This window comes from Calliphora vicina, chromosome 3, assembly GCF_958450345.1.
Source record: "Calliphora vicina chromosome 3, idCalVici1.1, whole genome shotgun sequence".
Lineage (NCBI taxonomy): Eukaryota > Metazoa > Arthropoda > Insecta > Diptera > Calliphoridae > Calliphora > Calliphora vicina.
In genome coordinates this window covers 29,824,181-30,092,074 of record NC_088782.1, presented here as the reverse complement: position 1 = coordinate 30,092,074, position 267,894 = coordinate 29,824,181, and the positions used below count along the sequence as shown (strand labels likewise).

General features: G+C 30.6%; 2 protein-coding genes across 2 annotated transcripts; one reads left to right on the top strand and one right to left on the bottom strand.

Moving 5' to 3' along the window:
- Positions 1-45,544: 45,544 nt before the first annotated feature.
- On the top strand, positions 45,545-265,362 carry Dnah3 (dynein heavy chain 3, axonemal). The gene is made up of 63 exons (XM_065504697.1): positions 45,545-45,815; positions 45,897-46,103; positions 59,771-59,812; positions 60,054-60,212; positions 60,275-60,385; positions 63,314-63,495; positions 63,580-63,677; positions 63,757-63,904; positions 78,791-78,907; positions 79,720-79,886; positions 88,528-88,707; positions 88,930-89,041; positions 89,148-89,354; positions 89,442-89,654; positions 92,524-92,689; positions 92,750-92,964; positions 98,270-98,460; positions 107,182-107,366; positions 112,918-113,035; positions 113,399-113,546; positions 113,723-113,880; positions 123,508-123,574; positions 124,124-125,014; positions 125,076-125,180; positions 127,881-128,051; positions 128,113-128,260; positions 128,322-128,420; positions 128,482-128,596; positions 129,018-129,186; positions 133,297-133,490; positions 147,761-147,963; positions 152,964-153,151; positions 157,475-157,645; positions 157,712-158,302; positions 158,376-158,490; positions 159,766-160,268; positions 160,330-160,473; positions 162,457-162,639; positions 169,772-169,977; positions 184,083-184,400; positions 184,929-185,160; positions 192,360-192,485; positions 193,128-193,288; positions 202,268-202,510; positions 202,651-202,770; positions 202,872-203,417; positions 203,481-203,792; positions 204,297-204,444; positions 208,180-208,390; positions 208,643-208,777; positions 219,586-219,758; positions 227,314-227,481; positions 238,816-239,238; positions 239,849-239,985; positions 243,528-243,702; positions 244,368-244,540; positions 252,911-253,393; positions 253,786-253,965; positions 256,479-256,638; positions 256,778-256,995; positions 257,105-257,302; positions 264,327-264,537; positions 264,899-265,362. The coding sequence occupies exons 1-63, from the start codon at positions 45,581-45,583 to the stop codon at positions 265,226-265,228; spliced, it is 13,203 nt and encodes a 4,400-aa protein (XP_065360769.1). The 5' UTR covers positions 45,545-45,580; the 3' UTR covers positions 265,229-265,362.
- LOC135953734 (uncharacterized) lies at positions 129,245-132,606 on the bottom strand. Its single transcript, XM_065503717.1, has 2 exons — positions 132,550-132,606; positions 129,245-132,283 (listed from the first exon to the last, which is right to left on the bottom strand). Exons 1-2 carry the CDS (start codon positions 132,604-132,606, stop codon positions 129,245-129,247), a joined length of 3,096 nt encoding a protein of 1,031 aa, XP_065359789.1.
- Positions 265,363-267,894: the final 2,532 nt, after the last annotated feature.

Genomic DNA, 267,894 nt, shown 5'->3' with positions numbered 1-267,894 from the left:
AAATTATGATTAGGTACTGTTTAGTACCATAAATCGTATTATTTATCTGATAGGTACCTTTTTTTTGGGAAATTCGAACTATTTAGTGGCAAAAACAAGAAAATACATTTTATTAAAAATTATTATGTTCCCACTCGCATCCCACTATGCGACGAAATAGATCTTAAAGGAAAACAACTAAGATTTCTTTTGAGCAAAAAAAACATTACAAAAAGGGAGTATTTTGGAAAAAAAAAAGGTTCGGTTTTGCAAAAAAATAAATCAAAAATTGTATGTCTTGAGTTACAAAATATTTATTTTGATAGATATCCCACTCGCATCCCACTAAGTGGCCAAATATGTCTTAAAGGAAAAGACCTTAGATTTCTTTTGACTAACAAACATTTTAAAAAATAGCCCAGTTTGGAAAAATAAATTTGATTTTGCGAAAAAAAAAATGGAAAAAATTTAATGTCTTGAGTTACAAAATATTTATTTTGATAGATATTCTGCTCGCATCCTATTAAGTGTCCAAAAAGGTATTCAAGGAAAATATCTAAGCTTTATTGTGAGCAGAAAAAAAAATAAAAAAGGATCCATTTTTAAAAAAAGTCAACAAAGGTTTTGATCATCATTTATTTTGATAGATATCCCACTAAGCGACCAAATAAGTCTTCAAGGAAAATATCTAAACTTTCTTTTGAGAAAAAAGAGCCCATTTTGAAAAAAAATCAAAAAAGGTTCGGGAAAAAATGTAAAATTTTTGTTCTTTTAAATTTTTTTTCTAAAGAAGAAATAGCTATCTAACTTATTTTGGACACATTTTGCTAAGAACAATAAGTAATAAGTTACATGAATGAGAAAAAACACCTGCTTGACCGATATTGTTGTGTCTGAATTAATATCCAATAGAACTAAACTTGGTGCAAATTTCATCCAGATCATGATCATTAATCCCCCATATATAACTTTTCAAAAATCTCAAAAATATTTTTTTGGCTATAATATCCATACCAAGGGCGGGGTTATCGGAACCCTTTACAGAATAATTAAGAACATAATGGGCTATATAAAGTGGTTTACTGTATTGAGATATCGGCTATGCTATGAGAATTTTTGCCCTAAAGTTGAATTTTAATTAAAAGAAAATAGTTTTTTGGATAGACCTGGTCCCCTCGGTATTAAATATTTTCAAATTTTTCTTCATTTAAAATATTTTATTTTAGATAACTTAAAAAGAAAAAAAGTATCTTTTTTCCAAAAAGATAGCAAAAAATCGTAATTTTTACATTTTTTTATCTTCTATATAACTTTTGACTCAGCGATTAGCTTTAAAATCAGTTTTGTTATCAAAAAACTATTGTAGGGTGGGTAAAAATTTTAAAAGATGATTGACGTGGTTTTTGTAGTTACGACGTGGTTTTTGTAGTGCTCGACGAGGAGATTCTATGTGTGTAAACGAAAAACAAACGAAGAAATAGGTTACGTACGAAATTCAAAACAGAAACTCGAAAACACTTCTTCTTTGCGCATTTGAAATTTCATTAAAAATTGATTAACGTTTTAGAAGTTAAGATTTATTTACCTCTTTTTATACCCTTCACCATGACTGGCAAGGGTATATATAAGTTTGTCATTCCGTTTGTAATTTCTACATTTTGTATTTGCGACAATACAAAATATATACATTCTGGATGGTTATAGATAGCGAAGTCGATATAGCCATGTCCCTCTGTCCGTCTGTATATTGAATTCATCTTTCTGTAGCCCCCAAATAACTTACAAACATGACTGATACATCAATTCATCGGGAATCCGGCTCGGTTGCTATTTAAAATCGTGAAAATCTCGCCCACAAATGGCTGAGATATAAGGAAACATCCGGGACAACCTCGATTTTTGGTTGATTTTTGATCTATATCTGGATTACTAAGTCATTAATATAGACAATATGGATGTCTAATGATAGATCTTTCAAAGTCAATCGCAACGATGGATATAAGGCTATAGTAATTTGGACCTACAAAGGGTCAAATTCGGGAACAACATTTTTGTCATACATTTTTTTTGACTATTAAATATAAATAAAAAAATTTTAAAAATAAAAAAAAAAATTGGAAAAAAATTGGAAAATTTTCAAAAACAATTTTGAAAAAGAAAAAAAATTAAGTTTAGTTTGGTGAAGGGTATATAAGATTTGGCACAGCCCAATATAGTTCTCTTACCACGGTGCATCGGTTTCAACGTGCGAGAGATGGTTTGTGGGGTTCAGAAGTAGTGATTTTGACACGGAAGACAAAGATCGCCCAGACCAGCCAGAAGCCCGGTCAACCAGCCAGATCGACATAAAATCCAAATATCCATGGCAGTAAGGTTCTTCTCCGTATTTGGTGGGAGCAAATGGATCCTATCTGACCAGATCATTACACAGTGGTCCAAATGCTCAATCTAGCCGGAAAAAAGTCTTTTGAAAGGCCGTATCGACATAAAACTTTGTACGTTTATATATTTAATCAGTATAAACAATCCTATAAAAAAAAAATTTTTTTTGGGCATGAATGTGTGTTTTTGTATGTACATTTTTTCTTTGTGGGTTTGTTTGAAGCCTATAAATTTGAAGTGGGCGAAATGCCACGCCAACCTTAAAAATAAAAATACAGCTCCTTCCTTGTAATTGACATGTTAAACTCTAAATGAAATAAAAATCGTTGAGGCAAAAAGTGGCAGCTAATTTTTTACACATTTAAAAGCTACATATATATAGATGACGACAACATAAAAACTAAAGCTTAGCTCTGTTAAATTACCATTAACAGCCCAATTTCCTTAATGTTATAAACTTTAAGTAAAACCTATTCATAATATTATAGTCCTTGTAATTTTAAATATGGTCTGATAGTTTTACCAAAATCGGAAAACGATAACCTTAAATCGTGAAGGTCAAAGGTCAAATTTTTCAATATTTGGAATTTCTAAAGAAAAGATAGCGAAATGTTATATATTTTTGGGCCGATTTTAATGAAACTTGAGCAAAATATACATTGGGGTCTAACATTTACAACAGCAGTGCAAAAATGGATTTAATCCTTTAAGAGCACTTGGGGTCAAAATGGCTGTGTTTTTCGTGATTTTAAATGTTGAGGGTAATTTGGACCCCAAGTGCTGCTAAGAGTTAATTTCCATTTTTGGGCTGTTATTTTAAATTCTGAACTTTATGTTATACTTTCCTCAAGTCTCATTAAAATCGGCCCAAAAATATATAACATTTCTCTATCTTTTCTTTAGAAATTCCAAATATTGAAAAATTTTACCTTTGACCTTCACGATTTAAGGTTATCTTTTTCCGATTTTAATAAAACTTTCAGACCATATTTAGAATTACAAGGACTATAATATTATGAATAGGTTTTACTTAAAGTTTATAACATTAAGGAAATTGGGATCATTCGCCTAAATATGGACAAAAAATTAGTTTTTCTTGAAAATCGCCAAATTTAAATCTCAGGTACGGAAAAACTGTAAGAGGTATTGACATAAATTTTTCATATTTTTATTCCCTATTTTGATGTCAATAAACCCCAATGTGATGATCAAAAAATTCTGAAATTTGTTTAACAAAATTTTTAAAAATTTGAAAATGGAGTTTTGGAACAGCCGTTAAAAAAAATATTTTTTTTTGGCCATACCTGCGAATAGGTTAACGGTATCCTACGAAGACAAAAACTCATACACAAGTAAATACGGATATATTTTAAATAAAAATTAGCTTTTATTTTAATTTTTCTCGAAATATGTTAATTTTTTTCCCAAATTTTTTGTTCAAGTGGCCTGAAAACGTTAATGGTCTGGCGAATTTGTAATAACTTTAACATTTTTTAACCAAATTTTGTCATTTATATCTCATTACAACGATAATTACGTACACATTTCGATTCTTTTGCATTCAATTGCAAAAGTATTTATTTAGTAGCAAATCTGAAAAATTTGCATTTTTTTCCGAATTTTGGCGATAATACAGTTTTTGGGTCATTTTGACCCAAAGGAGATGCAGGGTTAACTTCCAAAAAAATGTTTAATTTAATATTCATTAATATAAATAAATCTATACATTTCCAGAAAACAATGCAGAAATTTAACGAGTTTCACCTATTTATTCCATATAAATAGTAAAATTTTGCATATATCTGAACTTTGACCTCGATGCGCGTCCAGAAATCGTTGACCGATTTGGCTCAAATTTTCAGCACTTAACTTTTAGGCCTAGTGTCACAATATTCCACCCGGCACTCTTCAAAATTTTAACAAAAAATTTTTTCCATACAACTGATTGTCACTCTAATGTACATAATTGCATTTTTTTCTAAACAAAACATATTTTATGAAAAATTTAAACAGTGATTTTTACTCTTACCTTTGTTATATTAACTACATCAACAAATTTTTTTTTTAATTGTTCTTATTATTTTTTGACGACAATTTCACTTGCACTGTTAAATGTCGCTTGAGATATTAATTTTTTAACAAAGTAGCAATTACTTGTTTTTGATGCAATGTGCCAATGCTAGTGTAGCTATTTAAAGAAAAAAATATGCCGTTATGTACTATGGACACTTGTCAACATATTACCATACAAAAAATTTGCTTTTGAATCATTTAAAAAATTACTTTTTTCCGGCTAGATTGAGCATTTGGACCACTGTGCATCACAGGGAACCTGCACCGAATGCAACTTATGGTGTTTTCTTCTCTGACACAAAATGTTGCCTATATGTTTTGTACCATTTATTAAATGTTACTCATACCTTATTATTGTGTTGCATTTTTAACGATCTCAATAGAACAAAAATCATTACCATTTATGCACTTTTCTTTTATGTAGCTTCTAAATATTATAAAACTATACTTTTGCTTACATAAAAAGTGGTGCATTTCTAACCCTTTGATAAAATTGAGGGTGAAACATGTTGCATATATTCAGGGTTTTAGGGTAACATTATTAGAAAAGAACACGACCAAACTACATTTTTTTAGAAAAGAACACAAAGAAGGGTTAAAGGCAGAATAAATGCAACATTAATGCCAGAAAAGAAAACACCATTATTCGTTTGAAGTTATTCGTATTGACGTTGAAATTATTTAGAATTAAGTGGTTGGGAAGTTCTGCTTCACCCGCTTTATAGTGCAGACCGTGCCCGTCCGACTACTATTTGTTTCGATCGATGCGATATGTTTCACTTTGGGACAGAGTATCCGATATTGGCTTGATCAGTCCCTGACCTCAAAATATGAACAGTTCTTTTGACTCGAAAACCGTATGTTGCCAGAAAGTTGAGAAAAGTTTATAGCTAACAATGGTCAATACTTTGAATAAATTTATTTTGTACAAATGTTTCAAAATAAAAGCTAAAACTTGAACTCATACATCCAATATATTAAGATATAACAAATTTAATTTAATGTGGTTTCATCTAAAAGTTTAGCTAGATAATTAAAGAAATGTTAATATTAAATGTACTGAAGTTTATGGAATAAATTATAATTTAATACTATGACTGGCTATTATTCATTAAAATATTATAATTTTGACTTTCAAATTCCTTATATAGATCATTTAAAAATAAATTACACAACTTTAACTTAAAACAATCTTCATTTTAAAACTAATTATACACTTATGCTAAATACATACATATTTCATGCTTAAATTACTGGATTATTTTTTTCTTTGTTACTTTCTCTCTGTAGAAATAAAGTCATATTAAAAATATTGTGTTGTTAAGTATTAAAATATTCTCACAAATTGTTAAAAAGAAAATAAACAAATAAATCTATAACATTATACGAGTACTCGTATACAATGGCCAGTATAAATTATAATCCTGCAACAGATTTTTTTTTATATGAGTAGTTGGAATAGAATATAATATCATGAAAATGGAAAATAAGCAGCAACTGCCTTTAATTATATCTTTGCCTTGTTCCAGCAGCTGTTAAAATTCCCATATTAATAATTAAGAGCCGTTCGTCACTTTATTATGTTGTAACACAATCATAAACAGGGAAAATTGTTAGAAGGAATAACAAAAAAAAATTAATCTCCATTCAAGGAATTTGCATATTAGACATACAAAAATGTTTATTTAAGGTTGGTTAAAAATGATGGAATAACATACAGCTGTATTAATGTCTATCCAGCTATTGAGTGATGTAAGTAATAGCATATTCAATCGATGGCCTTTTTATTAAAATTGAAATACTAAACAGGTGGTTTAAATGAAAAGGTATTACCGGGTTTGATGGCTATACTACACAATTGAGCTCTAGGCATAATTAAAGTCCTTCTAATATTACAAACAAATTAATTGAATAAATTAATTGAAGTAATTTATTCTACAAAATTTAAACATTTGTTAAAGAAAAATAATTCCCAATAACAAGTATTAATGTCAGTCATCAAGTATCCTTTTAATAATTCAAATACGCATACAAATACTAGTGAGTATAAGTAAATAATTTGTTTAAATAATATTATTATTTTGCTGGAGTTGGTGGGAGAGAGTATTTGCAAATATGTGTATGCAAAAGCAAACTACTTAGCAGATACATATTACATTTAATTTATTTAATTAAAATAATAAAATATAAAACCACAAGTATACAACACAGCATATTAATTGCTATTTAACACGTTTTGACAAATAGCAACATTTTTACATTTTCTGCATGAATATTCAACATGATCATGCGAAAGGTTTGTTGATTTTTTTCTATATTAATTTAATTATGCTGTGTATCAATAAAATAATAAAAAAGAAATTAACATACACACACTCAAAACCAACTAAAAAATTATCGAATTAAACTTATTTTATTTACTTTAGCGAAAATATAAAAAAATATTTTGTGGATATGAAAATTAAGTTAAAAATATTGTGATTTGAAATTGAAAAAAATATTCTGATTATGGGCATGGCCATAATATAGACTGAGTAAAAAAAATTAAAAAAAAAACAAGTAAGAAAGTATGGTCGGTCAAGACGACCATATAATACCCTACCCTAAATATAAAAAAGTAAATGTTCAAAAACATTTTTTTTAAAATTTCAATAATTTATATTCGTGACAGATTTTTGGAAGGATTATTTATGGACCTATCAGCATGGAATTAGGTCCTGTGCTTGATGTCTATATGGAAGTTATTTATGTAGAATTTTGTGTGTATACCAACATTTTTAAGATATTTATGCACGTTAAAGTGATTTTCGGAAGCGAGTCTATATGGGAGCTATGACTAATTATGGACCGATCGTAACAAAACTTGATGAAATGAATTTTGTATATTCAAAAATTATTTGGAGCGAAATTTGCGTAGATTCATATATAAACAAGTAAGAAAGTATGGTCGGTCAAGCCCGACCATATAATACCCTACACCAAGTAAATGAGTAAAAATATTTTTCTTTTAAAATTTCAATAATTTATATTTTTGAGTGATTTTCGGAAGTGGGCCTTATATGGGAGCTATGACCAATTATGAACCGATCACCATAAAATTCGTGTGATTTATGTCTATATTAAAGTTAACTATGTTGAATATTGTGTGTATACCAACATTTTTAAGCGATTTATGCACGTTAAAGTGATTTTCGGAAGCGGGTCTATATGGGAGCTATGACTAATTATGGACCGATCGTAACAAAATTTGGTGACATGAATTTTGTATATATAAAACTTATTTGGAGCGAAATTTGTGTAGATACATAGATAAATTAAACATTTATGACCGATAAAGTCCAATTTCGAGGGGACATTTGTATGGGGGCTAGGTGAAATAATGGACCGATTTCAGCCAGTTTCAATAGGCTTGGTGCTTGGGCCGAAAAAGTAATATGTACCAAATTTGATCGAAATATCTTCAAAATTGCGACCTATACTCTGCGCACAAGGTTTACATGGACAGCCAACCAGACGGACGGACGGACATCGTTTAATCGACTCAGAAAGTGATTCTAAGTCGATCGGTATACTTTAAGGTGGGTGTTAGACTAATATTTTTGGGCGTTACAAACATCTGCACAAACGCATAATACCCTCCCCACTATGGTGGTGTAGGGTATAATTAAACATTTCTGACCGATAAAGTCCAATTTCGAGAGGACATTTGTATGGGGGCTAGGTGAAATAATGGACCGATTTCAGCCAGTTTCAATAGGCTTCGTCCTTGGGCCGAAAAAATAATATGTACCAAATTTGATCGAAATACCTTCAAAATTGCGACCTGTACTCTGCGCAAAAAGTTTAAATGGACAGCTAGCCAGACGGACGGAAGGACGGACATCGTTTAATCGACTCAGAAAGTAATTCTAAAATCGGTCGGTATATTTTAAGGTGGGTGTCAGACCAATATTTTTGGGCGTTACTCTCCACTATGGTGGTGTAGGGTATAAAAATCGTGAGCAATTTTTGAAAGTCGTGTAAGGGAGCTATGACCAAATATGGACCGATCGCCATGGAATTAGTTCACGTGATTTACTTCAATATGAAAATTCTTTCAGTAAAATATTTTCTGTATACCAACATTTTTAAGAGTCGCTGAGGATCTATATCTGGAAAATATGCTGGATGGGATGTCAGTTTTTCTTTGATCTTTGTGTTGATAAATTTTATCTTCAATCGTAAGTCTTTATGTTGAACAATTTCAGCTTCAATTGTAAATCTTTATATTGAACAATTTTAGCATCAATCGTAGATCTCTATGTTGAACCATTTTATCATCAATCGTAGGTCTTTATGTTGAAAAATTTTAGCTTTAATCGTATGTCTTTATGTTGAACAATTTCAATTTCAATTGTTAATCTTTATGATGCACAATTTCACCGTCAATCGTATTGCAGAATTTTAGCTTGAGAATTTTATGTTGAGCATTTTAGCTTCAATTGTAAATCTTTATTATGAACAATTTTAGCTTCAATCGTAGTTCAATATGTTAAAAAATTTTAGCTTCAATCACAGAACCATTTTAGCATCAATTGATGATCTTTATCTTAAACAATTTTAACATCAGTCGTAGATCTTTATGATGAACAATTTTAGCTTCAATCGTAGATCTTTATGTTGAACCATTTTAGCATCAATCGTAGATCTTTATGATGAACAATTGTAGCTTCAATCGTAGATCTTTGTGTTGATCAATTTTAGCTTCAATCGTCGGTCTTTATTTTGAAAAATTTTAACTTCAGTCGTTGATTTTATACTTAACAATTTTATCTTCACTCGCATATCTTTATGTTGAACAATTTTGGATTTAATCGTAGATCTTTATGTTGAACAACTTTAACTTCAATTAGCTTTAATCGTTGAACGATTTTAGCTTCAATCGTAGATCTATATATTGAACATTTTAGCTTTAATCGTAGATCTTTATGTTGATCGATTTAAGCTTCAATCGAGGATCTTTATGTTGAACGATTTTAGCTTCAATCGTAAATCATTAATCAGTTGCGGGAAACAACAAATTTTAGACGTTTATGTTTTTATTGCGTTCTTAAGTATACAAAGTATGGAAGCTGTGCCGAATCTTATATACCCTCCACCAAATTATACTCTAAAATACAAATTTTAAATATTATTATGTAAACAAAATTTAATTTTTTTCTTTTCAAATTTGTTTTCTTAAAATTTTTTGAAATTCATTACTGAAAAAATTTTTTGGTAAAAACAAATTCGGGTTAAAAATGTTTTCCTGATTATAACCCATTGTGGGTCCAAATTACTATAGTCTTATATACATCGTTGCAATGGACTTTGGAATATCTATCAATAGATATCCATATTGTCTATATTAATGACTTAGTAAACCATATATAGATAAAAAAAATAGGAGAAATATCGAGGATGTCCCGGTTTTTTCCTTATATCTCAGCGGTTTGTGGGCCAATTTTCTCGATTTTAAATAGTAACCGAGCCAAGAGAATTCCTGATATATATTTGTAAGTTATTTGGATTCTATGTTAGTAATTGGGGGACGGACATGGCTATATCGACTTCGCAATCTATAATGATAGATTGTGAAGGGTATAAGAATAGCATTTTAAGTTTTAAAAGGTAGGCTTATAGATACAAAAAAAATCGGAAATTATTATTACTGTGAACTTAAGATTTTTATATCATTCACTGCACTAAAAGGAATTTATTGTTTATAACATTTTTATAAAATCTAACTTAAATCATTTTGGAATTTCTGTTACAAATATGAAATATTTCTTTCATATAATATTTTACATCTTACTAAATACATGCATATGAAAAAGAATTTGACTTACTTGTATTTTCTTTGTAAAAGTTAGAAAATTATTTAATTCTTAAAGTAATTCCATTGAATTCCTGTTTTTCTTTACTTCTTTCTTCAATTTATCTATTTCTGTTTATGTTTGTGTTAATTTCAAAAACAAAAGAATGCATTTGTTCTATTTGTTGCAAGTATGTATATTAAGGCGGGTCGATTTGTAGGAACGCAAAAAAATGGGCCGAGTGACAAGGAAAATCGTATTCTAGGGATCAACATAAGAAACTTTGCCTAGGGAACCATACCTCTAAAATGAATTCTGATGTTCCTTATTTTGACCCAAAGGTAAAATTTTTAAAAATTTGGAAAATTTAACTAATCATATTGAGCCACTAGCATGGGTGGGTCGGCCCTCCAAGTTAGTGGGGGTCTGAACATCAGAATTCATTTTAGAGGTATGGTTCCTTGGCCAAGGATTCTTATTTTGATCCCTAGAGTACGATTTTCCTTGTCACTTGGACGGTTTTTAAATCAACCCCCCCTAATGTACATATATACGTCAAGAATATTATACATAAATAAAATTTCAATAATTTAAATTAAAATTTCTGCTAGAATAGAAGACTAAAGAATTTTTGCAATATTAAAATCAAATTTTATTTCAAATACAAACTTACATACACTAAAATAAAATAGATTTGATATGAAAAAAATTATAAACTTTGAAACAAAGTATTTATATTAGGGAAATCAGTATTAGTTTGGTTAAATTTTAAATATTTGTGTTGAGATTTCAAATCATTTAATTGTCCCACTACTCTTTTTACTATAATATCTTAGTTACTTACTAAAAATAAACAATACTCATTTCGTATTTTAACTTATAAGAATTTTCAGGACACCCCAAAATATATTTTCGAAATGGCATTTGTTCTGAAATATAACAGTTTTATCAAATTTATATACTTACATGTATGTAAATGTATCAGTTATACAATTGCAATTTTTTTTGAGTAATTTATAATTGAATAACAAAATGCAACTTAAGCTATATATTTTGCAAGATGATGTACAGAGAAATCTTATATAAACTGCTCGCAAACGTTTTGAAATTGCTGCTTAAGTAGATCTCAATGGTTTTGCAAACTCTTGTTGGGTTCGAAAACAATCCTCTTTTTCTAGCCTGGTCGATCTTTATTTTCCGATTGCTTCGGTGAGCAATCGGTGTGCTTTAAAATTAAAGAAGTAAAGCATAACTTCCCGCATATGATGCCTTGTTAGCAAAAAATTCGACAATTCGAAGTAAAACAAGTAAGAAAGTATAGTCGGTCAAGCCCGACTATGATACCCTACACCGAGTATATGATTATAAACAGTTTTATTTGGATATGAGACTTATTTGTATTGAATCTTATTTGAATACCAAAATTTTTAAGAGATTTAAGCTCGTTAAAGTGATTTTCGGAAGTGGTACTTATATGGGAGCTATGACCAATTATAGACCGATCACAAAGTTTGGTGGAATAATTCGCGTTTCTATGAAACATATTTGTGTTGAATTTTATTAGCATACTAACATATTTCATAGATTTATGTATATTAATGAAATTTTCGAGAATGGTGCTTATATGGGATCTACGGAACATTGTGGACCGATTGGTACTAAATTTGGTAGCACGAGTTCAGCTTATGTAAAGTTTTTTTTGATGAATTTGGTTTGGATATGTTTATAATTAAGATATTTATGAGAGCTTATTTTCAGATAGGGCAGTTGTGTGGGATCTAATAGAAATAATGGAAAATTACATAGGAAGGGTTATAGGTGATGCTGACTACATTACAAACTGTGTCAAAAAAAATTCAGAAACACCCTCAAATTCGGAAGTTATTCTGAAAAACCCCTTTTCAGTGATGTTCGTCAACTTATCGATCTGTAACTCAGTCAGTTTTTGCTCGAATTTAAATTTTGTTACGAGTTTGGAAAGAAAACTGATTACGCTTTAAAATGTCGTGCATTCTTTGATACATTTGTAAGTTATAAGTATTGTTTTTGTTAAGAATATCTAAAAAAAAATTTTAAACTTTTTTGATTTTAATCGATTTTCATTGATTATATTGATATGAAAGCTTATAAAAATGTACAAAGTAAATTTAGTTCTTAACAAAACATGACTTCAATTATTCAAATCGGATGAAAATTGTAAAAGTTATTCAACTTTTTACTAACACATTTTCAAGTATTTTCTCCTCCAACTACATATATAAAAAAAAGTATGGTCGGTCAAGCCCGACCATATAATACCCTACACTAAGTAAAAGAGCAAAAACATTTTTCTTTTAAAATTTCAATAATTTATATTTTTGAGTGATTTTCGGAAGTGGGCCTTATATGGACCGATCACCATGAAATTAGGTCGTGTGATTTATGTCTATATGAACGTTTACTATGTTGAATTTTGTGAGTATACCAACATTTTTAAGCGATTTATGCACGCTAAAGTGATTTTCGGAAGCGGGTCTATATGGGAGCTATGACTAATTATGGACCGATCGTAACAAAATTTGGTGACATGAATTTTGTATATATAAAACTTATTGGGAGCGTGATTTGTGGAGATACCTTTATAAATTAAACATTTATAACCGATAAAGTCCAATTTCGGAAGGACATTTATATGGGGGCTAGGTGAAATAATGGACCGATTTCAGTTAGTTTCAATAGGCTTGGTCCTTGGATCATAAAAAAAAAGTTATTGTTGAATTTGAAAAATTATGAAAGAAATAAAAAAGAGAGCGAAACTATTTCTAAAAACTTACACAATTTCTTGGACTATAGATTTTATGCATATATTTTATGGAAGCTTAATTCTTTACCTATCCATAACTCTTTAAAATGTTCATCGGTCTAAAAATGTGTGATTTAGAGGTACTAAAGTACTACGACCTACCCTAAAACAGGTTTTTTCAAAATAACTCAAAATTTTGTGTGTATTTCAAAATCATTGAAAACGGTTTTACTATGTCCTCACCTAGGCCTACAACCTCCATTAGGTCGCTTTTAAAGTTCTGACAAAAAGTGTAATTTTATAGCAGAGAGTTATTGATGAATTTTTATCCTTGGGATTTTAAAAGAGTTGAACCATCAGTGTTTTACTGGTTTACGAAGTTTAATAGTGGTCGATATCTGGTCTCAGAAAATATTTTGAAAATCGTCAAAAATTATTAACGTTCTAGAAACCATAGATGGTGTGTCTAAACTGACATTATATGCTCTTCGAAAAAGTAACTGTTTGTAGCTGTAATTTATACAAAATGGCATGAAATGTCTTGAGTGGAAGGCCTGATAAATATCGTAATTCATATGATAACATTTTAGTTACCGATATATCAAGATATATTTACTGTTTCAGTAAACTATTCTATATAATTTTAGTAAATGTTTGTATTTCCATCCAAAAACTTTTGAAACTCTGTTAGCGTGTGCGCCTTTTAGTAGTATATCTCTCTAACAGGCAGACTGCCAGCATTTTAGCAGTTTTTATAGTATTATTATTTAAATGCATTATCTAATCAAGTAAAGCGCGTACCAGTACATACTGCCTAACTGACTGTTGTTGTAATGGTTTTGTAATTACTTTACTACAACTAAAAAACAAGAAATTAGCCTAAAGGATGTTTAAATATGTATATCGTCACCTTATATGCAAACGGACGTAACTACACTAAAATTCAAAATCGAGTTTTTGATTGATTATGGTTCTTTTTATCAAATTACATGATCTCGCAGATTTGTATACCCCTGCTATCATTAAATAAGTATCCACATTATAAGTAAAATTCGAAAACAAATACTTTATTATTATTGATTTTATAACGTTTTTTGATTCTCCTGTGAATAAAAATAAAAGTGTAGTTGCGTCCGTTTGCATTTAAGGTGACGATATATAAAGTATCTATGTGTTGTGTTGTCTCTACGTACATACAAATGTATGTATATAAATAGGAATGTGCTTCTAGTATTTTAAAGCATCTTCTATGCTTAAGTTTGGAATTTATATGAATGTGAAATATATTTTTACTTTTTGCAGAATACCCTACACAAAAAAATCTGAAAGTGATGGAAGTAAAATTTTATTAAAGGAAACATTTAATAATAATCGATTACCGAATGGTCATCATTGTAAAATTTAGTTACATTTCATAAAGCTCTACCGAGTTACATTATTATCTGAAAACTTAATCTCAAAATAAAAGTATTTTCCAGTCGAATTTGTTCGATCATGTTCCATATTTTAACCCTGACATGTTCCAGAGTTTTTTCGTTGTCTCTCAAAACCATTTTACATGTCTTTAAACATTGTTGCCATTTATGTACCGGTAGATAACTTTTGTAGTACCATGTATTTAGTTAGTTGCATTCATCCATAATCTATGCTTGTATCTATCCGCTCTACACATCTACAAGTATTTATGTATACATGCTGGCATAACTGTATAAGTGAACACTTGGGTGGTCCTTATTTTGCGATTTTCTCCATCTAAAAAGCAATTACTGCATATTTGTCCAAAATCACATAACGTTTAGAGGTTGAACATTTCAAAAATACTTCAAAAATGCTTCAAAAATTAAATGATGACAAAAATCAATGAATTTTGCATGAATTTTGTATACATGAATTTTGTATATATAAAACTTATTTGGAGCGCAATTTGTGGAGATGCATTTATAAATTAAACATTTATGACCGATAAAGTCAAATTTCGGAAGGACATTTGTATAGGGGCTAGGTGAAATAATGGACCGATTTCAGCCAGTTTCAATAGGATTGGTCCTTGGGCCAAAAAAATAATATGTAAAAAATTTGATCGAAATATCTTCAAAATTGCGACCTGTACTCTGCGCACAAGGTTTACATGGACAGGCAGCCAGTCAGCCAACCAGACGGACGGACATCGTTTAATCGACTCAGAAAGTGATTCGATCGGTATACTTTAACCCTCGGAGGTATAACCAGGTCTGTGCAGACCTTTTGCATATAAAAGTGTGTATAACTTTATTGTTTTTCGTGTTAAAGACAAATTCTTTCATGACTTCCTGGAGCAACATTCACAGGGCACAATGAGAAAAAAATCAAACCGATTGTGGTTCTAGATTCGGTTTAATCCACATTTTCAAATATTTTGGTTCAAACGATATAACCAGGTCTGTGCAGACCTGTGAACAAATTCTGTGTTAATTCCAGTGGCGGAAAACGAAATATATGATTTTATTTGCCTTACTTTGTTTTCCGGCGTGTATGGGTCAAACAATCAGCCTGCTCCTGAGTTGTTGGGCAGTAATGGAAACCCAATCTACCAGGTGACGATGTTTGTTATCCGATATAAACAGATTATCAAGTACAATCGATTTGACAATAGCAGTACAAGATCCGCTCGACTAGGAGAAATTATATCGGCCTCCATCGACTACGTTTGGAACATGCTCATGAACAACTTGGAGCGTCGATATGTTCCGGATAGCCAGATAACAGTTGATGAGCAATTGTTTCCGTACAGAGGCCGCACGCGCTTCTTCCAACGTATTCCATCAAAACCAGCCAAATACGGCATAGAAATCTGGTGGATATTCGACTCCAACTCCAATTACCCACTGAAAGGAATAATTTATATTGGAAAACAAGCAAACGAAGCACGTGCGGCAAATCTAGGCGATAACGTTGTTCTGAAATTGTTTGGAAAATATTGTGGTTCTGGACGAACAATATATGCTGATACATTTTTCTGGCAAATGATTTGGCCATGATTTTGATTACAAAACGGTTGGGTTATGTAGGAACCATGCGAAGAAACAAAGCATGCATACCCCACTATGGTGGTGTAGGGTATAAATATTGTAGTTTTTGTATTTCATTTACCCTCATTTGATACCACAAAAAATCATAAAATTTCATGCATATCTCAAATCCCAAATTTTACATCTTCAAACATTTTTTTAAACGCAAATTTTCAGCATTTGATTTTTGGTGAAGGAATTTTTAAGAGCAGAAGTGCAAAATAAGGGCCATCCTAGTGCACACTATCTATTCGAGTGTAGATAGGTAGGTCTGCCATTTGAACGTGAGTGTGTCTTCTCTGGATGAGTACAAATGTATGTATGGGTTGGCATCATTGGAATTAAGTGTTTACATGCCTTTTTTGTCTTGTTTCCTCCGAGGCTATAACAACTCTAATTAGTTAAGTTTGTTTTGTAGTTCCAAGCTTCGATGTACTCGTTCAAATGTACATACATTCATACATATATTCACACATTCATATATACATATGAATGTGTGTATTTGGAGTACAATGGTTGTATTTAAGCAGTTTTGTTTGACATGGGAATATTTTTAGTTTTGGGGCTGTTTGTACCCTTAAAAGTGGTAAGTTTATCGTGTAGTCTTCAAAAGTTTTACAGACAACCAGTTACGGCGGACGTCTTATGTATTTAATAATCTCGGGACTACATTTAAAAAGAACTTAACAAAAGGGCTCTTAAGTCAGGTTGATGATATGGCAACATTTGGTAGAAGAGTTTGTTAAAAATTATTGCTAGCAAAAGATGCAACAAATTGTTGCATCTATAAGTTTGAACGAAGGATAAATAATTTGAAATAAACTAAAATTGTTTCCAAGCTTGCAGATATTTTGCCAGGATTTCAACATTATGTGACATAACTAGCTGTTTTCACATTTCTTTTTTTAATTATATAAGGTGTTTTAAGAACACACTGTAACAATTCTAATATTTTTGCTATATTCATGGACCAATCGATATATACTAGGATATGCAATCGATTAGCCATTAATCGGTTAACCGATTAGTTTTGGTCGGTTAAAATTTTGAACAACTCAAAATTTAGTGAGTATAACAACTGACATATTTAATTTACATGCATTTGTCGGATGAGTACATGATAATAGACGAAACTGGAGACACTACTGAAACGAGTCTTTTATCAGAATGTATCGAAATTATTAAAAGTATTCAAAATCTAATAAAATCCAAAAAGGTATCCAATGGTATAATGGAGGATTTTTTATATGCTTAGAAAATCCTAACAATATAACTGAAATATTGGATATTATTTATCATGACTTACTTTCGATTTCTCCAACATCGGTAAAACATATATGGACAAAGATATGTGGAAATACGTTGACCCACCTCAGCGAACATCCGCTGATAATAACATGATATGACCGAAACTAATGGAACTAAAACTACGAAATTTGGTCCGAATATTTTATAATAATAAAATTATAATGATATAAATGTGAGAAAATATGTTTATTTAAAAAAAAATTGTTGGTCAAGTTGTAATTCCTGGCCACCACTGTATATACTCTGTTGGGTCTCAGATGAATATTTCTCAATGTTACACACGGAATGATAAACTTATATATACCCTCATTCACCACTTATTGTGGTGGAGGGTATACAAATTCGAAAATAATCTAGAAATCATGAGGATTCGTAAAAAACAATTTTAGTTTTATTTGTGACCATTTTTTTACATTTTTCAATTTCGAACTCAATAATTTTAAAACAAATTTAAAAATGTTCATGAATTTTAAAAACATTTTTAAAGTAGTTCCAGAACATAAGATTTTTAAGATATAGTTTTTATTGAAATGCTCTAGAAAGGAGGAAATAAACTTTAAATTAAACTTCTTCAGCTTTTTGGCTTTGAGTTGACACCTCACAATTTGTTTTCAATATGCGATAATGATGCCATACAATTGAGGAATCCTTCAGCATTATGTCACCCCATAGTGCTGCTCCTGAGGGAAATTGAAGATTTATTTCTAAAATATTTTTATTTCGCCCCTCTGTTTAATATAATTTATATCGAAGAGTAATGTGCTCAAACAAGTTGCACTTAAACTGCAATCATATAACGACAGTAAAAGGTTTATTTATCCTAAAGCATAATATTTATATCTCCTGCTGCTGAATCCTAGATATTGAAGATCAATTAGGATAATAATGTCTTCAGGTATTTTGTTTTAATTATGACTGACAAAAAAATTAATGTTTAATCTTGGCGGCACAAGATTCTGCACATCTTAATATCACATTCTTTAAGTGTGAACTTTTGATTTATACATATTTTGTTCGTTCCTTAAGAAAACCATATTATTAAAGCATTTAAACTGAATTTCTTTTATAAACATTTCCGTTACCTTTTCTTAAAGCAAATTCCCCACCAATGATGTCCTAAGTGTGAAATACGTTTCAGGAAAATCTCATTCCATATGTCCGAACAAGAAAAATATAATTAAAACTTCTTTCATCTATGATAAATAGAAGTGAGAGAACCAAATCCAAAAAAAAAAAAACACCAAAAACAGCAAAGAAAGCCTACGAACGAAAGAAACATCAATTTCTATTTATTCGTAGATGTACAAATGTAAACAACTCAATACGCACGACTTTCATTTCAAAATAGAGTCACGTCTGTATGACATTTCTCCGAAATGACACATAAAGTCCAACAGAGACGATTTGTCAACTCTACTTGCAAATTAGAGCAACTCGTGTAGCAGCAACAACGTTAGCTAGCCATAAGAACAACAAGTACAAGTTCAAATGCGAGGCCAGTATAAAAAGTCAATTCAAATTTTAAAAGTGTATTAAAGCTATGAAAGAAATGGTTCAGTAGAAAGACAAATTGCTTTAAAATGTAGTTATTGTTACTAATTCAAAGAGCTTGATCATAGCATTATTTGAAAGGCTAAATACTTTGAAAGTAACTTTTCAGTCTCACCTCCTGTTTTAGCACAAACACACAAAACAGAAACAAAAGCCTGACTAATGGAGCAGTGACAATAAAATTATCTACAAATTTAGAAATGCACAAATTGCACACACGCGTCTCTGACAGACGTTGGTTGTTGTGTACTCGTTAAACAGACGCCATATTTATGAAAACGTACAAACACTGACACTATTTGATCACAAGCAAAGACATTCAAATGTGCCAGAGAGTAAGAGAAAAACAAGCCAGAAAGTACAATATAGTCGGTAAAGTCCGAATATAAAATACTCTACACCGAGTATATGACTATATAATGGACCGATCACAAACAAATGTTTCTTGATTCATGATTTCTTGGCATATAAAACTAATTCGAGTTAAATCTTAACTCGATATAAATTCTTCTAAAATCCAAAGTATTGTCCATTGTTAGCTATGACATTTTCCCATCTTTCTGGCAACATATGGATTCCACAAGCCATACAACTGCTAATCTTTTGAGGACAAGAACCTATCAAGCCAATATCGAATACTCTGTTCCAAAGTGAAGCGTGTCTCAGAGTAAGCGTTATGCTTCGATCGAAACAAATAGTAGTCTGACGAGGCAAGGTCTGGACTATAAAGCGGGTGAGGTAAGACATCCAAACCACTTTATTCTAAATAGTTTTTAACTGGTATTGAAATATCTGAAGGAGTGTTGTCACTATGGAATATTACAATTTCATGTCTGGCAGCATATTCTGGGCATTCAAAGGAATTAGTTGCGTTCGGTATGTTCCATATGATGGTCTGGTTAGATTTCAAAAGCTCATAATAGATAGGACCATTTTGCTACCACTAAATACAGAGAATTACCCCAGCACCATGGATACTTAGTTATCGCGTCGATTCGGGTGCTTGTCGATTCGGTTACAGAGCTTTTTCATCGCTAGTAAGGATACGGTGCAAAAATAATTTTCTTTTGTAGCGTTCAAACATCATTTCGGACATGCAAAATCATCTTTCAAGGTATATCGGCTTCAATTCGTATGCACCCAATTTCCTTGCTTTTGGCTAAATCCTGCTGTTCGCCAACATTTTAAAATTGCTGTAGCTCTCAGTGAGTTTTCAAGCTCTTCTTGAGTTTTGCAACAATCTTCATGGAGTAATGCCTCCAATTCTTGGTCTTCAAAATATTTTGGCTGGCCTCGGAGATCTTTGTCTTCCGTGTCAAAACCTTTTCCCATCTTTCTGGCAATATATAGATTCCGCGCCAAAAGAATTGCTTATTGCTTATCTTTTGAGACCAAGAACGAATCAAGTTAATATCGGATACTCTGCTCTGAAGTGAAGAGTATTCCAGAGAGAGCGTTCTGTATCGATCGGAACAAGTAGTAGTCGGACGAGACAAGGTCTGGACTATAAGGCGGGTAGGAAAAACTTTCCAACCACTTCTTTCTTAATAGTTTGTAACAGGTATTACAACATGGGGTTGATTCAATATTACGGTTTCATATCTGGCCGCATATTCAAGGATTTTTTCGGAGAATGCTCGCTACAAGCGAATCAATAATTTCCTGTGATGGTCTGGTCAAATTTCAACAGCTCATAATAGATGGGAACCTATTGGTCATATAGAGTATATTTGGCTTTGGACTTCATATACGATATACGATCTCTTACGCTTCGAGTTATCGTAATGGATCCGTTTTTCATAGCATGTTAAAATAGGGTGCAAACATTATTTTCTTTTATAGTATTGAAGCAGCATTTCAGATATACAGAGTCGACTTTGAAAGTCTATCAGCTTCAATTCATATGGTAACCAATTTCCTTGCTTTTGGATGAATTCTGCTGGTTGCAATCGTTCTGAAATAGCTAATTGAGTAGCTCCCAATGATTTTTAAAACTCTTGTTGAGTTTTACAACAACAATTTTCATTGGTCTTCAAACTTTTTTGGCTGCCCTGGGCGATCTGTGCCAAAATCACCATGAAACACATTTACCTTTCACCATGAAACGCGTCACTTTTTCGTAAATTAAAGAAGTAAAGTTTAACTTCCCGCATATGACCCTTTTTTGGTACAAAATTCGACATTTTCGAAGCCAAAAAAACTTTGTTTGTTACACTATAATGTTCAATAACTAAGTGAGAATAAATGACAGATATGTACCCTTAAAAATTACATATAAGTTATTAAAAACAAAAACCGCATTGAAAAGATACGCAAACTATTGTAAATCCCGTATTTTTAACCCTTTAATGCATATTGTTTCCAATTGTCTACATTCCAGTTCCACTTAATTTTAGACGAATATAAGCTTGATACTAATTCAGATTATAATTTCGAAATATCAAATGGAATACCAAATATTTCAGCTAAAGAAATTCTAAATCAAACTAAAGCTAAAGGAAATATAATAAATAAAAATCAACTAAATATTTGATACTTTATAAGTTAAGTCATTCCCCCGATTGTCATAAAACTAGGTGACATGAAAACCTTATAAAACTTATTTGCAAAGAATTATGTATGTGTAGAAAAATTAAATATTTATGGCCGATAATGTTCTATTTCCGGGGTCCAGGTGAAATAATGGAGAGAACAAACGCACCCTGTACTTTGTGTATAAGGATTACATGGACAACCAGCCTGCCAGCTAGATAGACGAGCGGTTGGACGGGCATGGCTTAATGGACTCAAAAAGTGATCCCGAACAGATTCGTATACTTTTAGGTTTCTATTGGGACACTATATTTTCAAACGTTTCAAACATCAGCACTAACCCAATATACCGTCCCCACTATGGTGGTGTAGGGTATAAAAAGCAATTTATATGAAACCGAAGTTTATGTCAAATGATGAACTGTCACGCTAACAGCAGCATACGTACACATTCTCACGCACATCAAACAATCATACTCTGGCCCTGCATCTTCTCTTAACATTTCTATACTCTAACAGACTTATACTTATTAACAGTTACGGTAAATAAATTTTTTACCGTTAATTATCTGTGTAAAAGTTGAAGTGTGTGTCGTTCTGTGTGTGTGTGTGTTTGTGAGTTCACAGAGCATTGACACTTGTCCTTTAATCCTCCAAAGATTAATAGGAATTGTTTCCTTATTTAACAATGTTGCCAATGTGAAGAAATTAATCTTAAACGAGGATTTGTTAAAAAGGGGTTGTTTTTGGTTGGTGTGTGCGTGTTTAAAAAAAACTACACCACCACCCTAAATGTTTTAAATTTTTTATGAAATAAACCGTTAAATTACCTAGATTAATGTTTATTTTCCTTTAGAAAATTTCTTGCAATTAAATTGAAAAAAAATCTATAGATAGATTCATGAGCGAGTGCATATGAACACTGAACACGCCGCCAATTTTATTAATTTGTTTTGTCCGCTTCATTGTGCGTGACTTTGTAAATATTTGTCACGCACACACACAGGACAATTTCATCTAATTTTATACCATTCATTCACTCACACTCACTCAGTCAGTCAGTTTTTAATGTGTTGCAATTGCGTTTTAAAATAAACTGAAACGATTTCGACCTCCTGTCGATATGTTTTTATAGCCACATATATATTTTTTTTGCATTATTGTGCAAAATAATTAAAATCACTTTTTTATATAAAAAAAAATATGTTTATAATACAGTGACCAAACAAACAGCTAAAGCCAGAGCTGTAAATAAATGTTAAAGGAAGCTGGTTGTCGCCACGAAGAAAAAATATATATAGAGGAAGAAATTTCTAATAAATACAATTTCAAAATTGTTGTTAATTAAGAAAGAGAATTTTGTTTTGTGAAATTTCAATAGTGCACAATGGGGCAGAATCAATATTATTTAGAAATGAATCTGCTATTTCCAAACAAAAGATCCATTTCAATAATAGGAATAACAGAGTACTATTCGAGTTAAATGCTTAACCGTGGAAACCACAGACCCTCCAGGAGTGGCACTGTGTGGTCTCAAAGTATGGCACCTCAAGGTTTTGTTCATAACACTGTCCAACAGTATTTTTGGAACAGAATATCTACCCTATAATTCTGAAAGGGCATATTTAGCAGATCATTTTTGTAGAATAAACTTATAGTCCAGCTGGTCGGAATTTTTTTACAGAGCACAGTGGGGCAGAATCAAAATGTTTTGGAAATAAATCTGGCATTTCTAAACGGCTGGTCCGATCGGGATAAAATTTTAATAGTCAAGGAGTATTAAGTTATTAAAATTGGCCCTACAAGTGCTGCAGGGTCGGCGCTATGGGGGCTCAAAGTAAGGTACCTTTGACATGTAAAATTTTTAAACATGTGCATTTTTGTGTTTCCCATCCGCTTTCAAAGAATTTTATATTTTTGTAAAGCGCTCGGCTAGTTCTTGAAAAAATATGCTTACGTGTGCTATTTATCTCTTATAATTTCCTAGTTAGAGGCATTTCAAAATTGAAATTTAAAAATTTTGCCATACCTTGGTCCGCTTTTTTAAAAATATAGGTCGCACTTTTTCACCGAATGGACTCGAATTTTTTTTTGTTAGTTAGACAACTAAATTACCAATAACATGCAAAAGACTTCAGGGCAATATCGATTACGAGTCCAAAAATAATAGATTTTCAATTTAAAAATTCAAAAAATAGTATATTTTTGCTGTTTTTTGGACAAAAAGGTGACTTAACTCTTTTTTTATTAAAAAACAACTTTCTTTAAGAAAATATAAATATTTTATGTTTTTCTATAAAGTTTCTTTACGAAGAACATTTTGGTATAAAAAAACATGTCTGGTGTGTTCCCTATTTACTCCTAAAGTATTTTTCCAGCCGCGAAGGAAGTGTGGACCCTATAGGCAAAATTGTAAAAATACCATTTTTGGGATTTTCGCTCCAATTTTTAGGAATTGCGGGATTCTCTTTGACATTTTGACAAGTTTTTTTACACCTTGTTATTTAGAATGAGAAACTTAAAAAACGCTGAAAATTTTATTGAGTTTCGCTAATAAATAAAGATTTTATTACATATTCATTAAGTTTCTAATACTAAAATTTATATCAAAATTTTAATAGGATTGCAAATATTAGGAACAATTTGATCCACATTTATTCCGAGCTATATTCTTCTGTTTAGATAAGTTAATTGTTGGTCTTACAAAACAAATTTCAAGTCAATATCTAAATTAGATTCAAAAATATGCCACTTTTAATCGCCGTCCTTAAAAATATTATATATATACTCCTTGGCTACGCCCAATTCAAATTTTGTCCCGATCGGACCAGCCGTTTAGAAATGCAAGAATTATTTCCAAAAAATTTCGATTCTGCCCCACTGTTCAGTGGTTCAAAATTTTAGTTTTTTCATCGAAAAAATGTTATAAGTTAATATCTTAAAGAATTCTTATTGTGAGAGTTATATTGTTGATTTTTATGGGGATAATTTTTGTGGAAGATTTTAACCCTCTAGCTCCTCTCTTTGACCATTTTTTCGAGAAAATCAAAAAAAAAATCCTTTCAAAAAGGACATTTAAGGATTAAAATATTCCACGAATATTTTTGTCTGAAAATTTCATTGAGGATCACCAAAGCTTCCAAAGTTATAAGTAAAGCTCTTTACGGTTAATTAGAAAAATTAAACGCCACCTATTTTTAAAAAATCGCCAAAAATCTATTTATGATTCGAATGAGCTGATATTTAAAATATAAATAGTCCTTGAGAATATCTACAAAAAAAAAACATACATAGATATGTAGGTCATCACTTTTAGGTCAGGAGTTATTTAGGTTTATTTATTTTTTTTTTAATTTTTTTCGATCTTGTTTTAGTTTTTTAGATATGTCTTGTACGTTAAAATTATTTAAAACGGAGCAAGGTTTGTGGAGCTCCTGATAAACCTTAGTACTTGAAGATTCCCAGTTTAGTGATATGAAATAATTTTATGAATTTTTGGAACGTCACTTACCTTAGAAACTAAAAAATTTTAATATAGGGATTTTCCATGAACAAAAATACAAAATTTTAATTAATGTAAAATGTTATCGGTTAAAGATATTATAACAAGATTAGGAAATACTATAGATCCAAATGTTCTTAAATCAATGGCATAATATTCAAATACCGAAATTCATAATACGGGGAAAATGTGTTCCAAAAACTGAGTTTTTTTTAGAAAAGTGACTACAGTGAAGTTATTTGCTATGTGACTGTAAAATTACTTTGTATTTAATTAAACAAGATATAGGTTATACAAATAAGGAGCCTTTTTGTGCTCAAACCTAAAATTTGTTTAAAATTGTTAAAGTTTCGATAGGTCTGCGTGTGACCAGGTCCGCCTAAGTGGGCCAAGTTTTAATTTACACGCTGTCGCATTAAGTTATCATTTCTACTCGAAAATAAATATATACCAATAGAAACATAATGAAAGACATTAGTGTTTTTTTAGCCACAGTTTAAAAACAACAGAATACACTGATATCTTTTGTATAGATAAACAAGTGTATTGTGCATAGTTTAATTCGTAAAATTAATTTTTCGGGTTTATATAACCCGACAAATTAATTTTGATTTGTATCACTTTTGAACTGGGTGTGCGATATAGGCATTTTTATGTTCCAGAACGCGACATTATTTCCATTTTTTGTATAGGATTTCAATAGCTCTTCGTTGTGTTGTTTCCAATATTTTAGCAATAAACATGGAATTCACAATGTTACAAAAAGGAAACTCAAAAAATATTTTAGCAAAAAACGTAGGATCCAGAACGTGACATAAAATTAAACTCGAAAAATTAAAAAAAAGTCGGTGAAGTGGAATTTAAAGCAATTTGTATTAATCTAAAGTTCAATAATGTTGAACTATTTTCATATATTATTTAACAACCTTTAATATGATTTAGAATGCGATATATTTTTCCATCACGTTGTGTTGTTAAATTTGTCACTGAGAGTATTCGTTCGTAACGCAACTTTTAACATATTAGCTTCGTTCAATAACTAAAAGTTGTTACTAGTTATTAAAAATTGTTACTGGAAAAGCGTTCATTAACTCAAAAAACTTGCACGTAGAGAAAATATCAAGAGCATATAAATTTTAGAGAGTGTTCTCTCGTTGCAAACTATTACAAGTTCTATTTTGAACTCGTAATAGTTAGCAGCTTATATTTCAAATGTTTTGTGTTATTGTTTATTTATTTACAATTTTATTTATTATAAAAAACGAATTTTCAATAAAATTTAAAAAAATGTGAGTATTTATACATTTAAAAAAGAATAAAATAAGAAAATTGTATGTATAAAACATTTGTTACTGGAAAAGCGTTCATTTACTTTTTATTATTTTTGAGAATTTAAGAGGGTAATTTTGTAAATTTTGATTTTATTCTCTCGTTGCAAGTATTTACTGGGAAAGTAAATGAACAGACCTATTGAAAGCCATATTGAATTCATTCATTATTGTTTCTAAAAGTTACTAACACTTTATTTGTACGACTGTCTATAGATAATCAAAAAAACAAGACCCACAAAATTATGTGACATTAAAAGAATTTAATGAAAGGCAATTATATTTAGCTATTTCTATAAGAATACTATTTATACTATTTACGAATTCTATTGCCCCTCACAGGTTGAATTATATAAATATATAGGTATTTTTATGTTCCAGAACGCGACATGCCTTCCATTTTTTTGTATAGGATTTCAGTAGCTCTTTGTTGTGTTGTTTCCAATATTTTAGCAATAAACATGGAATTCACAACGCTACAAAAAAGAAAACTCAAAAAATATTTTAGCAAAAACGTACGATCCAGAACGTGACAAAAAAATTAAACTCGAAAAATTAAAAAAAAGTCCGTGAAGTGGAATTTAAAGCAATTTGTATTAATCTAAAGTTCAATAATGTTGAACTATTTTCATATATTATTTAACAACCTTTAATGATGATGAAAGATGTAGAATGCGACATATTTTTCCATCACGTCTTTTTGTAAAGTGTTCCAAAAAGACCTTAAATTTGTTACTGAGAGTATTCGTTCGTAACGCAATTTTTAACATATTGAAAGCCATATTGAATTCATTCATTATTGTTTCTAAAAGTTACTAAAACTTTATTTGTACGACTGTCTATAGATAATCAAAAAAACAAGACAAAATTATGTGACATTAAAAGAATTTAATGAAAGGCAATTATATTTAGCTATTTCCATAAAAAATAATTGTGTAAAAAAAAAAATTGCCTCCATACCTTGCAATATCTGATTGACACTACACATTCTATTAGAACAGTTTTATAAAACATTTTAGTACACATGTTTAACTTCTCACGCATTGTAAGTCCTGGTAACACTTGTTAAATTTAACCAACTTCAGGAGAATGATTTTATTTGAATTTATGAACTTTTCAACAAAACCAACTACAGCGCCACCAACAAAAACTCAAAACATAAACAGAAAAATAAAAAAAAACAACTACATGTTCATTATTCTGTTGATTTTTGTTCAGTCCTGTTGCATGTATGTTTGCGTTTTACGTTCTACACTAAACAAATGTAAATGTCAATGTAACTCATACTCAGACTGACTGACTGAATGAATGTGGTTGTTTTCTAACAAATCATACTTGTTGGGATTTCGGAAACATATAGGTGAGGGTGTGTGCAGATTTAAATTTGTATAGTATGTGTAGATATTATGTACGATATACATATGTAAATATGAAAAAAGACATAAGATAGGGTGTTCAGGAAATTATTGTGTAAAATTATATATGCAAAAAAACATTCTATATATCTATCTGGTTAAAATCTATAGCATAATTTTAGTTGAAATCGGTTGAATTCTTTATTTCAAATCGAAAATCTCTACATTGATTATTTCAATCTATTAAAATCTGCATTTTGTCTGATCACCCTTATCATTGCTCTTTGTCTAGATAGTTAAAAAAGAGAATGGGGTCACAATAATAACAGCAGCAGCAACAACAACAATAATAATGTCTGACCCCGTCTCGTATGTGACATTTTTAATATTAATCAAATGCGTCATTTTGCTGATTGAACGCTAAAATGTCGTATAATTTATAAAATGTTTGTAATTAAATTAAATTGTATACAATTTCATTCGTTGCCCTTTTTTACATTTTACTTTAACGAACGAGCATCAATTAAAAGTTTTATTATTTGCAATAAAAATTACATTTCTTATGCCGTAGAAGTAAATGCTTGTACATACTTGTTAATAATGGCATAATGTTTATGATAGAAACAGTGTATCAGTATAACGTTAGATTTAAAAGTTGTATCGATATTTCATGAAGTAAATGGCTCTGTTTATAGAGAAAATCACCACTGCATAGAATCTCTACGAGAAGGAAACTGTTAGTGTTAGTAACGTGACAGGTTATTCGGTGGTAAAAATCGATTATAGTTCTAATACATTGCATGAAAGGGAAATATCACATTAAATATGATAGATCACAGTCTCAATTGGACAAATGTCCTCATTGCACAAGTCACAGTACCAGTGCGCTTAAAACAATTGCAACAATATTCGCCTATGTCCATTGATAGTTGTTTAAGAAAAATAAGTCTGTTTTAAATTACACAGTGCAAAAGTGCGAAAAACACACTGTAATGCCAGTATAAGTTCGATTCTACTACTAAAGGGTAGTAAAACCCTTTACTTAGTTTGGCGATTTTAGTGACCAATTTCTTTTTATGGGCCTCCAAAGATTCTGAAAATCAGTGGGCCCTCAAAAAAAGGTGTCATCAGTTTTTGGCCAATGGTAATAATATAGCTAAGAGTCTACCAAACAATTTTTGTTTGGTAGATTTCGTGTCCTTTTTTTGAAAAAAATTTGGAAGAACATTTTTTTTCAGTTTTTTTAGAATAACTTGCAGGGACTCCTAATTTCTGAACGTTTCTAGGTACTCTAAATAGAACATAAAGATCACTCTGAACCTTAAAAATGTTCGATTTTTTTTAATAGTTTGTGCTGTATTATTTACTCGGCTGAGGTGTTTTCGAGTTGATTTACAGTTGTTCGGCTTGTTAGGAATCAGTGGGTCGCCCCTCAAAAACTAAATTATTTTTTAAAAAAATCCATTTATGATCCGAATGAGCTGAAATTTAAAACATAAATATTGAGAAGACCTATAAAAAATATGCTTACATTTGCAGGTTACCTCTATTAGTTGAAAATACCCAGCAAAAACTTGGTAATGACTTGCAATTACGGAACAGCTTACTTTTCAATGACTACTATATACCACCTGCATTACATATGTATAAGTAGTTTAGTAATGGCTGGAATGTGATCTGATACATATGTACTTGTTTATGAGCTAAAGTCTAAAAAAATAAAGTAAACAAACAAAATAAACAAACAAAACAAATAATCAGTTACTTTTTCTCAATTTGCCCATTTATTTTTAGAAAAACAGAATCTGAGTGAAAACCATTATTTGATGCACAATAAAATAACTAAGCAGTTGTGTAGTGAGTAGAACAGCAGACTCTTGGCTGCGACTTATTATACCCTACACCACCATAGTGGGGAGGGTATTATGCGTTTGTGCAGATGTTTGTAACGCCCAAAAATATTAGTCTAACACCCACCTTAAAGTATACCGATCGACTTAGAATCACTTTCTGAGTCGATTAAGCGATGTCCGTCCGTCCGTCCGTCTGGTTGGCTGGCTGTCCATGTAAACCTTGTGCGCAGAGTACAGGTCGCAATTTTGAAGATATTTCAATGAAATTTGATACATATTATTTTTTCGGCTCAAGGACCAAGCCCCCATACAAATGTCCTCCCGAAATTGGACTTTATCGGTCATAAATGTTTAATTTATATATGTATCTCCACAAATTCCGCTCCAAATAAGTTTTATATACACAAAATTCATGTCACCAAATTTTGTTACCATCGGTCCATATTTAGTCATAGCTCCCATATAGACCCGCTTCCGAAAATCACTTTAACGTGCATAAATCGCTTAAAAATGTTGGTAAACACACAAAATTCAACATAGTTAACTTTAATATACACACAAATCACACGACCTAATTTCATGGTGATCGGTCCATAATTGGTCATAGCCCCCATATAAGGCCCACTTCCGAAAATCACTCAAAAATATAAATTATTTAAATTTTAAAAGAAACATTTTTTTTGCTCTTTTACTTAGTGTAGGGTATTATATGGTCGGGCTTGACCGACCATACTTTCTTACTTGTTTTTTTTTTATTTTTTGTTTGCAAATACAAAAATCTATAAATAACTTTACAACAAAACAATCTATTTAACTGCCTATTAAGCGAGGGTGGTAAGTACTTGCCTCCAAAGACATCACCGTGTTAAAATAATGAGTTAAAAAGTATGTAAGTAGTGAATAGTAGGTATATTAGCTTTTTAACTCATTACTTTTCAATGTAAGTTTTTGCTGGATATATTTAGGTTTATTTTTTTTTTAAATGTTGTTCGATTTTTGATTGTATTTATACCCTGATGTTTGTAACGCCCAAAAATATTGGTCTAACACCCACCTTAAAGTATACCGATGGACTTTGAATCACTTTCTGAGTCGATTAAACGATGTCCGTCCGTCTGACTGGTTGGTTGGTTGGCTGGTTGTCCATGTAAACCTTGTGCGCAGAGTACAGGTCGCAATTTTGAAGATATTTCGATAAAATTTGGTACATATAATTTTTTCGGCCCAAGGACGAAGCATATTGAAACTGGCTGAAATCGGTCCATTATTTCACCTAGCCCCCATACAAATATCCTCTCAAAATTGGACTTTATCGGTCAGAAATGTTTAATTTATATATGTATCTACTCAAATTTCGCTCCAAATAAGTTTTATATATACCAAATTCATGTCACCAAATTTTGTTATAGTTTCAATATAGACCCGCTTCCGAAAATCACTTTAACGTGCTTAAATCACTTAAAAATTTTGGTATATACACAAAATTCAACATTAATAACTTTCATATAGACATAAATCACACAACCTAATTTCATGGTGATCGGTCCATAATTGGTCATAGCTCCCATATAAGGCCCACTTCCGAAAATCACTCACGAATATAAATTATTGATATTTTAAAAGAATAATATTTTTACTCATTTACTTGGTGTAGGGTATTATATGGTCGGGCTTGACCGACCATACTTTCTTACTTGTTTATATATGACGGCATGAAATTCTCCTTTAGTGCAAAAGATATTTAGGTTTACTTTTTTTTTAAATTTTTTCTCGATTATTTTTTTTTTTTGTATTTTTTATATGACGGGCTAACGGATGATCGAATTTATTTTTTAAATATCCCATATATTTGCGATAAAATTCTATAGAAAATAAAACAAACCTGATAACAATTATCTTGTCCCTATAAAAACTTACACGCATCCAAAGTTGAAGTATCTTATTATATTTTTGAAGTTTGAATATGTGTATTTTTTAAGTTTTTAACAAAAAAGTGCCTATATTTTTTCTTTTATAAAAAAAATTTGTTCTTTGGGACTATATAAAATTTTTATATGATCTGGAAATAAAACTTAATTCAAAAACGTGTAAAGTAAAATTTGACTCACTTAAGCGGACATAGTCCCATCCAGCAAATTTGGGCAATTTTGAAACAAAACTCTAGGTTTGAGTAAAAAATTCCGAAAACGCAAAGCACCGATCCTTAAAAGCTCTTCATATTTGTATACCCCTTTATGAGGAGCCGCAGAAAAAAAGGTAGAGTAACTTCGGGTAATGTGGATTACCGTTTTGTTTTTTCTAAATTTTGGGCACAATTTATGTATATGGATATTAAAAAAGTTGTCAAGCAATAAATTAGCTAATGTATTCTCTAATTGTTTTTGCAGTTGAAAATTTTTTCCGTCAAAGGATAAAAAATGTATGTGAAAATATTGCAAGGAACCCAAAAACCAGCATCAATAAAATGGAGGGTAATGTGGACTAGTATTTAATACATAAAATTCATGAACCAGCTAATCATGAATGATTAAAAAATTAAATTTTAATATATTTTTATTACTACAAACTCGCGATCTTGGCTTAGATAGATTGCTTACAAAGTACATAGTTATTGTCGGGTAATATGGACCAGTAGTACATAATCAAGTAATTTTTACACGAACTTGGGTTACAGTGTTAAAAAATTATTTTTACCTAATAATCTAAATTCTTACCAAATATATGCAAAACTACGTGTCCACTTTAACTATATAAAACAACCAAACATTAAATTCTACCAAGTAACTGTACCAAATTTTGTTTCTTACTTGAGCCGAAAAAAATGTTGAGCAGGAAGGAGCATTAATTTCAATACAAGAATAAAAAGCCAACATATCAATTACTCAATTGTGCAATTGTCGTTTCAAACAAATTGTAAAATGTACGACAAATCAGTTTTATCATACCTTCAATAGTTTCTGAAAAAAGCCACTGGTCCACATTAGACGCATAGTCCACAATACCCGAAGTTACTCTACGTTTTCGCTCATTATTATTATTTCGCCCCCTTAAAAAAACTGCATTAACCTGGAAATGGTAACCAGTTTCTTACTTATCAATAAATACATCTAACTCCATAAGCTAAATGTTAAGGATGTTTGATATAAAACCATTTTAATATCGGAAAAAGAACCTTTTGTTAAAAAATAAGGAAAAAAAAGTACGTTTTGTTAAATTAAAAAATATGTTTTCTATGTGTTTTTTTTTAAACGATAATATTTTAAATGAAGGTTTTTAATCCTGATCTAATATATAAACTAATTACACATTGAAATTAAATAATTTTTTTTTCGTTTTATACTAGTGTTGTATGTTTTGCTAAGCACAAATTTTTCTAGAACCCATTTACTTAGCACAAAAATTAAAAAAAAACTTTGCTAACTTGATTGTTTCTAGAAGATTTCAACCCAAATATTATGAAAATATCAAAAAAACCAATTTTTTAAAAAATGTGAAAAAGTACCTTTTGTTCTGCGGCTCCTCATATATATTGTTTATATACATAAAAGGATTTTTTACTATCACACTGTAAATAACGTCAAAGCGGGCATTTCTCTAAAAAAATAAGTTTTTGTAACACATTTTTTCCGTTTTAGGAATTGCGGTGTTTGAAATGTTTGCCAATAGTAATGTCATTTACTTAAGAACATTTAGATCTATGTATATTACTTACTAGATATGTTCAGATTACATTGATATGTTCACAAGAGTTGTTCAGCTTTACGGTAGTTACAACTTTGCTAAACGTTGCACTGTGGGAGAAATCAACAATTTAGTGGCGCAAAATAAAAAAAAAAAAACTTTCGCATATTTGATTTATTGTTATGTATTTTCAATCTATAGTTGTTGCTGTACTTAAAAATATTTAACATTTATTAATAACTTCAGTATTTTGGTTTTGACAACTATTTAAATGTAAAAAATTTTTCAGAAATTTTTTTTATGAAGAATTGGTTTCAAAGTTGTGGTTAAGCTGGATAGTACAAGGTTTTCTTTAAGTTGTATTTTTACTCTTTTTTATGTAGATGGAATATGAGGCTTGGTAAATCAGAAAAATAAAAATATATTTTCCGCTATTTGTGATAACCAATGGCCATATTCTTATAGAATTTTTTTTTTTTACTTTTTGAATTTTCGGAAGGTTGCCAGTTACTAATGCTGTGAGATGCAGTCCTAATTTTTATACCAGTATCAAGGCTATATTATAGACTACATATGGTGAAAAATTTAGCTGCGAAAAGGTGCGAGGTGAATTTATATAATTTTTTTAAGAAATTATTATCGTTTGGACGATGTAAAATATCGTACTAAATTGTTCCTTATTTTTTTAAGATTGTATATAAGAACTGCTATTGGTAATTACATTATATAAAAATTAAATTTATGTAATTCTAACTATTTACAAGTTGCTAAAAACAAATGCTAATATACCAAATTTGACATAAAATTATGAGTCCTTTTAAATATGGTAGTGCTTTATTTAGATTAAAAATATAACATTTGTAAGGCGTTTTATGTCAATATTAATATATTTGTTTTAACGCTGTGTTATATCCACATTGTCCAGAACTTCTTCTGTAAGCTATTAAAAAGTGGAACCGTTATCGAAAGATGTTATGCATCTTTTGTTGGATCCATTACTTCCTAGTGATTCATCAGACTCCAGTTTTTTGATAACAGCGGGTCCAAATATTTCCCGATTTTCTCCATTCCGATTTTGGTTGTTGCACAGTGTAATTGTTATTCGTTTTTAAAAATAAACTTATTAATAAAACTAAAAAAAGTTTAATTTCATATGAATATTTCGACCTATGCCGGCAATAGGGTAAATGTCCAAAATCTATAGATTTAAATAGTTACTTGCTATAAATAAAATTACTTATATAATTTAAATTTTTTGAAAGATATATTAAAATAATTTCTTACAATTGAAAATAGTATAGAATTTCTTCCGAGGTAGTGTAGTTTACCAGCCACTACTGCTCATTCTACTGAAGTAGCAGTACCCATTTTGCATTACTTTATTAGCTTACCTCCTTGCCTGCAATATTTCCATATACATGAAATTAATATGGCCAAGCGTTTAGAAGATACGAATTTAGTTCCACTAAATTATGGTTTTCTCCCACTGTGCGTTGTTAGTGAAAAATTAGGATTCCCTGGAAGTTATTCTAAAAAAAGTGAAAAAAACTTTTTTCCAAAAAAAGTACACGAAAAAGCTAATTTTTGGGAAAACATATTAACGAAATTTGTTTGGCGGACTCTTATAATTTAAGCAATTTTTGTTTCTATAGATTTGTCGCAGCTTAGCTTATTGTTAAGCCCATTATCCCCCAAAACTTCAAGGCATATTCTAAATATAAAACAAATATAAGTCAACGAAACTGTGTTATTATTTAATTAACAAAAATTGTAAATCGCAAATCTTTTTGCACACTCATCAATGAAATAAGCTGCTTCTTGCAAAAAAATTAACTCAAACAATCTGCTGTTTTTTTCCCCAAAGAGAAACACAAAAACTTGAAAAGTCTTTTAAAATAAATAAAAAAAAATAAAGCGAAAAAGAGTAACTTCTTAAGATTTAATAAACCGCGAAGCTGTGTAAAACAACAGCAGCTAAGCCACAATCAACAAATTTTTAACGACAACAACTGTTTGTCACTGCATTGCCACACAGTGTGGCAACAACTGAAAACATAAATAATAATAAAATTCGACAAATTAAGAGATGGCAAATATTAAATAGAGGAAAACAACAGTAACAGCAGCGTAATAACTTAAAATATATATTGAAGCCAGAGACAATTTTGCATACTTACAAGAAAATTCAACAAATCCAGCTATAGCAACAATAAGATCTGCAACACTATAGCAACAAAGGCAACAGCAACTTGTGAATACTGAAACAAATGGTAGATGCGTTTTAAGACCTGGTGTGGTAAAAAAAAATATATACGAAATGCATGTATTTAAATATACTTACATTCATACATATACTTATATATTTATATGCAATATTTTGCAGGATATATAGTTTTTTTTTCATTTCGTTGCCGTTGTTGCTGCTGCTGTTGTGTGTGCGTTCACTTGCTACGGGTGCAAAGTACGATTAATCGCCGTAGCAAATTGTTGGCACGTTTTCAATTGACAGCAGCAAAGCTTGTTGCATCAGCCAAACGTTTTATAAATTTACGTTGTTTTTTTTTGCCTTTTGCATTTTCTTTATTCATTTTTATGTTGCCTTCTTTCTTCTTTTCACTTTTCCCTAAGTGTAAATGTGTAATAGTGAGAGTGTGTGTGTGTGAGAGAGTTCTAAAAAATCCATGGTTGTTAACTGTGCAATCCTGAATTTTACGACCATAACACTTTCACATATAACGCACACATCATGGCATGCACTCATACACACGTATGCATCTGTGTGAGTTTGAATTTATATGCGGATACACAACCATACTAACACGTATTTACTGCATGTGCACAGTTTTCACAGGGTGTAAGCAATTTTCTACGTGCCTTATATCAACAACTCAGAGTAGTGAGTAGGAAATACAGACATAACAGTTGCTTCTACTGGCGTGATGTGAAAACCCCTCTGAATATTCTGCGGTATTAGAATGATATCTACAGGCGATATTGCGACAAGGTTTTTATTCTTGAAGTGGCTGCAACTGATTGCAAGTGCAGGTAAATCTCGTTCAGCATAATGATAGAGCTATTCAATGGGACAAGCACAACAATTATTTTAATTGAAATAACGCTGTGCAACAAACTAAGACATTTTGATTGGAACTGAATAATTCTGAAAGGCCACCTTGAGTAAATGATTTTTGTAGAATAAACTTATAGTACAGCTGCTGGTATGAGTTTTTTTTACAGTGGGTCAAAGTTTTAATTGTTTGATCGAAGGGAGCATTACACTAAATGAAAAAATATGTTGTAAGTTAATTTCTGGGAGAATTCTATTGTCAGAGTTGTATTGTGGAATTTTATGGGGATAATTTTTGTGGAAGATCTTAACCCTCTAGCTCCTATCTTTAGGGGTCAATTTGTCACCTTTTACGAGATAATCAATAAAAAAAACCATTTCAAATAGGACATTCAAGGATTAAACTATTCCATGGACATTATTACAGTGGGGATCACCAAAGATACTAAAGTTGTACGCTTAATTAGCAAAATTACACGCAACCTTGGGTCTTACATGTTTATACCATCCACCACCATAAGTTGTGAATGAGGGTATATATAAGTTTGTCATTCCGTGTGTAACATTGAGAAATATTCATCTGAGACCCAACAAAGTATATATATTATTGATCCTTATGAAATTCTAAGTCGATTGAGCAATATCCGTCTGTCTGTCCGTCTGTGTAAAACACGCTCACGTCCAAAATACGCAAACAAACTTAGTGGAGTTGCAAGAAAAATGTTTATTATTGTCCTAAGCAGTTTTGTATTCAAAATCAGCGAAATCGGTACAGTGGAACCAAAGTTATGAATTAAAATGAGGGACAACCTCAAAAAAAATTGATAATTTTCACATATTTTTGGTAATTTTTGTAAATATATTGCAGCTAATATCATGAAATTTTGCTTTCGGTACTTTTATGATAAAAGGAGTAACTCTGGTGAAAATTATAAGAATCGGTCCATGAATTCTCCTAGCCCCCATACAAATTTCTTCCCGAAATATGGTTCTATGGTCTATAAATGCCTATATAATACGAATATCTATAGAAAATTCAGCAAAAATAAGTTTCGTGGTAAAGAAAATTATATTACAAAATTTTTCGTGGATCGGCCCATATTTGACCATAGCCCCCATATAAAGTACACTTCCGAAAATCTCTTAAATAAGCATAAATGTCTTATAAATGTCGCTATCAAGTTGAAATTCGACATAAATAATCCCCATATATACCAAAATCGCTGTACCTAATTCTATGAAGATCGGTTATAGCTCCCATATAAGGACCACTTCCGAAAAACACAATAACCTACATAAATATCTAAAAAATATCAATATCAAAACTAAATTTCACACAGATCCGTAATTTATATTTAGAAATCATACTGCAGGATTTTGTGAATATCGGTCCATATTTGATCATAGCTCGCATATAAGGTCCACTTCCAAAAATCAGTTAAGTACTCATAAATCTCTTATAAATGCTTTTATCATGCTAAAATTCGACAAAAATAATACTCATATACAGAAATATCACAGTACCAAATTTTATGCAGATATTACCATTTCCGAAAAAGATATTAACCTTAAAAAATATTTAAAACATATCAAAATGAAATTACGCACAGATCAGTAATTTGTATCCAGTAATCACACTTCTGGATTTTGTGAATATCGGTCCATATTTAACCGTAGCTCCCATATAAGGTCCACTCCCGAAAATCACTAAAATCCTCATAAATTTCTTAAAAATATAGTTATATATATGAAATTTTACAAAAATAGTCCTCAAATACTTAGGACCATAATAGGTCATAGCATCCATATATTAAAACAAAATAGTACACAGATCAATAATTTGTATTCAAAAATCATAATGCTGAATTTTGTGAAGATTGGTCCATAATTGGCCACAGCTCCCATGTAAATACATAAAAATCACGTTAAAATATTTAATGACAATCAAATCATAATAGGTCATAGGTCCCATATAAGTCCCACAACCCAATATTTTGAAATTTGTCTAAATATATTTGTATACCCTTTTTTATACTCTGTTTCTTCATTTGAGGTAAAAGGGAAAAATGTCGATAAACGTATTGTTAAATTTCATACGTTCTAATAGGAATTTCAGTTATAAATTGCTGAATTAGATATAATTTTTTGTACATTTGAAATAAAATTTCTTCTGCGTAAATTAGTCTTTCTAACAATTGTTATATTATTTCAGTTGTCATACTATCATATTTAGGTGAAGGGTATTTAAGACTCGGCACGGCCGAATATAGTACTCTTACTTGTTTTTAAAAAAAATCGACAAAAATCCATTTATGATCCGAATGAGATTTTTTTTCGTTTTCTAGATATGGCGGGCCTACTGAGGGTCGAAATTTTTTTTACATATCAGTTATAATTGTGATAAAATTCCGAATAAAATAACAATAATTAGCTTACAGTTATCTCGTCCCTATAAAATGATACACGAATCCAGATTCTGAACATGTAAATTTCTCAACTTTCAGCTTATTTGGGTCATAAATGGATTTTTGACGATTTTTTAAAAAAAAATTGAAATCAGAGCTGGCCTGTAATTTTGCTAATTAAGCGTAAAAACATTATTTACAACTTTGGGATTTTTGGTGATTCCCAATGAAATTTTTTCCCTCTAAATCAGATCAAACTAACTAACACTGATCCAATTTTTACTCTATCTTAACTTTTACCTTCCTTTTCTCGAACTTTGCACTCAAAGTTTTCCCTTACATCAGTGGAAGTAGTTAGCGTTCTGTCGCCATAAATGTATCACAGTCAATTTAAGTGCTGCAAGTCGAGTATGAATATAAAGAATGGAAAGAAACACTTGTGTGTTTCTTGTGTTGTTACTTTACTGGCTTTTATTTTAGTTTTAAGTGTAAATCACATTGGCAGTTTTGTCAGAAACAGAAAAAAAAAAAGAATTTACAAACTCACACGCGGACACTCTCTCAAATTCACAACACACACATCGATACGATTGCCAATGGTTGGAAAATTGAAAATACATAACAAAACTGTTGCATGTAATGACTTTCTACTGCAACAGCAGCAGAAAAACAACAACAACAAATAACACTACAAGTCAACACTGACCTTAAAAATTATTGGAAAAAAAACAAAACTTTAAGACCGTCTATAATTTATTTAAAAGATCATGTTGCATGCAAACGTTCGTAAATACCGGTCACGTGTTTCCATGAAATTTGAGAAAAGGAAGAGAAAAATACACGACGCTTCAAATCATTTTTCAAAAATAAACAGAAAAGCTTTTTCTAAACCTGCAAGGAAATATTAATCATAAGAATTAATTGTTAAAATGTTGATTAATTTTTTGTTCTGTGTTTAGCAAATTGAAAATTTCTACACGAAGGTGTGGTCATTAGCAAACATTCATCAGTCATTGTTATAAACTATTGTTGAAATTTAGTTTTCCAATGAAAGTTTGTTTAAGAATGTTGGTAAACTTTGTATTTTGATTTAAATGAAATATTGAAAGGTGACTGAAACAGAACTAGTCACGTCTCTGTTTTCTTTGGTATAAATATGCATTATATACAATAAGATGATTGTTATATATCATATAAACATTTCCACAGAAAGTAACACCATGAAGGAAAAATAAATTTTCATTATTTTTTCTACCATATTGAAAGAGTGTCATGTTCGCGAACGTATTCTAATAATTCCTTTTGTATTATAAACAAAACATAATTATACAACACAAAAACTTTTATTAGTTAAGGAGTTATGGTATAAACACAACTGGGACTTATAACGAATATTCGTTTCGTCTTTTATTTTACAGACTAGTTGATCGCCCCGTCTTCGCCCGGTAGCATTTACTAATGTTAGTTCTACAAGTTTCTCCAACCCACGCACACCAGCCTGTTCTTATATATTTGCAAATAAAATATCTAAATTTGTACTGCATACTTTAGGGAGCTTCTTTATTACAGTTGACTGGACTCACAAAAAAAAAAAGAATTTCCGAGTTTTAACCGGAATTTTTGAATTTTTTTCTTTACAAACCATCTCCTGAAAATTTTGAATCGAATAAAAGAAAAATCAGGCAAATCGCTCCAGCCGTTCTCACGTGATGACATTACATACATGGACCATTTCATTTTTATATATATAGATTTCTGTCATAATTAAAATTGAAAAATTTTCAACATGTTAACACTTTTGGAACCAAAGCGTAACAAGTAGTCCGACTCTCTATTGTTTTAAATTACTATCTCACATATACAGGTAACGTGTGAATTCAACACCCTTGTGAGAGAATTAGATAGGTATTTTTGAGTACTTTGCAGCACACTTTTATTTTTTTTATTGGGTGTATGACATAAAAATTCTGGATTATTTAAAATTTTTAGCTTTTATTTTGAAACATTTGTACAATAAAAAGTTATTCAAAGTATTGTAAGTTATGACCATAGAGAATAGACATAGAGCGGAAACTCTCCTGTCAAAGACATAACTCAGTTGTCAAAAACCTAAGTGGTGGGAATGTATTAGTAGAAAAACTATGTGAAAACAAAAACAACACTCGTATGTGTGATTATTTTGAGTAATTTTTTTTGTTTGAGTTTTTCTCTAGTTTCCGCTCCATTTATCTCTATGGTTATGACCTTTTTCCATCTTTCTGACAACTTAAGGATTCCGAGCGAAAAGAACTGCTCATCATTTGAGGCCAAGCGAATATCTGTTCTATAGTGAAGCGTATTCCAGAGAGAGCACTCTGCATCGATCAAAACAAATGTCAGTCGGACAGGGCAAGGCCTGGACTATAAGGCGGGCGAGGCGAAACTTCTCAAACACTTCATTATAAATAGTTGTTAACAGGTATTGAAATATATAGCCGAGTGTTGTTATGATGGAATATTACGGTCTCATTCTGGCCACATATTGTGGTAGTTTTCAGCAAATGCTAGCTTCAAACGAATCAGTTGCGTTCAGTACAGTTTCTCTGTGATGTCCAGATTTCAGCAGCTCATACTTGGATCTTTCTACTCGTATAAAATACAGAGTAGAGGCATGGCTATTTAACTTTGCTTAGAGGCATGCCTATTTAACTTTGCTGTCTACTCGGCTGATTGGCCGGGCTTCACATACGACCTCTTGGTGTTCGGGTTATCGCAATGGATTAATTTTTCATCGCAAATAATGATTCGGTGCAAAAATGATTTTCTTTTATAGCGTTCATAATAATCGTCTTTCGATGTATCTCGGCTTCAATTCTTATGGTACCAAATTTCCCTGCTGCTCGTAACCGTTTTGAAATTACTGCTTTTGCAAGCTTTTGTAGAGTATGAAACCATTTTCGTGGAGCATCGCCTCCAATTCTTTGTCTTCATACTTTTTGGCTGGCCTGGGCGATCCTTGTCTTCCGTATCAAAATCAAAACTTCTGAACCGAAAAAAACATCTTTCGCAAGTTGAAACCGATGAAACACAATCACCATAAGCTTTGGTGAGCAGTCGGTGTGCTTCAGCGGCACTTTTGTCTAAAACTTATAGAAGTAAAGCGAAACTTCCCGCATATGACGCTTTGTTGGCGCAAAATTTGGCATTTTCGAAGCAAAAACAAAGCTTTATTGTTTACACTTTAATGTTACATAACTAAGTGAGAAAAGATTGCAGATATGTACCCTTCAAATTAACATATAAGTTATTAAAAACAAGAAACGCGTTCATGAGATACGCAATCCCGCATTTTTAAGTCAATATTAATTTTTGATACTTAATTTTATTTGTGACAAAATTTTATTTATAGAACAGAGTTTAAATTTTGTTATTGAAAAGCAAACAAATTAAAATTTAACACAATTTTTGTTGAAAATCCTTGCAGTAAGACCCCAGCCATATGTTCCTATGTCAACACTCTTTCTCTATCGACAGATGCACTAATTAAAATGTCGACAACTTTCCTTAAAGCGTGAGTTAGAGATATGTTGGAGACAATAGTTCTGGTGTATTTCTAGTGACAATGTCAACGAACGCGTCAATAGTTTGGTTTTTTTTGTATCAGGCTATGTAGTCAATAGGTATAGAAAATAAGTACCTAGTCAGTAGTGCTACAGTCTAGTGGTGAATTTCCAATGACAAGCTTATGTTAAATGTCAATAGAAGATTACATTGGCTGGGGTACATCTGGTCAGAAGTACTACCCTGCAGTCAGACTGGGTGCATATGTCTTTTTGTCAACAGTACTAGTTCAAATGTCTCCAATCTTTCATTTTGGTGTCAATATAAAAAGTACAGAGAAAAAAAGTGTGGTGTATATCTAGTGACATTGTCAATAAACGTGTCAATATTCCTTAAGAAAATGTCTATAACTTAAACTGTATTGACTCGCGCTTGACTTGGTCAAGAGTATTGACGATTAATTGTGCACCATACAATGCCTCTGCTGTTGACAAAATCAATATCGATTCAGCACATTTTTAATATTGACATTTCCTACAGGGTACTGACAATATACTAGTAAATCACTACAATTTCACTGTTGGCATTCCCATATACGTATATTGGCACCAACCCATATACATTTTTATTACTAACACATATTTAGAGTTATGTACTGTTGTCGAAGAGTCGGACTACTAGTATAGACTTTGTCTGGAACAGTTAAGTGATATTTTCTCTTTTCACAAGACATGAAACTAGTTTAATATAATTTTCCCAAAAATGTATTGTTACGTTTTAACCTTTGCAAAACGCTGGTTTATTTCCTTTAAATAAACCGGATACTTTTGATTGCAAATAAAAGCCGTTTAGTAGTTTAAAAATTGTAACAACTCTTTATTTATTTAAAATGGACACCAACCCCAGAATTAAATAGCCACTCAATGTTTTTTTTATACAGGTTTATAAATTCTCAGAATTACAGACACAATTTATAATGTACACGAATTTACTTGAAAAACACAACACACTTTAAAGCACTCAGTTGATATTTATTCGAAAAGCGTCTCTGATAAACTCACTCACGACTGCAACCTCTGCCACTATTTATAACACTGCATAACCATCTAGAAAGCTCTATTTCTACAATGTTCTTTAACTGAATATTCGAGTTCGAATATACGGTCGCATCGTTGCCAACTTACGATCAATGGTCAACTGAAAGCTTTTATTTAATAATGCCCACAGTTATGTTACAGTTTGCTATTACAGCACTGTTATTTGAAAGCATTAGGCTACTTTTAAATCAGCCGTTAAAATCGTTATATTTGAATTCAAGTACAATTACGTAACAGTATTATTTTATTTAAATTTAAGAACATTTTTATTGTACATATTACTTCAAACCAAATCATTAACTTTAATACATAACTAGCATAACCCGGTGCACTTCGCTACCCCTACCCTAGTAAAATTAAAAAAATATGAATGGAAATACGAAAATAACACATACAAAATTTGAGAATCTCTCAATTACAGTTCAGTTGATAGTCGAAAATAACTAACTAATTTTGTATGGGAGATACCATGGATACTGCTCTGATCCCACCCATTTTTAAACCTTGTATGTAAATATCAAGCTTTACTTTAACTTTCCTTTATAAGGGAGGGGTCATTCCTACTAAGCCTATCATGCTTAGCTAAACTTCGAACAGGGATCAGGAATAAATTCGTTTTTAGCTAACCTCCTTAGAATGGTAATAAATTGATTGATACAGAGTTTAAATTCTTTTAGAAATATAGTTCTCCAGATATTCAAAATGAATTATTTACTTTGCGCCATAACCACTAATGCAATCCCGACCATTTTCAGCCAATCTGTGTAAAATGGTAAGAGAGCTATGCGGAAAAAGTTTGAAGAACCTTGCAATTATTACTTTGTATGGGAGGTGACTCACATCCTTTTCCGACCTCTCCCATTTTGGGTGCTATGCCCTCTAATCTAATTCCGTCTATATTCAGTAATAAGAAATTAATTCGCTAAAAGTTTAAACACTTTTACAATTATAGTTCTACAGATATTCGAAATTAATTATATTCTTTGTATAGGGTGTGCCACGCCCACTATCCCAATCCCGAACAATTTCAGCGAAACTATGAAAATTTATAAAAGAGCCTTTAGATTAAGTTTGAAGAATCTGGCAATTATATTTCACAAAATATTTAGAAATAACTATTTACTTTGTATGGGAAGCGACTCACCATTTTTTCCGACCCGTCCCATTTTTCATTAAACTTCATGCAGTGATAAACCGTTGAAAATCGTCACAATTATAAAATAACTATTTACTTATCTACAATTTCATATTTACCCCCATATGCATAAATACTTTTTTAAATTTGTCAGTGGTTTATAACACAAATTTTGTTTTATAAACAAACCTTTGATATATTTAAAAATTGTTTATACATATGGGAGTTAGAAAATAAAAAAAAACACCTTCAAAATATATTTATTAAAAGCGAATTTAAATTACTAAATTCTTCTTCTTTGTTTTCTATAACAACTCTCACTTAAAACAGAGCGAAATCAATACTGTTTAATTGTTTCTCCTATTTATTTACAACAACAAATTGGACAAACCCGCATTACTTTGATTACTTTTTAGCTTCAGTTTCACATGTACACGTTTTTGCATATGTGTTAGTAACATCTTTAAACACTTATAACTCCTAAAAAACTGAACCGATTTCAATAAAATATATATTCTGCACTTCTGTGAATAAATCCCTTTAAAATGGTATATTTTTTGCCCAAATTGAATGTATAATGTGAGCGTAAAAGGGGTCTAAAGAAATCGACTTATCTATTAATATTATGATGATATTCCCATTCAACCATAGTAACTAGAGTGGTGGATAACAAACAACAAAACAATAACTGTAAGTGCAACTGCAATTGCAGCTGTTCTTGGAGCGGCTTATGATGTCTTGATATGAGAATGTGTGGCAGATAGTAACTAGAAATATGTTATTGCCACCGTAAACATAAAGCTGATGTACAATATTCTGGTTGCCAATGCAACAAAGCTTGTTGTTTGGTTGCCTTAGCATTGTTTATTTATTATAATAACAAAAATAAAGAAATAAACAAAAATAAAAACTGAATAGAACTGAACTGAACATACTCAAGCCCAATGATTGACATTTCAATTTCGTAAAATAGATCAACATGGTTTTATACAAACTGTCAATTTTAACTGAAAGTTTTTAAAGAAAATTTTATTTTTATAGACATAAATAAAATAAATTTATTAAAAAAAAACTTCTTATTGCAATAAATATTTAAAGACCATAAAACATCATCACCATCAGCATCAGCATGAAGAAAGTCATAAAGACACAACCTGAAAAGCGTCCGTATTGCAAACCGCAGAGACGTCAAAAAATCATTAATCGTCCAGCAGAGGAAGCTCTTTGTAAAACAGAACGTAAAACTTTAGTGGCTGCTCAGCTGAAACCGCGACCTTTGGTCGACTGTCCATTCTATAATTTAAAATATAAATTCGATGAATTGCCACTGGATCCGGTTAAAGAGTTTATCATAGAGAAAATTTGTAAATCAATAAATTCATTGTTGTTTTTTCTTTTTTGTTTGTTTTTGGTCTTAATATCCATTTAATTTATTTTGTATGCAGCTCACATGCAATCGAATGCCATCACGGGACGCTGCAACAAAGAATTGGAATTTCATCAATATAATGTGGAGAGTGTTGAATTGAAATATGACGAATATGATGATTATAATGATGACAATTTACCAGAATTACAACTGAAGGACATTGTTATGCCGCAGAAATTCGAAATGCTTCGTAATAAGAAATTGCATTTTTATGGTTTTGATGGTAAGTGGATGATTTTTAATTATTAAACATTATGCTGGCTTCCAAATAACTTTGATGTTCAAAACTAAATTAAATGTATGACATAGGGTTAGCAATGGGTGAGCTGGATCAAAAATTAAAAAAAATTTAGGTTTTTCTATATTTTTCATATGTATTTAAAAAATATATAATTTTGGTATCATACAGCATACCCGGGGTATGAATAAATCAGTATTTTGCACAACAGGAACGCTAGAGTGTCCCTTAGAATTAAATTTTTTTAAATGTTAAAACGAAACCCGCTGAAAACTTACGCAATGACCTCAAAAAAAACCACCGACTTTCGATTTAGTTTTGAGTTGCATTTACAATGCGAAAAAAATGCATTTTTTCAGTTTTTTTTAATTTTTGCCATTAAATAATTACTTTTGCAATTTAGTTTAAAAGAATCGAAATGTGTACGTAATTGTAGTTCTAATAAGATATAAAACACAAAAATTGGTTAAAAAATTATGAAGTTATTAAAAAATCGCCAGGCCATTAACGGGTCTCAGGCCACTATAACAAGAAATGTAGGAACAAAATTAACATATTTTTATATATATTAAAATACAAGCTCATTTTTACTTAAAATATGTCTATATTTACTTGTATATGAGTTTTTATCTTCATAGGATAACTTATTAGCAGGTATAACCAAAAAAAATAATATTTTTTTAACGGCAGTTTCAAAACTCCAATTTCAAATTTTTAAAAATGTTTTTTAAACAAATTTCTAAATTTTTTGATCATCACATGGGAATTTATTTACAACATAATAGGGAATAAAAATGTGAAAAAGTATGTAAATACCTCCTATAGTTTTTCCGTACCTGCGATACAAATTTTGCGATTTTCGAAAAAAAATAAGTTTTTGGCCTAATTTTGGTGAATGAGCCCAATTTCCTTACTGTTATTAATTTTAAGTAAAATCTGTTCAGAATATTATAGTTCAGGTAATTTTAAATATAGTCGGAATGTTTTCCTAAAATCGGAAAACGTTAACCCTTAAATCGTGAAGGTTAAATATAAAATTTTTCTATATTTGGAATTTCTAATGGAAAGATAGCGAAATGTTATATATTTTTGGGCCGATTTTGATGAAACTTAAGAAAAATATGAAATGAAGTCTAGTAACAGTATAAAAATGGAAATTAACCCGTAATAGCACTTGTGGTCCAAATGACCCTCAACTTTTAAAATCACGAAAATCACAGTCATTTTGACCCCAAGTGCTCATAAGGGTTAATTTCCATTTTTTGCTGTTATTGTAAATACTAGACTTCATTTTATATTTTTCTTAAGTTTCATCAAAATCGGCCCAAAAATATATAACATTTCGCTATCTTTCCATTGGAAATTCCAAATATTGAAAAATTTTAACCTGTGACCTTTACGATTGACCATCTATTTTTAATAAAATTCAGTTTGGGGATATCGCATCATGTAGCACGACTTTTTTGCAATCAATTTATATCATAATTTCATTGATTTATATCTGAGTATGATTTGATCAAGCATTTGATCATATAAAATTGAATTATGTATTCGACATTGCTATAGTAGGAAAACCATGAACTAAAATTTTAAAATCATTTTAATGTAAATTGGATTCATGGTAATTTTTATAGAAGTCTGATATCAAACAATATAATTTAGTTTTTAATTATTTTATCATAAAGTGTCTTAGTACTTGAATGTTAATGCGATTCATACATCAATATATCCGCTATTCGGGGATGTCATAGCATCCAATAGTTGTCGGAATCGGTTTTGAACCTTTTTTGTCGTTTTCAAAACCAATTCCGACAATGATTGGATTCTATGACAACCCCGATAGACACGATTCGGTGGCTATTTCAAATCATAATTCGGCTGAGATATAAGGAAAAAACCAGAACAACCTCGATTTTTGACCTATTTTTTATCTATATCTGGATTACTTAGTCATTAATTGTTGTCAAGTCCTTTACAACAAAGTATATAAGGCCATAGTAAGGTGGAGCTACAATGGGTCAAAATCGGGAAAAATTTTATTTAACCTGATTTTCTTTGCACCAAAGAAAAATTTTTTTGTTATACTATTTTTTCACTAATAAATTAAAAAAACAAGTAAGAAATTATGGTCGGTCAAGACCGACCATGTAATACCCTACACTAAGTAAAAGAGCAAAAACTTCTTTTAAAATTTCAATAATTTATATTTTTTAGTGATTTTCGGAAGAGGGCCTTATATGGGGGCTATGACCAATTATAGACCGATAACCATGAAATTAGGTCGTATGATTTATGTCTATATGAAAGTTTACTATGTTGAATTTTGTGAGTATACCAACATTTTTAAGCGATTTATGCACGTTAAAGTGATTTTCGGAAGCGGGTCTATATGGGAGCTATGACTAATTATGGACCGATCGTAACAAAATTTGGTGACATCAATTTTGTATATATAAAACTTATTTGGAGCGCAATTTATGGAGATACATTTATAAATTAAACATTTATGACCGATAAAGTCCAATTTCGGAAGGACATTTGTATGGGGGCTAGGTGAAATAATGGACCGATTTCCGCCAGTATCAGTAGGCTTGGTCCTTGGGCCGAAAAAATAATATGTACCAAATTTGATTGAAATATCTTCAAAATTGCGACCTGTACTCTGCGCACAAGGTTTACATGGACAGCCAGCCAGCCAACCAGACGGACGGACGGACATCGTTTAATAGATTCAGAAAGTGATTCTAAGTCGATCGGTATACTTTAAGATGGGTGTTAGACTAATATTTTTGGGCGTTACAAACATCTGCACAAACGCATAATACCCTCCCCACTATGGTGGTGTAGGGTATAATTAAAGAATAAAATTTAAAAAAAGTTTAAAGAAAATTAAAAAAAATATTTTTTAAAAAAATTGTATAAATTAATTTTATTTTAAAGTATAATTTGGTGAAGGGTCTGGTTCCTTGTCCTTCTTGTTTTTTTCATAATAAATATTTAGAGTTTCTCAAAAAACTGTATTTACGGCTAACTTTTTCGATCAACCTATTAACTCTAATAGTGTTATGGCAATGCTTTGTAATTTCACTGTACTATTTACATCTTACCAAATATGTAGTTTGAGTCTTGGGATTATAGATCAAATAGGCTACAGCCGAAAGTTCTTCATGAAATTGGTTAAAATTTTGAAGGATCTGTGAATGCCCATATTACAAATTTTGTTGCAATAATAACTTTTAGAAAATAATAAACATTTTGTTATACTCATCATTAACAAAGATGGAGGGTATATTGATTTTGTCATTATGTTTATAACACAATGAAATATTTACTGTAAACCCACAAAAGTATATATTCTAAGTCCTTAAGAAGTCTGTCTGTTAAAAATACCATAGGGCCCAAACGGAAGGATTTAGCTGGATGAAATACTCTCACAAATACTCTTTGTTGATAAGATTTGTTTGTTATTGAAAATGGGAAATATATCTAATAAATCTAGCCCCCATACAAATGTCATCCTGGAATATTGTATAAGCAATCATAAATATATTGATTATTCGGCAATCCTGATAATAGTTTGAATAAACTATTGCTATGTACTCTAGAATTATACTGTTAAATAGGTGAAAATCTTGCCAAATTTATCCCTAGTCCTCATAATAGATCACCTCAAGAAATTTTTTAAACATTCATAATTGTTGTGGAGTTTGACCAAAAAATCAATGAAATTTAAGGTATATAAGATTCGGCACAGCCGAATACACACCTGTTTTTTATTTTTAAATAACACTGCAGTGATTATGCATTTACAAACTATATGTTAAATGCTCTAAGTGTCATTAACACATACAAAACTAATGGGCGTAAAATGTCCTTTTTATATTTTACAATGCTCACAAAATATTTACTTTGTAAACGTGGATTTTTTTATCCTTTATTGCTCTTTTTTTTTTTGTTAGTGTATTTAAAAATGCATCTACATAAATATATTTATTGAGCATATATGTACATAAATATTTAAATAACCACTTGAATAATATTAAATTTTTTTATTATTATTATTAATCTACATTTGAATATTTTTATACTCAGCTCCGTTTTTATTGTGTTTAATAAAAATAATAAAACAAACATACACATTTACTTTCAGTGCAATATACAAATTTTAAATGTAACACATTTTACACATAATATAAACAATTTTACAGATGTTTTAACAAAAAATACAAGCAAAAGAAAAAAAAAAGATGGAATAAAAAAAAAAAATATATATAAAAATTTATGTAAAAGGTAAAAATATTATACAGTATAAACATAACAATTTGTTTTGCATTTTGTTTCTGTTTATTTTATTATTTTCGGAATTTTTTAATGTACATTTTACTATATTTATACTGAAAAAAAACACTAGTAAAGTGTATAATAAAATAGTTTATAGGACAATAGCGTGAGCTGGAATAAATATAGTTTGGAATCCCTTAGTACACAAAAATAAACAAATTGGTCGTCACACCTAAAAGCTTATGAAATTTAAAATGTATAATAGTATCGATGTTTTATATTCAATAAAACTATGACTGGTTTATCTGTACCAGTTGATGCTCTACGTTCTTTCTAAAATATTATTTTTTAAACACAAATAAGCAATACATTCAAAATAGATTTTACTCAGTATACAGGCCTTGGTTACCTGAGTATTACTTCTCTTAACAAAACTACTGAATTTTTCTTCTTTTTAAGTATCCAAAACTATTTTGAAACCACAATAGCTGAACCATTATGAAGCAACCACTCTGCTGGTTAAATTCTGACAATAAGTTTAATAGCGTATATAAAATATGAAACGACCGACTAAAGACTATTTTGTTTTTCTGTGTTTGTTTTTAAAAATAAAGACTTTATTTGGAATATACAATATTTTATAGAAAGTTGAAAAAAAAATAAGTTGAAATAAATGTAAAAATATGAAACAACATATGAGCACATTCAATACATAAGTAAAAGAAAGCAAATAACCCGTAACATCATATTTGAGTGAACGGGACATGCATTTACGTACATACATATATAACTTAATACAGTGTCTAACAAAACAAGTAAGAAGGTATATTAGTATATAGACTAACCATACAGTACCATATACCTAATCAATATGTAGTAGAAATATTTCTATATGAATACATAAGAACAATTAATCTTTATTACCGGAAAATACTTACATCTATTCTAAACAATATTATTGGGTGTATGACTTAAAAATGCGGAATTTTTTTTTTACAATTTTACCTTTGAAAACATTTATTTGTACAATATAATTTTATTCAAAGTATTGTCGATTGTTAGCTATAACCCTTTCCCATCTTTATGGCAACTACAAACATTTTTAGGACAAGAACGAATCAAGCCAATGTCGGCTACTCTGTTCTGAAGTGTAGCGTATACCAGAGAGTGCGTTCTTCATCGATCGAAACAAATAGTAGTCAGACGGTGCACGGTCTGGACTATAAAACAGGGAATACTTCCAAACCACTTCATTCTAAATACTTTTTAACAGGTATACCAACATGTGGCAGAGTGTTGCCATGATGGAATATAACGGTTTCATGTATGGCAGCATATTCTGGTCGTTTTTCGCTTCAAACGAATCAGTGGCGCTCTGTACAGATTACATGCGATGGTCTGGCGAGATTTCTGCAGCTCATAATATATAGGATCCTTTTGTCCCACCAAATACAGAGCATTACCTTAGCGCCTAGGGTATTTGGCTTCGGTGTCTACTCGGCTGGTTGGCAGGGCTTCACGTATGATATTTTACGATTCGGGTTATCGTAATGGATCTGTAACTACAGAAAAAAACATTTGTGGTGGAAAAATGGAAAAGATAAGATTAATATCATATTTAGGGTACTTTGGTACTAATTTTATTGATAACTACACAGAAAAAAATATTTCTTAAACCGGTTCAATTTGTCACATATTGAACTGTTTTCAATTATTTCATAATTGGATCAAGTATTCATGTGCTCAAAAACAAAATTTTCTGATATTTTCTATTGAATTTTGAGTTTTGAATTTGATAATTTTGACAATTGAATATACAATTTTCGTTATTGGTTGAATTTTAAATACAAAAATTATTGAATAGATAATTTTCGTAATTGAAAACACATTTTTGTTATTTTTGTGTTTTTGAGCACATGAGTACTTGATTCTATTATGAAATAATTGAAACCAATTCAATATGTGATAAATGCTTGAATTGAAATATAGTTTTTTTCTGTGTATTCAATAATAGCAAAATCTCTGCCAATATCTTGTAACATTTTTAACATTTTTACTTTTTTCCTGATGTTGTTAAATGAGTTAAAAACACCTTCAGCTAGTTTCATATTTAGAGTCGACTTCAACGTCAGAAGTACTTTAACTTGTCTGTGATTGACCTAAAGTCCACTCTTAAAGTCGAGTTTAATTCTATTAATTCTTCTTTGACTATGATTATACCGTATTACAAATGAAAACAAATTGAGTACCCGCTAGTGTTTATAAAAAACCGACTTTTTCAAAAAACCGAAAATTGTCTTTTTTTAGAAAATCGGTTTTTCGGTTAACCGACATTGAAAAAACCGGTTAACCGTCATATATGTGTAGAAAACATAAAATTTCCTATAAAGTATACACAGCTTTAAAATTTGTAGTTTTTAGTAGTCAGGAATGGTTAATATTAAATAACTATAAATATACAAAAGTGCTAAGTCCATTTTATTTTGTAAAAATTTCAAAACTATTAACTCACCCAAATGGAATTGAGTATAAATATGTTACTAAATATATAATACTTGTTTTAATTACACTAGTTTACAAGGTTTTTGCTCATGAATTGAAACATATGGGGATGTATGTATTTAGGTCTTCCAACTTCGGAAAAAATATTTTAAAAAATCCTGGACGTCAAATTTTTAAGAGATATTTATTAAAAACGAAACATATAAAAATGTACATTAAATTAGGACTAACAAATTAAAAGTGAAGTGTTTTAGTCTTTTTTTTATAATTATTTTCATTTGTCTCCCTCACGACACTCCAACAATAGTCTCCTAGCATATTCTGGTTCCAAAAATCTTGATAATTAACATCGAAAAACTTCAAATCTTGATGGGAATGCTCTCCATGTCCGAGGTTTTCCGGGAAAAAATCCACATGAGAATGTAAATAGTGAATTTTGAGGGACATATTTACGCCCATCAGTTCAAAATTATGTAATAAATTCGCAACAATATCTCTGTAATTTTGACTTTTCTTATTCCCCAAATATTCTTCAACAACAAGTTTAAAAGAATTCCATGCTGCTTTTTCAACATCGGTTAATAGACACTCAAATTTGGTATCACCCAAAATTTTTCTTATTTGAGGACCCACAAATATCCCTTCTTTTAATTTAGTCTAAGAAAGACTCGGGAACACGCTGCATAAATATTGAAATGCTGGTTTTGTCTTATCTAAAGCTTTTACGAAATTTTTTAATGTAAATAAGCATTTTGCAGTGTTTATGTTTTAGGAAAACCTCGATTTGACTGAATAATTTTTCCGCAAATAAAACAAAAATGGTCTGGGTTTATTTTACATTTTCTATAAGACATTTTAAAATAGTTTTTACTTTAGAGTTTTGTACTTAATAGCGATTTATTAACGTTTATCTACAGGAAAGATGTCCTTTTAAACAGTATTTATTTTTTTCTCGTTAATTTTTGTTGGAATTTGTCCAAATAATACAACTCTGAAAGTATCTGGTAGCTTCTCCAGAGTGTTGAGTACCCAGAAACGATGTAAATACTTAATTACCACAATTAGGTACACTACAGTATGCATTAGTAGTACTCAGGGCAGGTGAAAAATAAAAACCCATATACATATCTCAAATTTTTGACGTATAGGTGGGAAACAAAAAATGTTCAATTAACTAGCGTCCGTAGCTCTTCTCAAAAATATAAGTTTCATTCCATGAGCAAACAAAAATGTTTGATTTGTAAACTAGTGTTATTGGTTTATTCATTAAATTTCAACCAAAAAATGTAAATCAATTGTTATAATTAAATATTTGATAATTTTAAAATTTATTATCACCTCGACTTTATGATATGAAACAGAAATTGTTACAAGTCCCAAAAAATTACCTATAAGATGCAAACGCACTTCTTCTTAGATGTGATTATTTGTCATTATAAATCATACCAAATAATTTATAAAAATCCATTATCAGATTTCAAAAATATTTCAAATCATGGATTTTTGAACGTTTTTTGTATCTCCTGAAAAGGACTTTGTACAGTAAGCTTACGAAATGAATAATAAAATTAAATTTTAAGAACAAAACACACTGATGAAGTCAAATTTATTGAAAGAAGTTATGTACATCAAATTCAATTTAACGTTTGGAAAAATCATCACAAAGTTTATAATGAATCAGTAGTAAGATTTAGCTTAACTTCCAGAATTATGTGGAATTTAATTTTTAATAGTTTCATTATTAGCAATTTATTCCGAAAAAGTTTTTCAGTAAACTCATCGTCATCTACTATTTAAAATCATTGTAATTCTTAAAAATATTGATCTAAAGAGGTTTGTATTGTAAATCAGCAGTTTAGGTTTCAAATCAGACCAATAATGTTTATACAATGAATATAAAAAATGCACAAAAACATAGATTTATTAATTTTAGTCCCAAATTTTAAAAACCGGTTAACCGAGTGATAAAAACCGGATAAACCGGTTAACCGAAAATCAACATTTTAAATTAACCGGTTCGCAAAAAACCGAGATTTCGAAGGAAAACCGGTTTTTCGGTTAACCGGTTTATAAACACTAGTAACCACTTTGAAATGTCATGTTTTCTTATTTATACCAATCGTTTATTAAACATACATACAAATTTTCTTTTCATCACGTCTCATTTTTCTTTACTTATTCATTGCAGCTAACAGTTAAGAGGGTATCAAAATCGTATAACTCAATGTTATGGTCCCAAATCTATAACCTTTTTATTTCATTCAGTATTGTTGCTTTTACTCAAAACTCGATACTCTTGGAAGATAAAGTATAATTTTAGAACTTGGGAGCATTAAAAATAGCAATGTAAGGCTTATCAGACTTATCCTTTCGGAAAAATGCTTCAAAAACAAGACTGTGGGCATTCATTTGACCATCACTGTATCTATATTTACAAAAATAATATTTCCACACACATCCCTGCATACATCCGCATTCGCATTCGCACTCACATAAGCGTTCTCTGGCATAAACATATAAACATTTATCTGATATTTCCCGAAGGAGTACATGCCATTAAAATGTTTATTTGTAGTTGTTGTTGTATGTTATTGTTGTTTATTTTACTTGTTGTTAGTGCTTTTGATGTTATTTTTTTCATACTGTTTTTGTTGTTGTTTTTGTTATCATGGTAGACTCCCAAATAGTAGTGTGAATTTGTATAAAGTTCAGTCAAAAGTATTCTCACTGCAACACTGGTACATTTCAATATGACGATTGTGACGATGCTGCTTTGCTGACTGACGATGAACTTCTTCTTCTACATCTTGTTTTTCTCCAATTCAAGTATTTTGTCTGCATTTTTTGTCTTTTTTTTTATTCATTGAGAAGCACGAGTTTTAGTAATTTTAAATATTGGTGTATTGTATATTTGTTCTTCCTTTTTTCACAATTTTATTGATAAAAAAATTATAATTTTATATTATTTTTTATATTTTTTTTGTAAAATATTTATAAGAATCTATAAAAAAGAAATACACATATCCATGCACAAACAACCGCACAAATAATATTGAAAATGAAAAAATAATAAAGATAAAGAAAAGAAGTAATAATGACATGAGAAAGAACTCATAAAGTGGTTTGGTTGGAGTTGATGATTATTGTTGCTTGAATGGGTGGGTGTCTCTTTAGATGTCATAAAAATAAAGTTGTATCATAAAAGTTATTACTTTAGAGAATTTTCTTTCTTTCATATTCATATTAAAAATATAAATATTTAATAAATTGTGTTGGTATTTTGCTGTTTCTAAGGTGAATTCTATAAAGTTTATTGCACGGACAGGTATTATTTTTAATAATAACCTTTTTAAAGAAATGGAAAATGAAATAAAAACAAATTAATTGTGATCGTTTTTGTTCTAGTTAAACATTAAACATAACTGTAAATACGAGATCAGAATAAGAAATAATGATAGTGCGATAGTTCCATTATGAACGAAGTGCTAATAATTGAGACACTTGCATCTTTATTATGATGTAGATCAGTGGATCAGAATCAAACTATTTTGGAAATAAATCCGCCATTACTAACTGGCTGATCTAATTGGCAATTGAGTATTTGATCTGAGGCTGATAAAAGACTTATTGGTTCATATTCCGGTGTCTTAAAATATAGAAAAAATTTTAATTTTTTCATTTAACCTAACGGCAATAGACCTGGGTATGTTTTGCATTTGCAAAATGCTGTAGCTCTGAATTTAATAACAGTAGCAACTAGAAATATCCCAGACAAAATAATAGGTTAGGAAAGGATCACCCGTTTGAAAGATAAAACCCATTTACAATGTTGCACCCTCACGTCAACAGCATACATATGTGGGTATGTATGGTAAAACGCATGCAAATATAAATATTTTTTCCACATTTTTGCACACCCTAAAGAATTGTTTGAAACTCGTGAATAACTCAAAAGTTATTTGTATTTGAATTTAAAAATTTTTAAAAAGGCGATTTTTCGATAGTTTTTGGACCTTTTTCTTTTTAAGTTATCTAAAAAATTTCTAAGAAGATGTATTAGAAATTTATATTGAAAAGCTAACTATAAACTAAATATTTTAAATGAAAACAAATTTAAAAATTGTTGATATGGAGGGGCCAGGTCCATCCAAATAACGCCTATTTTTTATGTAAAATTCAACTTTATTCTCAAATCCCATAGTCGATATCGAAATAAAGTTACCTATTTTAGTTACCTATTTGTTCTTAATTATTTTGTATTATAGCCAAAAAACTAAAAATCCAATTTTTGAGATTTTTCAAAACTTTTTTGGGAATTTTGTAAATACTAGGCTTTGTGTTATATTTTTGTTAAGTTTCATCAAAATCGGCCCAAAAATTACCAAGTAATTGGTTTTTCTCGAAAATTTCCAAATTTAAATCGCAGGTACGGAAAAACTATAAGATATATTTTCATAATTTTTTCATACTTTTATTTCCTATTATATTCTCGATAAATCCCAATGAGATGATCAAAAAATTATGAAATTCGTGTAAGAAAATTTTTAAAAATTTGAAAATGGAGTTTTGAAACTGCCGTTAAAAAATTTTACCTGCGAATAGGTTAACGGTATCCTACGAAGACAAAAACACATATACAGTGGTGGCCAGGAATTTAAGACAAAAATTATTTTATAAATTCCACGTGATTGTCAATTATTTTTTCAAATATTTCCACAAATATGTATGCATGAGGACTGTTTTAACACACAAGTGTGTTTTATTCGACTGTGTCAATTCATACATATTCACCACGAACACATACAATTTTTCTACAACTTGACCAAAAAAAATTTTTTTAAATAAACTTATTTTCTTCTCACATTTATATCATTATATTTTTATTATTATAAAATATTCGGACCAAATTTCGTATTTTTTGTTTTCCAAACATTTTTCAGAAACTAGAAACATTTATAATAAATTTCATACCCTAGAGGTCCTCTTATTTTGGCTCTATCGCAATTAAAATACAGTTGATGAAAAAAATTCAAGTATTTGTCATAAATTGGTGGCCACCACTGTACAAGTAAATACGGATTAGTGTGTCCCAAACAATTTTTTTTCTTATTTTCATGGATGCTCAATAGACTTTCAACTAACAATGCAGTTTGTAAGATCAATTAATTATTAATAATTTAGAGACAACAATTTTTGAATTTGCTTTTACCGTTTCTGAGTTATATAAAGCAATCGAAAGCTTTTATGCACACAAAAGATTTTTATATCAAACTACAAGTCGCAATTTCAAAGATAAAATTTGGTACAAGCTTTTCTATTACCACATGGAAGAAGCATATTGATCTTGGTTGGAATCGGTCCATTATTTCTACTAGCCCCCATACGATTGACCTAACTAAAAATAGATAAAATCTCATAAATATCTTAGTTATAAAGATATCTAAACCAAATTCAGCTCAAATGAGTTTTATATAAGCTAAACTCACATCTAGCTAAGTTTGTGACGATCGGTTCATAAATAGTCATAGCTCCCATATAAGGTCAACTTCCGAAAATCACTTTAACTAGCATTAATCTCTTAAAAATATTCGTATTCAACTAAAATTCAATCCAGATATGTTATATATATACAAAAGTCAAGTCACCAAATTGTATAACGATCGGTCCATAATTAGTCATAGCTCCCATACAAAGCCCACTTCCGAAAATCATTTTAACGAGCACAAATCTCTTAAAAATGTTGGTACATTTAAAAAAAAACTGTTAAAAGAAAATTGTTGTCCCTAAATTATTAAGAATTAATTGATCTTTCAAACTGCAATGTTAGTTTTTTAATTTTCATAAAAATTTTAAAAGTTATAAAGCCTTTTTTAAAAAATTTATTTAAAAATTTCGAAAAATTGTAATGTAGGGCACCTTAATGAGCCAATTCATTGCAAAAACAAAAAATGTTTGCACACAAAAATAAAGCATGTACATTTTTGTTTTAAACTGTGTCCTCAAAAGTAAAGAAAATCATGGGTCTTCTTACCAAAGTTATGAAGAAAACTCAAAAAAAGGCCGACAAATCCGATTTGTGGCAAAAACACGACTTGAGCGACCTCTAAACCACTTCCGAAAAATCTGAAAAAAATCTCAAAAATACTCTACCCTATAAGCTTTCAAATTATGCTTGAGCCCCAACAAAATTTTTTTTGGGACACCCTAATATGGACATATTTTAAGTAAAAATGAGCTTTTATTTTAATATTTCTCAAAATATATTAATTTTGTTCCTTACATTTCTTGTTCTATTTGCCAGAGACACGTTAATGGCCTGGCGAATTTTTAATAACTTTAACATTATTTGACCAATTTCTGTTTTTTATATCTCATTAGACGACAATTACGTACCCATTTCAATTCTTTTAAATTAAATTACAAAAGTATTTTTTTAATAGCAAAATGTTTACAAAAACTGAAAAAAATGCATTTTTCCCCTTATAAATGCATCTCAAAACTTCAGAGGGCTAGCGGCACGTCTTAACCCCAACCGATTTACCTAAAATTTTTTCAGGATGATTTTTATACTAATGTTCACCAAACTGGGGGGTGAGAATGGCCAAAATCCAACATTCGTTTATTAAGGGCCAACCTAATATACATACCCAGGTATGTAACTGTTGATGTGCGTAAAGCAGTTCTGCTGTTGACATAAAGGTTAAGGCCAATTTATAAAAAACCTAATAAATGAATTTCTATACTGTAATTACTCAAAGTAATTTAAAACTAGACTCCTTTATTATAATTAATCAAAACGTACATGTTATTAAACATTACATTAAATATCATATTATTAAAATAAAATATCCTTTTTTGTTTAATTTTAGTTTGTGATGATCCATATCCCTGGCTAAACAAATATTTGAGCGGTATGTACACAAAACCCCGTGTTTTACTTTATGTCATTAATATTTTCATAACGTTCACATATTTTTAATTAACAACCTAATTAATAAACATATTATTATAGATATATGATGTATGTATGTAGGATTTTTTTTATTTTTTTCCCTGGGCTCTTTTTTTAATATATTAATTAACATAATTATAAAAAAATAAACAAATTGTTTGCAATTAATTTTTCCATCGTTATTGTTTTTTTTCACACAGAACAACCTACCGAAGAGTCGGTTTTTGCGGTGACCCATACACTGTTGGACATTTATTGCACCCGCCGAGTACGTGTGTTTTATTTTAATTGTCGCACCAAATCATCCCTGTTTACAAATGAACTAAAGAAATTACATGGTGGACCGACGGATGTGATTGGTAATAATTTGTTTAAAGTAATGCATGTGAGTGACAATAATTGTAGCATAAATTATTTATAGGTGGCTACAATACACCATCAGCTAAGCGCTTGCGTTTGCCGGCTTTGAAACCACCAGCTAAAGTTAAAAAATTTAAGGCGGGTGATCATTATGCATTGAGGACACCGGAAGGTAAGTGGACTTGCACTTGTTTTACAGATTAGATTCATTGACACATATAGTTTTGAAATCTAAGGTTTCCACCAAACCTCAATTTAAATTAATACATTTTTGAGATGACGTATTGAGTTGCACTTGTATATAAATTTTGTTAGACGTTTTTCCACATAACTCAAAAAGGGTTAGCTCGATGTTAATAAAATAAACTTAGAAAAATTTAAATTTGCATAACCATTAATCCGATTATATATTGCGTTTCACTCGGCTCAGTAGTTTCGGAGTTATAATAACAAATTGAAGCAAAAACAACTAAGTAAAAGAGCAAAAACATTTTTCTTTTAAAATTTCAATAATTTATATTTTTGAGTGATTTTCGGAAGTGGGCTTATATGGGAGCTATGATCAATTATGGACCGATCACCATGAAATTAGGTCGTGTGATATATGTCTATAGTAAAGTAAACTGTGTTGAATTTTGTGTGTATACCAACATTTTTAAGCGATTTATGCACGTTAAAGTGATTTTCGGAAGCGGGTCTATATGGGAGCTATGACTAATTATGGACGGATCGTAACAAAATTTGGTGACATGAATTTTGTATATATAAAACTTATTTGGAGCGAAATTTGTGTAGATACATAGATAAATTAAACATTTATTACTGATAAAGTCCAATTTCGAGGGGACATTTGTATGGGGGCTAGGTGAAATAATGGACCGATTTCAGCTAGTTTCAACAGGCTTGGTCCTTGTACCGTAAAATAATATGCACCAAATTTGATCGAAATATCTTCAAAATTGCGACCTGTACTCTGCGCACAAGGTTTACATGGACGGCCAGCCGACCAGCCAGAAAGACGTAAGGACGGACATCGTTTAATCGACTTAGAAAGTGATTCTAAGTCGATCGGTATACTTTAAGGTGGATGTTAGACTAATATTTTTGGGCGTTACAAACATCTGCATAAAGGCATTATATCCTCCCCATTATGGTGGTGTAGGGTATAAATATACTTTAAACGTGGCAATAGCATTTTGTTTGTTTTAAAAAATTCATGAAAAATCGAAAACTGCTGAAATTTTTCAGATTTATTGCTTTATCGCAAAGCCACATGTAATTGGAACAAAATGAGATTTTTGAATGGAAATTTTACATGTGTTTTCAATGGGTAATGGAGTAAAGTGAAGACTTCGTAAAAAGTCATCTTCACCGATCGAGCGCATTTCGAACTTGGGGCTCAGAAAATCCATATGCAATGCATGAGAAACGAATGCACCCAGTGAATGGCATTCGTTACGCTGAATTGCTAAAGGAGTTCTAGTAGCCTCAACTGGACCTGCCACACCGCGCATTCAAGAGTCGATTTAATGCCGTGCGATTTGTTTCTTTGTGGTTTTGTGAAATCTCGGGTTTATGCGGATAAACCAGATACAATTCCAGTCTTCAGTGAGACACAGCCACTTCTCTATGAAAAAGTCATGGAAAATTTAATTAAAAGTGTAATAGCATGTCATCAGAGCCGTGAATTATCCCAGTCCCCATATTCATGGACCGATTCTTCCCATTTTCAATAGACCGCTAAGCTACCGTTACCGAAAGAACCGTTGCCGATAAATTCAGAAATACCGTTACCTTTAAATACCGATACCGCTAGTCTGTAATCTGTAATTGTAAAAATAAAAATATTTGATTTCAATAATTTAGTTTATTGAAATACTTAGAATTTGAAATATTAAATCGAACATTTCGAAATATTTCCAAGAGAAATTCCAAATATTGAAATACAAATACCTTCACTATTTAAGGGTTAGCGTTTTCCGATTTTAGTAAAAGTTTCAGAGTATATTTAGAATTATCTGGACTATAATATTCTCAATAGGTTTTACTTAAAATTCATAAGAGTAAGGAAATAGAGCTCATTGGCATAAAAATTGCCAAATAATTGGTTTTTCTCGAAAATTTCAAAATTTAAATCGCAGGTACGGAAAAACTATAAGAGATATTTTCATAATTTTTTCACAATTTTATTCCCTATTATATTCTTAATTCTGAAATTTGTTTAACAAAATTTTTAAAAATTTGAAAATGGAGTTTTGAAACTGCCGTTAAAAAAAATTTATTTTTTTGTTCATACCTAAGAATAGGTTAACGGTATCCTACGAATACAAAAACTCATATACAAGTATATATGGACATATTATAAGTAAAAATGAGCTTTTATTTTAATATTTATCAAAATATGTTAATTTTGTTCCTACATTTCTTGTTCTAGTGGCCTGAGACACGTTAATGGCTTGGCGAATTTTTAATAACTTTAACATTTTTTGACCAATTTCTGCTTTTTATGTCTCATTAGAACTACAATTACGTACACATTTCGATTCTTTTAAATTAAATTACAAAAGTAATTTTTTAATGGCAAACGTTTTACAAAAACTGAAAAAAATGCATTTTTTCCCCTTGTAAATGCATCTCAAAACTTCAGAGGGCTTGCGGCACGTCTTATCCCCAACCGATTTACCCACAATTTTTTCAGGATGATTTTTTTTACTAATGTTCATCAAACTGGGGGGTGAGAATGGCCAAAATCCAACTTTCGTTTATTAAGGGCCACCCTAATGATCATCTTATAAGGGACCCGTGATCGTATTATAAGGACCCACAATATATCAATATTTTATATACGGAATGACAAACTCAATATCTCAATTTTTATACCCAACCCCAATCTTTTTCTTGGTGGGTATAAAAATATATTAAAATACTTACTAATAGGTACCACTCACTATAGCCTAGGAAAACTGTACATAACATTTCACGGAAATAGAAATCCATAAACAGAAAACAGAACAACTTTTATTCAATTGAAATAAAACATTTGTATTTATCTTTTCAAAACAATAACAATAACATCGAATACCACCCAAAAACAAACTAGAGTGTCGCAATGAACTGGCACGTATGGGAAAGGTTATCGATGAATTAATTGCACCAACTCTGCAGCGTGCTAAAGCAGTAGTAAAACAGCCACATCCAGAATCAAGTACCACGAAAGAGTCTGACGAACAACATCAACAATGCAGTACAAATAGTAGGTGGAAAAAACATGTTAAAAGCAAAGTAAGTATTATTTTCCATAGAAAGTGTTATTAAAACCCATTTAAAATAAATGAATTCCTACGAAATATTTCTTTACTTTTTAAGCTTAAAAGTGTGGGCTATTTTAAAACATCCATAATCAGCCGAAAGGATTTTGCAACAAATGAAGAATTTCTGCTGCACTTAAAACGTTTGGAAAAGGAGTAGGTTTTTTTATTATAAATATAAAGTTTTATAAGTACAAAGTTTATAATGTATTTTATGTTTTGTTAAATTAACTAGAAAATTTAAATATTTGGAAGGCTTTTTACCAGTGGATCCTGAAGTACAGAAAGCTTTAATATTAAATAATTATAATGCCAAGCTATTGGAATCGAGCAGAAAATTTACGCCACATGTGGAAAAGCGCTACAAGTGTCTAATGCAGCATGTAAGTATTTCAGAATGATTACTACACAAAATAGAAATATATATATATATATATATTATGGCTATTGGAAATGAAACAAGTAAGAAAGTATGGTCGGTCAAGCCCGACCATATAATATTAAGTAAAAGAGCAAACTAATTTTTCTTTTAAAATTTCAATAATTTATATTTTTGAGTGATTTTCGGAAGTGAGCCTTATATGGGAGCTATGACCAATTATTGACCTATCACCATGAAATTAGGTCGTGTGATTTATGTCTATATGAAAGTTATTTGTGTTGAATTTTGTGTATATACCAACAAGAGATTTATGCACGTTAAAGTGATTCGGAAGCAGGTCTATATGGGAGCTATGACTAATTATGGACCGGTCGGAACAAAATTTGGTGACATCAATTTTGTATATATAAAACTTATTTGGAGCGGAATCTTTGGAGATACATAAATTAAACATTTATGACCGATAAAGTCCAATTTCGGAAGGACATTTGTATGGGGGCTAGCTGAAATAATGGACCGATTGAGTTCTGTTAATAAATAAAGATTGTATTACATATTTATTGAGTTTCTAAAACTAATATTTGTATAAAAATTTTAATAGAATTGCAAATATTAGAACAATTTGAAACACATTTATTCCGAACATTTTTTGTTTGTTTAGATAAGTTAATCTTCAAGTCAATATCTCAAATAGATTCAAAGATATGCGAATTTAAAACTCTGTCCTTCAAAAATATTGCACTTCTGAAATGGCAGATTTATTTCCAAAAAAAAATGTTTTTGGAATGATTTTGGAACGAATTATCGTTCTATAACATTCGAAATTACATTTAAAATTTATTAAACTCACTTACAATTATATTATATTAAACCATGGTTGCGTATGAGTCATATTGATAAATCATAATAAGTATCCTCAGAGATAATACATTTTTCTAGAGAAAATATATGAGTAGCCGCAGAACAAAAGGTACTTTTTCGCATCTTTTCAAAAATTGTTTTTTTTTTTTTGGAATTTTTATAATATTTGGGTTGAAATCTTCTAGAAATAATCAAGTCAGCAAAATTTTTTTTTTAATTTTTTTGCTAAGTAAATGGGTTATAAAAAAATTTGTGCCTAACGAAACGTACAACACTAGTGTAAAACGAAAAAAAAAAATTATTTAATTTCAATGTGTAATCTTATATATAAAAAGAAGTGTACATTTCGATGTCACCACTAACTGCAAAATCTCAGGGTACGTTGGGGATGGTCTGTAGATGGTTTATGTGAAGTTTGCACGAAATCGGCATAGTGGTTCCGGAGATATGGCTGGACCGATTTTTATCAAATTTTCAGTGAATCTTAAGATTTTTGATTCTAAAAATTTTAATTCACAGTGGTGTACTCTGAATCGTTTGATAAAACAAGTAGGCCGCTGTTAACATTGTACTATAAAAGTGCTTTTATATTATCAACCGATGATAAACAAAATTTCCGAAAGTACAACTAATATAGTAAACAACGTCGACAAATCAGATTTCGTTCCCGCCCAACTTCTGCCAAATGCAAATGAATATTCAATCCGTTGTCGACAAGATATTCACAAGTCTTACAACCAACTACAAAAATTCGAATTGGCTGTGGGAACGTGCAATTTTGGTACCAAAAAATTATGATATCAACAAGCTCAGTGAGCGAATTAATTGAAACTGACTGGCGAAACAAAGAACAAGCCTCAATTATGCTACTGAAACATTGAAGGTTGGATCACAGATAATGTTTCTCCGCAACATAAACGCGCCAAAATTATGCAACGGAACACGATTGCCCATCAAAAAATGTTCACCAAATTTAATTGAGGAAACAATCATCGGTGGCAGATTAAAATTCATACCAAAGATTTCCAACGACAAAGCATAAGGCCAATCGTTGACTATTGCTGGCTACATTTGGAAAATTCATGTTTTGTACGTGGTTTGCTCCCGAGTAAATAAAAAAAAGAAACGTATATCCCCTGTCCTTAAGATAAATTCATAAATATAATATCCCATTTGTCTTAAATACATCTGTTTCTTTTTTTTAAGGGCCACTGTACTTATCTGCTACCACCTCAGTGTTTCGGGTGCGATATCAGGTCGGGGAAGTCCGTGCTGTTTTTTGTCCGACACTGTATATTCAAATCGAGATGCAATATAAAACAGAATTATTGTAAGGGCCAGCAACGCGGATCAGGTTCAGCTAGTTTGTTTATATATTAGAGCAGGATTAAAAACATTAATTTAACAAAACGCATAAAAAACATACTTTTTAATTTTTTTTTAACAGAACGTATTTTTTTTTTCTTTATTTTTTTAACAAAAGGTTCTTTTTCCGATATTAATATGGTTTTATATCAAACATCCTTAGCATTTAATGTGGTGACTTATGGCAGTTAGATGTATCTATTGATAAGTAAGAAATTTGTTACCATTTCCAGGTTCATGCTGCTTTTTAAGGCGGCGAAATAAATAAAACTCATTTTCCCAAAAATTTTAAATGTGCGAAAAAGTACCTTTTGTTCTGCGGCTCCTCATATATTGCCAAAACTTTTGTATTACGGTACCAAATTAAACAAAATTTCGTAAGAATATTTATGCTTCTATTGAAAATCGACTTGTGTTATTCGTGACATGCTCCAAGAAGTGGCTCAAAAAATCAAGAACAGCCGCGATGGCCTTTTTGTGTTATTTTTTTACAATATTAAGTTCCTTCGCGCTTAATAAACAGCTTTTACTAAATATATTGCGAAGGTATTCAACATGAACAAAAAGTACATTTAAAACTGTATATACCAGCTTTAAAGCAAGTTCCATCTTATTACTCTCCTGCATAGATTTTTTTGATTATTAACATACACCATTTACTTTGTATATAATAACACATATAAATATCAGTATGTTAGACCATTTCATTCCAGTCAAAGGCAGGAGTAAGTGGTGAAGAAAAATCCTTTATCCCCCAAAAAACAGAAATTATAATTTTTAATGCAAGTGTCCATTAATATTATGTTTGCATTTTGTTAATTAGCTGAAAGTACATATTATGAGAACATACAAGAGTACGTTGCAGTTGTTGTTATATATTTTTTTTTTATTTTCTTTAACCAAATTAATTTGGTTTTGTTATTAATTAGTCAAAAGTTTGTAGCATTTGTTTGACTGACAGTCTGGCTGTTTTTGCCAAACTTTGTTGGTCATTTCGCTGGTGGTGGTGATGGTGGTGAGTGTAAAGTGTGGTTAAGCCTTAGCCATTTATGCACTTTCGTATGGGATTATGTTTTGGTTAGTTCAGTGCATTTTGAATACATATTTGCTTTTTATATGGCCACTTGTTTTGTTTATTATTCTTTGTATAAATTTCAAACATTTTTTAAAAGTTGTTATGTTTTTTACATAAATTTGTAGATTAGGCTGGCTCCAAGAAGTTCCCAACTAAAATAAAAGCTTATTTTATTCTAAGACATAGTGTTAGGCCTGGCTTAGTATTTGATCCAGCTATTCAAATACTAACGCCAGGCCAATAATTTCGTGAAATTGTATACTCAAACAAACTAAACTTACATTTTAGTTGGGAACATCGATTCCTTAATTTAACTCCATCGACATCATAATATAACTCCACATGTCATGAATGTGTGAATATAAATGCTATGAATGTTGAGATAAATCTTTTCAAAGTTTCGAAGCTGATATAAAAAATATGTAAAATTATGTTTAATCCAAATTAAGTTAAAATATTTTACAACAAAATATGTCCCGAATTGATATATTTACTATTTTTAAACAAATACAAACTGCAAGGCTTTTAGGCTTGTCTTCAAAACACCCTGAGCATTTGACGCGAATCAAACCCACAACCCTCTAGGAATCTATAGTTGTTACAAAAAGTCGACATTTCGACCTTTCGATTTGTTTCAATTTTCAAAAAGTCGACTTTTCGAATTTTTGACTTTTGAAAACTTTGAATTTTTTGGACTATTTTACAATTTTCTTGAACTTTTCTTCTTTTCATTCTTTTTTAATGTAAGAAATATACACTTGCTAGATACATATGTATATTGATGATTTTTCGACTTTTAACGGGTAAAATAATCGACTGTTCGACTTATTTCCGAATTGATAGACTACAAGTTTTTAAGGCTGTACTTTATGCAAGTGTTTCTATTTAAAAATATACAATGGGGAAAAATGCCAATAAATAATAACTAATTTTAATCCTAACATACGAGCCCTTGCGCCAAATAATCGTAAGCGACATTTTCTAAATTTTTTTTATTGCAGAAATTAAAATTTTATGGACCGACTGATGTTTTAGCGTTCTCAGAATATCAAAATTGTAAATAACTTCAAAAATATAGGGGGTAAGATTTTATCGTAAGTTAATGTTTACATTTTACAGTAAACGAATTTTTTCGTAAGCGACACACAGTGGAATAGAAAAAAAAGAGAGGAAATAAATCTGTAACTTCTAAATTGTTAGATTGGTTTGAATTTCACATGCGCAAAGAAGAAGTGTTGTCGAGTTAATGTGTTCAACGTGGACCTCATTGGCCCACCAGGGGCGCGATCAAGGGTCCTCAAAGTAGGACACCTCGTGTAGGTTACATTTTTAAAACGATCCTATTTCTTCGTTTGTGTTCTGATTTCAAAACAATTACACATATAAAATCTTTTCATCGAGCACTACCTAGTCGTAGCTATCAATTATCTCTTATAGCTTAGGAGATATTCGCATTTGGAAATTAAATTTTCAACATTTTTACCCAACCTACTCCAACCTATAACAGCGTATCCAAATATTTCCCGACTTTCTTCAGTTTTCCTTTATTGGACTAACAACACATGTATGTGTCAAAGAAGAAAAAGAATTATTTAAAAATAATGACTAATGGTGTTTTCTTTTCTGGCATAAATGCTGCATTTATTCTGCCTTTTACCCTTCTTTGTGTTCTTTTCTGAAACAAATGTAGTTTGGTCGTGTTCTTTTCTAATAATGTTACCCTAAAACCCTGAATATATGCTACATGTTTCACCCTCAATTTTATCAAGGGGTTAGAAATGCACCACTTTTTTTGTAAGCAAAAAGTATAGTTTTTTAATATTTAGTAGCTACATAAAAGAAAAGTGCATAAATGGTAATGATTTTTGTTCTATTGAGATCGTTAAAAATGCAACACAATAATAAGGTATGAGTAACATTTAATAAATGGTACACAATATATAGACAACATTTTGTGTCAGAAAAGAAAACACCGTAAGTCCAAAGTTATATGCATTTGAATTTAAAAAATTGTAAAAAGGCGATTTTTCGCTAATTTTTTGGGAAAAAATAAATTTTTTTGGGAAAAAAAAAATTTTTTTCTTTTTAAGTTTTCGCAAAAAATTTCTAAGACGATGTATAAGGAATTTATACTTTCTGAAAGCTAAGTTTTCATATTGAATGGACCAGGTTCGTTCAAAAACACCTATTTTTTATGCAAAATTTAACTTTATGGCAAAAATTCTCAAATCGCATATTCGATATCAAAATATAGTCACCGATTTTAGGTGGCCCAATATGTTTCTAATTAATTTGCAAGGGTTCCGATAACCCCTAAAAAATAATAAAAAAAATACCATTTTTGGAATTTTTCAACACTTTTTTGGGAATTGAGGGATTGCTGATAATAAATTTCAAAATTCGTTTCTACTTATCCATTTTGAATAGAAAAATCTACATAACTGTGAAATTTCATTAAAAAATATTGATAAATACAAATTTAATTTCAATTTTAAAAATTTATATCTATGCAAAACCTCAATAAAAAGCATTTTTTGTCATATTTTTCAATGAAGTATTCCATGAATTTTTAATTGTCAGAAGTTATAAATATTTTCTAAAAATAGACGAATAACTTGAACGAAATTATGTTATATCGCATCATAAAATTTTTAATTCTATGTATAAATTTCAAAATAATCAAGAAAACCTTCTCCTGTAAAATTTGTGTTTTGTCGCTTACGATAATTTGGCGCTAAGGGCTCGATATATTCATCGTGCTACTTCTACCTTCTTAGATATGAAACATTTTAGTGTTTATGTCTTTTTACTTAAAATAAAAGTATGAGATACTTATCAATTTTAAAACAAAAGAATTTATTACAAAAATGTTGTGTAAACATTCCAATTTTTATCGCATACCTTTACATATGCTTACCATACTTAACATTGGATTTTGATACTTCAGCTTTTCACACTCCGGTCCCAATGCAATTATTTTATTGGGTTCAAATGTAAAATTTAAACATCATTAATCATACAAATTCTGACACACAAAGACATACAATTATTGTATGTTTTTTTTGTTGACTTTCTTTGTTTTATTTTATTTATAAGGTGACCATTGACAGATTTTATTATGAATTCAACATAAATCACGTTAAATACTTTTAATGGCTGAATGTTTTGCGTGAAAATACAGTTTTTTTTTTGTTGCTGGCATTTTAATGTGTAACATTCATTCATTGTATTCGCAATAATGTCATAAAAACATAAAGTTGCTTTTTAGTAATAAAAATAAGGAATAAAATTTCATAAAACAACCACATTGATGAACTCAATGACCTGCGGTACAAAGTTGTATAATCGACAGACAGACAAACAGACAGACACAGATATAAATATATAGTATATACAGTTTTTTACGATTTTGGTCAAGTTATTAAATAAATATGTACGTATACAAAACCATGGTATATAATTTTTTTGCGGATGATATTTTTTTATAACCATCCACCATTGAAGAGATAAGAGATGAATATTAAGTTTTTTATATAATTTGCGACAATTCTTTGCAACGGTGTCGCTGAAAGTTCTAAAAATATTGAATGAAATTCTGTAATAGGATATAACTTAAAAATGTGGGATTTTTTTTAAATTTTTAGCCTTTATTTTGAAACATTTGTGCAATATATATTCACAGTATTGGCCATTGTTAGCTCTTTATGGCAACATATGGTTTCGAGCTAAAGGAACTGCTCATCTCTTGAGGCCAAGAACGAATCAAGCCAATATCGGATACTCAGTTGCAAAGTGAAACGTATCCCAGAGTCTGCGTCCTGCTATATGGACTATAAAGCGGGTGAGGTAAAATTTCCCAACCACTTCATTCTAAATACGTTTTAACATGTATTGCTACATGTGGCCGAGCGTTGTCATGTTTTTCGCGTTGTTTTTCGGCAAATGATCGTTTCAAATGAATCAGTGATGGTCTGGCCAGATTTAATCAGCTCATAATAGACAGGACTTTTTTCTGATCACCAAATACAGAGCATTAACTTAGCCCCATGGTTGCTGGTGAATGGGGCTTCAAGTACGACCTCTTACGCTTCGGCTTATCGTAATGGAGCCATTTTCATTGCTAGTTATGATTGGGTGCAAAAATTATATTCTTTCGATTTTGCATGATCGAAATGATATTTGAACGCTAAAATTTTTGTGCTTTTGAATAAATCCTGTTGCTCGCAAATGTTTTAAAATTGCTGCTGGAGTAGCTCCCAATGATTTTGAAAGGTCTTGTTGAGTTTATGGAGTAGTGTCTTCTAGTCTTGGTCTTCAAACTTTTTTGGCTGGCCGTGTCAAAATCAAAATTCAGAAGCCAAAAATGTTCAATAGGGCGCACGAAGAATGGCTTCATACATTTTTTGGGAAAAATTATAAGAAGTGGTCGTAGAGCGCTGAAATTTGGCACAGAGAATTATATGGACCAAACTAAGAAAAAAATAAAATTTTATCAAAATCGACCACGCCCAACGCCCACTGCCCACACAGTCCAAATGAATTTTTTCGCGTAAAATTTTTCCTATCCAAGTAAAAGTCTAGAAATTTGGTACATATATTTTCTGAAACAAAAGAGGAACATATGCCGAGTTTCAATAAAATCGGCCATGCCCACCGCATACCAATGCAATCAAATGCAATACATTTTTGTGTAAAAATTATAAGGAATGGTCGTAGAGCATTGAAATTTGGCACCGAGAATTATATGGACTAAATTAAGAAAAAAATTAAATTTGATCAAAATCAAACAATCCCAACGCCCACTGCCCATACAATCCAAATAGATTTTTTCCAAAAATTTTTCCTATCCAAGTAAAAGCTTAGAAATTTGGTACATATATTTTTTGAAACAAAAGAAGACCGAGTTTCAATAAAATCGGTCACTCCCACCGCCCACGAAACCCATACATAGATAAGAATTTTTTGATATTTCGTTTATTATTCGACAAAAAATTTTAAGTTTTCATCCTGTTCCGAAAACTTCCGAAAACTATTTTTTCTTTTAATCGAAACAAGACACTCCCAAATTTCATTTTATTAAAGAAACAGCTAAGGGGAAAGTGGGGCTACATTTTTTTTTTCAATGGAAAATCAAAAATAAAATTATTTTTAGAGACTTATAGATTTGGGCATATCTTCTTAACGGTTTATAGTATCCCATGGAGAAATGTTATATTTTTCAAATATGTTAAAGGTAAATGGTATTATTGGGAAAATTATACATATATAAACCATTGAATTGCGTGCAAATATAAGTAAATTTTAGCACCCTTGCATGGACTTTACTTAAAATTTTTAAAAATAAAATAAAATGTATCTTAAAACTATATGTGTACATTTCATCTTTAAACATTTCTCTACAAAACTGCATCACTTGATTTTTGAAATTGAGTGGTTGAAAAATTGACTTTTTGATACCAAAATTCCTCTGTGAGGCGGGTCGATTTACCTAACACAATTCATAGAATTTATATTGGCCTACCTAAAAACATTTGTATGAATGTAAATAGCAGTCATATATAAATTCTCTGCGATTTGTTAAGTTTTCCCTAATTAAGTAATTTGCCACGTAAAAACTTAAGGTAGAATGTTATATATCAATGGATAGGGGATTTTGTCTATTTTTCAAGAAATATATGTCTATAAATTTGGCAATTAAAAAATTCATCGAAAATTTTTTTAAAAAATATGACAATAAATGCTTTTTATTGATTTTTTGCATAGATACAAATTTTTCAAATTGAAATAAAATTTTTTTTTATCAATATTTTTTTATTAAATTTTTATTTAAAATCGAAAAATACAAACAAAATGTTTTAAATTTATTATCAGGTGTCCCGCAATTCCCAAAATAGTTTTGAAAAATACCAAAAATGTGATTTTTTAGTTTTTTGGCTATAATATCGGAGAGTCGGTGTTATCAAAACCCTTTACAAAATAATTAAGAGGATATTGGTCAATCTAAAATCGGTTACTATATTTTGATATCGATTATACGATTTGAGAATTTTCGACCTAAATTTTAATTTTGGATGGACCTGGTCCCCTCGGTATCAAAAATTTTCAAATTTGTTTTCATTTAAAATATTTGATGTAAATTCATGTTTTTAAAAAGTATTATTTCCTTATACATCTTCTTAGAAAATTTTTAAGATAACATAAAAAGAAAAAAAGTACCTTTTTCCCAAAAAATCAGCGAAAAATCGCCTTTTGTAATTCCGTTTGTAATTTCTACATTTTTCATTTCCGACCCTATAAAGTATATATATTCTGGATCCTTATAGATAGCGGAGTCGATTAAGCCATGTCCGTCTGTCTGTCTGTTGAAATCAATTTTCTGAAGACCCCAGATATTTTCGGGATCCAAATTTTCAATAATTCTGTCAGACATGCTTTCGAGAATTTTGCTATTTAAAATCAGCAAAATCGGTCCACAAATGGCTGAGATATGAGGAAAAAATCAAGACAACCTCGATTTTTGACCTATTTTTGTCCTATATCTGGATTACTAAGTCATTAATATAGACAATATGGATATCTAATGATAGATATTTCAAAGACATTTGCAACGACGTATATAAGACCATAGTAAGTTGGACCTACAATGGGTCAAAATCGGAAAAAAAATTTTTAACCCTATTTTTTTTTCACAAAAAAAAAATTGAAAAAACAAAAAAAAAATTTTAAATTTAAAAAAAAAAAATTAATTTAAAAAAAAAAAAATTCAAAATAACAATCGAAAAATTTTTTTTTCCAAAAAATTAAAAAAACAACTGAAAAAAAATTCAATTCTGTTTACTTAAAAATATTTTAAATTTTGAAGTATAATTTGGTGAAGGGTATATAAGATTCGGCACAGCCGAATACTTGTTTAAATTCAAATCTATTTAACTTTAAACTCAGTCATTATATTCTTTTTCTATTTGACACACGCATTTGTTGTTAGTACAATAAAGGAAAAATAAGGAAAATCAGGAAATATTTGGATCCAATGTTATCAAAGAACTGGAGTAAGGTGGGTAAAAATGTTGAAAATTTGATCTTTGGGTCAAAATACGGAACATCAGAATTCATTTTAGAGGCAAAGTTTCTTAATTTGATCCCTAGAATACGATTTTAATTGTCACTTTGCGTCCCTACAAATAGACCTGCCCTAATGTTCAATAACTAAGTGCGAATAAATGTCAGAATGTACCCTTCAAAATTACATATAATTCGAATTAAATTAAAATCGAATAATTAATAGGGGTTTCCTAAAGTCGTTTTAACCCAAGTCAAGTAGCAAAACAGCGTTATTATGCTTGTTAAAATATTTATTTATTTTTTGCGTTACAAGTGTTATTAAATAAATTAGTCATGGCCACCATAAAGTGGTCCGTCCGTCCGCCACAGAGTGTTTATAAATTTCTCTTATTTGATACTTTGCAAATCATAAAATTTTATGTCAATTTTTTTTGGTGGCATATAAAAAAATGTGTTTATTAAAAAAATTTATGTTTACAGTAAACAATATTGATGTTTATTCGTTAGCAAGTAAAGTTAAAAAAATATAATTTATTTTAAGTTTTTAAGAGGGTTTCATTTAATGTAAGGGGTTGTGTATTGCGAAACAAATAAAATATCTTGTCTAACATTCGTAATACCTTTAATGCACTCAAAGTAATATTTTTCTGTACTATTTATAACCTACACCACTATAGTGGGGAGGGAGGGTGTTATGAGTTTGTGCTGATTTTTGTAACGCCCATAAATATTAGTGTAACATTCACCTTAAAGTATACCGATCGCTTTCTAAGTCAATTAAACAATGTCCGTCCGTCTGATTGTCTACGTAAACTTTGTGCGCAAAGTATAGGTCCCATATAAGGCCAACTTCCGAAAATAACTTACAAAAATAAATATTTAAAATTTATAAAAAAAAATGTTTTGGCTCATTTTCGCAGTGTAGCAATTTATATGGTCGGACTTGACCAACTATCCTTTCTCACTTGTTTTTTATTGTTATTAATTCACTGCTCCTCCTAAATCTCTTAAGTTATTTTTAGACAAGCTTGTTACAGGTTTCTTTTTAATTTCACTTGTTTGCATATTTCTGGTACAAAGTTGTTTTTTTTTTTGTATAATTAATTTTTTTGGAGTGTGTATTTTGCTTAAAGGCAAAATACATTTTTATATAGAAATTAATCAATAAAATAAATTAAATTTGTTTTTAATTACGTTATTAAAGAACTAGGTAAATAATTTTAGTGGTTTGTGTATTTATTTATATTTTTTTATTGCTACAAGGAAGTCAATTTAAATTTTAAATTAAAACTATTTTTTAGCTTGTATTTCATATATAAAGTGGTAGGGGTTATTTATATAAGAAATAAAAACAGGGAAATTATTTAAATTTATAAGTAACACTTGAAATATATTCTTAAGTTCTCAAGAGTGCTTTAAAATCGTATGGATAAAAAATTTAAGCGTTTGACAGTGACTTTTCCTACAATTGTTGCTTGGAATGTCAAAGCAAATTTTGTAATAATTGAAGTGGTAATAAAACCTGTATTTTCAAAACTATCGATCAACTTGATTTACGAAGAAATCGTAGAGAAGGTCATTGATTTTAGAAAAATGTAATTTGAGACCACCATCTTAGAATAGAGAATGTCAAAGTCTCTCTGGTTAGCTACATTTTGTAGAGCTAGTAAATTTTTAAAAAAATCTAAATAAAAACAGTTCTTGTATATGTTTAAATATATAATATTAAGTCATTTTCGGAAGTGGGCCTTATATCGCCATGAAATTAGGCCGTATGATTTATTTCTATGTGAAACTTATTTCTGTTGAATTATATGTGGCTGCAAATATCTTCAAAATTGCGACCTGTACTTTGCACACAAGGAGAGCTAGGCGGACGGATATAGTTTAATCGACTCAGAAAGTGACCCCACACATTATATATATTCTGAATCATTATAGATAGCGGAGTCGATATAGCCATGTCCGTCTGTATGTTGAAATCAACTTTCCGTAGCTCCCGAATAAATTACAGACATGATTCATACATCAATATATCCCGGTTCGGTTGCTATTTAAATTCGACTTATTTTTTATCTATATCTGGATTCTATGTCATTAATATAGATAATGTGGATATCTAATAATAGATATTTAAAAATATTTAAATTTGCTAACAAAGTGGCCAATAAGCGTTTAATCAAGAAAAGGAGCTCGATCTGTGATCACTCATATTTTTTGGTATAAAAACTAACAATAAATAAATTCGCTAATAACGTGGCCAATAAGCGTTTAATCAAGAATTGGAGCTCGATCTGTGGTCACTCATATTTCTGACCAAAAATCAATTTTTTATATAAAACCTCAAAATAACTAAATTCGCTAATAACTTGGCCAATAAGCGTTTAATCAAGAAAAAGAGCTCGAACTGTGATCTCTCATATTTCTTAACAAAAATCGATTTTTTACATAAAAACTCAAAATATCTAAAATCGCTAATAAGTTGGCCAATAAGTGTTTAATCAAGTAAAAGCTCGATCTGTGATCACTCATATTTCTGACGAAAAATCAATTTTTTATATAAAAACTCAAAATATCTAAATTCGCTAATAACTTGGTCAATAAGCGTTTAATCAAGAAAAGGAGCTCGATCTGTGATCACTTTATTTCTTAACAAAAATCGATTTTTTACATAAAAACTCAAAATATCTAAATTCGCTATAACTTGGCCAATAAGTGTTTAATCGAGAAAAAGAGCTCGATCTGTGATCACTCATATTTCTTAACACAAATCGATTTTTTACATAAAAACTCAAAATATCTAAATTTGCTAAATATCTAAATTCGCTAATAACTTGGCCAATAAGTGTTTAATCGAGAAAAAGAGCTCGATCTGTGATCAGTCATATTTCTGACCAAAAATCGATTTTTTACATAAAAACTCAAAATATCTAAATTAGCTAATAACTTGGCCAATAAGCGTTTAATTAAGAAAAGGAGCTCGATCTGTGAAAATCGATTTTTGATATAAAAACTCAAAATCTCTAAATTCGCTAATAACTTGGCCACTAAGCGTTGAATCAAGAAAAAGAGCTCGATCTGTAATCACTCATATTTCTGACCAAAAATCGATTTTTATATAAGAACTCAAAATATCTAAATTCGCTAATAACTTGGCCAATAAGTGTTTAATCAAGCAAAGGAAGCTCGATCTGTGATCAATCATATTTCTGACCAAAATTCGATTTTTTATATAAAAACTCAAAATATCTAAATTTGCTAATAACTTGGTCAATAAGCGTTTAATCGAGAAAAAGAGCTCGATCTGTGATCACTCATATTTCTTAACAAAAATCAATTTTTTACATAAAAACTCAAAATATCTATATTCGCTAATAACTTGGGCAATAAGTGTTTAATCGAGAAAAAGAGCTCGATCTGTGATCATTCATATTTCTGACCAAAAATCGATTTTTTACATAAAAACTCAAAATATCTAAATTCGCTTATAACTTGGCCAATAAGCGTTTAATCAAGAAAAAGAGCTCGATCTGTGATCAGTCATATTTCTGACCAAAAATCGATTTTTTACATAAAAACTCAAAATATCTAAATTCGCTAATAACTTGGCCAATAAGCGTTTAATCAAGAAAAGAAACTCGATCTATGATCACTTATATATCAGACCAAAAGTCTATTACTTATATAAAAATTCAAAATATGTACATTGCTTTACATATATTCTGTTGTTGCAAGGTTTTTGACAGCAAACTTAGGTTCTTTGTCTCTCAGTAGCGCTTCTATATATATTTTATTCTATGACGTTTTTTTTTTCGTTTTTACTAGTTTTACCCATTTCAAACCGCGTCTCACAAATTCACAAATCACAGTCTGTCGGGTCAGCTAGTTGTCTTATAATAATTAATATCGTGATGAAATTGGATATAAACAAGCTTTATATGAACCTAAATCTTTCTACCAACTCCATATAACCCCTACATCAGAGAAAAATTGTATTGTTTTATTATTTAGTTGTAATAATATTTGTTACCATAACTGATTCAAGGCTTCATAGGAGGTCAAAACTTCATATTGATGGTGGTATACAAGATTCAGCCCAGCCAAATATAACACTATTAAAGGTTAAACTTCATATATTTAAAATTTATATCAAATGTCAAATTATTCCAAACCAATTTACTTTGGAATTGGAAAAATTTACTAAATGTCACGTTTTGTAGTAAATTTGATGAACATTTATTAATATTACCCATAAAGTAATTAATTAGTTTATCTAATCTGTTGGAATTAGATAAATATTTTCTTGATTTTCTCATTTTTTTTTGCACAAAACAAAAATATTTTATGTTTCCGAAAAACACAAAAAAAAACAAATCAAAAACACATTCACTTTTACTTTTATTTACCATTTTTATATCAGTATTTATCTGCTTTATAGTCATCCACTTTCATTGCTTTCTAACTTGTTTGTTTGTTTGTTTTTCTGCAACAAATTTTCTTTGTAACAATATTTTCTTTTTACAGCTTTCCGTATTAAGTTTGGAGACTTTTCCATCCAAGTTGATTAAGAAAGTTTTACCGAATATCAGTAGAAAACTTCAATTTCTGCAGGATGCTTATAAGTTTGTTTGCCAAGAAGAGGTAAGTAAGTACGAAAGAACTCACACTTTTTCACAATCACTCGCAGCATGAACAATGAAATTAATGAACAAAATAAAATGAAAACATCAGCAGGATTAATACAATATGGAGTTTGGAAAAATACTGCCAGCTAAATAAAAGTTATTGATGGGAGAAAACAAAAACATAAGAAAAGTTTAATTTTTTTTTAAAGAAGATTATTATTGAGTTTAATACACAAAGAATTAAAAAAGATAAATTAAGAAAAACAAATTCAATTTTTGATTTGTTATGAATTGTGGGAGATTTGAGTTAATTGGCAGAGAAATTAAATTTGAGTTAATTGCTGAAGAAAATTTTAAAATATTGATTTATTCAAAGTTTTATAAAACTCTGAACAAGAAAATTTCAGCATTTAAATCAGTAAGCTGTAATCATAGATAAATATACATAGAGCGGAAACTCTGCTGTAAAAGACCTAACTCAGTTGTCAAAAACCTAAGTATTAGTAAATAAATAATGTGAAACAAAAACACATGTATGTGTAATTATTTTAAGTAAAATTTTGGTTTGTGTTTTTTTCTAGTTTCCGCTCTTGTTGTTTCTCTGTGATTGTAATGTAGCATAAAACGAATTTTGTGTATGTGTTTTTGACGAACATTCTCTAAATTGTTTCGCTCAAATTCTTACTGATTTCAAAGCTTTAAAAAAATACTTTAAAAATATAATTTATTTTTAAATTTATAAAATATTATTATTTTATATTTCAAATCCTTACTTTCCAACTCCATATTTTTCTTTCATATTTTAATTCTTTCATGAAAATACTTTAGAAATTGTGGCCAAAATTGCATCCTGAAGTTATGTTAATGGATTATCTTTTCACAAGTGAACGACAAATACCCACCGATGTAGCCGTGTTAATTATCTCATGTCTTATAGATCTCCAAGAAGATTTTCGTTATTATGTGAAACGTGCATTTCTACGATATTTACTCAGGTAAGTTTTTCATAAAATAAAACGAAAAGAAAATATGTGTATGTATAAATGAAAAAAAACCCTATTGCAAAAATTAATGTGTTGCAGAAACAAACAAAAAAACTTTAAACAATCTTGGACGAGACCGCCGCACTTTTGGCACGCCTTGGGCAACAAGTAGGGCAATAATATTTAATTGAAGTGGGAAATGGTTTACCGATTTTAATAAATCGGTCAATCATAAATTTAATCTCTCTGAAAATTATATTTTGAATTCAATTAGAATGGTATAGTGTTGTATTCCTGATCAATGCAAACACTGGATAAACTGCACAATTATTCACTATATATTAGTGCTGCCCGGGAACTATATCTACAATGACTAACATTGCTAAATTTTCCGCTCTTTGTTCGCTTAGTGGTTCTCGGAACCAGAAGGCAGTTTTTGGCCTTTATTTACAGAATTTTTTCACCATTTGTGGAAGCTAAATCTTTTGAAAATCTGTATTGGAAGCAGCATGTAAACAAAATAGGAACACATCTTGGACCTTTATTATCTATATATATAAAAATGAAATGGTCCATGTATGTAATGTCTTCACATGAGAACGGCTGGAGCGATTTGGCTAATTTTTTTTTATTCGATTCGAAATTTTCAGGAGTTGGTTTGTAACGAAAAAAAATTCAAAAGTTCCGGGTAAAACTCGGAAATTCTTTTTTTTGTGAGTCCAGTCAACTGTAATAAAAAAGCTCACTAAAGAATGCAGTACAAATTTAGATATTTTATGAAATTATTTGCAAATGTAACTAATGTTAATGATTGTAGTAAACTGCAATCAGATTTAAATCGCTTATCAGAATGGTGTTTTAAAATTTTTTTTAAAATTAATGACTCAAAATGTTGTATAATTTCTTATACGCGTAGTTTAAACCCTATTATGTTCAATTACATACATAATAAATAAGATTGATGTCAAACGTGACGTCGAATTAAAGACTTGGGAGTTATTTTTGATGTTAAAATGTCATTTGTGAATCATATTGATTACATAACTTCTAGAGCATATTGTATGTTAGGTTTTTTAAGAATATTTTCAAGGGAGTTTAAGGATCCTTTTACTCTTAAATCCTTGTGTATTTCTCTTGTTCGTAGTTTATTGGAATATTGCTCAATTATTTGGAGTTCATTTTATCTAACCGTATTGAACGGATCCAAACAAAAAATTGTAAATTTTGCTTTTACATTATTATGTTGGCCTACTGATCCTTCTTATGTATCTAAGAGGAAATTGTTTGGTCTTCAAACATTGGATGATCGCAGATCTTGTTGTTGTGTCATGTTTGTTTATAAAGTTTTATCTGGTCAAATATTATGTACCGAAATTTGTGAACATTTTACATTATTTAATCCGCCAAGAGATATGAGGAGAAACCGCATTTTTAAGGACACTTTGCATAGGGCAAATTATGCTTTAAATGAGCCTATTACAAGATGCCTGAAATTGTGTAATAGTATTTCTCCTATATTAAATTTTAATGTCAGCTTGAATAGATTTAAATTAAACTTATTTATGTTGTACAATTAATTAATTAAATTTAAGTAATCTGTAAGAGTTATCTGTAGATGAAATAAATAAATAAGACTGCTGTACTATTTCTCCATGAATTCCAAAAAATGCATTGTCTGCATGAAAATCAATTAACAAAGTATGCTTTTAAACAAACACAAACTGAGAAGACTCTTTTCTGCATAACATCCATAGTATTTATTGGGAATCAAAGACGAAACCATCAGACTGATAGTCCAAGAGAATATCATCTAGTATATCAGGGCTCCCAATTGCGTCTCTTTGTTATACCCTACACCACCATAGTGGGGAGGGTATTATGCGTTTGTGCAGATGTTTGTAACGCCCAAAAATATTAGTCTAACACCCACCTTAAAGTATACCGATCGACTTAGAATCACTTTCTGAGTCGATTAAGCGATGACCGTCCGTCCGTCTGGTCGGCTGGCTGTCCATGTAAACCTTGTGCGCAGAGTACAGGTCGCAATTTTGAAGATATTTCGATGAAATTCGATATATATTATTTTTTCGGCTCAAGGACCAAGCCTATTGAAACTGGCTGAAATCGGTCCATTATTTCACCTAGCCCCCATACAAATGTCCTCCCGAAATTGGACTTTATCGGCCATAAATGTTTAATTTATATATGTATCTCCACAAATTCCGCTCCAAATAAGTTCTATATACACAAAATTCATGTCACCAAATTTTGTTACGATCGGTCTATAATTAGTCATAGCTCCCATATAGACCCGCTTCCGAAAATCACTTTAACGTGCATAAATCGCTTAAAAATGTTGGTAAACACACAAAATTCAACATATTTAACTTTAATATACACATAAATCACACGACCTAATTTCATGGTGATCGGTCCATAATTGGTCATAGCCCCCGAAAATCACTCAAAAATATAAATTATTGAAATTTTAAAAGAAAATTTTTTTTTTGCTCTTTTACTTAGTGTAGGGTATTATATGGTCGGGCTTGACCGACCATACTTTCTTACTTGTTTTCCATTGCCCCTCTTGAGAGCATATCCTTCTTACACGATTTGCTGCAGTTGTTTTCGCGTCTTCCCATGTAAGACTGCACTGTCCTTGGAGTAACGTGCGTCTCCATGTATTCTTTGGCCGTCCACGGCTTCTTGAACCTTGAGCGTTCAAATCTAGCGCCATCCTTGTTATACAGTTAGGATTCTTTCTGAAAGTATTTCCTACGTTTTATTTGTGTTAGTATGGGTTCCTCGTTGGCAAAATTCCAGAGATACGTATTGCTGATGTTGTTAGGCCAGAATATTCTGCATATGATTCTGAGGCACCTTTTGATGAATACCTGTAGTTTTATCGTGATGGTGTTCGATACTAACCAAGTTTTACTTCCGTACACCAGAGTAGACTTTACACATGTGTTGAATATTCTAAGCTTGTTTCGTCTGGAGTGAGTTTCTCCACACTCGTTTTAGTCTTCCTAATGTCGCTCTCGCTTGATTAAGCCTGTTAATTACGTCTGTTTCAGCATAGTGTCTTTTCTACGTATTCAACAGGCTGGCCTTGTAGCATGATGTTGTCAGTGCTAATATTGTTGATTATCATAGCTTTGGTTTTCTTGACATTTATATCAAGTCCAACATTGCGAGCTAATGTTGGAGATCTTGTAAGAGAGTAGAAGAATATCATCCGCATAATCCTAATTATCAAGATGACGTTAGAGTCTCCATGATCTACGCAGCTTCTGTTGGTGTACATAGCTCCTGTGTTGCCGGAAATCTGCCTGTTCATCACGTAGATGTTCTCCATTTTATCTTGAAGACTTCCCTGCATTATGACTGCTAGTATCTTGTATATGGTGTTTAGGAGATTAATTCATCCCCAGTTGTTGCAATCTTTCAGGTCGCCACTTTTCGGTAACTTAACGATGATGCCAATCTTCTTTTTTTAAATTTTTAGCTTTTATAAAACATTTGTACAATATAAATTTATTCAAAGTATTGGCCATTGTTAGTTATGATATTTTCCGATCTTTCTGGCAACATAAATGTTAATTTTTTTGAGACCTAGATCGAATCAAGATAATTTCCGATACTGTGTTCTAAGGTGAAGCGTATCCCAGAGAGAATGTTATGCATCGACCGAAATAAATAGTAGTCGGAAGGGTCAATGTCTGGACTATTAGGCTGGTGAGTCAAAACGTCCCAATCACTTCAATGTAAATAGTTTTAAACATGTATTGTATAATGTGGCCGAGCGCTGTCATGATGGAAACAAACAAACAAATCAGATTTCAGTAGCTCAAAATAGAAAAGACCCCTTTTCTCCCACCAAATACAGGGCATTATCTTTGTGCAATGGATATGTGGCTTTGGTGTCTCTTCGGCTGGTTGGTCGGGCTTCATGTAAGATCTCTTATGCTTCGGGTTATGTAATGGATTAATTTTGCATCGCAAGTAATGATTCGGTGCAAAAATTATTCTATTTTATAGAGTTCAAGCATAATTTAGGACATTCAAAATCATCATTCAAGGTCTATCGGCTGCAATTGGTATGGTACCCAATTTCCTTGTTTTTGGATTAATCCTGTTGCTCGAAAACATTTTGAAATTGTTGCTTAAATAACTCCCAATGATTTTGCTAGCTCTTGTTGAGTTTTACAACATTCTTCATGGAGTAATGCCCTCAATTCTTAGTATTCAAAATTTTTTGGCTGTCCTGGGCGATCTTTATCTTCCGTGTCAAAATCACCACTTCTGAATCGTACAAATCATCTCTTGCCCATTGAAACTATAAGCTTTGGTGAGCAATCGGTGTGCTTCATCGGCAATTTTATTTTTTAATTAAAGAAGTAAAGCCAAACTTACCTTATATTACGCTTTGTTGGCGCAAAATTTGACATTTTCGAAGCAAATGTCAAAATATTGTAAATTGAAGCAATTTACAATATTCTCGTAACCTTATCCGATAATACAAAACCATTTGCAAAATATTGTTTAAGGTAAATGTGCTAAATAATTAAGAGGCCTGCCTAAATATATTCATATAACATTTCATACACCTCAAATAATATATTACCAACGTAATATAATTTTTTTTGATTTTGTTAAACAAATTTTTAATGTACATATTAAGTTTTTTGGAAAACTACATCATTTTGCCCACAGCTATGACCGTATCTATTAACGAGTATTATTTTACAAACAAGGAAATCAGTTTCTTGTTATAAAAGCTCCAGGTATAGTTTTACCAAATACTTACTACAATATTTTGTTACCTGGGATTTATTCACTCACATTTAAAAATAATAGATACACACATACATTCATCCATACATGGAACAACAATAAATCGCCTAAAGGACTTGTAACCAAGTTTGCCCTTAACTGTTGCAGACTACTTAAAACTTAAGACATTAAAAGAAAAATCTATTTATATCTGCGTAAAATAAAACGAAGCGTTAAAGTAAAGTAAACTAAGGAAGGAAAGGAAAAATAGTATGAGGTAAAAAAGTTGATGGCAGTAAACACATCAGTTTAATAAGTTGCCTGGAATAGGAGGGGAAGCAAGATGAAGTAAATGTGGTTGCTTGGAGCAACAAATAGTAGTACATGTGCACTAGGGTGGTTCTTAATTTGCACTTTTGCGATTTTTGGTGCTCCCAAGGTCAAAAATAGTTTTTCGCCAAAAAATTTAGCAGTTATTTGAAGCTTATTCAATGTTGAACAAAAAATCCAATTAAAACAGTTCTTGTATTTCATTTCATTTAAAAATTTTAAAACGAAATTTAAAAAAAATTGGCGGAAATTTGTGGTTTTGTTCCCAAATTTGATAAAATTGTTTCATAAGAAAACATTAGTGGAATTTTTGTTTAACAATTATTTGTTATGAAATCTCATCATCAACAGAATGAATATAAAAGCACTAATAAACACTGCAAGGACCCGAATCCAATACAATTATAATTTAATAGACGAAGCAGTTAAACTTAGTGCTCGGACAGACAACCGTCGATGGGCAGACAGACAAGCAGCACCCGAAACTAACAGAAGTCGTGACATGTACAAAATCACCAGGAAGGAAGCTTTCAAACAGAAAATCCTTATCATATAAACCTTTGAAAACCCGCAACGCATTACTCTGGTATACTGTCAGTGGATAATTGTTCTACAGAACCATTGTTCTTCTGCAACACACTGAACGAGACGACATACCAACAACCGCTCTCGCAACTGCTGCAATACAAACGCAATTCTTTGCAATAAGCAGCACAAGGCCCAAGGATCTGATAACATTAACCATGAACTTTTGAAAGATGATCAAAATACGAGCGCCATCTTGATTGTGCAAAACTTATGGAATCACAATGAACTCTGCGAAGATTTAAAAGAAGGTATGATTATCAACATATCGAAAAAAGATGATATCACCGAATATAAAAACTGGAGAGGCACAACACTTCTCTGAATGATCAACAAAGTCATTGCCAACATCGTCCACAATCAATTATCTTACGCCATCGATCAAGAATTCATGTACGAACAGGCTGGATTTAGAGCACAAAAATCTCACATAAATCATATAAATAGCCTTCGAATTATTATCAAACAATCTTTTAAATATAGATCGCCTCTCAACCTTGTATTTATCGATTTTTAAAAGGCTATCGACATACTTTCCCACTCTGCCAATTGGAATGCTTTTGCCTGTAAAGGTGTACCTAGGAAATCAATATCATCCAGGAGCTATATAGAAATGCAAACTATCGAATACAACACGACAACATTGTAAGTGATACTGTGAACGTTAGAGCAGGTGTAAGGCACGGTTGCGTCTTATCACCTTTACTCTTCAAAGTAGTTATGGATATCGTAATGAGGAATACAATGTGTAACAGAAGGGGGTTAGATATGGTTGAAAAAGGTCGCAATAGAAGCTTCAACGGCTGACCTTAGAATAAATATACAAAAAACAAAGGTAATGAGAATCAACTCTTCATGCAGCATACCGTTCTCCATTCGAAATATCACTCTTTTTTATACCCTACACCACCATAGTAGGGAGGGTATAATGCGTTTGTGCAGATGTTTGTAACGCCCAAAAATATTAGTCCAACACCCACCTTAATCGACTTAAAATCACTTTCTGAGTCGATTAAACGATGTCCGTCCGTCCGTCTAGTCGGCTGGCTGGCTGTCCATGTAAACCTTGTGCGCAGAGTACAGGTCGCAATTTTGAAGATATTTCGATGAAATTTGGTACATATTATTTTTCAAGGACCAAGCCTATTGAAACTGGCTGAAATCGGTCCATTATTTCACCTAGCCCCCATAAAAATGTCCTCCCGAAATTGGACTTTATCGGTCATAAATGTTTAATTTATATATGTATCTCCACAAATTCCGCTCCAAATAAGTTTCATATACACAAAATTCATGTCACCAAATTTTGTTACGATCGGTCCATAATTGGTCATAGCTCCCATATAAGGTCCACTTCCGAAAATCACTCAAAAATATAAATTATTGAAATTTTAAAAGAAAAATGGTTTTGCTCTTTTACTTAGTTTAGGGTATTATATGGTCGGGCTTGACCGACCATACTTTCTTACTTGTTTTTATTTTTTTTTTAAAACAAACACAAACTGCGAAGCGTTTTGCTTATCTGCAGAAACACCCAGAGTCTATGGCAGGAATCGAACCCGCAACCCTTGGATTGATAGTCCAGCGCACTATCGTGTAGTCTATCGGGGCACCCACAAAAGACGTGAACAAGAGAGGGATCACTTGGGGTTTAAATGGCAGTCTTTCCGATCACTCAGATATGGGCAATTCCATATCACCGTACGTGACCTTTGTTCGCCTATAGAGTGGAATAGATTTTGCCAAAATAAGAGTATCTGAAAAATAATTTGATCTTTATGCTCCATTCAGAAGGTACTATATTTTAAGATAATAAAAAGTTCTTTCGAAATATTGTTGTCCAAAATATTGAGCGAAATAAAAGTATATCGTACGTGACATAAAACGGAACTCATTTTGATGTACATGTAGAAATATGCGAAAATATTCGAATCGTGAGAGGCGTTATGTTTTCTTTTAATTTCTTACACTAAATGATATATTTGTCCTTTATAATCCGTCGTATTTAAATAAAAACAATCTTTGGATGGTTTTAAAGTGGAATGATTCTCGTGGAATTGCCCATATGGAAGAAAATTTGAAAAAGGTCGAAATAGAAGCTTCAAAGGCTGGCCTTAGAATAAATATACAAAAAACAAAGGTAATGAGAATAAACTCTTCATGCAGCATACCGTTCTTCATTGAAAATATCACACTTCAAGACGTGAACCAGTTCTGATATGGACAGTATGAAAGTCTCCATTAACTCAGAAATCAGAATTTTCAATTCTTTAGTTAAGTCTGTGCTATTATATGTAGGCGAAACATGGAACACAGCTACGGTAGATCTCAACACTTTGCAAGTTTATAACAACAGATGTCTCAGAGGAATACTGCTAGTCTTTTGGCCCAACACTATTTCGAATACCCAACTCTGGACCCGCACACATCAGATACCAGTAAAAGTTGAAATACTAAAACGAAATATGGGCTGGTTAGGCCATGCATTACGCCGCCCACCTAATGATATCACCCGCAATTATATAGACCTGAAGATTTCAGTCTATGTCATTTCTGAATGCAGAATAATCGGACGCCCGGCTCACACTTGGCACACAACTTTCGTTGAAGCTCTATGCTCCTTATAAGAACAATAGGAACCAATATATACATATATATATTTTTTGAAATATTGCTATTTGACCAAATACTCGAAACGTCAAATACAATGTGCATCCTCTAAACGTTATCCCATTTTGCTTAAATTTTCAGCATTCGGTTTTCAGATGACAGATAGCAATTTAAACCTTTTGAAATTTAGACTATGGGACATTAAAAAATCTAAAAATTGCAAAATAAGTGCCATCCTAATAAGCATACAGAATGTTAAGATTAAAACACCTTCTTATCATGTGATTATAGTTTCAATATTTTCCTTAATTTTTATATTATATTTTTTTCTCCCATTTTATATCTACTTAAGATCACCATTGGAACGTAAACGTTTGCAATTGGAGTTTGAACCGCCTGAATTTCCCATAATGACCATACGAGCACCAGTACCTTGGAAAGTTTATGTACAATTAGCACGAAATCATTTGGATCAAGTACTAATGACTACACATCCCGTTATACAAGCTTTAAATTTGCTGTGGCATCAACTGTAAGTAGTTTTACTTCGTGTTCTTCATCTCAATTCCAAGTAAATATTTTATTTTTGTAGCAGTAGTTTCTTTATGTATTTTTTTTTATATAAGTGATGACAGTTACATGTGTTTCTTGAGCATGGCCAACATGCTTTAGCCGTAATAATCTTGTAGTTTTATACGCAGTTTGTACAACATTTTCCCCTGTTTTTCTTTTTTTTTACTTTTTGTATGCACAGCTATAATGACTTGGTTATTGTTGATGTTTCCAAGATTATTCTACGTGATATACCCATGGACGCCGATGAGTTAATAAATTTTATCCAAGAAAGTTGTGACACTATTAGAGATGTAAGTTGTTTGTAGATACATATTTCCACAATTACTTACTTACTTGTGTCCGAGATTAATAATGGCACAACGCAACACACTCATATTTGTAAATGGTAATTTGTAGTTGTTATTGAATGATTGGATTCCACGTTGTGCTGATATGATGGATGTAATGCGTAAAACTTGGAAGGATTTAATACCAATGCGTGGTGGCTATGGTGGACGTGCAGCCATACTTTTTCGTTGTGTACATGCTTTGATGTCACACCATTTGGAAACCTTAATCACCAGAAGTTTATCGTACTTGTATAAGACTTTGGAGGATTATTTGGTAAATTGACAGGATGATGATGATGTTGTTGTGTTGAGCAGGTATGGAATGGAATTTATTAAGTTTTATGTTTTTTTGTTTTATTAGGATGGCAATGATATTGTTAAATATAATATGCATGATCCCAAATTAAAGAGGCGCCCTCTAATGACTCTTATTGTGTCGGTTATTGGCACCCATTTTGATAATCCCACGAGAGAAGATATACCAGCCGAACACACAATACCACCCATATATGAAGAACAGGAAGATGATGCTAATCCATTCTATAAAAGGCCCACTGTGGTGTTGGTGGAGACGGTAAGTTTAGTTATTACAACGGTTAATAGCTTTGTTCTCACAGAAGGTTATCACAAAAGTAAAACAAAATAACCGGACCAGCAGCCACTCAAAAAATACGTTAATTAGTTTAACTATTGGGTGTATAACTTCAAAATGCGTTAATTTTTTAGCTTGTTTTTTGAAACATTTGTACAATATAAATTTATTCAAATTATTGGTCATTGTTAGCTATGACCTTTTGTAATTTTTCTGTAATTCCGAGCCAAAATACAAATAGTAGCCGGAGGGGCAAGGGTTGGACTGGGTGAGGAAACATTTTCCAACCACTTTATTCTAAATAGTTTTTAAGAGGTACTGCAACATGTGGCCGAGTGTTGTCATGATGAAATATTACAGTTTCATGTCTGACCACATATTCTGGTCGCTTGTCGGCCAATGCTCACTCTAAATGAATCAGTTGTATTCGGTACAGGTTCCCTGTGATGGTCTGGCCAAATTTCAGCAGCTCATAATAGATAGGACTATTTTGGTCCCACCAAATACAGAGCATTACATTAGCGCCGTGGATATTTGGTGTCAATTCGGCTAGTTGCCCGGCTATCGTAGTGGATCCATTTTTCTTCGCAATTAATGATTCGGTGCAAAAATTATTTTTTTTAAACCGTTCGAACATCATTTCGGACATTCAAAATCGTATTTTTTCTTCTTGGACCAGCACTCGGTGGATTGCTCCTACTCATGCAAAGCATTCTGTTGGAACTAGGAAAATAGGTTATTGGACGAAGGAAAGAAGGAGTAGAGTTTGTAGACATTCAATTTGAACTTTCCTACATTGAAAATGACAGGAAACACTTCAGCAGGAAGCTTGTTCCACATACGTGTTGCGCGGCCCCCTGATCAATCGACCACAAAGGGATGTATTCTTGATGAAAAACGTGTACTACATAGGAACAAGTTTCCTAAGTTTCCTAATTACCGATGGAACAGTGAAACGCAGCCCAAATTACGACGGTGCTCCAGCGAATCAATAGAGTTGAATACCCAATACTTTGAAGCACCGACCCGTACATGGGGGTTGTATTCCATTTTCGGTCGGATATAGGTGCGGAAAGCAAATGAAGTGAAGTTATTCCTACACCGTTTCCAGAAGATCAAAAGCGACTGATTCCACAATATTTACACCATTCATAAATACAGATGAAGCGACATGGTCTGTCGTTCGTTTTTGTTTTAACATGCAACACTGAATCTTGTCACTGAGATTGTCAGTAGGTCCCAATTAAGCTGGATTTCCAGCTTGGTGTTCGTCACCGTCTCGTTTCTGAATTGTTTTCGTTTCAGTTGGGTGCGTTGCGGCACAAAACAGAAACGAAATTATTTTTTTAATTTTGGATGTCGCACCTTAAATAGAATTTAATTTTTTTTGACAAAATCTATTAGTTTTTCCTCTTCCAATAAAGAAAATTTATTTTTTTTAATCATTTTGATTTTCTTTAAATTTGAAATAAAAAATAATTAAAATAATTTCGTTCCTATAGCATTGAAAACAACCTACTTGAAGTTGTTTTCGTTCCGGACCCAAATGGCAGGTTTTAGGTTACTGTCGTTTCGTTGCCGATTTCTGAAACGTACTTTTTTTCGGTGCAAATGTATGGAATTTCGCTTTCGGTGCCGATTTCGGTGTATGCGGAAACGTAGCTTTAAGGGAATCTTATTTTGCCTCATTGCCCAAATCTTCGAAAGACTTGGTCTGCAATTGAATTAATATGAATGGAAAATGTTGCTATCATCTGCAAAAGAATAAATAGGGTTGGAAGTTTAACGTAAAAGGTCCTTTAGAAAAATAAGAAATAGAGTAGGTGAAAGAACGCTTGATCTGAGAAAGCGCGTTATAAATCGAGAGAATTTAATACCAATAGAAAGGCTGACAAGTCTCCTGTAGGTCGTCATCTGCGGAAGCCATACTGGCAATCGTTAAGTAAATTGCAAGACTCCAAATATTTAAACCTATGGTAGTTTACCATACCTTCCATAACTTTGGAAAGTGCATAATAAATTGGTATTGGATAGTAATTTTCAGGGTGATAGCCTCTCTTTTTTTAGGAATTGGCATTAGCAAACCTCCAGCATACAGGAAATATGCCGGAATGGTATGAAGTGGTAAAATGTTTAGGTAATGGACCTAGCGCTGGTATGCATCTGCCCCAGGAGACGTGTTGACTTTTACATCAATCATCATGGAGTAATGATTCCAATTTCGAAGCAAAAATAAATTGGTGTTTACACTATAATGTTGAATAACTGAGAGTGAGAATAAATGACAGATATGTACCAAAAGGTACGCCATCTATTGTAAGTCCTACATTTTTAGTCATACACCCAATATATTTTTATGAATTTGTTAGTTGATATCTACTAATTGTACATAGAAGATTCCTGAGAGTTGTGCAAGCAGTTAAATTATTTTTATTGTGCGATTTCAATATTCAGAACCATAGAAGGCCAATGTCATATAACTATGAAGTTGTTATACTTGCACTCCTCGGTAATTCGGATCACTGAAATATTTCCGACTGCTTTTCGCTCTGCGACCTTCATAACGTTTCACGAAATGTGACGAATACCTCAAAGTTCGTTACGAAAAGGCTTGTTGAACTAAGTTCAGCGATTTCTTTTGGCATTTCAATTAACATTAATGTGTCAGTGACTTATCGGTTTAAGGGATTTTCTTTGCAATATCGTTTTTTCTACATATTTAATAAACAATTTAATTTCTGGCTGATTGGAGATTCGTTATTCGTAAGAATTAATGTTGGATACAACTGCAATAGATTAGAAACATTACAATTAAATATTTTAAATGAATATAAAATCATTGTATTTACAGCCTGCCCTAGACGTCGACCATCTAAGTACATTCCTTTCAAGAAACAGTGGTAAATTCCATGCCTTTCCCTACATAGGCAGTCTACCAGAGTTATTTATTGGCATTTTCAAAAGGATTTTAAGAGTAGGCTATGAAATACCGCGACTGGAATATGTTATGTCAAATGGTAAGTAATAAATTTTACATAACTAGGAATTGATATAACAATAAAAATATATCTTTATAGATCCAGATACCTACGGTTATTTACATTGCATAAATGAAAATCATCCTGATATTGTACTGCTATATGACAAAATACAAAAAATAGTGGAGAATAATTGGCGTGGTCCCATAGTTTATTTGCTGCCTATTTACAAATACTATTATCCATTATTGTCGAATCGAATACAACCGATTGTGGAAAAGATTTTTACCCAACATATTTTACCGGACTTAATGGTAAGTAAATTGTTGCTTTTAATCTCTGTCACACAGTGGAACAAATTGGATTTTTTTTTGTTATTTGTTACTTTTCAATTTCAAAACCAATATAAATAATTGAGAGTATTAGAGCGCAAAAATCATAATTATAATTGAAAATAAATTTCATTTAAAATACATTTTATTTATTTATATTTATTAATAAATAGAATTTAGTCATAATTTCTATTTAATTTTTTTTATTTTTGTAAAATTTAAATGACTTTTTAATCAACTGTTAATTATGTTTCCAATATGAAAAGAAACAGAAAAAAACATAATGAAATATAAATATTTCGTTTGAAATCGCTGTCGCAAATACTAAATTAGTTAAATTTTAAATAGCAACAGCAATTACAATAATAAAAAACTGTATGTAAAACTGAACGACTGACTGACAGTTTAAGCCACACTCAGCGGGATGTCAGTTGAGTTCGTTATTCAGTGAACAAATTTGAATTTGTCTAAGTGTACAATGTGTAAGTTTATTAATGTATTAGAGTGGGTTTGAAATGTAAATACATTTTTTTTGTGTATAAATATTATTAGCAAATAAATTTACAGTGAAATCTAAATTACCAGGAATTTGAGTAAAATATTTAAGCAGAATTTTAATTAATCAAAAATGTAACAAGTAAAATAAATGAAATGAAATGACTAATTTTTATTAAATAATGTTTTCAATGCAATATTAATATAATTTTCGTTTTGCTGTCACTTTGATTTCTCAGATATTATTTTATTTCTCTTCTCTAGTCTCTACTGTTGTAGCTAGTTGACGTCAGTCTACGTTTACAACTCATGTACACTTACACCAACAACATTTTCGCTGAATACATTTTACAAAATATGTACAATATTTTACTACAAGTGCATAGATCCTGAAGCATAAAATATGTTTAATTATTTAATTTCAATTTCATTATGTTCAATGATGCATAGAATTAACATTGAATTTAATTATAAATCAAAAATTACTCAAAAGACGGATGCGGCATTATTAAATTCATAATACATAATAATATGAAAATTGTTAAATGGAAAACAACTTAAAATTAAATAAATCATCATCGTTAACTTGTATATAAATTAAAATACTTCAATAAACAAATGCTTTATTCATATTAGGAATTACAAGTTAACATGTGATTAAAATATGGTAGGTACTTAAAAGGAATTTTACAAATTTAATGGGGTTCATTTAGGTAGTAACGCTTTTCTGGGTGGCAGGGAACAGCTCTACACCATTTCGTACTGTATTTCAGAAGTTTCTGATTAAATTTCAGAAATTTCTAATTATACTTCAGAATATTCCAATTATAATTCAGAATTTCCCATTTGTATTTCAGAATTTCCTGATTGTGTTTTAGAATTTGTCACTTGTATTTCAGAAATTTCCATTTGAATTTCAAAATTTTCTATTTGTATTTCAGAATTTTTAGTTTATACTTAAAAATTTTCTAATTCTATTTCAGAAATTTCCATTTGTATTTAAAATTTTTATACCTTACTCCACCATAGTGGGGAGGGTATTATGCGTTTGTGCAGATATTTGGAACGCCCAAAAATATTAGTCTAACACCCACCTTAAAGTATACCGATCGACTTAGAATCACTTTCTGAGTCGATTAAACAATGTCCGTCTGGTTGGCTGGCTGGCTGGCTGTCCATGTAAACCTTGTGCGCAGAGTTCAGGTCGCAATTTTGAATATATTTCGATCAAATTTGGTACATATTATTTTTTCGGCCAAGGTACCTACTCCATTGAAAATGGCTGAAATCGGTCCATTATTTAACCTAGCCCCCATACAAATGTCCTTCCGAAATTGGACTTTATCGGTCATAAATGTTTAATTTATACATGTATCTCCACAAATTGCGCTCCAAATAAGTTTTATGTATACAAAATTCATGTCACACAAATTTTGTTACGATCGGTCCATGATTAGTCATAGCTCCCATATAGACCTGCTTCCGAAAATCACTTTAACGTGCATAAATCGCTTAAAAATGTTGGTATGCTCACAAAATTCAACATAGTAAACTTTCGTAGAGACATAAATCACATGACATAATTTCATTGTGATCGGTCCATAATTGGTCATAGCCCTCATATAAGGCCCACTTCCGAAAATCACTCAAAAATATAAATTATTGAAATTTTAAAAGAAAAATGTTTTTGCTCTTTTACTTAGTGTAGGGTATTATATGGTTGGGCTTGACCGACCATACTTTCTTATTTGTTTTATTTGTATTTCTGAAATTACAGAAATACAATTGGAAAATTCTGAAATATAATTGGAAATGGAGTAGTTCTCATACCTTATCGTTTGCTTAGTGTGTAAAGCACTCCAGTTTTTATAGAAATTAGGATTTTATTACAAAACTGTTCAAGTAAAACTATACAGTTTGTAGTACACAGTTTAAAATTATTTCGTTTTTTCTCGTTGTTTTACTGTGATATGCTAAAGTGCTAAGTTCATAAGTGGTAATTGTATATATTATATTGTCACTCCGTTGGTAATTTTTCATATCATTCATTATCATTCTAGGCAGAATGATATTAACTCCTCCAAGACGTTGTAAATAATTGGTAACTGGGTCTAATTGTACTTCACTGAGTTAATATTCCCGGGAATTTTCTGCCTATTAGGAACCTTAGTCCTAGTTATCTAGGGGCTTCGGATGACAGATATCGCTAAGTCGAACTGCTTCCTATAAATATCCAAAGTGCTTTACACGGTCCACAGTGGGGCAGAATTCAAAATTTTTTGGAAATAAATCTGGCATTTCTAAACGGCTTATCCGATCAGGATACAATTTGACATGGGTGTAGGTAAGGAGTATTAGATTTTAACTTATTAAAATGGACCCTACACGTTTAAACACGTGCAATTTTTTTGTTTCCCATCCGATGAGTAAAATTTTAAAAAATACCATTTTTGGGATTTTTGCTCTAATTTTTAGGAATCGCGAAAATCAATTTGGCCTTTTGACAAGTTTTTTTATACATTGTTATTTAGAATGACAATTTTAAATAAAACTTTCAAATTTTAGTTTTATAATCTCAATAAATATGTAATATGTAATAAAATCTTTATTTATTAACAAAACTCAATGAAATTTTCAACGTTTTTTAAAATTGTCATTCTGAATAACAAAATGCAAAAAAACTCGTCAAAAAGTCAATTCCTAAAAATTGCAGCAAAAATCCCAAAAATGGTATTTTTTCCAATTTTGTCCATGAGGTCCACATTTCCTTCTGGACTGGGAAAATACTTTGGGGATAAATAGGGAACAAATCAAGGTTTCTAAAACTGCTTCCCGTTTTTTGATCCCAGCTTTGGGATTTTAGAGCATGTGGACCAAATGTGAAATGTTTATAAAAAAATAGGTCATATTGCGAAGGGCGTAGGGGCGACACTAGGGTGGCACTTAATAAACGAAAGTTGGATTTTAGCCATTCTCACCCACCCAGTTTATTGAACATTAGTAAAAAAGTCATCTTGAAAAATTTTTAGGTAAATCGGTTGGAGTTAAGATGTGTTGCAAGCCCTCTGAATTTTTGAGATGCCTTTGCAATGGGGAAAAAATGCATTTTTATCAGTTTTTGTAAAAATTTTGCACTTAAAAAATTTTTTTTGCAATTTAGTTTAAAAGAATAGAAATGTGTACGTAGTTGTCGTTCTAATGAGACATAAAAAACAGAAATTGGTCAAAAATGTTAAAGTTATTAAAAATTCGCCAGGCTATTAACGTGTCTCAGGCAACTAGAACAAGAAATGTAGGAACAAAATTAACATATTTTGATAAATATTAAAATAAAAGCTAATTTTTACTTACTCATACTTGTGTATGAGTTTTGTCTTCGTAGGATACCGTTAACCTATTCGCAGGTATGACCAAAAAATAAATAAATTTTTTTAACGGCAGTTTCAAAACTCCATTTTAAATTTTTTAAAAATTTTGTTAAACAAATTTCACAATTTTTTAATCATCTCATTGGGATTTATTGAGAATATAATAGGGAATAAAAATGTGGAAAAATTATGAATATATCTCCTATAGTTTTTCCGTACCTGCGATTTAAATTTTGAAATTTTCAAGAGAAACCAATTGTTTGGCCATTTTTTGTAATTTTAAGTAAAACCTATTCAGAATATTATATTCCAGATAATTCTAAATGTACTCCGAAAGTTTTACTACAATTGGAAAACGTTAAACCTTAAATCGTGTAGGTCAAAAGTCAAATTATTCAATATTTGGAATTTCTAGTTTTAAGATATAGAAATGTTATTTATTTTTGAGCCGATTTTGATGAAACTTAAGAAAAATATGACATAAATTTTTGTATTTATAATAACAGCACAATAATGGAAATTAACGTTTGGGGTCACTTTAACCCAAAGTGCCGTTTGGGTTAAAATGACCCCAAACTTTTAAAATCATAATTTTGTTTGTGATTTTAGAAGTTTGGAGTCATTTCAATCCCATGTGCTATATAGGGTTAATTTTAATTTTTCTGATGTTTTTGTAAGTACTAGGCTTTGTGTTATATTTCTGTTATAATCGGATGGAAACAAAAAAAAATACACGTGTTTAAAAATTTTACATGTAGAAGGTACCCTATTTTGAGCCCCCATAGCGCAGCTCCTGTATCATGTTTAGGGCCCATTTTAATAACTTAAACTTGGCTGCGACCATGTCAAATTTTATCCCGATCGGAAGAGCCGTTTAGAAATGCCAGATTTATTTCCAAAAAATTTTGATTATGCCCCACTGTGCGGTCGTAAATTAAAATTTTGGAAATTAAAAACGGAATGATAAACATATATGTTTAGACGTTTTCCACCCATAATGAATAGTATAAAAATATCTGCATATTTTTTCCCTTACGCTAACGGTCGACATTTGGGAATTAACGATTATCTTGTAAATCCTTCTTCAATTTCTTTATTAAAAAAACTATTATTTTACGACTTGTTAAGATTTAAAACAATGTGGAACTTTACACAAACGAGCCTGAGTTCCATAAAACTTTTACTTTGAAAAAAAGTTAAGTCTCAAATAAAACTTTGACATTCACACTACCATTTAATTTTCAGCGCTCTCATTGCTACTTTTAATATAATCATAAATTTATTTATTTTTATTATTATCAATTTTTTTATCCCTTTTTCCCTTAAACCACACACACAACCTTCTTTTTTTTATCACTTTAACGCTTTTATACTATAAATACTTATGTTGAGTTTTGTCTCTTTTTTTTTCTTTATCGTTTCAGTCAATTGAAAATGTGATGAAAAAACTTCGCTCTATTATTGAGGAAACATATATTTTACGTGATTTTATACCATTGAATCTGTTTATGTTGGATAATCGTCATGTTAAGCAATCGGTTGCAATGTTGGTACAGAATATTTATGATTTTATCATTGACTTTTATATGGCTGTAAATCTCAATGAAAATCGTGCGTAAGTAAAACAAAAAAAATATTACAGCAAAAACAAAAAAACAAACACAAGTAAGTAAATACATACATACATGCAACTAAACTGTTGTGTGAAAATTGCGGTGAATAAGGTTATATGGTACAAATTTTAAAGACAATAACTTACATTTTGTAGTTACAACCGTCCAAATGTACAAATGAGCCAAATGACAATTTAGTGCTTCAACCTAACCAGCAAGACCACTGCCATACACTGACATTTGGACCGGATTGTCTCCTTGTTAATACATAGGTGTATATGTTAAAAATGAGGGATTTTTTAAAATTTGTAGCTTTTATTTGGAAACATTGCTGGTAAATTCCGGCCAAAAATTTTTGGTTTTGTTTTTTTAATTTTTATAAAATTTTGATGGTACATTTTTCTTAACACTTCAGAATATACAGTATCATACTTATTTTGGCTATAAAGTAACTATATGGTTATTTATAGTGCTGTAAAGTCAAAGGTTTTTTCTTGTCATTTTAATATTAGAAAAATGTTTTTTTTTTACTTTTGAATCATAGTAGTCTGTGTTATTTTCTTTAAAGTTTTTTTTTGGCAAATTCGCATATGTTTTTATAAAACAGTTAGCAGTTAACCATTCCACGTAGTTATTAAGGAGTTTTTGCGTATTCTTTTTATATACAAGTGAAGTGATTAGGAACTAGTTTTAATTCTATAGAAACTAAATTAAAAAAAGTTTGAAAGGCCAGAACAAATTAAAAGGGGCTATTAGAGGTTAAGTGTAAATAACGTCTAATCTATAAAGTATCAAGAGTAAATACTATAAAATTCAGCTGCAATTATTTGCCATTCCAGAACAATTTCAGTGCCTTTATATTTTGCACATTTTTTTTGAATTTTTTTGGTCAATTTCAAAAATTATATAAGTTTGAGAGTTATTTACGTCTATGCTGATTTGGCCAAACCATGTATTTCTATGTCGAAATTTTTTCAATGGATCGTTTATGTTATTTTTAATTATAAACCTAATTGTAGCCATTTACAAAAATTACATACTTTTTCCGATACTTTTATAACGTCAATGTTTATTTGGCCAACTCCTGTATGCAATTTCTAATATTTTTTGCGATGGCTCAAGTGTGTTTTTCTTAAATGTACACCAAATTTCAGGCATTAACATGAATAACCCTGCCAAACCCTTATTTGAACATCGAATTATTTATCGATCGATCGGTTATATTATTCTTAATACAAATACCAAATTTCAAACATTTTTTTGAAGAAATAAAGAAGTTATAGATTTTTGGCCGGAATTGACCAAATTAATTCAAAGTATTGGCCATTGCTAGCTATGACCTTTTCCCATCTTTCTGGCATCATATGGATAATGAGCCAAAAGAACTGGTCATCTTTTGAGGCCAATAACGAATTAAGCCAATATCGGATACTCTGTTCCAAAGTGAAGAGTATCCTAGAGAGAGTGTTTTGCATTGATCGATACAAATAGTTGTCGGACGGGGCATGGTTTGGATTATAAAGCGGGTGAAGCAAAACTTCCCAACCACTTCATTCAAAATACTTCTTAACAGATCCTGCAGCCGGATATTTTGGGCGTTTTTCGGCAAATGTTCGCTTCAAACGAATTAGTTGCGTTCGGTACAGGTGATGGTCTGATCAGATTTCAGCAGCCAGTAATAAATAGGGCTCTTTTACTTCTACCAAATACAGATAATTACCTTGGCGCCATGTATATTTGGCTTTGATGTCGATTCAGCTGGTTGGCTGGGCTTCACATACGATCTTTTACGCTTCGGGTTATCGTACTGGATCCATTTTTCATCGCAAGAAATGATTCAGTGCAAACATTATTTTCTTTTATAGCGTTCTAGTTTTTTTCGGATATGCAATATCGTCTTTCAAAGTTTCTCGGCTTCAATTCGCATGGCATTCAATTTTCCTGGTTTTGGATAAATCCTCTCATTGATTTTGCAAGCTGTTGCTGAGTTTTGAAAAAAACTTCATGGAGAAATGCCTCAAATTCTTGGTCTTCAAACTTTTTTGGTTGGTCTGGGCGATCTTGGTTTTTGGTGCCAAAATCACCACTTTTGAACAGCACAAATCATCTCTGACACATTAAAACGGAAACGGAACAAGACTCACCGTGACCTTTGGTGAGAAATCAGTGTTCTTCAACGGCTCTTCGTTTCAAATTAAAGAAGTAAAGCAAAACTTCCAGCGTATGACGCTTTGTTGGCTCAAAATTCGACGTTTTCGAAGCAAAAAATAACTTTGTTGTTTACAATATAATGTTCAATAAGTAAGAGAGAAAATTGACAGATATATAAGTATAAGTTATTAAAAACAAAAACCGCGTTCCAATGAAATGCCATCAGACAACAGAGCTGTTAGGAAGTTGCTTTGTATAACGTACACATTTGATACATGTATGATCATGTTCATGAAGCGATCAGGTTCAGTCTTTAGCGATGACTCTCCCAGTCCTTTGGTTTTGACTCACGAAGAGAGGTTAATTAGTACTGCTTACACAATATTAGAAAAAACAAGTAAGAAAGTATGGTCGGTCAAGCCCGACCATATAATACCCTACACTAAGTAAAAGAGCAAAAAAAATTTGTCTTTTAAAATTTCAATAATTTATATTTTTGAGTGATTTTCGGAAGTGGGGTTATATGGGGGCTATGCCCAATTATGAACCGATCACCATGAAATTAGGTCGTGTGATTTACGTCTATATTAAAGTTAACTATGTTGAATTTTGTGTGTTTACCAACATTTTTAAGCGATTTATGCACGTTAAAGTGATTTTCGGAAGCGGGTCTATATGGGAGCTATGACTAATTATGGACCGATCGTAACAAAATTTGGTTACATGAATTTTGTGTATATAAAAATTATTTGGAGCGAAATTTGTGGAGATACTAAATATTTATGACCGATAAAGTCCAATTTCGGGAGAACATTTGTATGGGGGCTAGGTGAAATAGTGGACCAATTTCAGCCAGTTTCAATAGGCTTGGTCCTTGAGCCGAAAAAATAATATGTACCAAATTTGATCGAAATATCTTCAAAATTTGCGACCTGTACTCTGCGCACAAGGTTTACATGGACAGCCAGCCAGTCGACCAGACGGACGGACGGACATCGCTTAATCGACTCAGAAAGTGATTCTAAGTCGATCGGTATACTTTAAGGTGGGTGTTAGACTAATATTTTTGGGCGTTACAAACATCTGCACAAACGCATAATACCCTCCCCACTATGGTGGTGTAATATAAAAATTACTTAGACTGCATTATAAACGGTTTTAATTAGTTTTAAAATAATCTTTTCCGCTTAGTAGAAATGGTTTATATATCATTATTCATCATTAACATTTGCATTTAAGTCCTAATGAAAACATACAAATATTTATTATTTCTACATTAATTAAGTAATTAAATTTACAACTATGTGTATGCACAATAATTTCGTATTGTACACTAAAAATAGTAAATCATAAAAACCTCATATGAATGAAAATTATTTTGATGGAAGATTTTCAAGACCACATTAAATTGTTAATTTTTTTTAAGGAGTTTTTCAATATATTTAATATTTTATATAAATTTTGTTTCTTTAAGTTACTTTTTTTAAGTGTTTATTCGCGCAAAAATTTTTAATAATTAAAAATTAAAAAAAAAACTGTTGATAGTTGAAGTATGGTCAAGCCAGGATCAATTGCACTTGATAGGCTTATTTATATTAAGTGTACGTATATTAATCAAAAAGAAACCCACACTCAATTTGTTATAACTATAACACTTATGAACTTCTGATTCAACGAGAAGCTGAATGAGATAATTTTGAGTTAAATACTTATATAAATATTTATTTATTTTGGCGAATATATGTATTTAAATTTACAGCAATAATTCCAAAAAAATAGTTTGATATTATCGTGTAGTACCACAGATAAAATATTTAATATAATTCAATAAAACTGACCCAAAGTGTTATTGAGTTAATATAATACCGGGGTATTATTTATTTTCTACAGACTTTAAATAAAAAATTTTGTAAAAAAAAAATAATTTTGAAAATTGTTTATTTCCATTTTAGTAGCACTATATTAAGTGAAAAGGAAGCTTCTGTTGTTTCCACTATATAAGGAAAAATTTTTCTATAATATTTAAAAACCAAATGTCAACAATTTTATCAAAATCGGATAACATTTAAGGCTTTTATAGACGGCAATACTGAGTATTAATATTCGTCAAAAACTTTGGTATCATAATAGAATTTCATAGTCTAAAAAAAAATTGTATTCGATTTTCAAATGATACAAATGATTTTTTTGATTTACGGACAAACAATTAACGCGAAGAAAATAGTTAAACTAAATAAAATTTGCTGTGTAAACATGAAATATATGTTTCAAAACGATTTCTTGACAAACTGAATGATTTTAATAATATTTTAAATTTGAAAGGTATTAATACTCAGTATTGCCTTTAGCAGTTGCATATTTTTCATGTTCAAAATTGCTAGTTTGAAAAAAAAACTCAAATTAAAAATGCTTTTTATTTTAAAATCAAATCACAAATTTTATTTTCACAAAATTTTTTTTAAAATAAAATTTTATAAATTTATTGCGGTTTTTGTTTTTAATAATTTAATGCAATTTTAAATAGCACATAAATATCTCTCATTTATTCACAATTATACATTCCCTATAATGCACATTGGGGGGATAGAATCAAAATAAAATGGACCCTACATATGCTCCACGAGCGGCGCTCTGGGTGCTCATATTAGAGTACCTTCGACATGTAAATTTTTAAACACGTACCATTTTTTGTACGTGATTAATATTTTATATTTTGGAAAGCGCTCAGCTAGGATCTTGTCTAATTTTCGAATTATAGACATTTCAAAATTGAAGATTAAAAATTTTGCCATACCGTGGTCCGCTTTTTTAAAAATGTAAAGCGTACTTTTCGACTGAATGGACTCGAAATTTTTTTTGTTAGTTAGAGAACCAAAATAATAGTAAGACCCCTTTCACACTAAGCAATTTAGTTGCGCAAGTCTCTTGTGTTTGTAGATGTCAGAGGTAATGTCGGGTTGAGGAGAAGATAATTTTACATGCTGTTTTGTTGTTGGGCAAGAGACTTGCGCAACTAAATTGCCTAGTGTGAAAGAGGTCTAACATTCAAGAGATTTCAAAGCAATATTAATTATGGATCCAATTGTAAACGATATTCAATTTAAAATTTAAAAAATAGTAGATTTTAGCTGTTTTTTGGGCGAAAAGGTGACTTAACTGTTTTTTCTTTTAAAAAAAACTTTCTATAAGAATATATAATAATTGTATGTCCTACTGTAAGGTATATTTACGGAGAATATTTTGGTATAAAAACATGTCCTATTTTTTTTATCAAAATTTCAATTTTGGCCCACATGTTCTAAAATCCTAAAGCTGGGATCAGAATACGGAAAGCAGCCTTGGAAACCTTGATGTGTTCCCTATGTATCTCCAAAGTATTTTCCCAGCCTCGTAGGAAATTTTTGGGATTTTCGCTACAATTTTTAGGAATTTCGGGATTCCCTTTGATCTTTTGATAAGGTTTTCTACACTTTGTTATTTAGAATGACAAATTTAAAAAACGTTTGCTTTACTTATTTAATTTTAAAAAAAGTGCCGCTGTAGCAGCCCATCCCCCAAAGTTTATGGTAAATGTGTTCCATCGGATTCAACGTGCGAGAGTTGGTTTGTGTGGTTCAGAAGTTGTGATTTTGACATTGAAGACAAAGATTGCCCGGGCCAGACAAAAAATTTGGAGACCAAGAATTGGAGTCATTACGTCATTAATATTTTTTAAAACTCAATATAAGCTTGCAAAATCTTTGGGAGCTTCTCAAAGCAATTTCAAAACCTCTGCAAGTATCAAGATTCATCCAAATGCAGGTAAATTGGGTACCACACGAATTGAAGCCGATGGACCTTGAAATACGATTTTGTATATCTGGAATTCGGTAATTTCTAGACCGAATTTTTACTTGAGATCGTAAATGGATCCATTACGATAACTCGAGGCGACCAAAGCCGAATATCCATGGCGCCAAAGTAAATCTCTGTATTGAGTAGAAGCAAAAGGGTCCTATCTACTATGAGCTGCTGAATTAGACCAGAACATCTGATGGAACTTGTACCGAACCCAACGAAGCAAGCATTGACCGAAAAACGCCCAGAATATGCGGCCAGACATAAAACTGTAATATTCCATCATGACAATGCTAGGCCATATGCTGCAATAGTTACCTGTAAAAAAGTTTTTAAAATCAAGTGGTTAGTAAGTTTTGCCTCACCCACTTTGTAGACCAGACCGTGCTCCGTCTGAACTATTTGTTTCGATCGATGCAGACAGTTATCTCTGGGATACGCTTCACTTTGGAACAGAGTATCAGATATTGGCTTGATTCATTCTTGGCCTCAAAATATGAGCAGTTTTTTTCGCTCAGAATCTAATTATATGTTTCCAGAAATATGGAAAAAGGTCATAGCTAACAGTGACCAATACTTTGAATAAATTTATATAAAACAAGTAAGAAAGTATTGTCGGTCAAGTCCGACCATATAATACCCTACACCAAGTAAATGAGTAAAAATATTTTTCTTTTAAAATATCAATAATTTATATTCGTGAGTGATTTTCGGAAGTGGGCCTTATATGGAAGCTATGACCAATTATGGACCGATCACCATAAAATTAGGTCGTGTGATTTATGTCTATAGTTTACTATGCTGAATTTTGTGAGTATACCAACATTTTTAAGCGATTTATGCACGTTAAAGTGATTTTCGGAAGCGGGTCTATATGGGAGCTATGACTAATTATGGACCGATCGTAACAAAATTTGGTGACATGAATTTTGTATATATAAAACTTATATGGTGCGAAATTTGTGTAGATACATACATAAATTAAACATTTATGACCGATAAAGTCCAATTTCGAGAGGACATTTGTATGGGGGCTAGGTGAAATAATGAACCGATTTCAGCCAGTTTCAATAGGCTTCGTCCTCAGGCCGAAAAAATTATATGTACCAAATTTTATCGAAATATCTTCAAAATTGCGACCTGTACTCTGCGCACAAGGTTTACATGGACAGCCAGCCAACCAACCAACCAACCAACCAACCAACCAACCAACCAACCAACCAACCAACCAACCAACCAACCAACCAACCAACCAACCAACCAACCAACCAGCCAGACGGACATCGTTTAATCGACTCAGAAAGTGATTCTAAGTCGATTGGTATACTTTAAGGTGGGGTTTAGACCAATATTTTTGGGCGTTACACAAATCTGCACAAACGCATAATAGCCTCCCCACTATGGTGGTGTAGGGTATAATAAAAGCTAAAACTTTCATATATCAGGCGAATTACAAAAAAATAAAAATTAATATAAGTTTTTTTGTAATATTATGTCATCGTTCATTAACATTTTCGGTCCCGGTCAAAAGTTCCTTTCATGAAATTTTACTTTTTGATTTTAGATTATTAATGATAAAATTAGCATCACTTCTGCAAGGTAATTCTTCAAATGGGTTACACTTTCAAAAACTAAGAAACCACATAAGAAAATACTAAACTCTATAAGAATACAACTTCCTCAACTCAATTTTCATTTCATTCAAAACTCACTTTCTACTTACTGAAACAACTGTACGTGATAAAAGAATGTATTTCAATTTCAAAAAAAAAGAAAACAGTTTCTTTTATCCTGTAATTACCATTAACATGCCATTACATTAACTGGCTGACATGTCTATTAACTTGAATAATGTTGATTTAATAAAGTTTCTCATATTCTCATTAAAAGTAACAGCTATTGTGCAAACGTATGTAGATATGCACTGACCTCATCATATGTACGATTATACATACATATATGTATAGCAGCAGCTGTATGACGTGTTGTTAAATGCATTTAACAGAAAAAGAATAATGTTTTCAGTCTTTAACAATTTAACAAATATTTACTTTTACCAAAGAGAGAGTCAAGTTATGCAAACATTTACAGCATACGTCATATAACAACGACCACTTTTGTAAAATAAACATTTTTAACACATTTTATATAAAATATAATTCCTTTCTCAACGTTTTTTTGTTTTATACATATTTATTTCGTTTCCTGTTAATTATGTAGACACTTTTTAGTTGTGTTTGTTTTTGTTGCTCTAACATACACACATTCATACATTAGGGCGTCCCCTTTTTTTATGGAGCAAATTAAGGTGTCGAGGTTCTCAACTAAAATGAAAGTTTATTTTATTTGAGAAGACCATTTCTGGAGATGTTTGTCCTGGTTTTAATATTTGGTGAGCTGGATCAAAGGATAAGAGAGTAATTTTTTAAATTTTTTCTGATTTTTTTTAACACGATAATCCATTGGCTCCAGGACAAACATTTTCAGACACGGTATCTTAAAATGATTTAAAAATTTAATTTGTTGGGAATGCCAGCCTAATAAACATCTATTATTTTGTAGTTGTAGATGTATCACTAACAAAACTTTTTCGCTCTTTCTCTCTCTCTTTCTCGTTGCATGATTCTTCTTATGTTCGTTGCTTATCGCTGTTACATCCGTTTTAATGCTCACATATACAAACAAACATCTATACATGTATGTATGAACATGGGACATAAACTAAATAAAACCAGGATATGTGATGCTTTAGAAGAAATGTCAATGAAGGCAGGTGAACGTCCGGAAGAGACGGCAGAAGTTGTTGCATTGCAAAACTATTTGGCAGAATGTCGAGATGAGAAAATATTTGCCATAAAAGATGAGATAAAAGTTGTATCAAAACGTGTTGTATTCCTGCTGACACACACAAAATTAACAAGTAAGTAGTATAAGTACTTAAGGTTGCAATAACAAAAAAAAGAAATATAGATAAAAAAAAAAATAAAGAATAATAATAATAATATGTATGTATGAAAAAATGTAAGAAAAATAAGGATTAAAACAGGATAATGAGAATTAAAAAGAAAACAAACTTTTCCATTTACAAGAGCAAAAACAAACAAAACAAAATGTTGAAAAACAAACTGAAGCGCTCGCTCATCTACTTGCAGGAGTAGAAACAAGAAAAAAAAAGTATAAATATACAAGTGAAAGGAGGAAAGAAATGGTTTCACTAAGTAGACTTTAGAAATTCAGGGAAAATAAAATGTAAGTGTTAATAGTTGTAAAGAGAGCTAATTAAATTGTTTTTCAATGAGTAAAAAGACTTTCGTCCATGGCAACAACTATGGCAACAGCAACAATCTGGGAAATGAAACTATTAAGCAATTAAATCGATTATGTATGTCTGGTTGCATAAGAGTATTTTAATGAATTATAAATATACATATAATGTTAGAAAGAGTTTCAAATATTGTTTGCTTAGAGTGTTAAGCAGCTATGTTCACTTTTAGAGGAGAAAAACACAATATCCTGTTTTACCTATTCTAATTTTGAAAATAATACAGTTCATAATAAGAGCGTTGGCGAATTAGAAGTACATTTTTGGGAATTTTACTATTTCTACAATAGTTATTTGTGACCATATAAATTAAATATATTCTGAAGCCTTATTGAAGCTTTCAGATATGGCATGGAACTAAAAATACTCAAATCTGTCAGATACTTTCCAAATTGTCGTGTTGAAAGAATAATACACATCGATCAGCAAATGGTGAAGGGTTTTAAAAAATATTGAATTTTGATGCACATCAGCTGATTTTTATACCGATATGTTTAATAATTTGGAATACTAAAAAAGTATCAATAGGAAAAAAAGTATCATATCCCTTTTATTAACGAAAACAATGTTATAGCCAAAAAAAATTTGTATATTTCTATTTTAATGGAAATATAGATAGTAATTTTTAAAAAAATTAAAAAAAAATTTGACAAAAAAAAACAAATAAGGAAGTATGGTCGGTCAAGCCCGACCATATAATACCCTACACTAAGTAAAAGAGCAAAAACATTTTTCTTTTAAAATTTCAATAATTTATATTTTTGAGTGATTTTCAATGGGGGCTATGACCAATTATGGACCGATCACCATGAAATTAAGTCGTGTGATTTATGTCTATATGAAAGTTAGCTATGTTGAATTTTGTGTGTATACCAACATTTTTAAGCGATTTATGCACGTTAAAGTGATTTTCGGAAGCGGGTCTATATGGGAGCTATGGCTAATTATTAACCGATCGTAACAAAATTTGGTGACATGAATTTTGTGTATATAAAACTGTGGAACTTGTGGAAATACATATATAAATTAAACATTTATGACCGATAAAGTCCAATTTCGGGAGGACATTTGTATGGGGATAGGTGAAATAGTGGACCGATTTCAGCCAGTTTCAATAGACTTGGTCCTTGAGCCGAAAAAATAATATGTACCAAATTTCATCGAAATATCTTCAAAATTGCGACCTGTACTCTACGCACAAAGTTTACATGGACAACCAGCCAGCCAGCCGACCAGACGGACGGACGGGCGGACATCGTTTAATCGACTCGGAAAGTGATTCTAAGTCGATCGGTATACTTTAAGGTGGTGGGTGTTAGACTAATATTTTTGGGCGTTACAAACATCTGCACAAACGCATTATACCCTCGCCACTATGGTGGTGTAGGGTATAATTAAAATAGAAATATACAAATTTTTTTGTCAAATTTTTTTTTTTTTAATTTTTTTAAAAATTACTATATTAAAAAAATTGTGTTAGTTAATGTCTAAGAGAAATCTTATTGTCAGAGTTATATTGTGGATTTTTATGGGGATCATTTTAGTGCGAGATCTTAAGCCTCTAACTCCTCTATTTAGGGACCCTTTTTGTCGAGAAAATCAAAAAAAAATCTTTTAAATTTTTGCCGAAAAATTTCACTGAAAATGCACAAAATTCTTGGAAATTTTAAGTTTTTAATATATTGCCTCCATTCCACTTCTCATTTTTCTTAATAAGAGACATTTTTTGGAGAAACATGAAGAACTAACAACACTTCCTCCTTTTCACTTTTAATTTTTTAAGTATGAGACAATTTTAGAAAAACTCAAAGAACTAAATTTTACTGCCTCCTTTTCACTTCTCATACTAGAAAAATAAATATAAATAGTCTTTTGATATTTTCGATAAAATTGCAAATATAACAAAACAACTTGCTAACAGCTATCTCGTCCCTGTAAAAAGTTACACTCATCCAAAATTAAGTAAAATGTAATAATTTTAAGAATTTTTCGGACGTCATTTACCTTAATAACTAAAAAATTATAATATACGGATTTTCCATGAATAAAATTATAAAATGTGAATTAATGTAATATTTTAACGGTTAAAGATATTATAACAAAATTTGGAACTAATATAGATCCAAATGTTCTTAAATTAATGGCATTATAATTGCAATTCTTTATTTTCAAATACCGAAATTCCTAAAACGGGAAAAATGTATTCCATAAACTGAGTTTTTCTTAGAAAAGTTCCTACTATGACGTTATATACCGAGTGAGAGTAAAATAACTTTGTGTGTATTTAAATAAGTTATGAGGTCATACAAATTGTTTTCTCCAAATATGTCAATTTTTATATGTTCCAAATTTGATGCATGTAACTTTTTATTGTTACGAGATATCTGTTAGCACGTTGTTTTGTTTTTATTCAGAATTTTATAGCAAATATAGCTGATATTTTTAAACAAAATTAAGACCCTCCATGATTTTTTTAAAAGGTGGCGTGTAAATTTGCAAATTAACCATAAAGAAAAAAGGGTAAAATTGACCCCTAAAGAGAGGAGCTAGAGGTTTAAGATCTTCTACAAAAATGATCCATAATATATCTCTAAGAATAAAAATTCTCTCAGACATTAACTTATAACATTTTTTTAAGCTCCCATCAATAAATAAAAACTTTCACACACTAAAAAAAAAAATTCAGACCAGGCTATAAGTTTATTCTACAAAAAGTATCTAATCAAAATATGTCCTTTTAGAATTATAGGGTCGCTATTCTGTTGCAATCAAAAAGTCTCAATTTGTTGCACAGTGTTGTTTAAAAATAATGCTACTTTCACTCAAACAAAATGTGAATTAGAATTATATTACTTCTAAAAAATTGATTTCCGATTCGGGCTTTAGTTATCAGAAATTTTAGAATAGTTAGTGTTAGCTACAAATACACAAAATAACCCCCCTTCCAAAGCAATTCTATTTTTAATGTCGAATTTGCTAAAATTTCCAGCATTTGGATTTTAGGTGAAAAGGACAATTTTAGACCTTAGAATCATCGAAAATCCAAAAATTGCAAATAAAAGGCCATCCTAATTGTTTGTATATATTCCAAGACAATGCTTTAAAAATTATTTAAAAAGACCTATCAAGCCGTGTACAACGATATATTCGTCATGTCCAAGCTTTCCCTTAACATTGTAATATTCCACGATTTTTGAAGAATAATGAAATTTCTTATTATTTTGTAAACAAATTCAAATAAATTTGTAACTTATGAATGGAATACATTTTCGTGATTAGTCACTAGTATAGATGCTAATCGGGAATGATTTTTAAAAATCCCGCGGTTCGGGATTTGGTAAAGAATCCTGAAATCCCGGCCCGGGGTATGTACATTAGGGCGGGTCGATTTTTTTCACGAAAAATCGTATAGCATAAACGCATTCAACGGAAAATTCTAAGAAATTTTCCCCTAGAAACCGTAAGTCTAAAATCAAATTCTAGCAGAAACGCAATCTACGGAAAAGAAAGTTTCCTCAAGAAACCATAGGTCTAAAATCATATCCTATCTTGCGCATTTCGTCTTTTATCCAATGATATTTCAATACATATTTTTTTTTATTGGATAAAAGACGAAATGCGCAAGAAATATCTATAGGATTATATATAGGATTTGATTTTAGACCTATGATTTCTTGAGGAAACTTTCTTTTCCGTAGATTGAGTTTCTGCTATACGATTTTTTACTTTTTGATCGTCGATACAAATCTATTTCTTTTGGAAGTTGCAAATCTACATTATAATTTGGTTTCGTTATTGTTATTTGGGTTTTTTACATTTATTAATAATATCTTTTAGCCTTTTAGCAATCGAAATATTTTCATTTTGTTCGAGCTCCTCATCTGAGGTAAAATCAATTTCATTTAATAATGATTTCAATTGAGTTTTGTTAGATAACTTACAAAAAAGGTGAAGAATCGATTTTCTAGAGCCCCACTCAAGGAAAACCAAAACTACCGATTTCCTTTATTAACTATATTGTAGCTGGAGTTGAGCTTAACAACTAAGAATGTCAAAATGAATGAAAAAGAGACACAAAAATGACAATTTTCCCTATTTATTTCTGAAAAACGGGATTTGGAAAATCCCGAAAACCCCTGGATTTAAAATTAACAAACCCGGGCTTCGGGATTTAGGAAATCCCGAAAATCCTCTTTGGCATCTCTAGTCACTACCCAATCTTCAGTATTCTTCTATGTCGATTTTAATGTCACTAAAACATAATATTACTTTTATCGAGTTTTACTTTTATCGAGTTAAATCGGAGTTTACGAGCTTTTTTCAGTGTTGTAGTCTTTATATTATTACTTGTAATACCCCTCACCATGAGCGGCATCGGTCCATAAATGGCTGAGATATAAGGAAAAAACGGGGATAACCTCGATTTTTGGCCTATTTTTTGGCGAATTTTTTTTCAACAAAAAAAATTTTTTTATCAATTTTTTTTCAATGAATTTAAAAAAAAATTGGAAAAAACTTTTAATTAAAAAACTATTTCAAAAATAAAAAACAATTTTGAAAAAAAAAAATAAATTTAGTTTACCTAAAAATTTTTAAAAATTTTATTTTAAAGTAAAATTTGGTGAAGGGTATATAAGATTCCACACATCCGAATATAGCTCTCTTACTTATTTTGATCTGCTTTAGTCAGCTGTCAATTGCCAATGAAGCAATGGTTTTTGTTTTGTATGTTTTGTTTTTTTCTATGTTGATTATGTTTTTCAATCATAACTGGACAGAAGAGCATGTATCACCGTGATTTTTAAAACAAACAAATTATCGACACTATTAATCCGACTATAGACCGAAAGTCTATTTTGCATCATGACCTTTCATATTAAAAGTAAACCAACTCTGAGATGTAATACTCTTTGTACAAAACTTATAATTATAAAATTTATATCTTGATCGCATTTACTACATACCTATGCATATAGCTGAGCCTCTTGAACTTTGCGAATATCCTTAGGGAAATCCTTTTATTTTTATACAATTATTTTTGTGGTTTTATGATTTTCAAGAGAGTTTAGAATTGAACATTAAACTCTATGCATTATGTTTTTTTTTTACTTTTTATTTCTCGTTTATGCTCGCATTTATTTTCATTTAGATGAAGACATACATCTAAATACACGTACATTTATTTTACCATCTGAGCTGGAAGAAGTGCTGGATTTAAGTGCAGCTCGCTTAAGTGTTGTTCGTGATAATTTGGAATTCGCTTTGCGGTAAGTACCACACAAATGTAGGCAGAGTAAGGCAGCATTAAAATATATAATTTTAACTGCAGTGTGTTTACGCTGGCAAAATATTAAAAAAAAAACATATCTTTGCAAAATTTTGGTTGATTCGAAATCACATGATTTTATTGTTATTCTAAAGGTTTGTATTTGATGTTGCAACAATACTTTATATAAATATTTAAAATATGTAAGAATATTTGCCAGTGTAAACACTTTACTAAACACCTCTTTACAATACTAAATTAAACTTGTGTGTATTTTTTTTTCTTTCTTTACCCTAAATTAAATTTTATTTCATTCATTCATTTTTCGTTGGCATTCATTCATTCATTTTGTTTATGGCAACAGTGAAAAACGTATTAAATTCGAACAATTAATTTTATATGAAAAACGTCGTATGGATGGTTTCCGTGTTAAAGAAACACGTGATGTTCTTACTTTGGATGAGCTTAAAGAACGTGTCGAAACTGTCGATGAATTATTTGATATTATTGAGGTAGGTACAGTCACCACAGCCTCCCACTACAATGTCATCTATTCCATTATAGTTGTTCTTCGTGCAATTTAGAATGCTGTTGGTTTTTTGTTTTCTGTTTTCGTCTCCACTTGTTTTATTATGATTTATATGACTGTTTTTATTCCATTCAATTGGTTGTACACGTTTCTTTCTAGAATATGAGCCGCGAAGCAAAAGCAATTAATGTTGAGGAACAATTGCTGCAAATAGATGTATCACCGTTTGCCACACTGGTGGAAATTGTTGAAAAAATGGAGCCTATTGAGAAGCTATGGAAAACCGCATATCAATTTGAAAAGGATCATGCGATATGGTAAGTAGAAACGATTTTTTTTAAATTTAAATTTTTGTTCAAGGATGGAGGCAGTTGGGTGGCCCTTATTTTGAATTTTCTTTGGAGATTTTCTCTGTCACCAAAGACCAAATGCTGAAAATTTTAGCAAAATCGGATAACTGCACATTTATTTAAAGTAGAAATATTTTTACATGCTATATAAACTGAGCTTTGTTTATTAAAAAATTAAGAAACTAAAAACTTTAATAGCTCCATAAATATTACCTCTTATAGAAAATAAGATCAATGCGTCAAATTGCATCTACTGCAAAGCTTTAAATGAATCATTAATTTTTGAATTAATTCTCGAATCATTCATGCACTGAATTAGCAAGTTTTTGCTTAATTCTTTTCACACAAAAAAATTAATTTGGTAAAAATTAATTGCAAATCAAATAAATTTGTCAAATCAATTGCAATTCGTTTCCAATTCAAATGATTTTGTAGAATATATTGCAATTCGTTTATAATTCAAATGAATTTGTCAAAGTGATTTGCAATTCATTTCCAATTCTTTTAAATTGAATTGATTTCTAATTAATTCAAATGAATTAGAAAAAATAAAAAGCAGTTAATTTTCAACTCATTTGAATTGAATTGAATGAAATTGATTTTGTTAGTAAATCTAATTTTGTTATTTTTATATTTTTTATGTAAAAGACAGCAAACATTACTCACTTACTATAGTCCAAAGTCAAATATGTAAGAGAGCTATATATTCGGCTGTGTCGAATCTTATATACCCTTCACCATATTATACTTTAAAATACATTTTTTTAAATATTTTTAGGTAAACAAAATTTAAACATTTTTTTTTAAATTGTTTTTAGGGTTTTAATTTCCCGACCTTTTTTGATTCCCGGGAATCGGGAAAATTTTTTCTACATTCCAGGGTACCCGGCTATTCCCGAAATATATAATGATACTGTAAATTAGGAATATTATAGCCAAATTTCATATAAAAACTTAGTGTTATAATTATTAAATATCCGACCTTCAAATTAATTAATCAAAATTTGAGCTTAATTCACTAAAATCTTAATTCGTAATTAAAGAATGTCAGCCTTTCATTCCATAAATCCATTCCTAATATTTAATTTTTTAGATTCATTCCAAAGCCTTTGTTTAAACTGAATTAATTTTAAAGTTAATTAATAAGATAATTTATTCAAACTTAAATTATTGTTAAATCAAATCATTTACAAAGTTAATTGAAAAAATTGTCTAAAGCCTTTTTGTACTAGATTTGAATTGAAGAAAAATTTAATCAATTAATAAATTGATGAAGCTATTTTGTTATGGATTTGAAGAAGAAATTTAAAGAAATTAGAATGATTCAATACGAAATAAATTCTATAAATAATGAATTCACTTTTTAAATTTTCATACGAAAAACCCCAAATAAATAATAATAAGCGGTCTATTATTGCCGAGATGTAAGCAAAAAACTGTAAAAAAACTTTTCACTGTTTTTTGGTGAAAAAATAGAGTTCTAACTTGTTTTCTATGTATTTTCGTCAGTTTTTAATTTCCGGGATTGCCGACTAAAAATACCGATTCCCGGGATTTAGTGAAAAATTGGCAAAATTCCCGGGAAATTTGTACCGGGAATTCCCGGTATAAAAACCCTAATTGTTTTGGAAAATTTTTTTTAATTTAAAAAAAAAATTAAAAAAAAGAATTTTTGACTAAAAAATGTTTTTGATAAACGAATTTATGACTAAAAAAATTCGGGTTAAAATTTTTTCCCGATTTTGACCCATTGTGGGTCCAACTTACTATAGCCTTATATACATCGTTGCAATGGACTTTGAAATATCTATCATTAGATATCCATATTGTCTATATTAATGACTTAGTAATCCTTATATAGATCAAAAATGGCCAAAAATCCAAGTTGTTCCGGCTTTTTCCTTATATCTAAGCTATTTGTGGGCCAATTTTGTCTATTTTTGTCTTAAATAGCAACCGAGCCGGAAGAATTCTCGATATATTGATGTATGAATCATGTATGTAGGTTATTTCCGGGCTACGGAAAGTTGATTTTAACATACAGACGGATAGACAGACATGGCTATACTGGAATTGTAAGGTAGTAGCAGAATAGGAATTGAATTAATATATATCGGCGAAAATCCTATAAAAATGGGAAAATTTTTATAATTTTTTGTTTAAATAATCTCATATTTGTATATTGTGGAAAATTTATTTTTTTAAAATTTTCAAACCTCTATTGAGTCAAAAGTTATGTGCATTCAAACTTAAAAAAAATAACAAAGTTTCGTTTTTAATAATTAATTTTAAATTATACAGAAAATAAGAAAAAGATAAATAGTGTATTTATATTTTTCTGAAAGACAACACTTCGGGAAATATTATAAAAGCAAAATAATAACAAAATTCGTATTATTGCGTGGTCCAAAGCCTTCCGAATTAGACCTATTTTTTATATAAATTTTAACTTTAGACTACATTTTCTCAAATCGCGTAGCTGATTTCATAAAATTAAGATCTGTTTTGTATGTCCCAATATGTTCTTCAATATTGTGCAAAAGGATTTCATAGCTCCGAGCTTGGTCCCGTCAATAAATCAAAAAATCTAAAAAATCACAATTTTGGGATTTTTGGAAAGTTTTTTGGGAATTGTGGGATTGTCATTAACAATTCACAAATATCTTTTTGACTTTTGGTTTTGGATCGGATATAAGTGTAAAATTTCATTAAAAACGATTCATAAAAAAAAACTGTTATTGCATTTTATAAATTAAAATTTTCCAAAAAAAATCAGCTATAATTTTTTATTCTCATATTTTTGAAAAAAGTCTTTTATAATTTTTTTAATTCTTAAAAATTTTGTACATTTTTGAAAAGAGGACATAATTTCCTACACGTTGATATAAATACGTATATCTTTACTTTTCCGCTAACAAAAATTTGGCATCATTTTTAATTTTTGATATACCCGAGGTGCCCCAATTTGGGGCATTGTTGCTCGGACCCCACTTGGTGTTATAAGCTTAAATTCAAAACTAAAACTTACCTACTCTATAGCCGTGGGAAATTTTATTAAAATCGGGAAATTCGTTTAGAAGTTACAGATTTATTTCCAATTTTTTTCGATCCCCCACTGTGCTGTGTCGGAATATTTTCATTCTGGTAGAAGAAATTTTCATTTTTCATTCCCTAGATCTGCTCTTGAATTTGACTTCAATCATTTGAATTGCAATTCATTGTGCTAGATCATTTGAATGAATTCGAAATCAATTCAAACGAATTGCAATTCACTTTATCAAATTCATTTGAATTGGAAATGAATTGTAATTCATTTTAAAGATTCATTTGAACTAAAAAAGAATTGCAACTCATTTTTACAAATTCATTTGTTTGAATTGATTCAAATTTCGTTCAATTCTTTATTGTTGTGAAAAGAATTAATCCAAAATTTAACTAATTCGTAACGAATTAAAATCAAAAAAGAAGGATGCATTTACAGCTCTGCACTTCTGCTGATTTAGTATCTAAACCAGTAAATTTATTTTTGAAGATTGAGCTCAGTCTATAAATACTTAAATTTTTTGTTACAAAACTGTATTAAAGAACGTTAAAGTTTCATATCACAATTAAAACATTAACTATCTTGTCAATTCAGACATGGCATGGAAAACTAAACCCTTTAATAAAATAAAGTTCGCATAAAAATCAACCAGTAATGAATACGAAGAGAAAATTTATTAGCATCTTGAGAAGACATTAACCTTTTATGTGTTTTCTTTTATTTATTTATTCCTACTTATGGGCTCTAAAGAATATTTTATCTAAAATGGAAATTTATACTGAAAACTACTAAAAACTAACGGTTTGCCTATTCATCTCCAACAGAATGATGATTGAAGATGAAAACTCAACAATCGTAAAAGTAAAAGAGTAAAAAACAAATATACATACAAGAAAGCCCATCTATCTGATTTAAAAATCTTCTTCATCTTGTTTTAAGTTTAAGAAACTAAATAAAAACTAAGTAGAGACAAAAAAATACACATAAACGTATTCGAATGTTTAGCTATAAATGCAATCTAGTCGTTTTTATCTCGGTATGGAAAAGTATAGATGTATGTATCTAATTCACCTACACATTTATACAAAGATACAGTGAGTGGCATAGTTAAATTGCAGAAAATCAAGTGGTGTGACAAAACAGCCTTTTTTTCTGAATAGTTTTTTGCTGCAACATGATGTTAAAATGTTAAAGCCAGAATCCAGAATCATACTTAGTCATCCTGCTGATACAATTGACCTCTTTACAACTGAAAAAGCAATACGAGCAAACATGTTGGGCTAGCGGCAAATTTGAGCATGATTTACAACATTTCTTCATTTTGTTGTTGTTGTTGGTCCTTTGCAGTTTCTTATTTTTTCAATTCTGGTTTGTTAAATGCATTTCTGTATGATTTTTTGTTTCTATCTTATTTTCATTGCTTTTGCAAAAATAACTTGCAGTGCAATGGCTGAGGCACAGTGGGTAAAAAATAAAAAGCGAGACCAAAATCATTGTCATCATTAGTTGTATTCTTTCAATAAACTAACTCATATTTCTTGATCAAAAAAACTTTTGATAACATTGTGCAACAAATGAAACAACGGGTTGTAAGTAAATCCCTATACAAAACAAGTAAGAGAGCTATATTCGGCTGTGCCGAATCTTATATACCCTTCATCAAATTATTCTTCAAAATAAAAATTTTAAATATTTTTAGGTAAACAAAATTTATATTTTTTTCTAAAGTTGTTCTTTAAATTTTTTGGAAATTTTTTTTTTTTAAATTTAAAAATTTTTTTTTTTGTTGCAAAGGTCTTTGAAATATCTATCATTAGATATCTATATTGTCTATATTAATGACTTAGTAATCCAAATATACGTAGGTCAAAAATGGGTAGAAAATCGAGGTTGTCCCGGTTTTTTCCTTATATTTGCCATTTGTGGACCGATTTTCTAGATTTGAAATACCAACCGAGCCGGAAGAATTTCGGAGATATCGTGTATGCAATATATCTACGAGCTTCGGAAAGTTGATTGCAACAAACAGACAGACGGACATGGCTTAATCGACTCCGCTATCTATAAGGATCCAGAATATATATACTTTATAGGGTCGGAAAATTATATTGTGGAAATTACAAACGGATTGACAAACTTATATATACCATTCTCACGAAGGTGAAGGATATAAAAAGGTGTCATCGATTTTTTTCCAACAGCTAATTCAGACTTGGTGATACCGCTTAACTATATATGGTAATGATATAGCAATGAGTCCACCAAAAAAAAATTGTTAAAATTTGTTTTCAGAAAATATGGGAAGACAATTTTTTTTCGCTTTTTTAAAATAACTTACAGGGACTCCTAATTTTTCACTGACGATATTTAGCAAATTTGTAAATACGGTAAAGCAATCTTGATTTTTTGATTTTAATTTGTTATGAAGTAGCTAAATTTTGATTTAATTCTTTTCACAACAAAATAGAATTGAATGCAATTTGAATCAGTTGAAAGCAATTGAAATAGTTGGAATTCGTTTTCAATTCAAATGAATCTGTAAAATGAATTGCAATTTGTTTCCAATTCAAATGAATTTGTTAAAGTGAATTGCAATTCGTTTCCAATTCATTTGAGTTGAATTGATTTTGAGTTCATTCAAATGAATTAGAACAAAAATGAGTTTGAATCAATCAATTTCAAAAGCAGATCTAGGGGGAGTGAAAAATTGATATTTCTCCTACTAAAATGAAATTGAAAACCCTTGTCCTGGTTCCGCGCCTGATTAAAGAAAACATGATGCTTGTTTAATCTTTAAAATTCGATTGAAAAATTTAAAAACAAAGAAAGTTTCCACAATATACAAATATGAGATTATTTTATTATAATATTTTCGCTCTATTTGATAAAAATAAAAATTTAAGTTTGTTTTAGCAAATAAACAAAACTTTCCAATTCTGATATGATTTTCGACGATACCTAATAATTCAATTCCTATTCTGCCCACAGAAAAAATTATATTTCAATTCAAACATTTATCACATATTGAACTGGTTTTAATTATTTCATAATTGAATCAAGTATTCATGTGCTCAAAAACAAAATTTTCAGATATTTTCTTTTGAATTTTGAGTTTTGAATTTGATAATTTTGACAATTGAATATACAATTATATTTGTTGAACTTTAAATACAAAAATTATTGAATAGATAATTTTCGTATTTGAAAACACAAAAAATAACAAAAATGTGTTTTCAATTATGAAAATTATCTATTCAATAATTTTTGTATTTAAATTTCAACCAATAACGAAAATTTTATATTCTATTGTAAAAATTATCAAATTCAAAACTCAAAATTCAATAGAAAATATCAGAAAATTTTGTTTTTGAGCACATGAATACTTGATTCAATTATAAAATAATTGAAACCAGTTCAATGTGTGATATATATTTGAATTGAAACGGCTTAAGAAATAGTTTTTTCTGAGTCGCTACCTAACAATTCCAGTATATCAAGGGAGTAATGTATAAAAAATAAGTATCACTGTCGTATGCTTACTGTAGATTTACTTACAAAATCAATTCAATTAAAATGAGTTGGAAATGAATTGCTAATTATTTTTTCTAATTCATTTGAATTAATTCAAAATCAATTCAATTCAAATGAATTGCAAACGAATTGCAATTCACGTTGACAAATTCATTTGAATTAGAAACGTATTGCAATTCATTCTACAAATTCATTTGATTTGGAAACGAATTACAATTCATTTGAATTGGAAAATTGAATTGCAATCAATTTTTACCAAATTCATTTGAATTGACTCAAATTTCATTAATTTTTTTTTTTGTGTGAAAATAATTAATTCGAAATTTGCTAATTCAGTGTGTAGAGGTTTTCTTTTATATATCAATTTATTTTTATACAGTACACCACCATAGTGGTGAGGGTATAATGCGTTTGTGCAGATGTTTGTAACGCCCGATGGACTTGTAATCACCTTCTGAGTCGATTAAACGATATCCGTCCGTCCGTCTGTCCATGTAAACGTTGCACAGTGGTATGAGAAAAAAATAGGTTACTATATTTTGATATCGAATATGCGATTTGAGAATTTTTGCCCTAAAGTTGAATTTTACATAAAAAATAGGCATTTTTGAATGGACCTGCTCCCGTCGGTATCAAAAATTATAAATGTTTTTTTCATTTACAATATTTGGCGTTAGCTTTTCAAAAAGTACAAATTCATTATACATCCTTTTAGAAATTTTTTAGATAACTTAAAAAGAATAAAAGGGACCCCATTTTATAAAACGAAACGACAAACGTTAACAAAATTTTGTATGGAAAATATTCAAGTTTCAAACCCTTATCCCAGTATTCTTCATACAAATTGCTTACGTTTCCAAAAGTTTCGTTTTACAAAATGAGACCCAAGTACTTTTTTCCCAAAAAAATTGCGAAAAATCGCCTTTTTTAATTTTTCTAAATTCAAATGAATATAACTTTGGAGTCAGCCATGATTTTTAAACACTTCTTTCTTTATTTAATATATAGATCTATTGTTAATCCTATAAAAGAAAAATGGATCCAATCGGGGAATATTTGGAACCGCAGTCACCAAAAAACTGGAGTAGGGTGGGTAAAAATGTTGAAAATTAAATATTCAAATGCGAATATCTCCGAAGCTATAAGAGATAATTGATAGTGGTACTTTGGGAACCACTGGTCCCGCTCCTGGTGGGCTTATGAGGTCCAAATTCAAAACATAAACTCGACTACACTTCCTCTTTGCGCATGTGAAATTTCATTCAAATCGGCGTAAGGCTTTAGAAGTTACAGATTTATTTCCATCTTTTTTTATTCTCATACCACTGTGCGTTGTTCGCAAAGTGGTATAATTCTTTCGGCCCACGGACCAAGCCTATTGCAAATGGCTGAAATCCGGCCGTTATTTCACCTAGCCCCCATACAAATGTCCTTCCGAAATTGGACTTTATCGGTCATAAATGTTTAATTTATATATGTATCTCCACAAATTCCGCTCCAAATAAGTTTCATATATACAAAATTCATGTCACCAAATTTTGTTACGATCGGTCCATAATTAGTCATAGCTCCCATAGAAGACCCGTTTCCGAAAATCACTTTAACGTGCGTAAATCGCTTAAAAATATTGGTATTCACACAAATTTCAACATAGTTAACTTTCATATAGACACAAATCACATGACCTAATTTCATGGTGATCGGTCCATAATGGTCATAGCTCCAATATAACCCCACTTTCGAAAATCACTCAAAAATATAAATTATTGAAATTTTAAAAGAAAAATGTTTTTGCACTTTTACTTAGTGTAGGGTATTATATGGTCCGACCATACTTTATTACTTGTTTTTAATATAACACTGCAAATAACGTCAAAGTGCGCACTTTTATATAAAAACTAGTTTTTGGAACACATTTTGCCCGTCTTGGGAATTTCTGCATTTAAAACGTAGAATGACAACAATGCTAATGCCGTTGACTTAAGAACATTTAGATCTATATTAGTTCTAAATTTTGTTATGATATCTTCAACCATACAAATTTTACAATGAATAATTTTAATTTTTTTAGTTTTTAAGGTAAATGACGCCCAAAAAAATTATAAAATTACTAGCTGATCCGGCAAACGTTGTTCTGCCATACAAATTATTTCTACTGAATATTTTGGTTGTTAAATAAAAAATAGCGAATGTATTCTAAGAGAAGTTGGCATTATAGGTATTTTTGATGCCAAATGAAGAGAAATACAATGGGTGGATAGGGACATCCTAATGTCCTAGTTTCATAAAAATAGTTAAATATTGATATTTGGATATTGCTCATACAAAATACTCGGCTAAAAAACGGGTGGGTGAGGGTCGGTTGATGAAAATTTGGGGTTATAGGTATTTTTTAATGCCAAATAAATAAAATGCGAAAAGAAAGCTTTTGGCCAAAAAATGGTAAAAATAAATTCTGGATAGGGTCACCCTAATGACCTAGCGGTATGAAATATACTTTACGACCTATTCTCATACCTACCAAACATACATACAAAATTTCATAAAAATCGGTTGAGCCGTTTCGGAGGAGTTCAAACACTAACATTGTGACACGAGATTTTTATATATTAGATTTAATTTCACTTAAATATTAATCTACAAGTCTTAAGGTTTTCACCAATAACAAACGCTTATATAAAAAGCTTATACTTAATCTTCAGAAGCTCCACAAACCTTTTCCTGTTTCAAAAATTTTAACATTTTTTCATACATTGCATCAAGCCGTTCTTGCGTGATCAAGATTGGATAACCTGATGATAAAGTTTTGCCCATTCTTTGCAGCACAATAGATAAGTGCACACTTCTCTATTTATTTGTTTCCATACATTTTCTTACTTTCATTCCACCGTATCGAGGGTGATAATGTAAATGTTGTTTTTCTTTTCGTTTTTGTGTGTCTGTGTTTGTTGTTATTTGATTCCTGTACTTCTAGTCAATGTTGATACTGATGCCATTTTATACTTGATGTATTTTTGCAGGATGTACCAAAGATTCCAATGTTTAAATGCGGATGCCATAGCAGAGGAAGTCGAGAATATGCACCGGGTAAGTAGGAAGCAATTGATGAAAATAACAACATGAACGAACAAGTCAGGAGAAAACAAACGTAAAACTGCTCTATAAAATTAGAAAAAATAAAAGAAAAGAAAAGAAAACTAGGAATTTTCCCGACAGAGCTATTATAAGACAGGGTAAATGTGAAAATAAAGAGTTGAGATTGATAAAACCATAAATATATTAGTATTATTGGATATTGGCAGAGATTAATTAACTTTTTAAGGATGATGTAAAACTTTACATCTTAAGGAAGTATAAAACAATATTATTGTCAATAATCCAAATACAATTTTAATAAGAAAAATTTTCATCACACTCTTTGACAATTTATAAAAAATTATTAACGTATGTGGTGCAAGTACACATGTACTTAATAATACTACTTCTATACCTAAACATCATTGAAATATTGCACAATAATTCTCATACAAAACTTCCACTTTATGAAAATCTTCTTGGTTTTGCTTAAAACTCTATTTTTCCTTTGTCATGCTTTGTTTTTTATTTCAATCATATTTCTTACTTCTTTTGTATTAGATTGTATACAAACTCTCACGTCAGTTGGCTAATAATCCCACGGCTAAACGGGCAGCGGAACAAGTACGAGTAAAAATTGAGAAATTTCGTGTTTATTTGCCGGTATTAGATGCCATATGCCGTCAAGGCCTAGAACAACGCCACTGGGATATGATATCGACATTTTTGGGCAAAGATTGCAATCCTGATTTGTATCCCTCCCTTAAGGATATGATTGATTGTGGCATTATGTCCATACTGCCACAATTGGAAGAAATTTCAATAGCAGCTGGCAAAGAATATGATTTAAATCAGCTATTGGATGGCATGAAAACAGACTGGAAAGATGTGTGTTTTGATGTTTTGCAATACCGTGACTCCGATACACATATACTGGCTGCTTTGGATGATATACAAACACTTTTAGATGATCATATCATGCGTACACAAGCCATGAAACGATCACCCTTTATAGCGGCTTTGGGCTCAAAGGCAGACGATTGGGAAAATCGTTTGACACTCATACAAAATATCATAGATACTTGGACTTCGGTGCAGATAACTTGGATGTATTTGGAACCCATCTTCTCGTCGGAAGATATTATGCGACAAATGCCTTTGGAGGGTCGCAACTTTAAGGCTGTGGATAAAATTTGGCGTCGCATTATGCGTAACACTGTTAGCGATTTGCATGTTATGGCTGCCACTGAGTATCCCGACATGTTGGAAATATTCAAGAAGGCCGTGGCAGACTTGGAAACCGTGCAAAAGGGTTTAAATACATATTTGGAACAGAAACGTTTGTTTTTTGCTCGTTTCTTTTTCTTGTCGAACGATGAGTTACTGGAGATTTTATCAGAGACCAAGGATCCTTTGAGGGTGCAGCCACATCTGAAGAAATGTTTTGAGGGTGTAAGTATTGAGAAGTTAATGGAAGCAATATTTGTAATTTTATGTTTTTTTTTTTTGGCAGATTTCAATGTTGACTTTTGATGACAGTATGGAAATAACCCAAATGATATCGGATGAGGGCGAAAAGGTGCCACTTGTTAGGAAAATTAATCCGCAGTTGGCCAATGTGAGTATTATAATAAAGGCTTGAATAATTTGTTTTATAATTTGGGAATAAATGGGGTTCGAATTAAATGTTATTTCAAAAATCTGGAATAGGCAATATTAAATAATAATTATTTGTAAATATTATTAACTTAGGTTTGGAAATGTTCAATATCGATTTGGGAAAAGAGATCATAGTTTTCATCTTGAAATCCAAGGCATCATGTTTGAACTGAAAAACTGTTTTTGCTGCGATAACCGACTTTTGTAGCTAATCGGAGTCATTAAATCTTAATGACCGAATGTTCCTTTTGAGACTGAAAAAATTTCAGTTGTGGTGACAAAAATTGGGATATTTCAATCGTAATTCTTCTTCAATAATTTGATTATATTCAAAAATTTTTTCGGATTTAGCAGAAGAAAGACAGTTGAGAAAAAAGAATTACGATTGAAATATCCGAATTTTTGTCACCACAACTGAAAGTTGTCAGCCTAAAAATGGTCCAATCATTAAGATTGAATGACTAGATTAAGTAGCTACAAATTCGGTTATCATAGCCAAAACTGTTTTTCAGACATTAGCTATTTTGTCATCACAAAGAATCTGTTTTCTTTATGCAGAAGAGGAGTTTTGTTTTGATATTACCAGAATATTTTACTTCTAAAGTTTTACTTCTAACTCTTTAAACTACTTACGTTTTCAAATAGAAATATTATACTTTTTCAACGATGAATTAGACTGAATTTCTTTATATTCGAATATAATTTCTATCCCTATTGCAGCATGTCTAAGAACATTAGGAGTATGAAAAACGTCCCTAAAAACAATTCATTCTCTCTGGTATCAAATTTACTAATTAGTTGGTGTTCCGCATTCATGCTGTAAGTCCTCTATACATTGGGAACTTTGTTAGTCAGCTCAGACCAGACAATATATTCTGATTACATACTCGATATCGGAGCTATGAGACTGCTGTAGGTCATTTAAGAGATTTTCAATGGGTTCTGGTAGCTGTGCTGACAGGGCACCGTTTGATTCGAGGATATTGAAACTCATTTTAATGATTTCTGTCAAGATGATATCGAGGAGAAGTCAGTAGAACAGACCAATCTGCCTTTCCTCTGCTCTCTCATTTAAACACGAACTGACAGATATATCTTGGGATGATATTCATATATGACAAAGATTTAGCATTCTTAAGACTGAGAGAATATGACCTTATATGACTGCTGTAGGTTGTCAGCTATTTCAAGAGATCAGCAACGGATTCTCCTAGCTCTGCTTACAAGGATATCTATTTGAATGCCAGGATATCAATTCTCTTTTTAATGATTTATGCAGAAGTTGTCACAATGACGATGGTTGCATAAATTACAATAGATGGCGGTCTTTTTAATGCGGTTTCTGTTTTTAATAACTTTGAAGGGTACATATCAGTCATTTATTCTCTCCTAGTTATTCAACATTATATAAACAAAATTCTTTTCTTCGAAAATGTCGAATTTTGTACCAACCAATCATAAGGTGGAAGTTTTGCTTTACTTCTTTAATTTGAAAAAAGTGCCGCTGAAGCAAACCGAGTGCTCACCAATGCTTATGGTGAATGTGTTCTACCGGTTTCAATATGCGGGAGATGGTTTGTGCGGTTAAGAAATGGTGATATTGATATAGAAGTTTGAAGACCAAGAATTTGAGGCATTACTCCATGAAGATTGTTGTCAAACTCAACAAGAGCTTTCAAAATCATTTGGAGTTACTTAATCAGCCATTTCTAATCGTTCGCTAGCATCAGGATTCATTAGGAAGTAGGGAAATTTAGTACCATACGAATTGAAGCCGAGAGATCTTGAAAGAAGATGATGCTGGAACGCTATAAAAGAAAAGCATTTTTGCACCCAGTCATTACTTGCGATGAAAGATGGATTCATTACAATAACTCGAAGCGGTACAGATAGTATGTGAAGCCCGGCCGAATCGACACCAAAGCCAAATATGCATGGCGCTAAGGTAATTCTCTGTATTTGATGGGAGCCACAGGGTTCTATCTATTGCGTGTTACACACCATCAAAAGGAACCTGTACCGAATGCAACTGATTCGTTTGATGGGAGCATTGTCCGAAAAACGGTGGGACATGACAACGCTCGGTCACATGATGCAATACCTTTTAAAAAGTATTGAGAATGAAGTGGTTGGCTCTCACACTTTATAGTCCAGAAAGTGGCCCGTCCGACTACTATTTGTTTCAATCGCTGCAGAAAGGCTCTAAGGAATACGCTTCACTTTGGAACAGATTATCCAATATTGACTTGATTCGTTCTTCATCTATAAAAATGAGCAGTTCTTTTGGCTCGAAGTCCATATGTTGGAAAAGGTTTTAGCTAACAATGGCCAATACTTTGAACAAAATTTATATTGTACAAATGTTTCAAAACAAAAGCTAAAAATGTTAAAAAATCCGCATTTTCATGTCATAAACCCAATATATGGGGTTAGTTATTCAACAAACGGGTTTATTCATTCATTGGGTTGTTTTGTTATCGAAACCAGCACAAACATGCAATGATGTTTATTAGGGAACCGAAGTGTAATCCATTTCGTTTATCATGAGGGACTAGATTATGGACCCAAGTGTAACTAAACTTATATAGCTAATCTCTAGCACCTTTTGTTCTTTTTTATACTTTAGCAATATTTTTTTTTAAATAAACAATACTTTTAGGGCTTAGTCGAACTATGGCTTAAGGAAGTAGAGGCCACAATGTTGGACAGTGTCAAAGAACAAATGAAATTTGCTTGGGAGGATTATTTCATGATTGAACGTATACAATGGGTGGTATCATGGCCGGGACAAGTAGTGCTTGGAATATCCTGCATGGCCTGGACTTATGAGGTAAAATTAAAATTATTAATCTCCTTAAAAACTATCTTTAAAATCTTATTATTCTACCCAGGTGGAGGAAGCTATAGAGAACAATACTTTGTCACAATATCTAACCAAGTCAACACAACAAATTTCTGACTTGGTTAATTTAGTGCGCACAGATTTAAGCAGCAATACCAGAATAACCATAGAGGCGCTAATAGTGTTAGATGTACATGGTAAGAATTTAAAATATAATATTTAAATTAAAATAAATATTTAATATTCCCAAACCCAAAGATCGTGATGTAGTGAATTATTTGGTGGAAAATAAAGTGTCTACTTTGCTAGACTTTGATTGGATGTCTCAATTGCGTTACTACTGGAAAGTCACTGAAAGTATGTAGTATTTAACTAACAGTTATTCTAATAAAAAACCTAAAAATTGATTACCTTGTAGAACGCGAGGAATGGGTTTGTGTCAGTATGGTTGTTACTGACGTCAAATATGGCATGGAATATTTGGGTAATACACCAAGGTTGGTCGTAACACCACTCACTGATCGATGTTACAGGTAAACTCTTCATTGCTAAAAAAAATGACCTTCAACAAATATGTAAATATTTATCGTAAGCAAATTTCATTTGTTGGAAAGTTGACATTTAAAAAATAGATCTCAATGTTCTGATAATACAGTTTCCTCCATATTTTTTGTTTTTGTTGAATCTTATAACTATAAACATAAATTATAGCCTGACAATATTTAAATATCCTCAAGGCTGACAGGATATGGGTGAAACAAAAACTGATTTTTTTTGGGTGAAAAACACAAAACAAAAAAATCTTTTTCGTAATAAACAGGACATCATTGACAGTTATTTTTGTTTATTGTACAACAAAATCTACATTAACAAAATATTTAAATATTTATGTTGATTTTTCTGACTTTTTATATTTTATTAATATTCATGTGTTTATTCCTTGTTTAAGTTTAGGACACTAATGGGCGCTTTGAAACTATGTTTGGGTGGAGCACCGGAAGGCCCTGCTGGCACTGGAAAAACGGAAACAACCAAAGATTTAGCCAAATCGGTTGCTAAAAAATGTGTGGTATTTAACTGTTCAGATGGTTTAGACTACAAGGCATTGGGTAAATTTTTCAAGGTAATTTTATTGAGCTAAGTAAATTTATTATTTATTAAGTAAAAGCTAACGATATAATTTAATAACGACGTTGACGGTATTTTAAGCGGCGTACGGTTTTGTATTCGTAGCCTTTATCTCCTAAGACAGCGGAATCCTTAGGTTCCTCTACAGATTTTAATTCAGCTGCAGCTTCGGTGGTATCTTCAGAAGGAGGCAAGTACTCGTTGGAAATTTCAGAGACATCACGACGTTGACGGTATTTTAAGCGACGGACAGTTTTATATTCGTAACCATTTTCTCCTAAGACAGCGGAATCCTCAGGTTCTCCTACAGATTTCAATTCAACAGCTTCGGTTGTAGCTTCTTCAGCAGCGGGCAAGTATTCGTTGACGATTTCGGAAACATCACGACGCTGACGGTATTTCAAACGACGAACAGTTTTGTATTCATAGCCATCTTGACCTAATACAGCAGAATCTTCTGGTTCCTCAACTGTTTTCAATTCAGCAACAGCTTCGGTTGTTGCTTCAGAAGGAGGCAAGTACTCGTTGGCAATTTCAGAGACATCACGACGCTGACGGTATTTCAAACGACGAACAGTTTTGTATTCATAGCCATCTTGACCTAAAACAGCAGAATCCTCTGGTCCTTCAACACTTTTAATTTCAGCAACAGCTTCGGTGGTTTCATCAGAAGGAGGCAAGTACTCGTTGGCAATTTCAGAAACATCACGACGTTGACGGTATTTTAAGCGACGAACAGTTTTGTATTCATAACCATTCTCACCCAAAGTAGCAGAATCCTCTGGATCCTCTACAGATTTCAATTCAGCTACAGCTTCTGTGGTTTCTTCAGCAGGAGGCAAGTATTCGTTGGCAATTTCAGAAACATCACGGCGTTGACGGTATTTCAAACGACGAACAGTTTTATACTCGTAGCCATTTTCACCCAAAGCAGCGGATTCTTCAGGTTCCTCTACAGATTTCAATTCAGCTACAGCTTCGTTGTTTTCTTCGGCAGGAGGCAAATATTCGTTGGCAATTTCAGAGACATCACGACGCTGACGGTATTTCAAACGACGAACAGTTTTGTATTCATAGCCATCTTGACCTAAAACAGCAGACTCCTCTGGTTCTTCAACAGTTTTAATTTCAGCAACAGCTTCGTTGTTTTCTTCGGAAGGAGGCAAATATTCGTTGGCAATTTCAGAGACATCACGACGCTGACGGTATTTCAAACGACGAACAGTTTTGTATTCATAGCCATCTTGACCTAAAACAGCAGACTCCTCTGGTTCTTCAACAGTATTAATTTCAGCAACAGCTTCGGTGGTTTCATCAGAAGGAGGCAAATATTCGTTGGCAATTTCAGAAACATCACGACGTTGACGATATTTCAAACGACGAACAGTTTTGTATTCGTAACCATTTTCACCCAAAACAGCGGAATCCTCTGGTTCTACAGATTTCAAATCAGCTACAGCTTCGGAATCCTCTGGTTCTTCTACAGATTTCAATTCAGTTACAGCTTCGTTGTTTTCTTCGGAAGGAGGCAAGTACTCGTTGGCAATTTCAGAGACATCACGACGCTGACGGTATTTTAAACGACGAACAGTTTTGTATTCGTAACCATTTTCACCCAAAACAGCGGAATGCTCTGGTCCTTCTACAGATTTCAATTCTGCTAAATCTTCGGAGGTTTCTTCAGATGGAGGCAAGTACTCGTTGGCAATTTCAGAGACATCACGACGTTGACGGTATTTCAAACGACGAATAGTTTTGTATTCATAGCCATCTTGACCTAAAACAGCAGACTGCTCTGGTTCTTCAACAGTTTTAATTTCAGCAACAGCTTCGTTGTTTTCTTCGGAAGGAGGCAAATATTCGTTGGCAATTTCAGAGACATCGCGACGTTGACGATATTTCAAACGACGAACAGTTTTATATTCATAACCATTTTCTCCCAAGACAGCGGAATCATCAGGTTCCTCTACAGATTTCAATTCAGCTACAACTTCGGTGGTTTCTTCAGAAGGAGGCAAGTACTCGTTGGCAATTTCAGAGACATCACGACGCTGACGGTATTTTAAACGACGAACAGTTTTGTATTCATAGCCATCTTGACCTAAAACAGCAGACTCCTCTGGTTCTTCAACAGTTTTAATTTCAGCAACAGCTTCGAAGGTTTCTTCAGAAGGAGGCAAATACTCGTTGGCAATTTCAGAAACATCACGGCGTTGACGGTATTTCAAACGACGAACAGTTTTATACTCGTAGCCATTTTCACCCAAAACAGCGGAATCCTCTGGTTCTACAGATTTCAAATCAGCTACAGCTTCGGAATCCTCTGGTTCTTCTACAGATTTCAATTCAGTTACAGCTTCGTTGTTTTCTTCGGAAGGAGGCAAGTACTCGTTGGCAATTTCAGAGACATCACGACGTTGACGGTATTTCAAACGACGAATAGTTTTGTATTCATAGCCATCTTGACCTAAAACAGCAGACTCCTCTGGTTCTTCAACAGTTTTAATTTCAGCAACAGCTTCGTTGTTTTCTTCGGAAGGAGGCAAATATTCGTTGGCAATTTCAGAGACATCGCGCCGTTGACGATATTTCAAACGACGAACAGTTTTATATTCATAACCATTTTCTCCCAAGACAGCGGAATCTTCAGGTTCCTGTACAGATTTCAATTCAGCTACAACTTCAGTGGTTTCTTCAGAAGGAGGCAAATACTCGTTGGCAATTTCAGAAACATCACGACGTTGACGATATTTCAAACGACGAACTGTTTTATATTCATAACCATTTTCACCCAAGACAGCGGAATCTTCAGGTTCCTCAACAGATTTCAATTCGGCTACAGCTTCGGTGGCTTCTTCAGAAGGAGGCAAGTACTCGTTGGCAATTTCGGAAACGTCACGTCGTTGACGATACTTTAGGCGTCTTAAGGTTTTGTAGCGATAACCATCATCGGCTAATATGGTCGAGTCATCGGTGTTAGTAAGATCTAAATTAACAGTGTCTTCTGATGGTGGTAAATATTCATTAATTGGACTATCAATGGCAGCTGAAGCTGCTACGGCTATAATAGCAAAGGCTACCACGAAAATTCTCTGCAAGGAATATATTACTTTTGTGATGTGTTACATATTAACCTAGAAACTTACCATTTTAATGTTTACTACCCAACTTTTCTGTTAGTTTTTGTTTTGAGAAGACACTCTCGCTTTTTTGTGATTGTGTTTTCTAGTCGAAAGACTGGGTTAGAATGCTATTTGCTATCACAACATACACTATATATACTTACAAATGTATCGAACGTAACTAACGGTTTGATCTTTTAATGTGGTTTAACCTCTTAAATGTTGTTGCCACACACGCACTCACTTAGTTTTTTCAAGTGGCCTCTTGTTAACTGTATTAATTGATTATCCATTATGTTAAACAAATGTTGGCATCTAACCTTGATAACGACGACTACGTTAAAGTGTTTTAACTTCATTAGTTGCAGAAGAGCCTCTTCAAATCAAACCACTTGAGAGCTTTTCTCAAGTGGGCTCTATAGTGATGGTGGCAGGCTAGGAAGCAGAGGAATATTTACAGGCATATAAAAGCTTTAAATTGTTATAGTTTCTTTGACGTTTAGATTGTGTTCAAGCACTCGAATGAAATTATAATTGGCTCTTAAGTTTTTAATCTCGATGAAAAAAAAGCAGTTGACATGAAATTTAGATGATAAATAATAATGTGACACAAAATAGACATTAAATAATTAGGCAGCTCAAATTTTGTGTAAAAGAAGGGGTAATTAAAGTTAAAATTGTAACATTCTCACGATTAATTGGTGTAACAACAAAGTATAATTTTTGTTAATAATTTGTTTATGTGATATGAGGTACATCTTAATGTTACACAGGTTATAAAGAAATGTAGACAGTCTGAATACTGTCTGTTTGAAATATTTTGTTTAATTAAAAATAATAAGCGGTTGATCATTTTGCGTTTATTTGTACATTTCTCGGCAATAATTTGTGGCCTTACTTCTTATAAGTAGTAATAGGTTTTAAATATATTGCAGTAAATATGTTCATTTATTTCTTATTCATTTCTCTGTTTCCTTTTATAGGGTTTAGCACAATCTGGCGCCTGGGCATGTTTCGATGAATTCAATCGCATCGAATTGGAAGTATTGTCTGTGGTTGCCCAACAAATATTAACAATACAAAGAGCGATTGGAAGAAAAGTTGTTAAATTCTTTTTCGAAGACACAATGCTACGTTTGGATCCAACATGTTCAATATTCATAACAATGAATCCAGGGTAAGTTTTAATATGCTACATACATCCATATACATACATATGTAGATATAAACCATGCAACGAGAGATATAATCGAAAAGAAGCAACAAATATGAAAATGAAGTCTTGTTTATAACAAAAGAATTGTATTATTTGTCAGAGTCAGGAAAGTATTAACTCTTTATTCACTTTAAATGGATAAAATCATAGATAGATACACATAGATCGGAAACTCTCATGTCAAAGACCTAACTCAGTTATCGAAAACCTATGCGGTGAGAATGTAGTATTGTAGTAAAAAATATATGTGAAAACAAAAACAACACTTGTATGTGTTATTTTTTGAGTAATTTTTTTGTTTGTATTTTTTTTCCAGTTTCCGCTATATGTATATTTTCTCTATGGTTAATGTTATGAGTTTTTTATAAATGGGAAATTCCACGAGAATCGCTACCTCGACTGAAAACACAAAAACCCTTGAAACTTTTTTCAAGATGATTTGAATAGAAGAAAATAATAAAATGTTACTATGTGAAAGTATTAAGATCATATTACAACATTTTAAAGGCAAAAATAATAGTTTAAACTGATTATATTTAATTTTTTAATGTTTACTGAAACCGAATCTATATTCTCTATTCACTTTTTTAGTTTTTGTATACATATATTTACAGAATATATATTGTTTTATTATAAGAGAAAAATCTGTCACGTACGGTATCTTTCGTACGATATTAAATTTTATTTTTTATAAAATCATCCAAAGATTATTTTTATTTAAATATGACGGATTGTAAAGGAAAAATATTTCGTTTAGTGTAAGAAATTAAAAGAAAACATAAAGCATATCACGATCCACAAATTTTCTACATGTACCTTAAAATGAGTTCTGTTTTATGTCACATGCGATATACCCTTATTTCGCTCAATATTTTGGACAACAATATTTCGAAAGAACTTTTTATTATTTTAAAATATAGTACCCTCTGAATGGAACATAAAAATACTCTTATATTTGCAAAATCTATTCCACTCTATAGGCGTACAAATGTCACGTACGATGATATGGAATTACCCATATGTATTTTGATGCAATACTTATTACAGATTCAATCTATTTTTCCTCTCCTTCATTTTCGAAATAATGGTATATCTCCAAAATACGAGCTAACCTAAAAAAACGATTGGCACCACTTCAGCGTGTCCGTTTAAGCGGTGCCCCTCTTGATAGAAAAAAAGGTGTCAATATCACGCGCAGTGTAATTGATCAGCATTTGAAATGAGTGTTTAAAAGGGTTCCACAACTTATGTTGAATAATCAATTTTGTGGGAAGTAAAATCAAATATTTTTTAAAATTTTTGATTATTTGTTTCTTTATTAAATTTTATGTTTAAATTTTTTGGAAAATATTCCAGAAAGATTTAAGTTTTTATTTAATTTATTATTAAATTGTTTGTAAAAAATTGCATACAGTCTGCAAAAGAAGGTATATCTAATATGTTTTCATTGTTATATGTCATAAATTTCCAAAAAATGTATTCAACACATTATTGGCACCATGTCTTTTTTCAAAACTTTAATTCTAGCTAATAATGGGCCAGGGACGGGCAGCTGGAAATTTCCTTGAAATTTTTTTTATCTAAAGAAAAAAAATTAGTTCGGAATAAATGTGGATCAAACTGTTCCTAATATTATTTGCAATTCTATTAAAATTTTTATACAAATTTTTGTTTTAGAAACTCAATGAATATGTAATAAAATCTTTATTTGTTAACAAAACTCAATGAAATTTTCAACGTTTTTTAAATTTGTCATTATAAATAACAAAATGTCAAAGGGAATCCCGCAATTCCTATAAATTGGAGAAAAATACCAAATATGGTATTTTTAAAATTTTGACCATTGGGTCCACATTTCCTTCGAGGCTGGGGAAATACTTTGGGGTTAAGTAGGCAACACATCAAGATTTCTAAAGCTGGTTTTTGTTTTCAAATTCCGTAGGGACGACATATTCAAAAAATAGGACATGTTTTTTATACCATAATGTTCTCCGTAAAGATGCCTTATAGAAAAAAATTAAATTGTTATATCGTCCCCTTAATAAAACAATAGTGTATATTTTGTTTGCTATTTCGAAATAATTGAGTTTAAAATGTTTGTGTTAGTAGACATCTGAAACAAAAGTAATATTTCAATTGATCTTTTGACCCACTTTGTGGAAGTAGAATTTCACCAAATTTTGACCACATATAGAATCTTATTATGCAATAAAAAACTAATGATGTATATTATACACTATTGCTTTTTGAGGAACGATATGTTCTTAAAGAAAGTTTTTTTTAATAAAAAAAGAGTTAATTAACCTTTTTTCGCCCAAATAACAGCAAAACATACTATTTTAAATTGAAAATCGTTTATTTTTGGAACTATAATCGATGTTGCTCTGAAGTCTTTTGCATATTATTAAAAATTTTATTGTCTAATTTTCAAAAAAAAAGTCTAATCAATTCGGTCCAAAAGTACTCCCTATATTTTTAAAAAAGCGGAATTGCAAAATTTTAAAATTTAAATTTTTAAATGACCATATCTCGGATATCGTAAGATATAAATAGCAGATGCAAGCACGGTTTTTCGAGGCTTATCCGGGATACAAAAATCTTTGAAATCGAATGGGAAACAAACAAATTGCAAGTGTTTAAATATTTTGCATGTCGAAGATACCTTAGCCCCCATAGTCCCTGGACTCTTTGTAGGGTCTATTTTAATAACTTGAACTCAAGAACTCCTTGTCTACGCCCATGTCAAATTTTATCCCGATCGGACCAGGCGTTTAGAAATGCCAAATTAATTTCCAAAAAATTTTGATTCTGCCCCACTGTGAATTGTAAAAAATATCACAAAAAAGTAATGTTTAAGCACAAAATTTCTTTATTCGATACCTGGTATTAACATTTGAAAATTAATTGATTTTCAATAGTCATTTAAAAATTATTTCGGGGCTTCAGGAAGTAATCGAGAGGTGGCAATTCGGTCAATCTTGAAGGCCAAAAAAAAATTTCGATTTCAATAATTCTGTGATTGCGGTCACCATCCTGTTGAAACAACATATCTCTCAGATCAATGGTATTCATATTTTCAAACAAAAAAACATGGATCATGGTGCGGTAACGATCTCCACGATCTTTTAGCTTTATTTTTGAAGAACTATGGTCCGATGATGCACCAAACGGTGCATATTTCTGGATATAATGGACGGTATAGGGTCTGTTGTGGATTGGTCTTACTCCATATGCGGCAATTTTGTTTACTAACAAATCCTTTAAGTCAAATGTGCCTGCCTCATCGCTAAACATAATTTAGCGATAAAACAGTCATCTCTAAGTTGCGAGAATCGATGACTGATTTTCAAAGTAAATTTGGATAATCTGGCAGCGTTGTTCAAGCGTCAATCTGTTGATGTTCGTTTGACAGTTATCTCTTTCGTAAGTAGTATTGGGCTTAAAAAACAACCCACAATTTCATATTATTCATATTTTGTCCACCTTTACATTTGCTATAAAATTGAATATTGCATAAATAATGAATTTCAATTAATATAATTTATTTAATTTCAACTTTTAGCCTAAAAGCAGACTATAATTTTTATTTCAAATTTCAATGCGATTCCTTTCAAGTTCTGAATATTTACTTCACACATGTTTGTATGTGCATATGTATGCAAAACAAATGGAAGAGAAGATGAAACTAAAAAAACAACAACTATGTCTTATATTTTTTTAATTTCGTTGTGTCAGTGTTTGTGTATGTGTGTGTCTGTATGTGTTTATTTTTTGTCATTTAGTTTATTCTAGTGGAATTTGTTTCATCTTTTTTTATATATTTTTTTTTCAATTCTTGTTGTATCAACTCGTTCTCATCCTTTTTGTATGTGACTAAATGTTGATACAGCAGTTTGTTTTGTATACACATTTTTTTCCGGTTGTTGGGATTGAAGGTTTGAATTTGTGTGGGAATGGGAATGAGAATGTTTTCTTTGTATTGTTAGCGGTTTACAAACAATGTTTTCGTTTCTGTTTCAGTCGTCTTTGAATTGTTTTTTGTTGCTGCTACTGCTGCTGTGTTGTGCCTTATTCTGCTAGTGCATGCAAGTGCATGTATGTATGACTTTAATCGTCCTCAATTTTTATATATCCTTGCATCCGTTTTTTTTTTTTGCTCTCTATATATTTCTTTTCTCTATTTAAGTTTTTTTGCTCAGTTTCAAGTTTATACATACATCTGTATGTATATTCTTATACATTTTATATGTATGAACAAACATACATACATACATATTCATACGTATGCATAGATTTTTTCTAATGTCGTTTTAGTATCGTTGTCGTTGTTGTGTTATTAAGTTTGATTCCCTTTTACTTTGCTTAACGTTGCATGCTTTTTACATTTGTTAGCATTTTTATAACCTTTAAACCATCACAATAGGCAACTGCTACATCCATAGATTAGGGTCCTGTGAGCATGTTATGTGGTTTGAATCAACCAACATCAACTAAATTATAATGCATGCATATTAAACTTGTAGCACCCCAATAACTTTAAACGCTTGCAGGAGTCTTATTTTCTTAAAATAGTAAAGAAATCAAAGGTTTTGTGGTTTCTTTCTAACAAAGTGTTAAAAAACCATGGGATTGTTAAGCAAAAAATCGAATAGTGAACGGAGTGCCTTCGGTCTGAAAAGAGGACGTACAAGTTACAATTTTAATGAACTCTGGAGTCCATTTTTGCACTAGCTAAATAAATAATAGTCATTTAAAGTTTATATTGTGGCATAGTCTTCATGTACCTTCTATGACACACCTAAAAGTGTTGGAGTATCTAAGAATACTAATAAGTAGACGGCCTGTAGACTCACATAACCGGTGGAGTTTTTAAAAACTCGAATATCTTTCAATCGGTTTTTGCATTTTAGGAAGTTTTAGAAAAATATTGCATTCAAGTTTGTCACTATAAGATCATATCTAATTTTCACAGAAATTCCTAAATAGATTTATCAACAAAACACACGCATTTTATGGTGCGGATTTTGGTAAAATATAATATAATAAAATGTAAATAAAAACAATGTTATTTATGGACATAGAACTTAACTAACATATGTGGTGAATGTACTTCATCGGCTGCAACGTGCGATATATGATTTGTGCGGTTCAAGGAAGTTTTGACAAGAAAGACAAAGATCGCCCAAGCCAGTCAAACAGATTTGAAGACCAAGAATTGGAGGCACTACTCCATGAAGCTTGTTGTAAAACTCAACAAGAGCTTGCAAAATCAGTGGGTGCTACTCAGCCAGCAGGCAGGATTCACCCAGATGCAGGGTACCATCCGAGAGACCTTGAAAGACGATTTTGCATGTCCGAAAAAACTTTTTTCACCAAATCATTACTTGCAATGAAAAATGAGTCCATTACGATAACCCGAAGCATAAAAGATTATATGGCCAATAAGCCGAATCGACACCAAAGCCAAATATCCTTGACGCTAAGGCAATGCTCTGTATTTGATGGGAGCAAATGGATCTTATCTCCTATGAGCTGCTGAAATCTGACCATACCATCACATGGAAGCTGTACCGAATACAACTGATTCGTTTGAGCGAGCATTGGCAGAAAAACGACAAGAATATGGGAAAGATGGGAAAAGGTCTTGAAGAAATTTAAATTGTACAAATAAAAGCATTTGAAAAAATCACGCATTTTTAAGTCATACACACAATAGTTGTATTTAAAGTTACAGCAAGTTTAAATTGCGAAAAATCTTTGAATAAGAACTAGAGCATATTATGTTTTTTTCAGTTGCAGTTGTTAATAGCTTTTTAGCTTAGATTTTTCAAGAAAATCTATAAAGAAACTTTAGTTCTTAACAAAACGTTTTAATTTGCCAATCGGATGAAATTGTAAAAGCTATTCAACTTTTCATTAACACCTGTTTTAATATTTTTTGCCTCCAGCGCATATGAATAAAAAAAAACAAAAATATTTTTCGAAAAAGTTTAATAAATTTTACCACGCCAATTTGTTTTCGATATATCCAAAATCGAAGGACGCCTGGACCGATTTAACTAATTTTTTTTAATGTTCGCAATACATAGTCCCCAAAAGTTTTTACATAAATAAAAATTGTCCACGTCCACTAATACGCCCACTTATTAAATACATCTGCAAAATACATCGGTATGTGATCAATCATATTTCAGACCAAAATTCGATTACTTATATAAAAACTAAAAATATATAAATTCGCTAATAACTCGGCCAATAAGCGTTGAATCAAGAAAAGGAGCTCGATCTGTGATCACTCATATTTCTTACCAAATTTCGATTTTTTATATAAAAACTCCAGATTCTTAAATTCGCTAATAACTTGGCCTATAAGCGTTTAATCAAGAAAAGGAGCTCGATCTCTGATCACTCATATTTCTTAACAAAAATCGATTTTTTATATAAAAACTCAAAATATCTAAATAAGCTAATAACTTGGCCAATAAGCGTTTAATCAAGAAAAGGAGCTCGATCTGTGATCACTTATATTTCAGAACAAAATTCGCTTACTTTTATAAAAACTCACAATATCTAAAATCGCTAATAACTTGGCCAATAATCGTTTAATCAAGAAAAGGAGCTTGATCTGTGATCATTCATATTTCTGACCAAAAATCGATTTTTTTATATAAAAACTCAAAATTTGTAAATTCGATAATAACTCGGCCAATAAGCGTTGAATCAAGAAATGGAGCTTGATCAGTGATCACTCATATTTCTTAACAAAAATCATTTTTTTATATAAAAACTCAAAATATCTAAATTCGCTAATAACTTGGCCAATAAGCGTTTAATCAAGAAAAGGAGCTCGATCTGTGGTCACTCATATTTCTGACAAAAAATCGCTTTTTTATATAAAAACTTACAAGCGATTAATATTAATAAAAATTATCATTCAATAATAAGTTTTTTTTCTTTTTAACTATTTTTACCTTTTTCAAATCGCTTCTCACAAATTCACAAATCGAACACAAGCATTTTTTTAACTTGGACAGGACAACGTCTGTCGGGTCAGCTAGTTTCTATATAAAATTGTCTTTAAAACATTGTGCAAAAAAAAAAATAAAAAATAAATTAAAATAACTATTGTTGAATTTGAAAAATTACGAAAAAAATATGCGAAACTTTTTATAAAATATGCATACATTTAATGAAAGCTTTATTCTTTATCTTTCCGCAATTGTTTAAATTATGTTCCTGTTTAATAAGAAGCACAAAACTGCCAAGATAAAAAAGCTCATTAAATTTACAATTTTTTGTTTTAATTTCTGTGTTCCTCATCATTTTTGCATGTCATTTGTTTATAGGCACGAAAAGGCATCTAGTTTAGATATATCTTTTGGATAATAAGTCAGGCATTAATTCTATATTAAAACTAGATCGGCGGTAAACCCCGCCAACAGTAAAAATCCTAGTCAAAGTTGCTTAGGTAAAAAAAAACTATACATATATTTCAAATGAATAAATTTAAAATCTTGTAACCATATATATTAAAAACTCATAACAAAAATAGAATCTAAATAAGATATCCTTTCCAGCAAGCCATAACAATTCTAAAACAAGTAATTATAAATATTAAAAAAACGTCCTTGAATATGTTATAATTTTATTTTCCCAAATCTTTAAAGTCGAAAGTAGTGTGTTCTGTCGCCATTTTCGAATACTATTGTTGACATAATAACTATAATTTCTGCAAATAATTATTACCTGATTTCTTAGCTTTACGACAGAACTTTTTTTATGGTTAATTTAAAACATTTGAAAAAATCAAATATGAGATGCATTCACTTTTCACTATACGTATGAGTAATATTTATCTATAATAACAAGTATACTAAAAAATAATATGGCAACTTAGAATTTCTCTATCTCTTAATAAGAAAATAGTAAGAAAACAATCAAGAAAGTATAGACGGTCAAACCCAACCATATAATACCCTACACTAGGTTTCTACATGGAACTTATTCGTGTTGAAATTTATGTGGTTATCTAATTTTTTGGCGAGTTATGCTCGTTAAAGTGATTTTCGTAAGTGGGTCTACTAACAATCAGTGGCAGTTATAATCGAAATGAAATCAAGAACCGTGATTTCCTTATATATGAAACTCATTTTTGTTGAATTTAATGTGGACACCAACATTTTAAAGAGATTTATGCTCGTTAAAGTGATTTTCGGAAGTTGGTATTTTATAGGACCCTCAATTATGGACCGATCGCAATGAAATTAGTCCTCGTGATTTCTATCTACACAAAACATATTTGACATAAGTGTGCCATGGTCAGTTATGAATCGAAGCAAACAATTCTTTAACACGATTTATTTTTAAATAAAACGTATTTGTGGAGAAATTTGTATTGATACCAATATAAATCAGATATTTGTGAGAAAAAAGTTTTAATTCGGGATGATATTTGTATGGGGGCTAGGTGAAATAATGGTCGGATTTTGATCAGTTTCAATAGGTTTCGTCCTTAAGCCAAATCATGTCGAAATATCATCAAAATTGCGACCTGTACTTTGCACACAATTTTACATAGTTTGTAAATGACAGTCAGAAAACCAGACGGACGGACATCGTTAAGACGAAATGTCAGAGTCGATTTAATGATGTCAGCCATAGCCGTCTGTCCGTTCGTCTGCTGAAATCAACTCTCTGAAGTCCAGAAATAACCTACATACATGATTGAAATATATCCGCTATAGTCCAACTTGTGTTGCAATTTAAAATCTAGAAAATCGTGACCTAATTTTCACAAACATTTTTTTTACAACATTTTTTTCACCAAATATTTTTTTTTTGCAAAAATGTTATTTATTATTAAAATATACTTTCTTAGTTTAATTGGTTTTATTTCACAAATTCAATTGCATTTCTTTATAAACCGAAAAACCGGTTTTTCTTCGAACCAGTCAATTTAAAATGTTGATTTTCGGTTAACCGGTTTATACGGTTTTTATCACTCAATTAACCGGTTTTTAAAATTTGGGACTAAAATTAATAAATCTCAAGTTTTTGTGCATTTTTATATTCATTGTATACACATTATTGGTCTGATTTGAAACCTAAACTACTGATTTACAATACACCTTTTTAGACCTTTTTAGATTAATATTTTTAAGAATTACAATAATTCTAAATAGTAGAGGACAATGAGTTTACTGAAAAACTTTTTCAGAATAAATTGCATATAATGAAACTACTAAAAATTAATTTCCGCATAATTCTAGAAGTTAATCTAAATCTTAATAATGATTCATTAAAAACATAGTGATGATTTTACCAAACGTTGAATTGAATTTGATGTACATACCTTCTTTCAATAAATTTGACTTCATTAGTGTGTATTGTTCTAAAAATTTGTCCTTTAGTCCAAAGTCCTTTTCAAAAATATTGCAGGAGAGACAAAAAAACGTGCTAAAATCCATGATTTGAAATAGTTTTGAAATCTGATAATGGAGTTTTATTAATTATTTGGTATGATTTATAATGACAAATAATCACAGCTAAGAAGAAGTGCGTTTGCATCTTATAGGACCTTTTTTGGGACTTGTGGCATTTTCTGTTTCATATCTGAAAGTCGAGGTGATAATAAATTTTAAAATTATCAAATATATAATTAAGAAATTCATTTACATTTTCTGGTTGAAATATAATGAATAAACCGATAATTAAAACAAATATTATATATTTAGTAACATATTTATACTCAACTCCATTTAACTGAGATAATAATTTTGAACGTTTTACAAAATAAAATGGACTTAGCACTTTTGTGTATTTATAGTTATTCCATTCCAGACTACTAAAAACTACAAATTTTAAAGATGTGTATACTTTATAGGACATTTTATGATTTCTATACATATATGTCTGTTAACCGGTTTTTGCGATGTCGGTTAACCGAAAAACCGGTTTTTAAAAAAAAGGCCAAATATAGGTTAACCGACAAACCGGCTTTTTATAAACACTAATTTCTTTGAAATTGAACTGCAAAAAGAACAATGAAAATTGAGATTTTCCATTTTGCATTCAGAAAATAGCAAGGGGGGCATTAAAATGTCAGTTTTAAATATGGAATAGAATAACTGATAATGAGAGTTTCCAATTCAAATTCAGAAAAGATCGATCGGAAGTAATTTTTTATTTGAATTAGAAAATATTTATTTCAGTTGTTACTCTTTCCTAAATATGAAATGAAAAATCTCAATTTTCATTGTTCATTTTCTAAGTTTGACCAAATCTATTTCAATTGGTCTTTAATGAACACAGAGGGCGTTGTTTCTAGGCAACGACAGATGGCAGCACCATTATCCTAGACCAGCTACAGCAGACCAATCATCTACTTAGTTGGAACAACAACCGATTGACGAAACTGACACAAGCAAAAATAACAATAGGCTGGATCTTATGGCAACATCCTGCATGTATCCTTGGACCCGCTACATCAGACTAATCACCTACTTAGCAGAAACAACAACCGTTTAACGAAACTGATACAAAAATAACAACAGTCTGGTTATAATGGCAACATCATACATGAAGACGCACGATACTCCAATAAAAAGGAGTGCAATCTTACATGGGAAATATGCGAAAAACAACTGCAAACAAATCGTATAAGATGGAAGATGCTTTGTAGAAGCCAAAAGCTCCCAAAAGGGGTAATGGAGAAAAAAAATAAAAAATAAAAAAAAAATCTCACTTTCAATTGGTATTTTCTGAATTAGGATTAAAAAGGAAGTGGAACAGATCTTATCAGAACAGAGTCCATTGAATCTAGTTCATATAATATAACCAACCATGATACAATTCGAAGCTGCTATTTAGCTGAATGTAGGGAGAGTACCCCAAAGTAAATCTTTTTACAATATTCCTTCCCATCAACCCTTAATAGTGAAGTGTACTTTATGACCGACCTTTATGTGGCCTTTAACTCATGTCATTGCTAAAGCAATTCCATTCAAGCATTTAAAGCTAACGAGTTTGAAATCACAAGCTTTTTACTTCATGTAAAAGTATCTCTATAAATATTTTGCAAATATGTGTATCTGTGATTTGGCATTTTGTTAAGTCTTAAGCATTGTTACAAGTATTTTTTTGTGTGGCTGCTGTGTGCTGTTGTTTTTTTTTCTAAGTATTTTACAAATGAAAGAGTTCTATAATGAGTTCCAAAGTTTAGTCTGTTTGTTTATTTTGTATGTTGGTTTCTTTTTGTGCCCTAGAAATAAAATTGTTTGTTATAGTTTTTTAATAGATATTTATTTAAAAAGTTTATTATTGTTGTTCTTGTTCTTGTTATTTCTGTATTTTTGCAATATTTTTCAATCTAACAAAAACAGAAAGAAAGAAAAAAAACACACTGAAGGAAAGCTCGTTAAAATTTTACACAACTCTTGTAAATGTAGTTAGTTGTGTAGGAATGTAAGTAACAGAAATATTTTGTTTTGAGAAATGGCAACTACACCCACTTGTTACATGTTACTTATTAAAGGTTTTCAAATTGTTCAAATCCAAAGTTTAGTTCGTTTAATATCTTTATTTAAAATGGTTTTAGTAGTTACTAGCTGGATTTCTTCTGGCGTATGTTTCTCATTGCTGTTGTTGTGTTTGTTGCGGCTGTTGTTTTTGTTGAAAACGGAAAATGTTAAAGTTTCCTTTTAAGAAAAAAAGCCGCCAGGATGTGGAAGGAAGGAAACAAGTGGTTTGTTTAACAAGCTACACTTATACAAGTAAACAAAATACGTATGTAAGAAGTCTAACTCTTTGTTAACAAATTACGTTGGCCTATGTAAACACAAATTTTGGGAAAATTTACCTTTGAAGGAGAAGCAAAAATAAAACAACTAAGTAAATATTATAAGTTTAATTTGAAAATGTTTTATTAATCAAAGCCACATGATGATTACACATAGTTATAATTTGTTGTGTGAAAGGTATCTTTCTCTATAGTGCAGTAAATGGGCTGTAGTATTTAAACAACTGATAGTAACGTCAAGTTTCATATTGAAAATATTTCAAAATAAGAATGTAGCGATAACGATATATTTTCCATACAATACTGAAAGGAAACAAAATGTTCGACAAGACATCGCACCTTACCTGTTCAAAATTTGTTTAAACTTGGTACACTTATTTTTAATGGTCGTACAAAAGATGTTCAAAAATATTAAACTTCGTTTTACTTTGTCTTGAATCGATGTCCAAAGTTCTAATTATACACTACACCACCTTAGTGGGGAGGTTGTTGGGTTCGTTCTGATGTTTGTATTGTTCTAACTTGTAAAAATATTGTCCCCCTTAAAGTATACCAATCTGAGTCTTCTAAGATATGCCGGTCCTTGTATGGCCATTGAAAACATGTGTAATAAATATTATCAAATTCAGATGAGCAAAGGCTCAAAACTTTATTTTGTTGATCGACATTTTACGCTTCATCCTTACTACAAAATAGTCTTATAAACATTTTTTCTTAAAAGTCCTCATACATATCGAAGCTTTAATATAAAAAAGGCAATAACTCGTGGTTTTTTAAGTCGAGATTTGTTTGGCTAATTATGATATATGATCAGACTATTTATTGAAATAAACGAAAATCTGGTCTTACAAAAAAAACGAGTTAGGGCCTTTTTATATTAAGGCATCGATATACTTAAGTAGTACATATCGAGCCCTTAGCGCCAAATTATCGTAAGCGACAATTTCTAATTTTTTTTTTATTACAAAAATTAAAATTTGATGGACCGACTAATGTTTTAGCGTTCTCAGAATATCAAAATTGTTAATAACTTCAAAATTATAGGGGGTAAGATTTTATCGTAAGTCAATGTTTACATTTTACAGTAAACGAATTTTATCGTAAGCGACACATAGTGGTATAGAAAAAAGAGAGGGAAATAAATCTGTAACTTCTAAATATTTAGACTTGATTCAATGAAATGCGCAAAGAAGAAGTGTTGCTGAGTTTAAGTTCTAAACGTGGACCTCATGGGCCCACCAGGGGCGCGACCAAGGGTCCTCAAAGTAGGACACCTCGGGTATGTTATATTTTTAAAACGATCCTATTTCTTCGTTTGTGTTCTGATTTCAAAAAACGTACACATATAAAATCTTTTCATCCAGCGCTACAAAAGACCTAGTCGTAGCTATCAATTATCTCTTTTAGCTTAGGAGATATTCGCATTTGAAAATTAAATTTTAAAAATTTTGACCCAACCTACTCCAATTTTTTGATAACAGCGTATACAAATATTTTCCGATTTTCTCCAGTTTTCCTTCATTGGACTAACAACATATGTACGTGTAAAATATAAAAATAAGTGTTTAAGAATAATGACCAAGTCCAAAGTTATATGCATTTGAATTTAAAAAAAATTAAAAAGCCGATTTTTCGCAAATTTTTTGGGAAAAAAAGAATATTTTTTCTTTTTAAGTTATCGCAAAAAATTTATAAGAGGATGTATAAGGAATTTATACTTTCTGAAAGCCAAGTTTTCATAAAATATTTTAAATGAATAAAAAGTTAACAATTTTATTTACCGAGGGGACCAGGTCCATTCAAAAAACCCCTATTTTTTTATATAAAATTAAACTTTAGGGCAAAAATTCGCAAATCGCATATTCGATATCAAAATATAGTAACCGATTTTAGATGGCCCAATATGCTTTTAATTATTTTGTAAATGGTTAATGATAACTCCGACCCTGGTATAGATATTATAGCCAAAAAACTAAAAATTTCCATTTTTGGGATTTTTCAACACTTTTTTGTGAATTGCGGGATTGCTGATAATAAATTTCAAAATTCGTTTTTATTTTTCCATTTTAAATAGAAAATTTTACATAACTGTGAAATTTCATTAAAAACAATTTTATTTCATTTCGAAAAATTTTTGTCTATGCAAAAATTCAATAAAAAACATTTTTTGTCATATTTTTCAATAAAGTATTCCATGAATTTTTAATTGTCAAAAGTTATAAATATTTTCGAAAAGTAGACAAATAGCTGGAACGAAATCATAACATTTTTAATTTTATGTATAAATTTCAAAATAATCGAAAAAACCTTCTCCTGTAAAATTTGTGTTTTGTCGCTTACGATAATTTGGCTCGATATCATCTACTTTTATGATTAATACTTTCAATAAGCAGCAGTTAATTTATTCATTTCTTTATACAATTTAAATTTGTAGTTACGCCGGCCGCACTGAATTACCTGATAATCTTAAGGTATTATTTCGTACAGTAGCCATGATGGTGCCTGATTATGCAATGATTGGTGAAATAACTCTGTACTCGAATGGTTTTTATGAGGCACGTCAATTGTCGCAGAAAATTGTTCAGGCGTATAAATTGTGTTCGGAACAGTTGTCGTCACAATCCCACTATGATTATGGTAAGTAGAAGAACTTAGTGGGTTTTTTTTAAAAAAAATTAATAATAGCGAAATAAACAGCAACACGTAGAGAAATTGAGAAAATATTTTAAAACAAACTAAATTCTAACATTAAGTAAACTACATAATAAAATGCTGGGGCATTGCGAAATATCATATAATTATACTCCTATTGAACACTTTAAAAATTAAAAATCCACCAAGTAAATTTAGATTTCGTCTATAGCTTTGCTGGAATACACTGTTTTGTCGTTAAGGATAAGAGAAATTTCCATAAATATTGCTGAATTTTTTTGATACAGTTCACAGTAAATCGGAATCCAAATATTTTGGAAATTAGTCTGGCATTTCTTGGTCCGTTTTATATTCACTTGTGTAGAAAAGGATAATTCGAATTTATTTTTTGAGGATGTAGCCCAAAGGCTACTCAGAAGGTCTCAAAGTAGGGAACTTGAGACGTACAAACTGGTAAAGCCATAGAATAAAATTTATATGGAAGCGTTACTGACAGACAGAAAATCCGATGCAATTTCGAATGTTTTTACTAGATTGAATATTGTCACGTTCATAGTTCACCAGATATTCTGTAATAACTATTTCTTTATATGAGAGGTAACATGTCTATTTGAAATTTAAAAATAGAAACCAGCCAGATATAGAGGAACATATATTTCAAGAGGATCGGTTCAGTGCTTTAGCCTCCTAAAAGGTAGAAACAAATAAACAGACATACATTCATATTTATACCCTACACCATCATAGCACAGACTTTTGTTTTGGAAATAATTCGGTATCTTCGGAACTATTGGAGATATTATTACGAAATTTCACATGGTTTCAGCTGAGGTGATTCTGAGTTAATTTACGTTTGTTCAGCTTCCTAGCGATAATGGGGGCCAGTGCGTAGTCCTCAAGGTTGGTCACCTCGGGTCTAAATTTTTAAATATAAATAGTCCTTGAGAAGAATACGCTTACAAGTGTAGGTTATCTAGTAGTTGAAGAGATATTCAGACTTATTGATTGATTTTTTTAATTTTGCTCGATATTTTTATGTTTTTTTAGATATGGCGGACCTACGGATGGTCGAAAATTCATTTTAAAATATCAACTCTATTGGCGATAAAATTATAAATAAAATAAAAACAGCTAAAAATTATCTTTTCCCTATAAAAAATTATACGCATCCAAAGTTGCAACTTGTTAAAAGGGCCGTATTTTTAAGTTTTTTTCCAAAAAAGCCCATATATTTTTTCTTTTGCAGAAACAAATTTTCTTCGAGACGGTATAGAATTTGTATATGATCCGGAAAGATAACTTAATGCAAAAGCGTGTAAAATAAAATTTGGCCCCTTAAGGGGACCAAGTCCCAATAAGGCATATCCAAACTTGGCCAATTTTAAAAAAAAAAATTAGGTTTGAGTAAAAAATTTTGAAAAGGCAAAGCCGATCCTTGAAAAGTCTTCATATTTGTATAAACCTATATATTTCTTAAATACGTACAAAGTGTTTTTACTCTCACACGGTAAATAACGTCACAGTAGGTACTTTTCTAAAAAAAACTCAGTTTTTGGAACACATTTTCCCCGTTTTAGGAATTTCGGTATTTGAACAAACAATGTCAAAAATTCTAATGCCATTTATTTAAGGACATTTAAGTATATATTGGTTCCAAATTTTTGTTATGATATCTTCAACTGTTAATATTTTACATTATTTCAAATTTTATATTTTTATTTGTGAAAAATCACCCTATTATAATTTTTTTAGTTTTTAAGTCCCAAAATTTTATAAAATTATTTAATTTTACTAAAATATCAATCCCCAAGTCGTAGTGTTTTCAACAATATCAAATACTTATATAAAAAGCCTTTTTTTACTCCTCAGAAGTTCCATAAACCTTGCCTCCTTTGCCAAATTTGTACGTTTTTTCATAGGAATCATTTGTCGATTTTTTTTTGGAATTTTGCCCATAGTTCACATTTGGTTCGGAGCTGGTAGAATAATAAAACAACTGATTTGGAAAACATCATAGTGTCTAAAACTATTTCCCGATTTGGAATCATAGCTTTATGATCTGACAGTAGAGAAATGTACATCATTGATATTTTCAGACTCAACGAACAATTTTAGAGAACAAAGGCATATTAATTGAAAATGCTTTCTTAGAAAATAATCCCAGCATAAAATGTCAATACTGAAATTGTACTGACTTTCTATTGACTATTGACACAGTAACTAGTACAAGTGACTTAAAGAAGTGGCCACTTAAAATCCGGACGGATTAAAGCAAGCATAACTTTTAAATGAAACAACGTATGTTAACATTTTATACATGAAATTAAATGTAATTTATTAAGCTTTAAAAAAATATAACTGCAGGTTTATGTGACTTTATTGCGAATAAATTTTGTGGCTTTTCTTCTTATGTTATTCCAGCATATTTATTCCACTTTGTTCTCATCAAAATCTAGTTATTTACTGTACCTGCAGTCTTTTTCAATTTACGTTTAACAATTGCCCAATATATCTCGATCGGACGAAGATTTAGGCAATTCGTTTAATTGATGTGTTTTGGTATAACATCAATATTATTCTCATTGTAGTTGTATTTGAGTAATTACAATTTGTCATTGAGTAATGATAACTTGGCTGAAACTTTCTATCAGATGTATGATGTCTTACAAATGACAGTAATCGCTTTTCCAAAATCTCTTTTTATATATAATTCTGAAAATTCTTTAAAAACATATCTGAAAAGCTTGACTCTTCAAACCGCAGTTGCGGTTTGCCTGCCAAATTAATATTTTTGTTCAATTTTACGTATTCATATTGAAAGGCCACACAGCCTCGAGCTGCTGAGATGTAAAATGTTTGACCTGATATCTGCCGAAAATCAGATTTTGACTAACTTTTAACCCGACAAAGTCGGATTTTCTAGACATTTGTGCACAATTTTATTTCTAGCTTAATTTTCTATTGTGTCTACACTTTTTAAAACTAAACATAATCTGTGTAAATCTTTTTCCATTTTGATAACAGGCAGCTTTGTTATGATTACTGCAATGCGTATGGATTTTAAGTGGCCACTTCTTTATTATACCACAAACAAATGCTTTTTACTATATACATTGAACATCTGCGTGTCATAGGAAGTGTACTACTGACGATAGTACTATTGACTAGATACTTTCTTTGGGACCATATATTTTGTTAACATTGGACGATGTATTAAAAAAATAAAGGTACGAATCAATTTGTTTGGTCATAACTGCGAATAGGTTAACGCTATCCTACGATGACAAAAACTGGTATGCAAGTAACTATGGATATTTTTATACCCTTGACTTTCGTGAGAAGGGTATATATAAGCTTGTCATTCCGTTTGTAATTTCTAAATTTTTCATTTTCGACCCTATAAAGTATATATATTCTGGATCCTTATAGACGGAGTCGATTAAGCCATGTCCGTCTGTCTGTTGAAATCAATTTTCTGAAGACCCCCAGATATCTTCGGGATCCAAATCTTCAATAATTCTGTCAGACATGCTTTCGAAAAGTTTGCTATTTAAAATCAGCAAAATCGGTCCATAAATAACGGAGATATGAGCAAAAAACCGGGACAACCTCTATTTTTGACCAATTTTTGATCTATATCTGGATTACTAAGTCATTAATATAGACAATATGGATATGATAGATATTTCAAAGTACATTGCAATGATGTAGATAAGGCTATAGTAAGTTGGACCTACACTGGGTCAAAATCGGGAAAAATATTTTTTAACCCGAATTTTTTTTTTCATCAAAAAATTTTTTTGTCATACATTTTTTTCCAAAAAAGAAAAATTCGAAAACTAAAAAAAAAAAATTTTTTAAAAAATTTGGAAAAAAAACTTTTTAAAAAAAAATTAAAAAAAAAATTTTGAAAAACAATTAAAAAAAATTAAATTTTGATTACCTAAAAATATTTTAAAGTATAATTTGGTGAAGGGTATATAAGATTCGGCACAGCCGAATATAGCTCTCTTACTTGTTTAAGTAAAAATTAGCTTTTATTTTAATATTTCTCAAAATATGTTAATTTTTTTTCCTACATTTCATATTCTAGTGGCCTGAGACACGTTAATGGCCTGGGCAATTTTTAATAACTTTAAACTTTTTTAACATTTCGATTCTTTTATATTAAGTTGCAAAAGCAATTATTTAATGGCAATATTTTTACAAAAACTGAAAAAATAACATTTTTTGCCTTTCGTTTTTGAAAAATCGAAAATAAAAAACTAAGGTATACCTTAATGTAGACGCTTCGTTGACAATGTTACCAAATAGTCACCAAACTAGTCGACAAAACTGGTGACTTGGAGACACTTGCTCTCAGGTTTCCTTCAGAGAATGAATGCTCTGAGCGGTGCTAAAAATAAGTCGCACACAAAAATATTAAGTCATATGTTGAAAAAAATACGAGACATCTTATAAAATGAAAGGGATTGGGAAACACATTTCTAAATGTTTTATTATAAAAACTTTATAAGTATTTATAAAACAATAATTATAGAGGTCCATAACTGTAGCTTCATCCCAATAATCCAAATGCAAGTAGCAAAATAAAAATCTTTAAGCAGCAAATTAAAGCTACAAATATTTACATGTATTTAATTGTAATATTAAAAGAGAAACGAGACGAATACACATAAATAAATAAACTGAAAAAACAAACATCTACAATAAATTAAATCTTTTGATTATTTTTTTTTTTTGCAAACAGAAATTGTATGTGTAAATGTTGTTATAATTATGTTAATAAAACTTTTATAATGATATTTTATGATAAAATATTCAATGCTGTCGTTACGCTCAATATGTAGCTTGTACTTTTGTCTGTTTTTTATTTTATTTTTTTATTTTTTTTTTGTTTGGTTTCTTTCATTTTTGTAATAATTTTTGTTGTCTTCTTTTAACAAACAAAAAAAAAAAAAACTAAAATAATTTTTAACTTCAAGGTATGCGTGCCGTAAAATCTGTGCTGTTGGCTTCAGCATCATTGCGTCGCATGTACCAAAGTTTGCCCGAAGCCCAAATTGTTTTACGCGCCATTGTTGATGTAAATTTGCCGAAATTCTTGGAACAAGATGTTTCATTATTTGTTGGCATTTACACGGATCTCTTTCCCGGCACCGAATTGCCGATGGTAAGTTATTTATATCTTACGCGCCTTCTTTAATTTTTTTTTTACTTTACTTTAGCATATTTCACTTATTCATACAATGTTTTGCTGTTGTTTCATTTTTGCCTTTTGTTAAAAGAAAATTTTCTTTTTATGAATATTTAAAATTATTTTGCAAATATGGGAATTATTTAGCTCAGGAAATTTATTTAGAAAAACAAATATGACACTTTTAATGGATGTTAAGAGTAACATAAAAAATATACAATATATAGTATAATAAAGATGTATTCCTTGGCATACACTCTGGCAAAAGATGTCTTTAATTTGATTTTCTAAATTGTTTCGATGGAAATGAGTAGATAGCTGCAAACTCTTGTATGTATATGGATATCAGGACATAAAAAGAAACAACGACAAATTATTTGTTCCGTTACGGCAATGAATTTGTTTGAAGAAATTCAAATGTCATTCATATCCTTCCTTAAGAAATGTGTTGTGCTGCTGAGTGTAGTATGTTGAATAATAAAATCACAATATCACGGGTATGAATTTCAAATTAATATTAAACAAGGCATTTTGGTTTTGAAAAAATAAAATTATTTTCATTTAAAATAAAAATGTCTAGTGTAAAATGACTGCAGAATACAAATTGATATCAGTTGTTCATCAAAGAGTAAACAAAGCAATTAGAGGGTTGGAAATTAAATATTTAGGTACCGTCAATGATATAAAGGTTGAGAAATCAATCATCTTGTTAAAAAAAGAAATATTCTTCTTCATACTTAATTAGATATTTTGTTACAAGGGTTAATAAGCTTTAAGAAGATGCTAATAAAACAATTATTCATTATTAAGAGTTATCTTAGGGCCTTCCAGAATTCGCTTAAAACAATTTTCGAATCCCCTGGTCTTTTAATTCGATTGAGGTTAAGTAGAAAGTTAGATCTCCCAACTCTTATTATATTTTTATAAATAAATCAGAGTTTAGAATGAACTCCTGATTACACTATACAACAAAATCAAATTATTTCCAAAATTACAAGGTCAGACCAATAAATTTTGATAGAGGGGACAAAAAAAAAGACACGTGTATCGGCGTTTTGAAAGTTTATATCGGAATTTCATTTGAGGGGGGGTTAAAGTTTTCCAACTCTGGCACATTAATCGGCAGATGAAACCATGAGATCCTAACATTTTTTTAGAATATGTTAACCCACTTAATCCTCAAGGCATTTTTTTAGAATATGTTAACCCACTTAATCCTCAAGGCTCTTTTAAAAAAGAGCAAAACCACAATTAAAATAGCGATTTAAGGGGATAAATATGCTAGACATTGGATGGTAATGAAGTGGAATTGCCTATAGCTAAAAGAAGTAATTAATGAATACTTCCTATCCAAATTTCATATCGAAGGTAAACTAATAGATATATTAGTGACTTTTGGTTAAATTTGAACTATTTTTTTTTCATACTAAATTTTTGGGGTACTTTAAAATAAAATTCTTAATAAATGCGAAATTAAACCTAGGCCCTCTTTTGTTGTGTGTTATTTCTGACTTTCTGGTTGATTTTTCCGCTTTGGTGTATTCAGGGACTCATAGTAAAATTGATGTTTTTTAAAATATTCTACAAAAATGTTCTCCGTAACATTTTACATAAATTTGCTGAACGGAATTTATACATAGAATGTAAGGACACATGGTTTCTTATGCCGATTAACAATAAGAATGTGCCAGAGTTGGGAAACTTTAACCCCCCTCGAATGAAATTCAGATGTAAACTTTGAAAACGCGTGTCTTTTTTTTGTCTCCTCTATCAAAATTTATTGGTCGGAACTTGTAATTTGCGTTTGTGCAGATGTTTGTAACGGCCAAAAATATTAGTCGAACCTTAAAGTATACCGATCGACTTAGAATCACTTTCTGAGTCGATTAAACGATGTCCGTCCGTCCGTCTGGCTGGCTGTCTATGTAATAGGGTATTCATTCGACTAATGATCGTTCGATTAATCGAATAATTTCTTACGAATAATTATTCGAAAAATTTAAAAATGTCCATTTTCGAATAGCGAATAATTCGAACAATTTTATGTAGAATCGAATAAAACGCTTAAATGTTCATACATATATATTTAAATTTATTAAATTGCTTAAAATTTTTCATAATTTCAAATTTAAATAAGTTTTTTTTTGTATTGTTTCTGAAATTCGACAAATAGCTAAAGACAAAGGGACTTTCGATCGCTGTAGATGAGTATTCCGATAGCTCATACTATAAATATATAAATATAACTGTAAGAAGTTACAATTATAGAAACAAATCTTTCAACATTTTTAACTTAGGACTTGAACAAATGAAAATAAAAGTTACGGAATAAAATATTTGTTATTTAGCTGGCGAAATATTAGAAGAATAGCAATTAATAATCAAAATATTAACTTACATTAAAGTGGTGCTGAATGTGATGGAGAATGTGATTTTGAAACGGTCGTCGAAAGTGATATTGAGGATGACATTTATAATGATTACATTGAAATAGATGAATGCCATGATCTTAAAATATATGTATATATGTAAGTGATGTTATTAACCGCATACGTAAGTGTTGCAAAATATTTAATAAATCGAATGATAAACACAAATATTGCAAACTACGTTTTGTTGCAAGAAAAGCTTGGAGTTCATCTTCTACATGATTTTGAACATCGCACAGTGATATGAGAAAAAAAAGGGAAATAAATCTATAACTTCTAAACCCTTAGTTCGATTTGAATGAAATTTCACATGCGCAAAGATGAAGTATTGTCGAGTTTAAGTTTTGACCTCATAAGCCCACCAGGAATTACTCAGTTAGTTACTCAATTTAAAACCCGAATTTATGAAAGACATAAAAATGTTCTTAATACGTTTATATTGTATTTGAATTCAGGATCATGTCCAATTAGCTCAAATTTTTTAAAGAATAGCTCCAAAACGGAAACTAAAGTGTTTGCTAGTCAATTGTTTTGTATATTGTTCGGGAGTTAATCTGATCAGAATATTTGTGTTGAAAATTTAATCATGGACTTTGTTTTCGAATGTTTTGTAACATTATCAATATTTGAATTGTTAACTTTAACGTTATTTTTTGTTTTTCTTGAACAACAAAATATTAAAAAACAAACATCAAACTTCATTCTTTACTTTTTGAAAAACATTTTAATTATTCGAATAATTCGATTAATTTTAAATGTGTGATCGAATTATTCGAACAAGTTAAAATCTCTTATTCGAATTATTCGTTTTATTCGAACAAGAGAAAAATCGAATAATTCGAATACCCTACTATGTAAACTTTGAGCGCAGAGTACAGGTCGCAATTTTGAAGATATTTCGATGAAATTTGGTACATATATATCGGCCCAAGGACCAAGCCTATTTAAACTGGCTGAAATCGGTATATTATTTCACCTAGCCCCCATACAAATGTCCTTCCGAAATTGGACTTTATCGGTCATAAATGTTTAATTTATAAATGTATCTCCACAAATTCCGCTCCAAATAAGTTTTATATATACAAAATTTATGTTACTAAATTTTTTTACGATCGGTCCATAATTAGTCATAGCTCCCATATAGACCCGCTTCCAAAAATCACTTTAACGTGCATAAATCGCTTAAAATGTTGGTATACTCACAAAATTTAACATAGTAAACTTTGATAGAGACATAAATCACACGACCTAATTTCAAGGTGATCGGTCCATAATTGGTCATAGCCCCCATATAAGGCCCACTTCCGAAAATCACTCAAAAATATAAATTATTGATATTTTAAAAGAAAAATATTTTTGATCTTTTACTTAGTGTAGGGTATTATATGGTCGGGCTTGACCGACCATACTTTCTTACTTGTTTTTGTTTTGTGTTTTACAGTGTTATTTTGAAAGTCACTTATTTCAGCAAATTTCTTGGAATTATCTATATTTGCTTTCCAATATACTTTCTGAACAAAATAACCGTTTCTTCAGGTGTATAGCAACATTAATATCGTATTTGATAAGCGGAAATTAACCAAATGCCGGAGTATTACATGATCTTATTCATTCTCTTACTTAATTTCTATTAAATTTTAATTTTGACCACCTTTTCATATAACCAACAACACTGTTTGTCCCAAAGTAAAAACAAAACAAACTTTGTTGTTTATACATTTTAAAGGATTTACTTAAATATTCTATTGATAGCATCAACCTGTTCCAAAATCCCAATAACAAGAAAACTTTCCAGCCATAGTGAAAACATTTTGAAATTTATTTTACATTCACATCAGCTAATAAAATATTTGCACGTTTTACATTTAAGCCATCTCGTGAGGATATAATGAAATGGTTAATTAAAATATTGAACGAAAGAAATCTCCAGGCCACACCATGGTTTGTGGAGAAGATTTTACAAATTTATGAAATGCTGCTGGTGAGACATGGCCTAATGGTGGTTGGTGGTCCAATGGGTGGTAAAACCACAGCGTGGCAGGTAAGATTAAAAACAATACAATTAAGACATGTTTAGATTTTATTAAGGCGAAAAAACAATCAAAAGGTTTTAGCCCAATGTCTGCGTTATGTATCAGCTGATGAAGAGGCCACTTTGCGTGAGTATCCCACAAATTATCGCATCATTAATCCCAAAGCCATTACCATGGGACAATTATATGGACGTTTTGATCCAGTCTCCCACGAGTGGTATGATGGTGTATTGGCCAAAACGTTTCGCGAGTTTGTCAATGGTTCGCAACGTGAACGTTTCTGGATTTTCTTTGATGGTCCGGTGGATGCGGTATGGATTGAAAATTTAAATACCGTATTGGATGACAATAAGAAATTGTGCCTGATGTCGGGTGAAATTATCACCATGACTAAGCTGATGAATATGATGTTTGAACCGGCTGACCTGGAGCAGGCCTCACCAGCCACTGTTTCGCGTTGTGGCATGGTCTATATGGAACCTTCTCAGCTGGGTTGGCAGGCTTTACATCAGAGTTTTGTTAATGTTTTGCTGAATATTGTGGGTTTGAATGATATCTATATGAATCTGTTTGAGGAAATGATACAGTGGCTGGTACCGGCTGCCTTGGATATTTTGCCAGAGTGTAATAAAATGGTGGAAACATCACCGATTCATCAGTATCAGGTATGAAAAGGAATAAAGTTATTCTCTTGTTTCTTTAACTTTATTACTATTTAATTGTTCTTGATTTTTCCAGATGTTCTCCCGCTTCTTTTTGCATTTTTTGGACAAACACAAGGTGTTCAATCAAGTTTGGTTCCAGCAAATGTTTTTATTCTGCTATGCCTGGGCATTCTGCTCTCATTTGCAAGGTAAGTCAAGTCATTCTTTAAATTTAACAACTTACAGTGGGACGTAATCAAAATATCCAATCCACAATTTCCATTTGGCTGTTACGGTATCTTTGGTGTCAGATATCATGTCCACATTGTTGCTCCTATTCAATCTCTTATACTTCCAAAGATCCGTGATACACCTTAAACTATATTCAGACGACTGACAATTCAGTTGTGTTCGGTACAGGTTCCCTGTAATGGTCTGGCAAGAATAGATGACCTAAGCACTATGGGTTGTTGTTGTTGTAGCAGCGTGAACAATTTACAATATTTAATCTGGTGGTTCTGCAATATCAAGTCCAAGAAATTGAGCTACTTCTGCTGGGTGGGTCCATAAAACTACTGGATGTAGTGAAGTAGGGCTGGCTGGACAGTTGAAAATGTGGAGGGTGTCATGGGGACCCTGGCCACATGCTGGGCATAAGATGAGAACGGCACGGTCTATGCGGGACCAGAAGGCATTAAGCATGTTGCTCCATCCTGATCTTAGTTGTGCCAGAACGACTCTTATGGTGGGCGAACTCCAAGTACGACATTCATATGGTATCCTGCTACCGCGGAATTGATGACGTCTCTATGAATGGCGCTAAAAGCTGTCATATACGAGCTGCGATCAAATGGATCCTGCACATACCTCTGTATGCTATCCTCGTATTTTCCATGGGTATTTGCTTTGGTGTCGATTCAGCAGGTCGATCGGTCTTCACTTACGATCTCTTACTCTTCGGGTTATGGCAATGGATCCATTTTTCATACCATGAAAAGATTCGGCAAATATTGTTTTCTTTCATAGCGTTCAAATATCATTTCCAATTTGTGTGGTACCCAATTTCCCTGCTTGTGGATGAATCCTGCTACACGCAAATGTTTTGGGGGAGCTGCTTGAGTAGCTCCCAATGATTTTGCAAGCTCCAGTTGAGTTTGCCAACAATCTTCATGGAGTAAAACTTTTTTGACTGACCTGGGTGTCAAAATCACCACTTCAGAACCGAACAAGTCTTCTCTTGCACGTTGAAATCATTCACCATATGCTTCAGTGAGCAATCAATGTTACAAAGATGCGGCGTCTATTATAAATCCCCCATTTTTAAGTCATACAACCAATAGATAGGACAGTTTGAACCATATCCTCCTTCTTCTCCTCTTGTAATTCCAGGTTTTCAGCATGTTCTTCTTGATGTGCTCTACTTTACTATTTTATGATATAATAGTAATATTGCCATTTCTCTTTTCTTTTTTGCCCTACTCCAGTCAGAGGCATTAAACGTTTCGATGCTTTGCTGCGCAAAATCTTGTATGGCGCCAATGAAGACTATCCCAAACCCAAATACTTTTCCCTCAATCGTGGTCAAATGTTTCCCGAAAAACTCTCCTTTATGGACTATCGTTTTGATGAACAAGAAAATTGGTGGACTTGGCAAAAGTCCAGTGATGATCCCTCTGCTGCCATATCATCATTTCCCGAAGGTGCCCAAATAAGCGAACTAATTGTACCCACCAATGAATCGGGTTATTTGACCTATTGGCAAGAGTTCTGCATAGCTAAATCATATCCCATAATGGTTATAGGACCCACCGGTACGGGTAAAAGTGCCATACTCACCAGTAATCTATTGGCACTGCCTAAAGCGTCGAATTTGGTGAATATAGTGAATTTTTCGGCCAGAACTACAGCCCAGCTGGTGCAGGAGACCATAATGTCGAAATTGGAGAGAAGGAGAAAGGGTGTTTATGGGCCACCGCTGGGAAGAAAGGTAATTTTAAGCTAATGAACGAAAAATTTTAAACAATTTAACATTTATTTTTAATTTTAAGTGTCTGGTATTTTGTGATGACATTGCCATGCCAAGTAAGGACACTTATGGATCTCAGCCTCCCTTGGAATTGGTGCGCCAGTGGCTGGATCACGGCTACTGGTCCGATTTAACAGATACCACCAAAATTGAATTAATCGATATGGTATGTAGGAAATTTTATGTTAAACTAAAGAAAAATCTAAAATTATTTATATAAATAAGAAGCACTAACACTATTGATTACAGTAGGAGCGAGATCGAAAAAACCTTAACACAAGTTTTTCCTTAAAACGTTTAACCCAAGTAGGTATTATTTGATTTTTATACCCTTCACCTTCATGAGAAGGGTGTATATAAGTTTGTCATTCCGTTTTTAATTTCCAGAATATAATTTTCCGACCCTATAAAGTATATATGTATATTCTGGATCCTTATAGATAGCGGAGTCGATTAAACCATGTCTGTCTGTCCGTCTGTTGAAATAAATTTTCTGAAGACCCCAGATATTTTCGGTATCCAAATCTTCAATAATTCTGTCAGACATGCTTTCGAGAAGTTTCCTATTTAAAATCAGCAAAATCGGTCAACAAATGGCTGAGATATGAGGAAAAAACCAGGATAACCTCGATTTTTGACCTATAACTGGATTACTAAGTCATTAATATAGAAAATATGCATATCTAATGATAGATATTTCAGTTGGAGCTACAATGGGTCAAAATCGAAAAAAATATTTTTTAAACCGAATTTTTTTTTCACCACAAAAAAAAATAAATTAAAAAAAAAAAAAAATTTAAATTAAAAAAAAAAATTAAAAATTTAATATAACAATTCGAAAAAAAAATTTCCAAAAAATTAAAAAAAAAATAAATTTTGTTTAACTAAAAATATTTAAAATTTGTATTTTGAAGTATAATTTGGTGAAGGGTATATAAGATTCAGCACAGCCGAATATATCTATCTTACTTGTTTTTATGTTTAATGTTAATTTGTTGTTAATCTGATTGACATGAGTGTCGAGAAAAAAGTGTGTACTAAAATTAATAAATATTGTTAACAAAACCCTTCTTGATCCTACAAAATGTTAGCCAAACAATCAAAGGTCTACCGTAAAACTGTTTCCAATGTTATTAAACAGTATCGGGATAACTTTTCTGTGGACAGAAAACCTGGTTCAAGTAGAAGTAATGGTCCACATGATGTTTCTAAAGCCAATAATAGAAAGCATTTTCAAAAGAGCTCCCAACATATCCGGTAGGAAAGCAGTCCTGTTAGCTCAGTACTTCGCAGCTTCCGGCTTAATATTTATACCCTACACCACCGTAGTGGGGAGGGTATTATGCGTTTGTGCAGATGCTTGTAACGCCCAAAAATATTATTCTAACACCCACCTAAAATTATACCGATCGACTTAGAATCACTTTCTGAATCGATTAAACGATGTCCGTCCGTCCGTCCGTCTGGTCGGCTGGCTGGCTAGAAAACTTTTGGACCCAATAGCAGAACATTTTTCCAAAAAAATGTATGGCAAGCAATATGCAGTTGCGGCAAAAGAAGACAAACTTTTGTTGCAAAGGGTCTATAAATACAGAAATTTACATCAAGGAATGTTTACAAAAAAGGATGCTTCCATTCATAAGACTTCTTCATGTGTCACTTATTTTAGGCCTGATTTGACATCCTGTCACTATAGTAAGCAAGGTCTTAAGTGGTACAAGATCAATAACATGGTATTTGTCCCAAGAGAGGCAAATCCAACAAACAGCCTAGAGCTAAGGCCAGTGGAGAGATATAGGGCTCTTGTTAAAAGATAATTAAAGAACACAAAAAGGTATCCAAAAGTGTGATAGATTTTAAATGGAGTTGGACTACCTGTTCGAACAAAGTGACAGAAAGCAATACTGATTATAACTGTAAAAATTATATTTTTTGTAAGTTGTAATAATAATTTCAATCAAATAAAAAAAATCAAACATTTTTAACATTTATGTATGTTAAGATTTTTTCGATCTCACTCCTTATTTATACAGTTGTATTTTTGATGCCTCATCTTGTATTATTTAATTTCTATTCTTCTATATTTTTTCATGAGTCTATACGAATTTTAGTTTACTGGAAAACGTTAAATTATTTTATTTATTTTTAGTGCTTTTTGGGTGCAATGGGTATGCCAGGCGGTAGTAATTTCATTTTTCCACGTCTCTATCGTCATACATTCGTGGTGGGTGTTGATTCATTTGAGGATGCTACAATAATCAAAATATTCACAGCCATCGGTGATTGGCATTTTGCCAAAGGCTATCCCGAAAAGGTGGCCTTACTATCACGGGTAAGTATTATAGTTTTGTGTACATAGTTTTTAGTAAAGTGGAGTGTAAATGAGTGGAGGAAAAAGTCATATTATGTTAAGGTAATGAGGATAAGCAAATGCTCTACATAAATTACAGATATGTCCTCCACCAAAGAGATAAAAATCTTTATTATATTACTATAAACTACTGTTATAAACTATTAAGAAGTAAAGTCACACATGAATTTGTAAATCTTTAGTCGGCATAAAGTCAATTCCAAATTTATATCTTCATAGTCAACACTTACCATCTGTAGAGTAACTCATTTCCCTACTAGATTATCAAAATTCTAAATCATATACAAACCACTGAAGCACAAAATTTTAAATAATGACCATGATTGATAATTGACCTCAGTACACACACGCGGATGTCTTAAAATGTTAACGGAAATTATTTTCTATAATATCTAATTTACCATTATCGTGTTGTTTGTTGCAAGTTGCAACCTAAACTCATTATGCTGCTGCACCAGGAATGCACAATGAAAACCAAATTAAAAAAAAAATAAACTAATAATAGAAAAAAATAACCAGACACCCAGACAGACGATGATGATTATTATATAAAGACCAGTAAGCACATAACAAACTTATAAAGCCTTGGCTGGGAGTAAAAATCATTACGGAGACATGTTATAATCGAGAGAATGAATTCATAATACATATAAGTATTTGTGAGTGGGAGTATGCTTCTGTACGTGCATGGGATTTTATCCACGTTCGGTTTATTTTTAGTTAAACAGACTGCAACAATAGTTGCCACAATAATAAAATTGAAATTGCGCATTTTATAACTCAATTGAAAAATGTCAAGTCCTGTTTATTGTAAACATTTATAAGCACAGAGACACACAACATACACATAAACAACTGTCACATGTGCACACAAAATGTCAAAGAGTTATACAGATGTGAAGGTATAAATACCCTGCAGTTCATGGAACCAATTCTTCGTTCACGAAAACTACTTACTCAGCAAACTACTTGCATTTCTTCGATCAATGGCACTTGCAACAATTTAGAAGATACATACTTATTGCCATTATTAATGTGATCATCTCATATTGAAAATTACACAATTTTCTTCATTACCAAACGCTTGATAGATTTAGCGATTTTGTTGCAGAAAAGTAACGAAGTAGATTTACATCACCAGCAAACAGTTTTACCACAAAAGTGCATGTAAGCCCAAGCAGCCATATAGATTGAGGGCAATTGACACCTTTAAAACTGCAGGGTCATTTTAATTCTTTTATTTTTAAATTTGAAAGTGTGTATGTAGGAGGATCATGCATGCTGGAATCACAACCCAACAGTTCTAGGCTGTCTGATATATGGTTCAAAGTAGCCAAAGCATTGGATTACATAGTATTCAGTTACCTTACTAGTTACCTAACTGGTTACTTTATCAGCTACATAACTGGTTATTTTAACATGTACGGTTGCAAGCAGAAGATAATTGACCTCAAATACTCAAGTAAAAAGACATCTTATAGGCAGTCCAATAATCGATTGCTTGTAAACAAACCTTCATTCAAGAACTCTTCAGGTGTTTAAAATAACCAGGTTACATTGAATGTCAGTATAATAAAGCAAAAAGAAAATAGAGAATTATATCAACACATACTCATACAACGGTTAAAATCTCTAAATTACTTAGCGGCACTTATGCGATACTGACTTCTTTCTAGATTACATGTAATGTATAAAATAACCAACTGACTTCTTTCTCCTTGAGTTAGCTAAGTGATCTGACATTAATGACAATTACTGTCTATAAGGGATCCATTGACTACTTTCTTAACTCTTTGCGGTTGGGTGGTTACTTTACTAATCAAATTTTCTATAGTCTTTAAAACATAGTTTATTGGCATCTATTGCCAGTTTGCTAAACAATTATATTTTTTGAAGTCATCGTTTATGTTTTTTTGCAAAACTTTGCCATCAGGGTGGACTGGTTAGATAAATATATTAATTTGAAAATATTGTAAAAATCTGTTTTTTTAAGAGACTTTTACGCATTCAATTAAAAAAAGCACAGAGTATTTATCATGATAAAAATATAGAAGGTAGTTTCAATCAAATTTTTTTTTTCAAATAAGGTTTTTTGAAGTTTCCTTATTTTGTGAGCATTATAAAAAGCGTTGCCACATTCCTAAAAATGATTTTTATTTTAAAGAAATTTTTTACAAAAAATGTGTAATTTATAATTTACTATTTAAATAAAAATGTATTAAGTATGTTGTGTTGGAAGTTAATGATTCAATTCCTAACTATGAACATATTTTGTATCTTTTAAATGGCGGTTTAAAAACCGAATTCGAAAATATGTTCTCCCAAGATAAAACCTTTTAACAATTTTTTTATCCAAATTTACATTAGTTGAATTTAACAAATTTAACATATAAATTTAAAAAAAAATTGAATTTAAACATTCCTAAAGGCTTAAAAAACTGGTGTTTGGTTTTTATAATCCACCCTCTGACAATAAATTTGTATATGTATACATAATTTTCTATCCAATCTCACACGTTTTGTATTAACTGAAATATTGCTTTTAAGGAAATGGTCGGAGCACACCATTGGCTCTTGGCTCTTACATTCATCCAGCCACTGTTGTCGTTTGTTAGGTAATGTAGGGACTTTAAAAAAATTTACATTTGAATTTTTGCCAAAATATTTGGTATTTTCGCAGTTGGGGAAAATGCAACTCATGTTTGTGAAATCTTAAAATAATGTTCACAAATTAGCTTTGAAATATTTGAAAATGAAAATCGTATCTTTGATCCCAATTTGATAGTAAATATTTTTTATATTTTTTTAATATTTTTCAAATTAATGAAAATTATGTATTAATTTTTTCACAAACTTCAAAGAATATATGGGAAATTTTTTAATTAATATGGTATTACTGTTTTAACGAAAACGTCAAAATCCTTAAGCATGTCAGACGTAGAATTTTAAAAAATAAAGAGAGAATGAAACTACCTTCTATTTTTCTACTATGGTATTTATTGTTCATCGAATTCAGTGCTACTTTGATATTTCGGTTGTTTAGTCAGAAAAGTTAGTAAAAAATATTCGATTTCAAATTTCAATATTACTTCACTCCACAAAAAACCTTGAAATGGGGTGGTTTTTTCATGTTTTGATTTATTTTTTCTTACTTTTTATAATAAACTAACCTTGATTAAAGGAAAAATGCAATTGTTTTGCTTTAAAACTGTCCATAATGTATAAATGTTTTTTTTTTCGATTTGAAAGTTCATAAAGCAAAAATCCGCCAAGGCATCGTAATTAGGGATGTTCGATTAATTTACTATCCTGATTAATCAAATATGCGGTCAATCAGCATTTTAATTTATTATACTAAAAATCAATTTTTGGTATAAAATACGAGTGATCACAGATTGAGCTTATTTCCTTAAAATCACAGTATTTACAAAGTTATTCACGATTTAAGATATTTAAGTTTTTTTTTAAAAAAAATCTATTTTTGGTATAAAATGTGAGTGATCACTAGGGTATTCGAATTATTTGATTTTTCTCTTGTTCGAAGAATTCGAATAAGAGATTTTAACTTGTTCCAATAATTCGTTTAAAATTAATCGAATTATTCGAATTATTTAAATTTTTTTTAAAAAAGCAAATAATGAAGTTTGTTGTCTGTTTTTTAATATTTTATTGTTAAAGAAAAACAAAAAATAACGTTAAAGTTAACAATTCAAGTATTGATCATTAAAAAACATTCGAAAACAAAGTCAATTATTAAATTTTCAACAGAAATATTCTGATCAGATTAACTCCCGAACAATCTGCAAAACAATTGAATAGCAAATCCTTTAGTTTCCGCTTTGGAGCTATGCTTTAAAAAATTTGAGCTAGTTAAACATGATCCTGAATTCAAGTACAATATAAACGTATTATGAACTTTTTGATGTCGTTCATTAATTCGGGTTTTAAAATGAGTAACTAATTCTTTATTGAATTATTTATTCACTATTTCTAAATTATTTATAACAAATTGTATTATACATTAAGCTCTATCAACGTTGCCGAATCTTTGCTTAATAAAGTGGTCTTGGGGAATTACACAATAAAGGGAATCTGTCCAAAGTTTGATATCATTGTCAGTAAACGTGGCTAATTTGAAGTCAGGCAGTGCATGATTGATAACATCACTTCTATACATATATTTTAAGATCATGGTCTTCATCTTTTTCAATGTAATCATTATAAATGTCATCCTCAATATCACTTACGACGACCGTTTCAAAATCACATTCTCCGTCACAGTCAACTCCACTTTAATCTAAGTTAATATTTTGATTATTAATCGCGATTCTTCTAATATTTCGCCAGCTAAATTACAAATATATTATTCCGTACCTTTTATTTTCATTGGTTCAAGTCCTAAGTTAAAAATTTTGAAAGATTTGTTTTTAGAATTGTAACTTCTTGCAGTAATATTTATACATTTATAGTATATCGGAACACTCATCTACAGTGATCGAAAGTCCTTTTGTCTTTAGTTATTTGTCGAATTTAAGAAACAATGCAATTTTTGTGAGTCATTATTACTTATTTAAATTTGGAATTATGAAAAATTTAAGCAATTTAATAAATTTAAATATTTATAAAAATTTATTCGTTTTATTTGATTATTCTACATAAAATTGTTCGAATTATTCGTTATTCGAAAATGGTAATTTTTAAATTGTTCGAATAATTATACGTAAGAAATTATTCGATTAGTCGAATGATCATTACTCGAATGAATACCCTAGTGATCACAGATTGAGCTTATTTAAAATAGCAAAAAGAATTTTAATTTTTTTAAACATGCACAATAAAAGCTTATTTTAAGCTTAGCAAAACTGCACCAATATTTCTTTTCTATCACTTACCATTAAATATTTAAATAAAAGTTATTTATTTAACAAGAAAATAATATTTAGTAAAAAAAAGTTTAGACATTTTTTTATTAGCTTGCCTTTACAAAACATGTTTAAAGTCACATAACTTTTTAGCGGTGATAAGCTTAAAATACCCCTTTATCGTGTATATTTAAAAAATCTAAAATAATTTTTTTTATGAAAAAACATCAATTGTATTATTTTATGATGCACAATCGACTAGTGAAATCAGATTTACAATATATATAACCGTTTTTGCTCTACAGAAAAATGTGCTCGAAATGCGCGACTTTAGGTGCGTTGAACCACCACAAGGAGTGAAAATTTTCCAAAAAAAGGACGCCATTATTCATTCAGAAAAATTATGATACCCGAAAATCAAATGACGTGACCTGGTCACAAACGAACTCTAATATGTATGTATTAGGGTATTCAATTAATCGGGTTTCTGGTTTAATCGGTTAATCGAGCAAATAATTAATCGAGGTTTAAATTTATTCGGTTAATAGTCGGTTAATTTAAAATTATTCGATTAACCGAATAATTTCTATTTTAATTTTAAATTGAAAATACAACAACGAATTTGATATTACGAAATAAATGAATAAATAAAATAAAAATAAAACATAAAAACGGCAAATAAGGTATTTGAGATCATTTTTGTGAACATATCGCCTATTTGCTGCAACAACGTCATAACTCAAAATCCGTGTTTTTTGAACTGAGTCATACAAAACTATAAGTTTTCAAAAAAGTCAATTATTTTTTGTATGAGAGTATTTTTTTGTTGTAAATATCAAAATTAAAATGTATGTTTTCTCGTATATTTGGTTAGTAAAAATTTGTTTAAAATTTATTTAAGAAATAGTAAAATGTCATAAAACATTCAAAGGCGTTTTTATCGAAACAGATATCAAAAGCATGATAAAGAATACATATTCCTTTTTGGATTGCTTTAGATTTTGATTAATTTAATAGTTTCGTTTAGTTATGATAAAAGACATATTTCAAAAAATTGCAAATTAAATATGTCAGTTGTTATACATACTCACTAATCATGTTTATTGGACGTTCCAAAAATATCTAATTTTATTTATTTATTTACATGATATTAAAACTTATATTAATATAAGACTAATATTAAAAAGTTAGCGAGAGCAACGAAGGCTATCAGCTAAAAATATATATAATTTTAATTTGAAATTTGTATTTGAATTGAAAGGGAAAAAAATTGTTTAAAGTGCAAAAAAAGGAATTTCGGTTAATCGGTTAATCGACACAAATTAATCGGTTTATTTGTTATTTGAAAGTCGGCAATTTTAAATTATTCGAACAGTTAACAAATTAATCGGTTAACCGATTAACGGTTAATCGATTGAATACCCTAGTATGTATCCCACGCTCATTCCACTATGCGACCAAAATGCTCTTAAAGGAAAAGTCCTAAGCTTTCTTTTGAGGAAAGCTTTCTTTTGATTTTGCAAAAAAAAAGTCAAAAAATTGTATATCTTGAGTTACAAAACATGTAATTTGATATATATTCCACTTGCATCTCACTAAGCGACCAAAAACCTCAGCTTTCTTTTAAAAAAAGGGATAATTTTGAAAAAACATAGTAAAAAAAAATTTTGATTTTGGAAAAAAAATTTAATTTTTTTTTTATTTTTTTATAGAAATATGAAAGAAATAGCTATCTAAACTATTTGGGACACAATTTTCTAAAATTCACGAAAATATACTCATAAAATGTATCTAATCCAAAGCCATTTTCTTATGATACCTTTTCATAATTATCAACTTAGATTAACACAACCACAAAACCCTTCGAACTTTAGCTCAGTCCAATGAGACCAATTTATGATTCCTACCAAATAATAATTACAATCTGATTTGTGTTCCACTATCTATTTAAATGAATATTTATAAAAGTTTTGTCTCCTAATAACCCTACCGGTTGCACAATTTTAAGGCCACTTTACACACTCCTCCACCCTTTACTCTTAACTTTTACTAACTTTAAACTTCAAATAATATTTTTTTTTGTTCTATTTACTCCTTTCTCTATCTTTTATTAATTTTGTTTGTTTTTTTCTCTCTATTTTCTTGTTTTTTTTTTCCATGAAATGCAACAACATCAACCAACAACTAAATAAAACGATACCGACACCATACGCCATCGTCATCATCGCCAGGGTCTAGCTGAATCTATGGTCAGTGTTTATCGTTCAGCAATGAGAATATTTTTACCAACTCCTGCCAAATCCCATTATACGTTTTCGTTACGTGATATAACCCGTGTTTTTCAGGGTGTTGTTTTGGTGCCAGCAAAACGTTTACACGATCCAGAAAAACTCGGCCGTCTGTGGGCTCATGAAACGTATCGTGTTTTTTATGACCGGTACGTATACGTACACTCTATTTATGTATGCGTTTGTGTGGTACGTGTGTGGGCGTGCCAGTAGTAGTAGAATTTCTACACTTACTTTATTCTATAGGTTTTTCCTGCAGCAGTTGCTGTTGTAGGTGGTAAAAATGTGTGTGTTTTTATTTATTTTTTTTGTCGCTTTTTAATTGTGTGTCTATGTGTTGATAAGTATTTATGAGAGTGTTTGGGTGGGAGTGTGTGTGTAAGTGTATTATAAATGTGTGTGTATGTGTTGGCATTTATAGATTGTATATTGTAGTAAAAACAAGCAATAACAAAAAGTAAAAAAAACCAACAACAATGAAAACAAATAAAAACAGAATAGGGACAATAACTAGTTTTATATGTGGCGGCTGATATGACATTCGGTGTAGAAATGGACATACGATGGTGGGAAAAGAAATGCAGAGCTCTATATCATTTCTTGATATAAAAAAATTCCGTGAAAAAAATAAAGACAAAAAAAAATAAATGGTTGTCACAAACATATACATAATTATTACAATCATATATATGATTGCTGTGAATGGTAACCGCGGAATTTTCAATATTTACTCTATTCCAACAGTTTTAGCATAATGGTAGCCGCGGAATTTCCGGCAATTATTTCATAATGCAATAACTCCCAATGAAACAATTCCCATTGAAATTTTTGTTGGGTTTTATTTCATATTATTGTGGGAATTAGGAGTTATTTCACTGTATTGGGAGTTATTTCATTTTTGTTGGGTTCTACTTTGCAAAAGCAAAACCCATAAATATCAAAAACTGTCTTCACTCAGAAAAGTTTTTTGTATTTCCTGCCTTCGGCCGCGCGCTAAAGTTTTCTCCTCTGGAGTGTATCAAAAACTGGCTTCGCTAAGAAGAGTTTTTGCATTGACGGCCTTGGGCCGGTCGAAAAGGTTTTCTCCTCTGGGGTGTATCAAAAACCGGCTTCGCTCAGATAAGATTCTTTTTACATCGTCGGCATTTGTTAGGTTGCAACGATTTCTTAATCTGGTGCGAAATGAAAATCGGATTTCTGAAATATTATAGAAAGGTTTTTCTGTAATGAAAGAAATCTTTTCTTAGCGAAGCCAGATCTTGATATACTTCGGAGGAGAAAACCTTAGCGCACGACCGAAGGCCGGCAATGCAAAAAACTTTTCTGAGCGAAGCCAGTTTTTGATACACCCCAGAGGAAAAAACTTTAGCGACCGGCCGAAGGCCGGCAATGCAAAACAGTTTTTGACACAACCCAGAGGAGTAAAACTTTGCGCTACGCCATACGCCCGCAATGCAAAAAATGTTTAAATAAATTGCATCGGAATGGGAATTATTTCATTTCTATTGGGATTTATTTCATTGGAAGTTATTTCGCTTTTTTGGGAGTAATATTTTTAAAATTTTGAAACCGCCGATTATTGGGAGTAATTTCATTTTACCCTTTGGTAGTTATTTCGTTTTTTAATTTTGGGAATTATTTCATTTTTGATGGGAATTATTTCATAGGGAGTTATTTCATTGGGAGCTATTTCACGGTACCGTGATCAGTTATAATTTCAACCAAACCTCGATTTTTTATACGAAAATCAAGTAAAACCTAAAATTGGATATACATATGTCGGTAAATAGTGGTCCAAATGGAAAAAGGAGGATCATCTGTGAACACTAGTATTTTCAACCAAAAATCAATTTTATACATGAAAATCTAGTAAAACAAAAAATTGGCTATAAGTCGGTAAATAGTGGTCCAAGTGGAAAAAGGTCGATCATCTGTGAACACGAGTATTTTCAACCAAAAATCAATTTTATACATGAAAATGGAAAAGGACGGTCATCTGTGATCACTTATATTTAAAACCAAAATTTAATTTTTTATATGAAAATCCAGAAAACCATAAAATTGGCTATAAGTCGTGGTTCAAATAGCAAAACGACGATCATCTGTGATCACTTATATTTTCAACCAAAACTCAATTTTTTATATGAAAATCCAGAAAACCATAAAATTGGCTATAAGTCTGTAAATAGTGGTCCAAATAGAAAAAGGACGATCAGCTGTGATCACTTATATTTCCTATCAAAATTCGATTTTCTATATGAAAATCAAGTAAAACATATAATTGGCTTTAAGTCGGTAAATAGTGGTCCAAACATAAAAAAGGGCGATCATCTGTGAACACTTGTATTTTCAACCAAAAATCAATTTTATACATGAAAATCAAGTAAAACATAAAATTGGCTATAAGTCGGTAAATAGTGGTCCAAATGGAAAAAGGACGGCCATTTGTGATCACTTATATTTCCAATCAAAAATCGATTTTTTATATGAAAATCAAGTAAAACATAAAATTGGCTATAAGTCAGTAAATAGTGGTCCTAATGGAAAAAGGACGATCATCTGTGAACACTAGTATTTTCAACCAAAAATCAATTTTTATATGAAAAATCAATTTTTTACATGAAAATCAATTAAAACATTAAATTGGCTATAAGTTGGTAAATAGTGTTCCAAATGGAAAAAGGACGGTCATCGGTTATAAGTCGGTAAATAGTGGTCCAAATGGAAAAAGGACGGCCATTTGTGATCACTTATATTTCCTATCAAAATTTGATTTTTTATATGAAAATCAAGTAAAACAAAAAACTGGCATAAGTCAGTAAATAGTGGTCCTAATGGAAAAAGGACGGTCATCTGTGATCACTTATATTTTCAACCAAAAATCAATTTTTTACATGAAAATCAAGTAAAACATTAAATTGGCTATAAGTTGGTAAATAGTGGTCCAAATGGAAAAAGGACGGCCATCTGTGATCACTTATATTTCATATCAAAATTCGATTTTTTATATGAAAATCTAGTAAAACATAAAATTGGCTATAAGTCAGTAAATAGTGGTCCTAATGGAAAAAGGACGATCATCTGTGATCACTTATATTTTCAACCAAAAATCTATTTTTTACATGAAAATCTAGTAAAACATTAAATTGGCTATAAGTCGGTAAATAGTGGTCCAAGTGGAAAAAGGACGATCATCTGTGATCACCAGGGAAACCAAAATATGCAAATGCATGTTTTTTCTGGTGAGTCTAATGAGCACATGGATAAGATATTTACACGTTTCAGAACTATTTAAGAATTTTGGCATCGATTTGTTAGTGCATATTTTTGCATATTTTACCCTTAAATACATATTTTTGCATATATTTGTTTTAAGAGCATATTAATGTCATATTTTGCGTTTTTAGAGCATATTTTACTGTTTAATAGCATATTTTGAGTTTATCAAAAACAAATTTTTTCTTACTTATTTTTCCCTGTTGAAAACTAGATGGCTTTTCACCAAAAAACAATTTAAAAAACAGAAATTTTTTTTTTTAAATTTAAAATAACAATTTGAAAATTTTTTTTATCCAAAAAATGAAAAAACAGAAAAAAAAATGTTCATCTAAAAAAAAAAAAAATTTTTTCCAAAAAATTAAAAAACTGAAAAAAAAAATTTGTTTACCTAAAAATATTTAAATTTTTTTATTTTGAAGTATAATTAGGTGAAGGGTATATAAGATTCGGCACAGCGGAATATAGCTCTCTTACTTGTTTTAATATAAAATAAGCACTATTTTAATAATAGCTCCATCTAAATATCAAATTTTAGTTCTAATTCAAACTTAACCGTTCTAAGTGTTAAAGAAATATTGTCTTTTAAATTTGCTCCTGTAACATCAGTTGATGTCGAAAGAACATTTTCTATGTATAAAAATGTTTTCAGATCCAATAGACAACGATTTTTATTTGAAAATTTAAGTAAATTTTTTATGGTTAAAAATTATGTAAAAGTTTGTTTTTTTAAGAGCATATTTTTTAAATTTTAAGAGCATATTTTAAAGTTTTTACTGCATATTTAAAGCGCCTAAAACGCTTTTTTTAGAGCATATTTCCGGTTTCCCTGGTGATCACTTATATTTTCAACCAAAAACGATTTTTATACAAAAATTTACTAAAACATAATTTTGGCTATAAGTCGGTAAATAGTTGTGCAAATAGGATAATAATCTCATCTCTGGTAATTTTTCAAACAAGAATTGATTTTTTATATGAAATTCTAGTGAAACATAAAAGTGAATATAAGACGTAAATTAGTGGTCCAATTGGAAAAAGAACGATCATCTATATTTTCAACCAAAAATCGATTTTGTATATGAAAATCCAGTAAAACATTAAATTGGATATAAATCGGTAAATAGTGGTCCAAATGGAAAAAGGACGATCTGCGATCACTTATATTTTGAACTAAAAATCTATAGTTCATATGAAAATGAATCCAAAGATAACTTTTTAGTAAAATTCTCCAACAATTTAAAATTTTCTCAAATATACTCGTACTCAATTAGATAGCATTTGATTATCTCTAAATTTTGTACACGAAATATCCCCATTTACCGCAAGTAGTAAATTCTTAATCTTTAACCAAACATAGCAGCCCAACCTCGCGTATTTGAATTTGCATGTGTACATATAGATTTATGTTGAAAACAATGAATTGTGTTGTTTATAAGCTGTTGGCCTTTATTTTATATCCTTTTTAATTTTGTTATATGCATGTATTCATGAATATGTATATGAATACCTATGTATGGTTGTGTATTTATGTTTTGTTCTATTGTCCACTTTTTGTGTTGTTGTATTTAATTGTTCTTTTGTGTTCAGCATTTGATAATTTTTAAATGCAAAAATATATACACACACATTTACTCACATCATACTCACATTAATATTGTTTCATGTACAAGTGCATGTTTATTAGGATTCTCCGAAAAAAATGGAGTTTATGAAAACCTAACTCTTCATTTTATAGGATTTTCGAAAATTGTTTGTTGGAAAATCTGCAACGTATATTTTCGAAACATGTTTCTGCAATAAAAATAACTCCATAGAGATTTAGGACCAGTAGCTTTTCCTCTTTTTTTCATCTTGCAGCAGTCTAATATTCAAACACGCATACATACATACCTACAGTTTTATACATTTGTATTTTACTACTTTTAATTGTTGCTAAATAATGGAGACATTAAAATGTCATAAGCTTCCGTTAAAATTAGAGTATGAGTATGTGTTTATGTTGTATTAGTAGCAAATGATAACTGGGAGCTGTAAATCGAGTTGGATCAGGAACGGTGGCACAATTATTTCATTTAGCCGCACACGTGGACAATGAATTTATTTCATATGCATACATTTTTTTGGACCAATTGTTCGTTGGTATTATTTTGAAATGATAATATTGTTACTTTTATGTTTTAGTTGTCATTAATTTGTCTTTACTGCTTTATAATCTGTTTGTGTTTTAGTCTCCTATTTATTATAAATAATCTTTTTTATGTATAAGACTTGTCCCTTAGATACTTTCCTTGTGTACTTAATTTCTGAAATACAAATTTAAAGTAGCAAATTTAATTGTAGGCTTTTCTGTTTGATTTCTAGTTTTCTATTAGTTTTCCTAGAACATCTTAAAATCTTTGAAATACTAGGGTATTATAATATGTTGACCCACCATAGTGGTCTAACAACCACCTTATACTGAAAGACTTGGAATGAATTTCTGCGTCTATTCAGATTTTGTGCAAAGTACAGGTCGCAATTTTAAAGCCTATTGAAACTGGTAAAAATCGATCCATTTTTTATTATCTCGAAATACGACTTTATCCGCCGTAAATACTAAATAGATATCCACACACATTTTTCAAAAAATTAGTTTTATATATAAATAAATCAAACCTACGAATTTTATGCGCATGAATTCATGATTGACCATAGCTCCCATATTAGGCCCACTTCTGAAAATCATTTTAAATGGATATAAAATTCTTTAAAATGTTGGTAATTGTGGTATTCAACAGAATTAAGTTTCATATAGAAGACAACAAGTGACCTAATATCATAGCTTTCGGTCCATAGCTGGTCATAGCTCCCATAAAATGCCACTTTCGAAAATCACTTTAACGAACTCAAATCTCATAAACATTTTGATATCCAAATAAAATGTAACAGAAAGAGTTGCTGACTTCATAGAAGTAACTCAAGTGGATTTTTAATAAATTTTCTCGATTATTTTTAAACATTTACACAATACAAATTTAGTCAAAGTATTGGCCACTGATAGCTATGACATTTTCCCATCTTTCTGGCAACATATGGATTCCGAGCCAAAGGAACTATTCATCTTTTGAACAAAGAATGAATCAATCTGTTCTAAAGCGAAGAGTATCCCACAGAGAAATAGTAGTCGGACTGGGCATGGTCTGGACTATTAAGCGAGTGAGGCAGAACCTCCCAACCACTTTATTCTAAATACTTTATAACAGGTATTGCAACATGTGGCCGAGCGTTGTCACGATAAAGTATTACGGTTTCAAGACTGGCCGCATATTTTTTGGCCGTTTTTCGGCCACAAATTTTCACAAAATTTCGCTTCAAACAAATCAGTTGCTCTCTCCAAATACAGATAATTGCCTTAGCACCATGGATATTTGGCTTTGGTGTCGATTCGGCTAGTTCGCCGGACTTTACATATGATCTCTTACGCGTTGGGTTATCGTAATGGATCCATTTTTCATCGCAGGTAATGATTTTCATTTATAGCGTTTCTTTTATAGGTTCGGACATGAAAAATTTTCTTTCAAGATCTCTTGGCTTCAATTCGTATGTTACCCAATTTTCCTGCTTTTGGGTGAATAATTTTTTAAGCTCCATTGAGTTTGATAACAGTCTTCATGGATAATGCCTCCAAAACATTTTTGGCTGACCTGTGCGATTTTTGTCAAAATCACAACTTCTGAACCGGACAAAAAATCTATCGCATGTTGAAAATGATGAAACACATTCACCATGAGCTTCGATGAGCAAAACGTCATATCGTTGTTGATACAAAATTCGACATTTCCGAAGCAAAAAAATGTTGTTTTTTACACTAAATTTATTTATTTTTATTTATAAAGAATTAGAGTACAATTAAAATTATAATCTAATTTAAAAATAACGAGCAATAGCGACTGAGGCCTTCAGCTCACAGGTTAGTATAGTTATTTAGTGAATAAATTTTATTACAATGATCAGTATGTTAGAAATTGTATAATAATGATGTGTATAAATTATATAGAATGGTAAAGGTTAGTAGACTTTAAAAAATTTATTATTATCGATATATTATCATCTGTTGGGTTAGCTAGAAGTTGTAGTGGATCTGTGTTTCCAAAGGTGTTGATCCTTTGAGTGTTGTAAAGAGGGCATACTGATAGAAGATGAGACGGATTGGTTGGATACGATACGTCGCAATTACATGGTGGTAAGATTTGCATATTAATGATGCAGCCGTGGGTAATTTTTGTATGGCCGAGTCGAAGTCTTGTGATTTTAATGAGATCCATTCTATTTGTGTTTTTATATTTGTTTGAGAAATTTATTATGCTAGTATTGTTGTTGTTAAATTTTCTATACCATTCTGATGTTTGCTGTATGGTATTGTCTTTAGCTGTATAATAAGTTTTTATATATCTCATTATGTCTTTTGGATTATAATTGTTTGTTGTGATCAGGGGAGATTTCAGAGAAAGTTTAGCGGCAGCGTCGGCGTATTCGTTTCCAGTGATGTTGCAGTGACTTGGAACCCATATTAATTTTAAATCAGAGTTTCTTTTGATGATGCTGTTACGGATTTTTGGAGGCATAAATGTTGTTATTGGAGGTATTTAATATGGATTTGAGTGATGAGAGGGAATCGGTACAGATGGCAAATTTACCACTTTTGTTGGCAATGTGTTCAAGTGCTTTGGTGATTGCTATTATTTCCGCGGAGAGTATAGAACTGTAGAGTGGCAAGTTTCCAATTTTGATAATTTGATTTTCTGTTGTTACGCTGTAACCAATATTATTTTCATTTTTGGAACCGTCGGTGTATATGAAGCTGTGGTTTAGCAACTTGTATTTTATTTCATTAAAGTAAGCACAGAAAAATGATTGATTATTATTCTTTGTGTACTGGTGTAAAGATAAGTCGAAATTGTTTTTATCCAATATCCATGGTTCATAATTTTTCTCTCTGGTACTTGGTATTTTAATTGGTATATTTAGTATGTCGCAGTTGTATTTTATTCTATTGATGGTAGATGGTATTTTTGCTATCTTTTTGCATTTGTTAATTTTTTTCATAATTGCGTTTAGGGGAGATGAAGTGTCCATAAAAGATCGATATAGTTTTGTTGTAAGAATATCTCTTTGGGTTTCCAACGGTAGTATATTGGCCTCTGCGTATAGGGACTTTGTGCGTGAAGTGGGAAAGGCCCCCAATGAATACCTTATTCCCGCGTTTATTTGGCAGTTTAGTTTCCTAAGAACTGATTTGGGAGCATGTCCGTAAATTGGTAAACCGTAATTTATTTTTGATAATATTAGGGCTTTAGTTATTTGTATTAGTGTGTAAGAATTGCAATTGAATTTGTGGCTGGAGAGGCATTTGATTATATTTAGCTGCTGGCTTAAAGATTTTACTAATATGTTGATGTGTTCGTTCCAACGGTATCTCTTGTTGATATGTAGTCCTAATAACCGTAGATTTGTTACTTCGATGGGTTGAATTTGATTAGATATGATTAAGCACTTGCAAGATTTTTTACGGCAAATATGAATAAATTTGCATTTTCTTGGTGATAATACCGCTCCAGAGTAGTTACCCCATTCAAGGATGTCATTAAAAAGTGAGCTTAAATTTAAGACAGGATTTTTGGTTTTGTTGGATTTTATAATTAAATTAAAATCGTCAGCATATGAAGTGAAGTCTATTTCCCGATGAAGTGAGATGACTTTGCATAATTTGTTGTAGGCTATGAGGAATAGGACGACGGAGAGTGGGGACCCTTGGGGTATTCCATTATAAAGAGGGTAAACATTGGAGTAAAACGATCCTACTCTTACAATAAATTTGCGGTTTTTCATAAAATTTATTATGTAATGTATTATTCTAGGTCCGACTTTCCATGTGATTAACTGTTCTACGATGGAGTGAAGTCCAATTTTATCAAACGCTTTTTGGAAATCCAAGGATATTATTGTTAGGTGTTTTCTAAGTGACAGCGTGTCAGCTATTTGGTGGTCTATATATAATAGACTGTCAATAGCTGATTTGCCCTTAGAAAATCCAAATTGTCTACTGTCTATCAATCTGTTAGTTGTTAAGAACCACCATAATCTGTTTGCAACGATTTTGTCTAACACTTTGGCTAGACAAGGGTTTAACGATATGGGGCGGTAAGAGTTGAGAGACGTTTTGTCCGTATCTTTTTTATAAATCGGTATGGTGATGCTAAGTTTAAATTGCTGTGGTATATATGTATTAAAAATGTTGTTGAACAGACTAAGTATGCGTTGTTTTACTATAATTGGAAGTTTTTTAATGATTTCATATGAAATCCTATCTATTCCGGGTGTTTTGCCTTTAAGATTTTTTAGGACATTGTTTAGTTCGGTGATGTTGATATTATGTTCAATTTTTAGGGCCTCAGGGCTGGGATTCGTGATTGTAGTGTTAGCAAGTATATTGTTTTTGTGAGTTTGAAAATCTTGTGGAAAATTATGGTCAGAAGAGTTATCCGACCAAAATTTTGCTAGCTCGTTACTTATTTTAAATCTATCGGAGATTACTAAATCTTGGGTGGTTATAACGTGAATAGATTGTGTGGATTTGTAACCGGTAAAACTTCGTATATTTGACCATATTCTATCGGCCTTGGAGGATGGGTTTATTGTGGATGTTAAATTATAAATAGATTTTCTTTTGGCGATTTTAATTTCTCTTTTTAATAAAGCATTATTTTTTTTTGTAGATGTAAAGATTTTGTGTAGTTATATTACGTTTAAAAATAAGCCAGGACCTATTTTTTTGTTTTTTAAGATTCTCAAGATGGTTGTTCCACCAAGGTACCTTTTTAGGAGAAGCTGGATGAGTTTGGGGTATGGAAACATTGGCTGCTTCTTTAATAATTTTGTATATATTGGCAGTCTCCTTATTAAGGTTATCACTAACTGGTCTGCTTTCTTCAGAGGCTATACAAAGTCTTTGGAACAAAGTCCAGTCAGCTTGATTTATTTTATATTTTGGTCGATATGTTGGATATGATTCTGATGGGTGATGGAACATTGAGATGATTATAGGAAAGTGGTCGCTTCCGTGTAGAGTACTTTCTATATTCCAGTCGACATGAACACACAGTGATGGGCTACAGAAAGATAAGTCAACGTGGGAAAAAGTGGAGTGAGTATTAAAAAGGGTAGGTGACGAATTATTTAAAAGCACGAAGTTATTGTTGTTGATGAAGTGAGATAGAATTCTGCCTTTTTTATTATTTATTGAAGAGCCCCAGTTATTGTGCCAGCAGTTAAAGTCTCCTGTAATCAATAAAGGTGGATCAATATTATTGAACATATTGTTGAGGTTTTGTTGAGTAAAATTGTTGTTTGGAGCTATATAAGAAGATACAATTTTGAAGTTTATGTTTGAGTTTATTTCTACGCATACAGTATCGAAGTCATTATTAACGTTAATTTTCTTGTGTTGGAGCGATTTATGAATAAGTAAAGCTACACCGCCATATCTTGTATTGGAGGTGTTATGCGCAAACAAATAGTAATTTATCGGAACGGGGATATTTGTAAGGCTATGAAGATGAGTTTCTTGGAGTGATATTATTTTTGGTGAGTAGAGTTTGATGAGTAATATAAGTTCATTGTAGTTATTTTTAAAACCATTTATATTCCACTGGATTATATTCAATGTCATAATGTGGAGAGATATATCAAATTTATAATGAAAGTATTGTTGATGGGTTGCAATGAACAATTGTTATTACAGGCGTATGGAGACATTTTAAGAATTTTTAGTTCGCTTGCGGTCGTTAGTTTTGGCTATTTCTTTTGCTAATCGATTTCTTGTTCTTTTTGAAGTATTTTTTGGAAGAATTATGCTTTTATTTTTTCCCTCATCTAATGTTTGTGATGATGTACTATCGTAATCAGATGCTGTTAAATCGTCAGAATAGTTTTTAAGTTCACGTGTTGTTGTAGATATGATTGGTGGAGGCATTTTATTATTTAAATTAAGAGAAGAGTTACCATTGTTAAGAGATTCTGAATTGTATGATGTTATTGTTTCTTTTTCGTTGCAGTTGGAGTTTTTGTTATTTTCGTTATTGTTGTTACTAGAAGTTGATTTAGTTATAAAAGAGTACGTTGATGTAGAGTGGTGACGATCATTATATTTTTTAATTGCAGTTTTTCTATTTGTTTTTTCCAATGTTATGATGGCTTGTATCTCTTTCTCTCTCAGAAAGATTGGGCACGATTTATCATTAGCTGAATGGCTGTTGTTATTATTGTTATTTTCTTTGCAATTGATACATGTTTGAGTGTTGTTACAGATTTCATTCTCTTCTTTTAAGTGATACTCTTCAGAACAATTAAAACATGTTTGTTTATTTTTGCAGAACTTAGCTAAGTGACCGTACCGATAACAGTTTCTGCATTTGAGGGGGAGAGGAATGTAAGGTCTAATTTTAACTTTCTCATAACCGATTGATAATTCAGACGGGAGAGAAGTAGCTGCGAAGGTGACAATTATCAAACCAGTTTCTTTCAACTCGTTGTTCACTTTTCTTAATATTTTGTTTATTTTACATACATTTTGTGTTTTGAGTTCTTTTAGAATCTCGTCCTCTGGAATACCACGAAGGTCATTTGAATAAACAACACCTTTTGCATAGTTAAGAGATTGATGCTCAGATAATTCGATTTCGATTGTAGAGGAGAGCGATGTTAGTTGAATTAAATTTCTTGCTTGCATGTATGTTTTTGTTTTAATTAGAATTGTTCCATTCAGTAGTTTTTTACACATTTCGACTTCACCACCGCACAATTTACACTAAATTGTTCAATAACTATGGGAGAATAAATGACAGACAGTTATTAAAAGCAAATAACCGCGTTCAAAAGCTACGCCAGCTATTTAATTCGAAAGTCTAGTATTTAATACCTTAGGGTTTAATCCAGGCGCGGATCGAAAGGGGTGAATAAAGGAAATTCTACCCCTCCCCCACAAAAAAAACCGAAAGGTTTTAATATAAAAAAGGAAAAAATAAACATGTAAAATAAATTATAATTTATTTCCTCTTCTCACCTGGATCTGCGCCTGGTTTAATCCAAAATCTATTGAAAATCAAGTAAAGTGCTATATTCGGCTGTGCCGAATCTTATCACCAAATCACCAAATTGTACTTCAAAATAAAAATTTTAAATATTTTTATGTAAACAAAGTTTATTTTTTTCCATAGTTGTTTTTTTAATTTTTTGGAAAAAAAATTTTTCGAATTGTTTTTTTTTAATTTTTTAAATTTAAAATTTTTTTTTTTTAATTTAAAATTTTTTTCTTTTGTTTTTTAATTTTTCTTTTTAATATTTAGCGAAAACAACTTTTGATGAAAAAAAATCGGGTTAAAAAATATTTTTTTCTGATTTTGACCTATTGTGGTCTTATATATGTACATTAGGGTGGCCCCGTTTGTATGGAGAAAAAATAAGGTATCGATGTTCCCGCCTAAAATGAAAATTTGATTCATTCTAAGACTACGTTTTGAAATTTTTTCGTCCTGGGGTCAATATTTGGCGAGCTGGATCAAAGGATAAAAAGGTCCTTTTTTGAGGTTTTTTACATTTTTTCCATATTTCTTCCAAAGGAAGTATATGTAAATTTGGTATCATATGAAAGGTCTTTGAGAGACGCATTGAATTAGTTAAAAGAAATTAAAAAAAAAAAAATTTAATTAAAAAATTTTAAAAATTTTCGACAAAATTTTAGTTTTTTTTAATTTTTTCATAGAATTTATTCAAATACATAGATGAAATTTCTTGATCATAAACATCATGTAATTTCACCGAAATGGTTTTTCTCGTTTTTTAAAATTCAATCCAGTTCAATGTTTATTCAAATTTGTTTAAACCTAATTTCATCCCTATCTGACAATCTCTGTACTCAATTCATAGTATATGTATGGGCATCAAAATAACTCAAATTTTATAAGCTTTCCATCGATGTATAAATTATTATACTTTTCTTTTGTTACACTACGAATATTTAAATTTAAGCTAAAACATTTACTATACATCGCGCTATAATGATTATTTTAATGTTATTCCTTTGGAATGTTGTTGTTAATTTTAAGTAACATGTGAAAAACTGCTTAACAGATAGGGATGAAATTGTGTTTAAACAAATTTGAATAAACATTGAACTGGACTGAATTTTAAAAAACGAGAAAAACCATTTCGGTGAAATTACATGATGTTTATTATCAAGAAATTTCATCTATGTATTTGAATAAATTCTATGAAAAAATTAAAAAAAACTAAAATTTTGTCGAAAATTTTTAAAATTTTTTAATTAAAAATTTTTTTTTTTAAATTTCTTTTAACCAATTGAATGCGTCTCTCAAAGACCTTTCATATGATACCAAATTTACATATATTTCCTTTGGAAGAAATATGGAAAAAATGTAAAAAACCTCAAAAAAGGACCTTTTTATCCTTCGATCCAGCTCGCCAAATATTGACCCCAGGACGAAAAAAATTCAAAACGTAGTCTTAGAATGAATCAAATTTTCATTTTAGGTGGGAACATCCGCAACTTAAATTTTGGGGCCACCCTAATGTACATACGTCGTTGAAATGTAGAAATTCCTTTTTAATAAAATTGTCAATGATGAACATCTTTGATGAACATTGCAAATTAATCATTTGGAAAATTTTAGTTAATATAATTTTTTTTTTTAATTTTTTGCTCAAAAATAAATTTATTTGAGTATTCGATTATTCGACAATTATTAATCGAATAATTTTTTATTCTAAATTGAAAAATTGTATTCATTCGCAAAAAAAAATATTGCATTTCCTCGATTAGTCGAATAACTTTTATTCGAATAACAACAATATTAGTCAATACCTTACAAATTTAAGGAAAATATTTTTTAATATTCTTTATAAACTTATTCACACTTAGCCTAATTGATCAAAAGGATCGCGATCAACTTTTGGAAATGTGCACTTCCGCCTGCAAAACACACTTACGTTTCTCACTCGAATCTGCCTTTTCGGATCGTATGGCTAGTCCGGCAGCTAAACTAACCGATGATGATTTACGTAATCTATTTTTTGGCAACTATTTGGAACCAGATGCCGAACCAAAGATCTACGATGAATGTGAAAACTATAATAAATTGGAAAAACTAATGCATTATTATTTACGTGACTATAATGGATTTTCAAGTACACCCATGGATTTGGTTTTATTTCGTTTTGCCATTGAGCATATATCGAGGTAAGTAATGAAATGGTATAGGTAATGGACGCACAAATAAAAAAGTAAAAAAAACTAACTATTACTTTATGAGTATTTGAAATGGCTGGTTGTTTGTATCGATCTTAGCTGTCGTTTTACGTTATGGCAAGCAATAACTATAAATGGTGTATGAACATTTATTAGTATTCACTGGGGTATTGAAAGCATAAGTAAAGGTTTAAAAGGGTGTCCCTTGAAAACTAAATATTCAATTTGAAATAAACTTGTTTTAAAATTACAAAAAATACTCTTAAGAGAAAATTAATTGAAATTCTCCAGTAATAATAATAATAAAAAATTTAGATCATGGTCACCCTTTTACTTTTATTCTTACCCCCAGCATATGTTCATTTAAACATTCATATGTATTCATATCAAATGTGCATAACAATTCATTTGCATCTAGATTTTTTCCATTCTTTACTTTTTTTTATATGAGTATTTTTAAAAATTTGTATATGTTTTGTATTTCTTGAATGTTTTTTCTCTTTCATTTTGGTATTCTAGAGTTTCACGAGTTTTACAAATGCCACGCGGTAATATTTTAATGGTCGGTATGGGTGGTTCTGGTCGACGTAGTTCCTGTCGTTTGGCTGCTCACATTGCTGATTGTAGATTAATGACGGTACAAGTGACAAAAACTTATACACAACAGGATTGGCGTGATGATTTAAAAAAGATATTGATGACCGCTGGATTTAACTTAAATCACACTGTATTTCTTTTCTCCGATTCACAAGTAAGTACAGTACAGAATAAAGTATATTATAATGAAGTATTGTTATAAATATTATAACTCACGTCTGATAAATAAGAATATTAAGTAAACATTATTGGTATTTAATTGAATGTTTGTGCACTGAACGAAAAGACATTAAAGGCAACAATTATGCCCAAAAATATCTAAAATATACACGATTAGAAAAAATATAGTTGTGCATGTTTACTGTAAACATATCAATATTTTTACAAGTTTTTATACCCTTCACCTTCGTGAGAAGGGTATATATAAGTTTGTCATTCCGTCTGTAATTTCTACATTTTTCATTTCCGACCCTATAAAGTATATATATTCTGGATCCTTATAGATAGCGGAGTCGATTAAGCCATTTCCGTCTGTCTGTCTGTTGAAATCAATTTTCTGAAGACCCCAGATATCTTCGGGATCCAAGTCTTCAATAATTCTGTCAGACATGCTTTCGAGAAGTTTGCTATTTAAAATCAGCAAAATCGGTCCATAAATAACGGAGATATGAGCAAAAAACCGGGACAACCTAGATTTTTGACCTATTTTTGATATATATCTGGATTACTAAGTCATTAATATAGACAATATGGATATCTAATGATAGATATTTCAAATTCCATTACAACGATGTAGATAAGTTGGACCTACAATGGGTCAAAATCGGGAAAAATATTTTTTAACCCGAATTTTTTTTTCATCAAAAAATTTTTTTGTCATACATTTTTTTTCCAAAAAAAAAAAAAATTAAAAAAAATTTTTTTTAAAAAATTTGGAAAAAAACTTTTTTAAAAAAAAATAAAATTTTAAAGTATAATTTGGTGAAGGGTATATGTATAAGATTCGGCACAGCCGACTATAGCTCTCTTACTTGTTTAACAATATTATAGTCACAGTAACTATTTATATGATTGTGGTAACCATATTATGGTTAATTTACGATTAATATGGTTGTATCAACATATATATGGTTACCATAAACAAGTATATGTTTATGACAACCATATTTATGATGATTGATTTACCATATTAACCATATTATGATTACCACAATCATAGGCCGAGAGCAACATAATATGCTAAGTCCTTCATCATAAAAATGGTTGTCACAAACATATACTTATTTACTGTAACCATATACATGTATGATTGATACAATCATGCGAATCGTAAATTAACTTGTACATTAATATGGGTCCGGTCATATTTTATACCAAAATTCGATTTTTGATATAAAAAACTCAAATTTCGTAAATACTACGATTTTAAGAAAAAACAAGTAAGAAAGTATAGTCGGTCAAGCCCGACCATATAATACCCAACACTAAGTAAAAGAGCAAAAACATTTTTCTTTTAAAATTTCAATAATTTATATTTTTGAGTGATTTTCGGAAGTGGGCCTTATATGGGGGCTATGACCAATTATGGATCGATCACCATGAAATTGGGTAGTGTGAGTTATGTCTCTATGAAAGTTTACTATGTTGAATTTTGTGAGTATGCCAACATTTTTAAGGGATTTACGCACGTTAAAGTGATTTTCGGAAGCGGGTCTATATGGGAGCTATCAGTAATTATGGACCGATCGTAACAAAATTTGGTGACATGAATTTTGTATATATAAAACTTATTTGAAGCGCAATTTATGGAGATACATTTATAAATTAAACATTTATGACCGATAAAGTCCAATTTCGGAAGGACATTTGTATGGGGGCTAGGTGAAATAATGCACCGATTTCAGCCATTTTCAATAGGCTTGGTCCTTAGCCGAAAAAATAATATGTACCAAATTTGATCGAAATATCTTCAAAATTGCGACCTGTACTCTGCGCACAAGGTTTACATGGACAGCCAGCTAACCAGACGGCCGGACGGACGGACATCGTTTTATCGAATCAGAAATTGATTCTAATTTGATCGGTATACTTTAAGATGGGTGTTAGACTAATATTTTTGGGCGTTACAAACATATGCACAAACGCATAATACCCTCCCCACTATGGTGGTGTAGGGTATAACAAGCTCAATCTGTGATCACTCAATTCTAGCATTATTATAAAAAACTCAAATTTCTTAAATCGTTAATAACTTTGTAAATACTGCGGTTTTAAGGAAAACCAGTTCAATCTGTGATCACTCATATTTTATACCAAAAATCGATTTAAGGGAGTCTTCTCCTGAAAACATAATGTAGCTATAAACATTTCAAATTGATGCCCATAAATATGCTAGACTTCGATGTTACTCACAAATATTATAAAAATTGACAACCTTATATTGTATAGCGCTTAACATTGTGAACCAAATAAAATACTAATGGAAATTATTGTAATTATGTTACTTAAATTCACATAATTTCATTATAATTCATACAAATTCATCACCATTACTGAATTGAATTTGCATACAGTCTTTACGGTTATTTCAGATAAAATTATTTATTTAATCCCATACTACTTAATACAATATCTAACAAACATCATAGTTGTTCTCATTACTAAATACTTACTTGTGGTATCTTCGTAACAAGATATTACAGCATATAAGTTGTAATGAATATTATGCTAAAATATTAAATCACAAAATAGATTTCGGTTCAAATCTCTACATTAACCATTCATAGTTCTAATGACTACATTTATTCAATAACAACAGTATATTTACGTTGACTAAAATGCAAAAGGCCTTGGTATAACAATAATTTTAAACTAGTTCCAAAAAATCTCAAATAAACAAGTTAGAATGTTCTTAAAATATGCTCACCAATTTTAGTTCGTAATGTTATTCTCTGTTATAGTGGGAAATTTGTGAATGGTTAGTATTTTAAATGTTAATTAAGTCATTTTTGCATTTTAGCTAACGATATATGTTTTCAGCATTGAACAACGAGAAATAGGAAATGCAATTTATATGTTTAGCATTAAATCATTTTGATGGAATTCATATTCATTTATTATTTATTAAATTCTCTTTCCTTGTTTTTGGTCTACCTGTTTTGTAGGCATTAATGGTTAGTTTATGTTAAGCAGATAACACTGGATTTTCCAATTTATTTGTATATCTAAATATGGTTTTACTTAAATTAATTAAGAGTACTTACTATTTTGCAACAAGGTATTCATTATTAATATATTTTATTTTGCCATTCCAATTTAGTAAATCATATGTATATTTGTGTAGCACTGCTTAACTACTTTTTGAATTTAAATGATTAAAATAACCAAAATTCTTGTCCGTCATCTAAAACTCAAATTCTAACAATTCTGAATTAAATATAATATATGAATATAGGTTAGGAAATGTATATTGAGGAAATTATTTTAAAAAATTTGTGACCAAAAATTAAATTTTCTCGAAATTCACCATAATAGATACACCTCCGTTTAGAATTGATTGGAATCGAAGACAACTTATTTAACTTTTTTAATTTCGTTTAAAAATATTTAGAAAATAAAACAAGTCAAGCCCAAGTAAAACAGCAAAAACATTTTTCTTTTAAAATTTCAATAATTTATATTTTTGAGTGATTTTCGGAAGTGGGCCTTATATGAGAGCTATGACCACTTATGGACCGATCACCATGAAATTATGTCGTGTGATTTATGTATATATTAAAGTTAACTATGTTGAATTTTGTGTGTATACCAAAATTTTTAAGCGATTTATGTACGTTAAAGTGATTTTCGGAAGCGGGTCTATATGGGAGCTATGACTAATTATGGACCGATCGTAACAAAATTTGGTGACATGAATTGTGTATATATAAAACTTATTTCGAGCGGAACTTGTGGAGATACATATATAAATTAAACATTTATGACCGATAAAGTTCAATTTCGGATAGACATTTGTATGGGGGCTAAAAATAATATGTACCAAATTTAATCGAAATATCTTCAAAATTGCCAGCCAGCCAGACGGACGGACGGACATCGTTTAATCGACTTAGAAAGTGATTCTTAGTTGATCTGTATACTTTAAGGTTGTTGTTAGATTAATATTTTTGGGCGTTACAAACATCTGCACAAACGCATTACCCTCCCCACTTGGTGGTGTAGGGTATAAAAATTGGGATTTGAGAATGAAATTTTATATTCGTTTTTGGTATGAATTTCTAATGGCTTATCGATATCAGAAAATGTTTATATTAATATTTAGCCGCTAAAAAAAATGTACTTTTTTGCTCATTTCAAATTTTTGGGAAAATGAGTTTTATTTATTTCGCCCCCTTAAAAAACTGCATGAACCTGGAAATGGTAACAAGTTTCTTACTTAGATACATCAAACTGCTATAAGTCACCGGTGCAGTGAAATAAGGCCATATGGCTCTATTGCTCAACTAGTTGGGAAATAAGACCATATGGCCTTATTTCCCATGGTAGAAGTGAAATAAAGCCATTATGGCATTATTGCATCTTCGAAAATTTCTTGTTTGCTTAAATGATTTATTTAATTTGACAAAGAAGAAAGTTCAATTAAAAATTAAAGAACATCCACACCAAAAAAATGTATTTTTTAATATTTTGTTACAAGAAAGGCTTTATTTAGCGAAGCCACCTGCCGCGTTCCATGGAGGATAAAGTCCCTAAGAGCGGCCACTGGCCGCTACGCAGAAAAACCTTATTTGCGAAGACAAGTTTTTTTGCACTCAGTATGGCTTGCAACTATTCAGTTTCGCAGGAAAAGCTTTTTTTATTGGTGGCCTGCGGCCGCTCTTAAGAGTTTTTTCCTACATGGAACGCGGCAGGCGGCTTCGCTAAATGAAGACTTTCCTGCAAATGATTATAAAATATTTTTTTTTGTCGCCTGGCACGAGAAAATAACTATACATTTTGCACTCGTTCAACAATACTGTATTAACTCAAAATTTTTAAAAATTCACTTTTTCCAAGAAATCAACTAACAACATCAACATCTATCTACTGTAAAAATTTCAACGTATTCCGATTACTCTTTCATCTCGAAAACCACATTTGAGAACATTTTCGTGATAATTAGTGACTACCTTGTATCAACAAAAAAGTATTATTTTGAGTTAATAAAAAAATTTAAATAGAAATACATCGTATATTTTCATAAAAAAAATTATTATTTTGAATTGAGCCTTTATTCAAGTTAAAAATAATCAAATTGTTTTATTTAAAATTGGTTGTATTTTGAGTTGATACTGTTTTGTTGATAAAATAATATAAACAAATATCGATAAGTTTCAGAAAAATGGTATTAACTAAAGAAATAGATTTATTTTGCAAATAATTGCAAAAATTATAAAGAAAAACATTGTAAATATATTTTCAAATAGAGTTTGCTTAATATGATGTATTCGGATTTTAAAATTCTCTTAAAATGTAATCACAAACAGTTTTTACCCTCTACTGAACATTTTAAAATTTTTACTTAATACAACAAGTGCGATATGTATGTAATTATAACAAGCTATTTTACACTGATATGGCTTTATTTTCACTTTGACCAATAATTGAATATGACTTTATTTCACTCCGTCGGTGGTAAAGTATGTTTTTTATGCGTGTTTTTTAAACGATAATATTTCAAATGAATGTTTTTAATTTGTTTAATATTGAAACAAATTACACATTGAAATTAAATATATTATTTTTTGTCGTTTAATACTAGTGTAGCACGTTCTGTTAAGCATCATTTTTTTTATAACCCATTTACTTAGTAAAAAAATTAAAAAAAAATGTGCTAACTTGATTGTTTCTAGAACATTTCAACCCAAATATTATAAAAATACCAAAAACCAATTTTTCAAAAAACGCGAAAAAGTACCTTTTGTTCTGCGGCTCCTCATATCTGAAATATTTTTAAAAGCTAACGTGATTAAACAAATAATAGGTTGTTGGACCATGAATAAGTTTTGTCTGGAATAGTGTGTATAGGTTTTTTTTTACTCACTATTTAGATTATAAGTATTGTAAAATTATGCGATTATGAAGAAATGAAAGAAGAATGAAGAATGTGCGAAAAATTAAAGGCAATGCAGGTTTAAAAACATACTAGGCTCAAAAAGTTCCTGACAGGAACTCTGCTAAAAATTTAGAGACCAAAGACAGAGCACGGAAATTTAAGTCAAATCTTATTATAACAAGTAAGAGTGCTATATTCGGCTGTGCCGAATCTTATATACCCTTCACTAAATTATACTTACAAATTTTAAATATTTTTAGGTAAACAAAACTTAATTTTTTTTCCAGTTGTTTTTTAATTTTTTGGAAAAAAATGTTTTTCGATTGTTATTTAAATTTTTTTTTTTAAATTTAAAATTTTTTTTTTTTAAATTTTAATATTAAAAAATTTTTGGAAAAAAAAAATTCGGGTTAAAATTTTTTTTTTCCGATTTTGACCCATTGTAGGTCCAACTTACTATGGTCTTATATACGTCGTTGCAAAGGAATATCTTTGAAATATCTATCATTAGATATCCATATTGTCTATATTAATGTCATAGTAATCCAGATATAGGTCAAAAATCGAGGTTGTCTTGGTTTTTTTCTTATATCTCAGCCATTTGTGGACCGATTTTGCTGATTTTAAATAGCAAAATTCTCGAAAGCATGTCTGATAGAATTATTGAAGATTTGGATCCCGATGATATCTGGGGTCTTCAGAAAATTGATTTCAACAGACAGACAGACGGACATGGCTTAATCGACTCCGCTATCTATAAGGATCCAGAATATATATACTTTATAGGGTCGGAAATGAAAAATGTAGAAATTACAAACGGAATGACAAACTTATATATACCCTTGTCACGAAGGTGAAGGGTATAAAAATATAGCTGCTGCATAATGGTCAATATTTTTATGTTTCTGATGCTCGAGGGAATGTTTTAGAACAGTTTAGGAATCCAAACGCGGTTTGTTTTTTGTTAAGATTTTTTCGATCTCAGCACTTAAGTTCCTATTTTAACAAATATAATAAAAAAACTATTGTTTGTTCTTTGAGCCAGTTTTTCATGTATCGCTATTTATTCGTCAATTGTTTACTAAAACAAACTAATGTTTAATTATTTCTTTCATCCCTATGCATCAATGCAATTACAAAAAAATGTTGCTGTTACATTGAACGTATACTTAATAAATAATATAATCAACAATCAAATATCACTCATACGTACATAAGCCTTTGTTTTTAATCTTCATTATTTTTACTCGCAATTTTAGGCCACCGATGAATGCTACATAGAGGACATAAATGGCATATTAAATTGTGGCGATTTACCAAATCTTTATCAATTAGAAGATAAAGCAGCCATAATGGAAAATATGATTAATATTGCAAAACAATTGGTAAGTGATTATTACAATACAAAAAAACAAAACTAATATAAATTACCAAAAACTATAAAATTCTAGTGTAAATGTCATATAACATAGAATGAATGAAAAAAAATTAAACTAAAATTCAATTTATTTTATTTCCGGCAAATCAAAATTTCATTGACATGCTGAACTATTTGCGTATGCTCTAATGCATTGTGATTTCCTAATTTTGTGTGGTAACGACAATAACAACAATGACATTTAACAACTACTGTGTAATGCGAACAACACTGTCATAACACTGCACAACACATCCTGTTCATACAACATTATAATATCTATGTACAACAACTGGTTACTGCTGCTGGATGGATGGATGGATGATGCTTGTGTTGATGATGCTGATGCCAATGATTATGATGATAATAACTTATAATATTTACTGCTGTTGTGCCTGATTCTCTGGTATTGTTTTTGATGTTCCTCAATTATACCATCATTATCCTTAAAATCATTTCATATTCAATTGCAAATCATAATAATTTGCATTTGTGGGGTGGTGGGCCGTTGGATGTGGGTTGTTGTGTGTATTATATTCAAATATATTGTACAATGTCTGCAATTTATTGCAATGACTACTTTTAACACTTAAATTGTGAAATACTTTAGGGTAAAAATATTGATCCCTTACCAAGTGAAATGTATTCATTTTTCATTGAGCGCATACGAGAACAATTGCATGTTGCATTGGCATTTTCACCCATCGGCGAATCGTTTAAGGAACGCATACGTATGTATCCATCGTTGATAAACTGTTGCACAATCGATTGGTAAGTGCCTCTTGGCAAAAACATTTATGTATCTGAATTTTTATTTTTTTTTTATTCTATACTTTTAGGTACTTACACAAGTTAAAGTTTGCTTTTATTTTTGAGTTTTTTAAGTACTTTTTAATGATTTGTATATTTTGAGTAGGTTTTGTTATGTTACAAAAGACGGGACAAAATTCTTGCAACAAAAAAGGTCAATTTGTTGAGAAATTATTTGAAATGAGTCATAAATTTAAAGAAATATTAACATTTAATCCAAACTAAAAATTAATTTGAAATAGAGAAGTCAAATTAATAAAAATTAAGGCCATTTAATGAGTGTGGCAATATATGAGTTTCCTTTCTTAAACCTTGCCACATACACAGAAAAAACTATTTCGTAAACCGTTTCAATTCAAATATCACATGTTGAACTGGTTTCAATTATTTTATAATTGAATCAAGTATTCATGTGTTTAAAAACAAAATTTTCAGATATTTTCAATTGAATTTTGAGTTTTAAATTTGATCATTTTGACAATTGAATATACAATTTTCGTTACTGGTTGAATTTCAAATACAAAAATTATTGAATAGATAATTTTCGTAATTGAAAACATATTTTTGTTATTTTTTTGTGTTTCAATTACGAAAATTATCTATTCAATAATTTTTGTATTTGAAATTCAACCAATAACGAAAATTGTATATTCAATTGTCAAAATTATCAAATTCAAAACTCAAAATTCAATAAAAAAATATATGAAACTTTTGTTTTTGAGCACATGAATACTTGATTCAATTATAAAATAATTGAAACCAGTTCAATATGTGATAAATGTTTGAATTGAAATATAATTTTTTCTGCGTAGAAACCAAGATAGTAAAAGCTACGTTATCACTGAATAATAAATATTTAAACTAGATTTAAAAGTCATAATACTGAGCAAAAACATTTTTCTATTAAAATTTCAATCATTCTTTGTCTGTGGTTTTATAAAGTGTGCCTTAAATGAGCGATATGACTAATTATGAGCCGATCGCCATGAAATTAGGTTATGACCGATACCATCGGTCCAGTTCAGCCTGATTTATGCGCCAGCCATGGAGAGTGGATATTTCGCCGCCACTGCTTGACTGGCTGGCGGGCAAGTGCAGTTTCATTGATAGACCTTTCAAATTAATAAAAAATATCGATGATATTTCAAACACACTTCGGTTTATTTAAATTTTAAGATAGGAAGCACTTAATAAAAGACCCTTTATAACAATATTTTCAATAAAAAATCTTGTCTATATACATAGTAAAAATTATTAAATCATATACAATAGTTTACCTCACATTTTACGCTATTGTTAGTTATTTTTTTTTTTTTTCAACAATTTCTAAGTGCTTATTTTTTTCCAACAAACATTTCCTAGTTCGAAACCCTTTAAAAAAGCACAAAACTAAAACATATTGTTTGATTTTATTGTATGTCTGGTGCAAATTACATGAAAGCAACAAGAACTACATGGTTCTTTTTTTTCATCACAATCATTTTAACTATATTTACAACATTTCCTCCTAGAATCACAAGAGTACAGAAAAAAAAAAACTAAACGAGACACAGCTCAGATAAAAAATCAGGAAAATATTATGAAGAAAATTCTTGTTCCTTCCTGTTTTCTAGTTTTTTTTTCTGTTCATTCTTTACTCGTATCCTGTATGAGTGACATCAGCTCAGTGTGACATTGTAGATTTTTTTCTTAATATATTTTACTACATTTGTACATAAGTATATTTTTAAAAAATACAAAAATACACTGATGCTAACAAAATGCATAAAAAAAGGAAAATAAAGTCAGAACTTTAAATTGTATAACAACAATATGAATTTTTATAAATTGAATTTAATCAAATTATGTATAAATAATAGCATATGTCATGAGGTATAGTTCATATTATATACAAGTTTTAAAGAATTTCTAACACTTTTTCTAAATTTGTCTAAAAGAAAACTGTATAATTAGTTATCATTTATTTATGTTTTGGTCTGAAATCTTATTGACATAACCAATCGTTCGAATGCTTTATACATTTGGGGGATTCAAAGGGTCTTGTATTAAGTCATATTGTCATAATGTCCTAATATATTATAATAGTTTAAATTTCGGGGGATTTTCTGGAGTATAAGGCGGATGAGGCAAAACATCAAAATACTTTTTAACAGGTATTGCAACATGTGGCCGAGCGTTGTCATGGTGTAATACTACGGCTTCATTTATGCCCTCATATTCTGGGCGTTTGTCGCCCAATGCATACTTCAAATGAATCAGCTGTGTTCGCTTCAGATTCCCTGTGATGGTTTGGCCAAATTTCAAAAGTTCATAAAAGATAGAATTCTTTGGTCCCATCGAATACATAACATTACCTTAGCGCCAGGGATATTTGGCTTCGGTGTCGATTCGGCTACCCGTACGATCTCTTACGCTTCGGGAAATAGAAATTGATCCATTTTGAATCACAAGTAATGATTTGGTGCAAAAATTATTTTTTTTAATAGCGTTCAAGCAGCATTTCGAACATGCAAACTCATCTTTCCGTAGCTTGCAATGATTTTGTAAGCTCTTGTTGAGTTTTACAACAATCTTAGTAATGCTTCCAATTCATCCAATTCTTAGTCTTCAAACTTTTTGGTTGGCCTGTGATCTTTGTTTTTCCATCATTACTTCACCATAAGATTTGGTGAGCATTTGGTGTGCTTAAGCGTTACTTTTTTTGTTTGCCAAAAATATTATATTTCGAAGGAAAAAAAAACATTGTTCAATAATTAAGTGAGAAATAAGTTATTAAAAACAAAAACTGTTTTTAAAAGATACGGAATTTTTAAGTCATATACCTAATAATAAAAATGATTTTTTTTAAATGGTCCAGCTCACAAACTGTTATCTCTGGATCCAAAATATTTTGGGAGAAATCCTAAAACAAACCACCGTTTCTTTTGTGGGGTGGCACCAGAATCACTTATTCTCTGAATCAGCATAACTGGCATGTTTTTATGAGCTTTCGAATCCATTTTTAAATATGAAGATAAATAAAAATGTTTGCGTTTAGTTGGTAACATCCCTTTATTGTGTTTTGGCTCCATAGAAATGAGCCATCCTAATACACAAACTATATTATTAAGAACTTTTGAATTCATAAATGTTATCACAAAGTTTTCACTTTGCTTTAACAGACTATTAATTCGGATGTGAATATGAGCATTTAGTTGGAGTAGCACAATTTACAATTACATCGAAAATGCTTTCTAACGAGTGTAATCAAAACCACCTCAGATTCTTTACTAACAGCCTTTGAACTAGCATATTAATAGAATTTTTGAGGAAGCAATTATTTATCGTTACCTTAGTGGACAAACATGCAAAGCGTTTTTTTTTTAAAAATTGAGATCTTTAGCAAACGTTTAGAGTTATTTAATTTATTTGTGCTATAGGGTTCTTTCTTTATAAATATCCTTCTTAAAGTTAAAGTTCTAAAGAGAGAAATAAAACTTGAACCGTTCAATATAAAAATGTTCACAAAAAAAATTAAATTTATTCAAATATTGTACGAAGTATTGGCATATTACTGGGTATTTATAAATTTATCCACTTTTCCGGAAATCCTCCGATTAAAGATTTTATAGTTGCTTCCGTTACTATTTTGTACGAGCTGGTCCACTTAACCAGGACATGTCCTGGGATATATAAATTATGAAGGGACTATGTGCTGTTGTAAGAATGCACTATAGGTTAAATGACTACTTTTTCTGTGCTAAATTAATAACGACTACAAAATCATGGTATTCAAACTAAAACCTTAAAGAATAATTCTATTAAAAAAATGAAATTTAACCCACTAACGATCAAAAATTAACCCATTTACAATCATTAATGCAAACTTAATACATTAATTTATTTTAATTATACTAAAACTTTTAGTAATTGCTTAAATCTAATTCATTTTGTAAATTTAAATCAAAAATGTCTTCTTCGCTTTCATTAATTTCATTGTTTTGGTGGCTAAAGTGAAATTCTTTCATGGTTCACTGCAACATAACAGTTGAATTACTTCTGGTAGAAGTGTGGAACGTTTCCGGTTTTGTAAGCGCATATCTAAAAATGATGTGGAAATTATTGGATCTGAGGTACAGCTTAATATTAATTCGGAGCTTAAAAAATATGTCTTCTCCACTTCCATTACAGCGTCTTTTTGCATCTCAAAAATTTTTCAGCAATATGAAGTAAGAGTCTCATTTGCTTTTAAAATTTCAATAATTTATATTCGTGAGTGATTTTCGGAAGTGGGTTATATGGGAGCTATGACCAATTATGGACCGATCGTCATGAAATTAGGTCGTGTGATTATTTTCTTTATGAGAGCTGAATTTTATGTGTATTCCAAAATTTTTAAGAGATTTATGCACGTTAAAGTTATTTTCGGAAGCGGGTATTATATGGGAGCTATGACTAATTAAGGACCGATCATCATAAAATTAGCTGACATGAATTCCGTATATATAAAATTTGTTTGGAGTAAAATTTGTGTAGATACCTATATAAATTAAACATTTATGACCGATAAAGTCCAATTACGGGAGGAAATTTGTATGGGGGATAGGTGGTATAATGGACCGATTTCATCCAATTTAAATAGGCTTCGTCCTTGGGCCAAAAAAATTATATGTACCATATTTAGGTGTATGTTAGACTAATATTCTTGGGCATTACAAACATCTGCACAAACGCATTATAGCCTCCCCACTATGGGGGTTTTCGTTATATGCTTCTCCACTTCACCTGAAAATATGTTTACTTTAATTTTGTCTACTACATGTTTGAAAACGGCATAAAATTTTTAATTTTTTGAATTTTCGTTAAGCCAAATTTCAAACAATACTCTAAAAAAGATAGTAAGGGTCCTCATGTAAACGCTTAAAAGCCTCGCAAACTGTGCAATCTGTGCATTTTTACACTCTCGCAAATGAAATGTCAAAAAATGTATGGAAATTCGTTTGCACAACTCCGATAAGTTTGCGCGACAATTTAGACTCGCAAACTTGAATTTATTGTGCATTTGATGAATCAGCTGCTTTTGTTTACTTTTATTTATAAGAAATAAAAATCAAATAAAATATAAAAATTTTGTGCATGTGAAAATTGTGTAACTTTGGAACAGAATGATTGTATTAAATGACATTGTGTATGAAAACATTAACCAACAGCTAGAACATAAACAAAGTCCTCCAAAGTATGTATACCACCGTTTGTTCCAAAGATTTAACTTTCATTCAACATTTTAAAATTAAAATTTATACAATTTGAAAAAAAATTATTAAAGCTTTTGTTGAATTTATGTATTTTTATTTAACAAATATAAATTTTCTGTATAAACTTGCACAAAATTGAAAAGGTGGGTTCATGAAACATGTCGCGCAAATTTGCCCATTTGCACAAATGGGAAACTTAAGCGTTTAAATAAGTACCCTTAGTATTATTCGAAAACGGCTAAAAATGGCTATTATATGTAAATGAAAATTGGTTTATAACATTTCAATATATTAATTTTTGATTTCATTTAATCTGCCGAACTTTGCCGAAATTTTAAAAGCTTCCACGAATTTACAGTTTGATAACAATCGCAGCACTTTTAAGGTTATGTTAAAAAAGTGGATTTATTTCAAGCAAGTTAAAAAATGTTATCAAATTTTTTAACAAAAAACATTACTTATTTAGTTTATTGTTCTCCATTTTCACTTTCTTGTTTATAACTCGCGAAATTATTTAAACATGCAATTGAAAATTTGTAAGCAATACAGGCTTTTCAACAAAATTTATTAAGTAATTACGATGCAATGTCTTTGACTGCGTATTGTCAAATGGAATTTAATATTTACCAAAAACAAAAAGCTGACTTTGTTAATTTGGAGTATTGGTTACAAAATGGCATTAAAAAAAGTGCAACATTTGCATTTGAAAAATTGGACTTTAGCACAGTTTTGGTAGCCGTTTAACCTATAGTGGAATGGTAAAAGCCATTTATGTAGACACTCCGCAATATATATTTCTGTGTTTAATGAGTTGCCACACAAGAAACTTCTTGGGAAATTTTGTTTATTTTTTTGTCTGGTATTATTCTTGAACATTACCTTGTCTATTAGCCACATACAAATCTTGACCCGGAAGATGTGAAATGTTTGCAACATAAGTTTCATCATCCGTTAAACAATAGGTGTACTTTTTTTATATATTTTGACCTCATTGCGATCTGAAACTGACCTTTATAAGACTTCAACCCAGCATTAGATTTGGCTGTGTGCATTTTACTTTACGAGCTGCTTTTCTTTTAGAAGTGTTCGGTGCTTTTCGAAAGATTTGTTCGAATTATTTTGCCTTATCAATATCTGTTAGACCTTTTTTCTTCCTGATACAGGTTTTCTTTCAGTGTTCAAATCTTCCTTGTACTGTATAATGGCTTTTGAAATAGTGCACAGTGGGGCAGAATCGAAATTTTTTGGAAATAAATCTGGCATTTCTAAACGGCTGGTCCGATCGGGATAAAATTTGACGTGGACGTAGCCAAGCGCTCAAAGTAGGATACCTTCGACATGTAAGATGTTTAAACACGTGCCATATTTTTGTTAATTATCCGATTTCAAAGATTGAGGACTGAGTTTTAAAAGTGGCATAGTTTTGAATCCAATTGTGATATTGACTTGAAATTTTTGTAAGACCAAAAGTTAACTTATCTAAACAAAAAAAAAATAGTTCGGAATAAGCCGTTTGAAAATGCCAGATTTATTTACAAAAAATCTCGATTCTGCCCCCTCTTCAAATCTATCTTTTGCTATTTTTTGAAATGTTTCAAATATTTTTTCACGTACTTTATTTCGGTGACCATTTTGACCGAACAGTTGTAAATGAATGATTTAGAAAATATAATATCCGACATATTTTGAAAACTGACGTGATTAATCATGGGCCAATATTGTCTATTTTCAATACCAAACAAACCTTATCAACAGATAGTGCGGAAAATTTCAGCCACATAGCTATAAGGCTAAGTCCTTCCCTGTTGGTTCTATCGTGCCTTCAACAGATAGACAGACGGACATAGCTACATCGTCTTGGATTCTTAAGAGGACCTAGGATATATATAATTTTTTGTGCTACGACCAATACTTCGATATGTTACAAACAGAATGACAAAATCAATATATTTCCCATGTTTCTAGATAGTGCACCAGAGAAAAAATATAGTTGGTCATGGTTACTGTAACCATTTCAATATTGTTACAAGTTTTTTAACTATATTATAGTCACAGTAACCATTTACATGATTGTGGTAACCATAATATGGTTAATTTACGATTCACATGATTGTATCAACCATATATATGGTTACAGTAAACAAATATATGTTTGTGACAACCATTCATATGATGAAGGACTTATCATATTATGGTGCTCTAGGCTTATCATAATCTGAGAACAACATATTATGATAAAATTATTCATCATAAATATGGTTGCCACAAACATATATTTGTTTACTGTAACCATATATATGGTTGATACAATCATGTGAATCGTAAATTAACCATATTATGGTTACCACAATCATGTAAATGGTTACTGTGACTATAATATTGTCAAAAATCTTGTAACACTATTTAAATGGTTACAGTAACCATGCCCAATTATATTTATACCCTACACCACCATAGTGGGGAGGGTATTATGCGTTTGTGCAGATGTTTGTAACGCCCAAAAATATTAGTCTAACACCCACCTTAAAGTATACCGATCGACTTAGAATCACTTTCTGAGTCGATTAAGCGATGTCCGTCCGTCCGTCCGTCCGTCTTGTTGGCTGGCTGTCCATGTAAACCTTGTGCGCAGAGTACAGGTCGCAATTTTGAAGATATTTCGATCAAATTTGGTACATATTATTTTTTCGGCTCAAGGACCAAGCCTATTGAAACTGGCTGAAATCGGTCCACTATTTCACCTAGCCCCCATACAAATGTCCTCCCGAAATTGGACTTTATCGGTCATAAATGTTTAATTTATATATGTATCTCCACAAATTTCGCTCCAAATAAGTTTTATATACACAAAATTCATGTCACCAAATTTTGTTACGATCGGTCCATAATTAGTCATAGCTCCCATATAGACCCGCTTCCGAAAATCACTTTAACGTGCATAAATCGCTTAAAAATGTTGGTAAACACATAAAATTCAACATAGTTAACTTTAATATAGACATAAATCACACGACCTAATTTCATGGTGATCGGTCCATAATTGGTCATAGCCCCCATATAACCCCACTTCCGAAAATCACTCAAAAATATAAATTATTGAAATTTTAAAAGAAAAATTTGTTTTGCTCTTTTACTTAGTGTAGGGTATTATATGGTCGGGCTTGACCGACCATACTTTCTTACTTGTTTTTCTCTGCGTGTGGGTATAAAAATTTTCTAAGTCCCAAAAAAGACTTATAGGTCCCCAATGCACTTCTTTTAAACTGTTATTATTTATAATTCTATATCATTCCAAATAAAACTTCATTAACTGATTAAAAAAATATTTAAAACTGTTTCCTGTAAAATTTGTGAAACTAAGAATTCGTACACTAAGCTAACGATATGTATCTAATGTTTTTAATAGCCAATATAAAAGTGCAAACTCATCTTCTATTTGCAAACGTTAAATGTAATATACAGAAACATTACCGTATCTAGGCCACTGCGCTGGCAATTTAATTAATTAGCAATTAACCCACTACATTTTCAACAACTTAAGTATTACAAATCCTTCAACATTCAATGTTCATATCTTTGCGTCCTTGTTTAATTTTTTTCTATACTTTTTTTTGGTTTGTAAAATGTTCTTTAACACATACTGCTGCAATCTAATTCAAATGTACACACACATATGTATAAATGTTATGTTTCCGTTTCGAACAAGGTACATGCCATGGCCGGTAGACGCTTTAGAACGTGTTGCGGAATATTTTATTAGCTCAATGAAATTGGGTCAATCACAAGAAACAGAAGATGCGGATGCCAATAAGTCACTTGAATCATACGAATCGAAAGAAAGTAGAAAAAGTTTAGAGGAAGTACAAGAAATTGTATTGAGTGATTTGGAAAAGGAATTGGTAAAATGTGTAATGCATTTTAATCAATCCGTTGTCGGTGCAAGTGAAAAGTAAGTCTTGGAAACAAAATAAAATTACCCTCTTACATGCACATAGATTCGCACACAAAATGTCATATAAGATGAAATAAAAAATTTCACTTTTTTCATTTTATTTGTCTTTTATTGGCACTTTGTGCTTGATTTTGCAGATGTTTCACAGAATTGGGTAGAAGAAATTATGTGACACCCTCTTCCTATTTGGAAATGTTAAAGGCATTTCGTAACTTTTACATACGAAAACTTGAAGAGATAACGAGATTACGAGATAGGTAAGCACAAATAGCAACAGTATTTATTGACTCTTAATCAAAATGTTCAAATCCTTTTGCCATTGCTTGATGATAATACTACCAAAACGTTTGTACTTCAGATATACGACAGGCTTGGAGAAATTAGATTTCGCTGCTGGTCAAGTGGGTGAAATGCAATCGAATTTATATGAATTGCAGCCTAAATTAAAGGTACTCTCAGAGGAAACGGAAAAAATAATGGTTAATATTGAACGTGAAACGGCGGAGGCGGAAAAGAAGAAAGAAGTAGTGGGTGCCGATGAGGCGGCTGCTAATGAGGCAGCTGCTGCTGCTCAGGCCATTAAAGATGATTGCGAAAGTGATTTAGCCGAGGCCATACCGGCTTTGGAAGCCGCTTTAGATGCTTTGAATACTCTCAAACCAGCTGATATATTTGTGGTGAAATCTATGAAAAATCCTCCTTATGGCGTTAAATTAGTGCTGGAAGCAGTGTGTGTTATAAAAGGTTTAAAGCCGGATCGTAAACCAGATGCTACGGGCAGAATGGTGGAAGATTACTGGGGTGCCTCGCTGCGCATGGTCAGTGATATGAAATTTTTGGAATCTCTAAAGACATTCGACAAGGATAATATACCACCAGCTATAATTAAGAAGATTCGGGAGAAGTATGAAATACATTTTCACTGCAAGAGTAGCTTTTGTTTGAAAACATACATTTTTTTCTTTAGATATGTTGCTGATCGTGATTTTGTGCCGGAAAAAATTAAATCAGCCTCTACTGCCTGTGAGGGTTTGTGCCATTGGGTACGTGCCATGGATGTTTATGACAAAGTTGCAAGAATTGTTATGCCCAAAAAGGCGGCCTTAGCTGAGGCTGAAAATGATTTGGCATCCCAAATGGAAAAACTTAATTCCAAACGGGCTGAGCTTCAGGTGATCTTGGATAAATTACAAAAGCTTAATGACTTCTTTGCAGAAAAATCAAGGCAGAAAAAAGGACTGGAAGATGAAATTGAAAATTGTGAAAAGAAGCTGAACAGGTTAGTTAGATACTCTTAACCTTCATAAGGTCTGCGGGTCAAATTTGAGCCATATTGAAATTTAAATTGAATTTTTTCTTAAATTGAGTCATTGATATTTTTGATATTTTAAGACGTTTATTTAATTTCAAATTTCGTTAGGTTTTTAGAAAAAAAATGGTAAAAAAAAATATCTATTTCATATTTGGGTCAAACTTGACCCAAGTACATAGTTCCCGAGATAATTCGGTATCTCGGGAACTATTGGAGATATTGTTTCACATGATTGAAGCTGAGGCGTTTTCGAGTTGATTTTCGTTTGCTCAGCTTTCTATCGCTAATGCGGGCCAGTGCGTGGCCCCTCAAATTTGGTCACCTCGGGTCTTAATTTTTTTAAAAAAATCTGCAAAAACCAATTAATGATCCGAATGAGCTGAAATCCAAAAACACTGACGTTTACACATTTCTTAAACATTCTTAAACATTTTTTTTTTAATTTCTCATTATTTTTCTATTTTTTTTTAGAGCTGAAAAACTGTTGGGCGGCTTAGGTGGCGAAAAGACACGTTGGTCAGAGACAGCTCATAATCTCCATAAGTCTATAAGCAACATTGTTGGTGATGTTCTTTTGGCTGGTGGCTGTACAGCATATTTGGGATTTTTTCCAACAGAGGTAAGTAAGTCTTTTGAAGCAATTGACATGCAATGAAAAACAAAATTGAATTTCGCAAAAAAATAAAACCATTTCAATTGCTTAAATTGTTTTGAAGAAATTAAGTAGTTGTGTGTATTCTTGTAAATAAAGACACAATATTGCAATCGCACAGATATTTTAAATGACAAATGAGACTGTCAAGAGTACTTGAATTGAATATTATTTATATTTTTAGAGGCCAATTTATTTGAAAAATATGTAAATTGTAGTTATTTGTTTTTCAATATTTTGCTCATTTGAAATTCAAGCTAAACAAGTGATTAAATTCAAATGTTTAAAGTTACCTAATAAAAAAATTTAAGAACTTGAACATTTTGTTGGAATTTTGAATGCAAATGTAATTATGTTTTAAACTTGAAAAATGTTTTAAAAACTAAATATTTTTCAAACAAAAAACATATGGCTTGAATTTACTCATTCAATCGATTAACCGATTAATTTTGGACGGTTAACTGTTCGAATAATTTGAAATTGCCGATTTTCAAATAACAAATAAACCCATTAATTTGTGTCGATTAACCGAAATTCCTTTTTTTTTTGCAATTTAAACAATCTTTTTGTATTTATTTTTCCGTTTCAATTCATATACAAATTTCAAATTAAAATTAGATATCTTTGAACATCCAATAAACATGATTAGTGAGTATGTATAACAACTGGCATATTTAATTTATATGTATTCGAAACTTTGTTTTTATTTACATGTATAGATGAAACTTTTTTTGAAATGAGTCTTTTATCATAACTAAACGAAACTATTAAATTAATCAAAATCTAAAACAATCCAAAAAGGAATATTCTTTATCGTGCTTTTGATTTCTCCAACATATACAATCACATATACAATATAAATTAAATCGTTTAAATTATATTCTTTTTATAAAAGATTATTTCAGAAGATCTCACTAAAACCCTAAAAAACTCACACAACGCTCATTTGCTGCAACAACGTCATAATTCAAAAAAAGTCGTTTCGAGAAAAACGTCTTTGAATATTTTATGACATTTTAATATTTCTTAAATAAATTTTCAACAAATCATGCGATTTCAGAAATATAAATAGTATATGTTAATATCTTTCTAATCTGTTTTTAACACAAATTTTTATTTATCAAATATATGAGAAAACAAGAATTTTAATTTTTACAACAAAAAAACATTCTCACACAAAAAATAATTGACTTTTTTGAAAACTGATGAAACTATGTGAAACATTAGAACAGCGCATATTTTATATTACTCAATTCATAAACATGGATTTTGAGGTATGACGTTGTTGTAGCAAATAGGCGATATGTTTATAAAAATTATCTCAAATACCTTATTTGCTGTTTTTTATGTTTTTGTACAGAAAATTCGTTGTTGTATTTTCAATTTAAAATTAAAATAGAAATTATTCGGTTAATCGAATAATTTTAAATTAACCGAATAAATCTAAACCTCGATTAATTATTTGCTCAAATAACCGATTAAACCAGAAACCTGATTAATTGAATGCCTAATAGACATAGAACGGAAAGTCTCATATCAAAGACCTAACTCAGTTGTCAGAAACCTAAGTGGTGAGAATGTATTAGTACACGCAGAGAAAAAATATAATTGGACATGGTTACTGTAACCATTTAAATAGTGTTACAAGATTTTTAACAATATTATAGTCACAGTAACCATTTACATGATTGTGGTAACCATAATATGGTTAATTTACGATTCACATGATTGTATCAACCATATATATGGTTACAGTAAACAAATATATGTTTGTGGCAACCATATTTATGATGAATAATTTTATCATAATATGTTGTTCTCAGATTATGATAAGTCTTAAGCCGAGAGCACCATAATATGATAAGTCCTTCATCATATGAATGGTTGTCACAAACATATATTTGTTTACTGTAACCATATATATTGTTGATACAATCATGAGAATCGTAAATTAACCTTATTATGGTTACCACAATCATGTAAATGGTTACTGTGACTATAATATAGTTAAAAAACTTGTAACAATATTCAAATGGTTACAGTAACCATGTGAAAACAAAAACAACACTCGTATGTGTGATTATTTTGTGTAATTTTTTTTGTTTGAGTTTTTTTCTAGTTTCCGCTCTATCAAAAAACTTGCTCATTCAACAACAAAATACATGTGTTAATGTATTTTGTTATTGTATCAGACATATGATTTGTTGTATTTCTGTTTGACAAAACGGAGTGACCCATTGTAGCTCCAACTTACTATAGCCTTATATACATCGTTGCAATGGACTTTGAAATATCTATCATTAGATATCCATATTGTATATTAATGACTTAGACAAAAATAGGCCAAAAATCGAGGTTGTCCTGGATTTTTCCTTATATCTCAGCCATTTGTGGGCCGATTTTCTGATATATTTATGTAACTATCATGTTTGTAAGTTATTTAGGGGCTCCGGAAAGTTGATTTCAACATACAGACGGACAGATGGCTATACGGACACCACTGTCTATAACGAACCAGAATATATATACTTTGTAGGGTCGCAAATGAAAAGTATAGCAAATTACAAACGTGGTAAATAGTGGCCTAAACGATAACTTATATTTTCAAGGAAACATTTATATTTCATATGAAAATTAAGCAAAGCATATGTGTTAATTCATTAAACAGTTTTAGAGCAAGTAATATTTTCTAGCTTAAGTTGCCGTTTTTCATATTTAGAAACATACAATTCATTTCTAAAAGTATTAAAAGATTTCTATCATCTCATATTTAAATTTCCCCTAAAACCAGCACCCATTAATAACAGTTAAAAGCCTAAAACCTAAGCAAAACATCCATAAGCCATCACTTTGCAATGCAGTCACAACAGGATTCCTTAGAAATAATACAAATTCAATTTGTTAACATAGAATCATGTCCAACAACCATCTCCATATGAAAGCTTTTATGACAATCTCATATTCCGAAAAAAAAATTTAAAAAAAAAGTATGTATATTTTTTACGTTCGCGTATATTGCCAATTAGTTGAATCAAAACAATAGGCAGGAACTGTTGCTCTAGTAGATGTTTTAGCTGTTTTCTGGTAAAAGTGTACGAGTATAAAATCTTTAGCATAGAGCTAAACTCACACACATGGTACACTGTTGTTTTAGGTGTGTGTTATCTTTTGTTTCTAAACTAACATTGATCTGATTTTTTTTTTTTTTTTTTTGAGAAAGGAGTCGTTTTAGTTTTTATGTTTTCGTTTGTTATTGGATATCATGCTCACCACGACTATTGGCGAGCAGGTTTTAATCCAGCCAACTTTTGTGTTGTCAATCAAATTGAAATTAATTACTGTCACGTATTCGGTTGCTTGCTGGAAACGGAAGGAAGTTGCCATCATTTAGGTCGAAAGTTATGTGCGCTTTATGAGCAAAATCAAAAAACTTTGGAGAATAGTTGACACTGAATTCTGATGGCTTGTATTTCGTTTTTGTGTCATATAATAACCTAATACCTTTAATATCATTTTAAAGTTAAAAAAATTAAAATGTAATTAGAAACTTATAATAAGGACGCCGAAGCAAACCAATGTTCGGTCTAAAATTTTAAATGAGCGAAAAAGTACCTTTTATTCTGTGGCTCCTCATTTGACATGATATAATTACAGTTTGTCCTGCCAAATCGTTAATTTGAATTATTATTTTTTTCCATGCAGTATCGTGTTAATATTTTAGAGGAATGGAATGAAGTTTGCCGACAACATAAAATACCCTGTTCCGAGAAATTCTCATTAGCCAATACTCTGGGAAATCCGATGCAAATACGTGCTTGGTCTTTAGCAGGTTTACCGGCTGATAACTTTTCTGTGGAAAACGCCATCATCGTAGCTAATTCCAGTCGTTACTCTCTGCTAATAGATCCACAAGGTAAGTAAGCCTCAGTATATTTTATAACCCTTATTATCAATACAAAAAATTTAACTAAAGTTAAAACTAACTATAGGTCTTTATTTGTTCAATATTAAAAACTATGGTTAGTGCTAACTAAGGGTTATGACATTATTGTTAATGTACCAACTTGTATAACTAACCTTGATTCCATTTATTTTTCTCAAACAATGGGGCACTTGAATATAATAATAAAACACATAAATAAATAATATTTATAAAAAAAACAAGTACAAGCCAACAAGTGGATTAAAAATATGGAAAAGAAAAATGACCTTAAAGTTATAAAGCAAAGTGATGCCAATTATATGCAAATACTTGAATTGGCAATTACGTATGGTAATCCAGTATTGATTGAAAATGTTGGTAAGTCTCTCTAAGTAGATACATATTTAAGTATTTTTATGAGTATTTGTTTATCTCTTTGTAAATAGAAATGAATATAATACAAAAAAAATCAATATAAATTGCTTAATTTTAGTTATATTTATATGAATTGCTACGAATAGAAAGAGATATCTGGTTTATTTGTTTATTTACTTAATGATAATTATGTAAAGATGTTAAATGGATGGTAATATTTGTTTATGCCCTAAAAAAAAATATAGTTTCAAATAGAAATTCAAAAATATTTGTTTGTATATTCTCTTCCTCATTGCATATACAAGTGTTATTATGATTATTCTTATTCTTATTATTATTATTGTTGGAAATATTTTTTTTGTTTTGGTGTTGTTGTTTCCTAACAGCTAATTCCCATTAAAAGTAATGTTTGTTTTGGGTACTTTTTTTTATTTGTTTCCTCCCACAAAAAAAAATCCTAAAACAAAATTTCTTGAGGACCATTATATTGTATCTGTTTTTCATTTAATATCTCTCTCAGTTTGTTTTTAACCCTTGAGGGAACAGACACACTTTATCGATTTTTTGTTGACCACGTTAAACGAGATTAAATGCCAGTAAAAGCTGAATTAACAACCGGTTATAGATGTCCATATATTGTTTGTTGCTTGAAATAATAAAGATCAAAGTTCAGAAAAATAATTTTACATTCAGTTGCTAATGTTATGAGGCTAACAGTCAGGGAGTATAGTATTATGGGGCATTGACCATGATTTGGAATATCATTTCCAACAGGGAAGAACCAGGTTGATTGACATCATTATAAAAATCTATTTTCTCTGAATTGAATCATTCGATCCATAACCAGAGAGTCGAAAAGAAAATTAGTCGAATTTGAATGCTTAACTAATTGTATTTCGGAAACGTTTTCTTTCGTATCGTATTACACTACAACTGTCCTGTTGACAAAGTATAAAGATACATACGCACTGTTGTTCCAAATCAAAATCTATGTGGACAAAATTATAAAAATCGGTATCTTCAGAATTTGGAAAAACGAAGTTTTTTCGAAAGCTGACAATCTCGTCTCCTCCAATGCAAATGTGTTTTTCAATTGGACATTTCGTTTTCTCGACAGAATAACCAGAAGTTCAAAAAATATTGAATCATATTTTCGTTTAAATTACATACATATATCTCAATTGTTTTGCCATATAGAAATTCATACTTCAACACGTAGATAAACATTGATATAGGCTTTTATTAAATGTATATCTTATATTTATGGGCCTCTCCATTTTCCTGTTATAGTCCTTTAAACTTGGGTCTCAAATATACTGATATTTTTTTTCTAAAAATATATAGCTTGCGAAAAAAAAAGAACGTCGAAGCCCGCCCAATGCATATATACATCATTTAAAGAAACTTCTTGGGAATGTCTATGTAAAAAAAATTTTGCCGCCAGAACCCGCTGAAATACTTTTTTTTCAAATTTTTATGGAATGAAATTTTTAGAAATATTTTTTTTTATTATTAATTTTTATATATCTAGACCCTATTGTAACTTGAAATATAGTAAATACAGATCTTTTTAAACATTTAGTTTCAGAAACATATGAAAACGTATTTTTTAATTTGTTTTTATTAATGATTTTTATATATCTTTAACCTACTGTAACTTGAAAAAAAGTTTATATTGATCTTTTAAACATTTTTTTTTGGAATCAGAGACACCAATTCTATATAAAAAGAGCGCCAATTAATTTTGTCCACCTAGATTTTGATTTGGAACCACAGTGATACGGCCTAAAATACTTTACGTAAGAGTTAACTTGACATTAATTTCCAATCAATATTATCAAAAATATTATCATGATAAATGCATAAATTTGATGATGTTCGATAGAATCTGAAATCAGCATTCATTTAGAACTTTGATTCCGATAATATTTGAAAATGTTTGCCCTATATCATTACGAGACACACCTATTTTCTTACAAGGACATTTCAACTATGTGATATTCAAGTATGATATTCACGTGTCCTCTATTAATATCCCAACAGAAACTATTGATGGTTTCGATATATCAAGTTAGAAAATGCTTTTGTGGGATCTATGAACGAAGTATGTCGGATCATCTTGCGAGTTCAACTGATTCAGATATGATGTGCGATCGAACTTCCGGAATCATATACACCAGAAGAAAGCAGAAAATCATTGAAGCTTGGATTTGGTAAATTCTCTGATGAGTTCAGTGATGATGAAAGGACAATCTTACAAAAATATATTAGACCCTCAATCATTCACAGCATTAGACAAATAGATAATATTGAGTCTTTTAGGTTATATTATGTAAGTTGTTTGTATTCAATATCGAAAGTATGGCATCATATAAAGAATGTTGAAATCATCAATAAAAGAGATCGTATTAATTACAAATACATAAAAAGGATTCAGAAAATCATTAAAGCTTGAACTCGCTGATGAGTTCAGATTATGATTGATCCAGATTGATGATATTACAAGGTTAGATGCCCTCCATCATTCACAGCATCCAGGCAAATATGACATTAGGTTAGGTTAGGTTCCATGGGTAGCCACTCTTCAAGCAGCTCACTTGGGTCCATTCAAAACTGATCCCGTTGTGATACCCAAGGGGTAAACATCTTGGTATTAATTATACGTCCGTTGTTTCCAGGCTAAACCAGCCAGATTCTCTGATGAAAGAGTAGATTCGTCTAAGACTCATCCCTGATAGCTCATCTAAGCATGAAAGGAATGGTAATCCAAGGATGCGTTCCCTCAGGTTTATCAGAGCCGGGCATTGGCAGAATAGGTGTGACACCGTCTCATCTTCTTCTTCATTGTGGCAGCTTCTACAGTAGTCATTATACCGTAGACCCAATCTCCTAGCATGTGTCCCAATTATACAGTGTCCCGTAATGAAGGATACAATTAGCCTTATTTGCTCACGACGAAAGTCCATAAGTAGATTCGTCCTGCTGGCATCATATACGGGCCAAGTAGACCTCGTTATGACATTAGTAAACACGATATTCGTTTGTAGATTAAGCGACAATACTGAATCTTATGCACACATCTAGCAGATGTGGTTGAATTACTTATATTCAATACCGAACGTCTGTCCTCATAAGGACAGAGTCTTTGAACGAGTGAGTACAAGTAATGAATGGTAATACATAACATTTGCAAAAATAGAAGATCGGATTAGTATTAACTGCTAAGAGATCATTCAAGGCAACTAAAAAAGTGAGGCATCCAAATAGAGAGGAACACCAGAAACCAGCATAAAGTTCCTGGAAGAAACACAATATATTATCGTATCGTATTTTACGGCCAATCAGCCTTAAGCCTATATATATTTCGGCTCACAAGGCTCAAAATAATACAAGTAATGAAAATACTTCTATGTCATGGAATACCAAATAATGTAATCAGGCATTGGCAGAAGAAAAGATTTTAAGGGAAAAACTTCAGCAATCCTATTAGTATCCACTTCAATCCTATTAGTCTCCATATCAATATGTTAAGAATTGATATCGCAAATTTTCGGAGCCTCCAGGAATTTTAGAATGAGACAGGCTGCTACGTTATCAAGGTACACGAATAGACAGGCAGCAGCTATCCAGGATGAAACCAATTCCTCATCATTTGCGTCATGACATCGTTTAAATATTGATACTGAGCAATTTCTGCTAATCAGACTCAAAAAATGTTCGATGATTTACAACAATAAAGTGGAATACCGACGAAATGATCGATCTCACCAGTTCATGACTGACCGAACTCGCCAATCTGGATGTCGAATAGACACCAGAGAGGTATTAATAAGCACGTTTACCGTCAGTACAAATTCGGATATTCAACCCCATTCTGAAAAGCCGACCTACTTAAATCGCAGACTTGGAGCCGTTTGTATAGATTACATACGTGTCCCTAGAGAAACGTGACCAGCAAAAAACAATATAGAGAAACATCTGTCTATAAAGGGTAAGGGTGCCAATGTTAATGTTTTAAAAATTTTTTTAAAAATCACTAAAGCTGGGTTTCCGCATACACCGTAATCGGCGACGATAACGAAAACTGAAACTTGAAAACGTTGGTGTTCGTCACCGTCTCGTTTCTGAATTGATTTCGTTTCAGTTGGGTGCGTTGCGGCATAAAACAAACGAAATTATTTTTTAATTTTGGATGTCGCATATTAAATAGAATTTCATTATTTTTGATTTTTGAATCTATTATTTTTTCCTCTTCCATAAAGAAAATTTATTTTTTTATTCATTTTGATTTTCTTTAAATTTGAAATAAAAAAAATAGCAACTTTTTTGTTTATGTGTTGAGAAGCCAATGGGGTTGGAAAAGTTGCACGATGTCGCAAATCCTGCGATTGTAGGGGATTTTTCATTTTTTGCTTTTGAATTGTTGTCAGTTGTCAAATATTATTATTAAAAGTAGCAAGTCACCTGAACACTGTGGTTCCAAATCAAAATCTAGATGGACAAAATTATTTGGCGATCTTTTTATATAGAATTAGTATCTCCGATTCCAAAAAAAAAATCTTTAAAAGATCAATATATGTGCTGTTTTTCTATAGCGAACGAGTACTATGAGTGGAAATTTAACATGTGTTTTGTTATTGTAACAAAAACAAAATACATGTAAAACGTCAACTCAAAGCACTTGTTCGCTATAGAAAAACAGCACAATAAACTTTTTTTCAAGTTACAGTAGGGTCTAGATATACATATAAAAAACATTAATAAAAAATTAAAAAAAAATACGTTTTCATGTCTTTCTGAAACTAAAATTTTAAAAAGATCTGTATTTACTATATTTTAAGTTACAGTAGGCTCTATATATATAAAAATCAATAATAAATAAAGAAATATTTCTAAAAATTCCATTCAGTAAAAATTCAAAAAAAAAGTATTTCGGCGGTTGCTGGCGGCTACAATTTTTTTACAAAGACATTCCCCAGAAGTTTCTTTAAATGATATATATATGCATTGGACGGGCTTCGACGGTCTTTTTTTGGCAAGCTATATGACATTCTTAGAAAAAAAAAAAAAAAATCAGTATATTTGAGAACCAAGTTTAAAGGTCTATAACAGGGAAATGGAGACACCCATAAATATAAGATATACATTCAATAAAAGCCTATATCAATGTTTATCTATGTTTTGAAGTATGAATTTCTATATGTTAAAACCATTGAGATATATCTAATTTAGTAAAGCAGTAAAATTTAAAAAAAAAAATTAACGAAAATATGATTAAAAATTTGTTGAACTTCTGGCGCTGCTGTCGAGAAAACGAAATGTCCAATTGAAAAGCCCATTTGTATTGGAGGAGAGCAGATTGTCAGCTTCCGAAAAAACTTAAAAATTCTGAACGTACCGATTTTCATAATTTTGTCCACCTAGATTTTGATTTGGAACCACAGTGCTGAAAGGGATTTCGAAGCAATTTTAAAAGAAAATATAAATAAAATTCCTGGGATTAATCCTCAATGTAAAAATGCTCTAATAACAAATGTTTAGCCAATTTGCTAAAACATTTTCCTTCAATTATCTAGAAAATATTTCACTTAAATCTCCTCCTACAATATTTTTAAGTACATTGTAGCCAAGAAGGATTAAAATCCATTAGACCAAATGAACTTAGAAAAAAAACAATCCAACAAAACCATAGCAAAAAGCGGGTTAATACTTGTTGGTTGTATATTTCAATACTTTTGAAATGTTTGTTACAAGTATCGTTACTAAATTGTGAAGATGAATGGATGATGAGCGTGATTATGTTTATTTTTATATAATTTTTTTTTTTCGTTTTTATCAAAATGTTGTTTTTTTCAAAACAACGTTTATGTATTCGCCTTCTTTGCGTTTAATGATGAGTTCAAGTGTTTTGGATTTATTTTGTCTATGAGGGTACTTGAAAATTTTTTAAATGTCCATGGCACGTTCAGTCAGTCATTCGCTGAATTCGTTGAATTGTCCATCTAGTTATTGATGTGGTGGTCTGTTTGTTTGTACGGCTGGTTGCCTATATGTCTGTATTTTGGACGTTTATCCGTCTGTCTTAAGAGTTTTTTCTTCTATGGCCATTTATTGTCTAGCTGAATTAATATTTCGTTTCCAATGATTCTTTATTTTCAATGGTTGTTTGTTGTTGTTGCTGCTGCTATTCTTAGTTTATATATTTCTTTTTCATGGTTTAATGAATGATTTCAGCCATTTACAAACAAATAACTTTCAAAGATTAATGACATAATGAAATGAACCATAAATGATGCGAGTACAAGTTTAAATGAACATACAAACAGACACACATAACAGCGTCATACTGATTTCTACTGATGAAAGATAAAATTTAATGATAAAATGCTTATTACCCTGACATTAGGCAATATTTTCCTTAGAAAGTTTATATGATTTGAATTTTCTCTGTTTGTGTTCCTTCTTCTTATTCTCATTATTTCTCTGTCACTTTTGCAAGTAATTAGCAAATATCATGTGTAAATGCTGTTTGAATGTATTGAAGTAATTGAAATGGATCATTAAATTGCTTGAGAATATTTGGATTTGTTTATGTTGTACTTCAAAAGTCATAAAATTTATTTTAATGCAGTGTTTTGTAAAGTTGAAGAAACTTTTAAGTGTTATAGGCTTCTAGAGATTTGTAAAAACTTCTAACTTCTATTATTAACATAGTTTGTTGTTACATGATAGTGATAATTGTTGTAATGTATCATTTAAAATAATAAAATTTTCAAGTTAAATGGTGCACAAGGTATTTTGATAATTATTCGGGAGTCCCATAAATTAAAACTCCAAAAATTTTACATAATTTTGGAAGAACTCAAAGAAAACCATTTAATTCAAGTATCTTGAAAAATTCACTTCTTTAATGGAGTATTGAAAACGAATAAGTGATCAATTGAATCGTTTATTTCAAAAACCATTCTAGCAACACGTTATTGATTTTGAGTAAATCTTCCTGGCAAACTAAAAATTACTATTTCAAATTTGATATTTCTTAATATTCAATCAAGTAGGGCTTTATAGCTTATAAATATTTTTTTTTTTGCATTAAATGATGCATTTACCTTTACAAAAAAGTATTATATTCGAGAAAGCAAAAGCTTTATATGAAAAAGTTGAAACGCTAAATCAAATTTGCGAACACTTTAGAGAAAAGAAGCTATTTTATACCCTTCACCTTCGTATACCTGAAGGGTATATATAAGTTTGTCATTCCGTTTGTAATTTTTACAATATAATTTTCCGACCATATAAAGTATATATTCAGGAACCTTATAGAAAGCGGAGTAATCAATTTTCTGAAGATCCAAGATATCCTCAGGATCCATGTCTTCAATAATTCTGTCAGACATGCTTTCGAGAAGTTTTCTATTTAAAATCAGCAAAATCGGTCCACAAATGGCTGAGTTATGAGGAAAAAAACCAGGACAACCTCGATTTTTGACCTATATATGGATTACTAAGTCATTAATATAGACAATATGGATATCTAATGATAGATATTTCAAAGACCTTTGCAATGACGTATATAAGACCATAGTTAGTTGGACTATGGGTCAAAATCGGAAAAAAATATTTTTAAATTTAAAAAAAAAAAATTTAATTTAATAAAAAAAAAATTTTAAATAACAATTCGAAAAAAAAATTTTGTTTACCTAAAAACATTTTAAATTTGTATATTCGGCACAGCCGAATATAGCTCTCATACTTGTTTTTATTGAAATAGTTGAACAGTTTAAAATGTATTTATATCATGGGTCAGCAGGCCCCATGATATAAATACAGAAGGTATTAAGTATTTTATTTCTATTTCGACTTAAGTTCTACCAGAATTCGGCAAGATAGGCAATCACCAGATCATACAAATACATAATCCTGATACACACAAAAGTCATTCATGGTGATCTTAGATCTAGTGATCTTGTGCAGCAGTTTGCATGTTTATCCATTGATATCTCTGCAGAATCTATAGATGTTGTTCTGATGTTATGCATCTTTAGACATAAAGACTAAATATTATTTGGCAGCCTTAAATATTTCATAACTGGTGGACGCTGATATAAGTGATCTCAGTGAAACAATGTAATTCACCAATGACCGAACAAACATTGCGATCAAAGTATTTTCAATCAGTTGTGCGATCATAAAGACATCTGAGTTGATAATGTGATATCTGCGAGTGCCTTGCAGGTACAAAGTGTTTCCGTTCTTGTAGAACACAGAACATCAGGACGAATGCGAGGATCATTGAAGGAGATATTTAGAGTTATGAGTTGTGTATCCTTCTTAAGAGTTTCCAGAGTGATTGGTTCATTCGTATAAATGCATAACATCTAAAATCCTCTGAGGAGGCCAAGTGATATCGTAAGATCTTCTCAGCCACTAAAGTTCATCAAAAATGTGTATTTAAGAGCTTCCAGAATCCTTGGCTTGTTTATATTAATCCGTAATTTCAAAAAAAAAAAAACAAAGCAAAAATTCTACTGAGGTATAGTCTGACGATAGTGTCGGCCACTCTATCGGCGACATTTGATCGTGAACCACTTCATAATTTGCGTTGCGCGCAAAAAATATTCATTGTTCATAGTTCTATATCTCCCACTAGATATGATAATCTTATTAAAAGTTAAATGCGATCACCGAAACTAGACAATATGCAACAAATTCACACAGAGTGTGTCTTGTTAGCACTACATCTCCTACACTCCAAAATTTTCAATTAGCTCCAATAAAATATTGTTCATCATCGTTCTGTATCATCCACTAGCCCTCTAAACTATGCCTATGTCCTCTAAACTATACCATAATCTCATGATAGATTTCAACTGAAAATCGTCCACAACATCGCTGAGGTGGAGTTCCAACTGTCTGCAGGTAGTATCTATTGGCCAATTTACAAATTTCAAGTTCCACCAAAATCTATGACGAATTATTCCCTAAACTATAGCCAAGAGTATTCCGCGTTTTTTAAGTAGTATAACGTTGAAAATGTGCCTCGTCGCTCATGATATAATTTCTACTGAAAATAGTCCACAACATCGCTGAGGTGCAGTTTCGACAGCATGTAGGTAGTTTAAATTGGATACGTATTTGTATTTGGCAATTTTATGCAACGTCATCTGGTTGGCAGTTATGGCTCTTACGAGAGATCTTCAGCCAATATATTGGTACAGGAGTAGTAGGAAATTTCAGCCAAATTTCAAGTTCCACCAAAATCAATTACGAATTATTTCGTTTTTTAAGCAGTTGCATTACTTGCGGACTTGTATTCTGTTATTACTGTTTACCTAATAACAAATATTAATGATATCGAATATAGATTGTTCCCGATATTATGAAAAAACTAGGCGAAGGTATGGTGAAGATTTAATTTCCAAATGCGTATGATGCAATAAGTATAACAGATAAATAGCACACACCACTATGTTTTCTAAAGCCATAATCAAGGGCTTCAAAAAATATATTAGAAGCATTGATCTTAGGCAAACCTTAAAAACTTCACAAGCGTTCAAAAATTGTCCATGTCTGAGGTGCCCTAATTTAATACTCCACAGAGCCGCTTCTGAGGGGTCTTTGAGGTTCGTCTTCAAAAATTAAACTGAATACTCCTTTGTGAAATTTCATTCCAATCGGATCAGCCAGTTAGAAATGGCAGATTTATTTTGAAAATAAATTGCTTCCGATTCGTTAGTGATTTCCGGAAGTGTTCCTTATATAGGAGCTATGACCAATTATGGACAGATCGTTTAGAAATTAGTTCACATGATTTATTTCTATATGACTCTTATTTTTGTTGAATTTTATTTGGATACCAACATTTTAAGAGAATTATGCGTTGGGAGTTACGACCAATAATAAACCCATCGATCGGGATCGTCACAAAATTATTTCGCACGATTCATGTCTACAAAAAACTTATTTGAGTTGAATTTTGTTATGGATACCAACATTGTTAAGAGATTTATGCACGTTAAAGTGATTTTCGGAATTGGGCCTTATATGGGAGCTATGAGCAATTATGAACCGATCGTCATCAAATTAGATCGTGCGATTTATGTTTATATAAAACTTATTTTTGTTGAATTATATGTGGACACCAACAATTTTAAGGGATTTATCCTGCTTAAAGATATTTTCGAAGTGGTCAATTATTAAATGATTTAAAAAATATGTAAATTTGATTTCTTTTTACATAAAACATATTTGTGAAAAATTTTGCGTGGATACCTATACAAGTCAGACATTAATGACAAAAAATTCCTATTCCGGGAGGAAATTTATATGAGACCTAGGTGATATAATGGACCGATTTCAGTCAGTTTCAACAGGATTCGTCCTTGGAACGATAGAAAGTTAGACTAAGTTCATCGGTGTACTTTAATGTGGGTGTAGGACTAATATTTTTTGGGTGTTAAACAGCAGCACAAAGTTGTTGGGTACAAATAGATCTTCTTCCAAATTAAATTATTTCAAATAATTCGAATGTTCTTTAGCAAAGACCACAAATATATTTTGTTGAATAAATTAAAAATAAACAAATTTGTAAATTTAATGTTTGAAGGTTCTATCCACTAGAAATCTTCTAATAAGCTTACTCCCAGAGAACTAACTACCACAATTTTCTATTCATATGAATTTCAATTGAAATTTTTAAGCAATTTATATACATATTTATAATTTCTTTGTAATTCCATCATCTTAATGCTTTTTCTCTTTCATTCTTCTATTCCAATCAAATTTACATAAAATTTATTTTTACACTGCAGGTGAATGCTTGGATTCAAATTTAACGCCAATTTTAGAGAAGAATGTAATTAAGCATAAAGGTGGCTACTTTATCAAGAGCGGAGATCAAATGATTGAATATAATAGTAATTTTCGCTTATACATTACGACATGTCTAAGGAATCCTCATTATCCTCCAGAAATTATGGTTATGGTAAGTAATGCTTACAACACCAACATACAGCCGTAGTAATAGCAAAACCAATATATTTGCATATTTACACACACAACCAAACATAAAAATAGACAGCAACCAACTTGATTTTTCTTTCCTTTCCTCTCACGCACCATGACATCTACTTAAAATAAAATTACTGAAACTGAAACTAAAAACTGCCAACTGCTTTTAGAGGAAAGTAGAGAATGAGTTGGGTTAGAATTAGGTTTGGCGATGACGCTGGTGATGATGATGATGATGACGTTGTTTTTCGTGATGCTGGTGGTGATGGCGAAATGAATGTAACCATCAAATGAATTTCAAATGAAATGATATCAATTCAATGATTGTAATAAAACGTATAAAACAGTTTGCACGGTTTGCAAAGTGAATACAAAAAAAAAGTACCTCATAAAAAAAACCCAGAATGGGATACTAAAAAAACTTAACATTTACATACATTTTGTAGCAGATGAAAGAAAGTACAGATTTTTTGCTTCTAACTCTACTCTGTTTCTGCTTTTCTCTAGCCTCATCTTATTTTATTTAACCATTCTGTGTATAGCTTAGTGTTTGGGTGAATCTGTATGTTTTTGCAAATATGCAAATTTTGTTTTAGAATAAAAAAAAAATTAAATGAAAACAAAACCATTATTCTTTAGCTATTCGTATACATACGTATTGTTAGAAAGAAAAAAACTAAACAGAGGAATGAATGTTTATATTTATTTTAAAAATATCTCAAAAGGGGTTTCACTAAAGAGCTGTAATAGCTTTAAGCCGTTTGATATTTAGTATAACTTCCCGACAATTATTGGTGTGAGGGCTGCAGACTGCTGATTTCATTTGCAGTCCTTAATCGGAAATAAAATTATCCCCTTAAAAAAACTAAAATGTTTCTTTTAACATGAAAAAAATTCTTCTAAATCGAGCAAAAATCGAGCCAAATGCGAATATCCTTGAATACGATCACATAAGGAGTGAGATCGAACAACAAAACTCAACTTAGTCCTACAAAAAGTTGGACAAACAATCAAAGGTCTGCCGTCTAACTGTTTCCAATCTTATTAAATAGTATCGGGAGAACTTGTCCGTTGATAGAAAACCTGATTCAGGTAGAAGGAATGGTCCACATGATGTTTCTAAAGCCAATAAATAGAAAGCTTTTTCAAAAGAGCTTCCAACACATCCGGTAGGAAAGCAGTCCGGTTAGTTCAGTACTCGGACTATTTGGTATGAAAAGTTGAACCCAATACAGTTTTAAAAACCTACATGGCTCAAAAAGTTCCTGACAGGAACTCTGCTAAAAACTTAGAGGCCAAAGACAGAGCACAGAAATTGAAGTTAAATTTTATAAAAAAAACAAGTAAGAAAGTATGGTCGGTCAAGCCCGACCATATAATACCCTACACTAAGTAAAAGAGCAAACAATTTTTCTTTTAAAATTTCATTAATTTATATTTTTGAATGATTTTCGGAAGTGGGCCTTATATGGGGCTATGACCAATTATGGACCGATCACCATGAAATTAGGTCGTGTGATTTATGTCTATATTAAAGTTTACTATGTTAAATTTTGTGAGTATACCAAAATTTTTAAGCGATTTATGCACGTTAAAGTGATTTTCGGAAGCGGGTCTATATGGGAGCTATGACTAATTATGGACCGATCGTAACAAAATTTAGTGACATGAATTTTGTGTATATAAAACTTATTTGGAGCGGAATTTGTGGAGATACATTTATAAATTAAACATTTATGACCGATAAAGTCCAATTTCGGGAGGACATTTGTATGGGGGCTAGGTGAAATAATGGACCGATTTCAGCTAGTTTCAATAGGCTTGGTCTTTGAGCCGAAAAAATAATATGTATCAAATTTCATCGAAATATCTTCAAAATTGCGACCTGTACTCTGCGCACAAGGTTTATATGGACAGCCAGCCAGCCAGCCGACCAGACGGACAGAAAGTGATTCTAAGTCGATCGGTATACTTTAATGTGGGTGTTAGACTAATATTTTTGTGCGTTACAAACATCTGCACAAACGCATAATACCCTCCCCACTATGGTGGTGTAGGGTATAATTATACCTGCTGCATAATGGATGACTAAACGTATGTTCTTGAAAATTTTTCGCAGCTTCCGGGTCCATATTTTTATGCTGCTATGCTAAAGGGAATATTGTATAAATGTTTAGAACCCAAAAGAAGAAAATGATCCCAAAAAGTTCTTCGTATGGCAAGCAAGATGCAGTTGCGGCAAAAGAAGCCAAACATTTGTTACAAACGTATCTACAAATACCGAAATTTCATACAGGAAAGTTTACAAAAGAGGATGCTTTATAAGACTTCTTAATGTGTCCACATATTTTTGGACTGATATGGCATCCTGTTAGACCCCTTTCACACTAGGCAATTTAGTTGCGCAAGTCTCTTTAAAAAAAAAAACAAAACGAACACAAACTGCGAAGCATTTTGCTTGTCTGAAGATACACCCAGGGTCTCTGACTGGAATCGAACCCGCAACCCTCAGATTAATAGTCCAGCACACTATCGACTGATCTATCGGGGCACACTTGTGTTTGTAGATGCCAGAGGTAATGTCGGGTTAAGGAGAACAAAATTTAGCATGTTGTTTTGTTGTTGGGCAAGAGAAATTGCCTAATGTGGGGTCTTACTATGGTAAGCAAGGTCTTGAGTGGTAAAATAACAATAATGTGGTATTTGTACCAAGAGAGGCAAATCCACCAAACTATCTGAAGCTAAGGCTAGTGGAGAGATATTGGGATCATGTTAAAAGAGAATTGAATTGACTTTAAATGTGACCTGGAAACGCCAAAGCCATTTAAACGACCTAATCAGGTCATGGGAATGTATATCTTTGCCTCTGTTGAATATTAAATTATGGCTTATAAAACAATTTGTTAAAGACCTTAACAAAAATGTTAATTCTTTCATTTTCCTATCAAAATAGTTTCCGAAACAGAGTATGGAAAATTAGGTTGATAAACATTTTTTGAGAAATAATGAGCTAATGAGCCACTTTCATATGCTTGGATGTAACATTAGCATCAAATTACACTTTCTTTACAACAGCTATCTGACTTCAACTTCAGCACGGATGTTTTATAAAAAAAAAGTTTTTGTTCAACTTAACAACTTAATAAAATAAAATTAACTTTAAACATATTTGATCGATTCACAAGGTATCCTATCATGTCATATTGTCCTAATGTTCTAATATTTCACAATTGGGGTATTCACACGGTCTACTATTTGGTCATAATATCGTAATATATGTTGATAGTTTAATAAAATGTTTGTTATCTTTCAAACCAAAAAGTTCTAATCTAATAAGACTATTTGAACTATTTTAATTGTTTTGTCATAATATAATACTTTTTTTGTTTAAAACACAACAACAACTATTATAATATATTAGGACATTATGACAATATGACTAATATCAGACCGTGTGAATACCCCAAATATTATGAAAATGTTGTTATTGCATTTAAAGCAAAAACTGTCCTAAAATAATACTGCTATGTGCAGTAGGGTGGCACTTAATAAACGAAAGTTGGATTTTGGCCATTCTCACCCCCCAGTTTGGTGAACATTAGTAAAAAAATCATCCTGAAAAAATTTTAGGTAAATCGGTTGGGGTTAAGACGTGCCGCAAGCCCTCTGAAGTTTTGAGATGCATTTACAAGGGGAAAAAATTAATTTTTTTCAGTTTTTGTAAAAATTTTGCCATTAAAAAATTACTTTTGTAATTCAATTTAAAAGAATCGAAATGTGTACGTAATTGTCGTTCTAATGAGACATAAAAAACAGAAATCGGTTAAAAAATTTTAAAGTTATTAAAAATTCGCCAGGCCATTAACGTGTCTCAGGCCACTAGCACAGAATATACAGAAGTGTCAAATTTGACGTTTAAAAAACGCCAAATCAGATGTTAGGGCAGTTCTCATAAAAAGAGATAGCAATATATTTTGTACTACAATATCAGTGATGTGTTAAAGCAAAACGCTATATACAACACGAATTTGGTAGACAAAGAAATGTGAACAAAACAAACAAATAAATTTGAAAGACAATTTTTTCGTAGTCTGTGGCACAAAATTTTTTAAAATGGAAAATTATAAAAATGTGTGTATTGTTTACGTGTAAATTTAAATGAAACAAAATTCTTTGTTGTTTTTTACATTTGCAAAATAAAACTCCACATGTACAATGGCAATTAAAAGTGAAATATTACAAAAATAAATGATTGCATCAAACTAAATCATAAAGAAATTGAATTATTGCGGCAGAAAATTAAGACTAAAACAAAATGAAAAGGGCAGTTACTAAAAATGAAACAAATATAGAACTATATTATTTTCTGTCTCGTGACGCCTCTGTATACTTTGTGCCACTAGAACAAGAAATGTTGGAACAAAATTAACATATTTTGAGAAATATTAAAATAAAAGCTCATTTTTACTTAAAATAAAATTTCAAAATTTAAATCGCAGGTACGGAAAAACTATAAGAGATATTTTCATAATTTTTTCACATTTTTATTCCCTATTATACTCTTAATAAATCCCAATGAGATGATCAAAAAATTCTGAAATTTGTTTAACAAAATTTTTAAAAATTTTAAAATGGAGTTTTGAAACTGCCGTTAAAAAAATTAAATTTTTTTGTTCATACCTAAGAATAGGTTAACGGTATCCTACGAAGACAAAAACTCATATACAAGTAAATATGGACATATTTTAAGTAAAAATATGCTTTTATTTTAATATTTCTCAAAATATGTTAATTTTGTTCCTACATTTCATGTTCTAGTGGCCTGAGACACGTTAATGGCCTGGCGAATTTTTAATAACTTTAACATTTTTTGACCGATTTCTGTTTTTTATGTCTCATTAGAACGACAATTACGTACACATTTCGATTCTTTTAAATTAAATTACAAAAGTAATTTGTTAATGGCAAAATTTTTACAAAAACTGAAAAAAATGCATTTTTTCCCCTTGTAAATGCATCTCAAATCTTCAGAGGGCTTGCGGCACGTCTTAACCCCAACCGATTTACCTAAAATTTTTTCAGGATGATTTTTTTGCTAATGTTCACCAAACTGGAGGGTGAGAATGGCCAAAATCCAACTTTCGTTTATGAAGGGCCACCCTAATGTGCAGGTGTCTACTATATGCTATGTTTATAGTAGCGACCTGCGCCGAATGCCTAAGAGTCGGTTAAGCCGAGCCGCCGAGTCATGAAATATTAGAATATTATGACAATATGACATGAATCGAACAATTGGCTTTTATTGCCATATTTTCCATACTAATGTTGATACAGAAATTTTGATCACAGATTTAAAATCTGCATTAATAACACTATCCAACAAATTGAGACTTTTTGATTGGAACAGATGTGATTAGAAATTCTGAAAGGGAATGTTGAGTAGATACTTTTTGTGGAATAAACTTATAGTCCAACTGGTCTAAATTTTGATTTACAGTGTGTCAAAGTTTTATTTTTTTAACTGAAAAAAATGTTGTAAGTTAATGTCTGAGAGAATTCTTATTGTCAGAGTTATATTGTGGAATTTTATTGGGATCATTTTTGTGGAAGATCTTAACCCTCTATCCCTTCTCTTTAGGCGTTATTTGGCCCTTTTTTCGAGAAAAACTAAAAAAGTCTTTTCAAAAATTTGGGGGTCACTAAAGATACAAATGTTGTAACTAGAGCGCTATACGCTTAATTAGAAAAATTACAAGCCATCTCGAGTCTGATATTTAAAAAAAAAATCGCCAAAAATCCAAGTGTGATTGGAATGATTATTTAAAATATAAATAGATTATTTAAAATATAAATTCAGACCAGCTCGCAGTGCGGCCAAAAGTCGAAAAATGTACAAAATAATCCACAAATTTGTATCTGGGGATTTTTGAGGTCGCTGATTACGAATCCGTTATCAGAATTAGCAAATTCAAAATGGCCGACCTAATATGGCGTCAATTCATACGAAAAAAAATTAAATGAATTTGCTAATTGATTAAAAGTTTTTGTTTTGATATTATTGAGGTATATAATTGAAAATTTATTAAAAATTAACAAATTTAAATGGTGAAATGCAATATGGCGATGTTAGAGTGCACCTTAGTTCACGTTTTCGAGAGTTTACTGTATATTTATATATATATAAATGTGGTGTTGTATTTTATGTTATTTCATTTACATTAAAGCTTACCACCTTACAAGCAAAAAAAATGCGCCGTAAACACTCTAGTAAGTAATTTTGCAAGGCGCTTATCAAAAAAAATACATTTTTTGCCGAACGTATGGTAACTTGCAAATACTTGCAGCTAAATTTTATTTTATTTGTTAAATAATTCTTTGACTTATTACCTACAATAGCTTAGAGAGCAGGAAAAAGCAGGAAAAAAATGTCACTCAATCACATCAATTTTGTTTAACAAATTAAAAATAAAAAATAGTCCTTACATATCACTTTCTAACAATTTACATTCAGATCTTTATTTTGCGTATACTTATCTTCAACTGTAGAATCCATATTGTTTCGTTTAATTTGCTTGATTACAAAAACTATGACACGTGTTTAACGGAAACTCCTACTAGTCGATCTTTCCTACGGTAGTGTGCCATTCGTGTGAAACCTCATTCATACTGAAATTATGAAGGGCATTTGAGGCAAGGGACCTTACTATGATAATTGTTTATCTCCTAGAGCATTTCTTTAACCAACCCAATGACAAAAACCCCCAACTAAAAACTTGTTTTTTCGACTTTTGGCCGGACAAAGGTGCCTTTGGCCGCACTGTGCAGCTGGACTATAAGTTTATTCTACAAAGATGATCTACTCAACATGCCCTTTCAGAATTATAGGGTCGCTATTCTATCACATAAACCAATCATCATAAACGCTGTTGTGCAGTGTATTCATTTCAATTGAGAATGCAATCAATTGTATATCATTTATGTCCTATAATATATTGCCTATCTAGTTGTCATCTATAATAGAAGTCATTGAAAACTATGTTATTTTGCATTTGAAGTCACTATCAAGTATTTTCTGTGAAATATAAAACAATTTTGAATACAAAATCATACATTTTACATCTACCTATAACATTACCCTTTTAACCATTTTCCACTTTACTTTATGTGACCACATTTCATATCAAATTGTAATAAGTTTCTTTTTTTTTAAATGTTGTGTTGATGTTAGCATTTCTTTGGTTTTTTTGGTTTATATTCGTAATGTTAAAACAAAACTGAATACAAAATTTGTTTTGTTAAATATCTCCCCCCCATCTATACAACTCAACATAATACATTTACATACCAACATACATATTTAACCAACTAACTATATTATACAATTTTCTTATTCTAAAATATAAAAATTTTATTTACATACCCCTTACACACTCAGTGATTTTATATCTTTCCATTTTCATGCTTTGTCTATTTTCAATATTTCAAAATATTTTGCTCCCCCTGCCCACATGGCTCCATGCTGAATACAGGTAACCGTAATAAATTTTATGATTACGGAACAAGGTTTACGTGAACAACTGTTGGCTACTGTTGTGGCTCATGAACGTCCCGATCTGCAGGAGAAAAAGGAACAATTGATTATTGAGTCGGCAAAAAATCGCGATGCTTTGTATACAATCGAATCAAAAATATTGGAGGTAAGCACGTTTTATTGTAACACTATGTCGGGAGTATGTGTACTTAGTAGTTAGTACAAAACTAGTATGTGAGTAAGTAAGTGTGTATATGGAATTGATTCTATTTTTTATTTAAGCTTTTACAATTGTTTTTTTAGTATTTCATTGTGTGTTCTTTTATATATATTTTATAAGTTCATTTCAAATTCAATTATTGTTTTCTGTAGTGTACTTTGGTGTAAAAATATTGTTACATGTATGCAAGTAGTGCTGAGTGTTAGAGGGAAGTATTAGAAGTTTTTAGCAATTAAAATTTAACGAGAATTGCTAATGGTCAAGCAGATATCCTTAATTATTTTGCCAGGGTTCAATCTTAACTCTTTTACTTAATGAGTTTAATATTAAAGAAAACCAATCTACTCATATTATTAAGGCTTTCACTTGCTATAGTATATTTATCACACCCTCCTCGTAAATGCTTGTTTGATTTTTATATTCATTATGTATGGTATTCGCTTGTTTTAGTATTTGGTTTTTAGTACTTCTAGTTTTTGTACCCTCCACAATCACTCGTGGTGAATGAGGGTTTATATAAATATGTCGTTACATAAGTAACACCTATAAATATTCACATAAACGGTACATGACCGAAATATACAATGTTTAAAAAAGCTTTGAATTTATTAATTTCTCTTTTGTAATGTAAAGAGAAGATAATTGGTTACTTTATATATCCTAGGTAATCTAGCTTAGAGTCAATTGTCAGTTTAATGTCCCAAATAAGTCTAAAGTCAAAGGTACCACAACGCTCAGCTCTTCCTCCTATTCTATTCCTTATTCTATCTAAGTCAAACTTCCAACCCTATCTATCCTTTATGTCAACAGCAAAACTACTTTACGCACGTCAACAGCAACATACCTGGGTATGTTCATACGTTTTGCTAATGTCTAACTCGTTTTGTTGGAATATCTGTATTATTATACCCTTCACCTTCGTGAGAAGGATCCGTTTGTAATTTCTACATTTTTCATTTCCGACCCTATAAAGTATATATATTCTGGATCCTTATAGATAGTGGAGTCGATTAAGCCATGTCCGTCTGTCCGTCTGTCTGTCTATCTGTGTGTTGAAATCAATTTTCTGAAGACCCCAGATATCTTCGGGATCCAAATATTCAATAATTCTGTCAGACATGCTTTCGAGAAGTTTGCTATTTAAAATCAGCAAAATCGGTCCATAAATAACGGAGATATGAGCAAAAAACCGGGACAACCTCGATTTTTTACCTATTTTTGATCTATATATGGATTACTAAATCATTAATATAGACAATATGGATATCTAATGATAGATATTTCAAAGTCCATTGCAACGATGTAGATAAGGCTATAGTAAGTTGGACCTACAATGGGTCAAAATCGGGAAAAATATTTTTTAACCCGCATTTTTTTTCATCAAAAAATTAGTTTTGTCATACATTTTTTTTCCAAAAAACCAATTTCAAAAAAAAATTTATTTTGAAAAACAATTTAAAAAAAATTTAATTTTGTTTAACTAAAAATATTTAAAAAAATTTATTTTAAAGTATAATTTGGTGAAGGGTATATAAGATTCGGCACAGGCGAATATAGCTCTCTTACTTGTTTTTTTTTATTTTCTTAGAAATAGACAAAAGGTTCAAAAATTTTATGATGACTAGTTTTATGTCAAAAATGCTTTTTATTGAGTTTAAATTAATTTTTTAAATTAAAATTAATTTTTTATTTATTAATAGTTTTTAATGAAATTTTACAGTTATATAGACTTTTCTATTAGATATAGAAAACTAAAAACAAATTTTGAAATTTATAATCAGGAATCCCGTAATTCCCAAAAAAGTTTTGAAAAATTCCACAAATGGGATTTTTTAGTTTTTTTGCTGAAATATTCACACCATTAATTACAAAATAATTAGGAACACATTTGGCCATCTAAAATAGGTTATTTATTTTGATATCGACTACGCGATTTGAGAATTTTTGCCCTAAATTTGAATTTTATATAAAAAATAGACGTTATTTAAATTTTTAAATTTATTTTAATTTAAAATATTTAGAGTAAAGTTAGCTTTTCAAAAAGTATAAATTCCTAATACATCTGTTTTGAAATTTTTCAGATAACTTAAAAATAAAAAAGTACTTTTTTCCCAAATACTAGCAAAAAATCGAATTTTTAATTTTTTTTATAAATTCAAATACATATATCTTTGAAGTCAGCCACGATTTTTAAATAACTCTTTTTATACCCTACACCACCATAGTGGGGAGGGTATTATGAGTTTGTGCAGATGTTTGTAACGCCCAAAAATATTAGTCTAACACCCACCTTAAAGTATACCGATCGACTTAGAATCACTTTCTGAGTCGATTAAACGATGTCCGTCCGTCCGTCTGGTTGGCTGGCTGTCCATGTAAACCTTGTGCGCAGAGTACAGGTCGCAATTTTGAAGATATTTCGATTTGGTACATATTACTTTTTCGGCCCAAGGACCAAGCCTATTGAAACTGGCTGAAATCGGTCCATTATTTCACCTAGCCCCCATACAAATGTCCCCTCGAAATTGGACTTTATCGGTCATAAATGTTTAATTTATCTATGTATCTACACAAATTTCGCTCCAAATAAGTTTTATATATATAAAATTCATGTCACCAAATTTTGTTACGATCGGTCCATAATTAGTCATAGCTCCCATATAGACCCGCTTCCGAAAATCACTTTAACGTGCATAAATCACTTAAAAATGTTGGTATACACATAAAATTCAACATAAATAACTTTCATATAGACATAAATCACACGACCTAATTTTATGGTGATCGGTCCATAATTGATCATAGCTCCCATATAAGGCCCCTTCGAAAAATCACTCAAAAATATAAATTATTGATATTTTAAAAGAAAAATATTTTTACTCTAAGGGTGAAAATCGGGATATATTTGGTCCAGCTGTTATTAATAATACTAAACTTTTCAATTTAATCATTATATTTGCATGCGATTTACTATGGATACCCAGGTATGTATGCTGTTGTCCTAACCAAACTTGGGACAATTGCGGAAAACAGTTCTGGCTAGGATATCAAGAAATTTCAAGTCGATCCGAATATCCAATTCAGAGATACAGCATTTTGAAAATGGTCACCTTATTATTTACACTCTTAAGGAGTGAGATCGAAAAATTCTTAACACACGTTTTTCATTACATTTTTTAACCCAAGTATTATTTGAATTTTTTTTTGATCAAGTTACCTTTGAAAAACATGTCAGTTATTATGTGTAATGTCAATTATATTAATTTTTTTGTTAATCTGATTAAAATGAGTGACCAGAAAAAAGTGCGTACTGAAATTATTAAATATTTTCAACAAAACCCAACTTGGTCTTACAAAAAGTTGGCCAAGCATACAAAGGTCTGCCGTCAAACTGTTTCCAATGTTATTAAACAGTACCGGGAGAACTTGTCAGTTGATAGAAAACCTGGTTCAGGTAGAAGGAATGGTCCACATGATGTTTCTAAAGCCAAAAAAATAGAACGCATTTTCAAAAGAGCTCCCAACACATCCGGTAGGAAAGCAGCCCGGTTAGCTCAGTGCTCGGACTATTTGGTACGAAAAGTTAAAGCTAATGCAGGTTTAAAAACATACAAGGCTCAAAAAGTTCCTGACAGGAACGCTACTAAAAATTTAGAGGCCAAAAACAGAGCACGGAAATTGAAGTCAAGTTTTATAAAAAAATATTCTTGCTGCATAATGGATGACGAAACGTATGTTCTGGCAGATTTTTCGCAACTTCCAGGTCAAAAATTTTATGTTGCTGATGCTCGAGGGAATGTTGAAGAAAAGTTTAGGACCCAAAAGCAGACAAAATTTCCCAGAAAGTTCTTGGTATGGCAAGCAATATGCAGTTGCGGCAAAAGAAGCCACTCATTTGTTACAACGGGCTCTATAAATACCGAAATTTACATCAAGGAATGTTTACAAAAAAGGCTGCTTCCATTCATAAGACTTCATAATGTGTCCACTTATTTTTGGCCTGACTTGGCATCCTGTCACTATGGCAAACAAGCCCTTGAGTGGTACAAGAACAATAATGTGGTATTTGTACCAAGAGAGGCAAATCCTCCAAACTGCCCGGAGCTAAGGCCAGTGGAGAGATATTGGGCTCTTGTTAAAAGAGAATTGAAGAGTACAAAAAAGGTGTCCAAAAGTGTGGTAGATTTCAAACGGAGATGGACTACATGTTCGAGCAAAGTGACAGAAAGCACTATAAAAACGTTAATGGAAGGGTTTCCGAAAAAGGTTCAAAATTTCATCACTAGTGATTAAAACTATAAAAATAATTTTTTTTGTAAATTGTAATAATAATTTCAATCAAATAAAAAAAAAATTAAAGCTGTAAGTTTAGTGGTTTCTTTTTTATAAACATATATGTATGTTAAGAATTTTTCGATCTCACTCCTTATATCAGACCCAAAATGAAATACAGCTCTCGTGTAAGGGCTGGTGCTTCGAAGACTATTTTGGAGTTACTCGCTTACAGGTGAGGGCGAAAGAGCTTATCGGTGACAGTAGGGTATCCAGATCTATTGATTCGCATCGTCGTAATGTGGGTTGTGTTTCACTGTTCTATCGATACTACAATGTTATTTGTTCCAATAAAATTAAGGAACTCGTTCCCGATATCCGCAGTTTCTTACGAAATACGCGAAATACGGGCTCATCCATTCGCTATCGATTAATCAGTGGATCGCACAACACACTACAGGGAAAATTCGCTCTTTAGCCGTGCCGTACTTATGTGAAATAAGCTTCTTATCTAGTATTTCCTGTCCCTTTCAATCAAATCAAATGTCCACTAACAATACTCCCTCTATTCTCCTTCCCATAACTTACTTTTCTAGTTCCAACACAATACATTTAATGAGTAGGTGTCTTCCCCTGATTGCTGGTCCAAGCAAAAAATATGTATTCCTTTGATTAAGATTTTAGTAAATTAAGCTCAAATTGAATTAATTATTGGGTGTATGACTTCAAGTTTTTATTTGAAAAACTTTTCAAAAATATAAATTTATTCAAAGTATTGGCCATTGTTAGCTATGAACTTTTCCCATCTTTCTGACAATATATGGATTCCGAGCCAAAACAATTGCTCATCTTCTGAGGCCAAGAACGAATGAAGCCATAATCGGATACTCTGTTCCAAAGTGAAGCGCATCCCAGAGAGAGCTTTCTGCATCGATCGAAACAAATAGTAGTTGGACGGGGCACGGTCTGAGCTATAAAGCCGATGAGGATAAACTTCCCAACCACTTCGTTATAAATACTTTCATAATACAGGTATTGCAACATACGGCCGAGCGTTGTCACGATGGAAAATTACGGTTTCATATCTGGCCGCATTTTATGGGCGATTTTCGGCCAATTCTCGCTTAAAACGAATCAGTTGCTACCGGTATAGATTCCCTGTGTTGGTCTGGTCAGATTTCAACAGCTTATAATAGATATGACCATTTTGCTCCAACCAAATACAGAGCATTACCTTGGCGCCATTGATATTTAGTTTTTGTGTCCATTCGGCTGGTTGGCCGGGCTTCACGTACCATCTCATTCACTCGGGTTATTGAATGGATTAAATTTTCATCGCAAGTAATGATTTGGTGCTAAATGAGTTCCTTTAATAGCGTTGAAGCAGCATTTCAGACATACAAAATCATCTTTTAAGGTCTCTCGGCTTCAATTTGTATGGTACCAAATTTCCCTGCTTTTGGATGAATTCTACTGCTGGCAAACGTTTTGGAATTGCTGCTGGAGTAGCTCCAAATGACTTTGCTGCTGTTGAATTTGACAACCATTTTCATGGATTATTGCATCCAATTCTTGGACTTCCATCTTTTTTGGCTGGTCTGGGCGATCTTTGTCTTCCGTGTCAAAATCACTACTTCTGGACCGAATTCTTCAAGCATATGACCATTTGATGTCGCAAAATTCGACATTTTCGAAGGAACAGATACTGTGTTGTTTCACTTTAATGATCAGTAATTAAGTGCGAATAAATGACAAAATGACATGTACACAAGTTATTAAAAACAAAACATGGCATCTATTGTAAATCCCGCAGTTTTAAGTCCAACATTATTACAATATCTTTAATATTGAATACTTTATCATTCATTGAATTCGGTCCATATTGGAACAAGTTACATACTGTACATAGTTTTCCTAACCAGAGTTGGTGGACTTTAACACCCAGTATATCACCTTGTATTCTAACAAGGTGGTCAGAAATTCTTAAATTTTCTTAAAGCCCGTCCTCTCCTCAATGGTTCACATCATCATTGACACATCGTTTTGCAATCGGGCCAGTAGTTTAGAAGATTTATCACCACTTTTTTCGATCGACTACACTGTGTAACTTTTGAATATTTGAGCATTGGACTCTGGTGGCCCTTGTAGAACTTGATATATCAAAAAGGCATTCAGCACAGTATTGTGAAACATGTAGGCGGTAACGCCTGACTTAAACTGGATGTAGTGGTTTGAAATATCATCAAGTTTGGGTAGTGAGAACTTAATCTGTGCCTTGTGCTTTATTAAGTATATTCACAATTAAATATGGGACACTTACTTAACATAAAAATTCCTGTCTATTCCTTTAATCTATTTACAAATTGTACAGCCAAACAATTTCGCTTCAAATGCATGCATCTCCCAACAGCAAAGAATAAAACGAAAATTTTTAACTTTTTTGAGTGTGTTGTGTTTTATCTTTTTTGCTTCGGGATATAAAAACTTATTAATTTTTATTATTTTCATGTGTTCTTGACAATTCAATTAACTGGAAATTGTATTGATAGGGTTTTAATTTTCGTTTTTATTTTTGGTTTTCTGCAGTCAATTGTTGTTGCAAATGTGTTAAAATATACGGAGGATATAACATTTATAACAACTACTATGTAAAATTATAAATAAACATTTTCCCCTACATAGTAAATATATTGAAATATTAAATGCACAGGAATTGGAATTAAGTTTAAAACCAACAAAAAATTGTTTGATTTGCTTTAATGAAACTTTATTTATTGCTAAAAACAAAAAAATAATCACATGTTCCAAAACTTCCATTTACTTGTGATTGCTTTAAAAGTAAGCGTAAGAAATATAGTTATAAATTCATTTGAATGATGACAAACCAATATACAAGTCCGTATTCAATTTATTTGGAAATGCATAATTATATTTTGCATCTGTATCAATGTCGTCTGTCTGTCTCTCCATCCATCTACAACTATCGCTCGATTTGTCTTGTAACAGCATGAAAACTTAATAAAGTTTGTTGTTGTTACCTTTTTCTTTTTTTTCAACAATTTTCAAAAAGTAAAAATTGCATCACTTTATATTTTTCTTAAAGCTTTGAATGAATATTAAAACATTTTTCCAATCATTTCTGTCAAACACAGCATCTCTATATGTTTGTGCATATAAATACTACACTTTGGCAAAATTGAAAGTGAAACTAAATTTTAGTAATAATTAAAAGTAAAAACCGGAAATACATACTTCAGTTTTTCTTCATTTTTTATACTAAAACTTTGAACTAATATGTCTTCATAATATATTTCTTTAAATAATCACCCTTATCGTGGTTGACGTAAACGTCTTACGCCTACGACAGTATGGCAAATATAAAATATTACTAAAATGAAGATTTTTTTGAAGACTTCAAAGGCTACACATCAAAATATTCTTATTAAAATTGGTTTATCAAAAAAAGACGTCTCATATACGTCGAAAATATGTCGCGATCAGTTGGAATCAAAAACTGTCTTTCTACTTTCAATCGTAAGTTTCCAACGATGCGAGCAGCATCGTTTTGAAGATGAGAAACCCTGAAAGAGGATTTTGAATGTCTGAAATGATGGTTGAACGCTATAAAAGAAAATCATGTTTGCACCGAATCATTACATGCGATGAAATATGAATCCATTACGATAACCCGAAGCCCAATGTGAAGCCGGCCAACCTGCTGTATTTGATGGGACAAAAAGGGTCCTTTCTATTATGAGATGCAGAAGTCTGGCCAGACCATCACAAGGAACCTGTAGCAAATGCAACTGATTCGTTTAAATCGAGAATTGGCAGAAAAATTCCCAAAAAATGCGGCCAGACATGGAACCGTAATATTCCATCATGACAACTCTTAGCCACATGTTACAATAGCTGTTAAAAACTATTTAGAATGAAGTGAATGGGAAGTTTTGCATCATCCGCCTTATAGGCCAGACTTTGCCCCGTCCGACTACTATTTGTTTCGATCGCTCTCTCTGTGATATGCTTTACTTTGGAACAGAGTTTCCGAAAATGACTTGATTCGTTCTTGTCCTCAAAAGAGGAGCAGTTTTTTTTTGGCTCGTAATCCATATGTTTCAGGAAAGATGGGAAATGTTCATATCTAACAATGGCCAAATCTTTGAGTAAATTTATATTGTACAAATGTTTCAAAATAAAAGCTAAAAATCCTAGATTTGTGTCAATTCTAGATTTCTTTCAATCCTAGATTTCGATCAATTCTACACCATTTCCAATTATATTTCAGAAAATTCGAATTAATTATATTTCAGAAATTTACAATTTATATTTCAGAAATTTCTAATTGAATTTCAGATATTTCAGAATTTTAAAATCGTATGTTTTTTATATTTCTAAAAATCCTATCCTATCGTAAATTTCTATCAATTCTATCAATCGTAGATTTCTTCAGCCCTCGATTTCTATCAATTCTAGCTTTCTATCAAACCTAGACTTCTATAAATCCTTTACTTCTATCAATCCTAGTTTTCTTTAATTCTAGAGTCCAATAGTCTTAGATTAGTATTAGTCTTCGATTTTTATCAATCCTAGATTCCTATGACGCCTATATTTCTACTAGTCGTTAATTTCTAAAATCTAGGATTTCTCTTAGTCATAGATTTCAATCAATCGTAAATTTCAATTAATCCTAGATCTCTGTCAATACTATATTTCTATCAATCATAGATTTATGTCAGTCATAAATTTATATCAACCCTAATTTTCTTAATCCTTGCAGTCGAAAATTCTATCAACAAAAATGGCTGAGCTATAAGAAAAAAACCGGTACAACCTCGATGATTGGCCTATTTATACCCTACATCACCATAGTGGGGAGGGTATTATGCGTTTGTGCAGATGTTTGTAACTTCGATAAATATTAGTCTAACACCCACCTCAAAGTATACCGATCGACTTAGAATAACTTTCTGAGTCGATTAAACTTCGCTTTACCAAAGTTTTTTTATGTACATGGTTTACCAATACCCACCCGGGTTTCACTACACTTCTATAACTATATACGACGAACGAAATTTTAAAAACCTTATAAAAAGTTTAAAATGTTTCTATTAAATTCTATAGAACTCTAAAATTTGTTCAGTGAGTATAAATTTCATTTAAATCGAAACAAAATTAAAAAAAATATTAAACCAATAAAAATGATGTGGTCACTGGTAATTGGTGGGTATTGGTAAAGCTAAGGTTAAACGATGTCCGTCCGTGCGTCCGTCTGGTTGGTTGGCTGGTTGGCTGGCTGTCCATGAAAACTTTGTGCGCAGAGTACAGGTCGCAATTTTGGAGATATTTCGATCAAATTTGGTACATATTATTTTTTCGGCCCAAGGACCAAGCCTATTGAAACTGGCTGAAATCGGTCTATTATTTCACCTAGCCCCCATACAAATGTCCTTCCGAAATTGGACTTTATCGGTCATAAATGTATCTCCACAAATTGCGCTCCAAATAAGTTTTATACATACGAAATTCATGTCACCAAATTTTGTTACGATCGGTCCATAATTAGTCATAGCTCCCACATAGACCCTCTTCCGAAAATCACTTTAACGTGCATAAATCGCTTAAAAATTTTGGTATACTCACAAAATTCAACATAGTAAATTTTCATATAGACATAAATCACACGACCGAATTTCATGGTGATCGGTCCATAATTGGTCATAGCCCCCATATAAGGCCCACTTCCGAAAATCGCTCAAAAATATAAATTATTGAAATTTTAAAAGAAAAATGTTTTTTGCTCTTTTACTTAGTGTAGGGTATTATTTTGACTGACCTTACTTACTTACTTGTTTTCATCTATATCAGGATTACTAAGTCATTAATATAGACAATATGGATATCTAATGATAGATATTTCAAAGTCTATTGCAACGATGTATATAAGGCTATTATAGTAAGTTGGTCCTATAATAGCTCAAAATCGGGAAAAATATTTTTCAACCCAAATTTTTTTTCATCAAAAAAATTTATTTTGTCATAAATTCTTTTACCAAAAAAAAAATTTTTTGAAAAAAGTTTTTAAAAAATTTAAAAAAAAAATTCATTTTGTTTACCCAAAAATATTAAAAAAAATTATTTTAAAGTATGACTTGGTGAAGGGTATATAAGATTTCTATCAATCCTAGATTCCTACATTTCTATCAGTCGTAAATATTTATCAATCCTAGATTTTTATCAGTGGTAGATTAGATTTCTTTAATCCTAGATGTCTATAAGTCTTAGAATTCTATCAATTATAGTGTTTTTTAATCCTAGATATCTATAAATCTCAGATTTCTATCAATCGTAAATTTCTATCAGTACTACACCATTTCCAATTGTAGGATTGATAGGTATCGTGGACTAAAGAATCATGGATTCATAGAGGTATATGATTTATACCATTACTATTACAATTCTGAAATATAATTGGAAATTTCTGAAATTCAATTAGAAACTTATGAAATACAATTGGAAATGGTGCAGATTTCTATCAATCATAGACCTGTATCAAGCCATGCTTCTTTAATCCACGATATCTATCAAGCCTAGGTTTCTATAATGGGAAATTGCTATCAGTTGTTGATTTCTATTAATCCTAGATTTCCATGAATCGTAGATTTTTATTAATACTAGATTTCTATGTGATGTTAGTCTTTCATATGCATACATGTATTGTCAAGAACGTATTGATTACCGTTTTGTTTCCTTATTCAAATACCTTTCAGTATATTCATGTTTTTCAATAGTCATTATGATTTTTATTTTTTTTTTGAATAATTTTTCTTAAAATTTTATTTTCCCACATCCAAGTAAAAACATCATGCACAGTCTCATACAGATACCTATAAATATGTGTTTGTACACATATCCTTTTTTGGTGTGTCTGTCTTATATGAATTTTATTTTTTTTTTTTTTTCATTTATCTTCTCATACTCTGTGTCTCCATGTGTTTATGCACACAGGTACTTTCAACGTCCGAAGGCAATGTATTGGAAGATGAAAATGCCATTAACATTTTGTCATCGAGCAAAATCTTATCCGAACAAATTCAAGAGAAACAAATTATTGCAGTCGCTACTGAGGCGGAAATTGATGAAGCGCGTCAACGTTACGTACCGGTAGCCAAACATTCGGCCATATTGTTTTTTTGCATCAGTGAATTGGCAAATATTGATCCCATGTATCAATACTCGTTGGGTTGGTTCTTGAATCTCTTTGTGAATACCATCATGAAGGCACCCAAATCAACTGAATTAAACGAACGTTTGCAACATTTAAATAATTATTTTACGAAATCAATTTATCAGAACGTTTGCAGATCTCTATTTGAGAAAGATAAATTGGTTATATCGTTGGTCATGTGCTTAGGTATAATGCTGTCAAAGGTAAGTATGATTTATAATCACTTTTGTTTTTGATGGTGAGAAGCTTTATTGAGCTTATTGGTTCATAATTATAATTTATAAAACACAAAGCAGACATGTTGTGTCCTTTTGAAATTTAAAAACTATTAAGAATTAGTTAGTCTGCTGAATTTTAAATTTGCCTGGTTTTTTTGTAATGCAACTCTTTAAAGCAGATTTAAGTAACTTTTGTGCAAATAGTTTATAATAAAACCTAACTCATTACTCATCATCATCACCATTATCATCATCATTATTAAAATGTATTTTACATTTTTATTTTGTTCATCCTCTACACTTCAATTAATTTTATGTTTGACTTTATTCCATTATGTTTATTTTTCTTTATATTTTCATGTTTATAACATCTTTTTTTCGCATTTTCGACTTAATGCAAATACTATTTTATGCTTCATACTCTCTACCACATCTAACTTGGGATGCTGTTGCTGCTGCTACAATTGCCACTGCTTCCCATTGATTGTGCAACAACACTCTTGTCTTAAACTTATTTTCTTGGTCGTTGTTTTTTGGCTTAATTACAAAAATTGCTCAAAAATAAAAATAACAAAAATTTATAAAATAAAACAAGGGTAAAATAAATAAATCCCATTTGTTGTTCTTTTTAACGGGAGGCGTTGGATTGCAAAGTATTCCACCTAATCCAGCACCAGTATGGCTTCCTGAAAAGGCTTGGTTTCAAATAGTGCTGGCCAGCAACTTGGAAGGGTAAGCAACATTGTATTTATATTTTTTTGCACCAAAAAAAAAAATAAACTAACAAAAACAAAAACAAAAATCAAGCGTATTTTCTATTGTATGTATGTCTGCATGGCTGTTTAAGTTTGTTTCTATAGAACAGAAAATACATGTTTTTAAATTGCATAGAAAATATTTTAACATTTTTATATACATTTAGAACCATATAATAATACTACTACTGAAAGCATTAAAAGGAATCATGCTGCATGAATATAAGACTAAAATAACCCTGTAAACATTTAATTGAAATTGTTTGCACGAACACGACAAAGCAACTAAATACTTACAAGTATGAATGCTATGGTCTTCAAGTTTCCAAGTTGAAAAAATGTTAAATTTTTTTAACTCAGACAATGAGTTATTGAATCAAATTTAAATCTTGCAAACAAACATCTTGGATATTAAAACCGATAATCGATGTCAGTTACATTGTTTTTACGAAAAACGGAGTTTTTCTTTTTTTCAATTTATTTTTATAATTTACGGAATTAAGAAAACTTTACAAATCATTTGTGGTAAAATATTGACTATTTGACTCAGCATGTTAATTTATCGTTTTTTTAAGAATAAATGGGGTTGCCTCGTTTAAAAAAAAAATCAAAAATAAGCTGTTTTTTTTTTCTTTTTTAGGTTCAAAATTTGACCCGAATTTGTTCTATTTCTCTCTTAGTTTTCGAAAAAATATAATTTTAAACTGCTAATTTTTCTGTTTTTTAAGAAAAAATATATACGGTTAGCAAGTTTTTACATAAAAATAACGTTTAAATAAGACACTATATCAAAATTTCGATCTGACAGAGGGATAGTAAATGAAACGTACTTTATATTTTTGGTGTTATCTTGAGTGACCTAGTTTTTTCATACGACCACAGATATAATCTATTCTAAATCATTAAATCAAAAAACAGTTGAAACTTATTTCGGTCAAAATGGGTAGTGAAAAAACAGCAAACTATCTGAAGGTTCATCGTCATAGTGTTTCAAAACCCATTAAACAGTATAAGAAACGCTTGAACATTGAAAGAAACCTGGATCAGGAAGATGAAAGATATTGATAAAGCAAAACAAGTCGAACAACGTAACGGAAGCAACTATAAAATATTTAATGGAAAGATTTCCGGAAAAAGTATATAAATTTATAAATACCGAATAATATGACAATATTTTAATATTAAATGAATTTTTGAGAATTTTTATATTGAACGGTTTAGGTTTTCTTTAACTTAATAAAAATATAAGTTTTTTCTGGCTCACTCTTTCACATTCGTGAGCAGGGTATATATAAGTTTGTAATTCCGTTTGTAATTTCCATAATATAATTTTCCGACCCTATAAATCCTTATAGATAGCGGAGTCGATTAAGCCATGTCCGTCTGTCTGTCTGTTAAAATCAATTTTCTGAAGACCCCAGATATCTTCGGGATCCAAATCTTCAATAATTCTGTCAGAAATGCTTTCGAGAAGCTTCCTATTTAAAATCAGCAAAATCGGTCCATAAATGGCTGAGATATGAGGAAAAACCAAGACAACTTCGATTTTTATCCTATTTTGGACCTATTTTTGACCTATATCTGGATTACTAAGTCATTAACATAGACATGAAGGCATGCTGTAGTGGTTAAAGTGCTTGCCTACAAAACTAAGCACCCCAGGTTGGATCCCTGGCAGAGGGAGAACAATTTAAATCAAGGTTTTCGAGTTTTTAAAATTAACCTCCCTCTAAACAATCCATCCAAGAAGCCCCCTGACCACTCCACCACCTGGAAAAGAGGATAACATCATAGAAAAATGTCAGGCAGACCGCCACCCACCCCCTGGGAGAAGAAGGTAGGAATCAAAGATCAGCAAGGTTCCCCACCACTACACCAAATACACAGAGGGCGTTGTTTCTAGCAACGACAGATGGTAGCACGATTACACTAGACCAGCTACAGCAGACCAATCATTTACTTAGCTGGATCAACAACCGATTAACGAAACTGACACAAGGCAATAATAACAATCGATTGAATCCCTATGGCAACATCATACATGTATCCGAAGACCCGCTACAGCAGACCAATCATCTACTTAGTCGGAACAACAACCGTTTAAAACTGATACAAATAATAACAATCGATTTAATGGCAACACCGTACATGGAGACGCACGATACTCCGATACTGCAATCTACATGGGAAAAACATAGACAATATGGATATCTAATGATAGGTATTTCAAAGACCTTTGCAAAGACTATGGTGTTACCTTTGTAACACCATAGTAAGTTGGACCTACAATGGGTCAAAATCAGAAAAAATATTTTTTAACCCGAATTTTTTTTGGTAAAATATTAAAAAAAAAACAACTTTGAAAAAAAAAATTTGTTTACATAAAAATATTTAAAATTTGTATAAGATTCGGCACAGCCGAACATAGTTCTCTTACTTGTTTTTATTCACTTTTTCATTGTATAAAAATGTTTGTTGGTTAAGTTACAAATGCAGTACATGCAAGAATTTAATGCTTATCAAGAGTATTATTCTTGGTAAAAAAATTAATTAATTAAATGGTTTTAAAAGATATTATTATGTTTTAAATTAAAGTGCTGACTTTAAAATTATGTATTGTACAATGACAATAAACTTGAAAACAAATAAGAAAATAACAATGATTTTGCTTTACAAATGTTTATATAAGTCTAAAGTAATGTTGAATTAAAATAGACAAAATTTTGTAGACAATAAAATAGATGGCAAAATACTAAATGCTTACAGTAATAGTTATTAGAGTTGGGGATGTCGAGGAATATTTTTCCCGGGTACAAATATTTCAAAATAAAAGCTAAAAATAGATAAATTCTTTAAGCTTTGATTTCAAACCTAGATATGATATTTTTTTATCATTATTCATAGAACGTTAAATGTCTCAAGTGATAAATTGATACATTTTGTGTTTCTTTTTAAAAACTAAAACAGAATTATGTAAATGTTTAAATATATAAAGATCTGGTAGCAATAGCAAATATATTAACTGAATGCATGGCTTAAAATTGAGCCAAATTTGTCAAGAAAAGTAATGGGACTTAAATTACTACTATTGACCAGTTTGTGCATATTATTGGCTTACAGTAACCAACTACTCATCTAAAACCCTTAACCCATAAACGGAAATCATTAGAATACAAAAATATACCTCTTGCATTTATATGACACACATACAATATAAATCATGTGTAAATGATACAAAATATTTATAGAAAATTAGCAAACGAAATAAATGTTTTTCTTCTTTTCATCGACAAACTTCTTTGAAGAGATAATAATAATTCTTTGCATTCATAAATATTTCACATATTAATATGACTAAACATATATTTTAAAAGGAGATAAATACATTCAGTCATTCATTTATATGTTTGTACTTGTTTAGAAAAGAAATCTTTTTTGAATTTATGCCAAATAATGCCAACAATGTTGTTTATTTTATATTCATTTTGCTTTTTCTTTACATTTTATGCCATACAATAGTTTAGCAAACTTTTATAAAAAGTTTGTAGAAGACATTGAGGCATGGAAGAAATTTTATGATTTGTCATCACCGGAAGAAGCTGAATATCCGCCACCATATGATCAAATTGATGAGATGTTGGGTTTGATACTATTGAAATGCCTAAGACCGGATAAAGTTGTGCCAGCGGTTAGAGTAAGTTCTTTCCCTTTATTTTTTCTTATGTATTTTTTGCTACTGTTCTTTTGTATTTTCTTTTTTATTATTTATATTTATATCTATAAACAGTTTATTATATTACATGTCTTATTTATTGATATGAGCATAAATAAATGATTCATTTCGGAATATTGTATTGAGTGAGGCTCATTTAATTTCATAAAGTGTATATGAATTTTGAAGTTAAAGAACTGATTGAAAATTCATGCACGTGCCTGCCTGTTCATGTTGTTTTGTCAAGCACAACTGTAATTTGTACAAAAAAAAATTAATTGAAAAAAATACAAAAATAATTATGGAAATGATATTTACTTTATACACATAATTAACTTTCTATATAATTTAGCTGAGTTGATTAAATAACCTCAAATGAAACACCACATGACGTATGATTTTTATTTTTTACAAACAAATAAATAATATTAATCATACGTTAGATGTTTTTAGTATGTGGAAATTGTTTTCTTTTATATAAATCTAAATTTTAAGAAATTTTCTTTAATTTCCTTTTGCTTACCATAAATATTTTATGTTTATTGTAATTAATTATAAAACTTTATAATGTTTGTTTGTTTTTTCTTTTTAATTGTATTATCATGTCCTTGTGCTTATGGCCTTTTTCTTTTTTGTTACTTCAACAGAATTTCATTACACGTAACATGGATTGTTCATTTGTGGAGCCGCCTCCTTTTGATTTGAATGCATCGTTTGCTGATAGTTCGCCAAAAATACCTTTAGTATTCCTGCTGTCCCCAGGCTCTGATCCAATGGCCAGTCTTTTCATGTATGCCAAACAGCGTAATATGTACGACAAGTAAGTCAATTAACAAAATTATATAAAAAAAAACATACATATGAGCTCACAGTTACACTCAGCTGTTTAACTTAAAGAAGCTCTTACAGTTTTGTGGCATGCGGCAAGGGTTTCATAGCAAACATTAAGATTTTTTTGTTTGTATCTGTGTAAGTTTACTTTGGTTGGTTACCTTTATGAATTGAACAAATGAGGCTGGCATGTTAAAAAATTACAACATTTTTGTAAACATACACATGAAGAAAAGAAATGTTATGGTTTTAACAGAGTCGGAAAATAAATGGTTCACTTATTTTTAGGAGGTTGTCATTTAGATTTTACTATTTTCAGTAAATCACTAGAGGGTTTCATTAAAAAAAAATATTTTTTGTCGAATAGTTTTACTGTGATTTTTATTTATGAGACAGATTATTATAGTGTTATATTCGGTTCTATCGTATCTTGTGTACCCATCATTAATATGTGGGTATTTTTTTATAGACAATATTTTTTCTGACATAGAGGTTATATGGAGGTATGGTCCGATCCTCACAAAAATATCGAAATTTTTATTAAAAATGATTTCGTTTTGCCAAACAAATTTTAACTTAATCTCAGATAAAAAAGTTTTAGTATTTCTTAAAAGCAATTTTATTACGGAATTTCTGTTTTTGAAGCTTATTCAATAAACTGAACTGTTTTTGAATTATGCGAATATATGTTGTGCAACCTCCTACATTTTCGAAATAACGGTATATCTCTAAAACAAGAGCTAACCTAAAAAACGGCTAGTGCCACCCGAATTAGGTAAAACCACCAGGTACCCCGCTTGACTGTTTTTTTTTCAACTAGCACAGTGTTATTATAAGACAATTATGAATGATAAAGTCGTTTTCTGAGGGGGATTGACATACTTAACAATATAATTTCAGAAAACTTAAAACTAAATTGTATCAGGATTGCCGCATAATCAAATAGTATAGCGGGGTAGTATTGTCGTTCTAATGAGACATAAAAACAGAAATTGGTAAAAAAAAATTTTAAAGTTATTAAAAATTCGCCAGACCATTAACGTGTCTCAGGCAACTACAGCAAGAAATGTAGGAACAAAATTAACATATTTTGATAAATATTAAAAGAAAAGCTCATTTTTACTTAATATATATCCATATTTACTTGTATATGAGTTTTTGTATTCGTATTAAATTTTTTTAATGACAGTTTCAAAACTCCATTTTCAAATTTTTAAAAATTTTGTTTAACGAATTTCAGAATTTTTTGATCATCTCATTGGGATTTATTGAGAATATAACAGGGAATAATAATGTGAACAAATTATGAAAATATGTCTAATAGTTTTTCCTTACATGCGATTTAAATTTGGAAATTTTCGAGAAAAACCAATTACTTGGCAATTTTTTGGCGAATGAGCTCTATTTTCTAACTGTTATGAATTTTAAGTAAAACCTATTCAGAATATCTGTGGTCATAAGCAATAAACACCTAAGTCGACTTAAGAAAGAATTGAGTTATATATGCTACATTATACTGTTCATAGAACTGTATGAATACGTGAAATCCCTACCTTCCTAACTTTCTTATTTAAAAAGTTATTAATTAGAAACATATTGGCTTAAGTCCTAAGGAAGACTATTGCATTTACAATAAACGCCAAAATATAATTAAGAAAACATTCAATTATATTTTATTTTGTTTAAATAGCTTATAAAGACTTTAGTTGTTATTGTTATTTTTCACAAAATAAATTTTCATAAATAAGAGTGCTATTATAATAGCCAAACTAAAGATAAGCGATTATTACTTGACATGTCAATATTTAAATATGTAATAACAGCTTAACCTTCGCTTTACCAAAAGTTTTTTTATGTACATGGTTTACCAATACCCACCCGGGTGACACTACACTCCTATAAAAATATGCGACGAACGAAATTTTAAAAAATTTTAAAAACCTTATAAAAAGTTTAAAATGTTTCTATTAAATTCTATAGAACTCTAAAATTTGTGCAGTGAGTATAAATTTCATTTAAATCGAAACAAAATTAAAAAAAATATTAAACCAATAAAAACTAAGTGGTCACCCGGGTGGGTATTGGTAAAGCGAAGGTTAACTCAACATATGCCAAGCAACAATCAAAACATCAAAACACTTGTTTTCAACAAACGCCTAATCAGACATTAGCACTTTCAATTTAGTATTTCTGAGTTGCATTAAGCGATGATATTTGTTTTTATTAAATATTTCTCTAATAAATAAAGCTTTTGTTATAAAAGGGTAAGAAGATTTGAATCTGCATTCTACTTTTTCTAATGCATTCTTTTATTTTTCGCAGAAACGCATTTATAACTATAAATTGCTTTTTCTCAAAAACATGTTTTTTGAATTAGGCGGTTATTGCTTGTGACCACAGATATTATAGTCCAGATAATTCTAAATATACTCTGAAAGTTTTACTGAAATTGGAAAACGTTAAACCTTAAATCGTGAAGGTCAAAGGTCAAATTTATCAATATTTGGAATTTTTAATTTTAAGATATAGAAATGTTATTTATTTTTGGGCCGATTTTGATAAAACTTAAAAAAATATAACATAAACTCTTGTATTTATAATAACAGCACAAGAACGGAAATTAATTCATAATGGCACTTGGGGTTAAAAGGACCCCAAACTTTTAAAATCATAATTTTTTTATGGTTTTAGAAGTTTGGGGTCATTTTAACACCAAGTGCTATATAGGGTTAATTTTAATTTATCTGCTGTTTTTGTAAATACTAGGCTTTGTGTTATATTTTTGTTAAGTTTCAACAAAATCGGCCCAAAAATATACAACATTTCGCAATCTTTCCAAGAGAAATTCCAAATATTGAAAAATTGGTCCTTTGACCTTCACGATTTAAGGTTTAACGTTTTCCAATTTCTGTAAATCTTTCAGAGTATATTTAGAATTATCTGGACTATAATATTCGTCTTAACCCCAACCGATTTACCTAAAATTTTTTCAGGATAATTTTTTTACCAATGTTCACCAAAATCCAACATTCGTTTATTAAGGGCCACCCTAATCTGACATATTTTTAAAAGCTAACGTGATTAAAAAACAATTAAGAGAGGTATATTCGGCTGTGCAGAATATTATATACCCTTCACCAAACTATACTTTAAAATAAATTTGTTTAAATATTTTAAGGCAAACTAAATTAAATTTTTTTTCAAAATTTTTTTTTCGAAATTTTTTAATTTTAAAAAAGAATTTATGACAAAACAATTTTTTGATTAAAAAAAAATTCGGGTTAAAAAATATTTTTCCCGAATTTGACCCATTGTAGGTCCAACTTATATAGCCTTATATACATCGTTGCAATGGACCTTGACATATCTATTATTAGATATCCATATTGTCTATATTAATGACTTATTAATCCAGATATAGATCAAAAATAGGCCAAAAATCGAGGTTGGCTCAGATTTAAGGAAAAAGTCCTTAAATCTGAGCCATTTGTGGGCCAATTTTGTCGATTTTAAATATCAACCGAGCCGGAAGAATTTCCAATATATTGATGTATGAATCATGTATGTAAGTTATTTGGGGGCTCCGGAAAGTTGATTTCAACATACAGACGGACATGGCTATATCGATTCATGGTGAAGGGTATAATAATAATTTGTTAGACCAATGATATGTTTTGGTTTTTTCTGGCTCACTCTTTAGTTAGCGAGTTATAGGCATTTGAAAAATTCAAATTCCACCAAACTTGGCCCGGTTTTTTCACTTTATCGGACATATTTATGACCTATTTCTTTAAAATTTAACTCGTGGAAAAAATGTCAAAGCTATATGTTTCATATGTCCAAGTTAGTCGATTTTAAGTTGGGTTTCCAAAATGGGCAGCATGTTTAAATACTATAATGTATATCCATCAGACCACCAAATGTGGACTTTATGGTCAAAATTACAAAAATACGAAAATTTAAAGTTTTGTTTGATTTTTTGGGAATTGTTGGATTTGATTTTTCCTAATTGTGTATTTAACACTGAAATTTTCTATTAGAAAAATTGAAAAATATCAAATTTCATTGCGCTTATGATTTCTCCAATTGCAAAATGTTTGTATGAATATACAATTTGTATACCTTTCTATGGCGGTAGTAGGAATGGTATTATTTTTTGTGCTGATTTTTGTAACGCCCAAAAAAATATACCGATCGACACAAGAAGCACTTTCTGTAAATATGTGTGCAAATTACAGGTCGCAATTTCGAAGATATTTCAATAAAATTTAGCACATGTATTATCTTCTGCCCAAAGACTATTAAAACTCCCAAAAATCGGTACATTATCTCACCTAAATCATCTACAAATGTTCTCCCGAATTAGGACATTATCGGACATATATGTTTAATTTATGTAGGTATCTTGTTTGTAGACAATACAGTATAGTCAGTAGGGTATTCATTCGACTAATGATCGTTCGATTAATCGAATAATTATTCGAACAATTTAAAAATGGCCATTTTCGAATAACGAATAATTCGAACAATTTTATGTAGAATAATCGAATAAAACGAATAAATGTTCATATATATATTTAAATTTATTAAATTGCTTAAAATTTTTCATAATTTCAAATTTAAATAAGTAATAATAACTCACAAAAATTGTATTGTTTCTGAAATTCGACAAATACATAACTCAAGACAAATGGACTTTCGATCACTGTAGATCAGTGTTCCGATAGCTCCTTCTATAAATATATAAATATTACTGCAAGAAGTTACAATTCTAAAAAGAAATCTTTCAAAATGTTTAACTTAGGACTTGAACCAATGAAAATAAAAGAAACGGAATAAAATATTTGTTATTTAGCTGGTGAAATATTAGAAGAATCGCAATTAATAATCAAAGTTTTAACTTAGAATAAAGTGGAGTTGAATGTGATGGAGAATATGATTTTGAAACGGTCGTCGAAAGTGATATTGAGGATGACATTTATAATGATTACATTATCTGATCTTAAAATATATGTATATAAGTGATGTTATTAACCGGGTACGTAGGTATTGTAAAATATTTAATAAATCGAATGATAAAAACACAAATATTGCAAACTAACATTTTGTTGCAAGAAAAGCAAGGAGTTCGTCTTATACATGATGTTAAACACCGTTGGACATCTTTGTCTAACATGGTAATAAACTTTCTGCGTATTTGTAAATGCGTCAATCATGCACTGCCTGACTTCATATTAGCCACGTTCACTGACAATCATATCAAACTTTGGACAGATTCCCTTTATTGTGTAATTCCCCAAGACCACTTTATTAAGCAAAGATTCGGCAACGTTGATAGAGCTTGATGTATAATACAATTTGTTATAAATAATTTAGAAATAGTGAATAAATAATTTACTAAAGATTAAGTTACTCAATTTAAAACCCGATTTAATGAACGACATAACAAAGTTCTTAATATGTTTATATTGAATTCAGGATCATGTGCCACTAGCTCAAATTTTTTAAAGCATAGATCCAAAACGGAAACTAAAGGGTTTGCTAGTCAATTGTTTTGTAGATTGTTCGGGAGTTATTCTGATCAGAATATTTCTGTTGAAAATTTAATGATGGACTTTGTTTTCGAATGTTTTTTTTAACATTATCAATACTTGAATTGTTAACATTAAGGTTATTTTTTGTTTTTCTTTAACAATAAAAAATTAAAAAAAACCGACATCGAAAATTCATTCTTTAATTTTTTAAAAAAAATTAAATTATTCGAATAATTCGATTAATTTTAAACGTGTGATCGAATTATTCGAACAAGCTAAAATCTCTTATTCGAATTATTTGTTTTATTCGAACAAGAGAAAAATCGAATAATTCGTATACCCTAATAGTCACCCTGCAGGAAGTGTCAATAGTGAAACTATACTGACGTACTCTTGACATAGTCACCAGTACTAGTGACTTATTGTATGACAGACAATGCTTTTTACTATAGACATTTAACATGTACGTGTCATTGGAAGTCTACTACTGACGATATTACTATTGACTAGGTACTTATTCATTAATACATTTTAGTAATTCTAATCTATACTTTTGGTACTTTTCCGAAGTAGATATAAATAATGAAACTGCATATTTTGTTAACATTTGACGTTGTATTAAACAAATTAAAAAACGAAATGGTATGAATTCATAACAGATGGAAGAGTCGTCTTCGTTGACGCTTTGTTGACAATGTCGCTAAAAAGTCACCAAAATAGTCGATAAAACTGGTGACTTAGAGACACTTGTCCCCAGGTTTCCTTCAGGGAAATTTTATTAGACAATACAATTTAGAAAATTTTATTCCGACTTCCACTAAAATTTACTCATTTGTTTAGAAAATGTTCTTCCCGAGCATAGTAAAATTTTTTATATGAGTCAAAAAGTTGAAGTTGAATAATACAGATATTTTGAATTTCATAAATTTTTAGTAAAAACAAAACACATAAATCTTACCCGCTAAAAAAAATATTTACAAATCCACATTATTTCAAAAATTATTCCAACATAAACAATTTTAAATAGTGGCTTTATACAGGTTCTTCCAAATTTAATCCATTTCACGTAAATTTCGGATTTAGCCTATTTATTCTAAAATCTCAAAGCAAGGAGTCACCAGGGTGCCCCGACAGACTAGTCGCAAGTTACTGGACTATTAATCAGAGGTTTGCTGGCTGGTTCGATTCCCGCCAGAGACTCTGGATATATCTGCAGACAAGCAAAACGCTTCGCAGTCGTGTTTGTTAAAAAAAAACAGTTTTATATACCCTAGCATGTTTTGAATATGACATATAAACCTTTTATCAGCCTCGGACCAAATGTGGTTCTAATGGACAATAATCCTAAAATCCAAATTTTTGGGATTTTTTGATATTTTTTTTATCATTTCTGGAAGTTATGGAATTCTTTTTCTAACAAAAGTTTCAATTTTTATCCAGTAACTATTAAGAATTACATAGTCTACCCCTGTAGACAATATACTAGATTTAAAGCATTATTTCTGCTACTACAATTTAAATTTAAAATTAATTATTTTCATAATTCCACAAAATATATTGCAAAGACTCATTACATTAATTTCCCATTACAATAACTCATGGAATATTCAATTGCTATTGCATTGGCCCTAATCTAAAATTGTAGATGTGACGTCAAACTAGAAAATTCTAGTTTAACCATCCAACAGCTATTTAGAAATAAATTTTATGTGAAAAAATAAAGTGGATTAATATATTCATGACCGCTTATTTAGCTTTTGTTAATTATTAGAAAGCCAACAATTAATTTAAATGAATGAAAATGTGTACGACTTAAATAAACTTTCTAAATAATAAATTGCATATTTATTGAACATGACAGATGTGCGATTGGATGCAAAACTACTTAGTGCTGACACAATTTTCATTGACTATTTCTAAAAATAAATTGGCATTTTGTATATTTATTTATGTGCAAGGCAAGAATTTTGATGATAGACGATGATGACATTTAAATTTATCAATTGGTATGTGAAAAAAATAATATGTGTTTTGAGTGATCAATAAAATATTTAAGTAGCGAAAATATAGAGAGAAAACAGTTGAATTCCAATCGAATGATTCGATTTTGTTTGTAGCTAATTTTGAAAAATATTAATTAGAATTGAAACAACCAAATTAATGTTTAAAATTTTGTAGCCACAACTGGAAAATTAGGTCATTCAATTGACAAAAAAACTCGGTAGTAATCTAATAACTGTTTCCTCAATTTGTGCTAGAACACAAATATCAAAAATAAGTTTTTTGTAAAAAAACGAATATGTTTGAGCTTGTCTAAAATTTTACCTACTGAACCACTTTTGTCCATTTTCAATGCCAGGCTGCCTAGGACATTAATGAACATTATAGATGAATCTCATTAATATCCATTATCAATTTCTGCTTTGGGAGTGTTTTACACAAACAAAAACAGTTTCGATATTAAAATTTGGATCTTAGAATCTTATTAAATTGTTTAATGTTTAATTGGATTGGGCAAATAATTAAAATACCGATTCGAAATGGTTTTCGACATAAAATATCGAATTGGTAAGAGTTTGTCTCACAATTTTCTGTATAATTTTTTTTCTACAAAACCGATTTTCTTGATTTTCAATACCATACTATCTATGACAATAGTAAACATTATAGATTAATCTCATTAATATTGGTTGTGGGCTTTGGATATGAGAGTGATTTACACACACATACAGGAACAATTAAATCGAAATTATTATTTTTTAGAGTCTTCGGTCCATCAACGCCTCTATTAACCAATGTTTCCCCTTCCTCTCTCCCCCCCACAGAACAAAAACCATTTCGCTGGGTCAAGGACAAGGACCGCGTGCTGAAAAAATGATACTCGAAGCCTGTCGCTACGGGTACTGGGTAGTTTTGCAAAACTGTCATGTAGCTGTCAGTTGGATGGGTGAATTGGAGCGCATTTGCAATGACACAACTCTGGCCGAATCTGCACATACCGATTATCGTCTTTGGTGTACTTCCTATCCGAGTTCAGTGTTTCCTGTGTCGGTGCTGCAGAATTCCGTTAAAATGACAAATGAACCGCCCAAAGGTCTAAAGGCCAACATGCAGAGATCATTTAATTCGGATCCACTGGTGCGAGATAAATTCTTTACAAATGCATTTGTGTACACGGAGACGGCCAATAAATGTTGGCTGCGCGGTGTATTTGCGTTGGTATTCTTTCATGCGGTGGTGCAGGAACGTCGCGAATTCGGACCATTGGGTTGGAATATACCGTATGAATTTAGTGAAGCGGATTTAAAGTAAGTTAAATGTTGTGGTTACTCGTACTTTACACAAGGGTATCTTTTACTTAATGTGTGTGTCTAGTTGGCATGAGTCAGTGTGTGCGCTGACAACATATTTGTCATACTAAATACGGTATGTTTTTATTTGGTGGAGAGGGAAAAGGATACGAAAGATTTGTATGTGTTTTTAAAAACCATGTATGTTTTTCCCATTTTTTTTTTTGTATGTATTTATTTGTTTCATAAATATTTCATTTTGTATTTATTTTCTCTTGTTGTGGTGGGATTTATTTTACATTTTCTGTGTATTATTTTTTTTATTTTCGGTTGATGTTTTTATTCCCATTTTCATTTTCAATTTCATTTAATTTCGTTGACCTTTTTTTCCCTGTTCGTTACAATTTCAGAATTTCATTGCTGCAGCTTAAGATGTTTATAGCTCAAAGTAATAGCATACCATTTCGTGGACATGTCTATCTAACCGGTGAATGTAACTATGGTGGTCGTGTTACAGATGACAAGGATCGTCGTTTAATCTTGTCATTATTGAACATGATCTATAATCCCGGTACTATTGAGGTTGACAAGTAAGTATCTATTTGTGTTGTTTGTTATTTCCGTAGATGTTGTAAAAGCAAAAATAGAAACATAAAAATATATATTTAACAAAATGGTAACAAAAATAACATATTAAAGCAATGGTGGTGACACCTTGTTTAAACTAGCAGAGGCGGAGGTGGTTGTCGGGTTATATAGGAAGACGTGTTTTATGTATAAATGAAGCTAAAGGGAAAATGTAGATAAAAACAAATATTGTTACTGACTAACTTAATTTTCGGGGAATGAGAAAAACTGAAATCAGATTCATAGTGAAACACGATATTTTGGTGAACATTTTCCCAAAATAAATAGCTAACTTTGGTAAAACAGTATAGCAAAATGTTCTAGAAATTTACTTTTAAACTGAATTTTGGAACAGAACTAATCTTGTCTTTTTTGTTTATATTGATGAACCGACTTTACTATTTTTCAATAAGAAAACTCTCTAACCTGTATTTTACATACACAGAAAAAAGAAATTCATAATTGGAATGAATTTTGTAATAAATATTATTAATCGAACTTGACTTTTTTCCCAAACTTTTTTCATTCAGAATAAGAACATGTTCATAAATATTATAAAATTGTTCATGACGGAAATTTTAGCTTTTTTGCATAAATTTAATATTTTATTATAAATTGCATTATAATTGCATTATCTAATGAATTAATTCAAAACTATTTGCCATATGTATATCGGGCAATATTTTAAGATGAATCAACAATATCTGAAACTTAAAAAATATCAATAAAAATAATAAAATATCCATAAGTATTGAGCATATCATCCCCTTAAACTAATTTTATTAATTTCGCGCATATTTGTTCATTTTGTAGCTGAAAATCATAAAAATAAATAAAAAATTTTCCAAGGAAAATTTCAAACATTTTTCAACAACATAAAAATATAAATGAAATTGAAATAATATTTTTCAAGCCTTCTAGATATTTTTTGAAAACATAAAATATGAAAAAAATCATGCTATTTAAGAAATTATTTATAAATGTTATGAATTGAAATCTAATCATAATATTTATGTTGAAACTTTTTTCTGTGTATGAATGCCACATATTGGTCCATAAATTATCTGGGATTTCGAAAAGTTGATTTCAACTAACATTTATATATTTCCCCATAACAAATATTGTTTATTTTCAACAAGAAAGTCATAACTCAAAAAACATAGTTATCTGCAACAATAGTTTTTAAATATCTGTTGCAAGGATTTATTTTTATAACCACATCTCTGTTTTTTTTTCAGTTTATTTCCTTAGCCATTGAAAATAAAGAAAAATCCATGCATAAATATATTCTTCAAGACAGATGAAAATAAAACTGTCATATCATTGTTTCTTTTATGTTTCATGACCTTTAATGTAAAATGAAAAATACAAAAAGGAAATAGTTTATTTCCTTCGTCATCATCAGCAGCCCTATTCCTGATTCATTGTACATCAACAAAATCAAAAACTATACAATTTAAATGAAGGAAAGAATATTAATAAAACGAGATCATTCGAATATCTTTAAGAAAATAATACAAATATTAGATAATTATAAATATTTGTCAACGGCTAATCTTTGTTAAATCTATAAAGTTAAAAATGTCTGGAATATTGACTCTTCTCTTCTCTTTTTGGACTCGTACACAGAACAAATAATATTTCAATTCAAATATTTGTCACATATTGAACTGGTTTCAATTATTTCATAATTGAATCTAGCATTCATGTGCTCAAAAACAAAATTTTCTGATATTTTCTGTTGAATTTGTTGTTTTAGTTGCCTGAGACACGTTAATTTTTTGACCAATTTCAGTTTTTTATGTCTCATTAGAACGACAATTACGTACACATTTCGATTCTTTTAAATTAAATTACAAAAGTAATTTTTTAATGGAAAAATTTTTACAAAAACTGAAAAAAATGACTTTTTCCCCCTTGTAAATGCATCTCAAAACTTCAGAGCCGATTTACCTAAAATTTTTTCAGGATGATTTTTTTACTAATGTTCACCAAACTGGAGGGTGAGAATGGCCAAAATCCAACTTTCGTTTATTAAGGGCCACCCTAATATACATCCTTGCCACTCATGGTATGATTGCTACAATGATGTGAATGATAACTTTCACATATTACGGTTGCCGAAATCATATACTTAATTGACCATATTATTTTTTTCTATATTAGAAAGTTTTATTTCCAAAATATTTTGATTCTGCCCCAAATATGTGAATATTTGTTTCTTCATATCTACAAAAGAAACTCTACAAATTTACAATTTAAATTCTACACATTTTTTCAGCAATAGGGCTGATTTTACATTATTTATTCCTCCTCTATGTTTATGTTTCTTTTGGCTTTTGTATCAATTTAAATATATGTATTACCACTCATTCGTATGTTTTTTTTTATATTTTTGCCATTTTCTCAAGATTTTATTTTATTCTTATACTATTACACAAATTCATGCAAAAAACTGCTTTCATTTCTCCTTTAGTTACGCTTTATCACAATCTGGCACATATCGAGTACCTTTGAATCCAACACGTGTCAATGCTTTGGATTACATAGCAGAATTTCCTTTAAGTCCTCATCCTGAAGTCTATGGTTTACATGAAAATGCCGATATAAATCGTAATAACAAGGAAACAAATAGTGTAAGAGTTTATATATATGTACATATGTATATTTTTTTTGTTTTTAATTTAAAGAAGTGACAACATGACATAAACAAAAATAACTTTTAAAATTTATGTTGAATCTAAAAATATGTATGTTTTTCAACTCTTTTTATAGCTAATACAAGGTGTTTTAAAAACCCAAACAGATTTAATGGCTTCTGTCAAGTCGAGTGGTGCAGGGGCGGATGGTGCAAAAATAGATCCTGCCTTTCAGATTTGTAAGGATATATTGTCGCGTCTACCGGATGCCTTTGATCTGGTGGAGGTAACACACAAATATCCTGTAGTTTATACAAATTCTATGAATACGGTGTTGAGACAGGAGTTGATAAGGTTAGTTTTCAAATGTTTTTTATATCCATATTTTATATTTGTCTTAGCTTTGATTGGAATTAATTGCAGTCTAAAACAAAATTTGTTTGTTAATTTCCATTTATTTTAGATTTAATCGTTTATTGGATTATATACGCAAAAGTTTGACTAATGTTCAGAAAGCTATACAAGGTCAAATTGCCATGATACCGGAATTGGAAAGAACTCATCGATCTATGGTTATTGGCAAACTCCCTGATGATTGGCTGAAAAAAAGTTATCCTTCTTTGAAACCACTCGGCAGTTATGTTACTGATTTTCTAGCAAGGTAAGGAATTATAGATTTTATAACTTCACTTCAACCACACTAACTTCTGAATAATGTTTTCTAAAAATAATTTTGGTAAAAGTTGTCATTCCATATAATAACACACATACATGTTGCACCCTTACGTCAACAGCATTCATACCTGGGTGTCCATTAGGGTGGGTCAATTTTTTTGACTACTAAGCGTATAGCAAATTTAAAAATAAAAATCGCAACACAAACGAAGAAATATTATTATTTTAAAATTGAACATACCCGAGGTCTCCTAGCAAAAGAGGTCTTGAGCTCCAAATCTTCTCGTAAAAAACCGGAAGCTCGATTTTGATTTTAGAACCATGGTTTCTTCTGAAAAAGTTCATAGAATTTTCCGTAGATTACGAATTTGCTATATGCTTTACCACGTTTTTTGGGCCCGAACAAATTGACCCACCCTAGTGTCCATAGTAAAACTCATATAATGATAAAATTGAAAAGTATAGCATTTTTTCAAAGTTTTTACCCACCCTACTTCACATTTTTGACAACAGCGGGACTAAATATATCCCGATTTTCTCAATTTTTCTTTTATTGGACTAACAACAAATGTATATGTTATTTAAAAATCATGACTGACTCCAAAGATATATGTATTGGAATTTAACAAAATTTAAAAATGCGATTTTTCGCTAGTTTTTGGGAAAAAAGTACTTTTTTTATTTTTAAGTTATCTAAAAAATTTTAAAGAAGATCTAACCTATTTTAGATGGCCAAATATGTTCTTAATTATTTTGTAAAGGGTTCCGATAACCCCGCTCCTGGTGTGGATATTATAGCAAAAAAAAACTTTTTGGGAATTACGGGATTCCTGAATAATTTCAAATTTGGTTTTTATTTTTCTACATCTAATATAAAAGTCTATATAACTGTAATATTTCATTAAAAACTATTAATAAATAAAAAAATTTTTTTTTTTTTTAAAAGTAGTATTTCTACTCCTTTTTAAAAAAAAGTAGTATGTCTACTCCTTTTTAAAAAAAAGTAGTATGTCTACTCCTTTTTAAGAAAACTAGTATTTACACTCCTTTTTTTAAAAAAATTGTATTTCTACACCTTTTTCAAAAAAGTGTATTTCTACTCCTTTTTTTAAAAAAGTAGTATTTACACTCCTTTTTTTAAAAAAAGTAGTATTTCTACTCCTTTTTTAAAAAAAGTAGTATTTCTACACCTTTTTTAAAACAAGTAGTATCTCTACTCCTTTTTTTAAAAAAGTAGTATTTCTACTCTTTTCTGTAAAAAAGTAGTATTTACACTCCTTTTTTTTTAAAAAGTAGTATTTCTACTCCTTTTTTAAAAAAAGTAGTATTTCTACTCCTTTTTTGAAACAAGTAGTATTTCTACACCTTTTTTTAAAAAAAGTAGTATTTCTACTCCTTTTTTAAAAAAAGTAGTATTTACACTCCTTTTTAAAAAAAAAGTAGTATTTCTACTCCTTTTTAAAAAAAGTAGTATTTCTACTCCTTTTTTAAAAAAATTAGTATTTCTACTCCTTTTTTTAAAAAAGTAGTATTTCTACTCCTTTTTTTAAAAAAGTAGTATTTACACTCCTTTTTTAAAAAAGTAGTATTTCTACTCCTTTTTTTAAAAATAGTAGTATTTCTACTCCTTTTTTTAAAAAAGTAGTATTTCTACTCCATTTTAAAAAAAAGTAGTATTTCTACTCCTTTTTTAAAAAAGTAGTATTTCTACTCTTTTTTTAAAAAAGTAGTATTTCTACTCTTTTTTTAAAAAAAGTAGTATTTCTACTCCTTTTTCAAAAAAAGTAGTATTTCTACTCCTTTTTTAAAAAAAGTAGTATTTCTACACCTTTTTTTAAAAAAAGTAGTATTTCTACTCGTTTTTTTAAAAAAGTAGTATTTACACTCCTTTTTTTAAAAAAGTAGTATTTCTACTCCTTTTTTAAAAAAAGTAGTATTTCTACTCCTTTTTTAAAAAAGTAGTATTTCTACTCCTTTTTTAAAAAAGTAGTATTTCTACTCCTTTTTTTTAAAAAGTAGTATTTCTACTCCTTTTTAAAAAAAGTAGTATTTCTCAAATGACATATATGTTATTTAACCCTCTAACCCGCAATCTTTAAAAAGCTAAAAAAAAGTTGTCGAATAATTTTTTTTAGGGTCATAATTACCCAATAAACTCAGAACAGCCATCAGAAACTAATTTGCAAATTAAGTTTAGGAACCAGGTGCAAAAAGGTGAAGAGTGCCTCAGGACATTGTTGCCGGTTTATGTGTTAAAAAACAATAAATATGATACGATTTTATTGAAAACCTAATGAAAAGAACTAATAAAAAATATTTCGAATAGGTCGGGCGACTAAAAGTTAGTAAAACTTTGATTTAAAAAAAAAATGAAAGGACACGCAAAATTTCACGAGCTAAATTTATCGCATCGCTCACAAAATTGCTGATAGAACAAAAACTAAAAGTCAGAATGTATTTCGACCTTCGAGGGAAATGTTAACAATTCTAAAGTCACAGTTAAATTTAAAAAGAATTATAATTACTTTTTGAGATAATTGGTGTTTTGGAATTCATGCCTTGATGCACTCTTGCGGGTTAGAGGGTTAAAACAAAAACAGCGTACAAAATTCTCTTATTTTTTACTATTTCTTAAAGTAAACTTTAATGAAGGGTATATCAGATTTGGCAGATATTTTACTATTATCGATTTTTATAGCAACCGAGCCTAGTATCAATCATGTTTTAAGTTATTTGTGGGCTTCGGAAAGTAGCCCACAAATACAGATACAGAGGGAGTAGCTATATACAATGCCCTATCTATAACGATCCATAACGAGGGAATTCAAGACGAAAGACATTTATATAAAATCCTAATATTACCAATTTTTACAAGTAAATTTTATATAAGTCGAACTCGCACCAACAATTTTTATGACTACCGGTCCATAATTAGTTTAAGTATATTCGATTCATCTTGAATCGTTAAGGCAACCAACTTAGTGCAACCTATTTTTACAATATTTCATTGCTTCGTGCTTATATTAAAACACTCAAACTCCATATTCTCTTTCTTCATGCTTAAAATGCTGTCTCAAGTACATCAAGCATTAAAAATGATGAAGTATTCGAATAAAGAAATCGTATGTACATTAGAGTGGTCCCAATTGTAAGAAGGACAAATAAAGTAAGAGAATTTCTTAAATTTGTCCAGACATTAATATCTAGTTTGAATTTTATTTGAATTTTTCATATCCCTTCATAAAATATGAAAAATATACTTTGATTCAGCTCACCTAATACCAATGACAAGGAAAATATTTTAAGAAACGGTATCGAAGAATTTAAAGAACATTAATTTTAACATTGGTAACATTCATAATTTAGTTTGTGCCACCCTAATATACATGCTCACATACTGATAAAGAGTTTCCTTGATGTTGCATGATTTTCATTTTATAGTACTCATTATTTAAGTCGATTTCTTTTTACATATTTTATAGCAAACTTTTTGTTTGATTGTTCAGAATCTTTCACTTCTTAACGGAAGTGTTGAGTTATCCAAAAGAAAAGTTATTTTAAATTCCATTTGAAAAAGAAAAATAGGGAAACATAAGAAAATGAACATTTTGAGGAAAAGGTGCGTGTAAGTAAGATTTAATTAAAGTTAACAAAGCAGATAAAGAGAAGGCGATATTTAAGGGAAATGGTGACTATTGTATTAGCACTACATTTAAGAGGCACAATGGCTGTGATTGATAAATAAAAGAGTAATAAATATAAATATATATTGGAATAGTTTTAAAAATATTTTTGGGTGTATAGCTTTTATTTTGAAAAATTTGTTCACTATAAATTTATTCAAAGTATTGGCCATTGTTAGCTATGATCTATTTCCATATTTCGGTAACATATGGATTCCGAGCCAAAAGAACTGTTCATCTTTAGATGCCAAGAATGAATCAAGCCTATATCGGACACTGTGTTTCAAAGTTATGCGTATTCCGGAGGGAGAATTCTGCATCTATCGAAATAAATAGCAGGCGGACGGGGCATGGTCTGGACTGTAAAGCGGGTGAGGCAAAACTTCAAAATCACTTCATTCTAAATAGTTGTTAACAGGTATTGCAACATGTGGCCGAGTGTTGTCATGATGGAATATCACAGTTTCATGTCTAGGCGTTTTTCGCCAAATCCTCGTTTCAAACGAATCAGTGGTATTCGGTAAAAGTTCCATGTGATGGTATGGTCAGTTTTCAGCAGCTCATAACAGATAGGACCCTTTTGCTGCCACTAAATACCGAGCATTACCTTAGCGCCATGGATATTTGTCTTTGGTGTCGATTAAGCTAGTTGGTCATTAGTAAAGAGTTGTTAAGTCTTCCCTAATAAATTTGACATGTAAAAAATATAAGGTAGACATTAGTTTATTCATTCGACTAATTATCGTTCGATTAATCGAATAATTTCTTACGAATAATTATTCGAACAATTTAATAATGACCATTTTCGAATAACGAATAATTCGAACAATTTTATGTAGAATAATCGAATAAAACGAATAAATGTTCATATATATTTGAATTTATTAAATTGCTTAAAATAATTCCAAATTTAAATAAGTAATAATGACTCACAAAAATTGTATTGTTTCTGAAATTCGACAAATAACTAAAGACAAAGGGACTTTCGATCACTGTAAATGAGTGTTCCGATAGCTCCTTCTATAAATATATAAATATTACTGCAAGAAGTTACAATTCTAAAAACAAATCTTTCAAAATGTTTAACTTAGGACATGAACCAATGAAAATAAAAGGTACAGAATAAAATATTTGTTATTTAGCTGGCGAAATATTGGAAGAATCGCAATTAATAATCAAAATTTTAACTTAGATTAAAGTGAAGTTGAATGTGATGGAGAATGTGATTTTGAAACGGTCGTCGAAAGTTATATTGAGGATGACATATGATCTTAAAATATATGTATATAAGTGATGTTATTAACAGCGTACGTAAGTGTTGCAAAATATTGAATGAATCGAATGATAAACACAAATATTGCAAATTAACGTTTTGTTGCAAGAAAAGCTATAGTTCGTCTTATACATGATTTTGAACATCGTTGAACATCTTTGTCTAACATGCACTGCCTGACTTCAAATTAGCCACGTTCACTGACAATCATATCAAACTTTGGACAGATTCCCTTTATTGTGTAATTCCCCAAGACCACTTTATTAAGGAAAGATTTGGCAACGTTGCTAGAGCTTGATGTATAATACAATTTGTTATAAATAATTCAGAAATTTACTAAAGAATTAGTTACTCAATTTAAAACCCGAATTAATGAATGACATAAATAAGTTCTTAATACGTTTATATTGTATTTGAATTCAGGATCATGTCCAACGAGCTCAAATTTTTTAAAGCATTTTAAAACGGAAACTAAAGGGTTTGCTAGTCAATTGTTTTGTAGATTGTTCTGGAGTTAATCTGATCAGAATATTTCTGTTGAAAATTTAATGATAGACTTTGATTTCAAATGGTTTTTAACATTATCAATACTTGAATTGTTAACATTAACGTTATTTTTTGATTTTCTTTAACAATAAAATATTAAAAAAAAACCGACATTAAAAATTCATTCTTTAATTTTTTAAAAAAATTTAAATTATTCGAATAACTCGATTAAGTTTAAACTTGTGATCGAATTATTCGAAAGAGTTAAAATCTCTTATTCGAATTATTCGTTTTATTCTAACAAGAGAAAAATCGAATAATTCGAATACCCTAGTAGACATGTTATATATCAATGGATAGGGATTTTGTATACTTTTCTTTTTTAAAAATGTATATAAGTTTTGATAATTAAAATATTCATGGAATACTTTTTTGAAAAATATGACAAAAAAAGCTTGTTTTTATTTTTTATTTATGAATTTTTGTTAATGAAATTTTACAGTTATATAGACTATTCTGTTGAAAATGCAAAAATTTAAAAAAAATTTAAATCCGTTATCAGGAATCCCTTAATTCCCAAAAAAGTGTTGAAAAATCCCATAATTGGGATTTTTTATTTTTTTGGCTATAATATCCATACCAGCTGCAGGGTTATCGGACAGCTTTACAGAATAATTGAGAACATATTTGGCCATCTAAAATAGGTTACTATATTTTGATATCAACTATGCGATTTCAGAATTTCTGCCCTAAATTTGTATTTTACACAAAAAATAGGCGTTTTTTGGATGGACCTGTTTCAATCGGTATCAACAATTTTCAAATTAGTTTTCATTTGAAATATTTAATATAAAGTTAGCTTTTCAAAAAGTATAAATTCCTAATACATCTTCTTAGAAAGTCTTTAGATAACTTGAAAAGAAGAAAAATACTCTTTTCCCAAAAACTAGCGAAATTTTAAATTCAAATGCGTATAACTTTGTAGTCAGTCACGATTTTTAAACAATTCTTTTTTGGTTTGACCTATACATTTGTTGTTAGTCCAATAAAAGAAAAATGGAGTAAATCGGGATATACTTTGACTGGCTGTTATCAAAAAACTGCAGTAAGGTGGGTAAAAATGTTGAAAATTTAATTTATAGCTACGACGAGGTGTTTTGTAGTGCTCGACGAGGTGAAATCGGAATACGGACGAAGAAATAGGAGGTGTTTACTTTGGGGACCTTTGGCCGCACCATGTCAGTTTTCATTCAAATCGGACTAAGGGTTTAGTAGTTATAGATATATTCCCCCTTTTTTCTATACCTTCAGCGTCACTTTTCAAAATTTTCTATGTGAAATTTGAATCTGAAGACCATAATTATGTCTTAGTTGCAAAATTATTTAAGAATTATGAAAAATATAAAAAAATTCTGTGCTTCAGCAAAACAAATTGTACCTAAGTTTAACATTTTTTAACCAACTCAGTAAAAAACTAATAACACTTTCAACATTCTTGTACCGCTATTGGCTTAAAATTACTCAATTACTTGTTATCTTTTGTGTAAAGTTTATTTTATTTATTTTAGATTGGAATTCTTTCAAACTTGGTTAGACAAAGGAGAACCGATTGTTTACTGGCTATCGGGTTTCTATTTTACACAATCGTTTATGACCGGAGTTTTACAAAACTATTCGAGAAAGAATCGCTTTCAAATCGATATGGTGCGTATTGAGTTTGAAATAACGAAATATGAAATGGAAGCAGATGAAACGCCTGAATTGGGAGCATACATAAGGGTAAGTAGAAAGGGAAAGTTTAAAACGTACAGATGTGGCGAATGTATTTAAACTTAAAATTGAAAGTTTAATCTTTGACATAGAACACTTAACAAAACTACTACTTATTATTTACACACACACATGCCAACACTAAAGGAAAAACTGGAAAGTAATGAGGATACCAAATTGATAAAAGTAAGATTATACAAATGATTGTATAAATAGTTCTACTTAAGAATTCTTGGAATGCTTTTAATATTAAAATATATAAATTTACAAACTATCTCATTTAAAACTAACAATTTACAGAAATATGTACATAATTACTTTAACAAATTAAATATTTATTTATTTGTTTGCTATAATTTTTCCTGTATAGGGCCTCTTCCTTGAAGGTTGTCGCTGGAATCGTTCCCTACAAGCAGTTGATGAATCCTTTTCAAAGATACTATTTGATACCATCCCTGTTGTTTGTCTAATGCCAACAATGAAAACGGAAGGTCAACAAAAGTCCTGTGCGGCAAGAGATGATGACGGTGGCAAACAAATCTACGAGTGTCCTGTGTATAAAACAAGCGAAAGGCGTGGTATTCTATCCACTACTGGCCACTCTACGAACTTTGTAATGTACATGGATTTACCGTGTACAAGAAATCAAATGCATTGGATTAATCGTGGTGCTGCTTCGCTGTGTCAATTAGATGATTAGTTTTGCTTGAATGAGCTGAAAGAAACACAAAAGGATGTTTCATCCTCTGCTATTCATATTATAATTTTTTTTTTTGTTTGAGAGCATTATTTCTTTACATTATTTAGAGACTGATGTATATTTTTTTAGACTGGTTTTTCTTTTGGTATTAAATAAATGTACTATGTAATTTAAATTTAAAAGAGTTTTTAGTATACATTGGAATTATTTAAAAACTCGATTTGGTTATTTATAATGTCTTACTAGAAATCTTAAGGGATGCGTTTGATATAGAGAATGATTTCTTTAGAGGTTTTTTTATTTTAAATCTTTATTATTAGCCGAAAGAAGAGTCTCTGTCATTTAATTTTTTAAGATAATTTCATTCAAATCTTGTCCATTTTTCGATCACCCATTCCAGCACTGCTATCGGTATTTGCTATCGAGTAATATTGCTTTCCAAGTGCTAAATCATAGCTGACTTATTGACAAAGACTTTTGACTTCATTTAACCCCAAATCAAACAAAAATCCAGAGATGTGATAAAAAGTTTGTTTTATAATGCCATGAATTTTAACGTGTTAACATGAGGGACAAAATAGGTTTTCAAAATTCGAACTAGATAGAATTTCGAAAAATTAAAAACATCATTTCTGTGAATTTAAATGAAATTAATGTTAGAATGTATTAGTTTAAACTAATTATATGTTAAAATTTAAAAATAAATACAAATAATTTTGAACTAAGTAACACGAACATTTCTGATAAAGCATTGAAAGCTCATTTCAAACATCTTTCACATGATACCAATATTTCATGTGTATCCCTTGAGAGAAAAATGAAAAAAATCATAAAAACATAAAAAAAAACTTCCTTCACTTTAGTTGGAAACATCTACAACTTAATGGTCTCTGAATAACAGTTACAAATAACCAATATTGTTTTGGTATTTGATAATCATTTTGAAAATAGTGGTAAAAATACATCTTTTTAAAACGCCATATTATGAGAAAATTCATTTAAAACTTCAATTTAAATCATTTAGTTACTTTCAATACAATATTTTTAAAAAAATATATTTAGCACTAGAAACATGTACCTACTATCTTTTTAAAGAAGCTAAATTTTCCAAAAAAAAAAAACTTTAAATCTTATTTTTACGGATATTTACTTTTTAAAATAATTCTTATATAAAACAAGTAAAAAGGTATATGATATCTTACACCCAGAAGATTATAAACACTTTTCTTTTAACTCTGCGGTTGAGTGGTCACTTTACTAACCACCTTTTTTGTAGTCTTTAAAACATACTTTATTGGCATCTGTTGCCATTTTGCTAAACAATTATATTTTTTGAAGTCATCGTTTATGGTTTTATTGCAAAACTTTGCAATACGAAACAATATTGTTTTTCATAGTTATTTTTAATGTCAACCGCCAAGGTGGTTAGTAAACTAACCACTTCACTCCACAAAAAACCTTGGAATGGGTGGTTTTTTTGTTTTGATTTATTTTTTCTTACTTTTTATATAATAACCTTGATTAAAGTAAAAATGCAATTTGTTTTGATTTTAAACTTATATACAAACTAGTAAGGAAGTATGGTCGGTCAAGCCCGACCATATAATACCCTACACTAAGTAAAAGAGCAAAAACATTTTTCTCTTAAAATTTCAATAATTTATATTTTTGAGTGATTTTCGGAAGTGGGCCTTATATGGGGGCTATGACCAATTATGGACCGATCACCATGAAATTAGGTCGTGTGATTTATGTCTATTTTAAAGTTTACTATGTTGAATTTTGTGTGTATACCAACATTTTTAAGCGATTTATGCACGTTAAAGCGATTTTCGGAAGTGGGAGCTATGACTAATTATGGACCGATCGTAACAAAATTTGGTGACATGAATTTTTTATATATAAAACTTATTTAGAGCGGAACTTGTGGAGATACATATATAAATTAAACATTTATGACCGATAAAGTAAAATTTCGGGAGAACATTTGTATGGGGGCTAGGTGAAATAATGGACCGATTTCAGCCAGTTTCAAGAGCCTTGAGCCGAAAAAATAATATGTACCAAATTTCATCGAAATATCTTCAAAATTGCGACCTGTACTCTGCGCACAAGGTTTACATGGACAGCCAGCCAGCCGACCAGACGGACAGACGGACATCATTTAATCGACTCAGAAAGTGATTCTAAGTCGATCGGTATACTTTAAGGTGGGTGTTAGACTAATATTTTTGGGCGTTACAAACATCTGCACAAACGCATAATACCCTCCCCACTATGGTGGTGTAGGGTATAAAAAGCGTGGCTGAAAGAGTTAAAATTTATATGGGAGATATGACAAATTTTAAAATATAATATATAAATAAGGTATTTATGAGAGGGCTAGGCTTCGTCCTTGGGACAATAGAACTCGCATCCCACTCAGCAACAAAAAAGCTCTTAAAGGAAAAAAGCTAAGGTTTCTTTTAAATTAATAAAATGGTACATTATGAAAAAAATGTTTGCAAAAAAAATCAAAAATTTTATGTTTTGAGTTACAAAATTTTATTTTGATAGATATCCAACTGCATCCCATTAACCGACCAAAAAGCTCTTCAAGAAGAAGATCTAAGCTTTCTTTTGAGAAAACAAGTCAAAAAAGTTTTTGATTTTGTAAAAAAAACATT

Bases quoted from the DNA above. Each gene is read 5' to 3' on its own strand.
- Dnah3 (XM_065504697.1), top strand. From the start codon at position 45,581: ATGAAGAAAGTCATAAAGACACAACCTGAAAAGCGTCCGTATTGCAAA. The intron at 125,181-127,880 runs GTGAGTATTATA...CAATACTTTTAG, and splicing joins TTAATCCGCAGTTGGCCAAT to GGCTTAGTCGAACTATGGCT. The intron at 203,418-203,480 runs GTATGAAATACA...TTTTTTCTTTAG, and splicing joins ATTAAGAAGATTCGGGAGAA to ATATGTTGCTGATCGTGATT.
- LOC135953734 (XM_065503717.1), bottom strand. From the start codon at position 132,606: ATGGATAATCAATTAATACAGTTAACAAGAGGCCACTTGAAAAAACTA. The intron at 132,284-132,549 runs GTGTGTGGCAAC...TATTCCTTGCAG, and splicing joins TGAAAAAACTAAGTGAGTGC to AGAATTTTCGTGGTAGCCTT.